Below are 288,358 nucleotides of genomic sequence, written 5' to 3'. Positions count from 1 at the left end.
TGAAGTTTCTCTTTCAATTCTTTCAATTCAGTTGGTGTCATACGATACAGAGGAATAGAAATGGGCTGAGTGCCCGACACCAAGTCAATACCGAAATCAATATCCCTGTCGGGTGGCATACCCGACAGGTCTGCAGGAAATATATCCGGAAAGTCTCGCACTACCGGTACTGAATCAATAGGAGGAGTATCTGGATCAACATCTCTCACAAAGGCCAAATATGACAAACACCCCAACCAAACGTTGGGCCTTCAAATAAGAAATTACTGTGCTAGGAACATAATCTAGAGAACTTCTCCATTCGACCTTCGACAACCCAGGCATCGCCACCATCATGGTTTTTGCGTGACAGTCCAGAATAGCATGACATGGAGACAACCAATCCATACCAAGGATTACATCAAAATCAACCATACTGAGCAATAAGAGATCAACTCTAGTCTCCAGTCCCCCAATATTTACCGCACACGACCGATATACACGGTCCACAATAATAGTATCACCCACCGGCGTAGATACACGAATAGGTGAAACTAAGGACTCACGGGGCATATCTAGATAATGAGTAAAGTACGATGATACATACGAATAGGTAGAACCGGGGTCAAATAATATAGATGCCTTCATGTGGCACACTGAGACAATACCTGTGATCACTGCATCTGAAGCAACAACATATGGTGTGGCAGGAAAAGCATAGAATCGGGCCTGACCGCCACCTGATTGGCCTCCCCCTCTTGGGCGACCCCTAGCTGACTGAGCCCCACCCCGAGCTGGCTGGGCAGGTGGTGGAGCAACTGGTGCAGAAGTCATAATATGACTCCTCTGCTGAACTGGACCTCGCATAAGGTGGGGAAAATATCTCTTTATGTGGCCCAAGTCTCCACACTCAAAGAAACCCCTCTCTTAAAAGGCTGGTAAGTTCTGAGGTGGACCTCAAGAACCAGAATAACTACCAGAAGAACCTGGCACAGATGATCCGTAAACTGAAGGAGCACAGGGCACTGGAAGTGCACAGAGAGATGACTGATCCTGATGAGAACTGTATGAACCATGGCTGGATGATGCACCACAATGAACTGGATGACCCGTTTGAGCGTGTCTGTAAGGATGACCCCTGCTGTGGTAGGACTGCCCTCCAGAAGATACCCCACAAAAACCGCCCGAACCTCGTGGCCTCTTGGCCTCCCTCTCACCACGCTCCTGGCTACAGACCACCTCTATCTGCCGAACAATGTCAACCACCTCGTCAAAAGAGGCACCAGATACCCTATCCCTAGTCGTAAGTAACCGCAGCTGATATATGAGGCCATCAATGAACCTCTTAATCCTCTCCTTATCATTGGGAACCAACCAAACTGCATGACGAGCCAACTCAGAAAATCTCATCTCGTACTGTGTCACAGACATGCCATCCTGACGTAACTGCTCAAACTGTCTATGCTGCTCCTCTCTGCGAGACTGCTACACAAACTTCTCCAAAATGAGAACGGAGAACTCCTGCCATGTAAGTGGTGCTGCACCGACCGGTCTGCGCCTCTCATGAGTCTTCCACCATTTGAAGGCAGCCCTAGAAAACTGAAAAGTAGTGAACGAGACCCCAATGGTCTCAAAAATACCCGCTGTCCGAAGCATCCGCTGGCACTTATCCATAAAAACTTGAGCATCCTCTGACTCAGCACCGCTAAATGATGGAGGTCGAAGCCTCCCAAATCTCTCATGTCTCCTCTGCTCATCATCTGCCATAACGAGGACTACCGGGGCTTGAGCAGCTGCAATCGGTTGGGCTGGTAGTGCCCCCGGTATCTGAAGTCCCTACACTACCTGATATGGAGTACGAGCAACAGGGGTATGAGTACCTCCCCCGGCCTGATAAGTGGAAGGTACGGCCTCAGCCGAAACCACCTGAGCAAGGCCATTGCAAACTGTCAATATCTGAGCCAAAACCTTTTGTAGGCCTGGAATCTCAGTGGGCACAACTGGTGCCTGAGCTGGTTCCGCCGGCTCAACTACATCTAGAATCTGCTCCTGAGTTGGAGCAACTGATGGTGCTAAAAGTGCTGCTCCAACTGTTGTATGAGAGACACCTCGACCTCTACCTCGACCCCGGCCTCTCGCGGCCCTAACTGGTGGCACTGGAAGCTGACTGTCTGATCCGGTAGTACGTGTCCTCACCATCTATAAGAGAACAGAATAAAAGAAATTTTGTTTCCAAAATCAAAAAATTCGCACGACAGAATGCAAGAAGGTGAAATTTTCCTAAGGGTTCGGCAGCCTCTCAAAGATAAGTACAGACGTCTCCGTACCGATCCACAAGACTCTACTAAACCTGCTCATGACTCCTGAGACCTACGTAACCTAGGCTTTGATACCAACTTGTCATGACCCCAAGATCGCACATGTCGTGATGGCGCCTATCTCAATACTAGGCATGCCGACAATCTCAATAAACCACCAAATCTTTGAAGTTTGAGAACATAATATTTGAATATCCATAGAAAAATCTCACAAATTACTGACATAAGATACATTCCCAAAACTCGGTGTCACTGAGTACATGAGTATCTAATATGAATATAAAGTCTGACTAACAAAACACTGTCTGAAAGTATAGAACAATACAATAACTGAAAGAAAGGGAGTCATTGTCAGCGGACTCCAGGCAGCTACCTTGATAGTCTCCAACTGATAGCACTCTAAGATCTAACGGTTGACGTGTCCGAAAGCACCTGGATATGCACACGAGGTTTAGAGTGTAGTATGAGTACAACCAACTTAATAAGTAACAAGACTAACCTCTGGGATGAAAATAGTGACGAGCTCCGCAGGTACACTCCAGTATAAATAATAACAATACAGAAATGTAGGCATGCTTTCAAGTTCAACAGTTGCTTTAAGTGCAAATAAAACAGATCAATTCTGAAAAATACGAGGAATATGACATCTCTGTATCAACATGCCAATGTACATACTGTATGTCATGCACCTTAGTGAAAACTCCGTGTACTCACAATTTAAAATACTCAATCACTCAGTATTGTATATGGCCAATCCAGCCAAGGGAATATCCATCCCAAATATATATATATATATATAATCAACTGACAGTTAGTCACTCAGCACTATATAAGGCCAATCCAGCCCAGCGGAAGATCCATCCCCGAATAATATATATATCAACTACGCTCGCTATGGGGGTGCAGACTCCGGAGGGGCCCCTTCAGCCCAAGCGCTATAATAGCCAGATCTAGGCATAAATAAATAAACATAACTATCACTCTGAATCTCCAGTCTCTTGGGCTCTCAATGACATGAAAAAATCAACCCGGCATGATGATATGAAGTATCAATGAATAACAACAGAGACTGAGATATGATATGCAAGTGATAAATGTGACTGAGTACAAAATTGTAATTTAAATAAATAATTCAACAACAATATGACTCATGTGGTCCCAAAATATATCGGCGTGTAGCCTAAACATGATCTTAAATATGAGTCTCAGCTCAATTTCTCTAACACGTGGAGTATATGCGGATAATGACATTTATTTAATTATGCAACTCCATGTAATTAATTAAGTCACAATTCCTATGATGCACGCTCACATACCCATCACCTAGCGTGTGCATCATCTCCAAACAATTCATACAACATGTAATTTAGGGATTCATACCCTCAGAACCAAGTTTAAAAGTGTTACTTACCTCAAACCCTGTAATTTCTTTATCCTCTATGCCCTTGCCTCGTGAATTGGTATCCGAAAGCCTCGTATCTAGCCATAATTAATTTGATTTAGTCAATACAAATTATTGGAATTAATTCCATAAGAAAATACTAATTTTCCAATAAAATCCGAAATTTAACTCAAAAATTGACCGTCGGTCCCACGTCTCGGAATCCGACAAAAGTTACAAAATTCAAAAGTCCATTCAACTACGAGTCCAACCATACCAATTTTACTAAATTCCAACATCAACTCGGCTTCCAAATCCTCAAATCTTATTTTTAAATCCCTAGGTTTAAATCCTCGATTTACACCTTAAAGACACGTAATCTAGTCGGAGTATTTGATGATAATTCAATATTATGGAGTAGAAATGATCACAAGTGACTTACCTCAAGTTTTCTGTGAATTCTCTCAGAATATCGCCCCAAAAACCGTGCTTGAAAGTTCAAAAATGGCAAAACTCGGAACCCCTTCGAAATGTATATTGTCTAGGGGTTCCGCACCTACAACTCACTTAGCCGCTTTTGGGGTCTCGCAGGTGCGAGAAACCAACCGCTTCTGCGGTTTGCCAAGGCATCCACTGCCTTCGCTTCTGCGGGCTCGTATTTATGAGGCTCAGTCCTCTTCTGCGCCCATCCGTCCGCATATGCAATCACGCAGGTGAGGAAAATCCCTCGCACCTGCGACCACGGCCTCACAATACCCTGCCCGTATCTACGCTTGCCAAGCTCGCTTCTGCGAGCTCGCACCTGCGATCCAATTTCCGCAGGTGCGATTGCATCAGATGGCAGAAACTTTTAGATTTTCTTCTAAGTCTGAATTCGATCCGTTAACCATATGAAACGCACCCGAGGCCCCCGGGGCCTCAACAAAATATACCAACAAGTCCTAAAATATCATACGAACTTAGTCGAGGCCTCAAATCACATCAAACAATGTTAAAACCATGAATCATACCCCAATTCAAGCCTAATGAACTTTGAAACTTCCAATTACTACAAACGATGCCGGAACCTATCAAATCACGTCCGATTGACCTCAAATTTTGCACACAAGTCATAAATGACATAACGGACCTATTCAAATTTCCAGAATTGGATTCCGACCCCGATATCAAAAAGTCAACCCCCCCGGTCAAACTTTCCAAAAATTTAACTTTCGTCATTTCAAGCCTAATTCCACTACGGACTTTTAAATAATTTTTCGGACATACTCATAAGTCCAAAATCACCATATGGAGTTATTGGAATCACTAGAATTCAAATCCAAGGTCATTTACACATAAGTCAATATCCGGTCATCTTTTCCAACTTAAATTTTCAATTATGAGACTAAGTGTCTCATTTCACTTCGAATAACCTAGTAAGTCATAAAATAATTGTAAAGCAAAAATTGAGCAGTAAATGGTAGAACGGGGTTATAATACTCAAAATGACCGCCCGAGTCGTTACATTCTACCAATTCAATAAGCGAGTTTGTATTGTAACATTGGATTAACATTTTCTTATTCTTTAACTCTATTTGTGATGACTTTCTCTATATCTATGAAGTAGTTACCTTAGGGTTTGACATGATTTGGTGACTTGGGTGTTGTTTATAGATTTGACTACTATTTAATTTCTTGAATTTATTGGAGAAGCTTTAATATTAGTTGTGATTTTACTCTTTATAGTGTTTAATCGAAAGAGGAACATTTTATTGAATATTATTGCAGTGTATGCCTTAGTTTATTTTGGTAATTATTTGAAGTAATCAAGAGAGCTTTTTGAGTTACTATTTAAATTAAGATTGAGAAATACTCGTGAGAAGTTTTTCTTATATCATTCCTACCAATAGATGCTTTGTGATGACCCAAAACTTTATATTTAAATTTAATAATTATTTATGTATTCTAAAACCTCAAAAAATACTATTCATTATTTATTGACTTGCGTGCGCAATCTGTATAATTTTTTAGAAAATTTTTATATGAAAAATTGATTAAAATGTTAAATAGAGCCTTAAAACTTAACTGAGTTGACTTTGGTCAATATTTGGAGCAAACAGACTCGAATCAGTATTTTGACAGTATTGGTAGGTCCGTATCATGATTTGGGACTTGGGCGTATGCCCAGAATTTAATTTGAAGGTCCCTAGCTTGAATTATCACCAGTTGGCGAAAACTAGAAGTCTAAAAGCTTAAAGATTTTAAAGTTTGACCAAAAGTTGACTTTTATTGATATCGGAGTCGGATTCGAGTTTTGAAAATTTTCATAGGTCCATTATATCATTTATGACTTGTGTGCAAAATTTGAGGTCAATCGGACTTGATTTGATAGGTTTCGGCATCGAATGTAGAAGTTAAAAATTCTTAAGTTCCTTAAGCTTGAATTGTGGTATGATTTGTGATTTTAGCGTTGTTTTATATGATTTGAGGTTTTGACTAAGTTCGTATGATATTTTAGGACTTGGTGGTGTATTTGGTTGAGGTCCCGGGGGCCGCGGGTGAGTTTCAGATGGTTAACAGGTTGAATTTTGGACTTGGAACTTTGCTGGAATTTTTCTGATGCACTGTCTGGTTTTCTTCTTCGCGTTCGCGATAGAGATCTCGCGTTCGCGAAGAGGAACTGGAGGCAGGTGAAATTTACACTTTGCGTTCGTGAAGAGGGGACCGCGTTCGCTAAGGGGGAAAGAGTAGTGTTCATCGCGAACGCGTGGAAGCGTTCGCGTTCGCGTAGAAGGGCAAGGCCTGGCCGGGCACCGGGCAATAAGGCTTTGCATTCGCGTAGGTGAGACCACGTTCGCGAAGGCCAAGTTTGGCAAGGCATCGCGTTCGCGAAGAAGAAATTCCTGGACAGCAGAACTTAAGTTCTCGAAATGGGATTTCGTCCCATTTTTCATTATTCAAGATTTTGAGCTCGGGTAAGGCGATTTTTGGGCGATTTTCACGGAAAAATATTGGGGTAAGTGTTCCTTATCCTATATTAATTATATTTCATGATTCCATACTCATTTACATCATGAATCCGTGAATTTATGGAAGAAAAATCAGATTTTTATAAAATCTTCCAAAAATATAAAATGAAGATTTGAAAGCCAATCCGATGTCGGAATTCGATAATTTTTGTATGGTTGAAATCGTATCGGAACGGGTGTTCGAATTTCGTGAGCTTTTTTGGGATTCGATACATGGGTCCCACTATTGATTTTTGAAATAAATATCGGATTTTAATCCGGAAAATTAGTAAATTAATATGAAATCAATTTCTACGATTTGTATTGAGTATATTAAATTGTTTATGATTAGATTTGAAAATTTCGGACATGAATTCGCGAGGCAAAGGTTTACTGGAATCTTGAGTTGGTTGCAAATCGAGGTAAGTGTCATGGTTAACCTTAACTTGAGGGAATAGAACCCTTGAATTATTTGCTACGTGAATTTCATGTGTAACGATGTATAGGCAAGGTGACGAGTTCCTATACTTTGTCAAATTAATTGTTTGCTTAATTATTTAAATATCTTAAATTAATTTAAGACACGAATTAATTGTTGTAAGAATTGTTTCTCTCATATTCCTTGTCAAATATTAATTCTTGAATTCCTGCAATTATTGTTACATATTTATTTGATTTATGTGTTTTAATTGCTACTTGACATTTAGCATATTAAATATTAAACTGTCTATTTTCTCCCTGATTTTCACAATTAATTGCTACTTGTCATTATTTGTTTCATAAATAAATTATGATTATTATATGACTTGATGCTTAATATTTTCTTATTGAACGTGGCATTTATTGAAGTATTTTTTATTATATTTAAGAGTTGTTAAAATATATTGGGGGATCGGGTTGCACGCCGCAACGGAAATGAAAATGAATATATTGGGGGATCGAGTTGTATGCCGTAATAGGTTTATTTAAAGTTTATATTATTGGAGCGGGTTGCACGCCGCAATAGAATTTAATTGAAAGGTTATATTGTTGGATCGGGTTGCATGTCGCAACGAATTTTATTCTAAGTTTATATTGTTGGAGCGGGCTGCACGCCGCAATAGAAATAAATTGAGAGATTATGACTGTTGAATTGACTTCAATTATTGATATTATTTACCGGTCTTACTACTATTCCTATTATTATTATTATTATTATTATTATTATTATTATTATTATTATTATTATTATTATTACTATTACTATTATTATTATTATTATTATTATTATTATTATTATTATTATTATTATTATTATTATTATTATTATTATTATTATTATTATTATTATTATTATTATGTACAGGTTAATGTAAGCGACCTGCCTTAGCCTCGTCACTACTTCGTCGAGGTTAGGCTCGGCACTTACAGAGTACATGGGGTCGGTTGTACTCATACTACACTCTGCACTTCTTGTGCAGATTTCGGAGTTGGTCCCAGCAGCGTACTATAGACTTGCTCGGATTTCAGTTACCCAGAGGAGACTTGAGGTATAACTGCACAGCGTCCGTAGTTCTGAAGTCCCCGTCTACTTTATTTTAGCTGTGTGTTTTCTTTCAGACAGCTTTACTTTATTCATACCCTTATTTGTATTATTCTAGAAGCTCGTGCACTTGTAATTCCAATTCTGGGATGGTATTTAAACATCGCGATTATTATGGATTATTCACTTTATTTTAGACTTTATTTTCGCATTTGTTTTTTTATTATTAATTAATTTAAAATTGTGTTAAAATGGCAAATTATATTCTAACGTTGGCTTGCCTAGCAAGTGAAATGTTAGGCGCCATCACGATCCCGAAGGTGGAAATTTCGGGTTGTGACATGCTTGCAAGTTCAACGCAATTCATGTTAGTTTATTTGAAAGATTGAGATTTAATTGAGAGAGGATTCGAATCGAAAGTATAAGCTAATCACCTATAAAATTTATGAGAATCGATAGAACTTTAAGAGTGAAATATAAAAGTGTCAAATTCAGGATAACAGTCTTGTACCTATCATGTCAAAACTCTTATCCTTCGTCTTGATAGTAATCCATTGCTCTACTCTATAGTTATCTGTGATCAATTGTTAATTATGTTAATTTTAATAGTTAATTTTAGTTCATAATCATTCTTCATCCTGAATAGTATTTAAGCCAGAAATTATTTGAACATTATTTAAATCAAATCCACGTGGAGACAATAATTAAACTATATTATCTTTGGCTAGCGAGTATTAATTTCGTGTTGTATTTTGCGCTCGTCAAATTTTGGCGTCGTTGCCGGGGATTGACAATCAATAGTATTCAAAAATAGTTTTTGGTGCTAATTTAGAAACCAATTTTATTTTATTCTTCACATGTTTTCTCTTCTGTATGCAGGTAACATGTTTAACTTCTCTGGTGTATGACTCAATCTTCTTCAAAAGAAGTGATTCCATACGATCCAAAGGTGGAAAAGCGTTAGCGACAATTGAGGAAAGAGAAAGAACTCACCGGAAAATTCTTGGGGAAACCTTCAACCCAAGAACACATGGCTAAGAATGGTGATGATGGGGTAGACTTAGCTGTAAGAGAGGCACTACAACATAGAGAACAAACTGCATGGATAGCAGCTGAAGCGGCCCTTAGAGCTGCTGATGAGACTGTCGAAGAGGATGGAGGTCGAATATTTAATCTAAATCGACTACTGGTTGAAGACCAGTTCGAAAATATGGCCCCCAGGCCTAGGAGAGCATTAGGTGATTATGCCAGACCAATATACAATCAGGGATTGTTAAGTGTTAGACCTCCACCCATAGCAACAAATAATTTTGAGTTGAAGAAAGGGCTGCTTCAAACCATCCAGAATAACGGTGTCTTTATAGGGAAGGTGAATGAAGATCCTAACACTCACTTGATGGACTTTGAGGAAATCGTGAACACCTTCCAGTACAACAGAGTGTCAAAAGATGCAGTCTACTTAAGGGCATTCCCATTTTCACTGAAGGATGACGCAAAACACTGGCTTCGAAGTTATCAACTAGGTCTATCAGGATATGGAAAGATATGACTAAAAGTTTCTTGACATGTACTTCTAAGTTGCAAAAATAGTGAAATTCAGAAAGGAAATTCACAACTTCTGCCAAAAGGACACTGAAATAGTCTTCGAAGCTTGGGAAATATTCAAGAAAATAGTGAGAAACTGTCAGCATAATGGAATCAAAATGTGGATGCAATTCCAGAACTTTTGGGATGGACTGAAACCTTCCTCATGATGACTCTGAATACTGGAGTTTGAGGTCTTTTAATGAAGAAAACTCCAGAGGAGATTGTTGCGATTCTTGATGAGCTCTCTGAAGATGCTAACCAATGGCTTGCTGAGCGTAATGATAGAAGAAAATCAAAAGAGCCAAGACTTCCCATTTGAGCTTTGCAAAAACAAAGTAAATGTTAAAATGACGCTACTTGGCAAAAGAGCTTTGCAGCTCTCCTAGTCGAGGGCCAAGATTTTCGATTTGAGCGATGGATTCGAATACTGACAGCTTCACATGTTTGATTTGAGGATTTTTTTATCCCTTTTCCTATCCCATCAGCTAAAAGATTAAAGGTACATACTACCTCATCCGTTTCAATTTAGGTGATATAGTTTGACTTGACATAAAGTTTAAGAAAAAAATGATGATTTTTAAAATATGTGGTCCTAAATGTTTAGGGGGCAAAAGCTTTGTTGGGTCATGACATTTGTGTGACTATACAAGTTTCTCATTAAGGGTAAGATGGTAAAATAAAAAGTTTAAAGTTAAATTTTTTCTAAATATAAAAATATGTCATTCTTTTTGGAACATGCTAATAAATAAAGTGTGTCATTTAAACTAAAACAGAGGGAATATGTAACAAACAAGAGATTACACTCGAACCAACTGATTGTATTAACTCACCAAACGGAATTACAATAACCAAATGTCCACAGAATAATAGAAAAGAACACTAAGGGAAATAGAGACGAGATGAGAAAAGAAATTGTAATAGGAAACTAAGAAGAAAAGGGATGAGATACAAATTCTGAAGAGGAGATGAGAAGTACACACTTGAGCTGAAGCTTCAACATAATTTGCATAATCCTTCTTTCTAACATCGTAGTCCTTTTTATCCACTTGTTAACTGGGCCTGGATCCCAAATATAATTCTCCAACATTTTACTCGGTCCAATAATCTCAATTGACCCAGTCTCATTTATCTCTTCTAGCCTATAGGCTCTTATGGAATCAACTTGGTTCACAACAACACTCATGCCCTCAAAAAGAACCTTGTTCTCAAGGTTCAAGAAAGTAAATCTTGTAGGGCAATTTAGAGTATTATAAACACATGGGCTGCGATAGGCAAAAACCTTTAGGAACAGTATCATAATTTGGTTGGTAGCTTGGAGTTTAGACTTGGGTTCATCTTTATTGCTTAACTTCATAAGAACAATAAATGTATTCCAGATAACATGGCAAACAAGTATAACAATTTGAGATGTGTCCAAAAGAGAAAAGCACCTAATGTTGTCACTCAATCACTCAAGCTTCCATAGGTTATTTGTCTGAGCTTAGCAACACTATTTGTTGTCCTAGGAAGGGATATTTGCTATACTTTTCAATAGCAACTCACAGCTAGCAGTATCTGTGATGCCATTTTTACTCCCTATTTCTTCAATTTCAATTCCAGGATCAAATGGGAAGTGTATGAATATATGCTTGTGTATCAATCGGGTTCAATCCAAGATCAAGGGGTCACTCCTCTCCCAAAGTGAGTAGAGCACTTCACTGTTAACCAAAGATTCTCCGGCTTTCGAGAACAATTATCAAACGCGTGGCACACACCATTTTGTGAGTTCTCTTCATCTCTATAAGTGATGTTGTAACCTTCTCCATCCTTAATGACCAAATAAAGTCCATAGTCACCAATAATTAGACTGTGATTCACGTATAATTCAGTCTCAGACTCCAGATTTTTGTTGCAAATCGGATGTCACGACCCAAAATTACACCGTCGTGATGGCACCTATCTTAATACTAGGCAAGCCGACAACCTCAATAAACCACGATTTCCTTTAAGTTTGAAAACATAATATTTAAATACAATACAAAAATCTCGCAAATACCGATACCAAACACTCTCAAAACCCGGTGTCACTGAGTACATAAGCATTTAAATGATAACAATATCTAACTGAGAAAACACTGTTTGAAAATATAGAACAATACAAAAACTGGAAGGAGAGAGAGTTAAGGTATGCAGACGTCAAGCAGCTACCTCGATAGTACTAGCAACCGCTGTTCCAGAAGTACTTAGATCTGCACACGAGGTGTAGGGTGTAGTATGAGTACAACCAACTCAGCAAGTAACAATACTAAATAAAGAGCTGAAGATAGTGACGAGCTTTACAGCTAAGTCCAATCACAATAATTTCCAACATAAGAAGGTAGGCATGCTTTCAAGTTCAACATTTAAAACACAAACAATAATTACATATCAAATTTGACTTAAACAGAAGATAATATCTTTCAGAAATTTCCAAAACAGTGATATATGACAGCTGAAGTGCAACAATAATAAAATCAATGCATCCTCTCAGAGCAACAGACACTCAGTACTCCCATTCACTCCAACATCACAATCACTCTTTCCTAATAGTCACTCATTACTCTCAATCACTCAGCACTCGGCACTCGACACTCGCACTCAGTAGGTACCTGCACTCACTGGGGATGTGTACAGACTCCGGAGGACCTCCTTCAGCCCAAGTGCTATAACAAGCCAATCATGGTATATAACAATGAAACATGCTGCAGCGTGCAGCCCGATCCCATAAATATCCTCATAATCAGGCCCCCGGCCTTATTCAGTGATTAACATCTCCAGTCTCTCGGGCTCTCAGAAATCATGATAAGCAGCCCAAACAAAAAAGATATGATGCATCAATAATGAACAATAGAGACTGAGATGAAATGTGCAGTAAAACTATAACTGAGTACAAAATAACAATTTAGCAGATAATTCAACAAGTACCCGACCTCTATGGGTCCCTACAGTGTAAACACATGGTGTAAACATGATTTATAGTTTGATTTCTCTAATACGTGGAAAATGTGCGGATATCAACAGATTATTCAACTACACAGTTCCATGGAATTCATCAAGTCACAATTCCTACGGTGTATGCCTACACTCTCGTCACCTAGCATGGGCATCACCTCAAAACCAATCACGTATCACACAATCCGGGGTTTCATACCCTCAGGACCAAATTTAGAACTGTTACTTACCTCAAACTGTGTAAGTATTTATCCTGCTATGCCTTTGCCTCATGAATCGGCCTACGAATGCCTCGAATCTAGTCACAATTAATTCGATTCAGTCAATACAAATTATAGGAATTAATTCCATATGAAAATATAAAATTTTCTAACAAAATCTGAAATTGCACTCAAACATTGCCCGTGGAGCCCACGTCTCGGAAACCGAAAAAATGTTACAAAATATGAACGCACATTCAACCACGAGTCCAACCATACAAATTTTACCAAATTCCGACATCAACTCGACCCTCAAATCCTCAAATCTTATTTTCAAATCCCTAGGCCCAAGTCCTCGAATTTCACCTCAAAAATACGTAATCTAGTCGGAATAATCGATGATAATTCAATATTATTAACTAACAATGATCACAAGTGACTTACCTTAAGATTTCCCGTGATTTCTCGCTCTAATATCACCTTAACCCGTGTTGAAAATGTCCAAATTGACAAAAATGTCGGAACCCCTCTGTTTTGTAATCTGCCCAGAGGTTTCGCATCTGCGGTATTTTAACCGCTTCTGCGCAACCGCTCCTGTGGTTTTTCCTTCCGCTTCTGAACCCTTTTCGCTTCTGCGGACGCGCTTCTGCGATGAAGCCTGCCCTTCCGCGTTCTGCTTCTGCGATCACAAAGCGGCAAAAACTCCGCACTTGCGCACACTGCCTTGCCAGCACCTCCCTACTTATGCGCTTTCCCAGCTCGCTTCTGCAAGAAAATGTCCGCGGGTGCTATTGCACCAAAAGGCAAAATTTTCAAATTTTTTCCTAAAGTCCAAATTTCGATCCGTTAACCATCCAAAATTCATCCGAGGCCCCCGAGACCTTAACCAAACATACCAACAAATCTTAAAACATCATACAAACTTAGTTGAAAATTTAAATCACATCAAACAACGCTAAAATCACGAATCATACCCAATTCAGGCTTAATAAAACTATGAATTTTCAACTTCTACATTTGATGCCGAAACCTATCAAATCAAGTCTGATTGACCTCAAATTTTGCACACAAGTAATAAATGACATAACAGACCTATTCAAATTTTCAGAATCGGATTCTAACCCCAATATCAAAAAGTCAACTCCTCGATCAAACTTCCAAACAAAATTTTCTATTTTAGCCATTTCAAGCCTAATTTAACTATAGACTTTCAAATAATTTTTCGGACACGCTCCTAAGTCTAAAATCACCATATGGAGCTTTTGGAATCATCAAATCTCTATTCCGAGGTCATTTACATATAAGTCAACATCCAGTCAACCTTTTCAACTTAAGTTTTAAACCTTGGAACTAAGTGTTCCAATTCATTCCAAAACTTCACCAGACCCGAACCAATTACCCCGGCAAGTCAAATAACAACCGTAAAGCGCAATTTGAGCAGTATAGGTGTGGATATTTTCTCCGCATCTCCCGCTCAATCTCCCAGGTAGCTTCTCCGACTGGCTGGCCTCTCCACTGCACTTTCACTGAAGCTATGTTCTTTGATCTCAGCTTTCAAACCTGCTGGTCTAAAATGGCGACTGACTCCACATCATAAGTCAAATTACCATCCAACTGCACTGTGCTGAAATCCAAAACATGAGACGGATCTCCGAAATATTTCTGGAGCATAGATACATGAAACACTGGATGAACACCCGATAGACTAGGCGGCAATGCAAGTTCATAAGCCACCTCTCCAATCTTCTTAAGTATTTCAAAAGGCCCAATATACCGAAGACTCAACTTGCCCTTCTTCTCGAACCTCAACACACTTTTCATGGGTAAAACCTTGAGCAGAACCTTCTCCCCAACCATATAAGCAACATCACGGACCTTCCAGTCGGTATAACTTTTCTATCTAGAATGCGCCGTGCGAAGTCGATCCTGAATCAATTTAACCTTTTCCAAAGCATCCTCCACCAAATCAACACCCAATAGCCTAGCCTCAACCGGCTCAAACCAACCCACCAGAGACCGACACCATATCCCATATAAAGCCTCATACGAAGCCATCTGAATGCTCGATTGGTAGCTGTTATTGTAAGCAAACTCCACGAGTGGCAGAAACTGATCCTAAGAACCCCTATAATCAATAACACAAGCGCGTAGTATATCCTCCAATATCTGAATAGTGCGCTCGGACTGTCCGTAAGTCTGAGGGTGAAATGTTGTACTCAACTAAACCTATGTGCCCAATTCTTGCTGCACTGCTCTCCAAAACTGTGATGTAAACTGTGTGCCCTGATGTGAAATGATGGACATTAGCACACCGTGAAGGCGAACAATCTCGCGGATATAAATCTCAGCCAACCACTCCGTAGAATAAGTAGTACCGACTGGAATAAAATGTGAGGACTTGGTCAACCGATCTACAATCACCCAAACAACATCAAACTTTCTCAATGTCTGTGGGAGTCCAACTACAAAGTCCATGGTAATACGCTCCCACTTCCACTCCGAAATTTCAAGTCTCTGAAGCAATCCGCCTGGTCTCTGATTCTCGTACTTCACATGTTGACAATTTAAACACCGAGCTACAAACCCAACTATATCTTTCTTCATTTTTCTCCACCAATAGTGCTGCCTCAAGTCCTGGTACATCTTAGCGGTACCCGGATGAATGGAATACCGTGAACTGTGGGCTTCCTCAAGAATCAATTCTCACAACCCGTCCACATTAGGCACACAAATATGACACTGCATCCACAATACCCCATCATCCCCAATAGTAACATCTATGGCATCACCGTGCTGAACTGTGTCCTTCAGGGCAAGCAAATGAGGATCATTATACTAGCGCTCTCTGATGCGGTCATATAAGGAAGATCGAGAAACCACACAAGCTAGAACCCGACTGGGCTCTGAAATATCTAATCTCACGAACTGATTGGCCAGGGTCTGAACATAAATTGCAAAAGGCCTTTCACTACAAGAATAAATGCAAGGCTACCCATACTTACTGCCTTTCTACTCAAGGCATCGGCCACCACATTGGCCTTCCCGGGATGATACAATATAGTGATATCATAGTCCTTTAGCAGCTCTAACCATCTCCGCTACATCAGATTAAGATCCTTCTATTTGAATACGTGCTCAAGACTCCGATGATCTGTAAATACCTCACAAGACACTCCGTAGAGATAATGCCTCCAAATCTTCAATGCATGAATGATGGCTGCCAACTCTAAATCATGAACATAGTAAATCTTTTCATGTGGCTTCAACTGGCGCGAAGCATAAGAAATTACTCTACCCTCCTGCATTAAGACACACCCAATACCAATCCGAGAAGCATCACAATACACTATATAAGAGCCTGAAGCTAAAGGTAAAACTAGGACTGAAGCTGTGGTCAAGGCAGTCTTGAGCTTCTGAAAGCTCTCTTCACACTCATCCGACCACCTGAATGGAGCACCTTTCTGGGTCAATTTAGTCAAAGACGATGCAATAGATGAGAGGCCCTCCAGAAAGCGACGATAATAACCGGCCAAACCGAGAAAACTCCAAATCTCAGTAGCTGAAGATGGCCTGGGCCAACTCTGAACTGCCTCTTTCTTCTTCAGATCTACCTTAATTCTTTCACTGGACACTATGTGTCCCAAGAATGCCGCCGAACTAATCCAGAACTCACACTTAGAGAATTTGGAGTCTCTCCTCTCTCAGCCTTTGTAATACAATACCCAAGTGTTGTGCATGCTCCTCCTGGCTACATGAGTACACCAGGATATCATCAATAAATACTACGACAAATGAATCAAGATACGACTTGAATACGCCATTCATCAAGTGCATAAATGATGCTGGGGCGTTGGCCAGCCCAAAAGACATCACGAGAAATTCATAGTGACTATAACGAGTCCTGAATGCCGTATTTAGAATATCCGAATCCCGAATCTCGAATTTTTAATTGGTGATACCCAGATCTCAAATCAATTTAGGAGAATACCCTCGCTCCTTGAAGCTGGTCAAATAAATCATCAATACGCGGCAAAGGATACTTGTTCTTGATTGTAGCTTTGTTCAACTGCCTGTAATCGATGCACATCCGCATAGTACCATCTTTTCTTTTTTACAAACAAAATCAGTGCACCCCAAGGCGACACACTAGGCCTAATAAACCTCTTATCAAGAAGTTCCTGAAGTTGCTCTTTCTATTCTTTCAATTCAGCTGGTGCCATATGATATAGAGGAATAGAAATGGGCTGAGTGCCCAACACCAAGTCAATACCGAAATCAATATCCCTATCGGGTGGCATACCCGGCAGATTTGCAGGAAATACATCTGGAAAGTCTCGCACTACCAGTACAGAATCAATAGTAGGAGTATCAACACCGACATCCCTCACAAAGGCCAAATAAGACAAACACCCCTTCCCAACCATACGTTGAGCTTTCAAATAAGAAATTACCCTCCTGGGAACATAATCTAGAGAACCTCTCCACTTGACCTTTGGCAACCCCGGCATCGACAATGTCACAGTTTTTACGTGATAGTCCAGAATAACATGACATGGAGACAACCAATCCATACCCCAGATTACATCGAAATCAACCAACTAAGCAATAAGAGATCAACTCTAGTCTCCAGGCCCCCAATAGTTACTACACACGACCGATAGACACGATCCACAGTAATAGTATCACCCATCGGTGTAGATACACAAACATGTGAACCTAAGGACTCATGGGGCATGTCCAGATAATGACTAAAGTATGATGATACATACGAATAAGTGGAACCAGGGTCAAATAATATAGAAGCTTCCCTGTGGCACACTAAGACAATACCTGTGATCACTGCATCTGAAGAAACAACATCTGGCCTGGTAAGAAAAGAATAGAATCGGGCCTGACCGTAACCTGATCGGCCTCCCCCTCTTGGGCGACCCCTAGCTGACTAAGCCCCACCCCGAGCTGGCTGGGTGGGTGGCAAAATAACTGGTGCTGAAGTCGTAATCTGACTCCTCTACTGCACTGGACCTCCCGGGAGACGAGGACACTGCCTCCACATATGCCCAAACTCCTCGCCCTCAAAGCAACTCCCCGATACTGGTAGTGGTGGGGAATAAATCGGGCCCCGAGAACCAGAATAACCGCCATAAGCACCCGGTGTAAATGAACCCTGAACTGAAGGGGCACGGGACGAACTCTAGGCTGGAAGGGCACTAAGAGATGACTAACCCTGATGAAAACTGTATGAACCATGGCCGGATGATGCACCACGGTGAACTGGAAGACCTGTCTGAGCGTGCCTGTAAGGACGACCACCTGAAGGAACGCCACTTAAACCACCCGGTTCACGAGGCCTCTTGGCCTCCCTCTCTCCACGCTCTTGTCTAAGGTCCATCCCTATCTGCCGAGCAGTGTCAACCACCTCGTCAAAAGTAGCACCAGATACCCTCTCCCGAGTCATAAGCAACCGTATCTGATATGTGAGGCCATCAATGAACCTCCTAATCCTATCCATATCAGTGGGAACCAACCAAACTGCGTGACGAGCAAACTCAGAAAACCTCAGCTCATAATGGGTCACAGACATGCCATCCTGCCGAAGCTGCTCAAACTGTCTGTGCAGCTCCTCCCTACGAGACTTTGGCACGAACTTCTCCAAAAAGAGAACAAAGAACTCCTGCCATGTAAGTGGTACTACTTTGACCGGCCTGCGCCTCTCATAAGCCTCCCACCATCTGAAGACAACCACAGAAAACTGAAAAATTAGTGAACGAGACCCCACTGGTCTCCAGAATATTCGATGTCTGAAGCATCCGCTGGCACTTATCCAGGAAACCCTGAGCATTTTCTGACTCAACACCGCTAAATGATGGAGTTCAAAGCCTCCCAAATCTCTCAAGTCTCCTCTGCTCATCATCTTCCATAACAGGGACTACCGTGGCCTGAGCAGTTGCAGCTGGCTAGGCTGGGCTAGGCTGGTAGTGCCCCCGATATCTGATGTCCCTGCACTACCTGCTCTGGTGTATGGGGAACAGGGGTATGAGTGCCTCCCCCGACCTGAGAAGTGGCTGGTGCGGCCTGAGCCAAAACCACCTGAGCAAGGACAGTGCAAACTATCAATATCTGGGCCAAAAGCCTCCTGAAGGCCTGGAATCACAATGCTACAAGTTTTGTGCCAACTGCTGTACGAGCTACACCTCGACCTCTACCTCGTCCCCAGTCTCTACCATGGCCCTAGCCTCTCGCGGCCCTAACTGGTGGCACTGGTGGCTGACCGTCTGATCTGGTAGTATGTGAGAGAATAGAATAACAAAAATTTAGTTTCCGGAATCAACAAATTCGCACGACAGCATACAATAAAGTGAAATTTTCCTAAGGGTTCGCCAGCCTCTCGAAGATAAGCACAGACGTCTCCACACTGATCCAAAGACTCTACTAAACCTGCTCATGACTCGTGAGACCCATGTAACCTAGGCTCTGATACCAACTTGTCACGACCCAAAATCACACCTATCGTGATGGCGCCTATTTTAATACTAGGAAAGCCGACAACCTCAATAAATCACGATTTTCTTTAAGTTTGAAAACATAATATTTAAATACAATACAAAAATCTCGCAAAAATCGATACAAAACATTCCCATAATTCGGTGTCACTGAGTACATGAGCATCTAAATGATAACAATGTTTGACGGATAAAACACCGTCTGAAAATATAAAATAGTACAAAAACTGGAAGGAGAGAGAGTCAAGGTCTGCGAACATCAAGCAGCTACCTCGATAGTCTCCAACAGATAAAACTCCAAAAAACTAGCAACCGATGTGTCCGAAAGTACCTGGATCTGCACATGAGGTGCAGAGTGTAGTATGAGTACAACCAACTCAACAAGTAACAATACTAAATAAAGAGCTGAAGATAGTGACGACCTCTGTGGGTCCCTACAGTGTAAACACATTGTGTAAACATGATTTATAATTTGATTTCTCTAATACGTGAAAAATGTGCGGATATCAACAGATTATTCAACTACACAGTTCCATGGAATTCATCAAGTCACAATTCCTATGGTGTACGCCCACACGCCCGTCACCTAGCATGTGCGTCACCTCAAAACCAATCACGTATCACACAATTCGGGGTTTCATAGCCTCAGGACCAAATTTAGAACTGTTACTTGCCTCAAATCGTGTAATTCTTTATCCTCCTATGCCTTTGCCTCACGGATCGGCCTATGAACGCTTCGAATCTAGTCACAATTAATTCGATTCAGTCAATACAAATTATAGGAATTAATTCTATATGGAAATACAAATGTTTCCAACAAAATCCGAAATTGCACTCAAAAATTACCCATGGGACCCACATCTCGGAACCCGACAAAAGTTATAAAATATGAACTGACATTCAACCACGAGTCCAACTATATAAATTTTATCAAATTCCGGCATCAACTCGACCCTCAAATCCTCAAATCTTATTTTTAAATCCCTAGGCACAATTCCTCCAATTTCACCTAAAATACAAGTAATCTAGTCGGAAAAATCGATGATAATTCAATATTATTAACTAACAATGATCATAAGTGACTTACCTCAATATTTTCAGTGATTTCTCACTCAAAAATCGCCTCAACCCGTGTTGGAAATGTCCAAATTAATAAAAATATCGGAACCCCTCTATTTTGTAATCTGCCCAGAGGTTTCGCATCTGCAGTATTTTAATCGCTTCTACGCAACCGCTTATATGGTTTTAGCTTCCTCTCCTGCACCCTTTTTGCTTCTGCGAACGACCAGTCCGCTTCTGCAGACGCGGTTCTGCGAAGAAGCTGTCCGCTTCTGCGATGAAGCCTACCCCTCCGCGTTCCGCTTCTGCGATCACAAAGCTGCATCTGCGGTTTCGCAGATGAGGAAAAAACTCCGCACCTGCGCACATTGCCTTGCCAGACCCTCCCCTCTTCTGCGAGCTCGCACCTATGAGTAAATGTCCTCAGGTGCGATTGCACCAGAAGGCAAAATTTTCAGATTTTTTCCTTAAGTCCAAATTCGATCCGTTAACCATCCGAAATTCACCCGAGTCCCCGGGGACCTCAACCAAACATAACAACAAGTCCTAAAATATCATACGAACTTAGTCGAAAATTCAAATAATATCAAAAATGTTAAACCATGAATCATACCCCAATTCAAGCTTAATAAAACTAAGAATTTTCAACTTCTACATTCGATGTCGAAACCTATCAAATCAAATTCGATTGACCTCACATTTTGCACACAAGTCATAAATGACATAACGGACCTATTCAAATTTCCAAAATCAGATTTCGACCCCGATATCAAAAAGTCAACTCCCCGGTCAAACTTTCAAATAAAAATTTCTATTTTAGTCATTTCAAGCCTAATTTAACTATGGACTTCCAAATAATTTTTCGGACACACTCCTAAATCCAAAATTATCATACGAAGCTATTGGAATCATCAAAACTCTATTCCGGTGTCATTTACATATAAGTCAACATCGGTCAACCTTTTCAACTTAAGTTTTAAACCTTGGAACTAAGTGTTCCAATTCATTTCAAAACCTTACCGGACCCAAACCAATTACCCAAACAAGTAAAATAACAATCGTAAAGCAAAATTTGAGTAGTAAATGAAAAAACAAGATTGTAATATTCAAAACGACAGGCTGGTTTGTTACATCGGACTAATATTCTCCGTGTCATTTTCTATAAGGGATAACTCTGATAAAATTATCTCGTCTCTATGAGAAATTTTATCAAACACCTCATGCTCGAAAGTTGCTGACAAGCTCTTAACAGACTCGACAGGTGTCATCTTGAGAGATAGGAGCGGATTTGGGTGTTACAGACAACTTAGAGTCCTCTTTATCCTTCACTACAAACTCATCCTTCGATCCCAAAAATGTATCTGTCTGGGACCCCTGCAACTTGGCCTCCAAAGCATCTGTATCTACTCAATCGTCCAAATCAGAAGAATTGAAGCTATTATGTAGAGGAGCAATGATAGGGCCCTGAGGTGGAAGAGTAACCCTAGTCTCGAAACGTACATATTGAAAACGAGTCTGTGAAAGATAGGCTAGACGCTCCACTGAATTGGCAAAGGTCTGTTTCTAGAAGCGCATTACTAAATTCTCTGTAAAATGCTTCCAATCCCAAAATTAGTTGTTTCGATAAAACCAATCAAACCAAGAAAGTGCAGCGCCATCAAGGTAGAGGTAAGCTAGAGATAACCAATCCTTCTCCAAGAAGCCACGAAAGTTGAAGTACCACTCGGCCCAAAAAATCCAACCCGCTGGATCATCATCGCTGAATCGATCTAATAATACCGTCATTGGAGTACAAATCAATGAAAGCACCAATGTAACGAATCAGAGATTACACCCGAACCAACTAATTGTATTAACTCACCAAACGGAATTACAATAACCAAATGTCCACAGAACAATAGCAAACAACACTGAAGGAAATAGAGACGAAATGAGAAAAAAAACTGCAACAAGAAACTAAGAAGAAAGAAGATGAGATACAGATTGAGAAGAGGAGATGAGAAGTACACACTTGAGTCGACGCTTTAACATAATTCGCATAATCCTTCTTTCTAACCTCATAGTCCTTTTTATCCACTTGCTAACTGGTCCTAGATCCCAAATATAATTCTCCAATATTTTACTCGACCCAATAATCTCAATTGACCCCAGTCTCATTTATCCCTTCTAGCCTGCAGGCCCTTATGGAGTCAACTTGGTTTACAACAGAATATATGTTAAAAAACACATGGATACGCCGGCCTGGAACGTTGGGCCTCGGTCAAACTGCAAATAGCATAGCAACAGTTATGCAACTACTTTTTCCGTCATTTTCTTTTTTGATAAAGTTGGTTAGTAACCCGTTTGGCCAATCTTTTTCAAAGCTAAACACACTTTTTTTTTCAAAGTTGAAGCGTTTGACTAAGTTTTTAAAAGGAAAAAAAAGAGCTTTTGATTTTAAGCAGAAGCAGTTTTTGAAAAAGCAGAAAAAAATAACTTCTCCCCAAAATTACTTTTTTGAAAAGTACTTTTGAAAAAAATACACTTAAAAGCATTTTTTAAAAGTTTGGCCAAGCACTAATTATTGCTCATAAGTGTTTTTCAAATTAATTAACGAATACAAACTGCTTCGGTCAAACAGGCTATAAGACAGATTTGTGTAATTAAATTAATGATGATCTTTTGACTGATTATTTTACGCTTGATATATTTATAATCGCTTCCCTAGTGAAGATTATCTAAACCAAATATGAATTATCTCGTTACGAAACTATGGATCATATTTTACCGTATATTTGGCCAGTGCATGAGAAAAACTATTTGAATCAACTAGAGAAGTCTGACAACTATTGCAAAAGAGGTTTTTAATATATGTGTTTTTCTAACTTAAATAACATTCTTCATGATATGCACTATTTGTTTTTACATTTACAATAAATTAAAAATAGTAATTAGAAAAACTTGGAATTACAAAATTGTCTAAACATTTCTAGCATAAACTTAAAAGGAAAAAGAAAAACAGAGATGACTTCCAAACAGAAGCTTTCCTAATGATTCAGATTTATGAAAAGAAGTGTTAAAATTATAGTTTACCTCAAAGTCTTAACTATTAGTTCGTCAAATTTAAACAAAGCATTGTATATCCAAAAAATAAAAAATTAATTATAGTATAATTTTATCCAACATGAAATATAGTATTAAAGGATAAAAAAAGTCACTCAAGATATCGTATTAAATTATTTCAATAAGAAACAATGGTTCATATTTTACAAAATATTAATGTCTTTATACATTAAGTCATTAAGAGAGTTACTAAAACGAGGTTTCTAATATATATTATTGTTTCAATTTAGATGTCACACTTTCTTTATTACTCCAGTCCAAAAAGAATAACACATTTGTACAATTGGAAATAATTCAACTTTAAACTCTTCTTTTTACTAATTTTATCATTAATGAGAAGGTTTTATAACCACACAAATATCATGGTCCTACAAAACTCTTACCTCTTAAATTGTTAGGACCATAAATTTCAAATTTTTTTTTTTTAAAACTATGTGCCGAGTCAATATACCTATTTAAATTGAAATGAAGATAGTACTATATGTTTTCTACTAACTCAATAGCAATAATAGGTTTTACATTTCAAAATAACCCAAATGAACGCAATGTAAGGCGGAGAATGCTTTGGAGTTTAGTGATTTGGACCAATCATGAAAAATTATAATTACGAGGCCATCCAATCCAGACACGTGCAGATTTGTTTGGCAGAAACATACAAAAGAAAAAAAGAAAAAAAGTCCGACAAAATGTAAGGTTAATTCAGTGCGTACTGAAGATTGATTGAACTTCCAAATTCTAATAGCCACACTTTTTCACACATGTTAAAATGAATTGAATGTCACCCTTGAAAGAATTGGGCCATCCCAGGTGCCCATACCTTTATGACAAACAATACTTCAAATTTTTAGGCCACACATTTTACTAACACTCAAAAGTTGTTGTCTATCTTTCAATATGCTTTTGAGTACACTGAGGCGTGAATTATAAACAATAGCCTTGGTTTGAATTTTAGTTAGGGCTTAGGGATAATCAAGCTCGAATTGATATTTTTTCTCCGTATGGATTGACTTTTATCTAAGAAAAGATAACTCGATCCATAAAATGATCAAATAAATTAATAATGTAAGTTGTGGTTTTTCATTCTTCCTGAAAATGAAAAAGAAGCCATTTTACTCAATTAGCAATAATTTTTTTTGTAGACTTCTGGGCAGGAAATAAAGAAGAATAAGGAGAAAGTGTCCCCTCCAGTCAAGAATTAGGATCCTCCAAGTTTAACCAGTGAATCAATTTTCAATACTACACATATTTTTATTACAACAAATTTAGTATAATCCCACAAGTCGAGTTTGGGGAAAGTTGTGAGTACACGTATCTTACCTCTATCTTGAAAAGATAGATAGGTTGTTTCTGATAAACTCTTAGCACAGGAAAAAATAAAAAGAGAAGTAGTAGCAACAAGCGGTAACAACAACAAAATAATAAGAACGGAAACGAAATAAACAACATGTAGTCTAGTAAGAAAATACAAGACTAACACTAATACTCAGAGGCAGATGCATACTATACGTAGAGGGGTCACCAACACCTGAAAACTTAACAAAAATATTATATATACTTGTAAATATTTTTATGAAATAGTCAGATATTAGTATAGGCCCCTTCACCAATCTTTATGAATAGTGATATTGAATGTCATGGTGACCAGCGACAGCCGAATCCTGGGTCTGCCTCTAATAATACTACTGGTATGGAAAAGAAAAATGCTCGACTATCTACTAACTTTCTACCCTAATTCAAGATCTCTATACCCTCCTATCAAGGATCATGTTCTCGGTAAGTTGAAGCAGCGTCATGTCCTGCCTAATCATCTCTCTCCAATACTTCTTTGGTCTACCTCTACTTCTCCTCAGACCTACCAAGGCCAACCTCTCGCACATCCTACTGGAGCATATGTGCCTCTCCTTTTCACATGACCGAACTATCTTAGCTTCCTTCCTGCATCTTGTCCTCCACGGGAGCTATTCTCACCTTGTCCCGAATATCTCCATTCCTAATCTTATCTATTCTGGTATAGCCGCACATCCATCTCAATATCCTTATTTCTGATACTTTCATTTTCTGAACATGAGAGTTCTTGACTGGCCCATACTCTACGTCATACAATATAGTCATTCTAACCACCACTCTGTAGAACTTACCTTTAAGTTTTGGTGGCACATTAGTATCACACATAATACGGATGCGAGCCTGCTTTCATCCATCACGCTCTAATAAAACGTTTGACATATATTTTTTAGTGCATACTGAGGCATGTATTACAAACAGTAGCCGTAATTTGAGTTTTAGTTAAGAGTCTCACTGTCAGGCTATATGGTTTTATTAAAACTCAAAATTTAAATTCTCCATCTATATATTTTCTAATATATGCACTGGAGTGTGTATAATTTGAGTGATGTCTGACTCTCAGGCCACACGTTTTTATTGAGACACAAAATCAGGATTCAAAGTTAGTTGTATATATTTTAAATATTTTTTTACAAACTTATATATAATAATTCAAGTAAAAATAATGAGTCCAGTTAAATCTACAACTCCGGTCCAAGGTTTTCTGCCTTGTCATCGTTCTCAACCTTAAGAATCATCACTTGTGCTAATCCAGTTCAGGTCTTCTAGTGAGGATCCAACGTTGAGTTTGCCTCTTTTCCTTGTATTTTTTCTGATTTAATGATAGGGACATGCCACCATAAGGCATAATTAATTTTTTTTTAAGACAAAAAAACTTAAAAGTTGCTACTGTATGAACCACTAATCACTCACTCAAATTACCTCGCACAGATCCACCGACAATGCTCTCTAACCAATCCCCAGCAATACCAACCTCTCAACCATGAACACTGCTCACGAATCATAACTACCACCCTCTTCCCTTCCAGACACCCTAACGGGTGGCTCTATGCATATTGACTCCCCTGATCCCACAATTACCTCTTTTACACGCCCAACATCTTACCTCAACACGCTAATCTCTAACACTCCTGTACCCCACTCTCTTTTTCAACTTTACTACCCAACTACACACCTAGACCTCACCGATGAAAGTAACGCACCAAATGATCCCACAAACTTTATCCCACTCTCACCGGAGGAGAAAAATAGACTCTATGCACCATGGAAACACTCCGTCATTGTCAAAGTTTTTGGACGCAGAATTGGACACCAACTTCTTCGCCAAAAAATATACGCTCAATGGAAGCCAACTGAAAATCTTCCACTAATTGATTTAGGATCTGACTTTTTCTTAATTAAATTTTAACAAAAAGAAAATATGCTTCGTGCTCTTCATGATGGCCCTTGGTTTATCTTAAACCACTTTCTCTCCGTCCGTCAATGGGAGCCTAAATTCATGGCCTCCGAAACAAAACTAACCTATTCCGCCATCTGGCTGCACCTCCCTGAACTACCTACAGAGTTTTACGACTTTGAGATACTACATAAATTGGGTAATAAAATTGGAAAATTACTCAAAATAGATGCATGTACCTCAGAAACCACCCGAGGAAGATAAGCCAGACTCTGCATCGAAGTGCCATTAGAACATCCCCTAAAAACCCACATCTTCATTGGTAGCCACGGGCAAACCATCCTCTATAAGGGCTTAAATTTGCTCTGCACCACCTGTGGAAAACTAGGACATACTACACGAGTTTGTACCCACTCCCCACCAACACCTACAGTCTCAAACTCCAAACCCCTCGATAGATCAAAACTCTCAAAATACTACTGCCCAAACTCCATCAACCTCGACTCTTTCTCCAAATCAAGAATGGAAAGTAGTTCAATTTCCAAGAAAATCACTACCCAAATCCCGCGCCGCCCAACCAACATCCACTCTGTTGGCAGCAGGTCTCATTCCGCTGCCATGTATATCTCAAGGGACCCACGCGAACAATCCAGGTTTGTCTAAAAATCCTAATTCTCTGCTTTTTACTAATCTTAAAACAAATGGGGCGGATAAAGAGTCCCATAATCCTAATCACCACGTTTTCTCTCTCATAACTAACACTAATAAATTTTCTCACCTACTGATTAGTGATGTATTAATTAATGAAGAAACCACTCTCAACAGCCCATTAATCCCTACACCCACTAACATACCCCTACCCCATGAACATGGCCAACCAGCCCACTTGGAGACAGCCCACTTACTCACACAAAAGCTGGACCATGCAACCCTATTGGCTGGCCACGTTACCCCCAAGACATGCAGGAACCCCTAAATCTATCCATTCAATCCAACTCAGCTAGCATACTAAACCTAGACCACCATAATTCCCCATGCCAAATCAGTAACAATTTTCATAATACCAAGACAAAAATTTCCTCTAAACCAATACAACCTATTACCTTCCCCATGTAGATAGCCCATGATGATATCTCAAAACCCAATACCACACCTCAATCATCTCAATCCAACATACATAGCCCATCATCAAAACCAGAACCGGCTATTTCTACTACTAACATACCTCTACATACACAGACACCATCATCAACCTCAAATACCACGATGCCTTCACGTTCATCCTATTCAAATATTCAAGATGTATCCCACTCAATTTCCCCAGCCACACAGAAGAACCAACTACCACAACAGGAACACTACTCACAGACTAGTGAATCAACGAACCTCACACTCAACTCCTCCTCCACAACTCAAATACCAGAATATTCCTAGCCTAAACACCCCATGCAATGACCAACCCAACATCTTGGTTGGAAGTGGGACTCCAAAACCATGCTCTCACCTTCACCATGGAAGTAAACAATCAAGAAGTAACAATTCTCATCAACAGCCCGATGTACCTTGCTCAAATAATCACGGAGGGGATGCGATTAGGGACAGACATCTATGGCAGGTACCATTGGTTTATGATGCAAGCCCCATATCTAGCACCCTACCAACCTCTAAATCCACCAACGCCAACCTGGGACACAACCCACCTATATCCCAATATCATTCAAATGCCATTCTACCCGCCAACACAACTAACCCCCTCAACACCTTGGATACAACCATACTTTCTACCAGCTCCACCAGTCACACTAATGGAACCACTGACCTCGCCTACCCAATCCCCACCACAAACCCCGCCACCTCCTCACAATCTCACCGCATAAAACGACGATTTTCAACAAGAAGTGGCAGCAATGATGACCTACAACAGGGAAACACGCCCAGTCTTAGCTTGGCTCGACGGCATCAAAGTCTTTGTCCAGAAGGAGGAGTACGCAAGAAAAATACATCTAAATTGCCCTCCAAACCTCCTACGATGCTCCCTCCGCATACGACCTACAACAAATCCAGAGGTGGGAAAGTATGCAATACTACTGATTCCCACACTCCATCTACGCCCAGGGGAGCACAACAACACCCAGGAGGACATGCAGGGCAGCCAACTGCCTAATCAATCCAATAATTATATGAATTTCATCATATGGAACTGTAGAGGAGCTCAATCTCCTGAATTTAGACGTAATTTTCACTCTCCACTTGATTATCATCCTCCATCTTTAGTCGCTTTACTTGAAACACACCGTGTTGAGCACCAAACCTTGAAAGAGGACTTTCACTTTACGGGAATGGCTGAGGTGGCCGCTGTGGGACAATCTGGAGGAATTGCAATTTTGTGGCATTGTAAAATTCAGGTAAACCCCCATCAAGAGATTCATTGTAAAATTCAGGTAAATCCCCTCCCTTACAAATGATTATTTACTGTCATATATGCTAGCACAAAATCTTTAAATAAACAACTTCTTTGGGAAAATCTCATGTGCCTATATGATAATTATAAGGGGCCATGGCTAATAGGAGGGGACTTTAATGAAATAACTCATGCATCCGACAAATTTGGGGGAAGAACAATAAATATTTCTCGCTCAAATAAATTCCTTGACTGCATTAATTATTGCCACCTAAGTGACCTAGGTTACAAAGGCAGCCGTTATACTTGGACTAACAGTCGTTCCAATAGACATAATATTCTAGAACGTATAGATCGTTTCCTCGCAAATTATGATTGGATAAATCACTAACCTGATGCACTAGTTACACACCTCCCCATACACATTCCGACCATTGCCCACTATTACTTCAACTGAACTACCGTCCTTTACCTCGCCAAAAGCTCTTCAGATTTGAAATAATTTGGGCCTCTCACCCAACTTCTCCCGCAATAGTTCAACAAGCTTGGCAAGCCCACCCCATCTACTATCAGCTATTGCACAATTTACTGAAACAGTCCAAGAATGGAACAAAACCACTTTTGGAAACATATTCAAATGTAAAAAAAAAAAAAAAGCTCTTAGCTCGTCTGGCGGGCATCCAATCCTCCATCAATTATCCCACTAGCATATTCCTCCAAGAGTTGGAACGTTAGTTATTATTCGACTTTAAACACCTCCTTAAGCAAGAAGAAGACTTTTGAAAATTAAATCGCGTATAAACTGATTAAATGAAGGAGATGCAAACACAAAATGTTTTCATCTCTCCACTTTAAATCGTAGACGCCATAATTGTATCACGGCTATACAAGACCTAGGTGGAAATTGGATAACTGATCCCCACCACATTAAAAATCATATTACCAATTATTATCAAATTATCTTTACCACAAAATCAATTATTAACTATAGACAAAACCACATGCACCCTTCTAATGTATTAACTCCGGCCAATCAAATTTCTCTGGATAGCCCACTTCAAGACAAGGAGATTTTAGATGCATAACACTCTTTCAAACCCTTAAAAGCACCTGGCCTAGATGGGCTACACCCATACTTCTCCCAAAAATATTGGAACACTATCGACACTTCAATCAAATATTTTTGCCACAAAATCTTTAATGATCATAGGATCGAACCTTCTATAAACAACACTCTCATTTGCTTAATTCCCAAACACAAACATGCTTCTTCTATGTCACAATTTAATAAGCCTTTGTAATACTATTTATAAATTTATTATAAAAATTATTGTCAATCGACTAAACCGATTCTGCAACATCTTATAAATCCCACCCAATCCAGTTTTCAGAAAAATAGACGAGATGCAGATAATGCAATTATTGTTCAAGAACTAATGTCTCGTTTCCGTAAAATGAAAGGGAACACTCCACATATGCTTCTCAAATTAGATCTTGAGAAAGCTTTTGATAAACTAGAATGGTCATTCATACAACATACCTTAGTTTCACTAAAGTTTCCTCCAAATTTTATCAAACTCATTATGTCTTGTGTCACAACCACCTCCACCCCGATCCTAATCAACGGCAACCCTACTAACTATTTTAAACCATCGTGAGACATCCGTCAAGGGGATCCACTATCACCATACCTATTCATCCTCTGTCTGGAAATGCTCTCCCGAAGTATAAATACGGCGGTGGACTATCGCTCTTGGCAATCCATATCCTTGGCTAGTAGATGCCCGTTAATATCCCATCTATTCTTTGCGTATGATATTATTCTCACTGCAAAAATTACACCTCTTACCTGCAACTCCATAATTGACACTCTCAATCATTTTACAGCTCACTCAGGACAAAATATTAATTTTCACAAATCCAAAATCTTTTTCTCAAAAAATTGCTCAACCACCACTAAACCCTCAGTGTTACACCTTTTTCATATGCACGAAGGGAAAACTTTTGGAAAATATTTAGGGTTCCCCATATTTGTTAAGCAACCCTCAAAATCAGATTTCCAATTCCTATTGGATAACTTCAAAAATAGACTTGCAGAGTGGAAAACAAAATTCTTGACTAAGGCAGGACGTACCACTCTAATCCGTTCTACCCTCAACCACCTACCCAATCATGTCATGTAATATATAACAATCCCCAACAATATTCTCTCCCAACTCAATCGCTACCAACAAAATTTTCTCTGGGGAACAACACCTCAAAAGAAAAAACTACACCTCCTAAAATGAAATACGGTTACACTACCAATAGACCAAGGAGATTTGGGAATCCAAAACCTTTCCATAAAAAATAAGTCTCTACATGAAAGCCTTGCTTGGCGACTTTTTCATAATCCCACTGGGCACAATGCCTCCTAAACTCATATATAAGACCCAACAACCTGTGCAAGCGCCATGTATCCTTTATTTGGCGTAATATCATCAAAGGTTGGTCCTACTGTCGCCTAGGTTACAAATGAAATATTGCTAATGGCCATAACGTGAAATTTTGGACCGACCCCTGGCTAAAAGAAAACATGCCCCTTCGCTCCTGCATTTATGGTCCACTAATGCAACATGAGGAGAATAAAGTAGTTTCCAAGTACTACTCCAATCAAGAATGGCAACTTACAAGCCTATCTTTTTGGTCTTCCAAATAACTTAACCACATTAATCAAGAGTACCTATATGCCTCTTAATACAACCAATTTTGATCAAATCTTCTGGAGCATTACCAATAACGGCCACTTCTCAGTCAAATCCAGGTACCACTCGCTCACCCCAATTGACAACCCAACTCCATCGTTCAAATGGATTTGGAAACTCTCAATCGCACCAAAAATATCCTTTTTCCTCTGGTTGCTGGCACACAACAGACTCCCAACCGCTGAATATCTCTCCGAATTAGGCATCATCCCATCCAATATTTGTGCTATTTGTAATAGGGCACCTGAAACAGCAAAACACATTTTTCTTGAATGCCCTCAAGCTACCAAATTATGGGTTTTTCTCAATTTAACACATCTACTCCACTGCCTTACTCCAAATCACAGACCATAGGACATGGATATACAGGCTTCTACACACGCCACTTCCCCGCCCCCCCCACATGACATTCCCAAAAATATCCTTCTTCATTTTTCTCTATGGCACCTATGGCATATTCGGAATAAAAGTACACTGTAACATAAAAGACTAAACATCGACATTCCTATGTTAGTCACTAAAGCAGCTGAACACTACTTCCTAACGAACAACAGCAAAAAGAAAACAACAAACACTCCTTTATACATTAAATGGCACCCTCAACATGTACCTTGTTATAAACTGAACATAGACAGATTTGCTTTACCTATGCTACATAACTATGGAATAGGCGGTGTATTTCGAGACTCATAGGGTCACTGGATCATGGGTTTTGCTGGTAAATTACATCAAACTAGCAGTGTCCATACAGAACTCCTTGCGTTATTCATGGGACTGCAAATTGCTTTACGCAACAGACTCACACATCTCATCATTGATACAGATGCAACGGAGGTCATTGGCATACTCACAAAAACTAACATTCATTATACTAATATTGTTGATGACTGCAGGTTGTTGCTCCTACAGCTGGGTAGCCCACCTATCCATCATATCTACAGGGAGCAAAATAGCGTGGCAGATAGTTTAGCTAAATATGGTGCCAAGCAAGCAGATGGTAGCAACTGTCTTCTTTTTGCAACACCACCACTTTTTGTCCAGGAATTTCACCATCAAGACCAAGTAGGAACAAATCACCGGAGGCTTGTTAAACCCTGTTCTTCCACCAGCTCTTTGACGCCTACCCTGGCAGCTCCATTACAGGACAAAACAGCCTCTTCTTTAAATAGTTTTTCTAGTAATGTTTTGACTTGTAACGCACCCTATGAAGGTGTGCAACCGGTAGACTCTACTATGAATATCTTAGTTACTTTTATGCCTACAATGCATCCTGCTCCCTGTGCTGCTATCCACTTTTAGTTTCTTAATATAAGTACTTCCTTTATGACAAAAAAAAAAACTAATCACTCACTCCCGTTGTGTTTGTCATGCTTTCCTTTTCCCAACTCCTTGGCCAATTTTAAGTATTCATCTTCTCTACAAGGTTATATATATTAGGGGTCAAAGACGAACCCTTCACCGCATCGGGAATTATACCCCGAATGGATGGATTAATTACAAAAAAAGTTATATACAGTCGTCTTCCACATTCTCAGCAACAATGCCAATACATATATATTTGATTCCCTAAGATCTACCAATGTCTAATATGAGTATTAAAACCTGTCAAAAAGAAGTGCCAAAAACTATCTATAATCCAACTATTTTTCAATGACTAAACGGTAGAAAATTCATTGAAAGAGAAGTAAAGAAGTGGTCGCCACAGCCCACATTCCAGTTTCCCACATCAAAGTCTGAGTGAAAAGATTAGCTGAAAGAAATTGCAAGAGAAAGAATAATATGCCATTTGTGTGCATAGAACTTAAACGTAGGTAAAAAGGTTACTGAAAACCCTCCATAAAGAGTCTTCAATATTATAATTGGAGATAGCTTTATAGATTTATTCTGTATTAGGTTACCAAAAGATATCGATAGGTAACCCTCCATAAAAAGTGCGATCTATAATCTTTAAAATAAAAATCAAAGTTATATGCACAAGCAAAGATTCTTTTACACTATTAGTATATTTTGACTTATTATAGAAAACTGATTTCCATTTAATATTTGTATAGAGACTACTCTCAATTTCCTTTTAAGTGATTTGATGGTGTAAATCTTTTTTAAACCGATAGTGCATAGAACTTGTACTCTATTAGGTGAATTAACTCTTACAAACATGTAAAAATGATTTCATATGGTAGATTATTAGTTAAAACTCAACTTAAAGTAGATAACCATGTGGTTTGTTGACCACATAACACTACGTAGTAAACTCCACATGGTATTAATGTCAAGAATCAAGAAGGTTATGGCATCTTTAATTAGGTGAATATTTGAGTTTTGAACCATTATAAAAGCAGCTAAAGTTAATTAAAGCAAAATCCATGCATCATAATCTTCCATTTCTTTCCTTACTGTTCAATGGAGATTTTTCACTCATCCTCTCTTTCCAATTACTTAGTGTAATGACCCGACTGGTCGTTTTAAGCATTTGCACTTCGCTCGATAGTTTACGGGTGTGAGTAGCCCCGTATAATGTATTTTAACTTGTGTGAATCGTTGGTTAGATTTTTAGGTTATTCGGGACTGATTTGGAAGAATGATTCTCAACTAGGGAGTTTTAAATTTGAAAGAGTTGACTAAGTTTGACTTTTAGTATTTGACCTCGGATTTGGAATTTTGATGGTTCCGTTAGATCCGTTGGGTGATTTTGGACTTAGGAGTACATCCGAATTGTGATTTGGAGGTCTGTGGTTGGATCTGCAAATCGATCATAATCACCCACTGTTTTTACAACAAACTGATACTCCTGGAATAGAGTTGATAGATATTAAGCTTACAGTACTAGAAAACTACCCTTATGGAGCAGATCGATGAGAATGGCTTTGTTAGTGAAAAATAAGCTAGGGTTCATAGATGGAACCTGTTTAAAAGCTCTTACAGAGGAGAATTGGGGCATCAATGGGAACAATGTAATATTGTGGTGCTTTCATGGATAAGTCGCACCGTGTCTACTGAATTGCAACCAAGCATCATCTATGCATCAGATGCGAGGAAGGTATGGATAAGTCGCACATTTTAACAAATCAAACCTTACTATATTTTATCACTTATGGACGACAATAGGAACACTGAGGCAAGGTACCGACTCTATAACATCTTATTATACTAATATGAAGGATTTGTGGGATGAGATGGATTTATTGGTGCTAGGAGCAGGATGTGATTATGAGAAAACCAGGCCTTTTCTAGATCAGTTTAGAAACTTGCGCTTGTTGCAATTCCTTGTTGGTTTAAATAAAAGCTAAAGTCATGTGAGAAGTGAGATCCTACTTTAAAGACCTGTGTTGACTGTTAATCAAGCATATGTATTAGCAGTTCAGGAAGAGAGTCAACGAACACTTAGTGTAGTCAATTCAGACAAAGAGCCTTTTCTGGAAGAGGACAAGGTTTCAAGGCAGCAAGGAAACCAGGTCTCATATGTGATTACTGTGGTTACAAAGGTCACTTAAAGGAGAATTGTTACAAGATTATAGTCTATCCACCAGACTTTAAAAGCAAGAAAAACCTCAAAATACTTGTGTGAAGGGTTATGCTTATGTGTTAGCTGGAGAAGGAGGGAGTTCTAATACTATTACTCAGACACAGGAGCATTACTTCACAGTGGATCAATACAAATAACTATTGGGACTCTTGAACAAACCAGATCCTGATCCATGTGACTGTCATACTCTGATGGCAGGTATAACTTCATTGTTGTCCAAGGTATTTAACTATTATTAGATAATAGATACATGTGCCTCACATCATGTTACACCCTATAAAAAATTATTAGATAATGTACAAAAGATTAAAAACCAAAATAACAATCGTATGCACGTGCCTACATGAGGTAAATGTCATGTAGCACATACAGGAAATGCGAAGATATTAGAGGATTTGACACTAGGGGATATACTGCATATTCTTGACTTTAAATTTAATTTAATGTCAGTCTCTAAATTGACTAAGGAGCTGTCATGTTGTGCTGCATTCTTCCCTAATTTCTGTTTATTTCAGGGTCTTTACAGTGGGGAAGGTACTGGGATTGGTAAAAAACACAATGGTTTATATCTCCTGAAGAAGGAGCTCAATAAGGAATTCCTAGCTATTGCAGGAAGTGTTGTGCAAATGCAGGAAGATTCAACACTTTTGGCACATGATATTAGGTCAACCCTCAACTGTTGCAATGCATCATATTCCTCTTTTAAAGAATAAGGTGGATACCAAGTTACAAGATAGTTGTGAAATATGTCCTTTAGCAAAGCAAAATAGACTACCTTTCCAGCTTAGTACTAGTAAAACAAATCAGATTTTTTAATTTGTCTGTGTAGATGTTTGGGATCGTCACATGATACCAACATATGAAAAAATACTACTTTGTAACTCTGGTGGATGATTTTAGCAGATATACTTGGTTATGTTTGTTACAGTCCAAATATGAAGTAGTTGTTATATTGAAGGATTTCTTTACCATGGTGCATAATCAATTTGGTTTGAATATCAAAAAATTGAGATTAGATAATGGAACTGAGTTCTTCAATTCAAAATGTAATGAGTTGTTGACTTTTATAGGAATTGTACATTAAAGTAGTTGTCCATACACACCCCAAAAAAATGGGTGGTAGAAAGAAAACACAGGCATATACTGGAGGTGGCTATGTTGATACCCAATTTTTGCCCTCATATGTTCTCAAATAGCATATATGACTTCAAAATATCATTTTTGCATTATTATTTAGCTTGCAAATATATACGATCATTTTCTATAATTTTCCATAATTTTTAGAGCTTTTAAATTGATTTTCCTATACTTAAATTATAATTATTAATTACTCCTTCAAATTATTTTGTGATGACTTAGTTACCTAAAATTATTATTTGCACCTATAATACATGTTTCAAATATTTTTACTCATACATGTTTCAAATTAGCATTTTTTAAGCTATTTGCACAATTTTGCAGTAATAGCCTATACTCATACATAATTGCTTTTTATCTATGTTATTTGTGTCAAAATAGTATGTTATCTTTTTATAGTGCTAAATCATTATTTTTAATCATTTTAGTGCATAAATAATATTTTTATACCCCAAACCCTAGAGACAAATCCCCACCCTGCCGCCTCTATATCCTCACACACTCTCATCTCTCAAACCTAAACCCTAGTCGTCCTCACTCAAATCTCAGCCCCAATCCGACATTACATGGAAATCATCCATGATTCTTTTCCTTTCTTGCATACGCGGAGTTACTTACCATCTTTTGAATGCTACAAGTACTAGTTACTTGATTATTTATGGAAGCTGAGTCGTTGTGTTTGTTTGATTCCGATTCTGTATCATCTTCATGTTTCTGACCTGATACACTAACTATCAGACCCCTTGGCTTTGATTCAGTGAGATTTTTGCCATTTTTGTTCCTCGTCTAAACTAGGGTTTGCTGGATTTGCCCTAGAACCGATTCTAATTGATTTTGCATGCCATATTTTCCTTATTTTGTGTTTAATTTACTGTATTTCCTTATTTTATGTGTTAATATTTAAGTACTATATAAAACCCTCCCCATTCCCTTTTGAGTGAGACCTTTAATCGTGAGATCCACTAAAATTGAGGCTATTACTCTATTGTTCTTTCATTCTCTGTTCTATACTTTGGTTCTTGGCTGGCTGAAAGCCAAGGCCATCGCAATTCGATTCTTCAACCTTTGTTGGTGCGAGCACTGCCTGGGGTTCATTTGAAGCTCTTGGGAACTTTGGCGCACTAAGATTCTAGGTTCATGCTCTTTGTTGATATTCAGAATATTGTAAAATTTGTTATTTCTTGTTGTTTGTTTAACTGGTAAGTCGCTTGGCTTTACGATTTTATTATTTTGTGTTTATGCCCTGCATATCATGCCTCTGAACTTCATGACTTAATATGTTAGCATTTGAACCTATTTTGTAATCTGAACTTTCCTAACACTTGAGTTTACATAATGCTGCCAGTTCTGAGACATGTTTATGCCTGATTTGAACAATTTGGACTTTCTTAAGTTCGTTTAGCTAATGGGTTCTGCGCTACTTCTGTGTGTAACCTTGTTAGTTTTATACTTGTTTTGAACCTCTTTAGTATTTATTTTTTAACCTAAAGCAGCCAGTTTTGAGATATGTTATTTGTTTATGCCTAATCTGGATAATTTGGACCCTCTTAAGTTAGTTTAGCTAATGTATTGGTGCCTGAATATTCACATTTGTTGTTGGGCTTGAATATGCTGTCATGCTTTGTTCTGAATCCATGTAATGTATGCCTCACATCTGTAATGTGTTATAACCTGTGTTAAGACCTTCACTATTAACTATGACTTGCTCCCCTGTTAATATGTCCCTCGGCATGTCTTTGGCTCACTTGATTCCATATCCCTTCAGTGATTACTTGAGACTTTAGGGTAGTTATCATAATTTGTGTTTCCCTACCATGTTTGATACTGTTTTGTTTCATGATGTGAGTTAACATGCCTTTCTTTTGATACTGGGATGGATACTTAGCATAATTTAGACCTTTAAGCTTTAAACCTTTTAAGTTAGTATCCTACTTAAACTTGTTTGGTATTATGCACCTTTGTATGATAATCTTGTTAATCTTGCAAACCTATTTCTCCCCTACCTCTTTCAATACGTTTCTGCCAATGTGTTATTTTTGCTAAGTGTTGAACCTGTTTCTAAGTCTTGTTGACCTTCTTGATTAGCTATTCTGTGTTCTCAACTTTGATATGTCTACTTTTAAACTATAAGTATATTTCCTCAACTTCTGTCCCTTAACCATTATCCACTCACCCTCATTTGTTACCTATGCTATTATGAACCCATCATTCTTGGTCGGCTGAAAGCCAAGGCCACCAAGACTCTTATTATTGACCTCCCTAGTGTGAGCACTGCTCGGGGTCCATTTGAGACACTTGTGAGCTCTGACATTAGGACTTGGGGTCCTATGGCCACTCTCTTTACTTCTAATACTTGAGCTATCTCTGACACTCAGTTCTTCCCTCATTCTATCTATTGAACATGCAAGCTGTTTTGTTTAAATGATTTCTGGGTAACTCGATGTTTGGTCATGTGGTCAATCTGTGGCTGTCTTGTTTTGGCTTGGGTTCCTCTGTAATTTCTGGGTTGTGCTGATGGATATAGTACCTTGTTAATCTGGGTGCGCTAAATTGGTGAAGAAAGAGTTTTGTTGAAGGCCCAGGCAATGCTGGGTATTTCTTTTGGGCCTGTTATAGGTCTGTTGTTATTGTTTGTATAATCCCTTGTAACTAAATTCATTACAGGGCCTGTAATAACTTTGTAATGAACAATTGGGGATGTTAGTAAAAATGGGGAAAACAGGTATACTTAATGTTTGCATGAAAGGGTAGCAAGCATGCTTATAGGATTCATATGATTTACTTGTTATCCAACCTGCTATATATGCTTTTCAATTTCTATGTGCACTGTTAGAAATCATGTCATTAGGAGAATCACACACACACACACTACTCGTCTACCATCAAAGCATGAGTTCAAATGCTTCATTTATTTCTATGTCTACTGCTACGTGTTACTAGACGGCGGGTCTATAGGAAGCAAATGCCAATGAACTTTCTTTCAATTCGCTTAGCTACAACATATTCATTAGATACCATACCTATAGGACTATACTAGCTTATGTTTTACTTATCCTAGCTTAGAAATCGTGTCTATAGGACCTTAATTAACCAATTAGCTACTGTTATCATTATCATATTGCTCCGTCTAGATAACATGCTCATAGGGATAAGGTATTATAAGATCAGGTTCGATGTCAATTGCTAGAGATCCTGCCTATAGGATATTGTCACTCGCTTAATCTTGTTTATGAGATCAACTTATCAAGGTTGGGTTCCCAGAATTGTTTTCATTGTTTAACTATGCCATTATTAGAAATCATGCCTATAGGACAACGTGACTTTTCTAAAACTGGTATTTACAAAACCAGCGTTAATAACTCTAAAGTTCATAAATGGTCTACTGCCTCTTCACTAAGAGCAATCATGTTGCTGGAATCCGGAATCACGTAGAAACCCTGCCTACAGGGCTTAATGGCTTTAATTTATCTCAAGTTCTGAAATTGCCTAACGCGCAATGCGAAAACCTGTTTTGCATGTATTTATTGTCTAAGTGTGTAGGCTAACTTGAGCCCTTAACTGCCTTTACATGAAGTCCTATGTGTTTTATATGTCACCTAGTTTTGACATATTTGAGCAATCTAAGTAAGGTCTAGAACCACCCAAATAGAGGTCCAATACCTCCTGGACCATAGGTATGGGACGGGTAGTGCACGCATAGGGCACGACTTAGAATTGAATTAGAGCGCTTTAGGTAAACAACTTAAACATAGTAATCGGGTAGCAGGAGATGATAGTCTGTGCCCGCTGGATAATATGAGTAATTCCCTACCTCAAGGGAGTTGTGAAGTATTATTTATATTGCATGGGGTGATTCTTTAGGCTAAACAACTTAGGACCCCCCCCCCCCCTTTTCTTCTCTTTATACATTTAGTCATCTAATATAGACCTGCTATAATAAATTTCTTTGACCCTTAATCCCTTTGTTTATCTCGTCTAATTATAATCTACATAGTTTTAAGTTCGGTCGGGACCCACAGTTGTGGACCTCGAAGAGTGCCTAAAACCTTCTCTTTGAGGTAATTTGAGCCCTTACCCGATCTTTGGTGACGTTGACTAGTCAAAACAGAGTTATCTACATAATTGGTGCCCTAACGCACCCCAAAAATCGTTAGGTGGCAACTCTTCTTCTTTTAACACCCTATCTTCCATCCAAAAGAGTTGTCACACGTCGAGGCCCCCTTTCGCGAGAAAACGGGGCGCGACAGCATGGCAACTCTGCTGGGGAAACATAGGCTCTTACCATAATGAACTTGGCTTATGTGGATTAGGTTTCTTTGTTACAAAACGCACATTCCTTTTCCATCTTTATTTGTTAAATTTTGCTATTACATGCACATACCTTTCCCGTTCACCTTTACTTGCTTAAACCTGTTATAACATGCACATCCCTTCCCTTCTCCACCTTTATTTGCTTAAATTTGTTATAACATGCACATGCCTTTCCCTATTCACCCTTAGTTGCTCTAACTGCTCTTCATTATCTATATCATGCCTCTCCCGTCCCTACTCCCTTGTTTGCTTTATTACATTATCGCATATATTCCATGAACTAACTTCTTCCTTTGTCTTTCTTTTATGTTGTTCATGATTTACCTTAATACTGTATTTACCGCTTTTTACATATTTATCATGCAAATACTTGGCAATGTGTTATTATCTCTGCATAAAGCATGCTCCACATCATACTCCACTCATGCCAATTATCGACATAGCGACGCTTGATGAGTGTTCGCGCTCTTCCAAAATTACCCTTTTAAATCGGAAAGGATTATTTGCGGTAGACTAAACGATCAACGATGCAGTCGACGGTCCCGTGCCTTTCCCTCTCAAGTTGTCCACTTGGGAGTACCAGTCTAGGTCATTCTAGAAACCTTACTCCAACATTAAATGTACATGCATCATGTTAAACCTAGTACGACTTAGAACGTTGCTAACGTGATAACTCGCTAAGATAGGCCTTGTCCAAAGTCCGACGGGATTTCCACAATCCCAATGGACACCGTCACGTTATGTGCATTACTTGGAGAAAATAGGACAATATGTTAATCATTAGTGTGTAAATAGTTGAATCTAGAGGGGGAAAGGGCTAGCTCTATTTGTTTGCAGAAAATGAAGCACGAAGTCCCAGGTTCGGCATAGTCCAAAACATCCCACCTCTGCTACTTGATTGGTGGAAAAATCTCGAGCTTAGCGACAAGAATCATGTGAGAAGGGTCCTTGGTAATTTGTCGTCCTTGTTAGATATCCGATCGAATAGAGCATTGATTGAGGTCGCTACTATATTTTGGGATGAGAAAAGGGCCGTCTTCCGCTTTGGTAATATAGAAATGACTCCTCTCTTAGAGGAAATAGGAGGTTTCGCTAAGCTGCCATGGGATAGTCCAGGGTTATTAGTGCTAGAGAATCGCACCCTTCGCGGTTTTTTGAAAATGCTGGGTTTCAAGAAAAATGATGAGTTGCTTTGTTTGAAGAAGTCATAAATCCTATTTGAATTCCTTTATGAGCATTATGGGCACAGCAAGTCATATCTCCTTCATCATGATGAACTTTCCATTACTTCCTTGGGTTGGACGCACCGTCGGGTTTATGTGTTCATTGTCTGCTTCTTGGGGTTGTTGATATTTCCAATGAAAGGGGGAAGGATTCATACCCGTTTAGCCATGGTCGCCAGGACTTTGATGGAAGGCATCGAGGGACAGACTTATACCATCATCCCCATGATCCTAGCCGAGATGTACCGCGATCTAGATCGGTGCAAGAAGGGGTTCAGGCACTTCGAGAGTTGTAATTTGTTACTGCAAGTTTGGTTATTAGAGAATTTTCAAAAAGGAGAATATCGCCAAGAGCTTTTGCATCGACCATTGAATGACTACATAGCTTACCATCACCCAAAAAGAATGACATTTATCCCAGACAGGTTCGCACAACCTAGAAATGCTGTGAGTTGGGTGCGTTTCTTCAGCAATCTGAAGAACGAGAAGGTACATTGGATGTTTGAATGGTTTCCTAGCAGTGAGTTCATCATCAGGTCAATAGAAACTACTTACCTAGTACTGATCGGGTTGAGGGGCATCTATCCTTATGCTCCTATAAGGGTAATGAGACAAGCGGGAAGAAAACAGGTTATACCTCGGGTTTCCAACATGGTCCAGTACAAAGTAGATTTTAAAGAGGACGTTATTCCATTCAAGTTCGAGGCACAACATAAGTGGAATAAGAAGGTCATTGTGGAAAAGGATACTATTAAGCCAGATAGGTATCATGTTGGCCATGTGTACTTGTACCCATCATGGTTATTGGACAATATAGCAGGAGACGTCAAGCCAGGAATTAATATGAAAAACAGGATCATAGATGACAGTACTGAAGCACAAGTCAAGTATATGAGGTTACGCAAAAGGGTCTTCGAGTCTGAAGCTAGGCATCTAGAACAACACAAAGTGGATATGGAAGTAATCAACGAATGGAGGGAAACCACCACTAAATCAACAGAAAGATTAGAATATTTGGAGCAAGGGTTGATGGAGCTTGAGGGAAAGATGAGAAAGAGGCTTTCAGATTGTCAGAACACGGATGGCAATGAAGGGGGCATCTAGCAAAGGCTTACCTGTTGTTGGATATGCGCGACCTGGGGAATCTGATTGATGGAGTCAAGAGAGCCAAGCATGGGGAAGGTCCTTCTGGGACCAAGTAGATTAGGAAATGATGTTCTTTACTGCTTTTTAGCTTAGTTTTAGATTTCGATTGTAATAAGGTAAATGCCATTAGTAACTTTCTTATTATTGTCGTTTTAGTAAGGATTTGATTCATTTTTGCATTAATGAAATGACACAATTATAGGCATCAATTTTCTCCAAGTCTATGTGTCGCTTAAGCCTACCTCGGGCACAACGAGGTGCCCCAAATTAGGACGCGAATCTGTTACATGATTTTGCAAAGCATGTTCAATATTGCAAGCATTCTTTCAATATCCCTTACTGACTTGGTTACCTTTTGTTTTTCTTTCTTTTGATTATTCCCATTCCCTAAGGTTGGTTCGTGCATACTGGCATCATCCGCATATCATACTATATCCAAAGGTCCTCCACCTCCTCCTCCACCAAGTGATACTAAAGGCAAAAGCAAAGGAAAAGGAAAAATGGACGATTTAAGCGGTATCAGAAAGGATAATGCAGAGAACGTTGAAACTACGGACGGTCGGAGTACTCCAGCACATAATGAATTGGTCCTACATATGGAACATAAAATATTGGAGCTACAAGGGGAACTTGAGTGGGTCCAGAACTTGGCAAACCTTTCCCTCACCCTAAACATCCCTGATATCAACCAATAAAACACAAACACCCAAAACCCGACACCCCCCCAAAACACACAGAATCAAAACCAACCACCAAATCCTCCCACACCACATCAATACACCACACCTCCTCAGAACCACAACCCTCCACCGGTACCTACTTCTTAACAACACCATCATCATCCAACTCAATACCCACAAACAACCACATACCACACCTCTTAGAATGCACCACAGCCTACTCCTGATCCACAAAACTCAACCAATGTCCACCATTACGCCCAGATTCTCGGATTCCACCAAAGCAATCCCATATATGTGGAAACTTTGCCCCACACCCCACAACAAGCCCTATATATACCGTAATCCACCGAGAAGGACATGCTCATCAAGAACATGACGGAAGAACTCAAGAAGCTCACTGGCAGAGTTCAGAGTGTCGAAGGTGGAAAGGGCATTGAGGGTTTGAATTATGAGGACCTATGCATACAACTGGATGTAGAACTGTCGGAGGGTTACAAACCTCCCAAGTTTGAAATGTTCGACGGAACTGGTGATCCGAAAGTGCATCTAAGAACATATTGTGACAAGTTGGTAGGAGTTGGCAAAGATGAACGAATCCGTATGAAACTGTTCATGAGGAGCCTCACTGGAGATGCTTTGTCTTGGTACATCAGTCAGAACCCAAAGAAGTGGGTTAATTGGGTGAGCATGGCGTCAGATTTCATGGATCGATTCAGGTTCAACACAGAAAATGCACCAGACGTTTTCTACATTCAAAATCTCAAGAAGAAACCAATGGAAACCTTCCGCGAGTATGCTACTCGATGGAGGTCTGAAGCTGCGAAGGTAAGACCGGCACTTAAAGAAGAACAGATAAATAAGTTCTTTGTCAGAGCTCAAGACCCGCAATACTATGAAATGTTGATGGTTATTGAAAACCATAAGTTATCTGATATCATCAAGCTGGGAGAGAGAATATAAGAAGGGATCAAAAGAGGAATGGTGACAAATTTCAAAGCACTCCAGCCCACAAATAAAGCTTTGCAGTCGGGAGGTATCTCTAAGAAGAAAGAAGTGGGTGCAGTAATTCTACCCCAAGGTCCGAAGTCTCCTCTCACATACCAAACACCTCCACCCGCATACCAGCCTTCACCTCCCAGATACCAACAACCTGCTGCCACCTAGCACACTTATAATACCCAACCCGCATATTACCACTCACCACCACCAACCCGCCAGAATTATCAAAAACCAAGTCCAAATTTCGACCACAGACCTCACAGACAATACACTCTAACTGCTGAACCTATAGACCAAATCTACGAGAGACTGAAGGCTGCCGGTTATGTCACTCCCATTCCCACTGTTTCTATGGAAAACTCTTCTCAGTGGATTAACCCAAACAAGATTTGTGCCTATCACTCAGGCATGAAGGGTCACACCATTGTGGAATGTCGCACTCTGAAGGACAAGATCCAAATATTAATTGACACTAAAGTCATACAGGCAAGGGAGGCTGCACCTAATATTCGTAAAAATCCTCTCCCAGATCACAGAGGTGAGGGAGTAAATGTGATAAAGACCGATAAAGAATGGGATCCAGAAGAGTCAATTGGACTCATTCGGGAGGGGGATGATCCTAAAACATCTCCAGTCACCCTCACACCCATTATAGTGCAAACCCACGCAACAATTGAAGTTGAAGTAGCCGCACCAATGCCATTTGAAGTTGAGGTAACCATACCATTCACTGTGATGGTAGCACCTACTCCATCTTACCAGTCTAAATCTATACCATGGGATTATATTGCGGAGGCAAGAAGGAAAGGAAAAGCGAAAATGGAAGAAACAGGTGCAGCACAAGGCATGACTAGAACCGGTAGGGTTTATAACCCGAGCATTTGGGAGGAACAAGCAAAGAAGCTGCGTCTAAGCCACTTGTCGTCGAGACCGGCCCTGACAACCTTTGGAGGAAGGTGCAAGCAAGAGAATACTCTGTGGTTGAACATTTGAACAAAACTCATGCTCAGATATCCATTTTATCATTGCTACAAAATTCAGAGACACACAGGAACGCCCGGTGAGGAAGGTGCTGAGTGAAGCCTATGTACCCACCAACATCACCAGTGGGGAAATGGCCAACATGGTCGGGCAGGTGTTGGAAAGCCACAAAATTACTTTTTATGAAGACGAGCTACCATCGGAAGGACTTAGTCACAACATGGCATTACATATTATAGTGCAATTTGAGGAAAAATTCATCGCCAGGGTCCTGATAGATGGGGGTTCAAGTCTCAACATATGTCCGCTGACTACTCTGAAGAGGCTGGGTAAAGGTCTGCATGAGATATGAGCAGGAAGCATGAATGTGAAGGCTTTTGATGGATGTCAGAGGGTCACAATTGGAAAAATGAACCTCAGCCTACAGATGGGCCCAACCTGGTTTGATGTTGAGTTTCAAGTACTGGATATATCTGCTACCTACAATCTACTGTTGGGACGACCTTGGATACATGCCGCTGGGGCCATAGCTTCTACCCTGTATCAGGTTGTGAAGTTTGAATAGAATTATTAGGAAGTGATTATCTATGGAGACGGGAGTAATCCCATCTATACCAATCAGACTGTTCCAGTCATCGAGAACAGGAGGAAGCTGGGTGGAGAAACATACCATTGCATTGAGCGCGTCAACTCAATTGAAAAGGACAAATGGTGGAGCAACAAGATAGAAAGTATATTGCTATGGATAGGGTACGAGCCTGGCAAGGGTCTTGGCAAAAATCTCCAAGGGATCACCAAACCGGTACAGTTGAAGTGTCATGGTACATCCTTTGGGCTTGGGTATGAATACACTTGGCAAGAGTATCAATATTGGTCGCTGCCATGGCATGGTCCTTATTATCCGCTAGAACAACCGGTACCACATTTACACCAGACATTTCATCAAGCCGACATGATGTGGGGGTCTGAAGAAGATGAAGCTCTAGCTGGCATAAGGAAGCTATTTCTTGATGATGAACACATGGACTACAGTGTGATAGTTGAGGAGGAGGAGGAGGAAGACCTTACTATTCAGACCATGGAGAAAGGAGATGTTCTCAAGAACTGGACTACTGCACCATCCCGGGCCCGTCGACTTCCTGGGTAGCCTGGAAATTAGCATCAATTATTTTTAAAAGCAATTTTATGAGCATCTAAGACATTTTCAGTATTTTGTTCTGAACGTATTTTGTTTTGAAATAATTGCTCGAGTCATCGAGCCGTACTTGTTTGACGTTTTCAAGATTTATTTAATGCATTGTTATTTTTAGTATTTATTATTATTCTTTACATTTTTTCTCTACATCATTATTATTACCTATCCCGATGAACCTACGACTGTGACATGTAATGAGACAACGCAACGTAAGGATAGTGATTCAGAGGATCTGGAAGAGGATGTAATACCTGAGGAAATTGTCAGAGAAGTGGAAAATTTTGAAAACAAGCCTAAGTCTAATTTGGACGAGACCGAGACAGTTAACTTAGGGGATTCCAAAATAGTCAAGGAAACCCGTATAAGCATTCACCTATCACCGTCAGAGAAGGAAGACTACATCCAGTTCTTGAAGGAGTATGAAGACATCTTTGCATGGTCTTACGATGATATAACTGGTCTAAGAAAATCCATAGTGGCTCACAAGTTACCCACCGATCCCATGTGTCCACCAGTGAAACAGAAGCTCAGAAAATTCAACCCAGATATGAGTTTGAAGATAAAAGAGGAAGTCACTAAGCAAATCAAAGACAAAGTTCTCAGAGTGGTTGAATATCCGACTTGGTTAGCCAACATTGTGTCAGTTCTGAAGAAGGATGGGAAGGTCGGAGTATGTATCGATTATCGGGATCTAAAAAGAGCAAGTCCCAAAGATGATTTCTCGTTGCCCAATATACACATACTAATCGATAATTGTGCCAAGCATGAACTCCCGTCTTTTGTGGATTTCTTCACGGGGTATCATCAGATCTGGATGGATGAAGAGGATGCCGAAAAGACAGCCTTTATCACACCATGGGGGATGTACTGCTATAAAATGATGACGTTTGGCCTAAAGAATGCTGGAGCCACTTATATGAGAGACATGACAATCATTTGCCACGACATGATACATAGGGAAATAGAGGTGTACATGGATGACGTCATCATCAAATCCAGGAGAAGCACAGATCATGTAGCATACTTGAGAAAATTCTTTATTCGGCTTCGAAGGTACAATATAAAACTGAATCCTGCAAAGTGTGCCTTCGGAGTCCCTGTCGAAAAATTGCAAGGATTCTTCGTCAGCCGCCGAGGGATTGAATTGGACCCGTCAAAGGTCAAAGCTATCTAGGACTTGCCACCTCCAAAGAACAAGAAAGATGTGATGAGTTTCTTAGGGCGTCTCAACTATATCAGCTGTTTCATAGCACAATCAACTGTGATCTGTGAACCGATTTTCAAAATGTTGAAGAAAGATGCCGCAACGAGCTGGACTGAAGAATGCCAGAAAGCCTTCGACAAAATCAAGGAGTATTTATCTAAACCACCTATTCTGGTTCCACCAGAACCAGGGAGACCTTTGCTGCTTTATTTATCCGTACTAGATGGGGCTTTTGGTTGTGTTCTGAGAAAACACGATGAGACGGGAAGAAAGGAGCAGGCCATATATTATCTGAGTAAGCAATTCACACCCTATGAAGCACGGTACTCTTTGCTAGAGCGCACCTGCTGCGCTTTAACATGGATAGCTCAAAAGTTGAGGCACTACTTCTGTGCTTATACCACATAACTCATATCAAGAATGGACCCGTTGAAATACATCTTCCAGAAACCCGTACCTACTGGAAAGTTGGCGAAATGGCAAATATTGCTGAGTGAGTTCGACATCATCTATGTAACTCAGAAGGCAGTCAAACGGCAAGCATTGGTAGTTTATTTGGCAGAAAATCCTGTAGACGGAGAATACAAATCATTGAAAACGTATTTTCCAGATGAGGAAGTATCATTTATGGGAGAAGACATCAATGAAGCATACGATAATCGGAGGATGTTCTTTGACGGAGCCGCGAACTTCAAAGGAGTAGGTATTGGAGCTGTCTTAGTATCAGTAACCGACCAACACTATCCGGTATCCGCAAAACTCAGGTTTCCATGTAACAACAATATGGCAGAATATGAGGCTTGCATCTTAGGACTCAGGTTGGCCATTGACATGAATGTTCAGGAGTTGCTGGTGATTGGAGATTTCGATCTCTTGGTACATCAGGTTTCAGGAGAGTGGGCCATGAAGAACACTAAGATATTACCATATCTGTACTGGGTGCAAGAGCTGATCAAGAGGTTCACGGAGATAGAATTCAAATATGTTCCAAGGATTCAGAATGAGTTCGCAGATGCATTAGCCACTCTATCTTCCATGATACAACACCCAGACAAGAATTTCATCGACCCTATCCCAATAGGAATTCATAAGGAACCGGCTTATTGTGCTCATGTTGAAGAAGAAAGTGATGGAAATCCATGGTTCCATGACATCAGAGAATACTTGGCAAAAGGAGATTATCCGGAGCACGCAACTCATACTTAGAAACACACACTCCGAAGATTAGCCAACCACTTCTTTCAAAGCGGAGGAATTCTGTACAGAAGGACTCCTGACCTGGGGTTATTATGGTGTGTCGATGCCAAGGAAGCATCCAGATTGCTCGAGGAAATACATGCCGGAACTTGCGGGCCGCACATGAATGGTTTAGTCTTAGCCAAGAAAATACTAAGAGCATGGTATATCTAGATGACCATGGAGACAGACTGCATCAGGTATGTCCAGAAGTGTCACCAATACCAGATACATGCTGACATGATATGAGTACCACCTAATGAACTCAATGCAACAAGTGCAGCATGGCCTTTCTCCGCTTGGGGTATGGATGTCATCGGTCCAATCGAACCCGCTGCTTCAAATAGGCATAGATTTATTCTAGTGGCTATAGACTATTTCACAAAATGGGTTGAAGCTGCATCTTACAAAGCTGTAACTAAGAAGGTCATCACAGACTTTGTTCGGGATCTCATTGTTTGCCGGTTCGGGGTTCCAGAGTCAATCATCACCGACAACGCCGCCAATCTTAACAGTGATTTAATGAAGGCTATGTGTGAAGCTTTCAAGATCAAGCATAAGAATTCCATAGCATATAGGCCGCAAATGAATGAAGCTGTAGAAGCCGCCAACAAAAACATCAAGAAGCTATTGAGGAAGATGGTAGATAATTACAAATAATAGTAGGAGAAGCTACCGTTAGCTTTACTTGGATATCGTACCACGGTTCGCACATCAACTGGGGAACTCCTTATTTATTGGTTTATGGTACTGAAGCGGTTATCCCTGCCAAAGTAGAAATCCCTTCTCAGAGAATCATACAAGAAGCCAAACTCAGCGACGCAGAATGGGTACAGAGACGATATGAGCAATTGGACCTTATTGATGGAAAAAGAATGAGTGCAGTATGTCACGGTCAACTCTACCAAAATAGAATGGCAAGAGCTTTCAACAAAAGGGTCAGACCAAGGCAATTCACACTGGGGCAACTAGTGCTAAAGTGAATTTTCCCGCATCAAGATGAAGCTAAAGGGAAGTTTTCACCCAATTTGCAAGGTCCCTACATGGTTCATCGAGTACTAACAGGAGGGGAACTTATACTTGTAGAAATGGACGGAGAAATTTGGCCAAAACCTATCAACTCAGACGCAGTCAAGAGATACTATGTTTAGGATTGTTTACATTTCTTCATTTGATGTAACTGAACTATGCTTGACCTGATTCCCATTTAAGAGGGGATACGTAGATAGCCCTGTGGTTTCGGTCATATCTTAATAAAATCTTCATTTTGCCATTATCAGAAAACTGAGCCGACATCGTCATACACGGAACAACCAAAGTATTGCATTTAAACTGGGGCAGAATTTTGAGGGGAACCCTTAAAATTCTAAAGCAAGGAGGTCATAATGTCTCAAAAATATGTCACAGTCACCGGTTCATCTAAATTATTTGAAATCGCATACTACTACATTTCAAATAACTATATTTATCAAATGCGTGCATATTTTTCGAAAACTTTATTTCTATGACAACCAAATGCTACCTAGGGTAACTCAAACAGGACCTCAAGACAGGAGTAAAGGCAAAACAGAAGACAAAAGCGCAAACCAAACTTCCCCCATAAAACTCACGATTTTTCTTTGGATGCAGGCAAGATAAGACAACAATACCCACAGATACATCAAATCACTACCTTCGCGACGACAAGTTACCAAATGCAAACACTTCCAGCTAAGAAATACTTTACTTTCTCACTGTCACTCATCATTTTTCTTGCATAAGGCTAAACACTGCCTTTCCCTGCATGAGACTAAGCATTGTCTCCTCTTCCTGCAGGAGTCTAAGCACTGCCTCCCTAATTGCATAAGGCTAAGCATTGCCTTTCCTTGCATGAGACTAAGCATGGTTTCCCTCATTTGCATGAGACTAAGCATTGTCTCCTCTTCTTGCATAAGGCTAAGCATTGCCTCCCTAATTGCATGAGACTAAGCACTGTCTCCCCTTCTTTGCATGAGGCTAAGCATTGCCTCCCTCTTTGCATGAGACTAAGCATTGTCTCCTCTTCCTGTATGAGGCTAAGCACTGCCTCCCTAATTGCATAAGGCTAAGCACTGCCTTTCCTTGCATGATACTACGCATTGTCTTCTTTTCTTGCATGAGGCTAAGCATTGCCTCCCTAATTGCATGAGACTAAGCACTGTCTCCTCTTCCTGCATGAGTCTAAGCATTGCCTCCCTAATTGCATAAGGCTAAGCATTGCCTCCCTAATCGCATGAGACTAAGCATTGTCTCCTTTTTCTGCATGAATCTAAGCATTGCCTCCCTTATTTGCATGAGGCTGAGAATTGCCTCCTCTTCTTGCATAAGGCTAAGCACTGCCTCCCTGATTCCATAAGGCTAAGCACTGCATTTCCCTGCACAAGACTAAGCATTGTCTTCCCATTTGGCACAAGGCTAAGCATTGCCTTTTCCCTGCATAAGATTAAATACTATCTCCACTATGCCATCGAAGACCTAGCACTATCCTCTGTTCACCTAGGGTTAAGCACTGCCCTCATCTTACACAATACTAAGCCTCGTCTTGTCTCATCTTCGCATGTGACCAAGCGTCACATCTTTGCACTTCATGGGATGAAATATCGCCATTTTGTCAGAAGGCGTCATAGTCCGAAGGCATCATCCTCATAGCCGGGAGACACTATTCCATGGACTGAGAATCTCTCGAAATTGTACATCATTATTCAAAGGCGTCATAGTCCAAAGGTACCATCCTCATGGCCCGAGGACATCATTTCATGGCCTGCGAATCCCTTATCATACACTTCATAGCCCAGGACGCCATGGTCTAAGGATATCATTCTCACCTTCCGAAGACAATCTTCATGGTCCAAAGGTAATTTGCATCAAGTTTGAATTTTTGCAATAACCCATATATATTTGCATACATCGTGTTCTAAGTTTTGCAGGCAACCCAGGAAGTAACCGGTCTTCAAACGGGACCAATCTTTACTCTGGTTTCCATTCACAACATTCACATCCTGCAATTGTTTCAAACATAACCGACCACCATCAATTACCCGCCTTTTACTCTATGACCGTTCAGATATTTGCTCAGTGATACATCTGTAACATTTCAAATTCGCATTCATGACTCCGCATAAATTCATCCGATACTATCCTACCCAAAAGAACCCTTTCCCAAAATATACGACCATTCCTATAGCTACTCCATCGGTTTCGTTCACCGTTGGATCCAGAACTACACACGGCCTGATTCCCGTAACACCAGGGATATGTAGGCAACTCAGGAACCAGGGTTCGGCCCCCAATTTTTTAAATCACATCATTCCTCACTCGATTAGGCCAAAATTGGTCATCATTTTCTTTACCCGACAACTCTTTCATCATTCCGGGGTAAAGAGGGGCAGTTGTTGATACCCAATTTTTTCCCTCATATTTTCTCAAATAGTATATATATATATACCTTCAAAACATTATTTTTGCATCATTATTTAGCTTACAAATCTATACGAGCATTTTCTATAATTTTCCATAATTTTTAGAGCTTTTAAATTAATTTTTCTGTACTTAAATTATAATTATTAATTACTCCTTCAAATTATTTTGTGATGAATTAGTTACCTAAAATTATTATTTGCACCTATAATACATGTTTCAAATAATTTTACTTCATTTTATATAATTACATTAGCATGTTTTAAGCTATTTGTACAATTTTGCAGTAATAGCTTATACTCATCCATAATTGCTTTTTATTTATGTTGTTTGCGTCAAAATAACATTTTATATTTTTATAATGCTAAATCATTATTTTTAATCATTTTAGTGAATAAATAATATTTTTATTTATTTATTAATTATTTTTAATAAAGTTTGCATATTTAAATAGTAGCCCAGATTTAAACCAATGTTTCGGACCAAAATGGCCCAGCACCTTAGCCCAATAGACCCCGAGCCCAAACCAGGCGACCCTTGTAACCAACCCGGTCGCGATCCGCTTAATAACCCGCCCCGCTTCCCCGTTCGATCTTGGCCGTTGATCTTAAATGATCAACGGCCCATAATTAACCTACCATTTCCTTATATCCCCAATACCCCAAACCCTAGAGACAAATCCCCACCCTGCCGCCTCTATATCCTCACACACTCTCATCTCTCAAACCTAAACCCTAGTCGTCCTCACTCAAATCTCAGCCCCAATCCGACATTACATGGAAATCATCCATGATTCTTTTCCTTTCTTGCATACGCGGAGTTACTTACCATCTTTTGAATGCTACAAGTACTAGTTACTTGATTATTTATGGAAGCTGAGTCGTTGTATTCATTTGATTCTGATTCTATATCATCTTCATGTTTCTGACCTAATACACTAACTATCAGATCCTTGGCTTCGATTCAGTGAGATTTTTGCCATTTTTATTCCTCGTCTAAACTAGGGTTTCCTGGATTTGCCCTAGAACTGATTATAATTGATTTTGCATGCCATATTTTCCTTATTTTGCGTTTAATTTATTGTATTTCCTTATTTTATGTGTTAATATTTAACTACTATATAAACCCCTCCCCATTCCCTTTTGAGGGAGACCTTTAATCGTGAGATCCACTAAAATTGAGGTTATTACTCTATTGTTCTTTCATTCTCTGTTCTATACTTTGGTTCTTGGCCAGCTGAAAGCCAAGGCCACCAGAATTCGATTCTTCAACCTTTGTTGGTGCGAGCACTGCCCGGGGTTCATTTGAAGCTCTTGGGAACTTTGGCGCACTAAGATTCTGGGTTCTTGCTCTTTATTGATATTCAAAATATTGTGAAATTTTTTCTTTCTTGTTGTTTGTTTAACTGGTAAGTTTATTGGCTTTACGATTTCATTTTTTTGTGTTTATGCCCTGCATATTCATGCCTCTGAACTTCATGACTTAATATGTTAGCATTTGAACTTGTTTTATAATCTGAATTTTCCTAACACTTGAGTTTACCTAATGCTGCCAGTTCTGAGACATGTTTATGCCCGATTTGAATAATTTGGACTCTCTTAAGTTCGTTTAGCTAATGGGTTCTGGGCTATTTCTGTGTGTAACCTTGTTAGTTTTACACTTGTTTTGAACCCCTTTAGTATTTATTTTTTTTACCTAAAGCAGCCAGTTCTGAGATATGTTATTTGTTTATGCCTAATTTGGATAATTTGGACCCTCTTAAGTTAGTTTAGCTAATGTATTGGTGCCTGAATATTCACATTTGTTGTTGGGCTTGAATATGCTTTCCTGCTTTGTTCTAAATCCCTATAATGAATGCCTCGCATATGTAATGTGTTATAACCTGTGTTAAGACCTTCACTATTAACTATGATTTGCTCCCCTGTTAATATGTCCCTCAGCATATCTTTGGCTCACTTGATTCCATATCCCTTCAGTGATTACTTGAGACTTTAGGGTAGTTATCATAATTTGTGTTTCCCTACCATGTTTGATACTGTTTTGTTTCATGATGTGAGTTAACATGCCTTTCTTTTGATATTTTATTTTGATATTGGGATGGATACTTAGCATAATTTAGACCTTTAAGCTTTAAATCTTTTAAGTTAGTGCCCTACTTAAACTTGTTTGGTATTATTCACCTTTGTATGATAATCTTGTTAATCTTGCAAACCTGTTTCTCCCCTAACTCCTTCAATACGTTTCTGCCAATATGTTATTTTTGCTAAGTGTTGAACCTGTTTCTAAGTCTTGTTGACCTTCTTGATTAGCTATTCTGTGTTCTCAACTTTGCTATGTCTACTTTTAAACTATAAGTGTGTTTCCTCAACTTCTGTCCCTTAACCATTGTCCACTCACTCTCATTTGTTACCTATGCTATTATGAACCTACCATTCTTGGTCGGCTAAAAGCCAAGGCCACCAAGACTCTTACTATTGACCTCCATAGTGTAAGCACTGCTCGGGGTTCGATTTGAGACATTTGTGAACTCTGACACACTAGGACTTGGGATCTTATGGCCACTCTCTTTACTTCTAATACTTGAGCTATCTCTGACACTCAGTTCTTCCCTCATTCTATCTATTGAACATGCAAGCTGTTTTGTTTAAATGATTTTTGGGTAACTCGATGTTTGGTCATGTGGTCAATCTGTGGCTGTCTTGTTTTGGCTTGGGTTCCTCTGTAATTTCTGGGTTGTGCTGATGGATATAGTACCTTGTTAATCTGGGTGCGCTAAATTGGTGAAGAAAGAGTTTTGTTGAAGGCCCAGGCAATGCTGGGTATTTCTTTTGGGCATGTTATAGGTCCGTTGTTATTGTTTGTATAATCCCTTGTAACTACATTCATTACTGGGCCTGTAAAAACTTTGTAATGAACAATTGGGGGTGTTAGTAAAAATGGGGGAAACGGGTATACTTAATGTCTGCATGAAAGGGTAGCAAGCATACTTATAGGATGCATATGATTTACTTGTTATCCAACCTGCTATATATGCTTTTCAGTTTTTATGTGCACTGTTAGAAATCATGTCATTAGGAGAATCACACACACACACACTACTCGTCTAACATCAAATCATGAGTTCAAATGCTTCATTTATTTATATGTCTACTGCCACGTGTTACTAGACAGCATGCCTATAGGAAGCAAATGCCAATGAACTTTCTTTCAATTTGTTTAACTACAACATATTCATTAGATACCATGCCTATAGGACTATACTAGCTTATGTTTTACTTATCCTCGCTTAGAAATCAAGTCTATAGGACCTTAATTAACCAATTACCTACTGTTATCATTATCATATTGCTCCGCCTAGATAACATACTCATAGGGATAAGGTATTATAAGATCAGGTTCGATGTCAATTGCTAGAGATCCTGCCTATAGGATATTGTCACTCGCTTAATCTTGTTTATGAGATTAACTTGTCAAGGTTAGGTTCCCAGAACGTTTTTCATTGTTTAACTATGCCATTATTAGAAATCATGCCTATAGGACAATGTGACTTTTCTAAACCTTGTATCTACAAAACCAGCGTTAATAGCTCTAAAGTTCGTAAATGGTCTACTGCCTCTTCACTAAGAGTAATCATGTTGCTGGAATACGGAATCACGTAGAAACCATGCCTATATGGCTTAATGACTTTAATTTGTCTCAAGTTCTGAAATTGCCTAACGCTCAATGCGAAAACCTATTTTGCGTGCATTTATTGTCTAAGTATGGAGGCTAACGTGAGCCCTTAACTGCCTTTGCATGAAGTCTTATGTGTTTTATATATCGCCTAGTTTTGACATTTTTGAGTAACCTAAGTAAGGTCTAGAACCACCCAAATAGAGGTCCAATACCTCCTGGACCATAGGTATGGGACGGGTAGTGCACGCATAGGGCACAACTTAGAATTGAATTGGAGCGCTTTAGGTAAACAACTTAAACATAGTAATCAGGTAGCAGGAGGTGATAGTCTGTGCCCACTGGATAATATGAGTAATTTCCTACCTCAAGGGAGTTGTGAAGTATTATTTATGTTGCGCTGGGTGATCCTTTAGGCTAAAAACGTAGGAAACCCCCCCTTTTTTTTGTTTTTCTCTTTATACATTTAGTCATCTAATATAGACCTGATAGTTATATCCTTGTAATCCTTATTGTGCTATAATAAATTTCTTTGACCCTTAATCCCTTTGTTTATCTCGTCTAATTATAATCCACATAGTTTTAAGTTCGGTCGGGACCCACAGTCGTGGACCTCGAAGAGTGCCTAAAACCTTCTATTTGAGGTAATTTGAGCCCTTACCCGATCTTTGGTGATGTTGACTAGTCAAAATAGAGTTATCTGCATAATAGGTTCCCTAACGCACCCCAAAAATCGTTAGGTGGCGAATCTTCTTCTTTTAACACTCTATCTTCTATCCAAAAGAGTTGTCACATGCCGAGGCCCACTTTCGTGAGAAAACGGGGTGCGACAGGCTAGAGCCTTGAAGTTTCAAAGCTCCTTGCCAAACAAAGTCTAGGGAGACTGCATAAAAGCAGCAATTTACTTGATAAACAAGTGGCAAACATCTGTTCTATCTGGGCAATCACCCTATGATGTTCTTTATATGAAACTAGCTAAAATTGAGCATCTGAAGGTGTTTGGTTGCTTGTGTTTTGCAAGCACTCTACCAAAAGGAGACTAGTTTGCTCCAGGAGCTAGGAGAACTGTGCTGATAGGATATTTAGAGACCCACAAGGGCTACAGATTGTATGATTTGGGAGTAGGACATTCCTAGTGAGCTGGGATGTCATATTCAGACAGCAGGTATTCCCTTTCAAAGGAATGATCTCATACTTTTATTACATATTTCCATAAGACCCTCATGAGCTGATGCCTATTGAGATACCTTATAATTCTAACACCTCTCAACCCAATTCTCATAATATCCCTACACCAGTTGAAAGTGCATCTCCAATTACCACACAAGAAAAACCACAGAATCAGTCACTTGAAGAATTACATGCAGACAGTGTTGATTATTTATCATCATAGAACCATGAAGAGGCAGATGAACACAACATTAATCCAGATTCTTTAGCTTCAGATGCTGTTGAAGAAGTGGCAAACATTTCACCTAAAGGAGATGCTGTGATTGATACCAGGAAATCAACAAGACACTCTAGACCACCTATATAGCTAAAAGATTATGTGACAAAAGGGAAGTTCACAGGCAATAGTCTATATCTAATCTCCCAAGGACTATTATATGCAAACCTCACTGTAGGATAACAGTCTTATTTGAAAGCCTTCTCAGTATACGCTGAACCTGGTTTATTTAAGAAAGCTGCTCAAGATCGCAGATGGGTTGAGGTAATGCAGTAAGAGATAAATACACTGGAAGAAAACAACACATTGAAGTTGGTTGATCTACCACCAGGGAAGCAAGCTATTGCATCAAAACGAGTCTATAAGATAAAGCATAAATCAAATGGAGAAGTAGAAATGTTTAAGGCCATATTTTTTGCTAAAGGTTACAACCAAAATGAGGGCCTAGACTACCATGACACTTTCTCTCCAGTGGCAAAAATGGTAACTGTTAGAACCATTATCAGTATTGCTGCAGCAAAAGGATGGAATTTGCATCAAATGGATGTTAACAATGCCTTCTTACAAGGTGACTTATATGAAGAAGTCTGCATGGCCTTACCATAAGGTTTTCATAGACATGGGGAGAGGAAGGTTTGCAGCCTACTAAAGGCACTTTATGGATTGAAACAAGCATCAAGACAATGGAACATAAATCTCATTGTTGCCTTGATCATACATGGCTACACACAGAGTACATTTGATCACTCACTCTTCAGCAAAAGGCAAGGTTCAGATATGGTCATCATACTAGTTTATGTAGACGATCTATTGATCACTGGATCCAATCCTCAGCTAGTCAACGATGCTAAGAAGACATTACAAAGTCAGTTCAAAGTGAAGGATTTGGGAGAATTAAGATAATTTCTTGGTATTGAGGTCCTCAGATCAAAAAAAGAGATCCTGCTGAATCAAAGAAAATATGCACTTGAGTTAATTTCAAAAGTAGGTCTGAGTGGTTCTAAGTCTGTTTTAACACCTCTAGAGTTGAATCAACAGCTTACCACAGTAGAATATGATGCTCATGTAGGGAGACTAGGAGATACAGAATTAGCAGACATCACTGCATATCAGAAGTTGATTGGGAAACTCATATATTTAACAATCACATGACCTGGCATTAGCTTTGCAGTGCAAACATTGAGTCATTTCATGCAAAGCCCAAAGCAATCTTATATGGATGTAGCCTTAAGGGTGGTTAAGTATATCAAAGGAGCACCAAGTCTAGGAGTTCTTTTGCATGCAAAACCAGTTGACAACTTGATTGCATACTGTGATGCAGATTGTGCAGCTTGTCCTAATACTAGGAGGTCTGTGACAGGATATATTGTCAAATTGGAAAGTTCTCTGATATCATGAAAATCTAAGAATAACAAACAATCAGTGGGAGCTCAGCAGAAGCAGAATATAGGAGTACGATAAATGTGGCAGCAGAAGTAACTTGGCTATCAGGCCTTCTTGAAGAACTGGGGATACCAATCGCTAAACCTGTTCAGTTGTTCTGTGACAACAAGGCATTCAAATAGGTGAGAATCTCATATTTTATGAACGTACCAAACACATAGAAATAGATTTCCACTTTATGCGATAAAAAATCAAGTATGGGCTCATAGCGCCACACCATGTTAGCTCTGCTCTTCAACTTGCAGACCTACTCATAAAGGGTCTGTCATTACTCAGCATAACTCGCTAGTTTCCAAGCTTGGAGTGTTGGATGTCTTCCACCCTCCAGCTGTAAGGGAAGTATTATAGTAGGGTCGTATTAGTTATGGTAGTTATGTTAGTTAATTAGGGGTATTTTAGTCCTTTTACCTACTCTACACACGTGACTCGTGTGAGCTTAGCTGTATATAACTAACTCACTCTGTATTAATAGAGTAGTTAGACACATAATGAAAGCTTCTTCTTCCTCTCTCGTTTTCTTCTCTCAACTCTAACTTCCTTCTCAATCGCATGCAATTTTCTTCCTCGCTAGATCTATACAGATTCTATCATTCCCATTGTTGGAAGTCTGCATTACTTGATGGGAAGATAAGTTCCATACCGCACTCTTACAAGTTTAGCACAAAAGTATGGGCCTCTCATGTACTTGTAACTTGGGCATATTCCTACCGTCATCGTATCATCACCTAGTAATTCCGAGATTAATTTATACCATATTATTGTATTATTCTATCCTACATTGAGGGTGAATAATAATCTCTGAATTATTTAATTCCGGGATAAAATACTACATCAACAAAGATGCCATTTTTCAAGGCTCCTCCCCTACAGTCCTTTATGAAAGTCAAGGTTAAAGTTAAAATAAAAGTTTATCTCAACCTATATAGTAAACACCAAACACATGTTTTATATTATACTCCGTATATCTTATTTTTAGTCCAATAAACCAGATATCTCTTAATAAAAATTATATCTACTAAATAATTCCATTACTATTTAATCCTCGTATTATAATCTCATGATTATAATCCCGAAATGACTTGTTCCTCTACCAAATGGCCCCTAAGGTTTACAAAAACTTCTACAACTTTACCCTTCTTCTTTTGGCATTTTATTGTTTTTTGATGAAAGGACTAAAAAGAGTACTTATAATGTATGGTAATCACCATTAGTTGTACAACCAAAGCCCTAGTCCTACCTCGACTGCATATTAAAATATAAAAACTTGCTTGGGTTTGTTTCCTTTGAGGGTGTCGCGCCCCTTTTTTCTCACGAAAGCGGGCTTCGACATGTGAAAACTCTTTTAAAGAAGGTATTAAAAGAGGAGAATCACCACCTAACGGTTTTTAAGGTGCGTTAGGGCACCTATTATGCAGATAACTCTGTTTGACTAGTCTACGTCACCAAAGATCGGGTAAGGGCTCAAGTTACCTCAAAGAGAAGGTGTTAGGCACTCCTCGAGGTCCACAATTGTGAGTCTCGGCTGAACTTAAGATTATGTGGATTACGATTAAGCTAGGTGATCAAATAAACAAAGAGAATTCTGAAGTCAAAGAACTTTATTACAACATGATTAATACAGATCTTAGTGCGAATATAGGAATACAACTATTTAGATCTAATAACAACATATAAAGAGGAGGGGGGTCCTAAATTTTTTAGCCTAAAGGATCACCCCGTGCAACATAAATAATACTTCGCAACTCCCTATCTATATTATTCAGCGGGCAAAGACTATCATCTCCTGCTACCCGATTACTATGTTAAAGTTGTTACCTAAAAGCGTTCTAATTCAATTATAGGTGGTACCCTATGCATGCACTACCCGTCCCATACCTATGGTCCAGGAGGTTTTGGACCTCTATTTGGATGGTTCTAGACTTTACTTAGGTTGCTCAAAAAATGATAAATCTAAGTTACATTCAAAATATGTAGGACTGCACATAAAGACAATAAATAGCTCAAGTCGGCCTCCACATGTAAGTAACAAATGCACGCGAGCAAGTTCATGTTATAGGCAGTAGACAAATTTCAGAATTAAGAACCTTAAGCCTTATAGATATGATTTCTATGTGACTATGCATTAAAACATACAAAAGGTTTCAAAGGCTAGGCGCTGCTTATCTCCAAATAATTATACGATTGTTGCATACTGTTTAGAGATTGCAGATTTTCGATAGATGTTGTTTCAAGGTGATTTACACACTAAGTGACAAAGAAATCTGTTGGAGAAGAGCCCAGAATTATTCATGCTTTTCTGACAGTAGCATAAACGAACAGCAAACAGCGTTTGGAAAATTAGCATTTTTAGGCGAGTAGTAATACCCTATAGGTAGGATCTCTAACAATTGACGATTGGGACCAATTGTATTATTATATTTTAGCCTTATAGGCATGCTTTCTAGGTGAACAAGGCGATACAGTAGCAAATAGAATGATTAAAATCCTATAGGCATAATTTCTAGTGGATATGCTGCAGTTATGCGAATTGGAAGAAAGTTTAGTGGTATTTGTTTCCTATAAGCAGGTTTTCTAGTAATACATAGCAATAGAAATAAATGAAACATTTGTACTCATGTTTGCAAATAACCGAATAGTGTAAGTGTGTGACTCTCCTAATGACATGATTTCTACAATGCACATAGAAATTGAATGGCATATATAGCAAGTAAATCATTGAATCCTATAGGCATATTTTTTTACCTTACATGCAACCATCAGAATCTACCCATTCCCCATTTTACTAACACCCCAATTATTCATTACAAAGTTATTATAGGCCCAGTAATGAATATGATTACAAATATTATACAAATAATGACAGTAGGCTCATAGCAGGCCCAAAAAGGAAACATCCAGCATTGCCTGGTCCTTCAACAACTCTCACGTAGCATACCCAAGAACCATATTCATCAGCACAACCCAGAATCCATAGAAGAACTCAAGTCAAATCATATAACCATAGGTTAACCACATTACCCAGACATCGAACCACTTGAACCAAGCAGTTCACATATTTAGTAGATAGTAGGAAGAAAGAATTGGGTGTCAGAGATAGCTCAATAGTAGAAGGAGTGGCTAAAAGACCCCAAATCCCAGTGTGTCAGAGTTTACAAGGGTCTCGAATGGACCCTGAGCAGTGCTCACACCAAGAGGTCAGTAGTAAGAGCCTTGGTGGCCTTGGCTTTCAGCCGGCCAGGAATGATAGGTTCAGAATAGCATGTTTAACAAATGAGAGAGAGGACAATGGTTTGAGGGGCAAAAGTTGAGGAAATACATTTATAGCTTGAAGTAGACATAGCAAAGTTGAGAACACAGAGCAACTAATCAAACAGGTCACAAGACTTAGAAGCAGGTTCAGCAAGACTTAAAAGCAGGTTCAACACTTAGCAAAATAACACATAGGCAGTCACATATTAAAAGTGTTAAGGGAGAAACAAGTTTTCAGGATTAACAAAGACTATCATACACAAGTGCATAATACTAAACAAGTTTAAGTAAGGTACTGACGTAGAGGTTCGAAGCCTAAGGGTCCCCATTACGTTAAGGATTCATCACAATGTCATAAGGCAGCCATGTTAACTTGTATCATGAAGCAAAAAAGAGTCAAACACGGTATGGCAACACAAACTGATGTGACTATTCTAAAAGTTTCAAACAGTCACTAAGGATATAGGACTAAGTAACACAGGGATATGCTGTGAGACACACTATTAGGGAAGCAAATCATAATTGATAGAAAATGTCTTAACACAGATTAGAACACATTACATATGCAAGACTGTCATTACAGAGATTCAGAACAGAGTGGGAAAGTAAACGCATATCAAATATCAAACGTAGGCATTCAGGTATTGACCGGTAGACTAATTAACTAAAGAAGGTCCAAATCATTCAGATGAAGCACATTCAAATCTCAGAATTGACAGCTTTTAGGTAAAATTAAATACTAAAGAGGTTCAAAACGAATGTAAAGCTGACAAGGTCACACACAGAAGTAGCCTAGAACACATTGGCTAATCAGACTTGAGTTGGTCCAAATTATTCAAATTAGAAATAGGCATGTTTCAGAACTGACAACATGCTAAAGAGACTTAAAACAAATGTAAAGCTAATAGAGTTGCACACAAACATATCAAGCCATGAATTTTAGAAGTGAGAATATATGCAAGTCATAGACGCATAAAAATATGAAATTGAAAAAGTCAAGTGACTTACCAGTTAAACGGATAACAATAAAGAACAAAATTTCACAAGAACCTAGAATCTTAATGAGTCAAAGTTCCCAAGGGCTTCAAAAGAACCCTGGGCAATGCTCGCACCAAGAAAAGGTTGAATAATCGAATCTCAAGTGCCTTGAATTCCAGTCGGCCAAGAACCCAGGTATAGAACAAGAGAATAGTAACATGATAACTCAATTTTTTGTGAAAATCTAGCGATTCCAGTCCCTCTCAAAGGAAAATGGGAAAGGGTTTATATAGTAGAAAAATTAAACACTTGCAAACAAGGAAAAACAGTCAATCAATCATAAAAAGGGAAAGAATAGCATGCGAAATTGATTCAGAGTCAATTTAGAAGAAGTCAAGAAAACCCTAATTGAAGTCAGATTTAAGGCAAATCGTTCACAAGCCTCAATCACGACAGAATCACTGGAGATATACCATATACAAGAGAAATTTCTCTTTTTTAAGTGTATATAACCACAATCGTACCCAAAACCAAGAATCAAAGCCAGATCTAGCTTGCCATAAGTGAAGTGGTAACGAAAGTTACCATAAAACGAGTAATGGTAACAAGAAAAAGGAAAGTAAATCCACGTATGGACGCGTATAGCGAAGGAATAGGTAAAACTCTCCATGGTCGGCTAGGGTTTAAGTTTGGGAGATGAAGGGGGGTGCTGAGAGAGTTTTAGGGGCGGCGACTTAGGAGGAATGGGATAGGGTTTGGGTTATGGGGATATAAGGGGATGGGTTGGTTTATTATGGGCCGTTGATCATTGAAGATCAACGGCTAGGATTGAATAAGAAATGGGGCGAGCTAAATACAACGGGTCGCGACCGGATTTTTAAAGGGATCATTTAATTGGGCTCCTGAAGAGTGAAGTGGAGTGGGCTAAAATTTTGGGCCTGATTTTGGTCCGTTTGGTCCGAAAATTAGCTCAAAATTGAGCCTGATTTTAAATAAGAGATTAAAGGGAAATAATTTAATAAAATAGTTAAACAAAAATATAAAAAATGCTACTTATGCAACTTAATAATTTAAAACAATAGTATAAGATTATAAATAATGTAAAAACTTATTTTGACCTTGAATAAAATGAAAAATGCAATAAATTGCAAAATATAGCCTACTATTGCAAGATTGTGTAAATAGCCTAAAAATGCTAATATAATTATATGAAGTGAAGTAAAATATTTAAAACATATGCGAATAATAATCTGGATGATTAAGTCATCACAAGAAATAATTTAAAGAAACAATAATGGTGAATATTCAGGTAAATTAAATGCAAGAAAATTAATTTTAAAACTCTAAAAATTATGAAAAAATATAAAAATGCTCATATAGATCTTGTAAATTAAATAGTGATACAGAATGATATTTTGAAAGTATACATGCTTTTTGAAAAATATGAGGGCAAAAATTGGGTATCAACAGATGGTTTATAGAAATTTCTACAACTTCACCCTTTTTCGGATAATAACTTTTTAATCTAGAAAGTAGGAAAGCGAAGTTGTAACAGCACGGCCGATCGTTTTGAGGCTTTGCATCCCGTTCGGTGGGTTAAGGTCTCGAGCAGTTTTGTATTACATATTATAACTTGTGTGTGTGGCCGAGTTTGGATTTCAGATGATTCGGGATTGATTTGGAAGGATAATTCTTGTTTTAGAAGCTTAAGCGGTAAGAGTTGACCGGAGTTTGACTTTTGTGTAGAAGACTCCGGAATGGTATTTTAATGATTCTGATAATTTCGTATGGTAATTTTGGACTTAGACGCATGTCAAGATTTGGATTTGGAGGTCCATAGGTAAATTTGATACATTTTGGCGAAAGATGGAAAGTTGAAGGTTTTGAAGGTTGAGAGGTTTGACCGGGAGTTGACTTTGTTGATATCGCGTTTGGATTGCGATGTCGGGAGTTGGAATAGCTCCTTTGTGTCATTTGAGACTTGCATTCAAAATTTGACGTCATTTCGGGTTGATTTGATATGATTCGGCGCGACCACACCAGCAATAGAAAAGGCATCAGCTATCTCCCAAGTCCAAAATCAATCTGCAACCTATCCGAAACTCACCCGAACCCCTCGGGCTCCAGACCAAACATGCACACAAGTGTAATAACATCATACGAATTTGATCGTGTAATCAAATTACCAAAATAATATCTAAATCTACGAATTAAACCTCAAAACGAATGAACTTTCAAAATGAAACTCAAGAATACTAGAATCACGTTTAAGCGTCTGGATCAATGTAAAATCAATTCCGAATTGAGCCAAATATTGCAGACAAGTTTCAAATAGCAATACAGAACTATTCCAAGTTTTAACATCAAAATCCGAACTTGTTAGCTAAGAAGTCAACTTACGGTCAAACTTAGTAATTCTTCCACTTCGAGAAATGCTAGTTTTGGGCAAAATGAGTCAAAACAAGTTAGGGACTTTCGAATTCAATTCCGGGCATACGCCCAAGTCCCAAATTACGATATGGATCCACCGGGACCGTCAAAATACTGATTCAGGTCCGTTTGCACAAAATTTTGACCGTAGTCAACTCAAGTCATTTTAAAGACAAAATTCACATTTTCTTAAATGTTTCACATAAATTGTTTTTTGGAAAAAAGATTCGAACTGCGCACGCAAATCGAGAATTCTAAACAAAGCTATTCGAGGTCTTGAAACATGGTAATAGAGGCTAAATCTCAAAATGACCTATCGGGTCATCACACTCTCCAACTCTAAAATAAACGTTCGTCCTCGAACAGACATAGAAAAGTACCTAGACTGGTGAAAAGGTATGGGTATGTACTTCGCATGTCGGACTCGGACTCCCACGTGGCTGCCTCGATCGGCTGACATCTTCACTAAACTCTAACTGAAGGATAACTCTTAGATCTCAACTTCCGGACCTACCGGGATAGAATAGCCACTGGCTCCTCCTCATAAGTCAAATCCTTGTCCAACTTGTCTGAGCTGAAATCTAACACATGGGACAGATCATCGTGATACTTCCGGAGCATGGAGACATGGAACACCGGATGAACTGTTAATAATCTAGGTGGCAGGGCAAGCCTGTAGGCCACCTCATCCACTCTCTCAAGAATCTCAAAGGGTCCGATATACCTTGGGCTCAACTTTCCCTTCTTCCCGAACCTCATCACACCCTTCATGAGTGAAACCCAGAGCAATCCCCTCTCTTCAACCATGAATGCAACATCACAAACTCTCAGATCGGCATAACTCTTCTGCCTAGACTGAGCTGTACGAAGTCGATCCTGAATCATCTTGACCTTTTTCAAGGAATCCTGAATCAAATCGGTACCCAACAACCGAGCATCTCCCGGCTCGAACCAACCAACTAGAGAACGACATCGCCTCCCATATAATGCCTCATAGGGAGTCATCTGAATACTCGACTGGTAGCTATTATTGTAAGAAAACTCCGCAAACTGCAAAAAACTGATCCCAAGAACCCCCAAAGTCCATAACGCAAGAACGAAGCATATCCTTCAATATCTGAATGGTGCGCTCGGACTGTCTGTCCATCTGGGGTGAAATGTTGTACCCAACTCAACTCGTGTGCCAACTCATGGGAACGCGGACAATGGATAGCTAAAGCATCGCGAACGCATGCCCACGATCGCTTTCATGATGAATAAAATCCCTAAGCTCCAAGAAACCTTTCGCGATCACATCTTCATCTTCGAAATTGCGAAGAACAACAGGCACACCAGCAAATCAGTGGTCCAAAAACATGGAGAAGTAGCCCGTAGCCCATCCGAAACACACCCGAAGACCCTGGGACCTCGTCGAAACATACCAACAAGTTTCATAACATAATGTGGGCCTACTCGAGGCCTCAAATCACATCAAACAACATTAAAACTATGAATCGCACCACAAATCGAACTTAATGAACTTATGAACTTTCAACTTCTACAACTCGCGCCGAATCATATCAAATTAACCCGAAATAACCTCAAATTTTGCATGCAAGTCCCAAATGACATAGCTATTCCAACTCCCTAAATCGCAATCTGAACCCGATATCCACAAAGTCAACTCCCGATCAAACATCCCAACCTTTCAAACTTTTAACTTTTCAATTTTTGCCAAAATATATCAAATCAACCTACGGACCTTCAAATCCAAATCTGGACATACGCTAGAGTCCAAAATCACCATATGAAGCTATTGGAATCATGAAAATATCATTCCGGAGTCGTCTACCCAAAATTTAAAATCCGGTCAACTCTAGCCACCTAAGCTTCTAAAACAAGAATTGTTCTTCCAATCCATCCCAAATCATTCGAAAATCGAACTCGACCACACACGCCAGTCATAATATATAATACAAAGTTGCTCAAGACTTTAATCTACCGAACTGGACGCTAATTCTCAAAATGACTGATACACTAAAGTAAGTATATTGCTTCTTTCTTTCTTTCGTTTTTATTTGGCAAAGGCAAAAAAATCTTTCTAATGAATTCAAAAATTAAAAACTCATTGAAAAGCGTTGCGGTAATAAACTTGGACTATTATTTCAACAACCAAAATACGTTATACGTATAGTTATAAGAAAAGCATTTGTATTATGTAAAATCTTAATTAATTTAATATTCTAGAATTAGGATTTTCTTTCTTATTCAATAAGGTTTAATAACCAAAATCTTAATTGATTTTAAAATCCTAGAGACTAGGAAAGTTAATTTAAATAAAGATTTTGTCCTATCCGAAATCTATTTTTAAAGGATAAAAAATACGAACAATATTTTTACTAAGAATGGAGGTGGAGTACGGTGGTTCCAATGTATAAGAATAAGGTTGACATCTAAAACAGCAATAATTACCGGGGTATCAAGCTGTTAAGCGATGAAAGTCTAGGAGAGGGTGGTGGAAGCAAGGATGAGGAGGACTGTATCTATTTTTGAGAACCAGTTCGGATTTATATCGGGTAATCGACTACTGAAACCATTCACCTTATTAAGAGGTTGGTGGAGCCGTATAGGAATAGGAAGAAGGGCATGCACATGGTATTCATTGACCTAGAGAAAGCCTACGACAAAGTCCCGAGGGAGGTGTTATGGAGATGTTTGGAGGCTAGAGGTGTGCCTGTAGCTTATACTAGAGTGATCCGAGAAATGTATGATGGTGTTAAGACCCGGGTTAGGACGCTGGGAGGGGACTCGAAAAATTTCCCAGTAGTGATGGGTTTGCATCAGGGATCCGCTCTTAGCCCGTTTTTATTTGCCTTAGCAATGGATGTTCTAATGCGGCACATTCACGAGGAGGTGTCATGGTGCATGTTATTCGCCAGTGATATAGTACTGATTGACGAGACACGATTCAGTGTTAATGCGAGGCTAGAGGTCTGGAGACGAACCTTGGAGTCAAAAGGTTTCAAGTTGAGCAGGACTAAAATAGAGTACTTGGAATGTAACTTCAGCGACGTGACTCGGGAAGAGGACGTGGAATTGAGGCTAGATTCAAGAGTAATTCCCAAGAAATGGAGTTTCAAGCACCTCAGATCTATAATTTCTAGTAATGGAGAGATAGACGAGGATGTCACGCATCGGATCAGAGCAGGGTGGATGAAATGGAGGTCCATTTTCGGGGTTTTGTATGATAAGAAGGTACCACCAAGACTCACAGGTAAGTATTATAGAGTAGTAGTTAGACCAACTATGTTGTAAGGAGTGGAGTGTTGGCCAGTTAAGAACGTCCATGTACAACAGATGAAAGTAGAAAAAATGAGGATGTTGAAATGGATGTGTGGGCATACCAGGAGAGATAAGCTTGGGAATGAAGTTATCCATGACAAGGTTGTAGTAGCCCCTGTGAAGGATAAGATGCGGGAAGTTAGGCTGAGATGGTATGGGCATGTAAAGAGGAGTATAGATGCCCCTGTGAGGAGATGCGAGATGTTGGCCATGGTGAGTTGAGGAGAGATAGAGGTAGGCCTAGGAAGTATTGGGGAGAGATGATTAGGTATGACATGGCACGCCTTCAGCTTACTGAGGACAAGACTATGAATAGGAAGGCGTGGATGTTGGGAATTAAGGTAGAAGGTTAGTTGTTAGGCGTAAATGTCTCACTTGCATGTCAGTAACATTAGTATTAATCTTTTATTTTCTTACCTTCATATCCGCAAGTTTCTTTTACCTTATGTTGATGTTTTCGCCTCGATTATTCTATCATCCTGTCTCCCTACCGCATTATCTTGTCGATGGTACTACGTGTTATGTCTTCTTCTTTTACGTTTATCTAGAGCCGGGGGTCTATCGGAAATAGTTTCTCTACCTTTACAAGGTAGGGGTAAGGTCTGCGTAAACTCTACCCCTCCACCCTCCCCAGACCCTACTTTGTGAGACTATACTGAGTTTATTGTTGTTGTTGTTGTTGGATTTCATGCTTTTAATATTGTATATATAGATAAAGATATAATATATTGTATTATCTCTAATCCAAAATTAATTAAAATAATTAAGCAGCAAAGTTTGGATTGCAGTGGTTTGCAACCAGGATTCCTGGGCTGCACGCTTTAACTAGACTCCAGGCTCATACTCCCTCCGGTCCATTTTAATTGTCGTGATTATTAAGAATAATGAGTCCAAAATACTTATCATTTTAGAAAATTAAGATATACTTAGTTACGAGGAACAAGAAGAACAAGAGAACTTGATCGAGCAAAGCGAACGTAGTAACCACCAATCAGAATCTCTTTTGCGCATGACATTTCAAATTGACGGAATCTTATGTTAAATCAAACTATGTCAAACAAATCGAGATAGATGAAGTAGTTCGTTTGGATGGTTGTTACTCATTGTATTGTATTTTTATTAAGAATCGAAACAACAATAAAACTCGGATCTGATTATTTAAATTTTATTAAATTGTATTATTCAATTCGTTATTATGTAACACGAAAAAATCCATCATATGTAATGACCTATTTGAAGTGGTTGGAGCATTATGTTATTGATCTCTTTCCCATCTATTTGTTCTTTTATTCTATTTTTCTATTTAACTCCATCTTACAGTATTAGAATCGTCACCTCAGATTTCAAGTTCATTTACGCTACCGTTTTTTGATATCCCTTTTATCAATATATTCTCCATCCACGTTTTACTATTTTTGCTAAGACTATTTTTTGTTTTTGCTTTTTTTTGGATGACATTTTATATTTGATTAATTTTGTTAGGAGTTGTATAAATTTAAAGCTTTAATATTTACAAGGAGTAATTGGTGATAAATTTGAAAATGAAGTTGTCTTAAATTATTTTCATAGTAATTGTTGATAAATCTAATATTTATAATAATTCAATGTATTTTAATAAATTTAACAATTATATAACTAGTTAAACCGAATACTAAAATATTATTAAACTATATCAAATGATACAACACGTACGTCGTGAAATTGTCACGACCCAAAATACCACCACACGCGTTGTGATGGCACTTAGTCTCTAAGACTAGGTAAGCCAATTACAATTACATTTCAAGCCATTTTTTTTAATTCAATACAGGTGCCAAAAACCAACAGCGGAAACAATTATGAAAACCTCGCAAGACTGGTAATACTGAGTCACGAACTCTAACAAAATACATGGAATGATCTCAAGGATCGAATACTCAATAGTGTTTGATTAATAATTAACAGTACAATAAAATGAAAAGACTCCAAGGGACTGCGACGACCAAGCTGCTCTACCTTGAGTCCTTGCGATCACCCTTTAACTCTGTCCGAGTCTAATATCTCCAATACCTGGCTCTGCACAAAAATATAAAGAAGTATAGTATGAGTACACCACAGTCGGTACCCAGTAAGTATCAAGACTAACCTCGGTGGAGTAGTGACGAGGTACAGTCAAGACACTCTCTAGTCTAATAACCTGTGCAATATAGTATACAAAAATAATAGAAAAATAAATTGCAGTGATAGCAACGATAATCAACTAGTGATGTAAATAGCAAGGCAACAAGAACTCCATAAATATTGCTCAAACAGGTAATGAACATAAGTACAACCAATAATCAAGTCCTTCAAAATATACATCTTTCATCTATAAGTTTTTCAATAGAAATCTCTAGAATATAATCATTTCCAATAAATATATTTCGAACATACTTCTTTCAATTAAATATCCTTCAAATATAATTATTTCAAATAAATATCTTTCGAATATAATTCTTTCAAATAATATCCTTCAAATATAACTCTTTCAAATAAATGTCTTTCGAATATAATTCTTTCAAATAATATTTTGAATATAATCCTTTCAAATAAAAGTCACATTGTGACACCTTATCTCATAATCATAAAATACGGGTCTCAGCCCACTTTCATATTTCCACGGCACCTCGTGCCAATATCACTATCACAATCGTACGGACAACTCGCGTGCCAATATTATCATCATATTTTCGGCGTGCAACCCGATCACATATAACATTAATCATATCTGTTGCGGCATGCAACCCGATCTCATATAACATAATCCGCCTGGCAATAGTCACAGGCTCCCAATTTTAACATAGATCAGGCTATTATCAGGTTTACCGAAACAACAAGATAAGTTGCACAAGATATAAAATAAACACAAGGAAAATCACAACATCACATGAAAATTACTAACGCAATAACCCCACATCATCACATAAAAATTACCAACACTATAATTCCACATCATCACATATCATCCCTCACAATAGCCACCTTTATCACTCCTATAATAGCCTCCCTTATCCCTCTGCCCTGACAATATCCATAGTCACTCTTATCGCTCCAATAGCCACCCTTATCGCTCCGTATATAGCCACTCTTATCACTCCGCCCAGACAATATCCCAATACACATAACCACAGTAAAATGCCACCCTTATACCCACATAATATCAATAGTGAAATGCCACCCTTATATCCTCAAAATAATAAATCAAATCACACAACAATTTATACGGAATATTATCACGATAATGCAATACAATCAATTCATATCACAATTTGCCCAATGACCACAACCAATTTCAATGATATAGTAAAATCAATAAATTTCTCAAAAATAGCCCAAGTCTCCACACAACATATATAAAATCTCAAAACAACAACAGAGATGGAAAAGTAACTCAACATAGGACAACGCCTTCTTTAATCCAGATATTAATAAATATAAATTAATGCCTCATTTTAAACTTATTTAATAATTATTTGCAGATAAGGATTCAATAATGAATTTAACTCCAAGAAAAAATATCAAATCAACAAGTACGCGGAATTCACATAACAATCCAAGTGACAATAACACCATATTATCATATAAAATACAATTTCGACAAACAAGGAACGAGGCATGACAATTCAAGGATTTACAAAGTTCCAAGAATTTTCCAATTTAATACATAAGGGTGTGTACGAATTTTAACCGATATAATTTGCACATAAAAACCAAGTACGTACTCGTCACCTTGCATACACGGCTTTCAATCACACAATTTTCACATAAGACTCAATGCCTAAGGGGTAATTCCCCCACTCAAGGTTAGGCAAGATACTTACCTTTTTGAAGTTAGGCCGATATTCCAAAATAGCCTTCTTGCTTGAATTGACCTCCGGACAACTCAAATCTATCCAAATTAATTCAATTCAGTCAATACTAATTAAATGAATTAATTCCATATGAAAATATAAATTTTCCAACAAAATCCGAAATTTAACTCAAAATTGCCTGTGGGGCCCACATCTTGGAATCCAACGAAACTCACAAAATCTGATAACCCATTCAATTACGAGTCCACCCATACCAATTTTATCAAATTCCAAAAATAACTCGACCTCCAAACCCAAAATTTTTTTTCTTGAAAAGTTTTGAAAAAATCTTGATTTCTTTCATTTAAATCCGAAATAAATGATGAATATAACCATGGATTTATGAAATATAATCAGTTTTGGAAATAACTATTTTTGGTCCTTAAGTGTCTGCTCATCCGTCACTAAAAGTCTATTTTTCATCACTAAAAGTCCACACCAGAACTTGCTTGCACCAACAGTTATTTATTTTTACTAAAAAGGTTCTAACTCTGTCATGCGAACTCGAAATTTGACGATTCTTATTCCTATGAGTCACAAATAATAATACGAATCTAGTTGTTCAATTGAAACTGAATTCGGAGCTTATTTGCACAATGCGATACCAATTTCGCTCGTTAAACAATTAACTCATGTTTCGCGCTAAAAACCCAATCGCGGCTTAATGAAATTAGACCAAACTTTCTAGATCACTCCTATAATTCATTATCAAAATCTCGGAAGTATCCAAATTGAATTTCGATCTCTAAAACTAAAAATGGACCTTTGGATCATTACATGCTTATGCTGAAAACATCAAATTCTTCCAAAAGTCGTCCCCGACAGCCTGTAGTATATCAACCATAACTTCTTGTACTCAACTCCAGCTGCCAAACGGTTTAAATTTTGCAAACTAGATACAAAGGGCTACAACTTTCATGTTTTTCTTATCGTCCAACTCCTTATAGATTACGAGATATAAGCTCCCAAAGTCAGCCCTGTGCAGCAGAAATTTCTGGCGATGCACACTGCTGTAGCCAAAATCTGCAATACCAGCTTCAGTCAATCGATCATAACTTTTTATGCAAATGTCCGAATGATGAATAGTTTATTATTATGGAAACTAGAATCAAAGGGCTATAACTTTCATGTTTTGATAATTTCTTATAGATTTCGAGATATAAGCTTCCAAAGTCAGCTCTGCGCATCCGAAATTTCGCACATTGTTGTCAAAAAAAAAAGAACAGTCGTTAAAAATGATTTGAAATCACTACGAAACTCACCCGAGGCCCTCGGGATCTCAACCCAATACACAAACAAGTCCTAAAATATCATACGAACTTAGTTGAAATCTCAAATCACATAAAATAATGCTAAAACCACGAATCATACCCCAATTCAAGCTTAAGGAACTTAAGAATTTTCAATTTCTACATTCGATGCCGAAACCTATCAAATCAATTCTGATTGACCTCAAATTTTGCACACAAGTCATAAATGACACAACAGATCTATAAAAATTTTCAAAACTAGATTTCGACTCCGATATCACAAAGTCAACTCCCCGGTTAAACTTCCTAAAAATTTAACTTTCACCATTTCAAGCAAAATTTCTGTAACGACCCTGCCGGTCGTTTCGATAGTTATAACCCTGCGTTCCCCATTCCTACTTATTTTTGTATTATTTAGCTATATTATATTATATCGGGTTAATTGGTTCGAGTCCGGAAGGAACTCGAAGTGAAATGAGACACTTAGTCTCATAATTGAAACTTTTAAGTTAGAAAAATAGATCGGATATGGACCTCTATGTAAACGACCTCGGATTTGAATTTTAATGATTCCAATAGATCCGTATGGTGATTTTGGGCTTAAGAGCGTGTCCGGAATATTGTTTGGAAGTCCGTAGAGGAATTAGGCTTGGAATGCCGAAAGTTTTATTTTTGAGAAGTTTGACCTGAGGGTTGACTTTTTGATATCGTGGTCGGAATTCGATTCTGAAAATTGGAATACCTATGTTATGTCATTTAGGACTTGTGTGCAAAATTTAAGGTCAATCGGATGTGATTTGTTAGGTTCCAGAGTTGTTTGTAGAAATTAGAAATTTCAAAGTTCATTAGGCTTGAATTGGGGTGTAAATCATGGTTTTAGTGTTGTTTGAGGTTATTTGAGGATTTGACTAAGTCCGTATGATATTTTAGGACTTGTTGGTATATTTGGTTGAGGTCCCGAGGGCCTCGAGTGAGTTTCGGATGGTTAACGGATCAAAAATTTAACTACAATAGCTGCTGCAATTTCCTTTTGTTGGAAATTTCTTCTGCCAGATTCGAAGCCCAGATCGAGCCCAGAGTCGAGGGCCACGATCAAAGCCATGATCGAGCCCAGAGTCAAGGTCTATGATCGAAGGCCTAGGATCAAGAAACAGGATCGAGGACCTCGATCGAAGGCCAAGATCGAAGGCCAAGATCGAGGCAGAACCGAGGTTGTCTGGGCAGAATTATAAAAACAAGGACTTCGTCCCATTTGCCATTTTTGACAAATTGGAGCTTAAGGAGAGGCGATATTTGATATATTTTCAAGGAAAACTTGAGGTAAGTCCCTTGTGATCATTTCTACTACATAATATTGAATTATCATCGAATAATCCAACTAGATTACATGATATTTGAGGTGTAAATCGGAGATTGGAATTTAGAAATATGGAAATAAGATTTGTAGATTTGAGGGTCGAGTTGAGGTCGGATTTTGGTAAAATTGGTATGGATAGAATCGTGGTTGAATGGGCTTTCGTATTTTATAACTTTTGTTGGGTTCCGAGACATGTGCCCCACAAGCGATGTTTGAGCCAATTTCGGGTTTTGGTCTAACTTTGAAGCTTTTCTTGTGCAATTCATTCCATTAGCATATATTGATGGTATTATACTGATTGTGAATAGATTTGGATAGGCCGATTCCAGAGGCAAGAGCATTGCGGGGTAGAGATTTGTCCGGTTTGAGGTAAGTAACGATTGTAAATCTAGTCCTGAGGGTATGAAACCCCGGATTTCGTATCATTCTACTATTTTTAAGTGACGCACATGCTAGGTGACGGGCATGTGGGTGTGCAGTGTTGGGGTTTTGTGACTTGGTCCATCCCGTAGCAACTGTAAAGTTGCATACTTTGTTGAAACCATATGATACTTATATGTTTTAGAAAGAATTTCTGTAAATTGGGTTGAATGCCATGTTTGGGCCTTGCGCTAAAGCTGTTTGGACCCTTAGGGGTTGTTTCTTACCATCCTCTCACTATTTTTGATTGAAAATCTACACTTAGTCATGTTTATATTTGTTTACTGCATAACTCAGTTATATGACTCTATTTTGATGCATATAAATATTTTGGGCCGAATGCCCTGTTTTACTGAAATGCCCGAGTGGCTTGAGAGGTTTATAGCTGAGTGAGGCCGAGGGCTTGATTTATGAGGATGAGTGTGGATCGGGGCTGCCCACCTGCAGCATACTTATGACTGAGTGAGGCTGAGGGCCTGATTTGTGAGGATGAGTGTGGATCGGGGCTGCCCGCCTGCAGCATACTTTATTATTATAGCACGTGAGTTATCCGTGCAGATTATAGTGCTTGGGCTGAAGGAGCCCCTCCGGAGTCTGTACACACCCCCAGTGAGTGCAGGTACCTACTGAGTGCGAGTGCCGAGTGCCGAGTGCTGAGTGACTGGGAGGCATAAGTGATTGTGAGGTATGCCCGAGTGGCAAGAGTGATTGTGAGGTATGACCGAGTGGCACGAGTGACTGTGAGGTTTATCCGAGGGGCTGTTTATGATTTCATTATTTTTTTGCTCACCTTTGCATTGAGCCTTTGTTTGAAAAACTGTTGGAAAAATGTCTTTAAATGATTTTGTTTTACTGGAACTGGGTTTAAACTAGATAATTTGATTCAAATCCTGATTTTTAAAAGCATGTGGTATTTTATTGAGATTTCCTGATATGAACGTTATATGCTTTATTGCTCGTCACTACTGCTCAGTCTTTATTTATTGTTGTTACTTACTGAGTTGGCGTACTCACATTACTCCCTGCACCTTGTGTGCAGATTCAGGTGTAGCTTGACATGGTAGCGGTTATTGAGTGTTCTGGTTGCAGATTTTCTTGGAGATAGCAAGGTAGCTGTTTGGCGATCGTGGCCCCTGCTCTTCTCCCTAATATCTTCCTCTAGTTTTATTTAGCTATTTTCCAGGCTGAGTTAGCCTTGATATTGTTAGACAGATTGTAGAAGATGCTCATGACTAGTGATACCCCGATGTCGGTCTTTTCTTTTCCGCACTTCTATTTTTCTTTGATTTGAACTCTTTAAATGGAGGTTTTATGTTAAATAACCTTGAAATTATCTTTGAAATGAAAATATCAGTTTGTTTTGGAAATAAGTCGGCTTGCCTAGTTCCACGATAGGCGCCATCACGACAGAGGTTAGTTTGGGTCGTGACAGATTGGTATCAAAGCCTAGGTTACATAGGTGTCACGAGTCATGAGAGGGTTTAGTAGAGTCTTGCGGATCGGTACGGAGACGTCTGTACTTATCTTCAGGAGGCTGCAGGACCTTTAGGAAACTTCACATTCTTGGATTCTTGTCGTGCGAATTTGTTGATTCTAGTAATTAAACATCTGTTGTTTCATTCTCTCACAGATGGTGAGGACTCATACTACCGGTCAGGAGGTCCAGCTACTAGTACCACCAGCCAGGGCCGCGAGAGGCCGAGGCCACGGTAGAGGCCGTGGTAGGGGCAGAGGTGCAGCCCGTACAGCAGTTGGGGCAGTACCTACAGATCTACTGGTTGTCCCAGATCAGGGCCAAGTTCCAGTTATTGATGCACCAGCTCAGGCACCACCTGTGCCTATTGTGATTCCAGGCCTTCAGGAGGCCCTAGCTCAGATTCTGACAGCGTGTACTGGCCTTGCTCAAGCGGTCTCTATTTCGACAGCCGTAGCCACTTCTCAGGCCAGGGGAGGCACGCAGACTCCCGTCGCTCGCACACCCGAGCAGGTTATTCAGGGACTTCAGACACCAGAGCTACCACCAGCCCAGCCGGTTGCTGTTGCTCAAGATTATGTGGTTCCTGCTATGCCTGAGGATGATCAGCGTAGGTTGGAGAGGTTTGGGAGACTTCAGCCACCACCTTTCAGTGGCACAAAGAGAGAGGATGCTCAGGACTTTTTGGACAGGTGTCAGAGGATACTCCGTACTGCTGGTATTTTGGAGAGTTGTGGGGTCTCATTCACTACCTCTCAGTTTTCTGGGGCTGCACTCAGATGGTGGGAGACTTACGAGAGGCGTAGGCCTGTTGGCGCAGCACCCCTTACTTGGCAGCAGTTCTCCGTGGTCTTTTTGGAGAAGTTCGTGCCTCGATCCCTCAGAGAGGAGCTGCATGGACAGTTTGAGCAGCTCCGCCAGGGTGATATGTCTGTGACGCAGTATGAGATGCGGTTCTCCGAGTTGGCCCGTCATGCTATCTGGTTGGTTCCCACGGACAGAGAGAGGATCATGAGATTTATTGATGGCCTCACTTATCAGCTACAATTGCTCATGACCAGGGAGCGGGTTTTGGGTGCTACCTTTGATGAGGTTGTCTACATTGCTTGGCAGATTGAGATTGTTCACGATCAGGAGAGGGCTGAGTGGGAGGCCAAGAAGCCTCGTGGTCAGGGTGGATTCAGCGGTGCTCCTTTTGGGGGTCAGTTCCAGCACGGTAGAGGTTGTCATTTCAGACAGGCTCAGTCAACTCGGCCATTTCATTAGGGTGAATCATCTGGCCATAGTTCTCACAGTTCTTATCAGGGCCACTCATCACTTAATGCCCTTCCAGTTCAGAGTTCATCCCGTGTTCTACCTATTCAGGGCTCTTCCATGCCAGGTTCTTCTACCAGTCATCTCGGTGCTAGGGGTTCCCTTCAGTTTCCGCCGCCAGCATCAGGGAGTTATTTTGAGTGTGGGGAGCTTGGGCATATGTGGAGGCAGTATGCTAGTCGTCATGGAGGTCTATTTCAGCAAAGGAGTCAGCCTCCGACTACAACACCAGTTACCTCACCACCCGCCCAGTCAGCTCGGGGTGGAGGTCAGTCAGCTAGGGGTCGCCCTAGAGGGGGAGGCAGATCAGGGGGTGGTCAGGCCCATTTCTATGCTCTCCCTGCCAGACCAGATGCTATTTCTTAAGATGCTGTGATTACAGGTATTGTCTTAGTTTTCCACAGAGATGCCTCAGTATTATTTGACCATGGTTCCACGTTTTCATATGTTTCCTCGTATTTCGCCCATTTTCTGGATATGCCCCGTGAGTCCTTAGTTTCATCTATACATGTATCTACTCCTGTGGGCGATACTATTATTGTGGACCGCGTATATCGATCATGTGTGGTGACTATTGGGGGGTCTGGAGACCCGAGTGGATCTATTGTTGCTCAGTATGGTTGACTTTGATGCGATATTGGGTATGGATTGGTTATCTCCATGTCATGATGTTCTAGATTGTCACGCTAAGACGGTGACGTTGGCTATGCCAGGAATTCTGAGGGTTGAGTGGAGCAGTTCTGTAGATTATGTACCAAGTAGGGTGATTTCATATTTGAAGGCTCGGAGCATGGTTGAGAAGGGTTGCCTATCTTATTTGGCTTTTGCGAGGGATGTTAGTGCACAGACTCTTGTCATTTATTCTATTCCGGTGGTACGTGATTTTCCGAATGTGTTTCCTGCAGACCTACCGGGCATGCCGTTGATTTGGTGCCAGGCACTCAGCCCATTTCTATTCCACCGTATCGTATGGCACCGGCGGAGTTGAAGGAATTGAAAGAACAACTTCAGGAACTCCTTGATAAGGGGTTTATTCGGCCTAGTATGTCACCTTGGGGTGCACCGGTTCTATTTGTGAAGAAGAAGGATGGTTCCATGAGAATGTGTATTGATTATAGGCAGTTGAACAAGGTCACAGTCAAGAACAAGTATCCTTTGCCTCGTATTGATGATTTATTCAACCAGCTTTAGGGAGCGAGGGTGTTCTCCAAGATCGATTTGATGTCCGATTATCACCAGCTGAAGATTCGGAATTCAGATATTCTTAAAACAGCTTTCAGAACCCGATATGGCCATTATGAGTTCTTGGTGATGTCTTTTGGGCAGACCAATGCCTTAGTAGCGTTCATGCATTTGATGAACAGTGTATTTCAGCCCTATTTGGACTCATTCGTTGTTGTATTTATTGATGACATCCTGGTGTACTCCCGTAGCTAGGAGGAGCACGCTCAGCATTTAAAGATTTTATTACAGAGATTGAGGGAGGAGAAGCTTTATGCAAAGTTCTCCAAATGCGAGTTTTGGCTCAGTTCAGTAGCATTCTTAGGGCACGTGGTGTCCAGTGAGGGTATGCAGGTGGATCCAAAGAAGATAGAGGTGGTGCATAGTTGGCCCAGACCGTCCTCAGCCACGGAGATTAGGAGCTTTCTTGGTTTGGCGGGTTATTACCGTCGCTTTGTGGAGGGATTTTCATCTATTGCATCGCCCTTGAACAAATTGACCCAAAGGGGTGCTCCATTCAGGTGGTCGGATGAATGTGAGGAGAGCTTTCAGAAGCTTAAGACTGCTTTGACCACAACTCCAGTGTTAGTTCTGCCATCAGCTTCAGGTTCTTACACCGTGTATTGTGATGCCTCGAGGATAGACATTGGTTGTGTTTTGATGCAGGAGGGTAGGGTGATTGCCTATGCCTCGCGCCAGTTGAAGACCCATGAGAATAACTATCCTGTCCATGATCTTGAGTTAGCAACCATTGTTCACGCCTTGAAGATTTGGCGTCATTATTTGTATGGGGTTCATTGTGAGATCTATATTGATCACCGGAGTCTGCAGTATCTGTTAAAGTAGAAGGATCTTAATTTGCGCCAGCGGAGATGGTTGGAGCTTCTTAAGGACTATGATATCATTATTTTGTACCATCCGGGGAAGGCCAATGTGGTGGCCGATGCTTTGAGTCTCCGGGCAGAGAGTTTGGGGAGTTTAGAATATCTTCCAGCAGCAAAGAGACCTTTGGCATTAGATGTTCAGACCTTAGCAGGCCAGCTTGTCAGATTGGATATTTTGGAGCCTAGTTGGGTATTGGCTTGTGTGGTCTCCAGGTCTTCTCTTTATGACCGTATCAGGGAGCGTCAGTATGATGACCCTCACTTGCTCGTTCTTCAGGACATGGTTCGGAGAGGTGATGCTAGGGATGTGACTATTGGTGATGACGGTGTGCTGAGAATGCAGGGCCAGATATGTGTGCTTAATATAGATGGGCTTCGAGAGCTGATTCTTGAGGAGGCCCACAGGTCGCGGTATTCCATCCATCCGGGTGCCGCGAAGATGTACCAGGATTTGAGGCAGCACTATTGGTGGAGGCGGATGAAGAAGGATATAGTTGGGTTTGTGGCTCGGTGTCTAAACTGTCAGCAGGTTAAGTATGAGCATCAGAGACCGGGTGGCTTGTTTCAGAGGTTAGAGATCCAGAGTAGAAGTGGGAGCGGATCACTATGGACTTTGTAGTTGGGCTCCTACGGACTTCGAGGAAGTTCGACGCTATTTGGGTTATTGTGGATCGACTGACCAAGTCCGCGCACTTCATTCCAGTTGGTACTACTTACTCTTCAGAACAGTTGGCTGAAATTTACATTCGAGAGATCGTTTGCCTGCATGGTGTCCCAATTTCCATCATTTCAGATAGGGGTACTCAGTTCACATTGCAGTTTTGGAGGGCCGTGCAACAAGAGTTAGGTACTCAGGTTGAGTTAAGCATACCTTTTCACCCTCAGATGGACGGGCAGTTCGAGCGCACTATTCAGTTATTGGAGGACATGTTGCGTGCTTGTGTCATTGACTTTGGGTGTTCATGGGACCAGTTTCTGCCACTTGCGGAGTTTGCATATAACAACAGTTATCAGTCGAGTATTCAGATGGCTCCGTACGAGGCTTTGTGTGGGAGGAGGTGTAGATCTCCGGTTGGATGGTTTGAGCCGGGTGAGGCTAGGCTCTTAGGTACAGACTTGGTCCAGGACGCATTAGATAAGGTGAAATTGATTCAGGAGCGGCTTCGCACGGCGCAGTCCAGGCAGAAGAGCTATGCAGATAGGAAGGTCCGTGATGTGTCTTTTATGGGTGGGGAGAAGGTTTTGCTGAAGGTATCACCCGTGAAGGGTGTTATGAGGTTTGGGAAGAGGGGCAAGTTAAGCCCCCGGTTCATTGGGCCTTTTGAGGTGCTTCAGAAATAGGGGATGTGGCTTATAAGCTTGCCTTTCCACCCAGCTTGTCGAGTGTGCATCCAGTGTTTCATGTTTCCATGCTCCGGAAGTATATTGGAGATCCGTCCCATGTTTTGGATTTCAGCATGGTTCAGTTGGAGGGTGATATGACTTATGATGTAGAGCCGGTGGCTATTTTAGATTGGCAGGTTCGAAGGTTGAGGTCAAAGGATATAGCTTCAGTGAAGGTGCAATGGAGAGGTCAGCCTGTGGCGGAGGCCACCTGGGAGACCGAGCGGGAGATGCGGAGCAGATATCCACGCCTATTCGAGACTCAAGGTATATTTCTAGACCCGTTCGAGGATAAACGAATGTTTAAGAGGGAGAGGATGTAACGACCCGGCCGGTCGTTTCGATAGTTATAACCCCGTTTTCCCCATTCCTACTTCTTTTTGTGTTATTCATCTATATTATGTTATATCGAGTTAGTTGGTTCGAGTCCGGAAGGAACTCGGAGTATAATGAGACACTTAGTCTCACAATTAAAAATTTTAAGTTAGAAAAATGGACCGGATATGGACCTATGTGTAAATGACCTCGGATTTGAATTTTGATGATTCCAATAGATCCGTATGGTGATTTTAGTCTTAGGAGCGTGTCCGGAATATTATTTGGAAGTCCGTAGAGGAATTAGGCTTGAAATGCCGAAAGTTTTATTTCTGATAAGTTTGACTAGAGAGTTGACTTTTTGATATCGGGGTCGGAATTCGATTCTGAAAATTGGAATACCTCTGTTATGTCATTTAGGACTTATGTGCAAAATTTGAGGTCAATCGGACATGATTTGATAGGTTCCGGAGTTGTTTGTAGAAAATTAGGCTTGAATTGGGTGTAATTCATGGTTTAATGTTGTTTGAGGTGATTTGAGGATTCGACTAAGTCCGTATGATGTTTTAGGACTTGTTGGTATATTTGGTTGAGGTCTCGAGGGCCTCGGATGAGTTTCGGATGGTTAACGGATCAAAAATATAACTACAACAGCTGCTGCAATTTCCTTCTGTTGGAAATTTCTTCTGCCAGATTCGAAGCCCAGATCGAGCCCAGAGTCGAGGGCCACGGTCGAAGCCATGATCGAGCCCAGAGTCAAGGTCCATGATCGAAGGCCTAGGATCGAGAACTAGGATCGGGGGCCAGGATCGAGGACCTCGATCGAAGGCCAAGATCGAGGCAAAACCGAGGTTGTCTAGGCAGAATTATAAAAACAGGGACTTCGTCTCATTTGCCATTTTTGACAAATTGGAGCTTGAGGAGAGGCGATTTTTGATATATTTTCAAGAAAAACATGAGGTAAGTCCCTTGTGATCATTTCTACTCCATAATATTGAATTATAATCGAATAATCCGACTAGATTACATGATTTTTGAGGTGTAAATCGGAGATTGGAATTTAGAAATTTGGAAATAAGATTTGTAGATTTGAGGGTCGAGTTGAGGTCGGATTTTGGTAAAATTGGTATGGGTAGACTCATAATTGAATGGGATTTCGGATTTTATAACTTTTGTTAGGTTCCGAGGCGTGAGCCCCACATGCAATTTTTGAGCCAATTTCGGGTTTTGGTCTAATTTTGAAGCTTTTCTTGTGGAATTCATTCCATTAGCATATATTGATGGTATTATACTGATTGTGAATAGATTAGGATAGGCCGAGTCCAGAGGCAAGAGCATTGCGAGGTAGAGATTTGACAGGTTTGAGGTAAGTAACGATTGTAAATATAGTCCTGAGGGTATGAAACCCCGAATTTCGTATCATTCTACTATTTTTAAGTGACGCACATGCTAGGTGACGGGTATGTGGGCATGCACTGTTGGGGTTTTGTGACTTGATCCGTCCCGTAGCAACTGTAAAGTTGCATACTTTGTTGAAACCATATGATACTTATATGTTTTAGAAAGAATTTCTGTAAATTGGGCTGAATGCCATGTTTGGTCCTTGCGCCAAAGCTGTTTGGACCCTTAGGGGCTGTTTCTTACCATCCTCTCACTGTTTTTGATTAAAAATCTATACTCAACCATGTTTATATTTGTTTACCGCATAACTCAGTTGTATAACTCTATTTTGATGCATATAAATATTTTGGGCCGAATGCCCTGTTTTACTGAAATGCCCGAGTGGCTTGAGAGGTTTATGACTGAGTAAGGCCGAGGGCCTAATTTGTGAGGATGAGTGTGGATCGGGGCTGCCCGCCTGCAGCATACTTATGACTGAGTGAGGCCGAGGGCCTGATTTGTGAGGATGAGTGTGGATCGAGGCTGCTCGCCTGCAGCATACTTTATTATTATAGCACGTGAGTTGTCCGTGCAGATTATAGCGCTTGGGCTGAAGGAGCCCCTCCGGAGTCTGTACACACCCCCAGTGAGCGCATGTACCTACTAAGTGCGAGTGCAGAGTGCCGAGTGCTGAGTGACTGGGAGGCATGAGTGATTGTGAGGTATACCCGAGTGGCAAGAGTGATTGTAAGGTATGCCCGAGTGGCACGAGTGACTGTGAGGTTTGTCCGAGGGGCTATTTATGATTTCATCATTTTCTTGCTCACTTTGCATTGAGCCTTTGTTTGAAAAACTATTGAAAAAATGTCTTTAAATGATTTGTTTTACTAGAACTGGGTTTAAACTAGATAATTTGACTCAAATCCTGATTTTTAAAAGCATGTGGTATTTTACTGAGATTTCCTGATATGAACGTTATATGCTTTATTGCTCGTCACTACTGCTTAGTATTTAATTATTGTTGTTACTTACTGAGTTGGCGTACTCACGTTACTCCCTGCACCTTGTGTGCAGATTCAGGTGTAGCTGGACACGGTAGCGGTTATTGAGTGTTCTGGTTGCAGATTTTCTTGGAGATAGCAAGGTAGCTGTTTGGCGATCGCAGCCCCTGCTCTTCTCCCTCTTATCTTTCTCTAGTTGTATTTAGCTATTTTTCAGATTGAGTTAGCCTTGATATTGTTAGACAGGTTGTAGAAGATGTTCATGACTAGTGACACCCCGATGTCGAGCTTTTTTTTTCCGCACTTCTGTTTTTCTTTGATTTGAACTCTTTAAATGGAGGTTTTATGTTAAATACACTTGAAATTATCTTTGAAATGAAAATATCGGTTTGTTTTGGAAATGAGTCGGCTTGGCTAGTTCCACGATAGGTGCCATCACGACAGAGGTTAGTTTGGGTCGTGACAATTTCACTACGAATCGGACTTCCAAAAATATTTTCGGACACGCTCCTAAGTCCAAAATTACCATACGGAGCTATTGGAATCATCAAAACTCTATTTTGGGGTCGTTTACACATAATTCACCATCCGGTCAATTATTTCAACTTAAGCTTCCAAAACAAGAATTGTTCTTTCAATTAAATCCTAAATCATCCGTAAACCAAACTTAACCACTCTCGCAAGTCATAATATACATTTTAAAGTTGCTCGGGACCTTAAGCCACCGAACGGAACGTAAATTCTTTAAATGACAAGTCGGGTCATTACAGAAATGATGGGTAACAACCATCAAAATAAGCTATATATCGCATAATTTATAAGTTGACTCACTCCTGCTTTCACGAACAGTATTACGCAAGCACAAGTTTAGAGTCTTATTCGATACAAATAAATTATACTAGTATCTAGCTCTAATTATAGGGATGGATTGGGAGTCAATGGATTAGGAACTGTTATATGCTCAAAAAGTATTTTGGATATGCTATTTTTAATTTCAGCGTTTTGAATTCCATGCCCATCTCCATGCAGATACATGCACTGTGCCGTTCTTGCAATATTCTTTGCGATTTCAACAAATGTTCCAGAAAATAGCAAGTTTTCTCTCTGAGCTTTGTTCATCATTTCCCATGTCTCCTTTATCAAATGTTGTATGCGTTCTCTTGCCTCTTCTTCGGAAACACCCTTTTCGTTTATGTAACACTGAATAGATTTTGGAACGTCCCCCCTCTTCAATTCATCCTGAAATAAATACATGAATAAATAAATTAAATGAGACATCAAGATTTGCTACGCCTATTTCATGTAAAAGAAAGGTATAAAAGCATACAGATGATGTCCCTAAATCATCGACGAAGCGAAAAATTGTTGAAGACCAGCGAATTATGTCTGGGTACTTGCTTAGTGATTCCAATTCCTCTTTGGTAATTGGATTGGTAACTAAGAAGAATGCGTGGATTAATATCATAGGAATTGAAATTGAGATCCATGCGTTATCCATGTATTCTTGCAGAGTTGGCTTATGTCCATTATAGTACCATCCTGCTTCTCGTAAGTAAGCTTTGCACAAATCTGCCCACTAATTAATTAACGTGCATGTGTTTCAAATAGCAGATTTAGATTTATAGGAAATTAATAAAATAGGCATGTTTAATCTCTGGGACTAAAAGAATGTAATCTAAATACAACGATATCAATTCTTACTGATTTTGAAAGGTAGGGTAGAATGTTGATACCCTGCACTTTAAGAACTTCATATGCCATTTCATTTATTGTGTTGAACAGCGCAAGGTACATTACTTTCATGTATTCCGGAAGTTGCTCCATTGCTGTTAGCTCCCATATGAATTTATTATTATTTTATATTTTCACAACAATAGAAAGGAGAACTTATATAGAGGGGTAAATTAATTAGAGTAAGTAGGTGAAATTTGAACGCACGTGAAAAGGAGAAGCTAATTATTAAAAGCAATTCTTGAAAATGTTTGTCGATTAATCATTAGCTATAAGTTGAATAATTTTTTGTGTTACGCAAGATTAATGAATTGTTACAGATATAGTTACTTTAATTACCTTTCTACAACATCAGTAAGTCCCATAAATATCATAAATATCATCAATGGATGTAACAAAAACAATGATCTTTGTCAGCATTACTCGGCAATGTCCTTGTTGAGGCTCAAATACTATCCCTACTCCCCAAAAGAAAGCCTCTGCTAGTCTGTCTCTTGAAAATGGCAACTTCTCTGCCAGGCACGTGGTCTTCCACCACCTTTAAATATAATTAATTACTCATTAATGCTATACATGAGAAATTATCAAAAACATGTTCTAAATAATTAAGCAAAAATACTTTTTTAGTTCCTCCTAATTAATTAACCTTCAGATTTTTGGTAAACTTATGTATTGACTATGGACATATATTTATAGATACTCACCTTGATACATCTCTTAATTCTTCTTGATGTGTTGCTTGAACAATGTTGAAGTCCAACTTGGCAAGCTCAAGCAGAAGAGGATTAGCGTTTGGTATTTTCTCATAAACGTTTAAGTACCACCTTGTCTCTAATCTCAACATCATCCAATGTGAAGGGAGTTCCAACGCATGGCGGGCTAATGTTGTTGTTAATTCTTCGGCTCCGACTTTGTGACTCTTCTAGCGGATTTCAAAGTGTTTTTTGTTTCTATAGTAAAAAACGAAGCTTCGTACAATTGCAACAATCCTTTTGGGTTTTTATCAAGACTTTTCTTGAAATTACCGTCCTCAATCTTGAAACTGTTCAATATATCTAAACAAGGGGGAAAAATCTAAATATATGTTCAAATCTTTCACGTAATGAAATCTTTAATTATATATATATATATATATATATATATATATATATATATATATATATATATATATATATATACACACACATAATATTTTGTCATAGAGACCGATTATTGATAATCCTAGAGGCTATATATCTATAAAGATGATTGTTATATACAGATAGATAATTTTACAAAAAAACGTACTGCAATAAAAATGGTTATTGTTGTTAATAATTGGTAAAATACTGTTTTACTAAGAGATAGAATATAATATAAAAAATTTGGTGCCAAAAAGATTTTGATTTTATATTAAAATATTATTATATAGAAATTGTTATATAGAGGTATGATTGTATATTCTTTTCAAAACATTGATAACTCTATCGATTATGATTTAGTTCTTCTTTTCTTACATTGGTAACTCTTAAATGTGTAACTAATACTATAATAACTTAATTTTGGGTAATTATACGAAACACCTTTATAGTATGATTTCTTTTCGGACACACTCCCTATATGTTATCAAATACTTACACCCTCTATATATACTATGAAAATCCTACACTGGCACCTCTTATGAAGTATAATCTTTTAGTGAGTATATTAAAATATAATTACTTAAAGACAAATTAAACTTGTAAATAAAAAGTTCTTATATATTGATTTTTTTGAAGTTTTAAAAAAAGAATTAATATTTTTGTTAAAAAAAACTTATTAATGCCTTTTATGAATTTAAATGGGTTTATCTAGAATTGAATCATATAATAGGGGGTATTTAGTGCAATTAAAGCTAGCCATTAATGCAGGTTCACATGTATATATGTGTATGTCGCATGTCAACATTCAAATGTATACAAGGTCGACTTTCCCCAAATGTTTCATCTTTTTATAAAATAGCACAAAATTTAAGACTATTGAATATAAGAGCATAAAAAAGGGCCCCAGAACATGCACAGATGAACAGTACGTACGTACATACCTTGAGAAATATCAAAACCATGTTCTCTCAAGAGTTTAAATTTAAAAGCTGTAGCGTATAATAATGAATATTCTCCCGCGACTATGTTTCTGCCCTCCTTCTGTAATATATGTTGTTGGTGTATGCTTCTCAAAATTTGAAAGATTTCTTCCTTGAAGTGGTAACTCAGTCCAAGTCTTTGTAAGTTGTCAATCAGCTCCAGCTTGTCTAATTCTTCTCCATCAACATCGTCCATCATCTTCAACTTCTTCCGCATTTCCTCCTTCAGTTTATTTAATCGCTTCGTATAGTTGTCTCCCTACGTACGCAATTTTTTTAAGAAAAAACATTAACTTACTAATAAAATGATCATTTGATAAAATATTCACGTGATTCTGATCCATGCAAATATAGTACACAGAGATATTAGTATATATTATCTTTGAGTAACAAGAAAGACTTAATAATAACAGGCTGTACCACATAATCATTGTTAATGGATTGGATATATTCGAAATGCCATGTAGGAGGTTTGTAATTCCCAGAACGCCTATGGGTATTCATATTTGTGGGAATAGAGCTGTGACTCAATGGTGGTTCAGCTTTTGGACTAGTGGAATTAGCTTTAGACATGCTGCAGGCTTTGGCTTTTGATATAAGTGATGCCTTTCTACCACTGAAAAAGGAAAGAGAAGGAGTTGCAGGTCTTATGGAGGTGGCCATAAATAGCATCTCTACTTTGTTCAAATTTGATCAAATTTTATGAGTGGAGAGATTTTTTAAATATGGTAATTGGATCCCCAAGCAGTTTTTAGTATAACAAATATCACTCTAAAAGCTTATGTGGCGAAGAAGTTAAATATAAAGAAAAAGTGGGCGCGTAATAGTCCAAAGTAAAGCCAAAAACCAGCCCCCAGCCCCTCCCATTCTTCATCTTCATCACCCCGGTCCCCCCTCCCCTTCCTCCTTCAAGCTGTTCTTCTCCTTTCACAAATTTTCCTTCTTCTAATCCTTTAAACACTTCTACATAGAAACCCAAGAGGCCCAAAAACAAAAAATTAAAAACTTTCCCCAAAAAAAACCTTAATTAATAATTTCAGTTTAAATGTCTAATCCAATTCCTTCCTAAGACCAATCAAAATCAAAGGTCATGCACACTCTAACAATATATATATATATAAAAAAGAGGGAATAGACAAGGTGACTTGGCACCTCTCTTTGGCCAAGGATCTCATTTATCTTTTTTCTCTCATTTTTATATAAGTAAATTAGCTCAATAATGACTTGACTCTCCTTGATTGCCCAATTTTATTATACTCTTTAAACTGTTAATGTTTACCCAAAATGAAAAAAGAAATGTTTACCAACGGTTGTATTCCAAAAATGGCGGTTACGATTTCACTGTTTCATAAACTTAATGCTTACTAACTATTATGTTACAAAAATAGTCGTTACTTAGCTTCCACCCTTTCATATTAAGCATTCATAAGGAATAACAATGAATTCTAAAGATTCACATCCTACATTTATAAGGTCCTTCAATGTTTTTAACATCAATATCCCATATTCTGGTGGCTAGCGATGATGTGATTGTTAGCTTGATGAATAATGTTCTCGAAAAGAGAGTGAAAACCTCATCAGATGTCCAGTAAGTTTTTTTCATTAACTTTTTAAGTTATGCCATACTTCTTTATTCTTAAAAAGAAAGAAAGAAAGAAAAGGCGAATAAAATAACAATACTGTTGTATTTTCTGCATGTGGGAACTGGCTGATGTAACACCCCGGAAAATTTTGAAGTATTTAAGTGTAAAGCCCCGTAAAATTTTACAAATGAATTCAAGATTTCATGGTGCCGGAATAGGCTTACGTGTTTGAAGATTGTATAAAATCTGCGGCTCGAACTTTTTGGGTTGAACAGTGCGTTGGAAAGTAGAAGAAAAAATATTTGGGCAGAAAAATGCATTTCTGCGGCCTACTATGCGGCCGTAGAATCACTTTGCGGACCACATAATGGCCGCAGAGTGAGGCGGGAATGGGCAAGTTGGAGATTAGGTTTGCGGCGCATTATGAGACCGCAGACCAATTCTACGGTGCATTATGCGACCGCAGAATAGGTCTGTGGGCTTTATAATGACCGCAGACTGAGTCAAACATGCCTAGTTTTGGAGGCCAATTATGCGGCCTATTCTATTCGACCGCATATCCTGTTCCGGAGCTTCATTTTTGAGATTTTTATAACCCGACCCTACTTCGTTAAATAGACTATTTGTACCATCCTTTGAGCAAAAATCTAACATTTTGAGGGTTAAAGAGTGCCCTAGAGTGGGAGAGAGTTCTTCAACAATTGGTTCTTCAATTCTTGCTCGAATTTTGGAAGATTAACAAGGAAAACTCACTAGGTCTTCATCCTAGAGATAAGATTCTACATCCTAACCCTCAATTTCGAATTTTATCTAGAATTGGGTAATTAGTAAAATGATTCTTGCGTATGGGAGTTGGTTATTTACATGCATGTGTTATCAAAGGGTGTAGGATAATTATTGAGCTAAAACTGATAAAGAATGGGTTGTGGGATGATGGAATCCTCCATAAAAGGACCTTGAAACCTTGATGCACACCTAGTGTATGATAAAATACTCAAATGAGCTGAAACCATGAATACCTTCCTAATTTGTGTTCAATTTTGTTATGTCTCAAAATAGATTGGGATTTCTAGAATTTTCGGAACGTTGTAGTAATTTAAGAAAAGTTCAAAGCGATGTATGTTAGCTAAAATACTCTCTTAGAATTGAATTTCATGATGTTCCCGTAAGTTTCAAGTATGGTTGTATCAAGTTTCTTATTTTATGTTTCGAGATATTCCCAATAAATTCGATTGTCCCGAATAAGCAAAGTGTCGAGAATTATGTATTTAAAATATGTTACAAATGTTCCTATCACATTATGTTATCCTTTGGGAATGTGTTCAAGAATGATATGTACATTAAAATGCTATGTCTTTGAGTCTTGTTCCAAATGAAGGTTATGATGCCAAATTGTATGAGAAAATCCCAATATACTTAAGACTCTTAATTGCTCATATGTGTACCTAAAGTTTGATTGAAAATGTCTTATTGTTGATAATTTATAAAGATGGTTGGAAGTAAAATAAGTGAATTGGGGATATAAAGTGTGGCCAACGTGCCAAAAGTGAAAGTTATACTTGTCGCCGATGGTGCCAATGAAATGAAATGATGTCAGAAAGGTTATAAAATAATCTTTGATTCAACTATTCTGAATTGACTTCGAAAATAGAATTGCCTAAAAGCTTATGAACTCAAGTCATGCCCATATGTGGCTGTTTTAACAAATGTTATGCTTTGTGAGTATTTTCAATGTGTTTTGCATTCTTATATATTCGTGAGTGAAAATTGTGTATTGCCCGTTTTGGAAAAAAATATTTCAAGAATAAATGGTGTGTTACTTGTTGATGATTTTAACTTGCACATCAATTGCCAATTATTTTACTCCATTTCTCGAAAAGAAATCTATTGTGCTTAAATTGTTCATTACTAATGAACTTAAAGTTGTGATTTTCGGAATATTATATATTTTGATATTTATGATGATAATACATGAGAGGGAAAAAATGAAAGTGTGGAATATCAAATACGGCCAACGTGCCTTGAATAAAGAATCTTATAAATGGCCAAAAGAGCCAAAAAAATATTATTGTTGTTATTGGTTGAAAATACTAGTGGAGATTCATACAATGTGAAAGATGATGAAGTAAATATACTTGTACCTATGTTATTTTTGTGAATTATTGCCCTTATTTGGGATGAGATTGATGTGATAAAATTATTCCTCTTAATTGGGATGAGATTGATTAATAGAAAAGGATGATGTCGATCCACACGGCATTATGGTGAGACGGCCTAGCTGATCGGGTCGTGATCGGACACCATGCCGCACACACGGTGATGATTGTGCTGGAAATTATAATTGAAATTGTGATTGTGGTTGATGTCTCTAATGAGATGGCCTAACCGATCGGGTCGTGATCGGACTCTGTGCTAAAAGTACGGTGGTATTCGTATTGAGAGTGATTGTGGCTGATGTCTCTAATGAGATGGCCTAACCGATCGGGTCGTGATCGGATTTCATGCTAAAAGTATGGTGGTATTGGTATTGTGAATATTGGTATTGAAAAAGATGATATTGTGAACAGTGATATATCGGTGCTAAAGATCTCCCAACCAAAAAATAATAATATTATCATCATATTTTGATTATTACTTCAGAGTGCTATCTTCATATTTTGGAAATTATTATGTTTTAACTTGGCATTTGAATATCATTGATTGTTGATTGTTGTTTCCACGATTTTTCATTTCTTACATTGGCATTCCATTTTGAAAGAGGACAGTTAGCTTTACATACTAGTACTATTCCATATGTACTAACATCCCTTTTGTCGAGGGCGTTGCATCTTTAATGGATGCAGGTAGTTCATCAGCGGGTAGCTTTGGTCTTCCTTAGCAGTCGCTCTCTATTCAGCAGGTTTTGGTGAGTCCTACACTTTTCCGGGCCTGATGTCATTTGAGTTGTACATTGTGTTTTGAGGTATAGCCGGGGCCTTGTTGCCGGCACTTCCGTACTACTCTTCTGTTGTACTTAGAGGCTCCGTAGACAGGTTGTGGGTGGTAGTCGATGTTGGAAATTGAACTAGAAATATTGGTATTTGGCAAATATATTCTTCACTATGTTTATAAACTTGTAATATTTTGGAAATTATGAATGAAACTACTAATAGAAATGAAATGAGAGCTGTTAATGAAATCTTTTCAATGTTTGATTAATGGAGTACATCTCCTCTTTATTCGTGGATGAGTTTGGGTAGAACTAAGTTATAGTGTTTTATATGAGGTTATTTTTAAGAACTAAGTTATACTATTTTATTTCAGGTGGGAATGTCTTTTTCTTTATAAGGTATATGGGGATTTTATGAAGCCAATAATCTGTGAGGTTTTTTTTTTGTTTACGTTTTTATTAATTTTATCATTCGGTATCCGGAACTCAAATGCTGATTATGTATTATTATAAGGGAAGACGGAAGCTACATTGAAATATAATTTTCCTACGACGGAAAGAGTAAGCGAGAGGTTATTTTCTACTTCTTGAACTTCTAATTATTGTGGTTGGTTCACTTCAAGCCTCCAGCAATATTGTAGTTCTTTTTGTGTTTGATATAATTTGGTATATGGATTAGGTTTTACTTCTTTTTTTTCTTTCATTATGCGTTGTCGTCCTTTTTACTTGTATGGAAAAGATGATATATATTTATAATTTATATACATATATATTAAATGTCAAAAATATCATGATTTAAATTTTGTTACACATCCAACACACACACATATATGTATATATATATATATATATATATATATATACACACACATATATATTAAATGTCAAAAATATCATGATTTAAATTTTGTTACACATACAACACTTAAAAATATAGTATCACCTTTAAAGATATACATTTTAAGTATCCCTAGAAGACCAAAAACTCTTACGCAGTGAAAAATTAAGAAAAGTTATAGAACTAATTGTAGATAATTAGAACATGAAATTTAATCTATTTAAATTTTAAAATTTTAAAGGAATCATAACATATTTCTTATATTTGGGTATTAGAATAGAAACATTTCGCATATTTAGGTTTTATTGACTGCGCGAAGCGTAGAAAATTTCACTAGTGATGTTACATTTCTCATACCCATTTACCTTCCAAGTTCTTCTTATTCTTCTTTTTTTTAAAAAAAAAAATTTTATTTTTGTAAAATCTATTGCGGATAACTCTTTGTTCTGGTTGGTTCATGTAACGACCCGGTCAGTCGTTTTGAGAGTTGTAACCCCGTTCTCCCATTTACTGCTCATTCTGTACTTTATAGCTGTATCGTGAATTTACGGGGTAGTCAGTTCGGGTCCGGTGAGGTTTCAGAATGAATTGAGACACTTAGTCTCAAGGATGAAAACTTAAGTTGAAATAGTTGATCGGTTATTGACTTATGTGTAAACGACCCCAGATTAGAGTTTTGATGATTCCAATAGCTCTATATGGTGATTTTGAATTTAGGAGCATGTCCGAAATTCTATTTGGAAGTCTGTAGTTAAATTAGGCTTGAAATGGCTAAAATAGAGGTTTAAGTTTGTAAGTTTGACCGGGGAGTTGACTTTTTGATATTGGGATCGGAATCCGATTCTGAAAATTTAAATATGTCTGTTATGTCATTTATGACTTGTGTGCAAAATTTGAGGTCAATCGGACTTGATTTGATAGGTTTCAGCATCGAATGTAGAAGTTGAAAATTCTCAAGTTTCACTAGACTTGAATTGAGGTATGATTCGTGTTTTTAGCGTTGTTTGATGTGATTTGAGGCTTTGACTAAGTTCGTATGATATTTTAGGACTTGTTAGTGTATTTGGTTGAGGTACCGGGGGCCTCGGGTGAGTTTCGGATGGTTAACGGATCGAAATTTGGACTTAGAACAAAGTTGAAAACCTTATGTCATCTGATACAATCGCACCTGTGGAATTGGCTCGCAGGTGTGAGCTCGCAGAAGCGAGCGTGGGAGCGCAGAAGAGGAAAATGGAGAGTGCAGCAGTGGCCACAGGTGCAGAGGAAAATTTCCGTATCTGCACGACCGCAGATGCGGATGAAGGATCGCAGGTGCGCTTGGGACCGCAGAAGCTTGATACGCGTGGCTAGTGAGATAAGGGTAGCTTGATACGCGTGGCTAGTATGGGAACTACTAGAAGTCATGCGGTGTGATAAGGGTAGCTAAAATGCGGGATGCTATTTCGGAAAAAAAAATAATTTCTTTAATATTAAATGTGAAGGCTCTCGCAGTGATATAAAGAAATGAGCTATTGTGAATTTATTTATGATTTGGGACCACGAGGCGGTACCTCGGGAGTGCCCTTGTTGATATTTCTTTATGGTTGTATTGCCTTCGGTTATTTTTGGTGTTTTCCTTAAAGTTGTAAATTTTCGTTTTTCTTCCACGAGGTGTTATTTGCCCTTATTCTGTGTAGTTGAATTGTGACATACTCCTTACTTGATTCACTTCTATTGTCTTTATTATTATTATTATTATTATTATTATTATTATTATTATTATTATTATTATTATTATTATTATTATTATTATTATTATTATTATTATTATTATTATTATTATTATTATTATTATTATTATTATTATTATTATTATTATTATTATTATTATTATTATTATTATTATTATTATTATTATTATTATTATAATATTATTAAACTGTTCGTCCTGTCTTTTATTATTTCTAGTAAGGCCCTGACCTGACCTCGTCACTATTCAACAGAGGTTAGTCTTGGCACTTACTGGGTACCGTTGTGGTATACTCATACTACGCTTTTGCACATCTTTTTGTGCAGATCCAGGTACTTCCTACTAGACCATGTATCAGTGAGCTAGACTATACGCGGAGACTTTAAGGTATATATGCCATCATCCGCAGACCTCGGAGTCCCCCTCTATCCCTAATATGTTATTTTTCCTTATTCTCCTTAGACTCTGATGTATAGAGATACTTAGAATAAATTCTTAGAAGCTTGTGACTTATTTCTACAGGGTTTTGGGAGTTGTAACTATTTCAATCGCGATTTGATTTATTTTATATGTTGAGATTTGAGTTTCAGTTTTGTATTCCGCATAATTGATATGCTTACCTAGTCATAGAGACTAGGTGCCATCACACCATGTGGCTCGTTATATGTGTGTTAGGGAGGTGTTTGTTACATTAAAAAAGGAAAGAGTTGTATTAGGACGCCCGTAAAGGTTAAGTATGAAACTAATTTTTCCGTACAAGTACAGGGTACATCTTATGTATTTTCTTTATATATAAAGAGTATGATATTGTCACGACCCAATTTCACCTGTAGGTCATGATGGCGCCCAACACTACAGCTAGGCAAGCCATCTAATAAATTAAGCATACATTGATAAAATTTAAAACCAAGAAAATATAAACCCAAACTCTACCAATGTGTGTGTGCCAAGACCTGGTGTCACAAGTGCATGAGCATCTAGTAGATTATACAAAACTCCAAATACTATCTGAAATGAAATAGACAGAATGTAAATATAAGAAGAGACACTGGTAACTGCAGAACGGCTCAGAAAGGCAGCTCACCACTATACCTCGGGATGACGTGTGTATGTGATGATACGTCCTCCACTAGTACCTGTCTCAGGTCCTGCACAAAAAGTGTAGCAAGTGTAGTATGAGTACGTAAACAACGTGTACCTAGTAAGTATCAAGCCTAATCTCGAAGTGGTAGAGACGAGATGGCCGACTTTGACACTCACTATGGGTCAATAATAATAACTGAAATAAAACTAGAATTTTTAAATCAGCATGATTTATAGAATTTACAAAAATTTATTTAATCAGCGAAAATAATCAAATTCCTTCAACTATAACAATTCTCAATATATTAATTAAATTCCTTCAACAAATAAATTCTAATTTATCAATTAAATCTCATTTACAGGAGTAACAATTAATTCCTAAACAGGCAAGAATAATAATTCATTAAATTCCAAGGATTTTTCAATTTATTAATTAGCTTCACAAGTTGAAAGAAATTATTAAAGTATCGTGTAATTATTATTATTAAGCACGATTTCTGTCGAGGACGTACGGCCTGATCCAGAGTGTCGTGTACACTGCCGATGGACGTGCGGCGCGATCCATAGATGCATCTATCCTGCCGAGGCGTTCGGTCCGCTCCACAAGAAAGGAGGACATTTTCTTATGTACCTCCGGAAGGAGAGTATATTTAGTATAAGATAAATTCGGGAGGAGAACAATTTCTTTTAATAATTAATTGATTTAAACAGAAAATCAAGCCTATGAGATTTTCATCCTTTAATATCTTTATCTAACAATTCACAATATATTCATATATATCAATTAATATTAATTAATCAAAGAATACTATTTGCACAAGTAATGCATGCTTTGAGTCCTAAATTACCCGGACTTTAGCATTAATAGTAGCTACGCACGGAATCTCATCACTTCGTGCGTACGTAGCCCCCACAATTAGCAACAATTATTTAATTTTAATCACCTATGAGGTAATTCCCCCTCATAAGATTAGACAAGAGACTTACCTCATCTTGCTCTAATTTAATCCACTATAAGGCCTTTTCCACGATTATCCAACTCTGTCTGACTCAAATCTAGCCAAAATAATTCGATACAATCACTAAAAATTATAGGAATCAATTCTATAAGAAAATACTACATTTTTAATAAAAATTCCAAAATTAATTAAAAATTCATCCATGGGGCCCATGTCTCGGAATCCGGCAAAAGTTATGAAATTCGATAACCCATTCAATTACGAGTCCAACCATACAAGTTTCACTCAAATCCGACTCCGAATCGATACCGAAATCTCAAAAAAGTTTGTTTCTATGAGATTAATAAAAATTTCCCAAATTTAAATTTTATGGTGAAAACAATGATATACTTGTATATGTAGACCAAATCCGAGTTAGAATCACTTACCCCAATGTTTTTCCCTTGAAAAACTGACAAAAGTCGCATCTGCTCAGGCTCAAGTTCGTCAAAAATGGCAAAGGGGACGAATGTCTTCTTTTATAAACTGCCCAGGCAGCCTTCAGAAATTGGGCCTCGATCGTGGCCCTCGAGCCTGGGCTTCGGTCATGGCCTCGATCAGGCCTCGAGCATGGGACTCGATCATAGCCTCGATCAAGTTCGATCTTGGGTCTTGATCCTGGCCCTCGAGCCTTGCCTTCGATCATGGCCCTCGACCTGGACCTTCGATCGTGGCTTCGATACTGAGCCTCGTCCCTGGCTTTGACTCAGGCCTCGATCTGGGGCTTGATATCTGGGTTCGACCTGAGGCTCGATCACATCCTAGAATATACAGCAGAAGGGAAAATTGCAGCAGCTTTTTAAGTCCAACTTTTGATCCGTTAATCATCCGAAACTCACCTGAGACCCTCGGGACCTCAACCAAATATACCAAAAAGTCCTAAAATATCATACGAACTTAGTCGAACCTCTAAATCACATCAAACAATGCTAAAACCATGAATCATACCCCAATTCAAACTTAATAAAACTAAGAGTTTTTAACTTCTACATTCGATGTCGGAACCTATCAAATCAACTCCGATTGACCTCAAATTTTACACATAAGTCATAAATGACATAACGGAGCTATGAAAACTTTTTGAACTGTATTCCGACTCCGATATCAAAAAGTCAACTCATCAGTCAAACTTCCAAACTTAAATTCTTATTTTTTAGCCATTTCAAGCCTAATTTAACTACGGACTTCCAAATAAGGTTCCGAACACGCTCCTAAGTCCAAAATCACCATACGGAGCTGTTGGAATCATCAAAATTCTATTCCGAGGTCATTTTCTCAAAATGTTAACCGAAGTCAAACTTAGCACTTTAAGGCCAACTTAAGGAACCAAATGTTCCGGTTTCACCCCAAACACTTTCAAATCCCGAACCAACCATCCCCGTAAGTCATAAATCATTATAAGTACATACGGGAAGTTTTATTTTAGGGAATGGGGTTCTAAAAGTTAAAATGACCGTTTGGGTCATTACAGCTATCATGATCTAAGCTGTCACCTTGCATGCATAGCTATAGACGAATCTTAGCTCCTATTCTATGCGTGGCATATTAAAGAGTGAATACTCTAAAATCTTCTAAACTAACTATTATGATTTTGTCAGTTAAATACTTAAACTATATGGTGTCCCCAAAAAACCTCTTGAATTATATTCCCATGCTTATTTAAAAAAGAAACTGTAATGACCCAAACAGTTATTTTGAGCCCTAGCGCATTGTTCGATGGTTTGAGGCCATGAGTAGCTTCACTTCAGGTATTGTGACTGGCACGTATGGTCGGAATTGAATTTTGGGAAGTTTGGGGCTGACTTAGATGGAAAATTCTAATTTTGGAAGCTTTAAGTTGAAAGAATTGACCAAAGTCTGATTTTTGAGTAAACGAACTCGTAAGCGGGATTTGAAGGTTCCAATAGGTTTGTATGATGATTTTGGACTTGGACATATGTCCGTATCGGGTTTTGGATGACCTGAGAGCATTTCAGCGCTCATTGTGGAAAGTTGTCATTTTAGAAGAATTTTATAACTTTGGGTTGAAGTATATTTTAATGTCATCGATGTCCATTTGAAATTCCGAGCCTGGGAATAGCTTTGTATGGCGATGCTAGTCTTAGGAGCGCATCCAGATGTAGATTTGGAGGTCCGTAGGTCATTTTGGGGTCATTTGGCGGAAGTTGGAAGTTTGAGATTTTTGGAAGTTTGATCGGGGGTGGACTTTTTTTATACCAGGGTCGGATCTCAATTTCGGAAGTTGGAATTAGTCCGTAATGTCATTTAGGACTTGGGTGCAAAATTTTGAGGTCAATCGGACGTGATTTGATAGGTTTCGGCATCGGATATGGAAGTTAGAAGTTCAATAGTTCATTAGGTTGAATCGATGCACAATTCATAGTTTCGATGCTGTTTGGCGTGATTTGAGGCCTCGACTAAGTTCGTAATGTATTTTGGGATGTGTTGGTATATTTGGTTGAGGTCCCGAGGGCCTCGACTGCATTCCGGATTATCAACGGATCGAGTTTGGACTTGGAAGAAGAGCTGAAGCATTTGTCTTCTGGTGTAACCGCACCTGCGTGGTTTTGGCCGCAGGTGCGGAGCCGAAGAAGTGGCCAAGAGGGGGCGCATATGCAGATTTTCGTTGGGCAGTGATGAGACCGCAGATGCGGTCATCTCGCCGTAGAAGCAGGACTGCACCTGCGTAGTGGGCAGCGCAGAAGCGTGGGCGCAGATGGGCATGAGGGCTGCAGAAGCGGCCAATGACCTTGGTTTGGTTTCTCGGAGGTGCGAGACTTAGAGCCGCAGTAGTGGTTGTCACAAAAGCGGTTGTCGCATAAGCGACCTTCTCACCGCAGAAGCGAAATTCGTGTTGGGTAGTGAGGCTTCTTTAAAACGGGGGTTTGGCCCATTCTAGTCCATAGGAGCCGATTTTGGAGCACTTTTGGAGTGCCATCTTCATTAACTATAATGGGGTAAGTAATTTCTTCACGTTGTGAGTTAAATACATGATTTTTATATGGATTCAAGCATGAAAAGTTATAGAAATTGTGAGATTTTGAAAGAAACCTAGAACTCGGTATATTTTGATTTTGACCACGAAATTGGACATGGAATTGAGAATAAATTATATATTTGAGTTCGTAATGTTATGGGTAATGGTTATCTTCGAAAATTTTTGGAATCCCGGTATATGGGCTCGAGGGTTGCTTTATCGACTTTTTGAGCGGAGTGGGAATTTATTTAAATTGATTTGTTATGAGTATTAGAGTATATGTGTTATGGGTTTGCACATTATTTGACTAGTTTTGGAGTAACGGGCATCGTTTGAGGTGTTAGAGAGGCTTTGGAGCTGGTTATGGAACTTAGGAGCGAGGTAAGTCTCTTGTCTAACTCTGTGAGGTGGAAACTACCCCTAGGTGATGTATTGATATGTGTTACTTGTTGCGGGGGCTACGTACGCATGAGGTAACGAGAGTCCGTATGTAGTTAGATCCATGTTATTGTCCGGGTAGACTTAGACTCACACCATGCTATAGCTGTACTATTTGAGTAGTCCCTTGTCTATTAAATTTCTTTATTTTACATTACGACTTGAGACTAAACTTGTGTAGAGCGATAAACTCACTATTGTAGAGATTCGACGGGCTTCGTGATTTGCCGCAAAATAATTATACTCCTTTTACGAATTTCTTCCGCGTTATGCGTTCTCATCGAAAGGTTTTCCCCAAAGCTTCTTATAACTCACATGTCCCTTCGTGAGTGGGGTCAAGGACCCGTCAAAGCTTCTTATTCTAATGGGACAAGACCGTTCACCTCGGTAGGATATATACATCTATTGTTCGTGCCGTTCGACCCTCGGCAGTGCGCACACCTTATGGGATCGGGTCATTCGCCTCGGTAGGATTATGTACTAAACTCTCATGGGAGTGGGCCATTTGCCTCAAAAAAAAATATAATAGATGTATCTATGGCTATATACCAGATTATGATGGGATCGGGCCATACGCCTCGGCATTTCTATAAAAATACTTCTATGGAATCATGCGTATTATTTTTCAAAAGGGCCACTGTATTTGGGAGTTTTCCTGATTTGAATCATGGCGACCCATCTAGTGAGGTCCATTATATATATATATATATATATATATACACACACACACACACACACACACACACACACACACTCTCTCTCTCTCTCTCTCTCTCTCTCTCTCTCTCTCTCTCTCTCTCTCTCTCTCTCTCTCCGGTGGAGGAGGTGACTGCTAATCGAGAGTTGAGCTTATTTTTTAGAGAAGGATTTTACCACATATTTATACTTGTTTAATTCGTTTACTTACTCTGCCCAATATCTATTTACTTCTTATTGTATCTGTCTTATTGGACCACTAGTAAGTGTCGATGTCGACCTCTCATCACTATTTCTCTGGGGTTAGGCTAGATACTTACTGCGTACACGTGGATTTACGTTCTCATGCTACACTTGCTGTACATTTTTGTACATGTACATATATGTCTGGTGATCTTTTAGGCGCAGAGGCGCGGATGATGCGGGGACTTACCGTGAGCTGTATTTTATGTTACGATTCGCAGCCTGCAGAGTTTTCATCTAAGTTATTTATATTCTCCTGTCTAGATTGTACTCCAGAAAGATGTTGTAATGTATTATATTTCCTAGTTGGCATTCATGTACTTGTGACACCAGGTTTTAGGGGTGCTTATGGGTGGTTCATTATTGTAGTCGTGAAAATATCATTAGTTACCCTGTAAAAATTCTATTTCTTAGTACTTAATTGATGAAATTATGATTTCAAAAATACTAAAATGAGTAATTAAGTTAATCATCCACTGTTGGTTTGCCTGGCGACAGTGTTAGGCGCCATCACGGACTTTAGTAGATTTTGGATCGTGACAACTTGGTATTAGAGCATTAGGTTCACGTGAGTCTCACGAGTCATGAGCAAGTCTAGTAAATTCTTGCGGATCGGTACGGAGACGTCTGTACTTATCTTAGAGAGGCTATAGGGTTGTTAGGAGCACTTACCTTCTTGATTCCTCATCATGCGATATGATTCCTTTGAGGATTATGCCTTTATTTTCTTTCTACTCATTCTTGTACGGTGTTGAGCACTCATGTCAATTTGGCACCGAGGAGTTGCAGTGGTACTACAGACGTGGAGCAGGATTTTCCTCCCTGCGCATTCGAGCGAGTTGTTATCGTCTTCTTGTAGAAGGATATTTTGTCATTTCAGCTCAGTAGCTATATTTCGGATGGTTTTGAGGCTATGTACAGGTTGCTATGATGTTCATGAGTTATGATCTCGCGGTATTGATATAATGGCGGGGTGCTCGATTATGTGCCGACACAGTGAATGACTTGAATGTGGGATTTCTCAGCGCATGATGTAGAGGTTTAGCGTTTAATTCCAGCAAAGGAAAGGTAATCGTACTATGAATGTTCAGGTTTGGGGTTAATAGAGTGACGAGATTTGATATTTTTGAGCGTGGTAGAGTTCTCAATTGTGATGTGGTATCACCGCCCTTGTTAAATGCGTTAAGGTTCGCCGGTGTTATGGTCTTCTTCAATTTGCCTTCGGGGCAGGGTATTGTGAAATGGTGCCTGAGAAGCAGTTGTCAGAGATAGCTGAGTGTAGCGATTTTGGAATCGAATCAGTAATTCTATTGTTGATGGCTCGAGAAGGATAATCATCTAGGAGGCTTTGAGTTGGTGGCAATTTATTAGATTAAGTGCTACAGAGATGGATTCAGATTTGAGGCAACAATTGGGCAGCGAAGGATGAGGAAGGACATGTAGGGAGGTGTCTTGCGGTGGTTGAATTGCTAGAGGGTCAAGTATGAAAAACGGAAGTCGAGAAATTCCTTAAAGGAGAGGGTTTGACCAAAGTGGGAGAGTAGCATATGGGTTCCATGGTAGGATGTCCACATGCCTCGAGGAAAGTTTGGAGCCATTTGTGAATTCATGGTAGATAGTGACTAGGTCCACATAATTTATTTGGATGCAACATGACTTCGAGTTTGGAATGCATTGTTGGACTTTCAGTGATTTCAACGGGGTAGGAGGAATCTTGGTTGGTTCCAAGATTATGTAATTACAACTTCAAGCTAAGTGGGGGAGCCCCACCGTCTACGATCGGATCGCGTGGTTGTCTGCTTGTGTGGTTTTTGGTTATCGGTGTATTAGTGGGTTATCATGACTAAGGAAAGAAAACATCAGTAGTAATTCGAGCAAAGGATTTGAGGAATGTGTGCTATATTTGGCCTTATCGATTCGTGTTCAGGTTTTGGGAAGACTCAGAGTTTATGCTTCGTGTGGATGTGATGTACAAGGAAAAGAAATTCAGCTGGTTGCTTCTTTGAGAGGGTGTTCACGTGCTAGCAGAGCCTTGGAGTTGATTATATTCTGGACCAAGTCAGAGTGGGTGACTCTCAACAACGGTCCTAGTGGGTTCAAAAATTAAAGTGCGGTGCCCAAGGGTTTCGAGTTCGTGGTGTGGTTAACTATCGATCTTTTGCAGTGGATTATGAAAAGGGACTTGGAATGTTCTATGTTATCATCAGTCTATGGTGCAACATTGGAGATATGGGAGAAAATAACTTCGGATTCGTAGAGGAATTATCAGAATGGGTGTATAAGTTGAAGATGCGATGTGCGCTCAAGGAGGGTATGAGATAGTTAGTGGATTTTGAGACAATGTGGTTTCGTGAAATAGGGTCACTCAGGATGAGTGCATATTGGGTTCGTTATATTTTTGAATGGAGCTATTATTATTTCTAAGGCAAGTCCAGAGTAAATTAGAAGTTGATTCGGTTAGCAATGGTTGAATCGGCATGATGGTGGCAATGATCAGTCCCTTCAACATGTTAAGTTATGCAAGTGATTTGTGGTGGTACATGTGAGGCTTGACGGCCGCCGTAATTTGATTATTTGGAGGTATTCGATTATAATGGCCTGTTATGTGTAGATGGATCCCGGAAGAGTTATGGTGGTTTAGACCACTACTTGAGGATTGTATTTTCTGCAGTTATGGGAATTCATTCGCGTATTGCAATGGTTCTCCTGAAATGAGTTAAGTGAAAGGTCTCTATATGATTGAGTGTTTAGTCTATTAGTGGTTCAGGAGTTATGATGGAATTCTTGTACTCTCGCATATTGGGATGTTAGTTGCAGTGAATGGCATGGGAATTGGAAGTTGAGGATCAAGGTTGCATTTCGGTGTAGACAAGAATGTCACGAGCTCGGATGAGCAAGAAATAATTCAGATGTTTAGAGTAAGCTAGTATTGTCTTTAACGCCACCTGAAATCGTTGTCCTATGTAAGAGGCTTTGTGTACTGATTTGCGGGTTCTCGATTTGCTTTACAACACTAGTATAGTAGGTGGTATGGATATGCAGACTTTGCTACATGGTGCGGAAGGTCGTGGGGGCGTATCCCACGGGAAGATTGTATAAGTGCGATATGTTAGTCACTTGATTGTTAAAGATTGAAACTGAGTATGGAGGTTACTGCAATATCATAAATACAAGAGTTTATGCCTGAGAGGCTTTCTATTCCTTGGGTTGTGGACTGTGTGAATTGTTCCAGATTTGACGGATGTTCTTATGTGTCATGGGTAGGGTTATTGTGGATCCTTGAAAGGTTATTACCCTAGTATGGCATGATCAGAATCGGCTTAAGGGTTGTTGATGGGTCTAAATGTGGATGTGTGCTCTACACCAGGCCGGGTGTGTTCATCCAACATAGAATTTCTTATGGAGGAGTCTTAGGGCATTGGATGTTATTTTCGTCGCCAACTATTCCATGTAGTCCTCTATTATTCCGTTGGGTTGTGAGACGACTTGATTATTTGCACGTGTGTTGTGGTCCCGTGTAGCTTATGGTGTTATATGAGCAGTATGGCTCTCGAGATTCAAGTCATTTATTGCACCTTAGTTGTTCTTGGGTTTTGTAGCGTATGGCGCTATCCGTCTCCCCGGGATTTGTATTATGCACTTGGCGTGCTTGTGATTGATATTCAAGCATTTCATAAGTATAAGCATTTCGTCTTGATGTGTGTTTTCTTCTTGATGGTTATGTACGGATCGGGTGGCATGCCGCCACGAGTATATTGTTTGGATTGGGTAGCATGCCGCCACAGGAATGCTATTTGGATCGAGTTGCACGCCGTGACGGTATCATGTGTGGATCGAGTTGCACGCCGCAATAATGAGATGATTAAGCACGGTTCCTTATATTTATTTTGTGTGTCCTGTTTCTTACCTATGAGAAAGGCTCATAGTATTTGATGGCCATTTTATTTTTTATGTGGGTCGGGTAGTTCTTCTCCAGAGTTCATTTTCCTTATGTATCACATTCGAGTTGTAGTGTGTTGGCTCATTGTGGGCGTCGTATGAGACTTTTGGCAGTGTCTGGGATGGCTTATTGCCCCAGTAGTTTGTACTGGGTGAGGCGAGATTATTAGACCTGAAATTAGCGTGGCCAGATTTATTAAGGTGCATTAAAGAGAAAATATCATTATTCAGTTCAGAGTGAGGTAATGGTTCTTGTCAGGAGGAGAAACTCCATGATTCATTGATTTGGCAGGTGGTTATAAGTTTTTACCCGTCTTTTTCGTCATGGCAGTATTGCGAGAGTTGGAATAGTCCTTATAGGTGTCATGAGGTGTGTTGTGGGCACCAGATTCGTAAAATTTCAGCTATTTTGGTCAGGGGATGTTATTATGGTCATGTGAATTATGCGGTGCAGGGTGTGAATTCAGAAAGGGTATACTATCATGTTTTGGTACAGTATCTGGTGATTGATACGTTGTTCGTGTGTTAGAATCTGGTATCGTGGAGAATTCCGGATGTTGGAATTTGGTTGTAAAGCTTGTTAGCTAAGGTAGCAGGAAAGATCTTCAGTGTGGCTCGAGCTAATGTGCTCAACTGGGTTGTGGTGGCACGGGTAGGTGCACGAGGTGTTAAACAGTGATTTTGGACAACCCCAGAGCAGTTTTTTGCACGTTCGAGGACGAACGTATGTTTAAGTGGGAGAGAATGTAACGACCCGACTGGTCATTTTGAACCCTAGCGCGTCGTTCGATAGTTTGAGTCCATGAATGGCTTCACTTCAGGTATTATGACTGGCACGTATGGCCGTAATTAAATTTCGGGAAGTTCGGGGCTGACTTAGATGGAAAATTCTAATTTTGGAAGCTTTAAGTTGGAAGAATTGACTAAAGTCTAATTTTTTAGTAGAAATCGAAATCGGGATTTGAAGGTTCCAATAGGTTTAGATGATGATTTTGGACTAGGGCATATGTCATGATCAGGTTTTGGATGACTCGGGAGCGTTTCAGCGCTCATTGTGGAAAGTAGGCATTTTAGAAGACTTTTATAAATTTGGGTTGAAGTGTAATTTAATGTCATCGATATCCGTTTGGAATTCCGAGCTTGGGAATAGCTCCGTATGGCGATAATGGTCTTAGGAGCGCATCCGGATGTGGATTTAGAGGTCCGTAGGTCATTTTGGGGTTATTTGGCGGAAGTTAGAAGTTGGAGGTTTTTGGAAGTTTGACCGGGGGTGGACTTTTTGATACCAAGGTCAGATCTCAATTTCAAAAGTTGGAATAAGTCCGTAATGTCATTTTGGACTTGTGTGCAAAAATTTGAGGTCAATCGGACGTGCTTTAATAGGTTTCGACATCAGATGTGGAAGTTAGTAGTTCAATAGTTCATTAGGCTTGAATCGATGCGCAATTCGTAGTTTCGATTTTGTTTGGCATGATTTGAGGCCCTGACTAAGTTCGTAATATTTTTTGGGATGTGTTGATATATTTGGTTGAGATTCCGAGGGCCTCGGGTGGATTCCGGATGATCAACGGATCGATTTTAGACTTGGAAGAAGAGCTGAAGCATTTGTCTTCTAGTGTAACCGCACCTGTGTGGTTAAGGCCACAGGTGCGATACTTAGAACCGCAGAAGCAGCTGTCGCAGAAGCGACCTTCTCACCGCGGAAGCGGAATTCGTGCTGGGCAGTGGGGCTTCTTTAAAATGGGGGTTTGGCCCTTTTTCAACTCATTTTCGTTTATGGGAGCCGATGTTAGAACACTTTTGGAGTGCCATCTTCATCAACTACAATGGGGTAAGTGATTTCTTCACGTTGTGAGTTAAATACATATTTTTATATGGATTCAAGCATGAAAATTTATAGAAATTGTGAGATTTTAAAAGAAACCTAGAAATCTGTATTTTTTGATTTTGATAATGAAATTGGACATGGAATTGAGAATAAATTATATATTTGAGTTCATAATGTTATGAGTAATGGTTATCTTCAAATATTTTCGGAATCCGAGCACGTGGGCCCGATGGTTATTTTATCGACTTTTCGAGCGGAGTGAAATTTGTTTAAATTGATTTGTTATGAGTATTAGAGTATATTTTTATGGGATTGCACATTGTTTGACTAATTTTGGTGCGACGGGCATCGGCTTGAGGTGTTAAAGAGGCTTTAGAGCTGATTATGGAACTTCGGAGCGAGGTAAGTCTCTTGTCTAACTCTGTGAGGAGGAAACTACCCCTAGGGGATGTATTTGCTACGTGTTACTTATTGCGGGGTTTACGTACGCACAAGGTGACGAGAGTCCGTACGTAGTTTGATCCATGTTATTGTCCGGGAACACTTAGACTCACATCATGCTATAGCTGTACTATTTGAACAATCCCTTGTCTATTAAATTACTTTATTTTACATTACGACTTGAGACTAGACTTGTGTTGAGAGATAGACTCACTATTGTAGAGATTCGACGGGCTTCGTGATTTGCCGCGAAATAATTGTACTCCTCTTATGAATTTCTCCCGTATTATGCGTTCTCATCGAAAGGTTTTACCCAAAGCTTCTTATAACTCACATGTCCCTTCTTGAGTGGGGTCTAGGACCCGTCAAAACTTCTTATTCTAATGGGACCGGGCCATTCGCCTTGGCAGGATAGATATATCTATGGTTCGTGTCGTTCGACCCTCGGCAGTGCGCACACCTTATGGAATCCGGTTGTTCGCCTTGACAGAATTATGTATTACACTCTAATGGGAGCGGGCCGTTCACCTCGGCAATATATATAGTAGATGTATCTATGGCTATATACCAAATTATGATGGGATTGGGCTATACGCCTCTGCATTTCTGTAAAAATACTTCTATGGAATCGTGTGTATTATTTGTGAAAAGGGCGGGCCAGTGTATCTGGGAGTTATCCTGATTTGAATCATGACGACCCATCTGGTGAGGTCCATTATATATATATATATATATATATATATATATATATATATATATATATATATATACACACACACACACACACTCTCTCTCTCTCCAGTGGAAGAGGTAACTGCTAATCGAGAGTTGAGCTTATTGTTGAAAGAAGGATTTTACCACATATTTATACTTGTTTAATTCGTTTACTTACTCTGCCCCATATCTATTTACTTCTTATTGTATCTGTCAAATTGGACCACTAGTAAGTGTCGATGTCAACCCCCGTCACTACTTCTCTGGGGTTAGGCTAGATACTTACTGGGTACGTGTGGATTTACGCACTCATGCTACACTTGCTGTACATTTTTGTGTAGGTACATATATGTCTGGTGATCTTTTGGGCGCAGAGGCGCGGATGATGCGAGGATTTACTGTGAGCTGCATTTTATGTTACGATTCGCAGCCTGCAGAGTCTTCATCTGAGTTATTTATATTCTCCTGTCTAAATTGTACTCCAGACATATGTTGTAATGTATTATATTTCCTAGTTGACGCTCATGTACTTGTGATACCGGGTTTTATGGGTGCTTATGGGTGGTTCATTATTATAGTCGTGAAAATATCATCAGTTACCCTGTAAAAATTCTATTTCTACTACTTAATTGATGAAATTATGATTTCAAAAGTACTAAAATGAGTAATTAAGTTAATCATCCATTGTTGGCTTGCTTGGCGGCGATGTTAGGCGCCATCATGACCTTTACTGGATTTTGGATCGTGACAGAAACCATCGATTTATTGGTAGAATGTGTGAATGATCTCATCAAAACGCATATGAGAGATGAAATTATCCATAACAATGCCCCCACCAAGCCGTGTATAACGACTAATTAGTGTTACCCTCTATAAAAATATTTAACTTTTTATTTCCCCATTATTTTCTTTATATTTCGGCCTTCTTCTTCATTTTTTTCCATTTCTTCTTCCTTTCCCCGTATGAGTTCCATCAAAAACAATGTTCCTTCTTTTGTTTCTTCTGAAACTACCTTTCTTCTTCGTTTCTTCTTTACCGATTTCTCCATAATTTTTCTTTCTTGAAAGAATATCCATTTCATTTTTTCAGTAAATCCAACACAATACAGAGAAATGAAGTTGAATATCTTTTGTAGATGTGAATCCATCCCCGTAAAATCGAAGTTTAACAAAAAAAATAATCAATCGAAGTTTAATAGGGAGATATAGTTCAGGGGGTTTTGGGAGCACTGATAGTTTAAATAGATAAATAACAAAAGTGTAATAGTTTATACGGGTTTTAGGATATTCACTCCATTAAATGAATGTAGTCAAATATCATAAGGGACTTAATTCAGAATTTATTAATAACCGAGGGACCAAAAATATTGCTAATGCTTTACTAAAATGTGTTAATCTAATTAATATACAAAATAAAATAAATATTAAATGATGTTGCTTGGCAAAAGAGCTATGCAGCTCTCCTGGTTGAGGGCCAAGATTTCCCATTTGAGCGATGGATTCGAATACTGACACCTTCACATGTTTGATTTGAGTCTTAAAGATTGAAGATACATACTACTCCCCCGTTTCAATTTAGGCATGTAGTTTGACTTGACATAAAGTTTAAGAAACAAAAATAATTTTTAAAATATGTGGTCCTAAAAGTTTAAGGGACAAAAGTTTTGTTGGGTTATGACATTTGTGTGACTATAAAAGCTTCTCATTAATGGTAAAACGATAAAATAAAAAGTTTAAAGTTAAATAATTTTTAAATATAAAAATATGTCATTCTTTTTGGAACGGGCTAATAAATAAAGTGTGCCATTATAATTAAAATATGGGGGAATATGTAACGAACTAGAGATTACACCCGAACCAACTCATTGTATTAACTCACCAAACATAATTACAATCACCAAATATCCACAGAACAATAGAAAACAACACTGAAAACAACACTGAGGAAAATAGAGACAAGATGAGAAAAGAAACTGCAACAGGAAACTAAGAAGAAAGGGGATGGGATACATATTCAGAAGAGGAGATGAGAAGTACACATTTGAGCCGAAGCTTCAACATAATTCGCATAATCCTTTTTTCTAACCTCGTAGTCCTTCTTATCCACTTGCTAACTGGGTCTGGATCCCAAATATAATTCTCCAATATTTTACTCGGTCCAATAATCTCAATTGACCCCAATCACATTTATCTCCTCTAGCCTACAGGTCCTTATAGAGTCAACTTGGTTCATAACACAATATATGCTAAAAAACACATAGATACGCGGGGCTGGTACGTTATACCTCAGTCAAACTGCAAATAACAAAGCAACAATTATGTAGCTACTTTTTTCCGTCATTTTCTTTTTTGATAAAGTTGATTAGTAACCCGTTTGGCCAATCTTTTTCAAAGCTAAAAACACTTTTATTTTAAGTTGAAGCGTTTGATTAAGTTTTTAGAAGAAAAAAAAAGTACTTTTGATTAGAAGTAGAAGCAGTTTTTGGAAAAGCAGAAAAAATAGCTTCTCCCCAAAATTATTTTTTTGAAAAGTACTTTTAAAAAAAATACACTGAATAATATTTTTTAAAAGTTTGACCAATCACTAATTGTTGCTCAGAAATATTTTTTAAATTAATACCGAATACAAACTGCTTCTAACCAAAAGTACTTTAAAAAAAATATATTTCTCAAAATATGCTAATTTTTTATGCATGACCAAACAGGCTTTACGACAGATTTGTGTAATTAAATTAATGATGAGCTTTTGTGATGACCCAAAATGTCATCTTTAAATTTAATAATTAATTCTGTATTCTAAGACCTCGAAAAGTACTATTTATCATTCCTCGACTTGCGTGCGCACTCCGTATAATTTTTCGAAAAGTCTTTATGTGAAAAATAGATTAAAATGTGAATTAGAGCTTTAAAACTCAACTGAGTTGACTTTGGTCAATATTTTGAGCGAACGGACTCGGATCAGTGTTTTGACAATTCCGGTAGGTTCGTATCGTGATTTGGAACTTAGGCGTATGCCCGGAATCAAATTCCTAAGTCACTAGCCCGAGATATGGAATTTTGATGAAAAATTTAAAGTTTAAGTTCAAATAGTGACCGGATGTCGAATTATGTGCAAATGACCCTAGAATAGAATTTTGATGATTCCAACAGCTCCGTAGGGTAATTTTGGACTTAGGAGCGTGGTCGAAATTTTATTTGCAAGTCCGTAGTGGAATTAGGCTTGAAATGCCGAAAGTTAAATTTTTGGGAAGTTTGACCGAGGGGTTGACTTTTTGATATCGGGGACGAAATCTGATTCTGAAAATTTTTATAGCTCCGTTATGTCATTTATTACTTGCGTGCAAAATTTGAGGTCAATCGAACATGATTTGATAGGTTCCGGTGTTATTTATAGAAATTGAAAGTTTCAAAGTTCATTAGGCTTGAATCTATGTGTGATTCGCGATTTTAGCGTTGTTTGATATGATTTGAAGTTTCAAATAAGTTCGTTTGATGTTTTAGAACTTGTTGGTGTATTGGGTTGAGGTCCCGAGGGTCTCGGGTGAGTTTCGAATGGTTAACGGATCAAAAATGAGACTTAAACAGCTACTGCAAATTCTCTTCTGCTGTGCAATCGAGCCCCAGAAATCGAGCCGAGGATCGAAGGCAGGCTCGAGATCCATGATCGAAGGCAATTGATTGAAGGTCGAGGATCGAGGGTTATGACCAAGGCCAGTGATCGAAGGGCATAAGGATCGAAGCCATGATCGACGGTTGTGATCGAGCCCCAAGGTCGAGAGCCATGATCGGACTCCCCATGATCGGACTCCCATGATCGAGGTCCAGGATCGGACTCGCATGATCGAGGTCCAGGATCGGACTCCACGATCGAGGTCCAGGATCGGACTCCACGATCGAGGTCAGCCTAGACAGATCCGTAAGTTATAAAAAATAGGGGGGTTTCGTCCGATTCGCCATTTTTAACAACTTGGAGTTTGAGCAGGAGCGATTTTTGATATATCTTCAAGGAAAAACATTGGGGTAAGTGTTCTTAACTCAATCTTGGTTAGATTACCCGAATCCATCACTGTTTTTAACATTTAATTGGTGATTTAAGTTGAAAAAATTTGAAAACCCTCTTGGATAGATTTGTGGATTTGAAGGTTGAATCATTATTGGAATTTAGTTATTTTGGTATGGTTAGACTCGTGGTTGAATGAGAGTTCATATTTCAAAACTTTCGCCGGATTTCGTGATGTGGGCCCCATGGATAAATTTTGAGCTAATCTCGGATTTTATTGAAAAATATAATATTTTCTTATGAAATTGATTACTATAATTTTTGTTGACTGTATCGAATTGATTATGACTAGATGCGAGTCGATCGGAGTTGGAAAAATCGAGGAAAAAGTATAATACTTGATTAAATTGGAGCAAGTCGAGGTAAGTGACTTGTCTAACCTTGTGGGGGGGGAAATTTTCCCTAGAATTGATATTAATGTGATTATTGAAATGTGTTAAAAGTCGTGTACACGAGGTGACGAGTTTGTACACGGGCTAAATATGAAAGATTATATTTTTAAATTGTGTAGATCATTGTTGTGCATTTATTAAATTATTTTATCTTATTATATTCTTCATCATTGATCTGTGATATATATATACATTTTAAATTTGTTTGCCTTTTTCTGCTAATTGTTTTACCTATTTAATTAAAACTTGGTTTCTTTTATACTGTGCATTATTGAAGGTTGATTTTCTTTAAATTAAATATTATTAATATAAAAAATTTGACATTTTTAAATTTGATATTGAAGCAACGTATTAAAATTTTAAAATATTATTTTTCTGAATTATTTATTCTTGAATATTTTCATAAGATTGTTTTTTGGATTATTCTGGCATAAGCCGTGAGCTCTTTATTATTAAAAAATATTGTTGTTGATTTCTTTTGTGGAAAATTGAAATATTGGGTACTTGAGGTGCAAATTGTGATATATTGTGATATTGATACGCATGCGGTGTTATAAGGTCTGGGTGTTGAAACGCATGCGGTGAGATAAGGGTGGCTTAACACACGTGGCTAGTAGGGGTGACTACTAGAAGTCACGTGGTGTGATAAGGGCGGCTAAAACGCGGGATGCTATTTCGGTAAAAAATGCTTTCTTTAAATAAATTATGAAGGCTCCCGCGGTGGTATAAGGAAATGAGATATTGTGAAATTATTTATAATTTGGGAGTACGAGGCGGTACCTCGGCAGTGCCCTTGTTGATATTGATTTATGGCCATAGTTACTTTCGATTAATTGTTGTGATTTTCATAAAATTGAAGGAAATTCTGTTTTGATTTCATGAGATATTATTTGTAATTATTTGGTGTCATTAAATGTGACATACTATTTGATTCATTTCCAATGTCATTTTATTTTACTATATTGATAAACATTTTACCATGCCATTATTATATTCCAGTAGGGCCTCACCTGACCTCATCACTACTCTACCGAGGTTAGGCTTGGCACTTACTGGGTACCGCTGTGGTGTACTCATACTACACTTCTGCACATCTTTTTGTGCAGATCCAGGTACATTTTACCAGCCTAGACGTCAGTGAGTTACCTGCGCACGGAGACTTTGAGGTATATCTGCCAGCGTTCGCAGACTCCGGAATCCCCTTCTATCATTTTATATTACTTCCTTATATTTTATTTAGACCTTGACATATAGAGACATTGAGAATAGATTCTTAGAAGCTTGTGACTTATTTCTACTGGATTTTGGGAGTTGTAATCATTTGAATTGTAGTTTATTTATTTTCAGATATTTATGATTATTCCGCATTGATAGGCTTACCTAATCTTAGAGACTAGGTGCCATCACGATCTCCTACGGAGGGAATTTGGGGTCGTGACAAGTTGGTATCAGAGCTCTAGGTTCATAGGTATCATGAGTCACAAGCAGGTTTAGTAGAGTCTTGCGGATCGGTATGGAGACGTCTGTACTTATCTTCGAGAGGCTATGGAACTGTTAGGAAATATTCACTTCTTTGATTCCTTATTGTGCGTATTTGTTGACTTTAAAATTTTAAACAATTGTCTTTCTATTCTCTCACAGATGGTGAGGAGACGCACGACTAGATTTGATGATCAACCACTCGCGCCCCCTGTTGGAGACGCAAGAGGCCGGGTTCGGGGCAGAGGCCGAGGAAGACCACGTGGTGCAGCCAGAGCACCTGCACGAACTGCTGCACCAGAGCCGCCAGTAGCTCCAGTTGGAGAGCAGGCACCTGAGACGCCTGTTACTACCCTTGCACTTCAGGAGACTCTTGCCTAGTTTTTGAGCATGTTTGGCACTTTAGCTCAGGCAGGATTAATTCCACTTGCTCCTGCCATATCTCAGGCTAGGGGAGGAGCGCAGACTCCCTCCGCCTGTACTCCAGAGCCACGTGCCCAAGTTGATCATGCCCCAGAGGTTATACCAGTGCAACCAGTTGTCCCAGTTTGGCCTGATATTAGGACAGCAGTTTCAGAGGGGAGCAGCTCAGGCTCGAGAGGTATAAGAAGTACCACCCTCCCACTTTCAGCGGTTTAGCTTCAGAGGATGCTCAGGGTTTTCTGGAGGAATGTCACCGTATCCTTCGTACTATGGGTATTGTGGATTCCAGTGGGGTTTCTTTCACTGTATTCCAGTTTAGAGGAGCGGCCTACCAGTGGTGGCGGGCATATGAGTTGGATAGTCCCGCTGAGGCATCTTCACTCACTTGGACTCACTTTTCGGATATGTTCTTAAGGGAGTATGTTCCTCAGAGTCTTATGAATGCATGGCGCGCAGAGTTTAAGCAGTTGCGCCAGGGTTCTATGACTATGTCAGAGTATGCGGTCCGATTCAATGATTTGGCTAGGCATGCACCAGCCTTAGTTGCTACTGTTCGAGAGCGGGTTCGCAAATTTATTGAGGGTCTTCACCCTAGTATCAGATACAGTATGGCCCGAGAGCTAGAGATGGACATCACATACCAACAGGTGGTGTCAATTGCTAGAAGATTGGAAGGTATGCGGACTCGGGAGAGGGAAGAAAGGGAAGCTAAGAGACCCCGAGGTTCTGGAACATATAATAATTCTCGTGCCCCAGTTGCAGCCCGTCATGGTAGAGGTTATGTGAGCCATCCTATTAATTTAGCACTTCCAGCTTCCAGTGGTATTCCGACTACTCCCAGACCACAGGTTCCATATTATGCACCACCAGTGTCTTCTATACCTCCTGTACGGGGTGCTTTCAGCGGACAGTCTAGTCGATCAGGCCCGAGCCAGTCTCAACAGCCACGTCCTCCGAGGGCTTGTTTTGAGTGTGGTGACACTCGTCATATTATAAGAGATTTCCTCAAATTTAGGAGGGGTGCACCTCCACAAATTTCTCAGGCCCCACCTATTCCACAGGGTCCTCAGGCTTCTCAGGCCATGATTACTGCACCAGTTGCCACTCCACCTGTACAGCCAGCTAGAGGTGGAGGTCGGGCAGGTAGAGGTCGCCCTAGAGGGGGAGGCCATGCCAGATATTATGCCCTTCCTACTAGTACAGATGCCGTTGCATCCAATTCTGTTATCACAGGTATTATTCCGGTCTGTCATAGAGATGCATCCATTTTATTTGATCCAGGATCCACTTATTCTTATGTGTCATCTTATTTTGCCCCGTATTCGGGCGTATCACGTGATTACTTGAGTTCTTCTGTTTATGTATATACACCCGTGGGTGAATCTATTATTGTGGACCGTGTGTATCGGTCATGTTTAATTGTTATTAGTGGTTTTGATACCAGAGCTGATTTATTATTGCTCAGTATGGTAGATTTTGATATTATTTTGGGCATGGACTGGTTGTCGCCCTATCACGCTATTCTTGATTGTTACGCCAAGACGGTGACATTGGCTATGCCGGGTCTACCGCAACTAGAGTGGAGAGGTACCTCGGATCATGTTCCTAGCAGGGTTGTTTCATTTCTTAAAGCTCAACGAATGGTTGAGAAGGGGTGTGATGCGTATCTGGCCTATGTGAGAGATGTTAGTATTGATACTCCTACTCTAGAGTCAGTTCCTGCAGTAAGGAATTTTCCTGATGTATTTCTAACAGATCTTCCGGGTATGCCACCCGACAGGGATATTGATTTTGGTATTGATCTATTACCGGGTACTCAGCCTATTTCTATTCCACCATACCGTATGGCCCCAGCAGAGTTGAAAGAATTAAAAGAACAGTTATAAGAATTGCTTGATAAGGGTTTCATTCGGCCTAGTATATCATCGTGGGGTGCTCATGTCTTATTTGTAAAGAAGAAGGATGGTTCTATGTAGATGTGTATTGATTATCGCCAGTTGAACAAGGTTACAGTGAAGAACAGGTATCCATTACCACGTATTGATGACTTATTTGATCATCTTCAGGGTGCCAGAGTATTCTCAAAAATTGACTTGCGTTCAGGCTATCATCAGTTGAAGATTCGGGAGCCAGATATTCCGAAGACTGCTTTCAGGACCCGGTACGGTCATTACGAGTTCCTTATGATGTCTTTTGGGCTGACCAACGCCCCAGGAGCATTTATGCACTTAATGAATAGTGTATTTCAACCCTATCTTGATTCCTTCGTCATTGTGTTTATTGACAACATTCTGGTGTATTCCCAGAGCCAGGAAGATCATGAACAACACCTGAGGACTGTGCTTCAGATTTTGAGAGGAAGGAAGTTATATGCAAAATTTTCAAAGTGTGAATTCTGGCTTGATTCAGTGGGATTTTTGGGTCATATAGTTTCGTGTGAGGGGCTCAAGGTAGATCCAAAGAAGATTGAAGCAGTGCAGAGTTGGTCTAGACCGTCCTCAGTTACGGAAATTCGGAGTTTCCTTGGTTTGGCTGGGTAGTATCGCCGATTTGTAAAGGGATTTTTCTTCTATTACTGCATCTATGACCAAATTGACCCAGAAGGGTGATCCGTTCAGGTGGACCGAGGAATGTGAGGAGAGCTTCCAAAAGCTCAAGACAGCTTTGACTACAACTCCAGTATTGGTATTACCTATAGGTACAGGATCTTATACTGTGTATTGTGACGCATCGCGTATTGGTCTCGGCGCAGTGTTGATGCAAGACGGTAGGGTGATTGCCTACGCATACAGACAGTTAACGGTGCATGAGAAAAATTATCATGTACATGACCTGGAGTTAGCAGCTATTGTTCATGCCTTAAAACTTTGGTGGCATTATTTGTACGGTGTCCATTGTGAGATCTACACCGATCACCAGAGTCTACAGTATCTGTTTAAATAGAAGGATCTTAACTTGCGGTAGCGGAGGTGGTTGGAGTTGCTTAAGGATTGTGATATCACCATTCTCTATCATCCTGGGAAGGCTAATGTGGTGGCCGATGCCTTGAGTCGTAAGGCGGAGAGTTTGGGCAGCTTAGCATATTTACCGGTAGCAGAGAGGCCTTTGGCCTTGGATGTTCAGGCCTTGGCCAACCAGTTTGTTAGATTGGATGTTTCCGAGCCTAGTCGAGTTTTGGCTTGTGTGGTTTCTCAGTCTTCTCTTTATGATCGTATCAGGGAATGCCAGTATGATGACCCCCATCTGCTTGTCCTTAAGGATACAGTTCAGCACGGTGATGCCAAGGAAGTCACTATTGGAGATGACGATGTATTACGGATGTAGGGCAGGCTATGTGTGCCTAATGTGGATGGCTTGCGTGAGTTGATTCTCCAGGAGGCACACAGTTCACGGTACTCCATTCATCCGGGTGCTGCAAAGATGTATCAGGACTTGAGACAACACTATTGGTGGAGGCGGATGAAGAAAGACATAGTGGGGTATGTATCTCGGTGTCTAAATTGTCAACAGGTGAAATATGAGCATCATCGACCGGGTGGATTACTTCAGAAGTTAGATATTCCAGAATGGAAATGGGAGCGGATCACTATGGATTTCGTTGTTGGGTTCCCACGGACTCAGCGGAAGTTTGATGCAGTTTGGGTGATTGTGGATAGGCTGACCAAATCAACTCATTTCATTCATGTGATTACTACTTACTCTTCAGAGCAGCTGGCTCAGGTATATATTCGCGAGATTGTCAGACTTCACGGTGTACCGGTATCTATCATCTCTGACCGAGGTACACAGTTTACCTCACGGTTTTGGAGGGTAGTACAACATGAGTTGGGTACTCGGTAGAGTTGAGTACAACATTTTACCCTCAGACGGACGGGCAGTCTGAATGCACTATTCAGATACTGGAGGATATGTTTCGGGCGTGTGTGATAGATTTTGGGGGTGCTTGGGATCAGTTCTTACCACTTGCGGAGTTTGCTTACAACAACAGTTACCAGTCAAGCATTCAGATGGCTCCGTATGAGGCCTTGTATGGTAGGCGGTGCCAGTCTCCAGTGGGTTGGTTTGAACTAGGCGAGGCTAGACTTTTGGGCACAGACTTGGTTCAGGATGCTTTGGAAGAGGTTAAGTTGATTCAGGATCGACTTCGTACAACCCAATCTAGACAGAAGAGTTATGCGGATCAGAAGGTTCGTGATGTTGCATTCATGGTTGGTGAGCGGGTATTGCTCCGGGTTTTGCATATGAATGGTGTGATGAGGTTCGGGAAGAAGGGCAAGTTGAGCCCTAGGTATATTGGGCCTTTTGAGATTCTTGAGAGAGTTGGAGAGGTGGCTTACAGACTTGCACTACCACTTAGTCTTTCTGCGGTTCATCCGGTATTCCATGTTTCTATGCTTCGGAAATATCACGGCGATCCGTCTCATGTGTTAGACTTCAGTTTGGTTCAGTTGGACAAGGATCTATCTTATGTTGAGGAACCAGTGGCTATTTTAGATAGGCAGGTTCGAAAGCTGAGGTCAAAGAATATTGCTTCCGTGAAGATTCAGTGGAGGGGTCATCCACACATATTCACCAGCTCAGGTACTTTTTTGAACTCCGTTCGAGGACGAACGTTTGTTTTAGAGGTGGAGAATGTGATGACCCAAAATGTCATCTTTAAGTTTAATAATTAATTCTGTATTCTAAGACCTCAAAAAGTACTATTTATCATTTCTTGACTTGCGTGCGCAGTCCGTATAATTTTTCGGAAAGTTTTTATGTGAAAAATGGATTAAAATGTGAATTAGAGCTTTAAAACTCAACTGAGTTGACTTTGGTCAACATTTTGAGCGAACGGACTCGGATCAGTATTTTGACAGTTCCGGTAGGTCCGTATCGTGATTTGGAACTTGGGCGTATGCCCGGAATCAAATTCCGAAGTCCCTAGCCAGAGATATGGAATTTTGACGAAAAATTTAAAGTTTAAGTTCAAATAGTGACCGGATATCGAATTATGTGCAAATGACCCCGGAATAGAATTTTGATGATTCCAATAGCTCCGTATGGTAATTTTGGACCTAGGAGCGTGATCAAAGTTTTATTTGGAAGTCCGTAGTGGAATTAGGCTTGAAATGCCGAAAGTTGAATTTTTGAGAAGTTTGACCGAGGGGTTGACTTTTTGATATAGGGGTCGAAATCCAATTCTGAAAATTTTCTTAGCTCCATTATGTCATTAATGACTTACGTGCAGAATTTGAGGTCAATCGGACTTGATTTGATAGGTTCCGGTATTGTTTGTAGAAATTGAAAGTTTCAAAGTTCATTAGGCTTGAATCTATGTGTGATTCGCAATTTTAGTGTTGTTTGATGTGATTTGAAATTTCAAATAAGTTCGTGTGATGTTTTAGGACTTGTTGGTGTATTGGGTTGAGGTCCCGAGGGCCTCGGGTGAGTTTCGGATGGTTAACGGATTAAAAATGGGACTTAAACAGCTGCTGCAAAAGCTATTGCAAATTCTCTTCTGATGTGCAATCGAGCTCCAGAAATCGAGCCGAGGATCGAAGGCAGGCTCGAGATCCATGATCGAAGGCCACTGATCGAAGGCCCAGGATCGAGGGTTATGACCAAGGCCAGTGATCGAGGCCATAAGGATCGAAGCCATGATCGATAGCCAGGATCGACGGCTGTGATCGAGCCCCAGGGTCGAGGGCCATGATCGGACTCCCCATGATCGGACTCCCCATGATCAGACTCCCATGATCGAGGTCCAGGATCGGACTCTCATGATCGAGGTCCAGGATCGGACTCTCATGATCGAGGTCCAGGATCGGACTCCACGATCGAGGTCAGTCTGGACAGATCCGTAAGTTATAAAAAATAGGGGGGTTTCGTCTTATTCGCCATTTTTAACAACTTGGAGCTTGAGCAGGGGCAACTTTTGATATATCTTCAAGGAAAAATATTGGGGTAAGTGTTCTTAATTCAATCTTGGTTAGATTACCCGAATCCATCACTGTTTTTAACATTTAATTAGTGATTTAAGTTGAAAAAATTTGAAAACCCTCTTGGATAGATCTGTGGATTTGAAGGTCGAATCATTATTGGAATTTAGTCATTTTGGTATGGTTAGACTCGTGGTTGAATGGACGTTCATATTTCATAACTTTCGCCGGATTCCGTGATGTGGGCCCCACGGGCAAATTTTAAGCTAATCTTGGATTTTATTGAAAAATACAATATTTTCTTATGAAATTGATTACTATAATTTTTGTTGACTATATCGAATTGATTATGACTAGATACGAGTCGATCGGAATCGAAAAAATCGAGAAAAAAGCATAATACTTGATTAAATTGGAGCAAGTCGAGGTAAGTGACTTGTCTAACCTTGTGTGGGGAAAATTTTTCCTAGAATTGATATTAATGTGATTATTGAAATATGTTGAAAGTCGTGTACACGAGATGACGAGTGTGTACACGGGCTAAATGTGAAAGATTATTATTTTAAATTGTGTAGATCATTGTTGCGCATTTATTAAATTATTTTATCTTCTTATATTCTTTATCATATATATATATATATATATATATATATATATATATATATATATATATATATATATATATATATATATATATTTAATTTATTTGACTTTTCTTGCTAATTATTTTACCTGTTTAATTGAAACTTGGTTTCTTTTATACTGTGCATTATTGAAGGTTGATTTTCTTTAAATTAAATATTATTAATATGAAGTGTTTGACATTTTTAAATTTGATATTGAAGCAACGTATTAAAAATTTGAAATATTATTTTTCTGAATTATTTATTCTTGAATATTTTCGTAAGATTTTTTTTTTGGATTATTCTGGCATGAGCCGTGAGCTCTTTATTATTGAAAAATATTGTTGTTGATTTGTTTTGTGAAAAATTGAAATATTGGGCACTTGAGGTACAAATTTTGATATATTGTGATATTGATACGCATGCGGTGGTATAAGGTCTGGGTGTTGAAACGCATGCAGTGAGATAAGGGTGACTTGATACGCGTGGCTAGTAGGGGTGACTACTAGAAGTCATGCGGTGTGATAAGGGTGGCTAAAACGCGGGATGCTATTTCGGGAAAAAATGCTTTCTTTAAATAAATTGTGAAGGCTCCCGCGGTGGTATAACGAAATGAGATATTGTGAATTTATTTATAATTTGGGACTACGAGGCGGTACCTCGGTAGTGCCCTTGTTGATATTGATTTATGGCCATAGTTGTTTTCGATTAATTGTTGTGATTTTCATGAAGTTGAAGGAAATTCTGTTTTGATTCCACGAGATATTATTTGTAATTATTTGGTGTCATTAAATGTGACATACTATTTGATTCATTTCCAATGTCATTTTATTTTACTATATTGATAAACATTTTACCATGCCATTATTATATTCCAGTAAGGCCTTACCTGACCTCGTCACTACTCTACCGAGGTTAGGCTTGGCACTTACTGGGTACCGATGTGGTGTACTCATACTACACTTCTGTACATCTTTTTGTGCAGATCCAGGTGCATTTTACCAGCCTAGACGTCAGTGAGTTACCTGCGCACGGAGATTTTGAGGTATATCTGCCAGCGTTCGCAGACTCCGGAGTCCCCTTCTATCATTTTATGTTGCTTCCTTATATTTTATTTAGACCTTGACATATAGAGACATTGAGAATAGATTCTTAGAAGCTTGTGACTTATTTCTACCAGGTTTTGGGAGTTATAATCATTTGAATTGTAGTTTATTTATTTTCAGATATTTATGATTATTCCGCATTGATAGGCTTACCTAGTTTTAGAGACTAAGTGTCATCACGACCTCCTACGGAGGGAATTTGGGGTCGTGACAGCTTTTGACCGATTATTTTATGCTTGATATATTTATAATCTCTTCCCTAGTGAAGATTATCTAAACCAAATATGAATTATCTCGCTGTGGATCATATTTTACCGTATATTTGGCCAATGCAAGAGAACAACTATTTGAAACAACTAGAGAAGTCTGACAACTATTGCAAAAGAGGTTTTTAATATATGTATTTTTCTAACTTAAATAACATTCTTCATGATATGCACTATTTGTTTTTACATTTACCATAAATTAAAAATAGTAATTAGAAAAACTTGGAATTACAAAATTGTCTAAACATTTCTAGCATAAACTTAAAAGGAAAAATAAAAACAGAGATGACTTCCAAACAGAAGCTTTCCTAATGACTCAGATTTATGAAAAAAGTGTTAAAATTATAGTTTAGCTCAAAGTCTTAACTATTAGTTCGTCAAATTTAAACAAAGCATTGTATATCCAAAAAATAAAAAATTAATTATAGTATAATTTTATCCAACATGAAATATAGTATTAAAGGATAAAAAAAGTCAATCAAGATATTGTATTGAGTTATTTCAATAAAAACAATGGATCATATTTTACAAAATATTAATGTATTTATACATTAAATCATTAAGAGAGTTACTGAAAACTAGGTTTCTAACATATATTACTCCCTCTGTTTCAATTTAGATGACATACTTTTTTTATTAGTCCGTTCAAAAAAGAATAACACATTTCTACAATTGAAAATAATTTAACTTTAAACTATTCTTTTTACTAATTTGACCCTTAATGAGAAGTTTTTATAATCACACAAATATCACGATCCCATAAAATTTTTACCCCTTAAATTTTTAGAATATGCCGAGTCAATATACCTCATATAAATTGAAACGGAGATAATACTATATGTTTTCTACTAACTCAGTAGCAAGAATAGGTTTTACATTTCAAAATCACCCAAATGAACGCAATGTAAGCTGGAGAATGCTTTGGAGTTTAGTGATTTGGACCAATCATGAAAAACTATAATTACGAGGCCATCCAATCCATACACGTGCAGATTTGTTGGCTATAATTGTCTATACGATTAACGTCTGCAAAGTTGTATATAAAGTATAAAATCATTATTTGGATGTCACGCTGATGGGGACAGGGGACCCCATGTGAACAACAAAAAGAAAATGAAAGATAAAAGTGAAAAAAGAAAAAGACAAAGGGAAGAAACATACAAAAGAAAAAAAGAAAAAAGTCCTACAAAATATAAGGTTAATTCAGTGCGTACGGAAGATTGATTGAACTTTCAAATTCTAATAGCCACACTTTTTCACACATGTTAAAATGGATTGAATGTCACCCTTTAAAGAGCCGGGCCATCCTAGGTGTGCCACTCCCTCGTCTCCAAAAGAATGAATCAAATCCAAGTGCCCACACCTTTATGACAAACAATACTTCGGTTTTTATAACATCCACTCCGGAACTAAAATATGGTTCTTTTGTACTCAAAAAATCAAAATATATGAAAAAAAATTGGTGACCATAATATATATAACGCCCTTTTATAGGGCGTTATACCTTAACGGCCGTTTGCTCAGTTAAGTATAGTGCCATTTTAAAATGCGCTATATATATAACGCCCTAACTTACCGCGCTATATATATTATATGGGTCCACCAAAAATTCTTCTAGGCTTAACTGACATAACAATAATTCAACTGGGTATAGCACCCATATTTAAGGCGCAGTACCTCAAATAATTGTACCCCCGAATAGGTTATCACGCGAAACATAACGCGGTGAAATACCACGTTATGTGTTTTATCTTGCTTATAAATAACTAGCATATTTTAGTTATTATTTGCGCGTAACCAAAACAAATAGAAAAAGTTTTCATAAATTTTTTATTTTTCTTGCATTAAGAAATGTCTGGACACAATGACGTACCAAGATTTTATTGTGACAAACGTGCGATTTTGAATCCATGTTGGTCAAATAGTAATGTTGGGCGCAGACGCTGGATATGTCAACAACTTTTAAGTTATTGTGTTTGAAAAAAAATTATGTTAATATTTTTTATATAAAATGTTAACTAATAGTGTTGTGTTATAATCCCCATTGATAGGACGAAAATCAATGTAGATTTGAAGAATAAAATGAGGAACCCATTAACCAGGAATACTATAAATCATGTTTGCAGTATGTTTGGAATATGACCGGTGAATACGAACTCCAGATCTTTAAACTACAACGACAACTTGCGGCAGTACAGGAGAAACTAAAAGAGGCGGAAGAAGAAAAAAATAGGTTGGAAGAGAAATTTAAGTGGTTGAAGCAGAGAATAATGGGCGATAGTGACTAAACAAACACATGTATTGAGTGTAGTATTTTATCTTTATGTTTTTCGTGTCATGTATTTTCATTAGTTGTACCAAATTTAAAAATAACGAAGAACTCGAGAAATGAAAACATAATGAGCATATAATGTAAACCATAAATAATGCTGCTATTATTTAGTGAATGTCATATGTACATAAAATCAAAAAAAGTCAATGTGTCCCACAACCTGTATACTTTAAAGAAGCCGTTAGCCTGAGGCGCATCCCATCCCGCCCGGTTACACTATCAGGTTCATCCTCATCACGTTGCCTCTTTATCGGAGGATGTGCTGCAGCATGATCGTCAGTAAAGCTGGCAGGCTCGGTAGAAGGGGTCGTCGGTCCAGCAGTAAACTATAGAATATTAAGATATTTTAGTATATGAAATATATATTAGTAATGTACGTGTTAAGTCACAAAAATTTAAATTATCTTACCATTGTAACGATCCGACCTATCATTTTGAGCTCTAGCGCGTCGTTCAGCGGTTTGAGGCCCTGAGCAGCTTCAGTTCAGGTATTATGACTTATATGCGTGATCGAAATTTAATTTCGGAAAGTTCGGAGTCGATTTGGAAAGAAAATTCTAATTTCGAAAGCCTTAAGTTGGAGGAATTGACTAAAGTATGATTTTGAGTAAACGATATCGGAATTTGAAGGTTCCAACAGGTTCGTATGATGATTTTGGACTTGGGCGTATGCCTGGAGCGGGTTTTGGATGACCCGAGAGCGTTTCGACGCATATTATAGAAGTTGGCATTTTGGAAGAATTTTCTAAATTTGAGTTGAAGTGCATTTCAATGTTATTGATGTCCGTTTGGGATTTCGAGTCTGGGAATAGCTCCGTATGGTGATTTTGATATTGGGAGCGCGTCCGGATGTGAATTTGGAGGTCCGTAGATCATTTGGCGAAAGTTGGAATTTGAAGGTTTTTGGGAAGATTGACCGGGAGTGGACTTTTTGATGTCAGGGTTGGATTTCGATTCCGAACGTTGGAGTAGGTCCGTTATGTCTACTATGGCTTGTGTGCAAAATTTGAGGTCAATCAGACGTGATTTGATAGGTTTCGGCATCGATTGTATAAGTTTGGAATTTCAAAGTTCATTAAGTTTGAATTGGAGGGTGATTCGTAGTTTCGATGTTGTTGGGCATGATTTGAGGCCTCGACTAAGTTCGTAATATATTTTGCGACGTATTGGTATATTTGGTTGAGGTCCCGAGGGCCTCGGGTGGATTTCGGATGGTTAACGGATCAATTTTTGGACTAAAGGAATGATGAGGCAGCTGGTATCTGGTGTAACCGCACCTGCGAGGTTTTGGCCGCAGGTGCGGAGCCGCAGAAGGGGCCATGAGGGGCGCAAGTGCAATTTTAGTTGGGAAGTGCTGAGACCGCAGATGAGGTTATCTCGCCGCAGAAGCGAGACCGCACCTATGAAAGGGAAGGCGCAGACCGCACCTGCGGAAGGGAAGGTGCAGAAACGGAAGCAGCGGCTGGGGGCATCTCCGCAGAAGCGGAATAATTGCCTCGAAGGCTTGTTGCGGTGTGCAACCCGATCCATATAAAATATAATCAATATCATATGTTGCGGCGTGCAGCCCGATCCCAGAATGTCACTTTCACTCGGACCCTCGGCCTCACTCAGTCGTCAATCTCCAATCTCACTCACGGGCTCACAATGCCATGAAACTAGCCCGACAATAATGATATGACGTATCAATAAATAACAACTGAGACTGAGATATAATATGAATGCATGAATATGACTTAGTACAATATATCAATGATATTAGTGAGATGACAGCAAGAAACGACCACTATGGGTCCTAAAAATATCAGCATAAAGCCTAAACATGATATTTAGATGATTGACAGCTTAACTACTTTATTACATGGTGATAACACAGATATTAACAAAATAGGGCCACTATACAGTGCCATGGAAATAATGGAATCAAAATTCACAGGGTGCACGCCCACACACCCGTCACCTAGCATGTACGTCACCTCAATACCAATCACATGACACGTATTTCGGGGTTTCATACCCGCTACACTAAGATTAGTAGAGTTACTTACCTCGAACAAGCTAATACCAATGACGAGCAAGCCAAGCAATACTCTAAAGATGCCATCACGTGCATTCCGACCTACGAACGGCTTGAAACTAACCAAAACAACTAAAATACATCAAACAATGCTAAAGGAACCAATCCCGATCGAAAAAGATCAAATCTTCAATCAAAAGCCCAACCCGGGTCCGTACCTCGGAACCTGACAAAATTTACAAAATTCAATAACCCATTCAATTACGAGTCCAACCATACTAGTTTCACTCAAATCCCACTCCAATTCGATGTTCAAAACTCAAAAATTCATATTATGAATCTTTAGACTAAAACACCCAATTTCCTCTTTAAAATTCATCAAACAAATACTAAAATCGAAGATAGATTCATGAAATATAACCAAAACCGAGTAGAGAACACTTACCCCAATTCATAAGGTGAAAATTACTTCAAGAATCGCCTCAATCCGAGCTCCATAGATCCCAAAATGAAAAGAATGGTTGAAACCCTTGAAATAGAGTACTTTATAATCACTGAGCGAATCAATGAATCGCGATCACGGAAATACCTTTGCGATCGCGAAGAACACTAGGTGCACCAGACATCAGCAGAACCATCAGTGAGGAATGAAGGAAAAAGAGCTTGAAACCCGTCCGAAATTCACCCGGCCCCCCTTGGAACCACGTCCAAACATACCAACAAGTCCCATAACATAACACGGACCTATTCGAGGCCTCAAAACACATATAACAACATCAAAATGACGAATCACTCTTCAATTCGAATTCAATGAACTTTGAAACTTCAAACTTCTACAACCGATGCCGAAACCTATCAAATCACGTTCGATTGACCTCGAATTTTGCACACAAGTCACATTTGACATTATGGACATGCTCCAACTTTCGGAATCAAAATCTGACCCTGATATCAAAAAGTTCACTCCCGGTCAAACTTTCCAAAATTTTAACTTTCGCCATTTCGAGCAAAATTCAACCACGGACCTCCAAATCACAATCTGGACGTGCTCCTAAGTTCAAAATCACACAACGGAGCTAACGGAACTATCAAAATTTCAATCCGAGGTCAAATACTAAAAAGTCAAACTTGGTCAACTCTCCCAATTTAAAGCTTCAACAATGAAATTCTTTCTTCCAATTCGATTCCGAAATACTTGAAAATCAAAACCGACGATTCACACAAGTCAAAATACATCATACGGAGCTACTCACGCCCGCAAACTATCGAGCAAAGTACAAATGCTCAAAACGACCGGTCGGGTCGTTACAGTGATAATATTCCGTGTAAATTATTGTGTTATTTGAGTTATTATTTTGAGGATATAAGGGTGGCATTTCACTGTTGATATTATTTGGGTATAAGGATGTCATTTCACTGTTGTTGTGTGTTGGGATATTGTCTGGGCGGAGCGATAAGGGTGGCTATAGGAGCGATAAACTATTGATATTGTCAGGGCGGAGGGATAAGGGAGGCTATTATAGGAGTGATAAGGGTGGCTATAGGAGAGATAAGGTAAGCTATTGTCAGGGATGATATGTGATGATGTGGGGTTATTGCGTTGGTAATTTTCATATGATGTTGTGATTTTTCTTTTGTTTATTTTTATACCTTGTGCAATTTGTCTTATTGTTGGTAAATCGATAATAGTCTGATCTATGTTGAAATTGGGAGCATGTGGTTATTGCCAGGCGGATTATGAAATGAAATGTGGGCACGAGGTGCCGTGAGTAAATAATGATGATATTGGCACGTGCATTGTCCGTGTAATTGTGATATGAAATGTGGGCACGGGGTACCATGGTTAAATGATGATGATATTTGGCACGTGAGTTGTCCATGCGGTTGTGATAGAGAAATTGGCACAAGGTGCCGTGGAAATATGAAAGTGGACTAAGACCCGTATTTTATGATTTTGAAATGTTGTGTCACAGGGTGACTTTTATTCGAAAGAGATTTATTTGAAAGAAATATATTTGTAGGAGATTTATTTGAAAGAATTATATTTGAAAGAGATTTATTTGAAAGATATTTATTTGAAGGATTTATATTTGAAAGAGATTTATTTGAAAGCATTATATCATGAAGATTTCTATTTGAAAAACATATAGGCGAAAGATTTATATTTGAAGGACTTGATTAATTGGTTGTACTTATATTTATTATTTGTTGAGTAATATTAATGGTGTTTTTATTGCCCTGGTGTGTATATCACTGGTTGATTAGTGTTTCCATTATTGTTATTTATTTTATATTATTTTTTGTATACTATATTACAAAAGGTTATTAGACTAGTGAGTAGTTTTGACTGTACCTCGTCACTACTCCACTGGGGTTAGTCTTGATACTTACTGGGTACCGACTATGGTGTACTCATACTACACTTCTGCACATTTTTGTGCAGAGCCAGATATTGGAGATATCGGACTCGGACAGAGTTAAAATGTGATCGCAAGGACTCAAGGTAGAGCTGCTTGATCGTCGCAGTCCTTGGAGTCTTTCCATTTTATTGTAGTGTTAATTATTAATCAAAAAGTATTGAGTATTCGATCCTTGAGATCATTCTATATATTCAGTTAGAGTTCGTGACTCAGTATTATCAGTATTGGAAGGTTTTCATAATTGTTTCCGCTGTTAGTTTTTGGAACCTGTATTGAATTCAAAAAATAAATGGCTTAAAATGTAATTGTAATTGGCTTACCTAGTCTTAGAGACTAAGTGCCATCACAGCGCCTGTGGTGAAATTTTGGGTCGTGATAATTATTTATATTTGTTTTATCTCATTGATTAGTCATAAATATCTAAAGCCTTTATTTTTGAAGGTACCATCCTCGCCCGTCACGGAGGCCACTTTGTGCGATACTGACATGGCTGAGACGAATGATTATATTCAAGAGCCCGCCGAGACCATGGTTGTCACGACCCAAAATTCATTAAAGGTAATGATGGCGCCGGACACCACTGTCAGGCAAGCCAAAAATAAATATTGGTTTGGTTCTCATTTTAATATTTTTGAAATCATATTTCCTTCAATTAAATAGTAAAAGCTGGAATTTACAGAGTAAATAATAATATTTTTAATAAATTTCAATACAGAACAACACATAATCACCCCAAAGCCCGGTGTCACAAGTGCATGAGCATCAACTAGGAATGTAAAATACAATACAGCATCTGTATGTAATACAAAAATTGGATAGGAGAAATATAAATACTTTGGAGGAGACTCTGCCGGCTACGGGTCGTAACATGAAAATGCAGCTCACGTAAGTCCCCGCATGCATACACGCCTCTGCTCTCACAAGATCACTAGTCACATACGTACCTGCACAAAAATGTGCAGCAAGTGTAGTATGAGTACATAATCGATGTATATCCAGTAAGTATCTAGCCTAACCCCGGAAGAGTAGTGACGAGGGGTCGACATCGACACTTACTAGTGGTCCAATAATGTCATGTATAGTAAAAAAGTAAGTAAATATGAGGTAGAGTAAATAAATAAAATAAACAAGAATAAATCATATGGTACAAATACCCCTCTTCATGAGGAACTCAAGCTCTCCATTTGAAATTCCCTCCTTAACCGGAGCATATATATAAATATAGTGGATCTCATCAGATACATTTTCATAACCCAAATCGGGAAGACTCACAGATACTCTGGCTTCTTGCCAAATATTACGCACGATTCCATGAGGATATGATATAGAAAATGCCGAGGCGTACGACCCGATCCAATATAAAATTTAAACTGTGCACTGCCGAGGGTCGAACGGCGCGAACCATAGATACATCTATTAAACTGCCGAGGCGAACCGCCCGCTCTCATTAGAGTGTGGTACATAAATCCTGCCGAGGCGAACGGCCCGATCCCATTATAATAAAAAGTACATAATCCTGCTGAGGCGAATGACCCGATCCCATTAGAATAATAAGCTTTGACGGGTCCTTGACCCCACTCACAAATAAACGTGTGAGTTGTAATTTCTTTTACAAAAACTTTCAATGAACCATATATATCACGGAAGCATTTTGTAAGAGGAGTAAAATTATTCGGTGAAAAGTCATGAACTCGTGAAGTCTCTATAATAGCAAGTCTAGTCTCAAGTAGTAATGTAAAACAGAGAAATTTAATAGGCGAGAGACTTCTCAAATAGTACAGCTATAGCATGATGTGAACCTAAGCCTACCTGGACAATAACATGAATGTAGCTACATACGGGCTCTCGTCATCTTGCGCGCATATAGCCCCCACAACAAGTAGCACACATCGATTTACAATACCTAGGGGTAATTTCCCCCTCACAGAGTTAGACAAGAAACTTACCTCACTCTGAAGTTCCATAACCGGCTCCAAAGCCTTTCCAACAACTCGAACCGATGCCCATCGCTCCAATCTATTCAATAAATGTGCAAATCCATAAATATATACTCTAATACTCATTATAATTCAATTTATAATAATTTTCAACTCCGCTCGAAAAGTTGATAAAAATTATCCCGGGGCCCACGTGCCCGGATTCTGAAAATTTTTGAAGGTAAACACTACCCATAACTCCACTAACTCAAATATATAATTTACTCTCAATTACATGCTCAAATTCGTAGTCAAATTCCAAAAATACCAATTTCTAGGTTTTTCTTCAAAATCTCAAATTTCTACAAATTTTCATGTTAAAATCCATATATAAACCATGTATTTAACTCGCAATATGTGAGAATCACTTACCTTATGAAGAATGATAAAATGGCACTACAAACCTGCTCCAAAATCGGCCCCCATGGACAAAATAAAGTAGAATTGAGCCAAAACCATGTTCTTAAAGAACCTTACTGCCTAGTGAATTCTCGCACCTCTGGTCACTTGACCACTTCTTCGGTTCCACAGGTGTATATGTATATATATATATATATATATATATATATATATATATATATATATATATATATATATATATATATATATATATATATATATATATATATATATTATGAATCGGGTTGCACGCCGCAATAATATTTGATCGGATTGCACACCGTAACAATATTGGATCGGGCTACACGCCACAATAATATAGCGCTTGGGCTGAAGGAGCCCCTCCAGAGTATGGACACCCCCAGTGAGCGCAGTCGATTATATATTTATGGATCTGACTGCACGCCACAACGGGTATTATACAACACTGAGTGATTGAGTGTGCTGGGCCTTGAGCATAGTAAGAGAGAATGCGAGACAGTGAGATTGAGTACTCTGAGAGTGTGAGTACATGAGTTCATCTCTGAGATGCATTGCATTGACATGAACACATGACATACATGCATATAGATATATTTTCCTCATGTTTTACGGTATCACATCATTCACGATTTCTCACACATATTGACAGATGGGAATAGTGATGCATTTGTTTTACTCTGCTTATCTGGAAAGAAAAATGAAACATCTTATTTATTATGGAAAGGATTTTGGGAAAATTATTGTCTTCAAACTTATTCATATTTTTGGTAACTCTGGTAAACGATTTGGGTTTTCATTTAAGTACTCGAAAGGCGTAACTATTTTCAGAAATCATGTTTTGTTGAACATTTGATTGTTGAGTTACTTCTGGTATTACTTGTTTTATGCTGTTATGAACTATTGTTGGTTATTGAAGTTGGGACCCGACCTTGGTACAAGCTCGTCACTACTTTCAACCTAAGGTTAGGTTTGTTACTTATTGAGTACATGTGGTCGGTTGTACTCATACTACACTTCTGCACCTTGTGTGCAGATGTTGGATGTTGTTGTTGCTGTGTTCGATGGGAGCTGGATTGAAGATTTACCTGCGTCCCGGCTGTAGCTGCCTCTTGTTCGTGGTAGCTTTAGATCTGTAAAACTCTATTTATGTACTATTCAAACAGACTATGTATTTATTTCATTTTCGCTTTATAAACTCTATTCTTAGAAGCTCGTGACTTGTACTACCAGTTCTTGGGGAATGTATAAGATTAAGATATTTCATCACTTAATTGCTTTATAAATTGTTATTGGAATTGGTTAGTGGTTAATTGACTTACCTAGTGGGTTGGGTTAGGTGCCATCACAACTAGGCGGATTTTGGGTCGTGACAATCACGTCAACATAACAAAATCAATTCATATTACAATTTGCCCAATGGCCACAATCAATTCCAAAGATATAACAAAATTAATTAATTTCACAACAAATAACCCAAGGCTCCACACAATGTGTATAAAACCTCAAAACAACAACGGAGATAAAAAATACTCAGTATAGGGCAACACCTTCATTAATCCAAATTCTTGATAATTATATAACGCCTCAGTTTAAACTTGTTTTATTAATTATTTGCAGATAAAAAATCCATAATATAATTATTTCCAGGAAATATCAAATCACCAAACTCACGGAATTCACATAAAAATACAAGAAATAACCACATCAAACTGTCATATAAAAATAAATTCAACAAACGCGAATTGAGGCATGAAAAATAGATGATTAAATAAATGCCAACAATTATCCAATTTACTATAAAATATGCCTAAGACTTTTATCCAAATCAATTTTGCACATATGAGCCCGAGTACATACTCGTCACCTCACGTACACGGTTTTTCACATTTCACAAATGGCACATAAAACTCGATGCCTAAGGGGTAATTCCCCCACTCAAGGTTAGGCAAGATACTTACCTTTTTGAAGTTATGCCGATATTCTAAAATCACCTTCTTGCTTGAATTGACCTCTGGACAGCTCAAATCTAATTAAATTAGTTCAATTTAGTCAATACTAATTATAGGAATTAATTCCATATGAAAATACTACTTTTCCAACAAAATCCGAAATTTAACTCAAAAATCGCCCGTGGGGCCCACGTCTCAGAATCCGATGAAACTCAAAAAATCCGACAACTCATTCAATTACAAGTCCACCCATACCAATTTTATCAAGTTCCGATAAAAACTCGACCTCCAAATCTAAAATTTTCGTTCTTGAAAAGTTTTACAAAAATCTTGATTTCTTCCACTTAAATCCGAAATAAATGATGAATATAACCATGGATTTATGAAATATAATTAATTTTGGATATAGGACACTTACCCAAGTCGAAGTCATGAACAAATCCTCAAAATCGCCCAAGAACCGTGCTCCAAAAATTCAAAAACGAAATGAAGGAAATGACCATTTTTGGTCCTTAAGTTTCTACCCATCCGTCACTAAAAGTCCATTTTCCATCACTAAAAGTGTCACGACCCAAAATACATTAAAGGTTGTGATGGCGCCGGACACCGCTATCGGGCAAGCCAAAAATAAATACTTAATTTGGTTCTCATTTTAATATTTTTGAAATCATAATTCCTTTAATTAAATAGTAAAAGATGGAATTTATAGAGTAAATAATAATATTCTTAACAAATTTCAATATAGACAACCCATAATAACCCCAAAATCCGGTGTCAGAAGTGTATGAGCATCAACTAAAAATGTAAAATAAAATACAACATATGTCCGGAATACAGATTTGGACAGGAGAAATATAAATACTCTGAAGGAGACTCTGCTGGTTGCAGATCGTACTATAGAATACAGCTCACCTAAGTCCCCGCATTTAACCACACCTCTGCGCCCACAAGGCCGCTAGACATATCTGTACCTGCACAAAAATGTGCAGCAAGTGTAGCATGAGTACGTAAACAACGTGTACCCAGTAAGTATCAAGCCTAATCTCGAAGAAGTAGTGACGAGAGGTCGACTTTGACACTCACTAAGGGTCAATAATATTAAAAATAATAATATTTAAATCAATATTATTTATAGGAATAACCATAATTTTTTTTAACCAGCAGAAACAATTAATTCTTTCAATTCAAATAATTTTAATTTATCAATTAGCTTCGCAAGCTGCAATTAAAAATATCAAGGTATCGTGTAATTTTTATTATTAGGCACGATTTCTGTCGAGGACGTACGTCCCGATCCAGAGTGTCGTGTACACTGCCGAGGAACGTGCAGCGCGATCCATAGATGCATCTATCCTGCCGAGGCATTCGGCCTACTCCACAAGAAAGGAGGACATTTTCTTATGAACCTCCGGAATGAGAATATATATATACATTATGAGATTAACACGTGAGGAAGTACAAATTTCTACAACAGTTAAATATTCTGAACAAAATTTTAAGTATGTGAGATTTCAATCTTTTACCATTTTTCTCTAACAATTTACAACATAATTCTATTACTTTAATTAAATAAGGATACAATTATCACAAGTAATTCATGATTTGAGTCCTAAACTATCCGGACTTTAGCAATATTAGTAGCTACGCACGGACTCTCGTCACCTCGTGCATACGTAGCCCCCACAATTAGCAATAATTATTAATTTAAATCACCTATGGGGTAAATTTCCTCTTACAAGGTTAGACAAGAGAATTACCTTGTCTCAAAGCCCACTTTCCGATCACAATGTCGCGTTAAAATCTCAATTCGATGCCAAAAAATCCGAAACTATCCAAAAGTTATATAAAATAATTAATACATGCTCAATAATTCAAAAAATTAGGCTATTAAATTAATTACCCAACCCAAAATGATAAAATTCCTAAAATTCACCCGGGCCCACATGCCCGGATTCCGGATATTTTTGGAGGAAAATATTACCCATAATCTCAAGAACTCAATTCTATAATTTCTACCCAATCCCATGTCAAATTTCGTGGTCAAAATCCAAAAATACCAATTTCTAGGTTTTTCTTCAAAATCCCAAATTTCTATAAATTTTCATGTCTAATGTCACGCCCCGAACCTAGGAGCGAGACCAGCACCCGGTGCCTCACCTAACCTGGCGTACCAAATTGCGACTAAGGGACTCTGAACATATAATGTCATACTTTGGCCATGGGGCCACCTTGCAAGACAATTTGCGAAGCAAAATATAAAACTGAATGGAAACTAGCGCTAACTAAACATCAATATAAAACTAGGCTGAAAAGGCCGTCATAGCTACTACAGCTGACAAACCACCAAATTATACATACCAGGCCTACAAACCCAACATACTGCACTAACCAACAGGATATGTCTACAAGCCTCTACTGATAGATGTACTATGATCGGAACAGGGCCCCGACCTACCCATAACATATATACAGATATACATAAGATGTACACAACACTCTAGACCTGGCAACTCCGAAAGACGTGGAGCTTACCGATCAGGCTGAACTCGGGAAACACCTACTGAGGAGATCTACCGTCTGTCTGTCTGAACCTGCACGCATGAAATGCAGCGCCCCCAGAAAAGGGACGTCAGTACGAAATAATGTACCGAGTATGTAAGGCAATAAAATAACTGAAATCTAAAACTGAACTGATAATATGATAACTGAAATTAACTGGGAGTCAAAGATGGTCTGGAGATATACTTACCTGCTGATAGTGACTAAACTCCTTCAATATAGTAAGTAAAATAAATGTCCGGCCCTATAAGGCTCGGTACGTGTAACTGCTCGGCCGTAGTAGGCTCGCTCATAGGCGCTCGGCCATACTGGGCTCTGTACCTCGGCCATCCTGGGCTCGCTCATAGGCGTTCGGCCACAGTAGGCTCGGTATATATAACTTACCATCTGATCAGAGGTTTCCCAATAGGGGCCAGCCCACCGATTATAGCTCGATGGTGGTGAAAATAGTGTAATACTGTATATATATATAGATCCTCTGCTCTCTTGACTGAATAAAGATAAAACTAAACTGAATATGAAGTCTCGATAAGGAATAATATTGTAACTTATGAGACTAGAATAATGTGAATAAATTCATGAATACGAACTTCTCTTTATGTCTCATTATTAACACATGTAGCTACGAGATCATGCCAAAATGAAGGAAGGGCTTAGCCTTAACATACCTTATCACAATCTTTCCAATCACCAAGTTGAACTCACCTCTTTGCACCTTAATCTACAAGAATGATAATAATACTATCGTTAAGTTACGAAAGGTACAACTATCGCACAACGAACGACAAACTTATTTTGTATTAAAACGGGCAGCATCTCCCCTATAATCCTTACTTCCTCCAAATTCAAGATAACACCAACAATACAAGAACAGAACAATAACAACATATATACATCATTTTCCAGCCCTATATACACCATCAAATACTACAAAACAGCCCAACACACCCCAATCTCTTCATACACAAAACGACCACCGTAGTAATGTCAAACGACCCAAAAATGTTATGACAAACGACCAGCCAACCACCCTACATTTATATGGAATTTATACACCCCCTACCTCCTCCAAAACTCGCCAAACTAGTAGTAAAACACGTAGCCCAACAGCAACACAAAACAGTCCACAAAACAGTCCGCTACAAGTGAATAACTCGAACTCACGGCTTCCGATCACCGTCCCGTGAGTTCTTACAAGTATAGAATGACTTACCATGAATTTACAGCAGAAAAAATGGATGAAAGAGATCAGTAAACTCACCTTATTTGTTGGATAACTCAGCTCCTATCTTGGTTCTTCAAACTCTAGGTTTTACCTCCAATTAGAACTTGAAAGAGAGAGAAAATCAATTAGGGTTTGTGGGAAATATTTGGGAGGATTCTTTGCAGAGCTTATGTCTGGTTATTATGCTCTATTTTAAGTCTAATATATGAAGAAAATAGGCCTTTAAAAGGCCTCTTTGGACGACCCGAAATGGCCCATTTTTGGGCTTTCATTTAAGCAAGTAGGTGACACACCTACTTGTCACCTAGCAGCTTGCGCAGTATCGCAAACATGCCCATATCTCTCTACTCCGATGTTGTATTGACGAACGGTTTAAGGCGTTGGAAAATAGACTCATAGATCTTTAATTTGCTGGGTGGAACACCCCATAACTCTAAGTATATTGGGAGAAAATTGCAGTTACATTTGACCCAAAGTTTCAGTAAAACTTATGAATGTAACTTGTGATGACTTTCATCGACTTTTGTTCCATAACTCGCTTGACTTCAAAACATAACACACGGATGTCATACGACTAATATAAATCATAACATAATCTCCTTATCATGTTACTCACCCTAGTCTCACCCCAAAGGTACATGTTATAATATTCCCAACTTGTCGACTTTCGACGAAATATTATTTTATTTAATTGCTTTAGCTTCTGAACTGTCCAACCCTCTTTGTACTTGTTGTTCATGATCTTCAATATTTGTAACCTCAGAGGTAACATGATTAACGTACTTTATATACTTTTAAATACTATCTCATTTTTTGTCCTACATTAGTTTGCTCACGACGCATTTTTACGTACGAAAATATAGGATGTAACATCTAAATCCATGCATAAACCTTGTATTTAATTCACAACTATTAGAAATCACTTACCTCATGATTGATGGTAAAAATGGTGCTCCAAAATCGCTCCTAGGTCGGCTCTCATGGAGGAAATGAGATGAAATGAGCCATAACCCGATTTTTGCTAATTTATGCATTCTGCCCAGGCGACCTTCCGCACCTGCGGTTTATCAACCACACCTGCGGCTCTGCATCTATGGAGGACCCATCGCAGATGCGGTTCCAGCCCACACCAACAACCCTTGCTTCTACGCCCAACCAAGCGCACCTGCGCTTCTGCGCATAGACGTGTTGCTTCTGTGATTTCATCAGCCTTCGCCCTTCCGCTTCTGCGCTTGGCTGGCCACTTCTGCGGCATCGCACCTGCGGCCATTTTTCCACAGGTGCGATTCCACCAGCAACCAGAAATCCCAGCATTCCCTTAGTCCAAAAATCGATCCGTTTACCGTCCGAAATCCACCCGAAGCCCTCGGTACCTCAACCAAATATACCAACACGTCCCAAAACACCATACAAACTTAGTCGAGCCTTTAAATCACATCAAACGACGCTAAAAACACGAATCATCTTCCAATTCAAACTTAATGAACTTTGAAACTTCAAACTTCTACAATTGATACCGAAACCTATCAAATCACGTCCGATTGATCTCAAATTTTGCACACAAGTCATAATTGACATTACAGACCTACTCCAACTCCCGGAATCGGAATCTGACCCCGATATCAAAAAGTCCACTCCTGGTCAAACTTCTCAAAATCAACCAAATTTCTAACTTTCGCCCAAATGACCCCAAAATGACCTACGGACCTCCAAATATACTTCCGGACGCGCTCCCAATACAAGAATCACCATACAGAGCTATTCCTAGACTCGAAATCCCAAACGGACATCGATAACATTGAAATACACTTCAACCCAAATTTATGAAATTGTTCCAAAATGCCAACTTCCATAATGCCGAAACGTCCTCGGGTCATCCAAAACCCGCTCCGGCATACGCCCAAGTCCAAAATTATCATACAAACCTGTTGGAACCTTCAAATCCCGATTCCAAGGTCGTTTAATCAAAAATCATACTTTCGTCAATTCCTCCAACTTAAGGCTTCCGAAATTAGAATTTTCTTTCCAAATCGATTCCGAACTTTCCAAAATTAAATTCTGACCACGCGTACAAGTCGTAATACCCGAAGTGAAGCTACTCATGGCCTCAAACCGCCGAATGATGTGCTAAAGCTAAAAACGGCCGGTCGGGTAGTTACATTCTCTCTCACTTAAACATACATTCGTCCTTGAACGTGCTAAGAACTGTTCTGGAGTTGTCCAAAATTTTTGTTTAATACCTTATGCACCTAACCGTGCTATCACAACCCAGTTGAGCACATTAGCTTGAGTCAGTTTGGAGATCCTCCTTTTTATTTAGTCAAATAAGCCTTAGAACTAATTCCAACCTCCTAATTTCTTTATAATACCTTGTTTTAACATACGAACACCGTATCAATCACTACACGCTGTGCTAAAACATGATTGTGCATCTATTTAGAAATCACATCACGCACCGCATAACTCATTTGGCCAAGGCAACATCCTCCAACCACAATAACTGGAATTTCACGAACCTGATGCTCGCAATACACCTCATAATACAAATAAGCCCGATTTTAATCCTTACAATACTACCGTAACAGAGAATATGTGTAGAAATTTATAACCACATGTTGAATTAATCAAATCATGGAGTCGCTTCTCCTGACGAGGACCATTACCTCATTCTGAACTGAATAGCGATATTTGTTCCTTATTATACCTTATATAAATCTGATTGCACTGATTTTAGGTCCAATAGTCTCGTCTCACCCAGTATATGCTACACATGCAATAAGCCACCTCAAACACTGGCCCAGATCTCGTATGATGCCAACAATGCGCCAATAGGCTGCAAACTTGAATGCGATACATATGGAAAAGCAAATTTTGGAATGGAACTTCCCAGTCCGCGTAACGAATAAAATGGTCGACCAGATGCTATGAACTCTCCTTAGTGAATGAGAAACAAAATGCATAGAAATAAATATATGGAACCGTGCCTAACATCTCACTGTTGCGGCGTGCAACCCGATCCAAACATTATATACATGTGGCAACGTCCCACCCGATTCTCACATAACAATCAAGAAGAAAACACACATCAAGTCGCAATGCTTACACTTACGAAATACCTTAATATCGATTACAAGCAAGCCAGTGCAAAATAAAAATCCTGAGAAGGTGAATAGCGCCACACGCTACGAAACTCAGCACAACTAAGGTGCGATAAATGACCTGTATCTTGAGAGCCATCCTTCTCATATAACACCGCAAACTATACGTGATCTCAATACGAGTGCGAATAATCAAACCGCCTCATAACCCACATGGCACAATAAAGACTACATGGAAGGGCTGACAACAAAAATAACATCCAGGGCTCGAAGACCCCTCCGAAAACCACATTATGCTAAAATGATCGCATCCAGCCTGATATAGAGCCCACATTTACATTTAGATCTATCCACGAACCTCAAGCCGATTCTGATCGTACCGCACTGGGCTATTAACCTTTCAAGGAGCCACAATATCCCTTTTTCCCATGACACACAAAAACAACCATCAAATCTGAAACAAACTTCCATAGTCCACAACCAAATGAACCAAGCGCCCTTCAGGCATAAATTCTCACATTAGCGATAGTACCACAATCTCCATACTTGGTTCTAGATCTTTAATCAATCAAGTGAATACATGTCACAGTTATACAATCTTCTCGTGGGACACACTCCCATGACCTTCCTTACCAGGTAACAAGTTTGCACGTCCATACCACCGGCCACACTAATGTTGTAAGGCAAATCAGGAATCTGCTATCAGTACGTAAAGCCTCTTACACATAACACCGATCTCAGGTGATGCTAAAGACAATGCCAGCTTACTCTAACCATCTGAATCCTTTCCTGCTCATCCGAGCTCTTGACATTCTTGCCGACACCAAACTGTAACCTTGATCCTCAACTTTCAAATTTCATACTGCTTACCGCACCCATCTTACCCATATGCGAAAGCATTCATTATAACTCCTAGACCACTAACATGATACACAACTTCATCATGTAGAAACCTTTCACTTTACTCGTTTTCAGAGAACCATTACAACGCATAACTGAATTCTCAAACCATATAAAAATACAAACCTCAAGTCGTGATCTAGCCGCCATAACTCTTCCGGAATCCATTTACACAATGAAGACTTTCGAATCAAATACCTCCCAAATCAACCAAGTTGACGATGGCGCTCAGGTCTAAGTGTACAACCACGACCACAGGTATAACTCCACGCTAAAGAAATTGATCATCGTCACAATCAAGCTGATTCAACCATTACTAACCGACCTCGTTTCTTCCAATTTATTCTCTACTTGCCTTAGAAATAATAATAATAATAATAATAATAATAATAATAATAATAATAATAATAATAATAATAATAATAATAATAATAATAATAGCTCTATTCAAACATAACGAACCAAATCTGCATCCGTCTTGAGTGACCCCATTTCACGAGACCACATTGTCTCATAACCCACGAACCATATCATACCCTCCTAGAGCGCACAGTAGCATCGCCAATGGGTACACCCGTTCTGCAAGACCTTCCGCAAATCCGCTACTTCTTCCCTTCCTCCAATACCCAATGATAGCATAGAACATTTAAAGTCTCTTTCATACTTCACTACAACAGCTCGATACTGAACTATACTATGAACTCGAAATCCTTAGACACCGCACTTTAACTTTGAATCCCTAGGACCGTTGGTGAGAGCCACTCACTCTGACTTGGTCCCGAATATAATCAACTCCAAGGCTTTGTTATCATATTAATGCCCCCTCAAAGAAGCACCCGGCTGAATAACCTCTCTTGGACATCCTATCACATGAAGCATAAATCTTGAGTCTTCCCAAAGCCTGAACATGCATTGATAAGACTAATTATAGCACACATTCCTCAAATCCTTGCTCAATTCACCACTGATGTTCTCTTTCCATAGTCGTAATAACCCACCAATATGCCGATAACCAAAAACTTCACAAGTAGATAACCATGCAATCCAATCGTAGGTGGTGGGGCTCTCCCACTTAGCTTGAAGCTACCATTACATAACCCTGGAACCTACCAAGATTCCTTCTTCCTCACTGACATGACCTCGCGCAATCGACCCGCTAAATTCCTCGAAATCTTCCTGTTAACCATTTCATGAACGCTCTGCATCACTAGCCACATTCACATATTTGACCTCTTACCAGGTAGCAAGTAGAATTCTTCGTAGAAGCTTCATCAACACCATGCAACCGCTAATATGCTCACAGGAGATAACTCACCTGTGGAAAGTCCATGCCAACACCTTCCAACGATGCGGCACTGAGTACCATTTCTACGAAGTCCTTAAACCATCATGAGCCCGTGCTCATTCACCAGCTGTTCAAGTCCGTTCACTCCCCATTGACATTACTAAAATTTGCGACAATACATCCCAACCGGAAGTCATGTTGCATTCCTCTTCATATCAAGCAAACTCATTTCTGGCGAATCCAATCTTTCCTTAGTATAACAGCCAACATTCAAAATTAAGTCCATAGACCTAGTTACTGTCCACCATGAATCCCATATCACTCCAACTTTCCTTAGGAGGTATAGTTATCCTACCACATAAGCCATATTCTACCTTGCCACTCTCCTACTTTGGTCAAACCCTCTCCTTTAAGCAACTACTTGACTTCTGTTTCTCACACTTGGCCTTCTAGAAATTTATCCACCGCAAGACACCTCCCACATGTCCTTCCTCATTCTTCGTTGCCTAGTTGTTGCTTTAAATCAAAATCTATCTCTGTAGCACTTGAACCAATAGATCGCTACCAGCTTTAAACTTTTCTAAAGATCATCTTTCTCGAGGCATCAACACTAGAAACACTGATAATCGGCTTAATGTATGCATATTTTGATATATACTGCCTCACATTTTGCTCATGTCTCGACGATTTGAGGTGTTTAATATGATTGTTTGTGCTAAATTTTGGTATTTCTATGTGTAGGAATCATTCGGATGCAATTTGGGAAGAAAGGGTGCGAATTGGAGCGAAATCGGAACAAAATTGCAGAAATGGAAGTTGAGCGCCACAGCCAGCGTGGGGCGCTCGCTGTGGTGCACTTTACAGAAGCAAAGAAGTTTGAGCGCCAGGTCCAGCGCCCCACGCTGGCCTGGACGCTCACAACGGGAATTCTCCTTTTTTGAGTAGGACTCAATTATTTCGACCCCTAGACGCCCCCAACTCATATAAAAGCCAACCAAAACCTATTTTTTGAGAGAGAAAAAATGGATTAAAAGGAGAGGAGAGGCACAAAACACTAAAAAGCGAGGATTTCCTAGTATTCATCGATTTTATGTTTGAAAATACAATTTTTGATGATTGTATGAACATGAATGGCTAAGAACCCTATTGTTCTAGGGTCATGGGTATACATGAATGTTGATGTTTGAAGTTTAAATTGACGAAGTTGATTTTATCATATTGGGTTGTTTATTTAATTCTGTTTTAAATTATTTTGCTGAGTAGCTAACAATGAAATACTATCTACGAATCTATAGTTGAACTCGAAAGTGGGAACTATAGATTGCATATAGAATTAAATAGAGTAAGTTCTTAAACCCGGGCATCGGGGAATGGATTCGCAATTAGGATAGACATATACCTAATTGCCTTACTCGGTTGCAATACAGGAATTTTAAATGCGTTCTTGTTAAACTAAATTCCATAGACATATAGGTATTAAGTTAGCTTGAATAGGCGAGTAAGGACTCGACAGATGCTTACGAGCAATATCAACCCTGTGAGTCAACAATCCAGATAAATCAATTAGTTACTTTAACTTAAGATTGTAACATGATTGTTATATAACCCGTGACCCTGGAATATTATACCCTATTGATTTTTATTCAAAACTATTTAAGTGTTGTGTTTGATTCTTAGCAATTCATTACTTGATAGCCTTTAGGTAGTAATTTAGAAAATTATATATTTTGTCAGAAATATTTTGAATCGATAAGCTATTCGAGTTTAAATTAGTCAAAAGTTAATCATAAGTCTTCGTGGGAACGATACTTTATTTACTACTTTATTACTTGACGACCACGTATACTTGCGTGAGTGTGTTTGGACCCGACAAGTTTTTGGCGCCGTTGCCGGGGACTTAGAAATTAGCTACTTGTCTAAGTTAAGCTTTTATTAGTTATTTGTTCAAGTTTTAATTTTCAGTTTGCCCTGTTTGTGTTAACGCAGGATCTTCTCTTGAATGCAGAGGAGTAGAAGTGCAAACAACCTCATTCCTCTTGATCCAGAAATCGAACGAACACTACATAGAGTGAGAAGGGAACTAGAAGCTAGAACGAGAGTAGAAAGAGAGTTGGACATCGTAGTTCAACCACAGCCAATAGAGATGGCAGGTAATGAAGAGCGCCTGGTGATTGAAGCCGCAAGGCCCAATCTTGCGAATATGACTCACGCTATTGTGAAGCCTGATATCACTAGGCATTTTGAACTCAAACAGTACATGGTACAGCTAATTCAGTCCACAGGACAATATGTGGGTCTATCTCATGAGGACCCGCAGAGGCACATTCAGAACTTCTTGGAAATTACGGACACTTACAATTATCCGAACGTTTCCAAGGACTATGTCAGGCTGACACTATTTCCCTTTTCACTGTTGGGGGAAGCTAAGGAATGGTTGCAAAAGGAGCCCGCAAACTCAATCCACACTTCGGATGATCTAGCAAGGAAATTCTTAATCAAGTTTTTCCCAACTAAGAAGACAAAGTCCCTGAGGAGCCAAATTCTTGGGTTCCAACAACGGGATGGCGAGACACTTCGTCAAGCTTGGGAAAGATAAAAGAAGCTACTCAGAGACTGCCCACATCATTGTCAGACTGATGAGGTATTGGGTCATACTTTTGTTGATGGGTTAGATGAAGCATCAAAAATGAATCTTGACTCAGCTTGTGGGGGTAGTTGCATGGCGAGGCCGTATAGTGAAATACAACTCTTGCTAAATAACTTCACTGCCAATGACCATAATTGGCAAGGAGAGGACGATTCAAGAAGGGAAATTAAACAGAAGGCAGCCGGGTTGATTGAGCTTGATGATTTCTCCGCCATGAGAGCCGATATAGCAAAATTGGCAAATCAGATGAATAGAATGACAACGCAACAAACACAACAAATGCAACATGTACAATAGATGTCTAATTGTTGCGAATTATGTGGTGACAGTCATATGAGTGTCATGTGCCCCACGAATCCTGAGTCTATATACTATGTGGGACAACAGAGCAGGGGTCCAATGAATCAGCATGTGCAATATGGGAATACTTACAATCCAAATTGGAAGAATCATCCTAACTTCTCATGGGGAGGAAATCAACAGAATCAGAACCAGTATAGGACCCAAGGAAATTTAAATCAACCTCAGAGGCCACCCCTACAAACAGAAGAGAGTACGAATGACTTGCTGAAGAAGTTGTTGCTTGATAATCAATAACTCAGGACCGATTTCAAAAATCTTGAGAGGTAAATGGGACAGTTAGCAGCAAATCAAAATACTAGACCTGCAGGCGCGCTTCCCAGTGATACAGAAAAAAACCCTCAAGTTAATGCGGTTACACTCAGAAACGGGAGGGAACTAGAAGAAGTGCCAAAGAAGAGAAAGAACAGTCCTATACCTGAGAGGGAACTAATCCCTAAGGCAATACACGAGTCAAAGAAAAATGATGCAAGTTCAGAGCCAGTGGAGGCTGCAAGGCCACCACCACCTTTCCCTCAGAGATTGCAGAAAAAGAATGATGATCGCATGTTCAATAAATTTCTCTCTATGTTAAGCCAAGTTCAATTGAATATTCCATTGGTGGATGTACTTCGTGAAATCCCAAAATATGCTAAGTACATAAAAGATATAGTGGCTCACAAGAGGAAATTGACTGAGTTCGAAATAGTTGCACTTACTGAGGAGTGCACCTCAAGGGTCCAAAACAAGCTTCCTCAAAAGCTTAAGGATCCTGGTAGCTTCACCATCCCTGTACAAATAGGTAATATTAACGTGGGTCGTGCCCTTTGTGATTTGGGGGCAAGCATAAATTTAATGCCCTTGTCATTATTTAAGCAATTGGGTCTGGGAGCTCCAAGACCAACCACTGTGATGTTGCAATTAGCTGATAGGTCCATAGCCTACCCTGAAGGAGTAATTGAAGATGTATTGCTGCAAATTGGAAAATTTATCTTCCCAGCTGACTTTATTATTCTTGATTTTGAGGCTGATGAACAAGTTCCAATCATATTGGGATGACCTCTCTTGGCTACTGGTGATGCAATAATTAAAGTGCGAGAGGAAAAAATGATTATGAGGGTGGACAACGAGGAAGCAGTTTTTAATGTATACAAAGCGATCCAACTTCCCCGACACTATGAGGAGCTCTCTATGATATCTGTTGTGGAGGTGGATGAGAAACTTCTTGACACGATTGTATATCTAGATGATTCTCTAGAAAAAGCAATCATGATGTTTGATAGCTTGGAGATTGATGATGAGGTTGAGGAGATGATGCATATCCTAGATGCATCATGTGCTTACATGCAAGGAATAAACCCGTTTGAGCCCCTGAATAGGCCAAGTGGCCCCCCTCCAAAGCCGTCAATTGAAGAAGCTCCAAAATTGGAGCTTAAAACCCCTACCCCCTCACCTTCAATATGCTTATTTGGGAAGTTCTGACACTTTACCTGTTATTGTTTCTTCTGACTTGTCTAAATTGCAGGAAGAAAAGTTGTTGAGAGTGCTACGTGAGCACAAGCGAGCAATTGGGTGGACGATGTCTGACATCAAAGTCATTAGTCCAGCTTTCTGCATGCATAAAATCCTCATGGAGGATGGACACAAGCAAAGTGTAGAGCAACAACGCCGCCTAAATCCAATCATGAAAGAGGTGGTAAGAAAAGAAGTTATTAAGTGGCTTGATGCAGGTATTGTATTCCCAATCTCTGATAGCAAATGGGTAAGCCCCGTTCAATGTGTGCCAAAGAAAGGGGGGATGACTGTAGTGGTTAATAAAAATAATAACTTAATTCCTACAAGAACTGTCACTGGGTGGAGAATTTGCATAGATTATAGAAAATTGAATAAAGCCACCCGAAAGGACCACTTCCCCCTCCCCTTTATTGACCAAATGCTTGATAGGTTAGCAGGACAGGAATACTACTGTTTCCTAGATGGTTATTCGGGGTATAATCAGATTGCTATAGCCCCAGAGGACCAAGAGAAAACCACATTTACATGTCCCTATGGCACGTATGCGTTCAAGAGAATGCCCTTTGGTCTCTGTAATGCACCTGCGACTTTTCAAAGGTGTATGATGGCTATTTTTACTGACATGGTTGAAAGATTTGTAGAAGTATTCATGGATGATTTTTCTATGTTTGGATGTTCTTTTGATAATTGTTTAACAAACCTTGATAAATTGCTAGCTAGGTGTGAAGAGACAAACTTGGTACTCAACTGGGAAAAGTGCCATTTCATGGTACGTGAAGGTATAGTTTTGGGGCACAAGGTGTCAAAAGATGGTTTACAGGCGGACAAAGCAAAGGTGGAGGCAATTGAAAAATTGCCCCCACCGACATCCGTCAAAGGCATTCGCAGTTTCTTAGGCCATGCAGGTTTTTATCGTCGATTCATTAAAGATTTTTCAAAAATTTCTTCTCCATTATGCAGGCTTCTAGAGAAAGATGTCACCTTCAAGTTTGATGATGCATGTATGAAAGCATTTGAGGAGCTGAAGGAGAGGTTGGTGACTGCACCAATTATTATCGCCCCAGATTGGGGACTGCCATATGAGTTGATGTGCGATGCAAGTGACATAGCAATTGGAGCTATTTTGGGGCAAAGAAGGGATAAAATATTTCACTCCATTTATTATGCGAGCAAAACTATGAATCAAGCTCAGATGAATTATACAGTTACTGAAAAAGAGTTGCTTGCAGTGGTATGGGCGTTTGACAAGTTCAGATCTTATCTAGTGGGAACCAAAGTTGTCGTCTACATAGATCATTCAGCTATCAGGTACTTGTTTGAAAAGAAAGATGCCAAGCCGAGGCTGATTCGTTGGGTCCTCCTCTTGCAAGAATTTGACTTAGAGATCCGAGATCGAAAAGGGACAGAAAATCAAGTGGCTGATCACTTGTCCAGATTAGAAAGTCGGAACCATATAGCTGAAGGAGAGTCAATCAAAGAAACATTTCCTGATGAGCAGCTATTAGCAGTCACCTCAGGTGAAGCCCCATGGTATGCAGATTATGTAAATTTTATTGCAAGTGGGGTGACACCATTAGAATTAACACCTGATAATAGAAGAAGATTCTTACATGATGTGAGGCTCTATATATGGGATGAGCCATTCTTATATAGGCAATGCGTAGATCAGTTGGTGCGAAGGTGTGTTCCTGAAGAAGAGATGAATGCAATATTGCATGGCTGTCATGCTTCGCCATATGGAGGTCATCACGGTGGGGATAGAACCGCCCAAAAAGTGCTACAATCAGGTTTCTATTGGCCAAAATTATTTAAGGATGCACATGCCTTTGTTAAAAATTGTGACAGATGCCAAAGAACCGGAACTATCACAAGGAAGCACGAGATGCCCTTGCAAAATATTCTGACAGTAGAGCTTTTTGATGTTTGGGGGATTGATTTCATGGGACCGTTCCCATACTCTAATGGTCACAGGTACATTTTGGTGGCGGTCGACTATGTTTCTAAGTGGGTGGAGGCCATTGCTCTGCCTACTAATGACGCAAAGGTAGTGGTAAGTTTTGTAAAGAAGCACATCTTCACGCGCTTTGGGACTCCAAGAGTGTTGATAAGCAATGGAGGAACTCACTTTTGTAACAAATTGCTGAATAATATTCTTGCAAAATATGGAGTTAAGCACAAAGTCTCCACTGCCTATCACCCCCAAACGAGTGGTCAAGTAGAAGTTTCAAACAGAGAGGTAAAGCAGATTCTGGAGAAAACAGTAAGTGGAAATAGAAAAGACTAGGCAGGAAAGCTGGACGATGCATTATGGGCATATCGAACTGCATACAAGACTCCCATGGGTACTTCTCCGTACAGGTTAGTTTATGGGAAAGCATGTCACTTGCCAGTCGAGCTTGAACATAAAGCTTATTGGGCAATCAAAAAGCTAAATATGGATATGGACTCAGCTGGTGAGAATAGGCTGCTGCAACTCAACGAGCTTGATGAGTTTCGATTGCATGCATATGAAAATGCCAAATTATATAAAGAAAAGACGAAGAGGTGGCATGACAAACACATTCAACATCGAGAGTTTGAGCCGGGTCAAGAAGTTCTTTTGTTCAATTCAAGGTTGAAGCTATTCCCTGGAAAGCTTAAGTCCCGTTGGGCAGGTCCTTTTGTTATGGTAAGTGTGAGGCCTCACGGAGCAGTGGAACTACGTGATAAGAGCTCAAGTGGTACCTTCTTGGTAAATGGCCAGAGAATAAAACATTATTGGGGTGGTGACATTGCATGCCACAAGACCTCCGTGAACTTAGCTGATGCTTAAACATGTGTTGAGTCGTGCCGCGACGTTAAATTAGGTGCTCGTTGGGAGGCAACCCGATTTTTTTACCGCTTTCGTAGCATAGTTTTTTTTTAAAAAAAAAAAAAATGGCGCCCAGCTTTACTACCTTCTTTTATTTTTGTTTTTATTATATTATTTTTGTAGTGTCTGTTTTTATTTTGTAGGATTATGAGCATAGGAAGAAAGTCATTGGAAGAGTGCAAAAACAAGCTAGATGGTGAGAACTAAGTGTGTGGTGCCCGCACAAAGGACCATCCATGGGAGAAATCTGAGTACCCCGTGAGCTGCTATTGCTTCGGCCTTTGGTCTTTCAGGGAGTTTTTTGTCCACCCTTGTTGTTATTTTTACTTTATTTGTGCATTGAGGACACTGCACTCTTTTAAGTGTGGGGTGGAAGATTCTCTATTCTTTCTATAGTATTATATTAGTATATTGTTAATTTCTTATCTTTTTATTGTTAGCTAGCTTCTTATTTTTAATAGCATAGTTAGTAGAATTAATGGTGTAGTATAGTAGGAATAGTTTTAGTAGCTTAATTAAAAAAGATAAAAATAAAAATAAAACAGAAAACAATTGAGAAAAAAAAAAAAAAAATTTTGGACTTTTCCGACGATGGATCTGTTGGACAATTTTCTTGAGGGATTAAAGTCCGATTAAAAATACCAATAAAGATTTTTTTTTTTTTTTTTGATAGTTAGGTAGTATCCCTTGGTTTTTCTTTGGACGCGGATTCTTTTCCAAGGGTTTAGCTCGAACCGGGTGTTTTGTTTTATTTCTTTTTAGAAGTAGGATAAGGGAGAAAACTGAGATTGATCTGAGGTACCTGTTGACATCTTTGGTGTTGGTAAATTAAGTTAGGGCATTCGCTCTGTCTTCCTGCGCATATGATTTGAATTGTAATGCCCAAGTACTTTCAAGTAGCTTACTCTTTGACGCCGTTTTCTTAGTTGATTGACTTGTATACCACCTAGCGCAGTGTTGCTTAAAGATCCTCAACTTGATAAGCTTGCTTGACTTGAGAGTCGAACAAAACCATCTTGAGTGAGTCAAGTGCCATGTGTGTGTAAGGATTGTTAATATTCTGTGCTACCCTGTGTACTCTAGAACTTGCCCCGTGTGTTAATCAACGCGAAATCATTAAGTTGTGCTAGTCTGGGAGATGACATAGGCGTTTCTTGCTTGACCATAAAAGTGCTTGTCACTGACAGATAAAATTTTCCCATTGCTAGCCCCTTTGAGCCTATAGACCGTTTCCTTGGCAACCACATTACAAGCCGTAATCCTAATTGTTCTTAAGGTGAGATTGTTGAACCTTAACCTCCTAAGGCACTTAGTCGCTAAAAGTAGTAAGGTGAAAAATTAGGAAGTGGCTTCCGAGTGGAACCATGAAAGGGTCCTTAAGGTGCACTAAAATTGTGAATAAAGGTCACTAGTTTATGAACTTCAATGTACGGAGTGTGTTATTTAAATTTTTTTTAAAAAAGGGTTCAAATAATGAAGAAAGACACACACCTCCTAATCTCTCTCACTAGTGCTAGTGAATCTATAGAGATGCCTGATGGAAAAGAGGCTATGTTATTTATGGTGTATGACAAGTGAATGGGTTGAGAAGATATGGCGCTTGAATTATGAGGATAGTGTATTAAAGTGCTTAGGAGGGTTAGTCACTACTCCCAAATGTATCCTACCCGTCCCTTAGCCTACATTACAACCTTAAAGTCCTAATTGATCCTAGAGCTAGCTAACTTAGATTAGTAGAGATGTACACTACGGGCAAGCTTATGGTACGACCACTGGATGCACATGAATTCTTTGGGAGAGTGAGTGAATGTTGTTCAATTGTGTGATATCCTTAATTTATGTTCAATGTCATATTTAAATTTGTGGACTACTTTGATATTCACTATTTTGCTTGTGGTGAGGGCACTTGATCTCATGACGGATTGGTGATATTGTACACTTTCTTGTGTTGGGTGAGTACGTGAGTTGAGGATGCTTAGTGGTAATGATTAGTCTCTTGAGGTAAGGTGGTTGTGGAGAAGTTGCTTGAGTTGATTGAGTTGGTTGAAAAACATTGAGTATATTTGGGCTATTTAAAAACGGGAAGAATGTAAAATTTATGTGTTCATGCTTAATTGCCGACATCGATCATAGTCAAAAGGTAGAGTGTTTAATTGAGTTAATTGTGAGGTCCTCTTTCATAGTGCTAAGTACGTTTTGGGGGTGCTAATATAGTTCCATTGCTCGAGGACGAGCAAGAGTTTAAGTATGGGGTGTTGATAATCGGCTTAATGTATGCATATTTTGATATATACTGCCTCACATTTTGCTCATGTCTCGACGATTTGAGGTGTTTAATATGATTGTTTGTGCTAAATTTTGGTATTTCTATGTGTAGGAATTATTCGGATGCAATTTGGGACGAAAGGGCGCGAATTGGAGCGAAATCGGAACAAAATTGCAGAAATGGAAGTTGAGCGCCACAACCAGCGTAGGGCGCTCGCTGTGGCGCACTTTACAGAAGCAAAGAAGTTTGAGCGCCAGGTCCGGCGCCCCACGCTGGCCTGGACGCTCACAACGGGAATTCTCCTTTTTTGACTAGGACTCGGTTATTTCGACCCCTAGACGCCCCCAACTCATATAAAAGCCAACCAAAACCTATTTTTTGAGAGGAAAAAAAAAACGGATTAAAAGGAGAGGAGAGGCACAAAACACTAAAAAGCGAGGATTTGATCAATTCTTCCATCCCTTTCCTAGTATTCATCGATTTTATGTTTGAAAATACAATTTTTGATGATTGTATGAACATGAGTGGCTAAGAACCCTATTGTTCTAGGGTCATGGGTATACATGAATGTTGATGTTTGAAGTTTAAATTGACGAAGTTGATTTTATCATATTGGGTTGTTTATTTAATTCTATTTTAAATTATTTTGCTGAGTAGCTAACAGTGAAATACTATCTACGAATCTATAGTTGAACTCGAAAGTGGGAACTATAGATTGCATATAGAATTAAATAGAGTAAGTTCTTAAACCTGGGCATCGGGGAATGGATTCGCAATTAGGATAGACATATACCTAATTGCCTTACTCGGTTGCAATACAGGAATTGTAAATGCATTCTTGTTAAACTAAATTCCATAGACATATAGGTATTAAGTTAGCTTGAATAGGCGAGTAAGGACTCGACAGATGCTTACGAGCAATATCAACCCTGTGAGTCAACAATCCAGATAAATCAATTAGTTACTTTAACTTAAGATTATAACATGATTTTTATATAACCCGTGACCCTGGAATATTATACCCTATTGATTTTTATTCAAAACTATTTAAGTGTTGTGTTTGATTCTTAGCAATTCATTAGTTGATAGCCTTTAGGTAGTAATTTAGAAAATTATATATTTTGTCAGAAATATTTTGAATCGATAAGCTATTCGAGTTTAAAGAAGACCATAACACTAGGGAACTTAACTCGTTCAACAAGGATGACGACGCCACATCACAGATGAAAATCCCACCACACTCGAAAATACCAAGTCTCGTTACCCCATCGACCCAAACCTGAGCATTTGCAGCCCGATTGCCTTTCCTCCACCGAAAATAAAACACTGAATCTCCGAATCATGTACTGAGTAAAACCTCATTTCAAATCATTTACTGCCCCTACACATAAATAAGTATCCTACTATTACTTCAATATTGTGCGATAACCACTCATGAACATCCTAGCAATTGGTGCATAGCCCCAAAACCATTAGAAATACAACTACTGAGCTGAGATGACAAAACATCCTTCTGTACGACGACGACATTAGCCCAATCGATTACGCAGGGAGAAACATCCTGCTCTACATCAGTAGTGCCATTAAAATTCCTCGATTCCAATTTATAACAAGCGCTTCACATCGCATAAGATCGAATAAGAAGGAAACGAAGGCATAAGCCTCAAAGGAATCAAATCGCACGATGAGGAATCAAGAAAGGGAAGTGCTTCTAACAGTCCTGTAGCCTCTCGAAGATAAGTACAGACGTCTCTATACCGATCTGCAAGACTCTACTAGACTTACTCATGACTCATGAGACCTACGTGAACCTAGTGCTCTAATACCATATTGTCACGACCCAAAATCCATTAAATATTATGATGGCACCGGACACTGCTGTCGGGCAAGCCAAAAATAAATATTTAATTTGGTTCTCATTTTAATATTTTTGAAATCATAATTCCTTCAATTAAATAGTAAAAGATGGAATTTACAGAGTAAATAATAATATTCTTAACAAATTTCAATACAGAACACCCTATAATAACCCCAAAACCTGCTGTCAGAAGTGCATGAGCATCAACTAGGAATATAAAATAAAATACAACATCTGTCCGGAATACAGATTTGGATAGGAGAAATATAAATACTCTGAAGGAGACTCTGCTGGCTGCGGATCGTAATATAGAATGTAGCTCACCTAATTCCCCGCATTTAACCACACCTCTGTGCCCACAAGGCCGCTAGACATATCTGTACCTGCACAAAAATGTGCAGCAATTGTAGCATGAGTACGTAAACGACGTGTACCAGTAAGTATCAAGCCTAATCTCGAAGAAGTAGTGACGAGAGGTCGACTTTGACACCCACTAAAGGTCAATAATATTAAAAATAGCAATATTTAAATCAATATGATTTATAGGAAAAACCATAATTTTCTTTAACCATCAAAAATAATTAATTCTTTCAATTTCAATAATTTCCAATTTATCAATTAGTTTCACAAGCTGCAATTAAAAATATCAAGGTATCATGTAATTTTTAATTATTAGGCATGATTTTTGCCGAGGACGTACGACCCGATCCAGAGTGTCATGTATACTGCCGAGGGACGTGCAGCCCGATCCATAGATGCATCTATCCTGCTGAGGCGTTCGGCCCGCCCCACAAGAAAAGAGGACATTTTCTTATGAATATCCGAAATGAGAATACATATATACATTATGAGATTAACACGTGAGGATGTACAAATTTCTACAACAGTTAAATATTCTGAACAAATTTTCAAGTATGTAAGATTTCAATCTTTTACCATTTTTCTCTAATAATTTACAACATAATTCTATTGCTTTAATTAAATTCCCTCTTATAATTATTAATTTAAATCACCTATGGGGTAAATTCCCTCTTACAAGGTTAGACAAGAGACTTACCTTGTCTCAAAACCCAATTCCCGATCACAATGTCGTGTTAAAATCTCAATTCGCTGCCGAAAAATCCGAAACTATCCAAAAGTTATATAAAATAATTAATACATGCTCAATAATTCGAAATTAGGCTATTAAATTAATTACCCAACCCAAAATGGTAAAATTCCTAAAATTCACCCCGGGCCCATATGCCCGGATTCCAGATATTTTTGGAGGAAAATGTTACCCATAATATCAAGAACTCAAATATATAATTTTCATCCAATCCCATGTCAAATTTCGTGGTCAAAATTCAAAAATACCAATTTCTAGGTTTTTCTTCAAAATTCTAAATTTCTACAAATTTTCACGTCTAAATCCATGCATAAACCTTGTATTTAATTCACAACTAGTATAAATCACTTACCTCATGATTGATGGTAAAAATGGTTCTCCAAAATCGCTCCTAGGTCGGCTCTCATGGAGGAAATGAGATGAAATGAGCCAAAACCCGATTTTTGCTAATTTATGCATTCTGCCCAGGCGACTTTCCGCACCTGTGGTTCATCAGCCGTACCTGCGGCTCCGCATCTGTGGAAGACCCATCGCAGATGCGGTTCTAGCCCATACCAACAGCCCTCGCTTCTACGCCCAACCAAGCGCACCTGCGCTTCTACGCATAGACATGCCGCTTCTGCGGCCTCAGCAGCCTTGACCCTTCCACTTCTGCGCTTGGCTGGCGGCTTCTGTGGCGTCGCACCTGCGGCCATTTTTCCGCAAGTGTGATTCCACCAGCAACCAGAAATCCCAGCGTTCCCTTAGTCCAAAAATCGATCTGTTTACACTCCGTAATCCACTTGAGGCCCTCGGGATCTCAACTAAATATACCAACACGTCCAAAAATACCATACGAACTTAGTCAAGCATTTAAATCACATCAAATAACGCTAAAAACATGAATCATCCTCCAATTCAAACTTAATGAACTTTGAAACTTTAAACTTCTACAATCGATGCCGAAACCTATCAAATCACGTCCGATTGACCTCAAATTTTTCACACAAGTCATAATTGACATTACGGACCTACTCCAACTCCCGGAATTGGAATCCGACCCGATATCAAAAAGTCTACTCCCGGTCAAACTTCTCAAAATCATCTAAATTTCCAACTTTCGCCCTAATGACCTACAGACCTACAAATCCACTTTCGGACGCGCTCCATGCCAGAATCACCATACAGATCTATTCCCAGACTCAAAATCCCAAATGGATATCGATAACATTGAAATACACTTCAACCTAAATTTATGAAATTGTTCCAAACTGCCAATTTCCATAATAGGCGCCAGAATGTAGGGCATACGCCCAAGTCCAAAATCATCATACGAACCTATTGGAACCTTCAAATCCCGATTCCGAGGTCGTTTACTCAAAAATCATACTTTAGTCAATTCCTCCAACTTAAGGCTTCCGAAATTAGAATTTTCTTTCCAAATCGACTCTGAACTTTCCGAAATTAAATTCCGACCATGCGTACAAGTCGTAATACCCGAAATGAAGCTACTCATGGACTCAAATCGCCGAATGACATGCTAGAGCTCCAAACAACCGGTCGGGTCGTTACAAAAAGTCCATTTTTCGTCACTAAAAGTCCACACCAGAACTTGCTTGCACCAACAGTTATGGTTTTCACTAAAAAAGCTCTAAATCCATTATACAAACTCGGAATTCGACAATTCTTGTTTCTATGAGTCACAAATAATATTACGAACCTAGTCGTTTAATCGAAACTCAATTCGGAGCTCATTTGCTCAATGCGATACCAATTTTGCTCGTTAAACAATTAACTCATGTTTTGTGCTAAAAACCCAATTTTGACTTGATGAAATTATACCAAACTTTTTAGATTACTCCTATAATTCATTATCAAAATTTCGGAAGTCTCGAAATCGAATTTCGATCTCTATAACTAAAAATGGACCTTGGGATCCCCAATAGCCTGTAGTGTATCAACCATAACTTCTTGTACTCAACTCCAACTGCTAAAATTTTTATATTTCTGCAAACTAGATATAAAGGGCTACAACTTTCATGTTTTGCTCCTTGCCCAACTCCTTATATATTGCGAGATATAAATTCATAAAGTCAGCCCTGTGCAGCAGAAATTTCTGGCGATGCACACTGCTGTAGCCAAAATCTATAATACTAGTTTTAGTCAATTGATCATAACTTTTTGTACAAATATTTGAATGATGAATAGTTTATCATTCTGGAAACTAGAATCAAAGAGCTACAACTTTCATGTTTTGATAATTTCCAGATTTTTTATAGATTTCGAGATATAAGCTTTCAAAATCAGCTCTGTGCATCAAAAATTTCGCACATTGCTGTCAAAAACACCCAGTAGTTAAAAATGATCCGAAACTACTCCGAAACTCACCCGAGGCCCTCGGGACCTCAACCCAATACACAAACAAGTACTAAAACATCATAGAAACTTAGTTGAAACCTCAAATCACATACAACAATGCTAAAACCATGAATCATACCCAATTCAAGCTTAAGGAACTTAAGAATTTCCAACTTCTACATTCGATGCCGAAACCTATCAAATCAATTCTGGTTGATCTCAAATTTTTCACACAAGTCATAAATGACATAACAGATCTAAAAAAAATTTCAGAACTAGATTCCGACTCCGATATCAAAAAGTAAACTCCCCGGTCAAACTTCCCAAAAATTCAACTTTCGCCATTTTAAGCAAACTTTCACTACGGACTTCCAAAACATTTTCAGGACACGCGACTAAGTCCAAAATCATCATACAGAGCTATTGGAATCATCAAAATTCTATTTCGGGGTCGTTTACACATAATTCACCATCCGGTCAATTATTTTAACTTAAGCTTCCAAAACAAGAATTGTTCTTTCAATTAAATCCTGAATCATCCAAAAACCAAACTTAACCACCCTCGTAAGTCATAATACACATTTCAAAGCTGCTTGAGACCTTAAACCACCAAACGGAACGTAAATTCTTAAAATGACAAGTCGGGTCATTACAAAAATAGTAATACAAACAAACTTGCGCCTGTAAAATATCCTTATCATCCCTCGATGATGAGCCATAACTCAGTCGGCGCCCACTATCCACATCTCGTGTCGGACGATCATCAGCAACCGTCGATGGCTCTGGAGGACTAGGAAAATACTGATCCCACTCTTATCGCATAATGGCCGTGCCCGCGATCAACAATGGAGCTGACGGGTAAGCTGAAAGCTGAATGACGACATATCACTAGGAGCATGGTCTGGCTCATGGTAGTCACCCGTATGATCAACTCCAACATCCTCAACAGGTGCCTTAACGCCCCCTTGCTGGGGACTACGTCCTCGCCGACCCCCACGACCTCGTGGGACACCCCTACCTCTCTGGGCACACCTGCCACGTCGACCACGTTTAGGCTCCACTGTTGGACCACGATGGTACTGCTCTGGCACCACATAATCAGCCTTGTATCCTAAGCGCTCATCATCTCGGGCTCGCCTCAATGTCCGGGAAGACAGATCTGTAACCTGCCGGCCACACTCTTGCAAAGCGGCCGTTCCCTCACCGGTATGCTGCTGCATCTGCAGTCCCAACTAGTAGAACAGATGTAGGCCAATAGCCTGCATAACATGTAAAATATTAATTACGGAACGCTAGGTTAACCATGCTCGCCGACACTTCTTCATGTACAAGTAACCAATAACAGCAGCACCCCAGCTGTAATCATGTAAATCATCTAGCCGCTCAAGATGATGAAGAAATCTCAAGCTGACTAGGTTTCCCGAAGTGTTTGGGAAAAATACCCCTCCAAACATAAGCAGCAGCAATAACCTCGTGTACCGGTTAATATGAAGATTCGGTGTATCATCCGTAATGTCTGCATGCATCGCCTCCAGATGCAGCCGGATGGGCGTCAAATGCAGACGACTAGCCCCAACCAATGCATCCTCATCCGCTGGCTGGAAACCGGTTAGCCACTGCCACATCTTGAGGTACTGCAATCCCGTATAATCTCTGATGGCATGCGATAAAGCAACAAGATGTCCATCAACCGGCAGCCCATACAGAACCTCCACGTCCTGAAGCGTGATAGTAGCCTCGCCAATGGATAAATGGAATGTATGCATCACCAGTCGCCACCGCTCTATCAAAGTTGTGATCAATGACCAATCCAGCTACAGCCGATCGATCTCAATAATTCTATAGAAACCCGTATCCTGAAGCCGCCTGACTATACGGGGATGGGGATGGTGAGCCCTAAGAAAGTCCCACATATCGTCTACTCTTCTAGCACGGAACTTCTGGGCCAATAACTGCCCTTCCCATATGTACGAAGACCTATGCTCGGACAGTAGCTCTAGCGAGGCGGGATGCACAGGCGAAACCTCCATGATGACTACTGTAAATGGAACAATATTAATTAAAGTATTTTTCTTTTTCATTGCTTAACATCTTTAAATATATTGCAATACCTTTAATATTAAACTTTATTCGATATTTTTACTATATTGTTAGTTAGGTTGATAAGAGTGGATTGCTCTAGTGGTGAGCACCCTCCACTTCCAACCAAGAGATTGTGAGTTCGAGTCACCCCAAGAGCAAGGTGGGGAGTTCTTGGAGGGAGGGACCCGAGGGTCTATCGGAAACAGCCTCTCTACCCCAGGGTAGGGGTAAGGTCTGCATACACACTACCCTCCCAGACCCCACTAATGGGATTATACTGGGTTGTTGTGTTGTTGTTGTTGTTGTTAATTAGATTGATACATTTTCAATATTATAATTTTATATTTTATAAGTTACTTTAATATTTTATATGTTAGTTTACTATTTTATATGTTTGTTTATTATTTAATATGTTTGTTTCTTATTTTATATGTTAGTTTATTATTTTATATGTTTGTTTGTTACTCACCTATTTTTGAATATAATAAAATTAAATAATTAATTTTTATAACTATACAAGATTTAATTATTAAATATTCATATAACAATACTTAGTTTGACAAATATTGTTATTTTCTCATGTTATTTTCTTACGTTTGTTGGCTAGAATTGAAGACAGTTTGTATTTGAACTATCAGCTTTTTTGACATATTTTTGGGTTTAACAGATACTTAAATGATTAATTTAATTAACTACAAAGATACTACGCTAAAGGGCACTACATTTTACAACGCTAAAAGGGCACTACATTACAAATACGAGCACTACATTATAAATACGAGCACTACATTAGGCCACAAAATACCACTATAGGGAACTAAACGGGTTTTTTATGTGGGTATAGCGATTTATATTAAGACGCTATACTATAGCGTCTTAATATAAGGCACTATACCTTCCCGCTCATTTTAGGTTCAAATATAGAGCCTTTTAAAAGGGCGTTATACTTAACTGGGCAAACTGCCATTAATATATAGAGCCCTATAAAAGGGCGTTATATATATTATGGTCACCAGTTTGTTTCCCACACATTTTAGTTTTTTGAGTCCAAAAGAACCACATTTTGGTTCCGGACTCCACTCTCTTTATCTTCAATAAACTGGAATTATACGTTTTGTACCTAGTTTGTAATATTTTCTAGCTTTCAATAAAAGTATCTTTCACTAGCAAAATAAAAAACTCTTGGAAGAAATAAGAAGCCGGAGATTTTATTAAGATTCAAAATTTGATGTTCTTTTTTCAATATGGTTTTGAGTACAATGATATTAATGTATTATATATAGTAGCTTTAATTTGGATTTAATCAAATTTTTAGGCCACACATTTTACTAAGACTCAAAAGTTGTTGTCAATCTTTCAATATGCTTTTGAGTACAGTGAGACTCAAAAGCATGTTGTCTATCTCAACATCTTTATTTCTGGTACTTTCATTTTCTGAACATGAGAGTTCTTGGCTAGCCAACACTCCGCCTCATATAATAAAGTCGTTCTAACCACCACTCTGTAGAACTTACCTTTAAGTTCTGGTGGTATATTCTTATCACACATAATACGGATCCAAGCATGCTTTCATCCATCCCGCTCTAATAATATGTGTGACATATATTGTTGAGTTCATATTGAGGCTTGTATTACAAACAATAGCCGTAATTTGAGATTTAGTTAGAGATAACCCTGCTGGTAGAATGGCCGGGAGTCCCTCTCCATTCTAATCGAGGCAACCCCGGCAAGGCTAAGGTCACCGTCTTGGCGTGATAATCCAATATAGCATGATAAGGTGACAACCAATCCATACCCAAAATAACATCAAAATCAACCATATCGAGAAGTATAAGATCTACACTAGTCTCAAGACTCCCAATGGTGACCACACACGAACGATAAACACGATCTACAACAATAGCCTCTCCTACAGGTGTGGACACATATACAGGATAACTCAAAGAATCACGAGGCACAACTAAATATGAAGCAAAATAGGATGACACGTAGGAATAAGTAGAACCCGGATCAAATAGAACTGAAGCATATCTACTAAAAACTGAAACAATACCTGTGATAACAGCGTCAGATGACTCAGCCTCAGGCCTGGCTGGAAAAGCATAAAACCGGGGATGTGCCCCATCACCCTGAACTACATCCTTGGGACGGCCTCTATCTGGCTGGCCTCCACCTCTAACGGTCTGACCTCCACCTCTAACAGTCTAGCCTCTACCTCTAGCTGCCTGACCCTTGCCTTTGGCTGGCTGAGCAACTGGTGCCGGAACCATGGCACGAGAACCCTGATGCTGTGAGCTACCTGATGCCCGAGGGAAACTAGCAATGTGTCTCGGATCACCACAAGTATAACAGGACCTCGGCTGCTGTGACTGCTGACCCTGAAACTGACCCTGTCGGCCTGAGTAAAAACCCTGAAAACTTTGGAGCGGAGGTGCACTAATAGGAGCTGGTGGTGCACTATAGGCTAGCTGGTCGAAATAAGGCATATGAGGGCCACGACCACCTAAGGCACCGTGGGATGCCTGGAGTGCTGAATGAAAAGGCCTGGGAAAATGGCCTCTACCAAAAGTACCCCTGCCTCCAAATGAGGCACCGTTGAACCCCCCGGAATGACGTGGGCTCTTGTCAGACCCTTGACCTCCCTGAGCAAGAACCATCTCGACTCGCCTGGCGACATTGGCAGCCGCCTAAAAAGAAATCTCACTCCCAGTCTCCTTAGCCATCTGCAATCTGATAGGCTGATCAGATTCGTCAATAAACCTCCTCACCCTCTCTCTCTCTCTCTCTCTCTCTCTCTCTCTCGGTACGAAGCAGAAGAAGAGTATGATGGGCCAAATCCACAAAACGAGTCTCATACTGAGTAACAGTCATACTGCCCTACTGGAGATGCTCGAACTGACGACAATGCTCCTCTCTCAGTGTGATAGGGAGAAACTTATCTAGAAAGAGCTAAGAGAACTGGTCCCAAGTAAGAGCAGGCAACCCCACCGGTCTGGTCAATAAATAATCTCTCCACCATTTTTTGGCGGAACAAGCCATCTGAAATGCAGTAAAATCAACCCCATTGGTCTTCACTATACCCATGTTCCGTAGCACCTCATGACACCTGTCAAGATACTCCCGAGGATCCTCTGAAGAAGAACCACTAAAGTGAACTGGGAAAGAGCTTGGTAAACCTGTCCAATATCCACAAAGCCTCAGAAGACATAACTGACCCATCACCGGTCTGTGCTGCAGCAACCGACTGAACTACTCCGACTGGATGAGCGGCTGGAGTTTGATATTGGGGAGCCATCTGTTCCGGAGTGTGAGTAGCAGGAGTATGGACTCCTCCTCCAACCTAAGAGATGGCTGGTGCCATGGGAAAAGCGCCAGTCTGGGCCACACTCTCCATAAGGCCTACCAAAAGGAACAAAGCATCCTGAAGCACTGGGGTGGCAATGAACCCCTCCAGAACCTGAGCTGGTCCGACAGGCATAGCCTGGGCTGGAACCTCCTCATCAAACTCTACCTGAGGCTCCACCGCGGGTGCCGCTGCTCGGGCTCTGGGCTGAGCCTCACCCCTGCCTTGGCCTCGGCCTCGACCTCTGCCCCTCGTAGGATCTGCCACTGGAGGCTCTGGCTGCTCCTCGGCTGAAGATGCGGTACGTGTTCTCGCCATCTGCGAGAGAATAAGAGTAGAAGAGTTCAATTAGCATTGTGAGAAAAAAATCGCACGATAAAGAAGAATAGAAGTGAAATTTGTTCCTAAACTTCATAGCCTCTGGGAGATAAGTACAAATGTCTCCGTACAGATCCTCCAGACTCTACTAAGCCTGCTCGTGAATTATGAGACCTAGGCAACCTAGTGCTCTGATACCAACTTGTCACGACCAAGAATTTCCACTGTCAGGACCGTGATGGCGCCTAACATTCAACTTGCTAGGCAAGCCGATGTTAGAGAATTATTAAGCCAATCCTTATTCAATTCAGTAAATAATAGTAAATAAACTAAAATGAAATACAGCGAGTGCGGAATAATATAAAAACTTCATTAATTACTACTACCTGGATCTGGAGTTACAACTCACGAGCTACTATGATTTACTACAAACAGAGTCTGAAAAGGAAAAACACACTGTTTTGAAGTAAGGAAACATTAAATGATAAAACTAGGAAGAGCCTCCAGGGTCTGCGGACGCCAGCAGATCTACCTTGGGTCTCCTGACAGCAAATCCAAGCTGCTAAGCCTCACGATCAGCTAGGACCGGTACTAAAATTTGCACAAGAAGTGCAGATTGCAGTATCAGTATAACCGACCCCATGTATTGGTAAGTGTCAAGCCTAACCTAGACAAAGTATTGACGAGGCTATGACAAGACACTCACATAATAAGCTTGTGTAGATAACAGTATATGTACAATAAAACAACAATAAAAGCTAAACATGTAATATTGGGAGGGGAAACATGCTGAGGGAAATACGAGATAGAGGACTGCAGCAGAATGGTAACTTGAACAGTCAATGTACTATGAATCAATAAGAACCAGTAAACACAGTAAAGGTAAAAATGCACGGCATCACCCTTCGTGCTTTTACTCTCAACCTCACCATAAGATCAATAGAAACGACACGACATCACCCTTCATGCCTTAACTCTCATAACATGACACTGCATCACCCTTTGGGTATTAACACTCACAATATAGCACGACATCACCCTTCGTGCATTAACACTCACAATATGGCACGACATCACCCTTCGTGCATTAACACTCTCCCTTACCATAATGCAATGAACAAATAACAACAGGGAGATAGAATAACAAGTACAAGCCTTACTTCAACATTTGGTTCCACAATATCAACCTCAACTTTGGAATTAATACTCAATTATCACCAGAAGGTCCATAAACATGATAAGAACGATCAATTTAACAATACTAGTCTAAACATGGATAACATGATCAAAGAAAGCTATAATTGCAAGAAGCCAAGCCCCGCCCGCATGCTTTAACCCGACTACAATGCATAAGTACTCGTCACCTCACATATACGTTATTCCCCAACATTTAAATATGTAGCAAATAGACAAACAAGTCTTATTCCCTCAAGTCAAGGTTAGACACAACACTTACCTCACTCCAAAGGCTACTCCATGCTCAATTATCGTTTTTCCTCTAGCATCCACCTCCAAAACACTCGTATCTATCCACAAACGACTCAATAATATCAAATATTGCTAAAGAAATCAATTACAAATGCATAAATTTAGATTCCCCAAACTTTTCCCCAAAAAGTCAAAATTCGACCCCGGGCCTGCTTGGTCAAAAGCCGAGGTTCGGACCAAAATCCATTTACCTATTCACCCCCGAGCCTGATTATGTAATTTATTTCAAAATCCGACCTCAATTCGAGGTCTAAATTCCAATTATACAAAAATCCCTAATTCTACCCAAACCCTCAATTTCCACCATGAAAATTCTAGATTTTAGGTTGAAAACTCATGAAATATAATGGGTAATTGAAAGAAAGTAGGTTAGAATCACTTACCAACAAATTGGGGAAGAAAATCTTTTAGGAAAATCGCCTCTAGGTCTTCTAGTTTTGAAATTTTTGAAAGAATGGCAAAATCCCGTAATTGGGACTGTTTTATCACTGGGCGTCAGTGTTCATCGCGTTCGCATGAACACTGACGCGCTCGTGAAGAGCAGAGCCTTAATGGCTCATGCGATCGCAGAAAACTCAATGCGTTCGCGAAGGTATAGCCCGCCTCACCTTCGCGTTCGCAAGATAGGGCTCGCGTTTGCATAGAGTCACCCCTGATTTCCCTTCCCAGCTTGCCTATTGCTACGCGTTCGCGTGTGACAATTCGCATTTGCGTAGATCAAACCCCCCCAATGCTCCGCGTTCGCGACAGTGGTCTCGCGTTCACGTAGTAGAAAAACCCACCCAGCCCAGTTCACACATCGCGTTCGCGAGTGTGCCTTCGCGAACGCGAAGAAGGAAATCAGAAGGCACCTGAAACTGCAGAAAAATAAGAATTTCTAAGTTTCAAAAACACCCGTAGCCTATCCAAAACTACCCCGAGCCCTCGGGGCTCAAAACCAAACATGAACACAAGTCCTAAAACATCATACGAACTCGCTCGCACGACTAAAACACCAAAATAACTCCTAGAACTACAAATCGGACACCAAATCAAATAGAATTTTCAAGAAAACTTTAAAGCTTCTATTTTCACAACCGAACGTTCGAGTCACGTCAAATCAACTCTGTTTCTTACCAAATTCGACAGACAAGTCATAAATATTATAGTGGACCTGTACCAGGCTTCGAAACTAAAATACGGACTCGGTATCAACAAGACCAAATATCAGTAAATTCTTAAAGTCATCAAACATTCAAACTTAAAATTTTTTATCAAAATTCCATATCTCGAGCTAGGGACCTCGGAATTTGATTCCGGGCATACGTCTAGGTCCCAAATTACGATATGGATCTATCAGGACCGTCAAAATACGGGTCCGCATCCATTTACTCAAAACGTTGACCGAAATCAACTAAAAGTAATTTTTAAGGCAAAAAGTTTATATTTTTCATAGTTTTTAACATAAAAGCTTTTCATAAACATGCCTGGAATGCGCACGTAACTCGAGGAGGGTAAAAAATAAAAATTTTAAGGTTTCGGATCACAGAATTAGGTTTTACAACATAAGATGACCTATCGGGTCATCCGTCACATAGAGATGCATTTCCTTCTGCTACCTGGTTATGGTGACATTCCTGATTTCACCTGTATATTGACATGTAGGCATAAATATATAGTTTCCTCATGCTATCTAAAAATGAGACATCTAATTTATTGTTGAAAGGGTTTTGGAAAAAAATTTACAGTTTTCAAACTTATTCATATGTTTTGTGTTTTCGGTGAAAGATTTGGGAGTTACTGTTATACGTGAAAAGCATGTCATTCATTCCGTAACTGTGAACAAGTTGAGCATCTTACCTCTGAGTTATTTCCATGTTCATATTATTATTATTATTGTTATGACTATTACTGGTTATTGGAGTTGGACTCTGACCCTTTGTCCTAGCTCGTCACTACTTTTAACCTATGGTTAGGTTTGTTACTTATTGAGTACATGGGGTCGGTTGTACTCATACTACACTTCTGCACTCTACGTGTAGTTGTTGGATGCTAATGTTGCTACGTACGGAGGGAGATGGATCGGAAGGTGTACCCGCGTTCCAGTTACGACTATCACTAGTCCTTGGTAGCATTAGATTTGAATTTTGTTCATTTACATTTAAAACAGATGTTGTAATTATTTCAATTCAGTTTTTGTAAAGAAATTTAAATCTTAGACGCTCATGACTTGTACTACCAGTCCTTGAAAAAATTCTTATATAAAAGCAGTTGTATTATCATTTCTTTTCTTAATAAATCTCATTAAATTGGATAATTGTTAATTGGCTTACCTGACATGTTGGGTTAGGTGTCATCACGACTTGTTGGATTTTGGGTCGTAACAGAACCACCTCAAAACTCCTTCAAATTATTCCAAAACTGATATTCAAATTTTTTTATATGTACTCAATCTATTATAATAACACATGCTCAAAGGAAAAAAAATTGATATTTTTTTGCTACAAATAGCTAATTGGCTAATATTGATAACATTTGACTAACATTAGTAATATTTCATGAATTGACCAATTTTTTGTAATAAGCTGCTTATAAATGGACATAAATGATAAGCTTCGTTAAATTTTTCACTAATATTCTTTGCCATTTCAAATCCAAATGCGAGTTGCTGAATCAACAATGGCTTTTCTCGGCTCTTCTCTAATATTGTTTAAAAAAAAAATCATGATGATTGATTAAAGAAAGAAAGAAAGAAAGAAATGAACCAGATCTATGGCTGAAAATGATAGCAAAAAAGAAGAAAAGAAGAGGAGGGGTGGAAAGGTGGGGACTGAAAATATGCTTAGTCAAACATTATAAAGACTAAAATCAAAAGGGTAATATTATTAATAATCTAGTAAAAAGAGTAACTAACATACTATCACCAACTAAAATCAACTAATAATATAAGAAAAACATTCTTTATTTATATTATCAAGAGTAAATAACTCGAAAGCACCTAACAGGCTAACACCTCCCCATGAGTGCAATGCTTGAAAATAATCCAACAAGAAAGAGTGGCAAATAAGTGCTCAGTAGTATTATCCTAACTCTTTCACGGTACTCTTCGTCGACAAAATCAAGTGAGCTTTTGGAAAAAAATCTTTGCTTCATGCTTTAAGGGAAGCTTTAGGAGCTCTTTCTTATTTTTAACTCCAGACCAACTCGTGAGGTACCTCATTTACAACTTATATTTTTTTACCTCAAAATTGTTAATAGTTCACCTTTACAATTATTTTCCTTTTTTGTGAAATATATTGATAACACCAAAGGAAACTTAGCAAACGATCACAATGCAACACTGCTTCCTGAAGACCTACCAATGTCTAATAACAGTATTACAACATGCCAAGAAACTGTACCAAAAACTATCCATAATCCAATATTTTTCGATCAGTAAAGTGTAGAAAATTCATGGAGGAGAAATAAAGTAGTCACCACGTGCCCAGTTGATCATTTTATATAGGAAATATGTTTATATTTATACTATTTTTAGAATTATATTAACATCAAATATGGAATAACAGTACAAACTTAACATAACACGTGAATAATTAAGTGGCGAAACAATTAATAATTATGGTATATTTGTGAAAGGATAAAATTGCACGTTTGAATTATATGAATATTAAATATACTTATTCAAATTTCATAAAGACTAAAATTAGAATTTACCATTAACTGAGGGACCAAAAATATATAAACCCTTTACCAATATGCTAAACATCAAACTGCAAATAACAATAGCAACAATTAGACTGCTATATATTCTTGAGGAAAAGAGGCCTAAACTACCTTATAGTTTGTTAAATGGTTTACAGAGACCTTCATTCACTTATTCGTCCAAAAAAGTACACGATGTTAATTATATTAACAAAATTGTCCCGCATCTAATAGCAAAATTTGGGGGCGTTCAATTTAGTGACATGACAGTTTTTTACTGGGCCACATGACAATCTCGGGCTGATTTGCATAATTGAAGTAATGATGAGCTCTTGAGTACTTATTTGATGCTTGATCTTTTCGTGAACTCTTCCCTATCACTACGAGGACACATGTTTTATTACGACTCAAAATTTGACGTCTTTGTCAATATGTTTTTGAGTACACTGAGGCGTGTATTATAAACAATAGCATTAATTGGAGTTTTAGTTAGACTTTCACTGTCATGCTACATATATTATTAAGACAAAAAATTAAGCCTTATGCTCCTAATTAACAGGGGCGGCTCAACATTGTTGGCGGCTTAAAGCAAAATTTTGATGAGAGGCCTTAATTTTTTTTAAATATTATACTCCCTTCGTTTCAATTTATGTGAACCCATTTGATTGGGCATTGAGTTTAAGAAAAGAGAAAAAACTTTTGAATTTGTGGTGTATGAGACACATATATTTTATGTTGCGTAAAGGTAAATTTTTTCCAAATAAGGAAAGATGTCATTATTTTTTGGCACAGAATAAAAGGAGAATAAGTTCATATAAATTGAAACGGATGGAGTATATTTTTGTCACGACCCAAAATTCCACCACAGACGTCATGGTGGCACTTAGTCTCTAAGACTAGGTAAGCCGATTACAATTACATTTCAAGTCATTTTTTTTAATATGAATTAAATAGGTAATCACAACCAACAGCGAAAAAAATATGAAAATCTCCCAAGACTGGTAATACTGAGTCGCGAACTCTAACTGAATACATGAAATGATCTCAAAGATCGAATACTCAATACTGTTTGAATAATAATTAACAATACAATAAAATGGAAAGACTCCAAGGAACTGCGACGACCAAACAACTCTACCTTGAATCCTTGCGATCACATTTTAACTCTGTCCGAGTTCGATAGCTCCAATACCTGGCTCTGCACAAAAATATGCAGAAGTGTAGTATGAGTATACCACGGTCGGCACCCAGTAAGTATCAAAACTAACCTAAGTGGAGTAGTGACGAGATACAGTCAAGACACTTACTAGTCTAACAACCTGTGCAATATAGTATACAAAATAATAGGAAACTAATAACAATAATGGTAACACTAATCAACCAATGATATGCACAGTAGGGCAATAAGAATACCATTAATATTGCTCAATAAATAATAAATACAAGTACACCAAATTAAATCAAGTCCTTCAAATATAAATGTTTCGCCTATATGCTTCTCAAATAATACTCTTTAGGATATAATACTTTTCAATAAATATATTTTGAATATACTCTCTTCAAATAAATATCTTTCAAATAAAACTTTTTCGAATATAATTCCTTCAATAAATATCTTTCAAATAAATCTTTTTCAAATATAATTTCTTCAAATAAGTATCTTTCGAATAAAAGTCACCCTGTGACATCTCATTTAAAAATCATAAAGTACGGGTCTCAGCCCAATTTCATATTTCCACGGCACCTCGTGCCAATTTCTTTATCACAACCGCACGGACAACTCACGTGCCAATATCATCATCATTTAACCACGGCACCTCGTGCCCATATTTCATATCACAAATGCATGGACAATTCACGTGCCAATATCATCATTATTTACTCATGGCACCTCGTGCCCACATTTTATTTCATAATCCGCCTGGCAATAGCCACAGGCTCCCAATTTCAACATAGGTCAGACTATTATCAAGTTTACCGAAACAACAAGACAAGTTGCACAAGATATAAATATAAACACAAGGAAAATCACAACATCACATGAAAATTACCAACGCAATAACCTACATCATCACATAAAAATTACCAACACAATAACTCCACATCATCACATATCATCCCTGATAATAGCCACATTTATCTCTCCTATAGCCACTCTTATCACTCATATAATAGCCCCCCTTATCCCTCCGCCCTGACAATAACAATAGCCACCCTTATTGCTCATATAGCCATCCTTATCGCTACGTATAATAGCCACCCTTATCACTCCGCCCAGACAATATCCCAACACACATAACCACAGTGAAAAGCCACCCTTATATTCTCATAATAATAACTCAAATCATACAATAATTTACTCGGAATATTATCACAACAACACAACATAATCAATTCATATCATAATTTGCCCAATGACCACAACCAATTCCAATGATATTGTAAAATCAATAGATTTCTCAAAAATAGCTCAAGGCTCCACACAATGTATATAAAATCTCAAAATAACAACAGAGATAGAAAAGTAACTCAGCATAGGATAACGGCTTCTTTAATCCAGATTTTAATAAATATAAATTAATGCCTCATTTTAAACTTATTTAATAATTATTTGCAGATAAGGATTCAATAATGAATTTAATTCCTAAAGAAAAATATCAAATCAACAAGCACATGGAATTCACATAAAAATTCAAGTGACAATAATACCAAATTATCATATAAAATACAATTTCGACAAACAAGGAACGAGGCATGACAATTCAAGGATTTACTAAGTTCCAACAATTTTTCAATTTAATACATAAGGGTGTCTACAAATTTTAACCGATATAATTTGCACATATAAACCAAGTACGTACTCGTCACATTGCAAACACGGCTTTCAATCACACAATTTTCACATAAGACTCAATGCCTAATGGGTAATTCCCCCACTCAAGGTTAGGCAAGATACTTACCTTTTTTAAGTTAGGCCGATATTTCAAAAGAGCCTTCTTTCTTTAATTGACCTCCGGACAGCTTAACTCTATCCAAATTAATTGTATAACTTCATTAAAATTCATCGGAAATAATTCTGGATAATAAAACACTAACTTAAAATTTTATTCTAAAAAGTCAACAAAAGTCAACGCGAGGCTCGCCTCTCGGAACCTAACATAATTTTTATGAAATCCGAACACCTATTCTGATACGAGTTCAACCATACCAATTTTATCAAATTCCGATAACAACTCGACCTCCAAATCTTAATTTATTTATTTTTTTGAAATATTTTGCAAAAATCGTGATTTCTTCCATTTAAATCCGAATTAAACGATGAATATAACTATAGATTCATGAAATATAATCACTTTAAAATATAGAACACTTACCCAAGTCAAAGTCGTGAAGAACTCCTCCAAAATTGCCCCAAAACCGAGCTCCAAAATCCCAATCGAAAATGGCGAAATGACCATTTTTGGTCCTTAAATGTGTCTGCCCAGTTTCGCATCTGCGGAGCTGCTTTTGCGAGCCAAAACTCGCTTCTGCGAAGGCCACTGCCAGTCGAAGCATCACACCTGCGGAGCCATTTGCGCTTCTGCGATGGCCGCTTATGCGATGGCCAGGCGTATCTGCGCTTGCGCTTCTACACACAAATGGACGCTTCTGTGGCCTTCTTCTTCAGCTTCTGCCCAGGTCGCTTCTGCGTTGCAAATCCTCGCTTTTACGAGGTCGCTTCTGTGACCAAATTCTTGCATAAGCGGTCGCATCAGATGCTGTCAAGAACAACAGAATTCCAGCAGCTTTCTTCAAGTTCGAGTTGGTCCGTTACCCTTCCAAAATTTACTCGAGGCCCTCGGGACTTTAACCAAATATACCAACGTTTCCCAAAATACAATACGGACTTAGTCGAGGTTTCAAACCACGTCAAACAATGCCGAAATTACAAATCGCGCATCGAATCAAATTATGAGTTTTCACATCTTCTAACTTCTATATTTTGTGCCGAAACGTATCAAATCAATCCGGAATGATTTTAAATTTTGCACACAAGTCATAAATGACGTAATGGAGTTATTCCAATTTCCAGAATCGAAATCCGACCTCGTTATCAAAAATTTCACATTCGGTCGAACTTTCCAAAATCTTCTATTTTCCAACTTTCGCCAAAATGCGTCGAATTGACCTACAGACTTCCAAATCCAAATCCGGACATATGCCTAAGTCCGAAATCACCATACGAAGCTATTGACATCATCAAAATTCGATTTCGGGGTCGTTTGCTCAAAAGTCAACTCTCCGGTCAACTCTTTCCATTTAAGCTTCTAACTAAGAATTGTTCTTTCAATTAAATTCCGAATCTTCCGAAAATCAAACTCGACCAAACCCGTGGGTCATAATACATATTACGAAGCTGCTCGAGATCTTAAGTTACTGAACGAGTTGTAAATTCTTAAAATGACAAGTCGGGTCGTTATTTGAAGTATATTTTTCTAACTTTTTTAGATGCAAAATTATTAATAACTTTCTTATAATTGAGTTATTCTAATAATATTTTTTCAACTGATAATACTACTAATCTGATCCAGTTATCTTCTCGTGAGACATTATTGATCCTATACAATATTTTATCAATTTTAATTTAAAAAAACTTCTTTCCCCGGATGTAATTGTTATAATATATTTTATTCTATAAGGAATATAAACATTCAAAAAAAAATCAACTCTTGTTATCTTATTAAGTATATCGATTAGAGTTTTATCTTCTGCTTGTAATATTTTATTTTAACGCTGTATAATTTGAAAATAAGCCTAAACTATTATTTCAGAGTGATTATTATGTTTTAATCAAGACTAGGCCAATATTTTTTCAGATTTTTATCTCTAGAGATCTTAATTTTTACCCACTAAATAACAAATTAAAGATATCTTTATACACTTCGGATTATTCAAACTCAAGGGTCAATATAATTAGTAACAAATTGAAATTTTCTTTATCTTTTTGTAAACAAAGTTATATTTTTTAACTTTAAGATAATCAAATTTTATTAAAAAATTAATTCATAAAATTACTTTCAATGGAAATGGGCCCCCCAAAATTTGGAGGACTAAAGCCTCTGCTTGGGATGCTTTACCCTTCAGCCGACGTTGCTATTTAGACATAGATTTTGGCTACTTTTTCAAAAATAAAATTAAAAACATTGTCTATTTATGAAATTTGATCAATTTTTGAAAAGATTTTGAAAAATAAATTCAAGTTCCAAAAACTGATTTGGGTCATTCTTCCACTCATAAAACTTCAATATTTTTTCAAGTAAAATACATGTCCAAACACAACTTCAACTTTCAAATATTATTTTTGAACACAACTTCAAAATTATTTTTTTTCAAGTTTCAACTAAATCTATGCTTAAACGCTAGTTTAGTTTGGCTCACAAGCCACATAATTACCACTCAAATTCAAGATTCAAAATTAGTGTAAACTTATTACTAGTACTAATCTTTGACTCTTTGGACACGCGCATTGCGTGTGGATCCTAAATAAATGAGTTTAACTTCTTTTTTTTTAAATCACTTATAATATAATTTAGAAAATATAATAATAACAATGAATGTCGATCATAATTAGCTAACTCAAATAATTTAGAGATCTCTCCTTCAATTTTAATGATTAATGCCCGCATATGCATGTTTTCATTGCCATTTAAAAAAATATATAATTACATGGAAGACCCACATGTGATATTAGCCATTTTAAGATAAAATTCTAATCAATTAAACTTCATCAAATAAAAAAAAAAGTAAATTTATATCTTCCTTACTCAACCCTACTTGCCCTCTTCATATCTTCTTACCTGAATAATATATATATGTATCACCATTCACCGACATAGTTTAAGATGGAAGAAGTATGTAGTCACCTGTATTTATATTTTTTGAAATATCGGCAGTCCAATATGTCACGACCCAAAATTCCACCACAGACATCGTGATGGCACTTTGTCTTTAAAACTAAGTAAGCTGATTGTAATAATAATTCAAGCTATTTTTTTTGAAACATATAATTTAATACAAGTGTCGAAACCAAAAGCGGAAACAAATATAAACAACCTCCCAAGACTGGTAGTACTGATTCACGAACTCTAACTGAATACATGAAATAATCTCAAGGATCGAATACTTAATATTGTTTGATTAATAATTAATTGTACAATAAAATAGAAAGACTTCAAGGGACTGTGACGACCAAGCAGCTCTACCTTGAATCCTTGCGATCACACTCTAACTCAGTCCAAATCCGAGACAAGACTAACCTCAGTGGAGTAGTGACGAGGTACGGTCAAGATACTCAATAGTCTAATAACCTGTGCAATATAGTATATAAAAATAATAGGAAACAAATAACAATGATGTCAACAATAATCAACCAGTGATATACACAGCAGGGCAACAAGAGCACCATAAATACTGCTCAACAAATAATGAATACAAGTACAACCAATTAATCAAGTCCTTCAGAAATAAATCTTCCGCCTATATGTTTTTCAAATAAATATCTCCAGGATATAATACTTTCAAATAAATATATTTCGAATATACTCCTTTCAAATCAATATCTTATCAAATATAATTCTTTCGAATAAACATCTTTTGAATATAATTCTTTCCAATATATATATTTCAAATATAATTCTTTCAAATAAATATCTTTCGAATAAAAGTCACCCCTGACACCTCATTTCATAATCATAAAAATACGGGTCTCAGCCCACTTTCATATTTTCACGGCACCTCGTACCAATTTCTCTATCACAACCGCACGGACAACTCATGTGTCAATATCATCATCATTTACTGTCACGATCCAATTTCACCTATAGGTCATGATGACGCCCAACATCACCGCTAGGCAAGCCAACTAGTGAATTAAACATAAATTATTTCCTTAATAATTCTCCGAGTAATTAAACTCTTCTTACTTGCAAGATTTAAGAAAAATACCAACGGTTCTGATTAAATAAAACCAAGAAAAAACAATTCAAACCACATACCTACTAGTGTGTGTGCCAAGACGTGGTGTCACAAGTATTTGAGCATCTAGTAGATTGTAAATATTCTAAATGATGTCTGAAATAAAATAGATAGAATACAAATTCAAGAAGAGGTACTAGTTGCTGCAGAATAACTCAAAAAGGCAGCTCACCACTAGGCATCATGATAACGTGGATGCGCTCCGGTAGGACCACCTAAAGCTCTTGTCTCAGATCCTGCACAAAAAGTGCAGGAAGTGTAGCATGAGCATGTAAACAATGTTTACCCAGTAAGTGTCAAGTCTAATCTCGAAGAAGAAGTGACGAGAGGTCGACTTTGACACTCACTAAGGGTCAATAATATTAAAATAGGAATATTTAAATAAACATAATTTATGTGAATAACAATTATTTTCTTAACAAACGGGAATAAATAATTCTTTCAAATTCAATAATTTCCTATTTATTAATTAGCTTCACAAGCTGCAATAGAATGTCAATGTATCGTGTAATTATTATTATTATTAGGCATGATTTCGATCGAGGTCGTTCGTCCCAGTCCAGAGTATCGTGTACATTGCCGAGGGACGTGTAGCATGATCCATAGATGTACTTATACTGCCGAGGCATTCAGCACGCTCCACAAGAAATGAGGTCATTTTCTTACGAACCTCCAGAATGAGAAGTTATTGTAAAACTAACACATAAGGATGTACAATTTCTATTAACTATCAAGTAATTTGCACAAAAATTCAAGTATGTGAAATTTCGGTCTTTTACTATTTTCTCTAATAATTTCAAATATAATTCCAGTATTTTAATTAATAAAGGATGCAATTATTACAAGTAATTCATGATTTGAGTTCTAAACTACCCAGACATAGTATAATTAGTAGCTACGCACGGACTCTCGTCACCTTGTGCGTACGTAGCTCCCACAATTGGCAAAAATTATTAATTTAAATTACCTATGGTGTAAATTCCCTCTTACAAGGTTAGACAAGAGACTTACCTTGTTTCAAAGTTCACTTCCCGATCACAGCATTGCGTTAAAGTCCCAATTCGATGCCGAAAAATCTGAAACTATCCAAATGTTATATAAAATAATTAATACATGCTCAATAATTCGAAATTAAACTCTTAAATTAATTACCCAATCCAAATAGTAAAATTTCTAAAATTCACCCTGGGCCCACGTGACTAGATTCCGGAAATTTTTGGAGGAAATCGTTACCCACAATCTCAAGAACTCAAATATATAATTTCCATCCTATTCCATAATCATTTTCGTGGTTAAAATCTCATTTTTATCAAAACCTAGGTTTTTCATCTAAACCCTTGATTTCCATGATTTACATGTTGTAATCTACCCATAATCTATGTATTTAACTCAAAGTGTGTAGAATTATCTTTTGACAAGGGTGGGTTGCTCTAGTGGTAAGCACCCTCCACTTCCAACCAAGAGGTTGTGTGTTCGAGTCACCCCAAGAGCAAGGTGGGGAGTTCTTGGAGGGAGGGAGCCGAGGGTCTATTGGAAACAGCCTCTCTACCTAAGGTAAGGTCTGCGTACATACTGCCCTCCCCAGACCCCACTAGTGGGATTATACTGGGTTGTTGTTGTTGTTGTTGTTGTGTAGAATTATCTTACCTCCAAGTTGCTAGTTGAAATCCCCTCTCAAAAAGCTCCAAAATCGCCCAAGAATGGAGGAAATATGGGTAAAAATGGCTGAGCCCCGTCCCTTTTAACATTCTGCCCAAACAGCATTTTCGCACATGCGGAGGGCTAGCTGCACCCGCGGAAAAACCCTCGTAGGTGAGAGATTTACCTTCTTGTCCTGGCCCCGCACCTGCAGGCAAGGGGCCACTTCTGCGCATCCGCAGGTGCGCCCAGGAGTCCGCTTCTGTGCCCATGCCCGCTTCTGCGCATTCTCCTTCACACCTGCGTGCACGCCGGTGCACCCAAAGGCTCCACTTCTGCGGCTTGTGCCTGCCTCCCCCTTCTTCACTTCTGCGGCTTGGGGCTCGCTTCTGCGAGCTCGCACCTATGGCTGGCCAAGCGCAGGTGTGGTTGCAGCAGAAGCTTCAGCTGCTGCTCCAAATTCGAAAATTGATCCGAGCCTCGTCTGGTTAATACCCGAGGCTCCCGGGGCCCCTCCCGAACATGCCAACAAGTTTGAAATCATGAAACGGACTCGCTCGAACCCTCAGAACGTGTAAAACAATATCAAAACTAAGAATCATACCTCAACCCAAATTGATTCAATTTAAAATTTTTAAATTCTTCAAACTTACTCCGAACGCGCCGAAACATACTTAAACTACTCGGAACGATACCAAATTTTGCATGTAAGTCTTATATCACCATACGAAACTGTTCCCATGCTCGGAATTCCAAACGGACCTTAATTACTCCAAAACCTACTCCACACCAAATTTAAAGAACCTTAAACCTTTAAATGGTTAATTTTTACTATTAAGCGCTGAAATGCTCCCGGGTTGTCCAAATCCTGATTTGAACTACGCCCAAGTCCAAAATCATCATACGAACCTATTGAAACCGTTAAATTCCGATTCTGGGGTCATTTTCTAAAAATGTTGACTGAAGTCAAACTTGGCTTTTTAAAAGCCAAGTAAGTAACCAAGTATTCCGATTTCAACCCGAATACTTTCAAATCCCGAACTAACCATCCCCGCAAGCCATAAAAATAGTAAAAACACATACGGGGAGTCTCATGTCTTCCTAGACCTCCCAAGTCATTTCCTCGACTGGTTGGGCCCTCCACTGGACTTTTACCGCAGAAAACTTCCTAGACCTCAACTGGCGAACCTGTCTATCAACAATGGCAGCTGGTTCCTCTTCATAACCCAAGCTCTTATCTAGTTGTATTGTACTGAAGTCTAACACATGTGACAGGTCGGCATGATACCTCTAGGATCCTTTCCCTCAACCCATCTACATTAGTAACACATAGACGACCCTAGATTCGTAGAAAACCATCTTCGCCGATAGTAGCCTCCTTGGCACCACCTCGTAGTACCGTTTCTCGAAGAATCAATAAGTGTGGGTCATCAAACTGGCGAGCCTTGATCTGCTCAAATAGTGAAGACTAGGCAACAACACATGCAAGAACTCGACTGGGCTCTGAAATATCCAACCTTACAAGTCTGTTAGCCAAGGACTAAATATCCAAAGCTAATGGTCTATCCTCTACTGAAATAAAATCCAAACTACCCATACTCTCCGCCTTTCTACTCAAGGCGTGTGCAACTACATTTGCTTTGCCCGGATGATACAGGATAGTAATATCATAATCTTTTAGTAACTCAAGCCATCTGCGCTGCCTCAAATTTAGGTTCCTCTGCTTGAAAAAATACTGTAAACTGCAATGATCAGTGTAAACTTCACAAGACATACCATAAAGATAAAGCCTCAAAATCTTAAGAGCGTGAACAATCGCAGCTAACTCCAAATCATCTACCGGGTAATTCATCTCGTGGGGCTTCAGCTGACGTGAGCCATATGCAATAACTTGCCCCTCCTACATCAATACACAACCCATGCCAATGCGTGAAGCATCGCAATACACTGTATACATCCCTGACATGGAAGGCAACACTAACACTGGTGTTGTAGTCAATGTTGTCTTGAGCTTCTGAAAGCTCGCCTCACAATCATCGGACCATCGGAACGGAGCACCCTTCTAGGTTAATTTGGTCAAAGGTGCTGCAATAGATGAAAAACCCTCCACGAATAGACGATAATAACCTGCTAAACCTAGGAAACTCCTGATCTCAGTCGCCGAAGTGGGACGATGCCAATTCTGAGTTGCCTCGATCTTTTTGGGATCAATTTTAATACCCTCGCCCGATACAATATGCCCTAGAAATTCTACAAGTTTAGCCAAAACTGACATTCGGAGAACTTAGCATATAACTTTTGTTCCCGCAAGGTCTGAAGCACCGCTCTCATATGCTGCTCGTGCTCTTCCTTACTGAGCGAGTAGATCAAAATGTCATCAATGAAGACAAACAATGACAAACAAATCAATATATGGCCTGAACACCGTGTTCATTAAATCCAAAAACATCACCGGGGTGTTAGTCAAACCGAAGGACATCACCGGAAACTCATAATGACCATATCTAGTTCGAAAAGCAGTCTTCGGAACATCCAAATCCTGAATCTTCAATTGATGGTATCCCGACCTCAAGTCGATCTTAGAGAACACCCTAACACCCTGCAACTGGTCAAATAGATCATCAATACGCGGCAATGGGTACTTGTTCTTAATAGTGACTTTGTTCAATTGGTGATAATCAATACACATTCGCATAGTTCCATCCTTCTTCTTCACAAATAATATTGGTGCACGCCAAGGCGATACACACGGTCTGATGAAACCTTTGGCTAGTAACTCCTCAAGTTGTTCTTTTAGCTCCTTCAATTCTTTCGGAGCCATGCGATATGATGGGATAGATATAGGCTGGGTATCTGGAGCCAAGTTAATACAGAAATCAATGTCACGATCTGAAGGAAAAACATCGGAGAACTCCTGGATTACAGGTACTGAATCAATCGCTGGAGTCTCTATAGTAGTGTCCCGAACACAGGCTAGATAAGCCAAACAACCCTTCTCAGCCATGTGTTGAGCCTTTAGAAAGGAAATAAATTGATTAGATGGGCTGACAGACGAACCCTTCCACTCCAACCTAGGCAACGCTGGAATCGCCAAGGTTACAGTCTTGGCATGGCAATCTAGGATGTTATAATATAGAGATAACCAGTCCATGCCCAGGATGATCTCGAAATCGGTCATCTCAAGCAGCAGAAGATCTGCTCTAGTTTCATAACCACAGAATGCAACAATGCAGGACCGATAGATTCAATCTACAATAACAGAATCCCCCACATAAGTGGACACATAAATAGGAGTACCCAAGGACTCACGAGGAACACCCAGGAAATGAGCAAATAGAGATGACACATAGGAATATGTAGACCCTGGATCAAATAATACAGAGGCATCTTTACCGCAGATAGAAATAATACCTGTGATCACGGCATCTGAGGCCTCTGCATCTGGTCTGGCCGAAAATGTATAAAACCGAGCTGGAGCACCACCTGGCTGGCCTCCATCTCTAGGACGGTCCCTACCCACATGCCCTCCACCTCTAGGAGGCTGGATGGCTGGTTGAGAAACTGGTGCGGTAATCATAGGCTACTGACCCTGCTGCACTGGTCTACCCTGAAGCCTGGGGCAGAATCTTTGCATGTGACTGAAATCCCCGTACTCGAAACAACCTCTCAGTGTGATGGGATGCTGACCTGAAGTCTGGCCCCGGTGACCTGAATACCCACTGGAAGAACCCTGAATAGCCGGTGGGCGGTAAGAACTCTCTGGCATAGCACTAAAATAAGGTCGCACTGGAGCACCCCAAAGAGGCGGTGTGCTGGATATAGGGGTCTGTTGGATGGCCCTCTCATGAACTAACCTCTATCCCCAGATGGAGACACTCTGAATTCTTTAGAATATCTAAACCGCTTATCTTTCATAACCTGGTCTCGGCTACACTGACGTACACCCTCAATACTCCGGGCTATCTCTACAACCAGCTCATAAGAAGTCCCCATCTCAACCTCTCGAGCCATAGTGGCCTGAATGCCAGTGTGCAAAACCGCAACAAACCTCCATACTCTCTCCGCATCAGTAGGGAGTATCATTAAGTGCAATGCGAGACAACTCAAAGAACCTCGCCTCATAATCAGTCACTGACATCTGACCCTGCTAGAGTTGCTCAAACTAAAACTACAACTCTTCCTTCTATGAGGGTGGCATATACCTATCCAGGAAAATATGGGTGAACTGTCCCAAGTCATGGGAGGAGAATCTATTGGTCAGCCAAGAAAATAGGACTTCCACCATCTACGGGCCCTGCCCTCCAGCTGAAAAAGTAGCAAAGTCTACCCCATAAGACTCCAATATCCTCATGTTGTGCAGTCTGTCCCTGCACTGATCAATGAAGTCCTGGGGATCCTCATGTCGCTCTCCCCCAAAGATAGGAGGATATAGCCTAGTCCATCTGTCCAATAGTTTCTGTTGTTCGGCGGCCGCAGCGGGTCTGGGCTCAGGTGTAGCTGCTGCCACTGGCTGGGCTCCGCCCATGGGTAGTGCACCCTGGGTATGATATATAATAGCTGCCTGCCCATGGGCATGTGCGGTAGGGGTCTGTGCTCCCCCGCCCGCCTGAGATGTGGCTGGGTCTGCCGAAAATAAGCCGGCCTGAGTCATAGTGTCCATGAATCGCAGCATATGGCCTATGACCTTCTGAAATGCTAGTGCGGATGTGAAATCCACCGGAGCTGGCTTTGCTGTGGGCACCTCGCCTTGCTCCTCGATGATAGGATCTTCTACTGGATCCACTGTTGGCATAACTGGAATAATTCTTGGACGTCCTTGTCCCCTACCCCGGGCTAGAGCCCTCCCTCGGCCTCTAACAACAAGGGGAGCAGCTCATCCCTGTTCTGGAACCTCAGTAGAGCGCGTTCTCACCATCTGTGAGAGAATATGAAAAAGATACTTAGTACTACATCAACTGCACGATAGGAGATGAAGAAAGATAGTTTCCTAACACCCTATAGCCTCTCGAAGATAAGTACAAACGTTTCCGTACCGATCCGTAAGACTCTATTAGGCCTGCTCATAACTTGTGAGACCTACGTGAACCTAGTGCTTTGATACCATGTTGTCACAACCCAATTTCACCTATAGGTTGTGATGGCGCCCAACATCACCGCTAGGTAAGCCAACTAGTGAATTAAACATAAATTATTTCCTTAAATAATTCTTCGAGTAATTAAACTCTTCTTACTTGCAAGATTTAAGAAAAATACCAACAATTATGATTAAATAAAACCAAGAAAAAATAATTCAAACAAAATACCTACTAGTGTGTGTGCTAAGACCTGGTGATTCTAGTATTTGAGCATCTAGTAGATTGTAATAAAATTCTAAATGTTGTCTAAAGTAAAATAGACAGAATACAAATTCAAGAAGAGGCACTAGTTGCTGTAGAATGACTCAAAGGGCAGCTCACCACTATGACTAGGGGTAACGTGGATGCGCTCCGGTAGGACCACCTAAAGCTCCTGTCTCAGATCCTGCACAAAAAGTGCAGCAAGTGTAGCATGAGTACGTAAACAACGTATACCCAGTAAGTATCAAGTCTAATCTCGAAGAAGTAGTGACGAGAGGTACTTTAACACTCACTAAGGTTCAATAATATTAAAATAAGAATACTTAAATAAACATGATTTACGTGAATAACAATAATTTTCTTAACAAGCGAGAATAAATAATTCTTTCAAATTCAATAATTTCAAATTTATCAATTAGCTTCACAAGCTGCAATAGAATGTCAAGGTATCGTGTAATTATTATTTTTAGGCACGATTTCTGCCGAAGTCGTTCGGCCCGGTCCAGAGTGTCGTGTACACTGCCGAGGGACGTGCGGCACAATCAATAGATGCATCTATACTGCTGAGGCATTCGGTCCGCTCCACAAGAAATAAGGTCATTTTCTTATGAACCTCCAGAATGAGATGTTATTATAAAACTAACACATAAATATGTACAATTTCTGTTAACAGTCAAGTAATTTGCACAAAAATTCAAGTATGTGAAATTTCGGTCTTTTACTATTTTCTCTAACAATTTCAAATATAATTCCAGTACTTTTAATTAATAAATGATGCAATTATTACAAGTAATTCATGATTTGAGTCTTAAACTATCCGGACATAGCATAATTAGTAGCTACGCACACACTCTCGTCACCTTATACGTATGTAGCCCCCACAATTGAAAATAATTATTAATTTAAATCACATATGGTGTAAATTCCCTCTTACAAAAATAAGAGACTTACCTTGTCTCAAAGTTCACTTCCGAATCACAACGTCGCGTTAAAGTCCCAATTCGATGCCGAAAAATCCGAAACTACCCAAATGCTATATAAAATAATTAATACATGCTCAATAATTCGAAATTAGACTCTTAAATTAATTACCCAACCCAAAATAGTTAAATTCCTAAAATTCACCCCGGACCCACTTGCCCGGATTTCAGAAATTTTCAGAGGAAATCGTTACCCATAATCTCAAGAACTCAAATATACAATTTCCATCCAATTCCATAACTATTTTCGTGGTTAAAATCTCATTTTTAGCAAAACCTAGGTTTTTCATCTAAACCCTAGATTTTCATGATTTATAGGTTATAATCTACCGATAATCTATGTATTTAACTCAAACTGTGTAGAATTAACTTATCTTCAAGTTGCTAGTTGAAATCCCCTCTCAAAAAGCTCCAAAATCGCCCAAGAATGGAGGAAATGTGGGCAAAAATGGCTGAGCCCCGTCCCTTTTAACATTCTGCCCAAACAGCATTTTCGCACATGCGGAGGGCTAGCCGCACCTGCGGCTTTGCACTTGCGGAAAAACCCTCGCAAGCGCGAGATTTCCCTTCTTGGCCTCACTCCGTACCTGCGGACAAGGGGCCGCTTTTGCGTATCTGCAGGTGCACCCAGGAGTCCGCTTCTATGCCCATGCCCACTTCTGTGCATTCTCCTTCGCACCTGTGTGCACACAGGTGCGCCCAAAGGCCTCCACTTCTACGGCTTGTGCCTGCCTCCCCCTTCTTTGCTTCTGGAGCTTGGGGCTCGCTTCTACGAGCTCGCACCTACGGCTGGCCAAGCGCATGTGTGATCACCCAAAAATGTCTTCTTTAAATTTTTAATAATTAATTTTGTGTTCTAAAATCTCGAAAATCACTATTTATTATTTCTCGAATTGCGTGCGCAGTCCGTAAAATTTTTCGGAATATTTTGTGTGAAAAATGGATTAAAATATGAAATAGAGCTTTAAAACTCAACTGAGTTGACTTTGGTCAAGCTTTTGAGCAAACAGGCTCGGATCAGTATTTTGACAGTTCTGGTCAGTCCGCATCATGATTTGGGACTTGGGCTTATGCCCGAAATCGAATTCCGAGGTCCCTAGTCCGAGATGTGGAATTTCGATGAAAAATTAAAAGTTTGAAAGCTTAATGATTTTTAAGAATTTACTGACGTTGGATTTATTTACATCCGGTCCTTATTTTGGTTCCGGAGATCGGTATACGTCCATATAATATTTATGACTTGTCTGCCAAATTTGGTGAGAAACGGAGTTAATTTGTCGTGATTCGGACGTCCAGTTGTGAAAATATAAGTTTTAAAGTTTTCTTAAAAATTTCCTTTGATTTGGTGTCCGATTCGTAGTTCTAGATGTTATTTTGGCGATCTGATCACGCGAGCAAGTTCGTATGATGTTTTAGGACTTTTGTGCATATATGGTTTGGAACCCCGAGGGCTCGCATGTAATTCGAATCAGGATCGGCGCATTTTGGAATCATGAAACTGCTCCTACTGGTTTCCTTCTATGCGATCGCATGACTGTGTCCGCGATCGCGAAGGCTTAATGGTCACGGATGAAATTTGTACTATGCAATCGCATAGTGAGGTTCGCGATCACACAGTGACAGTAGGCAAAGCACCCCGAATGCGAGGGCCAAGCCGTGTTAGCGTAGAAGGAATAAGGCAGAAGCTGAAACACAAAATTTATACTACGCGAGCGCACAAAGATGTCCGTGATCGCGGAAGGCTAAGAAATTGTGCTTCACGTTCGCGAGAGCACTGCCGTGTTAGCGTAAAGCAAAAAGTTGGGCAACCAAAAATGTGCTTCGCGATCGTGAAGCATTGTACGCGATCGCATAAGGTAAAATCTGGGCAAACAGAAGTTAAGTTCTGGAAATGGGATTTCGTCCCATTTTCAACCATTTTCTATTTTTATGCTCGGGTAAGGCGATTCTTGGGCAATTTTCACGAAAAATATTGGGGTAAGTATTTCTTTTCCTATATTGATTATATTTCATGATTCCATACTCATTAATATCATGAATCCGTAAACTTTTGGGAGAAAAATCAGATTTTTATAAAATCTTCCAAAAATAAAAATTTAAGATTTGAAGGTCCATTTAACATCAGAATTTGATAATTTTTGTATGGTTGGACTCATCTCAAAATGGGTGTTTGGATTTCGTAAGTTTTTCCGAGATTTAAGACGTGGGCCCCACTGTCAATTTTTAAAGTGAATTTCTGATTTTTATCCGAAAAATTAGTAAATTTATATGGAATTAATTCCTATGATTCATATTGAGTATATCGAATTGTTTGTGAATAGATTTGAAGCTTTTGGAGTCAAATGTAAAAGGAAAAGTTGTGGTCGAGTAATTGATTTAAATTGCAAAGCGAGGTAAGTGTCGTGGTTAACCTTGACTTGAGGGAATAGAACCCTTAAATAATCTGTTATGTGAAATGCATGTGAACGACGTATAGGCGAGGTGACGAGTGTCTACACGTCGTCAAATTAATTGTTTGCATAATTATTTGAAAATCATAAATTATTCTAAGACACGAATTAATTGTTATAATAATCGTTTATCTCCTATTCTTTGTCAAATATTAATTCTCGAATTCCTGCAATAATTGTTACATGCTATTTGATTTATGTATTTTAATTGTTAATTGACATTTAGCATATTAAACATTAAACTGCCTATTTTCTCCACGATTTTTACAATTAATTGCTAATTGCCATTGTTTTTTCATAAATAAATTATAATTATTGTGTGCCTTAATGCTTAATAGTTTCTCATTGGACGTGGTATTTATTGGAGTAATTTTTATTACATTTATGAGTTGTTTAAAGTTATATTGGGGGAACGAGTTGCACGCCGCAATGGAAATGAAAGTAAATATTTATATATTGGGGGATCGGATTGCACGCCGCAACAGACTTATTTAAAAGTCTATATTGGGGGATCAGATTGCACGCTTCAACAGATTTATTTAAAAGTCTCTCTCTCTCTCTCTCTCTCTCTCTCTCTATATATATATATATATATATATATATATATATATATATATATATATATATAAATAAATATATTGGAGGGTTGAAAATGAATATATTATGGGAACGGGTTGAACGATGCAACGAAAATTAATTGAAATAATAATTGGTTATGACTGCTGAGTTGGCTTCAACTATTAGAAATGAGTTACCTGATTTAATTCTATTATTATGGTTATTACTATTATTGCGTACAGGTTAATGTAAGTGACCTGCCTTAGTCTCGTCACTACTTCGTCGAGGTTAGGCTCGACACTTACCAGTACATGAGGTCGGTTGTACTGATACTACACTCCTCACTTCTTGTGCATATTTCGGAGTTGGTCCCAGCGGCGTACCATAGACTTGCTCGGATTTCAGCTACCAGAGGAGACTTGAGGTATAACTGCATGGCGTCCGCAGTTCTGAAGTCCCCATCTACTTTACTTTAGCTGTGTGTTTGTTTTCAGACAGCTTCATTTCATTCAGACCTTTGTTTGTATTATTTTAGAAGCTCGTGCACTTGTGACACCAATTCTGGGATGGTATTTAGACATCGTTATTTTTATGGATTATTCACTACATTTCAGACTTTACTCCCGCATTTGTTTCTTTGTTATTAATAAATTTAAAAATTGTTTTAAAATGGCTAATATTATTCTAACGTTGGCTTGCCTAGCAAGTGAAATGTTAGGCGCCATCATGGTCTGAAGGTGGGAATTTCGGGTCATGATAGCATGTGCAGTTTACCGCAGAAGATGAAAGTTTCAGCTGCTGCTCCAAATTCGAAAATTGATTCGAGCCTCGTCCGGTTAACACCCGAGGTCCTCGGGGCCCTGCCCGAACATGCCAACAAGTTTAAAATCATGAAACGGACTCGCTCGAACCCTCGGAACGTGTAAAACAATATCAGAACTAAGAATCATACCTCAAACCAAATTGATTCAACTTAAAATTTTTTAATTCTTCAAACTTACTCCGAACGAGTCGAAACATAGTTAAACTACTCGGAACGACACCAAATTTTGCGTGCAAGTCTTAAATCACCATATGAAACTATTCTCAGGCTCAGAATTTCAAACAGAATTCACATAAATATACAAGTAATAATCACATCAAATTATCATATAAAAATAAATTCAACAAACGCGAATTGAGACATGGCAAATAGATGATTTAATAAATGCTAATAATTATCCAATTTACTACACAATATGTCTAAAACTTTAACCCAATAAATTTTGCACATATAAGCCCGAGTATGTACTCGTCACCTCACGTACACGGCTTTTCACATTTCACAAATGGCACATAAGACTCGATGCATAAGGGGTAATTCCCTCACTCAAGGTTAGGCAAGATAATTACCTTTTTGAAGTTATGCCAATATTCTAAAATCGTCTTCTTGCTTGAATTGACCTCCGGACAGCTTAAATCTATGCAAAATAATTATATAACTTCATTAAAATTTATCGGAAACAATTTCGAATAATAAAACGTCGATTTAAAATTTTATTCTAAAATGTCAACCAAAGTCAACGTGGGGCTTGCCTCTCGGAACCTGACATAATTTTTACGATATCCGAATACCCATTGCGATACGAGTTCAATAATGCCATTTTTATTAAATTCCGATAACAATTCGACCTCTAAATCTTGAATTTCCATTTTTTTCAAAAAGTTTTTACAAAAATCACAATTTCCTCCATTAAACTCGAATTAAACGAAGAATATAACCATAGATTCATGAAATATAATCACTTTCGGATATAGAATACTTACCCCAACCAAGATTGTGAAAAATTCCTCCAGAATCGCCCAAATCCGAGTTACAAAAATCCAAAAACGAAAATGACGAAATGACCATTTTTGGTCCTTAACATTTTGCCCAGTTTCGCACCTGCGGACGTGTAGCCATATCTGCGGAGCCACTTTTGCGAGCTAAGACTCACTTCTACGGAAGTGCATTGCCCAGTTGACCCTTGCATCTGCGGAAGCATTTCCGCTTCTGCGCAAATCACAGGTACGATGCAGGGTTCGCTTCTGGGGTTCACCTCTCGCTTTTGCTTTTGCGTTTTCGCTTCTGCGACCTTCTCCATCAGCCTTTGCCCAGCTCCCCTTCAATCGCTTCTGCGAGGTCGCTTCTGCGATCAAGCTTCCGCAGAAGTGATTACACCAGCAAGTCCGAAATTTCAGCAGCTCTAGTTGTCCAAAAATCGATCCGTTAACCATCTGAAATCCATCCGACGCCCTAGGTACCTTAACAAAATATACCAACACATCCCAAAATATAATACGAACTTATTCGAGGCCTCAAACCATGTCAAACAACATTGAAATTATGAATCACGTATCGAATCGAATTATGAGTTTTCAAATCTTCCAACTTCTATATTTTACGCCGAAATATATCAAATCAATCCGGAATGACTTCAAATTTTGCACACAAGTCATAAATGACATAATGGACCTGTTCAAATTTTCGGAATCGAAATCCGACCTCGTTATCAAAAATTCAACCTTCGGTCAAACTTTCCAAAAATCTTCTATTTTCTAACTTTCGCCAAAATGCGTCGAATTGTCCTATGGACTTCCAAATCCAAATCCGGACATACGCCTAAGTCCGAAATTACCATACAAAACTATTGACATCATCAAAATTCAATTCCGGGGTCGTTTTCTCAAAAGTCAACTTTCTGGTCAACTCTTTCCATTTAAGCTTCAAAATAAAAATTGTTCTTTAAAATAAATTCAGAATCTTCCGGAAACCAAACTCTACCACACACGCGGGTTATAATATATATTACGAAACTTCTCGGGACCTTAAGTCGTTGAACGGGGCATTAATTCTTAAAACGACAAGTCGGTCGTTACAAGTCGCTGAACGGGGCATTAATTCTTAAAACGACAAGTCGGTCGTTACACAATAGAACACTACTCCCTCCGGTCCACAATAAGTGATTTTTTGGCCTTTTTTTGTGATCCAAAATATCTGATTTTCGAGATTTCAAGAATGGATTAATTATCCTTTTCCTACATTGCCCTCGGAGTAAATAGTGTTGGAGTATATGTTAGGAGTGTTTATGTGAATATATAGTAAAAGTTAATATAGTCAATTTCATTGCTAATTAATGTAAAAGGTGAATTTCTTAGTCTGTGCGAAAATAGCCAAAAAATCACTTATTGTGGACCGGAAGGAGCGTTAATTTTTAGAATGCATTAAAAAATGAGGTTAAACATGACTCAAAGTGGACAAGAATATAGATGCAAAGCAATAAATTAATGAGTTTCTAGGAGTGCGATGCCATAACTAACAAAACAATAAATTAAGTATTTGACAAACTATGAATACATTTGATAAGGCTCCTTTTGAAGAAAATAAAAAAAGGCCAGAGACATACGCATCCCCCTTAAACTTGTGTTTTCATTTTGACATTATAACTTGCATTTGTTCCCATTATACTACCTAAAATATTTGACACATTTTACTCAACTAAACTTTCAGCAAAGACACAACGTGTGTTGCTAAGCGCCTACAATATCAATTTACAACCAATGATGAAAGGACAAGAGGGTTGATTTAGTGGTGAGCACCATCCACTTCCAATCAAGAGGAGGTTGTGAGTTCGAGTCACCCCAAGAGCAAGGTGAAGAATTCTTGGAGGGAGGAAACCGAGAGTCTATCGGAAACAGCGTTGTTGTTGTTGATGATGATGATGATGATGAAAGGACAAATCTACCAAAAAGACTCCCCCTTCCCCTCTCTTCTTTGCTCCCCCCTACACCCCTCCCCCCCCCCCCCCCCAAAAAACCCCAAATCCCATTCCATCATTTTCATCGTACCCCCGTTCTCATCTTCTTACAATAATTTCCCAATCCCCTATTTCATTGTCTTCTCTACCCATAATTACTAATTGTATGTTTTGAGTTTGTTGGCATTGTTGCTCGGAGTGTAGAAGACGATCACATATAACTATGCAGTGAAGATCGCTGCTTAAAATTGGCTGCGGAGTTGGGAAGATGCAAGCATGAAAAATACAAAGGGAGTGAGTGATTAGTGATACATACAGTAGCATTTTTTTAAAGATAGAGAACAATGACGAGGCAGATAGGCATGGACTGGAGTAGAAGTTTAAACTGTGAATTTAACTAAACTCATTATTTTTTATTTGAATTATGATGTATAAAACTGTAAGAAACATTTAAAACATATATATCATAGCATACTATATTAAAAATGTGAAGCCCCAAAGTAAATATTAATCATATCGTTAACATATCATATTATATCATACTATACTAAGAGACAAAATAATCCTATAAAATTGAGAAACTATAATGATTACTTCATAAAAAAAGTATATTAGCTACTTCAAACAAAGGAAGGCTTCAAGATGATTATCACGGTTCTAAGCCCCTCAATCATAATCTCAACTGATTTTATTAACAATAATATGCAACTTGAATTTTTTAAAAGTAGCTACAAGGTTTAAATGTTCAGCTCAACAAACACAAACAACTGAATCAATTACCAAATAAAGAGCAAGAACTTTTCAATTTTTAGTTCACAATAATCAACGACCCAATAGTAGCAAATTCAAATGGCTCTACACAAGCTCCAAGTCTCTTTAATGATGATTTAGTTCAAATCTTCATTAAAGCTCCAATTAATAATATCTAAGCAACTCATAGTTGCAATGTTACTCTGAATCCAAAAGTTTCAAAACATGCGAGTAGGTTCTTCGGAGAACCCAGCAATAGACTCAAAAAATTTCGTAGTTGTACTACGAAAATAGAATTTAATTTATATGCACAGATACTATAAATATTTGTACTAATTATAGAGTACTGTTTTCCATTTTCTCAACGTTACCAAATGTATAGAGAAGCACTCATAGTTGCCTTTATTAAGTGAACCTGATAATAAATCTTTTCACACCTAGTGTATAAAATTTATATACTCTAGAAATAAAGCACAATTAAATGTTACAACATGTAATATAATTTAATACTGTAAAAGTTCTTTACACCATTGTGATTATTAGTTAAACTCAACTTAAAATAGATAACCATGTGGTGCCTTGACCACATATACAGCACCATGTAGAAGACCCCATATGGTATTATTGTCAAAAATCAGGAGGGTTATGGCTTCTTTAATTAGGTCACACATTTTATAAAAGCAGCTAAAGTTAATTAAAGCAATATCTATGCATCATAAGCTTCCTTTTCTTTCCTTACTGTTCAATTGAGATTTTTTACTCATCCTCTTTTTCCAGTTACATAGGTTCATTGCTATTCATTTTCTCCACCCTCGTTATAATTCTAGTTAGAGAATGGAGTAGAAACAGAAAACAAAAGTTGCCACCAGGTCCATGGAGACTTCCCCTTATTGGAAGTTTGCATCACTTGATCGGAGGACTTCCACATCGCAGACTTAGAACTTTAGCACAAAAGTATGGGCCTCTTATCATCACCTAGTATTGCAAAAGAAATTCTAAAAACTCATGATCTCGCCTTTGCTGATAGGCCGCAACTTACATCCATAAACACCATATTTTACAATCAAATTGACATCATATTTGGCCAATATGGTGACTACCGGAGACAAATGCGTAAAATTTGTATAATAGAACTTCTTAGTGCGAAGATGGTCAAGTCTTTTAGTGCAATTCGACAAGATGAGCTTTTAATTCTAGTTTCATCAATTTCTTCCACGTGAGGTTCTACGGTAAACATGACAGAGAAAATTTTTTGGTTTACGAACTCTGTTACTTGTAGATCGGCCTTCGGAAAAATATGCAAAGATAGAGATGAGGAAATACCCTCATTAATTGGAGGATTTGATGTGGCTGATTTATTCCCTTCTTGGAAGTTGCTTCACAAAATGAGTGGTTCGAAATCTAAATTGGTGAATGCGCATCAAACGGCTAATGCAGTTATGGAGGACATTCTCAATAAGCATATTGAAAACAGAAGCACTGGGAACAAGGGAAATGACGAGTTTGGAGATGAATATTTAGTTGATGTTTTCCTGAGGGTCAAGTAGAACGCGGAACTTCAAATTCCAATCACAAATGATCACATAAAAGCAGTGATTCTTGTAAGCTTGCTCTCATCTCATATGTCTGTTTACCCCTAAAATTGGATAAAAATTAAACTTATAATGTGGCTCTAAGAGCACGTAATTTCACTTAATACCAATTGATAAATATGAGGATTAATAACAGAAATGAACTATAAAGTAAGCAAACCAGTGTTAGAATGGAACTCAACCCTCGAGTCTGGATACCCTCGAACTGGTTGATACAAAAACAATTAAAATATAACAAGCTGATGAACAATAGTATAAACGAGAAAGAGAATTATATTGCTTTGATCTCTGTCAGCCGTCCCCTACAAATGATTAGAATCCCCCTTTATATAGTAGAGGAATTCCACTTATGATATAGTTCTAATTACAGAAGGAAATCTCATGATTAGCTAATTAATCGTTTCTGATTTGATCTGTTCCGAGATTTACGCCATGATCATCGACCAGTCATCGAGATTTATGCCGTGATCTGCGACAAGTCACAGATATCTCGCCTTTCCGTTATTATGCTATCTTCGATCTTCCTCGATGTCTGTCTCATTTGGCTTCGATCGCTACTAACCTCTATCTCGACAGGTACCTCGGTTCTGAACTCGGTACCTTATCCTCATGATTTAGTCTGTTCTTTTACGAGACCGTCCTTCGATGTAGTCTCCCGGTCTCGGTCAAATAGTAAAATCGGGTGGGCCCGGTTTTATCTGTATACAGATAGTCCTCTCATTTTTGTGGAGTGTAATGACAAGAAACCAATTGAGCCTTCGAGTTTTCTACCTCGACCTGTCATGATGTCATCCTCGTGATGTAAGCGACGGAAGTGACTGAAATGTCCCGTCTGTATAGTTACCAAGACATCAAATGCATGTCAGTCGATGGTCGGCCACCGCCAATTTTGAACCGTCGTTGTGAAATCTATAAATAACTCATCTCTTCGTCATTTCGAAATTTTTCTTTCAAATTTCCAATTTCCAATTTCCAAAGCTTTTTACATCTTCTAAGTTCTTTATCTGCATATCTACGATTTTTACTGCTAACCTTTTCTTAGAAAAGTAAATCTTATCATCTCCATTTATTTTTAACTCCAAATCCAAATGGCGAAAACGTCAAAAATTGTTCCTCAATAGGAAAACTCTTCTTCATCGCAGCCGGTCGGCGATAAAACACCGGTGGAGCCGTGCCCTGAGGAGTGTGTTCCCGGGAGGGGGAGTGCGTCCTCACCTCCGACTTTAAGACTGATAAAACGTCGTCGATTCCTGGCCGATGCGAGCTAGTGTCGAGGTATATATGCTCGATAACTGAGGGATACCTTAAGTAGGTAAAGAAAGACTACAAATGGGAGGGAAAAGAGGTGGTTATCCCGACCCCCGAGGAGGATATCACCACCCATGTGGAAGGGTTTCTAAGTGTTTACATTTACCCTTTCACGATGGGCCCCCTCGACACCGTCGTCATTGATTTTTGCCGTCAATACCGATTCTTCGTGAGCAAAGTCGAGGGGATACCTTTCACCCTCGCCCACCTCATCAGGTTGTACATCCCCCGCCTCTATCGAGGCGGGTTAATAAAACTCCAACGCTAGGCTACCAAAGTGTTGTTCTCAAGAAAAGACGAGAACAAGGACCGAGGTTGGATGGGCAGGTTCGTTTGAGTGAGGACTTTCGACCTAATCCTGACCGAGAAGATGTCATTTCCCCGAGAAATGGAATATGAAGTGTAAGTACAATCCCATTGTTAGGTCCTATTTATTTTTTTGCTCATTTGCTTCTTCTCATCGATATCCTTTTCTGTTATGTAGCGGTCGCTTGGATGCTCGGTGCAATTCCTAACCTCAAGAGCTGGGTTCGGGACTTGGCCTCCACCTCTACATATGCCGAGCGCTCATCGCACGATTTATCAAAGGGCTGATGGGAGGCCAAAACTCATGGTAAGCCCTTTTTCCACGTCTTTGATGATTTTGTTAAAGCATTTTTTTACTTAATTTCCTTTCTTACGTGCCTTGGCAAAGATGTTGTCATAAGGACCTTGTCTGGTGAGGATGAGACTTCGATCCCGACACCGAAACTGGTAAAGGACAAAAAGAGGAAAAAGATCGCAACCTCCGAGGATCCAAAACCTAAGAAGAAGAAGGCTTATAAGCCGAGAAAGAACATCATCCTTCTGACCGAAGACTTTGTTCGGAGTCTAAGAGATGAAGACTAAGAAGAGGAAGAAGATGACTCCGTGCTGGTTGCCCGAGTGGGAATGAGCACCGAGGCCCCAAATGCCACTGAATCGGTGAAGACTGTAGAGACTCCATCTCGAGATTAGGGGGTCTCAGGAAGAGACTTGGGAGAAGTCCCCGAGTCATCGAGGATTGAAGATGCCTCCCACCATAATGAGCCAACGGTGGGTACGACTGTAGGGGTTGGTCTCGAGGCCCCTCTAGATGGATAGAATGCCCCAAGTGATCCACTTGGGGCAATAGAAATTGGAGGCTCCCCGATGCTCCACTCGATTTCGAGGAGATGATTCAAGAGGCTCGGGCCTTAAAGCCCCTCTCCATAGAAGGAGCCCACGGAAGGGAGGATCCCTTCCGTGATTACTTTACAAGGGTCAAAGAAGCTACCGGCCTGAGCGACTTGGAGGTCTTGAGGAAGGAATCAGGTGAGGCATCGAGCCTTTTCAACGAAGCGCAGCAAGCTCTGAATCGGGTAAGCCTTAACTCCCTTTGTTGGTATTACCTTTGTGTTCATTTTTCTCTTCATGTCTAACTTCTTTTCTTCTTTCTGTGTAGGCCTCAGCGCTCATCGGAAGCATTTTCTCGGTCTCGATTTGAGCTGAGTCAGTATGAGGCCGACCTCCGAGGGCTCATGGAGGAGAGAAATGCCCTTAGACTTCTCTGTGGGCAAAAATAAGAGGAGACTAAGGACCTCCGAGCTGAGTTGGCCAAGGCTCACCGAGCAGGATCGGGCGGCTCCGTGAGGAGGTCAATATGATGAAGGTGGAGACCTTGGGGTGGAAATAAGGCATGGACCGCTTTGCTACAAAAAACAAGACTGCTTTATCCCAATTGTCATCGTCCGAAAGTCATCTTCGAGGCATGAAGGAGAAAAGCTCAATTCAGGCAAAGAAAATAGTGGAGCTCAAGGCTCGGTTGGCTTCCGAACTTGCAAAGGCCAAGTCTGAAGTCGAAAAGGCAAAGGACGAGGTAGAGGTGATCGTGGCTATCTACTGGGCTGATGCTAAAGCCGCTTAAGTCCAAGCGAGAGAGGCAGTCGAGACCGCTCAAACTCGAGCACATTGGATTTCTGAACTCGCCAAATACCAATCTCGGAGGGAAACCCTCGAGGAGATACACGCTCGAAGTTTCGATCTTACTGACGAGATAATAAAGGCTAAAGAGTGTGAAGCTGATGCTAGAGCGCTGACCTCCTCCAATGATGATGATGACGCTGAGAGCAAGAGCAGATCCGTGAGCTGGGAGGACCTCGATAGAGAAGAAGCTGCCCCCGGAGAAAATTAGGAACCTTAGGATTTTTCACTTTTGATCTTTTGTGTAGGATCCTAATTGGACCTTGTAAATATTCTCATATATATAAAGATCTCTTTCCTTTCTGACTTGTCTTTATTTCATTTTTTGCCTTGTGAAAATTTTGTTTCATTCGTAAGTTCGAGGCCTAGGCAATTTGATCGAAGTCGGAATAGTATAGTTTTTATAATCGAGCGAGTACTTGCTAGAACGCGGAGTAGGGTCACCCTTAGGTTTTAATTGAGTGAGTATGATCTCTCAAACTCAAAAATAAAATAGTCCTTTAGGCTCTTGAATTACGTCGATACGGCCATAGTAACGGTTTTCAAGAGCCATTCTTTTGCTCGATAGTTCCAATGGTTTCGTACCCATTAGGGTTTTCAAGGGTCGATATTATCGAGACCCTTTTTTGTAATGCCTTAGCATAAAATAAAGAATTTGTTCGAGAGTTCGAATGACTTTGTACCTATTAGGGTTTTCAAGGGTCGATATTATCGAGACCCTTTGTTTCGTAATGCCTTAGCATAAAATAAAGAATTTCTTTGAGAGTTTGAACGAATTTGTACCCATTAGGGTTTTCAAGGGTCGATATTATCGAGACCCTTTGTAATTCAGTCGAGAGTAGCCTTTTTAACCGGTTTATGAAAATATTCGAAGGCCTGTTTTATAACGAAAATCGGACGTCTACGAACCATGTTAATTTGTCCGTAGCCTTAATTTTGGGGTTTGCCTTTTGGGCTTGTTCTCCTGTTATACTTCAAACTTGTTCTAAGTATCAGTCCCTGAGTGGGGTGGTCGTGGCCTATAAGATCGAGGGTTGCCTTTTTAAGGTCTTACATTCTCAAGGTTTTAGTAATTCGATCATGTCAATTTTTTGGATGGCAGTCCCCGAGTGCGGGGTCAATTGTTTGAACCTTAGTTGTGACCGGCCCTTAAGTCAGTTTCCACAACATATGACAAATATGACATTGTAAAGTAAAAATTTCTCTAAGGCATGAAATATCTGGCAAGGAAAAATACTTTTTTCAACAGATTAACATGCGTACATGTTTGCCGTTAGGGCTCGAGTAATCTACATGGGCATGGTTCATTCGACCGCTTGACCCTTACAAAATTTTCCAATCGAGACCCTTTCGGCACGAAGTATTTTCCTATCCGAGGGCGATGCCCCCAGTATTTGAGGTTGATTGTAAAGGAGCCTCAGATACTGCTGAATTGCTCTACGTTAGCACAAACAATGGTTGCCTCGTTAAAAACCTCGTCGGAAAAACCCATTTGAGACAAAAACTGGTCTAAGGGAAAAAGAGTGCAACACGTGCTTTCAGACATAAGGACTTTGTGTTTGAACACCTGCAAATGGTTAGTATAAAATATAAATGAAAATGGAGAAGGTCGTACCTTAGCAGTAATATCGTTTGAGGAGTGATATAATCCAATTGTTTGGTAATTGTTCGCCGTTCATCGTGCCAAGTTTGTAGGATCCATTTTCGATGATATCGAGGATCTCATACGGTCCTTCCTAGTTCGAGCCAAGTTTTCCTTCGTTTGGGTATCGAGTATTAAGGGTGACCTTCCTCAGAACCAAGTCCCTAATTTTAAAGTGTTGAAGATTGGCTCTTTGATTGTAGTACATTTCAATCCGTTGTTTCTTTGCGGCCATCCGAACGAAGGCGGCTTCCCGTTTTTCATCTAGCAATTCGAGGCTTGTATTCATAGCTTCATGCTTTGACTTTTCCGTTGCATATCGAAACCTGGTGCTAGGTTCTCCGACTTCATCCGGGATCAGAGCTTCAGCCCCATATACTAAAGAGAACGGTGTTGCCCCCGTACTGGATTTTGATGTTGTTCGATATGCCCAAAGGACTTCGGGCAATATTTCTCTCCATTTTCCCTTAGCGTCGTTCAATCTTTTCTTTAGATTTTAATGATGGTCTTGTTTGTTGATTCGGCCTGTCCGTTCCCACTAGTCTCGATATGGCGTCGACAGGGTCCTCTTTATTTTGTGATATTCAAGAAACTTTGTGACTTTGTTATCGATGAATTGCTTTCCATTGTCGCATACGATCTCAGCAGGCATCCCCAATCAGCATATAATGTGGTCCCAGATGAAATCTATGACTTCTTTCTCTCTAATTTTTTCGAAAGCCTAATAGTCAGTCATAAAAAAAATAAATTTAGGTTTACCTAGAGCTGATGGTAGAGGGCCGACGATATCCATTCCCCATTTCATGAATGGCCATGGGGATAAGACTGAGTGGAGTTGCTCTCCGGGTTGGTGAATCATTGACGCATACCTTTGACATTTGTCGCACTTTCGAACAAATGCTTTTGTATCCTTTTCCATATCGGTCCAATAGTATCCTGCTTTGATGACTTTGTGAACCAATGATTTGACACTAGAATGATTTCCACGGGTGCCCTCATGGATTTCTCGTAGGACGTAGTCGGTATCTCTTGGTGCCAAACATTTTGCCAATGGTCCATCGAACATCCTTCTACACAGTGTTCCATTTTCGGCCAATGTGAATCGTGCGGCCTTCGTATGTAGAGTCCTCGATTCCCTAGGATCCAATGGAAGCTTCCCGTTCTTTAGTTATTCGATATATTTGTTCCTCCAATCCCAGTTCAGACTCATGGAGTTGATTTCGGCGTGGCCTTCTTCGATTACTGACCTTGAAAATTGTACAACAGTCCCCGAGCTAATCTCGTCGTCTTTGACTGATGACCTCAAATTTGTGAGGGCATCAGCCTCGCTGTTTTGTTATCGAGGCACATGCTGTAGGGTCCATTATTTAAACCGATGTAGAGTCACCCATAGTTTGTCCAAGTATCTCTGCATTCGATCTTCTCGAACCTCGAAGGTTCTGTTGACTTGGTTTAGCACAAGCAGAGAGTCACATTTGGCCTCGATGAATTCTGCTCCCAAACCTATAGCTAGCTCAAGACCTATAATCATGGCCTCATACTCGGCCTCATTGTTAGTTAACTTGGTAGTTTTGATAGCTTGTCTAATTGTATTACCCGTGGGTGGCTTCAAAACGATGCCTAACTCGGACCGCTTCACGTTCGAAGCACCATCTGTGAAGAGGGTCCACACCCCCGATGATGTACCCGACTTTATTAATAGTTCTTTTTCGACATCGAGTACGAGGGATGGCGTAAAGTCGGCCACAAAGTCCCCTAAGATTTAAGACTTGATGGCCATTCGGGGTCGATACTCGATATCCTACCCACTGATCTCGACGGCCCACTTTACCAATTGGCCCGAAAGTTTGGGCATATGAAAAATATTGTGAAGGGGATAAGTAGTCACCACGCAGATCGGGTGACACTGAAAATATGGTTTTAATTTCCTAGAGGTGCTTATTAGGGCAAGCGCTAATTTTTCTAAGTGTGGGTACCAGGTCTTGACCTACCTAAAGTTCGACTAACATAGTAAACAGGAAATTCCGAGACTGCTAAGTACATGTAGAGTTGCTCATCCACTTTCGAATTATGAAGCAGTGGCGGGCTCGAGACATACCGCTTTAATTCTTCCAATGCTTATTGGCATTCCGGGGGTCCACGCAAAATTGTTCTTCTTTTTGAGCAGTGAGAAGAACCTGTGACTTCTATCTGAAGACTTCGAGATGAATCGGCATAGGGCGGCTATGCGCCCTGTTAATCTTTGTACGACCTTAACATTGTCCACAAATGTGATGTTTTCGATTGCCTTGATCTTATCGGGGTTGATCTCGATACCAGATTCGATACCATAAAGTTGAGGAACTTGCTTGAGCCGACCCCGAATGCACATTTCTCCAGGTTGAGTTTCATGTTGTATTTCCTCAGTATATTGAAGGTCTCCTGTAAATATGTCAAATGGTCCTCTGCTCGCAGGGACTTAACTAACATATTGTCAATATAAACCTCCATTGACTTACCTATTTGTTCTTAAAACATTCGATTTACTAAGCGTTGATAAGTGGCACTAGCATTTTTTAGTCCAAATGCCATTACATTATAACAATAGGTGTCGTACTTAGTGTTGAACAAAGTGTTTTCCTGATACTCCAGGTTCATTTGTATTTGATTGTACCTAGAGTAGGCATCGAGAAAACTAAGGATCTCATGGCCGACCGTGGCATCGATCATGCGATCAATATTCGGTAGAGGAAAATAGTCTTTAGGACATGCTGTGTTTAAATATTTATAGTCTACACACATTCTAAGTTTATTTCCCTTTTTAGGGACTACGACTATGTTTACTAACCATTCGGGACGGTCATATCTCCATGGATGTTCATGAAATGGGGAATGGGCATCGTCGGACCATTACTACTGGCTCCCGAAAAGGTAAGATTTCTTTTAATTTTAACTTACTATTTTTCTAAGTTGGTGGAAGAAGGTCATTATAAGAAAATTGGAGAACGCGAAGTGGTGGACTTATTGTGGAAAAATATAATTTGCAGGTTCGGAATACCAAAAGAGATACCATGCGACACTAGGCAATAGTTTATCAGTGCAAAAATTATAAAGTTCCTCCAAGATTTGAAAATAAAGAGGATCACATCTTCACCTTATCATCCGAGTGCAAACGGTCAAGCGGAGTCAACGAACAAAGTGATTATTCAAAGCCTCAACAAAAGGCTGGAAGTGGCTAATGGAAATTGGCCCGAGGAATTACCCGGAGTTCTATGGCCATTCTGAAATATGGTCAAGTCAATCATAGGGGAAAGCCCTTTTTTCCCCTCGTGTATGGTGCAGAAGCTTTAATCCCGATGGAAGGAGGGGAACCGACCTTGAGATAATTCCAAGATGATGAAGAATCGAATAATGAAGCAATGCTAGTCAACTTGGAACTGCTCGATGAATGCAGGGAATTGGCGCATGTAAGAATGGTAGCTGAAAAACAGAGAATGGAGGGGTGTTATAATCGAAGAGCCAACCTCTGTTATTTCAAAGTAGGAGACTTGATCCTAAGGAAAGTAACTCACAATACCCGGGAGTTCAATGCGGGGAAGCTAGGTCCAACGTGGAAAGGCCCCTACCAGGTTTCAACTATCACCGAAAAAGGATTATACGTGTTCCACGTCGAACAATCAACATAATCTTCGGAGGGAACGAGATTAACGGGGTCACCTTTTCAGCAGTAAAGAAGACGAAAGTATCAATAATGCATAGCGAAAGGCTTCTGGAAGATGATATCACTTTTACAGAGGAGGACACAAACGGATTGTCGCTACCACACAACGACGCACTGGTAACTTCTTTAAATGTGTTAGATTTTAAGATTAAACATGTTCTAGTGGATCTAGGGAGTTCGGCTAATATCATACAATGGAGAGTATTGGAGCAAGATAAACTCACCGGAAGCATTATTCCTGCCACGAAGCTTCTCGCCGGGTTCAACCTCGCAAGTGTGACAACGCGGGGAGAGATTTTATTACTCACAAATGCTGAAGGAGTAATGAAAACAACTCTTTTAGAAGTGGTAGTTGGTGATATGGGAAGGCCATGGTTGCACGAGATGAAAGTTGTACCATCAACATACCATCAATTGCTGAAGTTTCCAACACCCGAGGGAATTAAGCATATAAGGGGTGACCACCCAGCAGCAAGAGAGATGTGGCATGTGACATAGAAATTACACGGCCCATCACCTACTCCTGAAGTAGATAAAGTTAGCCAGGCGTCGAAAGTTTTATCAGGTACTGAGATATTTTCAAGTTCTAGAAGAAATCGATGCGACGAAGTCCAAAGCGGAAGAGCTGGAGCAAGTGGCATTGTTCTAGGAATTCCAAGAGAGGAAATTCCACTTGGGGACAGGACTGCATCCAGAACTCAGGTCCGACTTCATTAAATTCCTTAAATCTAACGCCGATTGTATTGCATGGTCGCATGAGGATATGACAGGTATCCCTACAGAGGTAGTCGTAAGAAAGTTAAGCTTGGGTCCTAACATACCTCCGGTAAGACAAAAGAAGCGCCCGATCGCCGATACCAGGAATAAATTCGTCAAAGAAGAGGTAACACACTTACTTAATATCGGTTCGATTCGAGAGGTAAGATATCTAGACTGACTAGCTAATGTAGTAGTAGTTCCTAAGAAAAACAATAAGTTTTGCATGTGTGTAGATTATAAAGATCGTAACAAAGCATGCCCGAAAGACTCGTTCCCACTACAAAACATCGATCAAATGATTGATGCCATGGCCGGGCACGAGCTAATAAGTTTCCTCGATGCTTATTTCGGGTACAACCAAATTAAGATGAACCTGGAAGATCAAGAAAAAACTTCTTTTATAACGAATTTCGGTATATATTATTACAATGTGATGCCCTTCGGGTGGAAAAATGTCGGAGCCACTTATCGACGACTCGTGAACGGGATGTTTGAAAATCAAATAGGATAAAATATGAAAGTTTATATATACGATATGCTCGTTAAGTCTTCAAATGTAAGTGATCACCTTAAACATCTGCAACAGACTTTCCACATCCTAAGGAAACATAATATGAAGCTTAATCCAGAGAAATGCGCATTTGGGGTCAGTTCAGATAAGTTTCTAGGATTTCTGGTATCACAAAAGGGGATTGAAGTAAACCCCGATAAGATAAAGGCCATAGAGGATATCCCAGACCAACTGTCAAATGTAAAGAAAGTCCAAAGGCTTACGGGGAGATTGGAAGCTTTAAGGAAATTCATTTCCCGATCGTCACAAAAGTGTCATCGTTTCTTCAACTGCTCAAAAAGAAAAATAATTTTGAATGGACCCCGGAGTGCCAGCAGGCTTTGATGGATTTAAAGAAGTACTTGTCAAGACCTCCATTGCTTTCAAAACCAAAAGAAGGAAAAACGTTGTTGTTTACCTCGCGGTCTCGAAAGTTGCGGTAAGTGCGGTTTTAGTCTGAGAGGGTGAAGGTACGCAATCTCCCATTTATTATGTTAGTAAAGTTTTAACAGGAGCAGAAACTCGTTACCCACATTTGGAAAAATTGTCCTCAGCTCTCGTAGTCGCCGCTCGGAAGCTGAGGCCCTATTTCCAATGCCACCCGATAGCCATGTTGTCTACTTTCCCTTTGCGGAACTTCTACCATAAACACGAGCTCTTGGGTAGATTGGCCAGATGGGTCGTCAAAATGAGTGAGTTCGACATAGAATATAAGTCGTGGACTGCAATTAAGTCGCAAGTATTGGCTGACTTTGTGGCCAATTTCTGTTCGGGATTATTGCCTCAGGCAACCAAGGAAGCAATATTGATGTCAGAATCAACATCAGGGGGTTGGACCTTATTTACGGATGGAGCTTCCAATGTGAAAAGGTCCAGGCTCGGTATAGTCTTAATCATGCCTTCAGGTAAACCCTGAGGCAAGCCATCAGGACGGTCCATTTAACTAACAATAAAGCAGAGTATGAAGCTTTGATTGCAGGACTCGAGTTGGCTCGGGGACTTGACTCTGATCTCATCGAAATCACATGTGACTCACAACTAGTGGTAAATTAGGTCTACGGGATCTTCGATACCAAAGAGGAGCGCATGCAACAATACATGGTAAAGGTTCAAGCTCTGCTGGCGCGATTCCGAGAGTGGTCAATTACTCATATCCCAAGGGAATAAAATGTAATAGCAGACGCATTGGCAAACCTAGGATCATCAACATAAATAAAGGGATTGGAGTTCGGGTCGGTAGTATAATTGATGAACTCAGTCCTGGATACAAATGGCTACTACGAGGTAAATTCAACTAGTATTGTCTGGGACTGGAAGAATAATATTATTGATTATCTCGAACATGGGAAACTACCTGAAGACCCAAAAATGTCATGGGCGTTGTGCACCAAAGCAGCACGATATAGCTTCAAGCGATACCAATTGTATAGAAAATCTTTTCAAGGCCCACTGGCCTAATCCTTAGGAGGGTCCGAAGCTAACTATGTCATGAGAGAGGTTCACGAAGGGATATGCGGCAACCACTCGGGCATAGATTCCTTGGTGTTGAAGTTGGTACGGGAAGGATATTACTGGCCCCGCATGGAAGGGGAAAATGATAACATAGCCGCCCTAGGAATCGAGGTGCCTCAGGCTGACTTCGAGGGAGCACCGATTGCAAATCATGTCGATGTCAATTCACATGTCGCCCTAAATGCAAATATGCGCGTTGATCCCAAAGGTAGTATATGCAGAAAAGTTCGATCAGGTGGTCGAGGTCCGCAGGGCAGAGAAGATGGTGGAGTTAGCCTCCAATTGATATTCAAAATGTTACATGAACAACAAGCCGCTATAGCACAACTACAAAATCAACACCGAACACCGAGTAGGATTGAACCAGAAGTCATCCACAGGACCGAGCCTATGCCGGAAAAGTCGAATGCCAACGAATCGGGGGCTGACCCCTCCATTATAAAAATGTTCGAGGAGCTAACTAAACGGATTGAATCGGGAGAAAAGAAAATCGAGGCAAATGACAATAAAGTACAAACATACAACTCTCGAGTTGACCAAATACCGGGGGCACCGCCGATTCTAAATGGTATGGATTCAAAGAAATTCGTACAGAAGCCTTTCCCTTCAAGTGCGGCTTTGACACCCATTCCAAAACAATTTCGAATGCCAGAAATTCCCAAGTAGAATGGGACAATCGACCCAAATGAGCATGTCACTTGTTATACATGCGCAATAAAAGGGAATGACTTGGATGACGATGAGATTGAATCTGTTCTACTGAAGAAATTTGGAGAAAACTTGTTAAAAGGAGAAATGATATGGTACCACAATTTTTCGCCTAATTCCATCAATTCCTTCGCCATGCTTGCAGACTCCTTCGTAAAGGCACATGCAGGAGCAATAAAGGTTGTGACTAGGAAATCGGACCTCTTCAGGGTGAAACAAAAAGACAACGAAATATTGAGGGAATTCGTATCTCGGTTCCAGATCGAACGCATGGAACTACCACCGGTCACAGACGATTAGGTTGTTCAGGCCTTTACTCAAGGTTTGAACGAACGAAGTTCAGTGGCATCACGATAGCTAAAGCAGCATTTAATTGAATATCCAGCAGTATCCTGGGCCGATGTACATAATCGGTACCAGTCAAAGATCAGGGTCGAGGATGATCAATTGGGAACCCCTTCCGGTTCCGCTTATCCAAACAGGCCCATCAGCAGAACTCAAAGGGATATCGACAGAGAACCCCGGTCGAGCAGAGATCGGTATCAAACATACAACGAAGATCGTAGAAACAAAGGCCCGGGACACAATCCAATCTGAAATGATCGAAGAAACGGGTCGGGTCTCTACCTCTTAGGCGCCCACTACCCGCCTATCCTCCACCTCTAGATGACTATGCACGTGGAGTATTAAGTGGAATAAAGCTTGTAGCTTGAATCCCACCTCTTAATCATATACAGGTTTCGGAGAACCTTTCAATACCGCATAAATGCATCTCAGGTCCCAACTGATATAGCACATGACCCTGCAATCTGATTATTGATAGTGGACTCCCTTCACTTGGCGCGAAGCCACATGACACATTCCCATGATCCACGATACTAACTTTCATCGCTCGTAGGATACCGGTCATAAGATGCCTCAAGCCATTTATTTGGCGCATGCCATCCTCGTGATACTTAAACTCGCTTCCTCTAGTGCCTTGGTTGTGTACGTGACCTTCGCTAAATAGAAATCACATACGAACTACATAGTCTTTAATACTACCACCTATTTTAGATCTACATCCACCTCGTGACCCTGCCATAATTGTGATGATTAGGCAATTAACTAAACCTTCTTAATATCATACATATCAATTAGATGTCAGAACCTGCTGCACCCCAATGTGCACAGTTGAATGATCTCTCAATACTTCTGCATCCTCTATCTGGACGACACGTTGTAATAATGGCTAAGTAACCCTGGCTCTCTTATAACCCCTCTATAGTATTACGAACCGTTGGCGCATAATTGATACCGGGTGCGCAATTTCATACACGAGTGGATGCAAAAAAACATAAGATATATGCTTCAAGTTGAATAAATGTAACACGATGAGGAATGAAAGAAGTGACAATTTTTACTACTAGCTCTGTAGACTCTCGAAGATAAGTATAGACGTCTCCATACTGATCTGCAAGACTCTACTAAACTCGTTCGTGGCTCGTAAAACTTATGAACCTAGAGCTCTGATACCAACTTGTCACGACCCAAAATCCCACCACAGGCGTCGTGATGGCACCTAGTCTCTAAGACTAGGTAAGCCGATTTCAATTATATTTTTTTAAGCCGTTTTTGAAAAAAAAAATTAAATAAGTAATTAAAACTAATAGCGGAACAAATATTAATATACAACCTCCTAAGACTGGTTGTACTGAGTTACGAACTCTAACTGAACACATAAAATATTCACGAGGACCTAATATACAATATTGTTTGATTAAAAATTAACATTGCAATGAAATGAAAAGACTCCAAGGGACTGCGACAACCAAGCATCTCTACCTTGAATCCTTATGATACCACTCTAATTATGTCCGAGTCCGATATCTTCAATACTTGGATCTGCACAAAAGTATGCAGAAGTGTAGAATGAGCACACCACAATGGTGCCCAGTAAGTATCAAGACTAACCTCAGTGGAGTAGAGACGAGGTACAGTCAAGACACTCACTAGTCTAATAGCCTGTGCAATAAGATATACAAAATAATAGGAAACAAATAACAATAAGGGCAACAAGAACACCATTAATAACGCTCAACAATTTATGAATATAAGTATACCCAATTGAATCAAGTATTTCAAATAAATATCTTTCACATATAATCCTTCCGAATAAATCTCTTTCGAATATAATTCCTTCAAATAAATATCTTTCAAATATTCTTCCTTTAAATAAATCTCTGTCAAATATAATTTATTCAAATAAATACCTTTCGAATGTAATTCTTTTAAATAAATCTTTTTGAATAAAAATCCTTCTAAATAAAAAGTCACCATGTGAAATTTCCTTTCATAATCATACAACTACGGGTCTCAGTGCATTTTCATAATTTTCATAAACACAGGTCTCATCTCACTTTCATATTTCCACGGCACTTCGTGCCTATAATTAAATCATCATATTTTTCCGGTACCTCGTGCCCTCATTTCATATCTCAACTGCATGGACAATTCATGTGCCGAATATTATTATCAATGCATATAAGATCCACACGATTAATTTATTTCCTATAAAGTAAGTTTAAAATTTTAAATCAAGTAAGAGAATCAACAAAGAAATAAATTTATTTTAGAAATTATTTGGGTGAAGAAAATAACATTTCAATTAAAATGAAGCACCTGATAGTTGGTGATTTGGATGTAGAACTTATAAGAACTAAAGCACACAATAATTCTTTTTATTCAAAACAACTTAACCTTGAAAACTAATAAAGACTAAAACCACAAATCCTCAAAGTCTCGTACAAGAGCCAAAGCCAACACATTACAACAAGTGATACAAACATATAATAGAATCAAATATTACATCACAGAAGAACATAATAATTTACCTATCACGGAAATACAAAAATAACCGAAGACAAGTTCAACCACAGAGAATGTCAACAAAGGCACTCCCGAGATACCGTCACATAATCCCAAAAGTAAATATGCAACAACAATATCCCCAGGCCATCATAAGTCATCACAATTCAATCCCCGACATAGCCCACCTTGTCTTGCCATGTGTGCAATAGTAAATTAAATTTCCGCCTTGTCTTGCCACACGTGTATAATAATATTCCCACCTTGTCTCGCCACATATGCAAACCCACACACACACACACACACACACACACACACACACATATATATATATATATATATATATATATATATATATATATATATATATATATATATATATAGATATAGAGCCCGCCTTGTCACGCCGCATGTGCATAAATCAATAGTAATAATAGCACAGCAGAAACCTTATGCAAACACCCGAACATAACTCCCACAATATAGCGTGCCAAAATCACATCTCATAAATTGCACCTAAGTGCTCAGATATTACAACATATCACAAATTGCACATCAAATGCTCAATTATTATAACTTATCATATATTACACATCAACTGCTCAGTTATTAAAACTTATCACAAATTGCACATCAAGTGCTCAAATATTATAAATTATCACAACTTGCCACAAAAATTAACAATACCTTATTTTCCACAATAAGGAGCCAATGGCTCGACCATAATGTGCACAAAAATCTTAACAAATTATCTGGAAGTGGACAACTCAATAAAATAATATTTCACATAAAAATCAAGGTGGCAATCACACCAAATCATCATGTAAAAATAATTTCAACAAACAAGGATCTAGGCATGACAAATAGAGGATTTAATAAGTGCCAATAATTTCCAATTTAATACATAAGGGCGTCTAAGGATTTTTTTAATCAATAAAATTTGCATATATAAACCAAGTACGCACTCTTCACCTCGCGTACATGGTTTTCAATTATACAATTTGCACATAAGACTCAATGCCTAAGGGAAAATTCCCTCAATCGAGTTTGACCAAGACACTTACCTTTTTGAAGTTGTGCCAATATTCCAAAATCGCCTTCTTGCTTGAATTGGCTTCCGGACCACTCAAATCTATTCAAATCAATTGTATAACTTCATTAAAATTTATCGAAAATAATTTCGGATAATAAAATGTCGACTTAGAAATTTATTGTAAAAAGTCAACAAAAGTCAACGAGGGACCTGCCTTTCAGAACCCGACATAATTTTTATAGAATCCAAACACCCATTCCGATACGAGTTCAACCATACCAATTTTATCGAATTCCAATAAAAACTCAACCTCCAAATCTTAAATTTTCGTTTTTGGAAGATTTTGTAAAAATCTTGATTTCTTCCATTTAAATCTGAATTAAACGATGAATATAATCATTGATTCATGAAATATAATTACTTTAGGATATAGAACACTTACTCAAGTCAAAGTCTTGAAGAACTTCTCTAAAATTGCCCAAAACAGAGCTCTAAAATCTAAATCGACAAATGGCGAAATGACCATTTTTGGTACTTAACATTCTGCCCAGTTTCACACCTGCGGACTAATTTTTGCACCTGCGTGCTCGCTTTTGCGAGCGAAATCTTGCTTCTGTGAAGGCCACAGCCAACAAACACATCGCACATGCAGAATCCTTTACGCTTCTGCGCATTCGCAGGTGCAATGCAACATCCGCATCTGCGCAAATAGCCGCTTCTGCGCCATCCATTCCCGCTTCAGCGCTTCCGCTGGTGCGGGATTTTCTTCGCACCTGCGACCACTGCCATTCCCTTCCATCTTTGCTTCTGCGATGGCTCCCTCGCTTCTGCGTGGTCGCACCTATGCCCAAAATTCCGCAGGTGCGAATCCAACAGTTGCTGCCATTTTCCAGCAGCTTCTTCCAAGTCCGAAATTCTCCGTTAACCTTCCGAAATCCAACTGAGGCCCCCAGGACCTCAACCAATTATACCAACATGTTCCAAAATATAATACGAACTTAGTCGAGGATTCAAACCACATCCAACAATGCCAAAATTATGAATCACGCATCGAATCGAATTATATCTCTTCAAATCTTTCAACTTCTATATTTTTGCGCCGAATCGTATCAAATCAATTCGGAATGACTTCAAATTTTGCACAGTGTTCATAATTGACGTAATGGAGCTATTCCCATTTTCGGAATCATAATTGACGTAATGGAGCTAAAGAATTATCTTAGAAAATTATGAACACTGTGAGGAGAATGTAACAGCAATATTAGTCCGCCATGCGTTGGAACTCCTTTCGCATTGGATGATGTTCAGATTAGAGACAAGGTGGTTCATAAACGTTTATGAGAAAATGCCAAACTCTAATCCTCTTCTTCTCGAGCTTGCCAAGTTGGACTTCAACATTGTTCAAGCAACACATCAAGAAGATTTAAGAGATGTATCAAGGTGTGAATTCTCTCTCGCTATATATATAGATGTATGTATGTATCTATATATAATATATCTATCGTCAATACATAGGTTTAACAAATATCTGAATATTAATTAATTAGGAGAAACTAAAAAAGTATTTCTACTTAATTATTTAGAACATGTTTTTAATAATTTCTCATGTAGCATTGGTGAGTAATTAATTATATTTAAAGGTGGTGGAAGAACACATGCCTGGCAGAGAAGTTACCATTTTCAAGGGATAGATTGGCAGAGTGTTTCTTTTGTGTTACGACCCAAAATCATTGAAACATCGTAATGGCGCAAGACACTACTGTCAGGCAGGCCAACACCAATAATTAGTAAATTCTCATTTTAATATTTTGAATTCATAGTTATTCCCCTCAATTTAATAGCAGAAATTGGAGTTTACAAAATACGTAATAATATCTTTAAAAAATATTCCAATACAGTGCAACCCATAATCATCCAAAAACCCGATGTCACAAGTGCATGAGCATTTACTACGAATGTAAAATAAAATACAACAGTTGTCTGGAATACAATTGGACAAGAAAAATGTAAGTAATTTGAAGGAGACTCTGTTGGCCGCGGAACATCGTATAGAATGCAGCTCACCTAAGTCCCCTCCATAATTGCACCTCTGTGCCCATAAGGCCGCTAAACATATGTGTACCTGCACAAAATGTGCAGCAAGTGTAGCATGAGTACATAAATCAAAGCGTACCCGGTAAGTATCCCGCCTAAACTCGAAGAAGTAGTAACGAGGAGTCGACTCGGACACTTACTATGGGCTATAATCAATATACCAATGATATGATAAATTATGGACTTTTCATGAGGCAACGGTAAACACAATAACATGAGACAGGAAATTAATTCTCTTGTCAATAGGGGATTTCCAAATTCATTTTCATCTTTTAACAATTTATATCTCCGGCCAATGAGGCCATATAAAATTATCAATTTATCTCAGACCAGGGAGGCAATATCGTTATTTATAAATTTCAAGGCAAGTAATACAAGCATGCGCAAATCATGTCAAGGTCGTACGGTCGGATCCAACAATTATTTAAATTGTGCACTGCCAGATGGTCGGATGGCGTGAACCATAGATGCATCTATTTACTACCGAAGTGCTCGGCCCGATCCACAAATAACAATTATTCTCAAGAAAACACAAGTTTCTCATGTACAGTCAAGTATCTCATACAAACATTCAAGTAAGTGAATTTAATCTCACACCATTTTTTTATCAATTTCTATCATGGCCAAGTGATTATATTAGCAAGTAAGAGCACAAACATTCTACGTATAACATGATACGAGTCTTAAACTACCCAGACAATAACATAATAGTAGTTATGTACGGACTCTCGTCACCTCGTACATACGTAGCCCCCGCAATTTGGTACAAACATTTATTTAATTCACCTATGGGGTTAATTACCTCTTACAAGGTTAGAAAGGAGACTTACCTCGCTCCGAAGTTCCTTTTCAGGCTCCCAAGCTTTCCCAATAACTCGAACCGATGCTCAATGCTCCAAAACTAGTAAATAAATATACAAATCCATGAATATATACTGTAATACTCCTTATAATCCAATGTATAACAAATTCCAACTCCATTCTAAAGGTCGTTAAAAAAATTACCCTCTGGTCCACGTGCCCGGATTCCGAAAATTTTCGAATATAAAATTTACCCACAACCTTATGTAATGACCCGACCGGTCGTTTTAAGCATTTACGCTCCTTTCAACTATTTAAAATCTTGAATAACTTCCTGCGAGGTATTATGACTTGTGTGAATTGTCGGTTTTGGTTTTAAGGTATTTCGGAGTTAGCTTGGAAGAATGAATTTTCATGTTGGAAGCTTAAGTTGAAATAGTTCACCGGATGTTGACTTATGTGTAAACGACTCCGGAATAGAGTTTTGAGGATTCCAATAGCCCCGTATGGTGAATTTGGACTTAGGAGCGTATCTGAAAAATTATTTGGAAGTCCGTAGTAGAATTTAGCTTGAAATGGCTAAAATAAAAAGTTGAGTTTGGAAGTTTGATCGGGGAGTTGACTTTTTGATATCGGGCTCGAAATCTAATTCTAGAAATTTGAATAGCTTCGTTATGTCATTTATGACTTGTGTGCAAAATTTGAAGTCATTCCGGATTGATTTGATATGTTTAGGCACAAAATATAGAATTTGAAAGTTCAAAGTTCATAGATTTTGATTTGAGATACGATTCGTCGTTTGGATATTGTTTTATATGGTTTGAGGCCTTGAGTAGGTCCTTGGTATGTTAAGGAACTTGTTGGTATGTTTGTACGGGGTCTCGAGAGCCTCGGGTAAGTTTTGGATGGTTAACGGATCATTTGTGGCCTTGGTGAGATTGCTGATATCTGTTGATGCATTTTTCGGATTTTCTCTTTTGTGTTCGCGAGTGAGCCCTTGCATTCGCGAAGAGAAATCTGAGGCAGGCAGGATTTACTCTTCGCATTCGTGAGGGGGTCTCACGTTCGCGAAGAGGAGTTGGGTTGTCCATCGCATTCGCGTTCGCGTTCGCAAAGGGAAACAATAATGGGCATGCGTTTTTGCCTTCGCGTTCGCGAAGCGGAGCTCGCGTTCGCGAAGAAGGGATCCGTAAAGCATCGCGTTCGCGAGCAGTGTCTCGTGTTCGCGAAGAGCAAATGTTGGACAGCACATTTTGTGCTTCGCGCACGCGAGGGACCTGTCGCGTTCGCGAAGAAGAGAGGTCTGGACAGAGAGTTTAAGTTTTGCAAATGGAACTTTGTCCCATTTTCAGTGTTTGACGGATTGGAGCTCGGGAAGAGGCGATTTTTAGGGGTTTTTCAAGGAAAACAATAGGGTAAGTGCTATACACTCAATATTGCTTAAATTACCCGAATCCATGTTTGTTTTTATCATTTAATTGGTGAATTAAGTTGGAAAGGTTTGAAAACCCTCTTGGTTTAAATAGAAGATTTGAAGGTCGAGTTGGGGTTGGATTTTGGTAAACTTAGTATGGTTAGACTCGTAGTTGAATGGGCTTCGAGATTTGGTAACTTTTGTCGGGTTCTGAGATGTGGGCCCCACGGGCAACGTTTGAACTAGATTTTGGAGTTTTATGGGAAATTAGTATTTTCTTATGGAATTAATTTCAATAAATTTTATTGAATGAATCGAATGAATTGTGGATAGATTCGAGGCGTTTGGAGGCCAATTCAGGAGGGAAAGGCATAGCGGAGTAAAGAATTACACGGTTTGAGGTAAGTAACACTTCTAAACTTGGTTCTAAGGGTATGAATCCCCGAATTTGGTATGATATAAATTGTTGAACGTGACTCACACGATAGGTGACGAACACGTAGACGTGCACCACAGAAATTATGTCTTTAATAAATCCTGTGAAGTTGTAAAATTAAAGAATCATGTTATTATATGAACATGTGGCACGTGTTAGAGGAATTGAGATGAGGCTTGTGATAAATATCGTGTTTAGGCTACGTCCCAATATTTTAGGACCCATGGGGTCGTGTTGTCGCTAAATCAATTAATCAAAAATATACATTTCACACTCAGTTATAATTGTCCATTGTGAGGATATTTATGGGATTGAGCTGGGCAATGCAACATGTCATAATGGCTTTATACATCATTATTATATAGATTGGGTTGCCCGCCTGCAGCAGGCCTTATTGGCTTTACTATTATATGGATCGGGGGTTGCCCGCCTGCAGCAGGCCTTATTGGCTTTACTATTATTTGGATTGGGGCTACCCGTCCGCAATAGGCCTTATTGGCTTTACTATTTTACGGAACGGGTTGCCCTTCTGCAGCAGGCCTTATAGGCATGGACTTCCCAGGGCATGGACTTGCCTTACTTACACCTTATATATATATATATATATATATATATATAGGGATGGATTTTCCCAGGGCATGCACATGCCTTACTTATTTGTATTGTAATGAGTTATCTGGACATTGAATATATATATATATATATATATATATATATATATATATATATATATATATATATATATATATATAGGGATGGATTTTCCCAGGGCATGCACTTGCCTTACTTATTTGTATTGTAATGAGTTATCTGGACATTGGATCTTGTCAGTATCATTTATATATAGGGATAAATTATCCCAGGGCTGGATTGGCCTTATACGGTACTGAGTGACCGACTGTCAGTCGATGTGTATTTATATACGGGTTGGAACACCCCTGGGCTGGATTGGCCATAAACGGTACCGAGTGACCAGATAATTTGTGACCAGTATTTACATGAGGTATTTCTATTGAGATGTCATATTCCTCATATCATGCAGTATTGATATATTTCATTTGTACTAAGTTTAACTGTTGAACTTGAAAGCATGCCTACATTTCTGTACCGAGCTCATCATTTCTTTCAGCCCAGAGGTTAGTCTTGTTACTTATTAATTTAGTTGTACTCATACTACACTCTACACCTCATGTGTAGATCCAGGTGCTTTCGGACACGGAGATTGTTAGATTTCAGAGTACTATCAGTTGGAGACTATAAAGGTAGTTGCTTGGCGTCCGCTGACCTTGTCTCTCTTTCCTTCAGTTGTTGTATTGTTCTATATTTTCAGACAGTGGTTTTTATCAGTCAATATTGTACTCATATTAGATGCTCATGTACTCAGTGACACCGGATTTTGGGAGTGTTATATTTGAAATTTGAGATTTCTTCTGCTGAATTTAATTATTTGTTTTCAAATTTCAAAGATATGGTGGATTATTGAGATTTTTGGCTTGCCTAGTATTGAGATAGGCGCCATCACGACAGGTGAGATTTTGGGTCGTGACAAGTTGGTATCAGAGCCCTAGGTTACATAGGTCTCACGACTCATGAGCAAGTTTAGTAGAGTCTTGCGGATCGATATGGAGACGTCTGTACTTATCTTCGAGAGGCTACAGAAACCTTAGGAAAATTTCACTTTCTTGTATTCTATCGTGCGAATTTGTTGATTCTGAAAACTAAATTTTTGTTATTTTAGTCTCTCACAGATAGTGAGGACACATACTACTGGATTGGACGGTCGGCCACCAGTGCCACCAGTTAGGGCCGCGAGAGGCTGGGGTCGTGGTAGAGGTCAAGGTGTAGCTCGTACCACAGTTGGACAAGCACCTGTAGTACCACCAGGTGCTCCACCTCAGGAGCAGATTCCGGATATAGCTGAGCCGACAGGATCAGCTCAGGCACCAGCTTTACCCATTGAGATTCCAAGCCTTCAGGAGACTTTGGCCCAGATATTGGCAGCTTCCAATGATCTTGCTCAGGTGGTTTCGGCTCAGGACGCACCTGCCGCTTCTCAGGCTGGGGAAGGTACTCATACCCACAATGCCCGTACTCCAGACCAGGTAATATAGGGACTCCAGATACCAAGGGCACTACCAGCCTAGCCGGCTGTAGTTGCTCAGGCCCCAGTAGTTCCTGTAATGGCAGATGATGAGCAGAGGAGACTTGAGATATTTGAAAGGCTTCGACCTCTACCATTTAGAGATACTGAGTCAGACAATGCTGGGGATTTTCTGGATAGGTGTCAACGGATGTTTCGGACAACGGGTATTCTGGAGACCAGTGAGGTCTCATTTACTACTTTTCAATTTTCTGGGGCTGCACTCAGATGGTGGGAGAATTACGAGAGATGTTGGCCTATTGGCGCAGCACCCCTTACTTGGCAGCAGTTCTCCATGGTATTTTTGGAGAAGTTCGTGCATCAGTCCCACAGAGAGGACCTGCGCAGACAGTTTGAGCAGCTTTGCCAGGGTGATATGTTCGTGACGTAGTACGAGATAAGATTTTCTGAGTTGGCTCGTCACGCAGTCTGGTTGGTTCCCAGTGATAGGGAGAGTATTAAGAGGTTCATTGATGGCCTCACATATTAGTTGTAGTTACTTATGACTAGGGAGAGAGTAACTGGTGCTACTTTTGATGAGGTAGTGGACATTGCTCGGCAGAAAGAGATGGTTCATAGCTAGGAACGTGGAGAGAGAGAGAGGTTAAGAGGCCTCGTGGTCCAGATGATTACAGCGGTGTTTCTTTAAGGGGTCAATTTTACCACGGTAGGGGTCGTTCTTACAGACACGCTCAGACGAGTCGTTCAGTTCATAGTGGTGCATCATCTAACCATGGTTCATACAATTCTCCTCAGAGTCAGTCATCTCTCAGTGCACTTCCAGCCCCGAGTATGCTCCGTGCACCATCAGTTCAAGGATTATACTAGGTCCTTCTGGTAATCATTCTGGTTCCCGAGGTCCGCCTCAGGACTCGCCACCATTCTTCCAGATGGAGTACTGTGAGTATGGAGAGCTGGGCCATGTGAGGAAATATTGTCCTCGCCATAAGCGAGGTACAGCTTAGCAGAGGAGTCAGGCTACTACTTCTATACCAGTTGCTCCACCACCCGCTCCGCTAGCTCAGGGTGGAACTTAGTTAGCTAGGGGTCACCCAAGAGGGGGAGGCCGATCAAGTGGCGGTCAGGGCCGATTATATGCTTTTCCTACTAGACCAGATGTCGTTGCTTTAGATGCAGTGATCACAAGTATTGTCTTATTGTGCCACAGGGAGGCATTTTTATTATTTGACCCTAGCTTTATCATATTTTATTCATTTCTGGATATGCCCTGTGAGTCCTTAGTTCACATGTTCATTTATCTACGCCGATGGGCGACACTATAATTGTGTACCGGGTGTATCAGTCGTGTATGGGAATTATTGGGGGACTAGACCTGAGTTGGTCTATTATTGCTTAGCATGGTCAATTTATATGTTAACTGGGTATAGTGAGATATCAGATGTTTTGTTTTATGGCCTTGAGCCAAGTGGGGAAGTATGCTATCTATAATTAGATTGCACGATTAGGTGTGGTGTTGGTTTTGGTCCGAGGCATACTTGTTGATTAGTTATGACTTGTAGAGGTTGAGATCGTGGATGACTCGAGTAAAAAAAATTCCTCTATGCGAGTTACATTGCACTTTATGAAAGTATGAAAACTATGGAATGAGTAAGTTGTTATTTTGAAGGATGTAGTGCACACGAAGTATGAAATTGATTGGTCGTGTTAAGGTAGGGTTACTTATTTGAGTGTTGATTGTGCTAAAGGAGCATATGTCCTTTGGCTTGTTCGGGAGGTACAATTTAGATTTGAGCATAGCTGTGTGTTGTGAGGGATTTAGATTTATAGGTATGATGTGGCAATTCATTCTTGAAAGGAAGATCACAAATTCTGAATGGAATGGTCAGTGTTATATATTTAGATGAATGTTATAGTTGCTCGGTAATCCCTGATAAGGGTGTGTGGTTGAAAGGGGATTTTTGTTTTTATTTACAGATATTCATAGGTATTATGATACTCTCCTGGTTGATAGAATGTTGATATTCAAATTATCGATATTATTGGCATGTGAGTTGTTCGTGCAGGTCCATATATTGATGCCATAGCATGTGAGTTATCTGTGCTAGTGATGTTAATGTGACCTCTAGAAAAGCTGGTTACTGTTATTAAACTTGTGTGTATGGGTTCCACTATATATAATGAGCTTATAGCATCACAGTTGTGGTGGTGCTTGTTGAACTTACAATACAGTTCTCTACTTTGAGACATCTTCCATTTTGGGTATGAGGTTGCGTAGTTGTGGATTGAGTTGTATTGGTGTGGCATGTCAATAGGATAGTTGTATTTAATAATATAAGGTCATTGGACCTAGAATGGGTACTATCAGGTTTGATTACGGTATATTCAGGAGTATAATATTGAAATGACTTAGAAAGTGATTATGGTTCTGGTTGGGGCGAGAGAGCTCCATGGTTAGTTGATCTGATGAGTGGTTATGAGTATTTGATTGTTTCTTTCATCATTGGCAGTGCACGATGGTTTTGGAATGAGGTTCTATTGAATGCGGGGTTTAAATACTTGTACTTGGTTGGTTTGGAGTAATTACTGTGATTGTGATCGAGAATGGTGTTGCGAGCATATGAGTTGTGTAGTATGTAATGTGATTATATCTAGGTTTATGACTATGGCTTGATACAGCTTGTTCAGACTTATACGGTATGTAAGATTTAGATCTTGGAAAGAATTTTGGGTATTATAAATTGGGCTCCATGTTTTGGGCTAAGGTTAAATTAATAATTTTTAGTCATGTTATGTTGTCAGGCCTATATAGAATAGGGTGACGTGGGATCACCCCCGGGTAAATGCGTGGTAGATGGAATAGTGATGTGATAGCTTGGAAACAACTCTTGGCACATTCGAGAACAAACGTGTATTTAAGTGGGGGAGATTGTAATGACCCGACCGGTCGTTTTGAGCATTTACGCTCCTTTCAAATATTTGAAGTCTTGAATAACTTCCTACGAGGTATTATGACTAGTGTGAATTGTCGGTTTCTATTTTAAGGTATTTCAGAGTTAGCTTGGATGAATGAATTTTCATGTTGGAAGCTTAAGTTGAAATAGTTGACCGGATGTTGACTTATGTGTAAACGACGCTAGAATAGAGTTTTGAATATTCCAATAGCTTTGTATGGTGATTTTGGACTTAGGAGCGTGTCTGAAAATTTATTTGGAAATACGTAGTAGAATTTAGCTTGAAATGGCTAAAATAGATAGTTGAGTTTGGAAGTTTGACAGGGGAGTTGACTTTTTTATATCGGGCTCGAAATCTGATTCTAGAAATTTGAATAGCTTTGTTATGTCATTTATGACTTGTGTGCAAAATTTGAAGTCATTCCTGATTGATTTAACGGATCATTTGGATGAGTTTTGGATGGTTAACGGATCATTTGTGGCCTTGGTGAGATTGCTGATATCTGTTACTGCATTTTTTGGATTTTCTCTTTCGCGTTCGCGAGTGGGCCCTCGCTTTCGCGAAGAGAAATTTGAGGCAGGCAAGATTTACTCTTCGCGTTCGCGAGGGGGTCTCGCATTCGCGAAGAGGAGATGGGTTGTGCATCGCGTTCGCGTTTAGGGTATCGCGTTCGCGAAGGGAAACAATAATGGGCATTGGTTTTTGCCTTAGCGTTCGCGAAGAAGGGCTCCGTAAAGCATCGCATTCGCGAGCAATGTCTCGCGTTCACGAAGAGCAAATGTTGGGTAGCACATTTTGTGCTTCACGAACGCGAGGGACCTGTCACGTTCGCGAAGAAAAGAGGTCTGGACAGAGAGTTTATGGTTAGTTTTTGACGGATTTGAGCTCAGGAATAGGTGATATTTGGGAGTTTTTCAAGGAAAACAACGAGGTAAGTGTTCTTAACTCAATATTGGTTAAATTACCCGAATCCATGGTTGTTTTTATCATTTAATTGGTGAATTAAGTTGAAAAAGTTTGAAAACCCTCTTGGTTTAAATTGAAGATTTGAGGGTCGAGTGTCAGGACCCAATTTCACCTATAGGTCATGATGGCGCCTAACACTACAGCTAGGCAAGCCAACTTAATAAATTAAGCATACATTGACCAAATTTAAAACAAAGAAAATAATAAAATACCAAATTCTACCAATGTGTGTGTCAAGACCTGGTGTCACAAGTGTATGAGCATCTAGTAGATTATACAAAACCTCAAATACTGTCTGAAATAAAAATAGATAGAATAACAAATACAAGGAGAGACACTAGTAGCTGCAGAACGGCTCAGAAAGGAAGCTCACCACTATGCCCCTGGATAACGTGGGTGTAAGACGATAGGTCCCCCACTAGTACTTGCCTCAGATCCTGCACAAAAAGTGCAGCAAGTGTAGTATGAGTACGTAAACAACGTGTACTCAGTAAGTATCAAGCCTAATCTCGAAGTGGTAGAGACGAGATGGCCGACTTTGACACTCACTATGGGTCAATAATAATAATTGAAATACAACTAGAATATTTAAATCAACATGATTTACAGAATTTACAATAATTTATTTAACCAGCGGGAATAATCAAATTCCTTCAAATGCAAAAATTCTCAATATATTAATTAAATTCATTCAATACAAAAAATTTCCAATTTATAAATTAAATCTCATTTACAGGAATAACAATCAATTCCTTAACAAGCAGGAATAATAATTCATTAAATTCCAAGGATTTTCCAATTTATCAATTAGATTCGCAAGCTGAAATAAACTATTAAAGTATCGTGTAATTATTTTTATTAAGCACGATTTTTTCCGAGGACGTACAGCCCGATTCAGAGTGTCGTGTACACTGCCGAGGGACGTGCGGCACAATCCATAGATGCATCTATCCTGTCGAGGCATTCGGCCCGCTCCAAGAGAAAGGAGGACATTTTCTTATGTACCTCCAGAAGGAGAGTATATTTATTATAAGATAAATTCGGGAGGAAGAACAATTTCTTTTAATAATTAATTAATTTAAACGGAAAATCAAGCATATGAGATTTTCATCCTTTAATATCTTTATCTAACAATTCAAAATATATTCATATATATATATTAATTAATATTAATTAAACAAAAAATATAATTTACACAAGTAATTCAAGTTTTGAGTCATAAACTACCCTGAGTTTAGCATTAATAGTAGCTATACACGGACTCTCGTCACCTCGTGCATACGTAGCCCACGCAATTAGCAACAATTATTCAATTTAATCTCTATGGGGTAATTTTCCCCTCACGAGATTAGACAAGAGACTTACCTCGTCTCAAAGTCCACTTTCCGATTATCTCGTCGCATAAAATTCTCGATTCGATGCCGAAAACTCTGAAACTATTCAAAAGTTATATAAAATAATTAATAAATGCTAAATGATTCGAAATTTATCTATTAAATAAATTACCTTATCCAAAATGGTAAAATTCCTAAAATTCACCTCGGGCCCACGTGATCAGATTCTAGAAATTTTCGGATGGAAACATTACTCATATACTCAAGAACTCAAATATATAATTTTCATCCAATTCCATAACTATTTTCGTGGTTAAAATCCCATTTTTATAAAAATCTCGGTTTTTCATCTAAAACCTTGATTTCTAAGATTTACTAGTTATAATCTACCCATAATCTATGTATTTAACTCAAAGGGTGTAGAATTAACTTACCTCCAAGTTGTTAGTTGAAATATCCTCACAAAAAGCTCAAAAAGCGCCCAAGAATGGAAGAAAATAAACTCAAAATGACTGAGCCCCGATTGTTAACACATTCTGCCCAACAATCATTTTTGCACCTGCGGACCGTGTACCACACCCATGGCTTTCGCACCTGCAAAAAATCCTCGCAGGTGCGAGTTTCACTTGCCTGGGCCAAGGTCGCTTCTGTGCACCCTTCTTCGCACCTGCGCGTTCGCAGGAGGGCAAATTCTCCGCTTCTGCGCTCGATTGCCCCCTTCTCATTTCCGCTTCTGCTCATCTGCGAGGTTCGCTCCTGCGAGCTACTGCTGCACCTGCGAGTGTCGCACCTGCGGCTGGCCAAGCGTAGGTGCAATTCTGACAGTAGCTGGAGGCTTCGATTTTGGCTCCCAACTTCCAATTGGTCCGAGCCTCGTCTGATTAACACTGAGGACCTCCGGGGCCCCGTCCGAACATACCAACAGGTTTGTAATCATAAAATGGACTCGCTCGAACTCTCGGAACACGTAAAACAACATCAAATCTAAGAATCATACCCTAAACCAAATTGATTCAAACTTAAGAATTTCAAGTTCTTTAATTTACTTCCAATGCGAAATATACTTTTGCGTGCAAGTCTTAAATCACTATACGGAATTGTTCCCAAACTCGGAATTCCAAACGGGCTTCAATTACTCGAAAACCTACCACAAACCAAATTTAAAAAAATTTAAACCTTCAAATAGTTGATGGTTTTACTATTAAGCGTCAAAACGCTCCCGGGTTATTTAAAACCCGATTCGGACATACGCCCAAGTCCAAAATCATCATACGAACCTATTGGAACCGTCAAATCCCGATTCCGTGGTCGTTTTCTCAAAATGTTGACCGAAGTCAAACTTGTCCACTTAACGCTAACTTAAGGAACCAAGTGTTCCGATTTCAACCCACACACTTCCAAATCCTGAACCAACCATCCCCGCGAGTCATAAATTAATAAAAACATGTTTGGGGAGTTTTATTTTAGGGAACATGTTTCTAAAAGTTAAAATGACCGGTTGGGTCATTACATTCTCCACCTCTTAAACAAACGTTCGTCCTCGAACGACTTTAGAATAATACCTAAAGTGCTAAATAAGTGTGGATATTTGCTCTGCATGTCCTCCTAGTCCTCCCAAGTCACTTCCTTAATTGGTTGGCCCCTCCACTAGACCTTTACTGTAGAAATCCTCTTGGACCTCAACTGGCAAACTTGTTTATCAACAATGGAAAATGGCTCTTCTTCATAACCCAAACTCTTATCTAGTTGAACTGTGCTGAAGTCCAACACATGTGATAGGTCAGCATGATACTTCTGGAGCATAGATATATGGAAAATCGGATGAACTCCTGATATACTGGGAGGCAATGCAAGCTCATAAGCGACCTCCCCAACTCGTCTCAACACCTAAAATGGGCCTATAAACCTTGGGCTCAACTTGCCCTTCTTCCCGAATCTCATAATTCCCTTCATCGGCGAACCCTTCAAGAGAACTTTTTCACCTACCATAAATGATAAATCACGCGTTTTTTGATCCGCGTAACTCTTCTATCTGGACTGTGTTGTACGAAGTCGCTCCTGAATCAACTTTACCTTTTCCAAGGCATCCTTTACCAAATCAGTACCATATAACTTAGACTCACCGGGCTCAAACCATCCGAAAGATGAATGGCATCGACGGCCATATAAAGCCTCAAATGGAGCCATCTCGATGCTGGATTGGTAACTGTTATTATAAGCAAACTCGGCCAAAGGAAGGAAACCATCCTAGTGACCTCCAAAGTCAATCACACATGCCCTGAGCATATCCTCCAAAATTTGAATTGTCCGCTCTGACTACCCATCGGTCTGCGAATGAAAGGTTGTGCTGAGCTCTACACGGGTCCCTAATTCACTCTGTACTGCTCTCTAGAAATGTGAAGTAAACTGAGTGCCTCTATCTGATATGATGGAAATTGGCACACCATGCAATCGAACTATCTCTTGAATATAAATATGGGCCAACATTTCTAAAGTATACGTAGTCACAACAGGAATAAAATGTGCCGACTTGGTCGACCCGTCAACAATCACCCAAACCGTATCAAACTTCCTCAACGTCCGCAACAATCCAACTACAAAGTTCATAGTAATTCGTTCCCATTTCCACTATGGTATGGTCATCTGCTGAAGTAGGCCACCTGGCCTCTACTGCTCATATTTAACCTGCTGGCAATTTAGACACCTAGCTACATACTCAACTATGTCCTTTTTCATTCGTCTCCACTATCAATGCTGCCTCAACTCACAATACATCTTTGTAGCACTTGGATGAATAGAATACCGGGAACTATGTGCCTCCTCCAGGATCTTTTTCCTCAGTTCATCCACATTAGGAACACACAGACGATCCTGGAGTCGCAGAACACCATGCGCACCAATAGTAGCTTCCTTGGCACCACCTCATAGTACTGTTTTTCAAAAAACCATTAAGTGTGGGTCATCATACTGGCGAGCCTTGATCCACTCAAATAGTGAAGACTGAGCTACGACACATGCAAGAACTCGGCTGGGCTCTAAAATATCTAGTCGCACAAGTCTATTGACCAAGGACTGGATATCCAAAGCTAATGGCCTCTCTTCTACTAAAATGAAAGCCAAACTACCCATACTCTCCGCCTTTCTACTCAAGGCATCTGCAACAACATTTGCTTTACATGGACGATATATGATAGAAATATAATAATCTTTTAGTAATTCCATCCATCTATGCTGCCTCAAATTTAAGTCCTTCTACTTGAACAAATGCTGCAAATTGCGATGATCAATATAAACTTCACAAGACACCCCATAAAGATAATGCCTCCAAATCCTAAGAGCGTGAACAATCGCAGCTAACTCCAAATCATGTACCGGATAATTCTGCTTGTGGGGATTCAACCGACGTGAAGCATATGTAATAACTCGCCCTTCCTGCATTAATACACAACCCAAACCAATGTGTGAAGCATCGCAATACATTGTATACATTCCCGAATCGAAAGGAAACACTAACACCGGTGCTGTAGTTAATGTTGTCTTGAGCTTTTGAAAGCTTGACTCACAATCATTGGACCATCGGAACTGAATACCCTTCTGGTTTAATTTAGTCAAAGGTGTTGCAATAGATGAAAAACCTTCCATAAACCAACGATAATAACCTGCTAAACCCAGAAAACTCCTGATCTCAATCACTGAAGTGGGTCGATGCCAATTCTGAACTGCCTCAATCTTTTTGGGATCAACTCTAATACCTTCACCCGATAAAATATGTCCCAAAAATGCTACAGACTCTAGCCATAACTCACATTTATAGAACTTAGCATATAGCTTTTGTTCCCGCAATGTCTGAAGCACTACTCTCATATGTTGCTCATGTTCATCCTTACTGCGCGAGTAAATCAAAATGTCATCAATGAAGACAATGACAAACGAATCAATATATGGCCTGAATACCCTGTTCATCAGATCCAAAAATACTGCTGGGGCATTAGTTAAACCAGCGAACATTACCAGAAACTCATAATGACCATATCTAGTACGGAAAGCAATTTTCGGAAAATCCGAATCTCGAATCTTCAACTGATGATACCCTGACCTCAAGTCGATCTTAGAGAACACCCTAGCACCCTGCAATTGGTCAAATAGGTCATCAATACGCGGCAACGGGTACTTGTTCTTAATAGTAACTTTGTTCAATTGGCGATAGTCAATACACATTCTCATTGTGCCATATTTCTTCTTCACAAATAATACTGGTGCACCCCAAGGTGGTACACTCGGTCTGACGAACCCTTTGGCTAGTAACCCTTCAAGCTGTTCTTTCAACTCTTTTAATTCTTTCGGAGCCATACGATACGGTGGAATAGATATAGGCTGAGTATCTGAAGCCAAGTCAATACAGAAATCAATATCCCGATCAAGTGGCATACCTAAAAGATCTAAAGGAAATACATAGGAGAACTCCCGAACTACTGGCACTGAATCAGTAGCTGGAGTCTCTACAAAAGTATCTCGAACATAGGCTAGATAAGCCAAACAACCCTTCTCAACCATGTGTTGAGCCTTTATAAAAGAAATTACCCGATTAAATAAACTAACCGATGAACCATTCCACTCTAGCCTAGGCAAAGATGGAATAGCCAAGGTAACAGTTTTGGCATGACAATCTAGAATAGCATGATATGGAGATAACCAGTTCATACCCAGAATAATTTCAAAATCGGTCATCTCGAGCAATAAAAGATCTACTCTAGTTTCATAACCACAGAATGTAATAATACAAGACCAGTAGACCCGGTTCACAATAACAGAATCGCCTACATGAGTGGACACATAAACAGAAGTACTCAAGGACTCACGAGAAACACCCACGAATGGAGAAAATAGAGATGACACATATGAATACGTGGATCCTGGATCAAATAATACTGAGGCATCTTTGCCGAAAATAGAAATAATACCTGTAATCACAACATCTGAGGCCTCTGCATCTGGTCTAGCCGGAAAAGCATAGAACAAAACTGGAGCGCCAACTGGCTGGCCTCCGCCTGGCTGACCTCCACCTCTAGGACAGCCCCTAACCACCTGTCCTCCACCTCTTGGTGGTCAGACTACTGGTTGAGCAACTGGTCCGGTAAGCATAGGCTGCTGACCCTGCTATACTGGTCTACCCCGAAGCTTGGGGCAAAACCTCCACATGTGACTGGGATCCCCGCACTCATAACAACTCTTTGGTGCGATGGGCTGTTGACTAAGAGTCTGGCCCTGGGGACCTAAATACCCACTGGAAGGACCCTGAATAGCTGGTGGGCGGTAAGAACTCTCTGGTATAGCACTGAGATAAGGTCGCACTGGAGTACCTCGAGGAGGTGGTGGTGCTAGAAATAGGGGTCTACTGAACTGCCCTCTCACGAACTGACCTCTGCCCCCAGACGGAGTACCGCTAAACTCTCCAGAGTACCTGAACCGCTTATCTCTCTTAATATGCTCTCGGCTCCGCTGACGCACACCCTCAATCCTCCGGGCTATCTCTACAACTAGCTCATAAGAAGTACCCATCTCAACCTCTCTAGCCATAGTGGCCTGAATACTAGTATGTAAACCAGCTACAAACCTCTGCACTCTATCCGCCTCAGTAGGGAGTATCATAAGTGCATGGCGAGATAATTCAGAAAACCTCGCCTCATAATCGGTCACTGACATCTGACCCTGCTGGAGCGGCTCAAACTGAAACCGCAACTCTTCCCTCTGGGAGGGTGGAATACACCTATCCAGGAAAATACGAGTGAACATGTCCCAAGTCATGGGAGGAGAATCTGCTGTTCTGCCAAGAACATAAGACTGCCACCATCTACGGGCTCTGCCCTCTAGCTGAAAAGTAGCAAAGTCTACCCCATGAGACTCCAATATCCTCATGTTATGCAGTTTTTCCTTGCAACGATCAATGAAGTCCTGTGGATCCTCATGTCGCTCACCCCCAAAGACAGGAGGATGTAGTCTAGTCCATCTGTCCAATAGATTCTGAGGATCAGCGACTACAGCTGGCTTGGGCTCAAGTGTAGCTGCTGTCACTGGCTGGGCTCCACCCATGGGTAGTGCACCCTAGGTATGATATACAGTAATTGCCTATCTATGAGCCTGCATGGTAAGGGTCTGTGTTCCCCCGCCCGCCTGAGATATGGTTAGGTCTGCCGGAAATAAATCGGCCTGAGTCATATTGTCCATGTACCACAGCATACGACCCATGACATCCTGAAATCCCGATGCAGATGTGAAATCCACTGGAGCTGGCTCTGCCATAGGCACCTCATCATGTTCTTCAACAATGGGGTTCTCTGGTGGACCCACTGGCGGCATAACTGGAAATGTCCTGGGACGTCCTCGCCCTCTACCACGGGTTGGAGCCCTCCCTCGGCCTATACCTCGGCCTCTAGCAACTGGGGGAGTAGCTCTTCCCTGGCCTGGAACCTAATTCGAGCGCGTTGTCACCATCTAAGAGAGAATAAGAGAAGGATATTTAGAACTACATCAATTGCACGATGGAATATGAAGAAAGGTAATTTCCTAACACCCTATAGCCTCTCGAAGATAAGTACAGACATCTCTGTACCGATCCGCAATACTCTATTAGGCCTGCTCATAACTTGTGAGACCTACGTGAACCTGACTCTGATACCATGTTGTCACAACCGAATTTCACTTAGAGGTCATGATGGCGGCCAACACTACAGCTAGGCAAGCCAACTTAATAAATTAAGCATACATTGACCAAATTTAAAACCAAGAAAATAATAAAATACCAAATTCTACCAATGTGTGTGCCAATACCTGGTGTCACAAGTGTATGAGCATCTAGTAGATTATACAAAACCTCAAATACTGTCTGAAATAAAAATAGACAGAATGAAAAATACAAGGAGAGACACTGAACGCGGAGCCCGTTCCGAATGCTTCTACGATCCGGAAGTTCTCGCGAAGAGAATAAGATGCTGCTCCCCTTCCCTCTTTCTTTTCCCGCTTTGCTAATCTTCCCCTCTAACGCAGGCCGGGCGGCGACGGGCGCGGGAGGAAGAAACCTAAGAGAAGACGAAGCAGTGATAGCTAACGCTTTGTATTCAGCTTCTGCACTAGCACGGGCAACTGTTGGTTTCTTTTTAGAGCCCCAAGAAATTAGATTGTCACCAAAGTAAATGCAGAATCCAGTGGTTGAGCGACGAATTGTTGGACAACCAGCCCCGCATAAGAGTAACAAAAAAAAGTGTTGAGATAGGGCGATGAGGAAATCTAAGACCATAATATAATGGAGAGTGCCTTTCAAATACCTTAAAATGCGTTTAAGACACTGATCATGAACAGTGATGGGATTGGCCATAAACTGGCAGGCATGATTAACAGCATAGCTGAGGTCCGGTCGAGTGAGAGTGATATATTGGAGAGCACCAACAGTACTCCGATAGGCCTGAGGATCAGAGGGAGGTGTACCATCCAAAGCTGAAAGTTTAGAACCGGAAGCAATTTGTGTAGCACAAGGTTTGCAACCAAGCATGTTGGTCCGGCGGAATCAATCTAAAGCATATTTGGTTTGTGACAGAAGAAGGCCAGAGGAGTCACGCTGAGCTTCAATGCCAAGGAAGTCATTGAGATAACCCAAGTCCTTCATGGCAAAATATTTACTGAGACGGTGAATAAATTGAGTGAGAAGAGATCCGTTGTCACCAGTTAAGATGATGTCGTCAACATAAAGCAAAAGGACGATACAGCCAGTAGAGGAATGGTGAAGAAAGATAGAGTATCGTGTAAATATTATTATTAAGCACGATTTCTGTCGAGGACGTACGGCCCGATCCGGAGTGTCATGTACACTGTCGAGAGACGTGCGGCACGATCCATAGATACTTCTATCCTGCCGAGGCTTTCGGCCCGCTCCACAAGAAAGGAAGACATTTTCTTATGTACCTCCGGAAGGAGAGTATATTTATTATAAGATAAATTCGGGAGGAAGAACAATTTCTTTTAACAATTAAATAATTTAAACGTAAAATCAAGTATATGACATTTCCATCCTTTAATATATTTATCTAACAAATCACAATATATATATATATATATATATATATATATATATATATATATATATATATATCAATTAATATTAATTAGACAAAGAATACAATTTACACAAGTAATTCATGTTTTGAGTCCTAAACAACCCGGACTTTAGCATTAATAGTAGCTACGCACGGACTCTCGTCACCTCGTGCGTACGTAGCCCCCGCAATTAGCAACAATTATTCAATTTAATCCCTATGGGGTAATTTTCTCCTCACAAGATTAGACAAGAGACTTACCTCGTCTCAAAGTCCACTTTCCAATTATCGCGGGGCGTAAAATTCTCGATTCGATGCCGAAAAATCCAAAACTATTCAAAAGTTATATAAAATAATTAATATATGCTAAATGATTCAAAATTTATCTATTAAATAAATTACCTTATACAAAATGATAAAATTCCTAAAATTAACCTCGAACCCACGTGCTTGGCTTTTGGAAATTTTCTGATGGAAACGTTACCCATAATCTCAAGAACTCAAATATATAACTTCTATCCAATTCCATAACTATTTTCGTGGTTAAAATTTTATTTTTATAAAAATCTAGGTTTTTCATCTAAACTCTTGATTTCTAAGATTTACTAGTTATAATCTACCCATAATATATGTATTTAACTCAAAGGGTATAGAATTAACTTACCTCCAAGTTGTTAGTTGAAATATCCTCTCAAAAAGCTCCAAATTCGCCCAAGAATGGAAGAAAATGGGCTCAAAATGACTGAGCCCAAATTTTTAACACATTCTGCCCAACAGTCATTTTCGCACCTGCGGACCGTATACCGCACCTGCGGACCGTGCACCGCACCTGCAGAAAATCCTCGCAGGTGCGAGTTTCACTCGCCTGGGCCAAGGTCGCTTTTGCGCACCCTTCTTCGCACCTGCGCATTCGCAGGTGCGCAAATTCTCCGCATCTGCGGTCGATTGCCCCCTTCTCTTTTCCGCTTCTGCACACAAAAACTCGCATCTGCGAGGTTCTCTCCAGAGAGCTACTGCCGCACCTGCGAGTGTCGCACGTGCGGCTTGCCAAGCTCAAGTGTGATTCTGACAGTAACTGGGAGCTTCAGGTTTGGCTCCCAACTTTCAACTTGGTCCGAGCCTCGTCCGATTAACACTCGGGACCCCCGGGGCCCCGCCAGAACATACCAACAGGTTTGAAATCATAAAACGGACTCGCTCGAACTCTAGGAACGAGTAAAACAACATCAAATCTAAGAATCATACCCTAAACCAAATTGATTAAAACTTAAGAATTTCAAGTTCTTCAATTTACTTCCAATGCGCCGAAATATACTTAAACTACTCGGAATAACATGAAATTTTGCGTGCAAGTCTTAAATCACTATACGGAACTATTTCCAAACTCGAAATTTCAAACGGACTTCAATTACTCAAAAACCTACCCCAAACCAAATTTAAAGAATTTTAAACCTTCAAATAGTTGATTCTTTTACTATTAAGCGTCAAAACGCTCCCGAGTTATCCAAAACCCGATTCGGACATACGCCCAAGTCCAAAATCATTATACGAACCTATTGAAACCGTCAAATCCTAATTCCGTGGTTGTTTTCTCAAAATGTTGACCGAAGTCAAACTTGTCTACTTAAAGCTAACTTAAGGAACCAAGTGTTTCGACTTCAACCTACACACTTCTAAATCCCGAACCAACCATCCCCGCGAGTCATAAATTAATAAAAACATGTTCGGGGAGTTTTATCTAAGGTAACGTGTTTCCAAAAGTTAAAATGACCGTTGGGTCATTACATCGAGTTGTTGTCGAATTTTGGTAAACTTAGTATGGTTAGACTCGTGGTTGAATGGGCTTCCAGATTTTGTAACTTTTGTCGGGTACTGAGACGTGGGCCTCATGGGCATGTTTTGAGCTAAATTTCAGATTTTTATGGAAAATTAGTATTTTCTTATGAAATTAATTCCAATAAATTTTATTGACTGAATCGAATGAATCGTGGATAGATTTAAGGCGTTTGGAGGCCAATTCACGAGGCAAAGGCATAGCGGAGTAAATAATTACACGGTTTGAGGTAAGTAACACTTCTAAACTTTGTTCTAAGGGTATGAATCCCTGAATTTGGTATGATATAAATTGTTGAAGGTGACTCACACGATAGGTGACGAAACGTAGACGTGCACCATAGAAATTGTGTCTTGAATAAATCCTGTGAAGTTGTAAAATTAAAGAATCATGTTATTATATGAACATGTGGCACGTGTTAGAGGAATTGAGCTGAGACTTGTGATAAATATCATGTTTAGGCTATGTGTCGATATTTTAGGACCCATGGGATCGTGTTGTCGTTGAATTAATTGTTCAAAAATATACATTTCACACTTAGTTATAATTGTCCATTGTGAGGATATTTATGGGATTGCGTTGCGCAACGCAGCAAGCCATAATGGCTTTATACATCATTATTATATGGATCGGGGTTGCCCGCCTGCAGCAGGCCTTATTGGCTTTACTATTATTTGGATTGGGGCTGCCCGCCTGCAGCAGGCCTTATTGGCTTTACTATTTTATGGATCGGGGTTGCCCGCCTGCAACAGGCCTTACGGCTTTATGATTATACGTATCGGGACTGCCCGCCTGAACTAGGCCAAATTGGCTTTGCATTACGCTTGGGCTGAAGGAGACCCTCCGGAGTCTGTACACACCCCCAATGAGCATAGATGATCATCGATATTCGGGATGGACTTCCCGGGGCATGGACTTGCCTTACTTACTACTTATATATATATATATATTTGGGATGGATTTTCCTAGGGCATGGACTTGCCTTACTTATTTGTATTGTAATGAGTTATCTGGACATTGGATCTTGTCAGTATCATTTATATATAGGGATAAATTATCCCAGGGCTGGATTGGCCTTATACGGTACTGAGTGATTGACTGTCAGTCGATGTGTATTTATATACGGGTTGGAACACCCCTAGGCTGGATTGGCCATAAACGGTACCGAGTGACCGGATAATTTGTGACCAGTATTTACATGAGGTATTTCTACTGAGATGTCATATTCCTCATATCATGCAGTATTGATCTATTTCACTTGTATTGAGTTTAACTATTGAACTTGAAAGCATGCCTACATTTCTGTACCATTACTTTTACTGGATTATAACTGCAGAGCTCATCATTTCTTCCAGCCTAGAGGTTAGTCTTGTTACTTATTGATTTAGTTGTACTCATACTAGACTCTGCACCTCGTGTGCAGATCCAGGTGCTTTCGGACACGGAGATTGTTTAGATTTCAGAGTACTATCAGTTGGAGACTTTCAAGGTAGTTGCTTGACATCCGCTGATCTTGTCTCTCTTTCCTTCAGTTATTGTACTGTTTTATATTTTCATACAGTGGTTTTTATTAGTCAATCATTGTACACATATTAAATATTCACATACTCAGTGACACCGGGTTTTGAGAGTGTTATATTTGAAATTTAAGATTTCTTCCGCTGAATTTAATAATTTGTTTTCAAATTTAAAAGATATGGTGGATTATTGAGATTTTCGGCTTGTCTAGTATTGAGATAGGTACCATCACGACATGTGAGATTTTGGGTGGTGACACCTTACGAACTCAAATATATGACTTATGTCCAATCCCAAGCTCAAATTCGTGGTAAAATCCAAATATACCAAATTCTAGGTTTTCTACCCAAACCTCACAATTTCTACTAATTTTCATGTCTAAATCCATATATTAACCATGTATTTAACTTGCAATAGGTGGGAATTAACTTATCTCCAAGTTGCTAGGTGAATTCTCCTCTCAAGAAGCTCCAAAGATCGTCCAAGAATGAAGTAATGAGCAAAAATGCTCAAATCCCCGCTTTATACACTCACTGCCCAGCGAGCATCGCGCCCGCGGCAAAATTCTTTGCGCCTGCGGCTTCACGCCCGTGATGAATGTTTCGCACCTGCGGCTTCGCACCCACAATGGCATTTTTCGCAACTACGGTTTCGTACCCGCGATGGCTTTTTCGCACCCGCGATGGATTTTTCGCACCTGCAGCTTCGCCCCCGCGATGGATTATCACACCAGATATCAGCTGCCTCAACTCTTCTTCAAATTCCAAATTCGATCTGTTAACCACCCGGGAGCCCTCGGGACCTTACTCAATTATACCAACACATCCCAAAATACATTACGAACTTAGTCGAGCCTTCAAATCACATCAAACAACGTCGAATTCATGAATCGCACCCCATTTCAAGCCTAATGAACTTTAGAATTTCAAACTTCTATATTCGATATCGAAACCTATCAAACCGCGTCCGATTCACCTCAAATTTTTCACACAAGTCATAATTGGCATTACAGACCTACTCCAACTTCCGGAATTAGATTCTGACCCCGATATTAAAAAGTCTACTTCCGGTCAAACTTCTCAAAAACCTCCAAATTTCTAAATTTCGCCGAACGACTCCAAAATGACCTACGGACCTCCGAATCCAGTTCCGGACGCGCTCCCAATACTGAAATCACCATACAGAGCTATTCACGGACTCAAAAATTCCAAACGGACATCGATAATATCGAAATGCACTTCAACCCAAATTTATGGAATTCTTTCAAAATGCTAACTTCTGCAATAGGTGCCAAAACGCTCCCGGGGCATCCAAAACCCGATCCGAACATACTCCCAAGTCTGAAATCATCATACGAACCTGCTGGAACCTTCAAATCCCAATTCTGAGGCCGTTTACTCTAAAATCCAATCTTAGTCAATTCTTTCAACTTAAGGATTTCGAAATAAAAATTTTCTTTCCAAATCAACTCCGAACTTTCCGAAATTAAATTCCGACCACGCGTACAAGTCATAAAACATGAAGTGAAGCTACTCTAGACCTCAAACCACCGAAAACGCGCTAGAGCTCAAAACAACCGGTCGGGTCGTTACATTTTGGGCAGCAAGGAAAGTATTTGAGCCTCAACAAGGACACTGCCGAATAATGCTGACAAAGATCAATGCTCTTGTTACAACCATTGATGATATTTATGGGACTTATCATGCGTTACAACTCTTCACTAATGCTATAGAAAGTTAATTTTATGAGAGCAACTACATCTCTAACTTCATTTATCTTGATTTACAGTTAACACAAACCATGCGTTACTCAACTCCCATGATTAAGAGACTAACATTTTCAAGATTTTTTTCTAATTAGCTTCTTCTTTTCACGTACGTTCAAATTTTTGTAGACTAGCTATGTTGGGTCTTGAAAAGATGTACTTGCTCTAATAATTAATTGACCCCTCTATTCACGTTCGGTTAGAATGTAAAAATATATTTTTCTGGTTATAATTAATACATTCAGATGGGAGCTAAAAGCAATGGAGCAGATTCCAGAATACATGAAAGTAATGTACCTTGCGTTGTTCTACACAATCAATGAAATGGCGTATGAAGTTCTTAAAGAGCAGGGTATCAACGTCCTACCCTACCTTACAAAATCAGTAAGAATTCATATCGTTGTATTTAGAATATATGTTTTGTCCCAGAGATTAAACATGCCTATTTTATTAATTTCCTATATATCTAATATGCTATTTGAAACGCATGCACGTTAATTAATTAGTGGGCAGACTTGTGCAAAGCTTACTTATGAGAAGCAAGATGGTACTATAATGGACATAGTCAACTCTGCATGAATACGTGGATAACGCATGGATCTCAATTGCAATTCCTATGATATTAATCCATGCATTCTTCTTAGTTACCAACCCAATTACCAAAGAGGAATTGGAATCACTAAGCAAGTACCCAGACATAATTCGCTGGTCTTCAACAATTGTTCGCTTCGCTGATAATTTAGGGACACCATCGGTATGCTTTTATACCTTTTCCTTCACATGAAATTTGTACGGCTCCTCATTCTAATCTATTTTATGGTCCAATTGAATATATGGAGATATATGTGACTAAAGAAAGATATTTCAAAATTTATAAATGTTATAGCGTTTTAAAAACTTTCATAATGACATATACATTCAAAATAAGAAATGAACGAATTGCGATGAGTTTGCATTTCGAATTCAAATTTGTTTAGGTCTATAGTAACAAGGGGCAACGAATACAAGGTTTCAAATCCGTCCAGAAAAATAAGCCCTTATTTTCTTTCGGATCAAAATAGTATGAAATATATGGCATTCAAAAATAATTAATAGACGTTTCAAATTCTCGATGTCTCATACTATAATTTTTCTTTTCCTATATTTATTTCAGTATGAATTGGAAAGGGGGAACGTTCCAAAGTCTATTTAGTGTTACATAAATGAAAAGGGTATTTCCGAAGAAGAGGCTAGAGAACGCATACAACATTTGATAAAGGAGACATGGGAAATGATGAACAAAGCTCAAAGGGAAAACTTGCTATTTTCTGGAACATTTGTTGAAATCGCAAAGAATATTGCAAGAACGGCACAGTGCATGTATCTGCATGGAGATGGGCATGGAATTCAAAACGCTGAAATTAAAAATAGCATATCCAAAATACTTTTTGTCCATATCACAGTTCCTAATCCATTGACTCCTAATCCATCCCTATAATTAGAGCTAGATAGTAGTATAATTTATTTGTATCGAATAAGACTCTGAACTTGTGCTTGCGTAATATTGTTCGTGAAAGCAGCAATGAGTCACCTTATTAATTATGCAATATATAGCTTGTTTTGATGGTTGTTACCCATCATTTCAAGATGTACGTGTTGTATCATTTGATATACTTTAATAATATTTTAGTATTCGGTTGAACTGGTCGTGGTCGTATTGAATGATAACTGTTAAATTTACTAAAATACGTTGAATTATTATAAATATTAGATTTATCAACAATTACTATGAAAATAATTTAAGACAACTTCATTTTCAAATTTATCACCAATTACTCCTTGTAAATATTACAGCTATAAATTTATACAACTCCTAACAAAATTAATCAAATACAAAATGTCATCCAAAAAAAAAAAAGCAAAAACAAAATATAGTCTTAGCAAAAATAGAAAAACGTGGATGGAGAATATATTTATAAAAGGGATATCAAAAAAGGGTAGCGTAAATGAACTTGAAATCTGAGGTGAAGATTCTAATACTGTAAGATGGAGTTAAATAGAAAAATAGAATAAAAGAACAAATAGATGGGAAAGCGATCAATAACATAATGCTCCAATCACTTCAAATAGGTAATAACATATAATGGATATTTTCGTGTTTGTTTATCCTTAAAATCGGATAACAATTGAATTTATACACGATTTTAAGGATTCATGATCCAATTTAATACAAAGTGGTAAATCAGATTAATTATGAAATAAAACACAAAAGATAAATGCAAACCACGCAAGTAGAGCAAACCTAGTCTTGTGAGATTAATTTCCCTCAAGCTAGAAATAATATTATCGATGTCGGAGTAAAATGAACTAGGACAAATCTAGAGATAACAGTTGCAAAGAATACTGCATGAACGGCACAGTGCATGTATCTGCATGGAGATCGGCATGGAATTTCAAACGCCGATATTAAAAATAGCATCTCCAAAGTACATTTTGAGCATATAACAATTCCAAATCCATTGACTCCCAATCCATCCCTATAATTAAAGTTAGATACTAGTATAATTTATTTGTATCAAATAAGACTCTTAACTTGTGCTTGCATAATACTACTGTTAGTGAAAGCAGTAGTGAGTAAGAGAAAGTAGTGAACTTATTAATTACGCGATATATAATTTATTTTGATGGTTGTTACCCATCATTTCACAATGTACGTGTAAATAGATTGTATCATTTGATATAGTTTAATAAAATATTTTTATTATTTAGTTTAACTGGTCATATTGAACGATAACTATTAAATTTATTACTAAAATACGTTTAGTTATTATAAATATCAGATTTATCAATAATTACTATAAAAATAATTTAAGACAACTTCATTTTTCAAATTTATCACCAATTATGCCTTGTAAATGTTTAAGCTAAATATGATACAACTCCTAACAAAATTAATCAAATACAAAATGTCATCTGAAACACAACAAAAACAAAAAATAGTCTTAGCAAAAATAGAAAATTTGTTATAAATAGAATTGTATTTAAGGTGAATGTCTATATTTAGAGAAACTTTAGGGTTTGTTACTTTGTGGTTAAGTCACTTTTCCCCTATAAATAGAGGGATTCTATTCCATTGTAATTCATCCTAAAAAAACAATAGAATTCTCTCTCTTTTCTTTGCAATATTTTTATTTTCTTTTATCGTTTTATTTCACGTTATCATCACGAGACTCTACTGTCTCAAGAAGCCCTTTGAAAAGACTAAGGTATAATTTTTCTCCTTTTTCAGCAGATATAAACCATTGTGTTCTTTACTAATCCCCAGTACCTTCCCACTGTAAAGATCCTGAAATACACATAAATCAGGGAAGAATGCAGCACAACATGACAAATCCTTAGTCAATTTAGAGAGTGACATTAAATTAAATTTAAAGTTAGGAACATGCGGTAAATCGCTTAATATCAAATTGTCTAATATCTTCACATTTCTTGTATGCGCTACATGACATTTACCTCCTGTAGGCACGTTCACACCATTGTTATTTTGGTTTACAATCTTTTGTTTATCTAATAATTTTTTATAGGGTGTAACATGATGTGTGGCACATGTATCTATTATCTAATAATAGTTAAATGCTTTAGACAACAATGAAGTTATACCTGGTATCAGAGTATGACAGTCACCTGGATCAGGATATGGTTTATTCAAGAGTCCCAACAGTTGTTTGTATTGATCCTCTATGAAGTAATGCTCATGTGTCTGAGTAATAGTATTAGAACTCCTTCTTTCTTTAGCTGACACATTAGCATTACCCTTCACACCAGAATTTTGAGGTTTTTCTTGCTTTTAAAGCCTGGTGGATAGCCTATAATCTTGTAACAATTCTCTTTTAAGTGACCTTTGTAACCACAGTAATCACATATGAGACCTGGTTTCCTTTCTGCCTTAAAACCTTATCCTCTTCCAGCTAGCATAGTTAAAGGCTCTTTGTCTGAACTGACTACACTAAGTGTTCATTGACTCTCTTCTTGAACTGCTAATGCTTATGCTTAATTCGTAGTCAACACATGTGTTTTAAGTAGGATATCACTTCTCACGTGACTGTAGCTTTCATTTAAATCAACAAGGAATTGCAACAAGTACAAGTTTTTAAATTGATCTAGAAAAGGCATGGTTTCCCCACAATCACATCCAGGTCCTGGCACCATTAAATCCATCCCATCCTATAAATCCTTCATCTTAGTATAATAGGATGTTATAGAGTCGGTACTTTGACTTAGTGTTCCTATTGTCGTCCATAAGTGATAAAATCTAGTAAGGTTTGATTTGTTAAAACGTTCCATAAATTCATTCCATACCTTCCTCGCATCTGATGCGTAGATGATGTTTGGATACAATTCAATAGACACAATGCGACATATTCACGAAAGCACCCCAACATTACATTATTACCATTGATGCCTCAATTCTCCTTTATAAGAGCTTTTTAAAACGTTACATCTATGACCCTAGCTTGTTTTTCACTAACAAAGCCATTTTCATTGATCTGTTCCACAGGGCGTAGTTTTCTGGTCCTGTAAGCTTGATATCTATCAACGCCATTTCAGGAGTATCAGTTTATTGTAAAAATAGTGGGTGATTGTGATCGATTTATAGATTTCCAGTTTCTGCCAAGACTGACCAGCTTAAGCTTTGAAAATGGCAGCCAATTGGAATATTGAAATCTTTGATCCAATCTCAAATCGCCTGCTCTAATACCAAGATTGAATCTGTGTACAGATCTAGCGGGGAAGACAATTGCATGCGATCAAGAAGGAAGTTAGAGTAGAGAGAACAAAGCGAGAGAGGAAGAAGAAGGTTTCATTATGTGTCTAACTGCTATGTTAATACAGAGTGAGTTAGATATATACATGTGATGACCCAAAAGAACATCTTTAAATTTAATCATTATTTTTGTATTCTGAGATATCAAATAGAACCATTCAACTTTTCTCGACTTGCGTGCATAGACGGTAAATTTTTACGAAAAGTTTTTATGTTAAAAATTGATTAAAATATAAAATGGAGCTTTAAAACTCAATTGGGTTGACTTTGGTCAATATTTTAAGTAAACGAACCCAGATCAGTATTTTGATAATTCCGGTAGGTCCGTATCGTGATTTAGGACTTGACCGTATGTGAAAAATAAAATTCGGAGGTCCCTAGCTCGATTTATCGCATGTTGTCGAAAGTTTTAAGTTTAAAGGTTTAATGACTTAAGAGATTTGACTAATGTTTGACTTTGTTAATACCGGGTCCGTATTTTAATTTTGGAACCTGGTATAGCTCCATTACTATATTTATGAATTGTCTGCCAAATTTGGTGAGAAACGGAGCTGGTTTGACGTGATTCTGACGTCCGGTTGTTAAAATAAAAATTCTAAAGTTTTCTTAAAAATGTTATTTGATTTGGTGTCTAATTCGTAGTGCTAGGCGTTATTTTGGTATTTTAATTATGCGAACGAGTTCGTATTAAGTTTTTGGACTGGTATGCATATATGGTTTGGAACCCCGAGGGCTCGAGTGTAATTCAGATCATGATCGACGCATTTCGGAACCATGAAACTGTTGAACCTGCTGCTACTGGTTTCTATCTATGCGATTGCGTGACTGTGTCCACAATCGCGAAGGCTTAATGGTCACAGATAAAATTTGTACTATGCGATCACATAGTGAGGTCCGCGATCGCACAGTTGCCGCAACTAAGTCAGCACGAACGCGAGGGCCAAGCCGCGTTCGCGGAGAAGGAATTAGGCAAAAGCTGAAGCACAAAATTTGTGCTACGCGATCGCCTAAAGTAGTCCGCGATCGCTGAAGGCTAAGAAGTTGTGCTTCACGTTTGCGTAGAGAAAATGCTGGGCAGTCTAAAAATGTGCTTCGCGATCGCGAAGCATTGTCCGCGATCGCATATGGGATAAACCTGGACAAACAGAACTTAAGTTCTATAAATGGGATTTCGTCCCATTTCCTACCATTTACGATTTTGAGCTCGGGTAAGGCAATTTTTGAGAGATTTTCACGGGAAAGCATTGGGGTAAGTGTTTCGTATCCTATATTGATTATATTTCATGATTCCATACTCATTTACATTATGAATCCGTGAATTTATGGAAGAAAAATTAGATTTTTATAAAATCTACCAAAAATGTAAAATGAAGATTTGAAGGTCAATCTGATGTCGGAATTCAATAATTTCTATATGGTTAAACTCGTATCGGAACAAGTGTGTAGGTTTTGGGAGTTTTTCCGAAATTTGAGATGTGGGTTCCATTGTCAATATTTAAAATAAATTTTGGATTTTAATCCTGAAAATTAATAAATTTATATGGAATTAATTCCTACGATTCGTGTTAAGTATATTGAATTATTTATGACTAGATTTGAGGATTCTAGACATGAATTCGTGAGGCAAAGGTTTATTGGAATCTTGAATTTGGTTGCAAAGCGAGGTAAGTGTCGTGGTTAACCTTGACTTGAGGGAATAGAACCCTTGAATTATCTGTTATGTGATATTCATGTGAACGACGTATAGGCGAGGTGACGAGTGTCTATACGACATCAAATTAATTGTTTGCATAATTATTGGAAAATCATAAATTATTTTAAATCATCAATTAATTATTTCTCTCATATTCCTTGCTCAATATTATGCCTTGAATCCATGCTATAATTGCTATATGCTTATTTGATTTATGTAACTTAATTGCTACTTGACATTTAGCATACTAATTATTAAATTACCTAATTCGTCCTTATTCTCCATAATTAATTGCTACTTGTCATCACTTATTTCTAAATAGATCATAATTATTGTATGTTTGTTGTCTAATAGTATCTTATTGAATGTGGTATTTATTGGAGTATTTTTATTACCTTTAAGAGTTGTTAATTTATATTGTTGGAGCGGGTTGCTCGCCACAACGGAAATAAAAATGAATAAATTGGGGTATCGGATTGCACATCGCAATGGATTATATTTTAAGTTTATATTGTTGGAGCGGGTTGCACGCCACAACGAAAATTTATTAAAGAATTATATTGTTGGATCGGGTTGCACGCCGCAACAGAAATGGATTGAAATAATAGTTGGATATGACTGTCGAGTTGGCTTCAACTGTTGAAATGATTTACTTGTTTTATTTCTATTATTGTTGTTATTACCATTATTGCATATAAGTTAATGTAAGTGATATGCCTTAGCCTCGTCAATACTTCGTCGAGGTTAGGCTCAACAGTTACAGAGTACATGGGGTCGGTTGTACTCATACTACACTCTGCACTTCTTGTGCAGATTTTGGAGTTGGTCCCAGCGGCGTACCATAGACTTGTTCGGATTTCAGCTACCATAGGAGACTTGAGGTATAACTGCATGGCGTCCGCAGTTCTGAAGTCCCCGTCTATTTTAATTTGGCTAGGTGCTTTCTTTCAGACATCTTTATTTTGTTCAGACTCTTATTTGTATTATTCTAGAATCTCGTGCATTTATGACACCAGTTCTGGGATGGTATTCATACATCCCTAGTATTATGGAGTGTTCCCTTTATTTCAGACTTTATTTCTGCATTTGTTTCTTTGTTATTAATTAATTTAAAATTGTGTTAAAATGGCTAATTATATTCTAACGTTCGCTTGCCTAGAAGGTGAAATATTAGGCGCTATCACGATTCCAAAGGTGGGAAGTTCAGGTCGTGACAAGTTGGTATCAGAGCCTTAGGTACCTAGGTCTCACGAGTCACGAGCAAGCTTAGTAGAGTTTGAAGGATCGGTACTGAGATGTTTGTAATTATATTACAGAGGCTACAGAGTTTAGGAATAATTCCGCTTTTTTCATTCCTTATCATGTGACATTGATTTAGCTTGAAACATATATCTCATATTCCTTTGTATCCACTCGTGTATGACATTGCGCACTCACTATCAGTTGTGCGTCGACAATTCGTGATGCCGTAGATGGACTACGAGGGAGCCAGAGATGCTCAAACATTGCCTCAACGTGTGGTTCTGACTGAAGATGCCGACGTATTGAGAGACCACCCGGTGAATCATGTGGAGGGGGGGGGGGGCAATGGACCTTGGTATCTAGTTGAATTATACGAGCTGTGAAGATTAATATTGTAGATCATCGGACGTTGTGACCTATGACTTCACGCCGAGTGGGGAGTCCACTATCAATGGGTAGATTGCGCGGTCATATGTTATATCAGTTTTGGCCTGAAATGTATATATGTGGTACTGAACGGTTCCCCAAAAATGTACACATGATTACGGCCTGAGATTTTGTAAAGGATAAGGCTGGGACTTGTGGTATATCCTCCTCCTTGATAATCTTATACTTTAGTACCAAAGGAGTTAGACAAACAACTTTAAATTTACAGAAGGTCTACTCAGCGTGGACGTCACAGTTGTAGATTTTAGGGTGCTTCGAAGGAAGAACAGTGGTTGACAAGATTCTGGACTATATAGTTCGTGTCGAGATTTGTCTGTATGGAGCTCTACTTTTTTTATCGTTATATATAAATAGGGGTAAGGGTTACCCCAAAGAAGAATCGAAGAGTATGTTAAGAAATGGATCAACTTAACAGTGTTGAGTCAGTATAACAAAAGAATTAATTGGCCTTGGGAGAGATAATTCTCCATCGGTGTTCGTGGCAAGCCTGTGAAGAGGGAAGACCATCCAATGCCACACCGCCCACTTGGCTCAGTTCTCAGAAATGCTTTTGAAAGAGTTTGTTTCCCGGACTCTCCGTAATGTGTGGCGCATAGGTTTTGAACGGTTGCGACAGACCACCATGACGGTGTCAGAATATGCTTTTGGGTTCAATAAGTTAGCCCGTGATAACCTTACTTTTCTTCATACAACTAGATAGAGAGTCCATTGACTCATTAAAGGACTCAATTATGATCGTAAAATTTTGTACGACTCGGGAGCTACAGGTTGATACTTCATTTTCGCTAGTGGTAGAAATTGTCAAGATATTAAAACGTGTTCGGGGTGAGGAAAAAGGAAACTAAGGAGACCAAGAGGTCTCGAGGTTGTGTAGTATTCAGTGGATTCTACTCTGCAACTATAAATCATTATGGCGGAGGCTTAGGTAGTCGGTCAGCCCAGTCCGCACATCGGATTACTCGAGATGCTCCAGTAAGTTCTTTTAATGCACTACCGACATGAATTTCCTACGATAGTTATTCCAGTTATCTGGCACAGACTCAGTATGAGCAGCCAAACCCACAAAGGGGTTGTTATAAATGCGGTGATACTAGGCACATCATGAGAAAATTGACCCAGACTTGGGAGAGACATATTTCATCAAAGCACTCATGCTACGTGCCCCATTGCAGTTACTACACCACCTACACGACCAGTTAGGGGTGGAGGATGGGCTGGTAGAGGGCGTCCTAGAGCTGGAGGCCCAGCAGTTGATATATATATATTTGTTTTATGGTATGGCGGAGGTCGCTACATCAGATGGTGTCGTTACAGGTACGACCTCGATTTAATATAAAGGAATAATTTTCGTAACTTGATTTGGTCAAGAGTATCATGACGAGTCCTCCTATTGTACTTCACTTATGAGTGAGCTTCGTAATTCTATAATCTACTTATGTGTTTACTCCTGTTGGAAGATTCTATGGAGAAAACTATTCCTATCATTCCATGTTGGTCAATAATAAGAGCTGCGAGGCTAAAGGTGACTTTCTGTTACTCATTTCGGTAGGTTTTGATGTAATTTCTATATAATTAATTACAAATTATGAATTATATGCGCTACTTGTGTGGGGTTCATTATGTGTTGTGATTTTATTTAATGAAAATTATTTAAAAGGAGAAAATGAAAAGTTTTGATTGGCACAATGTGCATATTACTTGTGATTTAGAACTAAGGACGAGATCCTCGTATTTTAATATAAATTGATATGTTTAAACCGGGCTATGAGCTAAGGTGGAAGTTATATAAAGACGAGATCCTTGTGATGAAAATTCTTGTATTTAAGTTCTCCCTTGCGAAATTAAATTTATACTATACTACTAATAGGGAGTCATGCCTGTTAGTCTTATTTGTAAATTCTTATACGGAATTCTCTGTGCATACTTGCCAAATTCGTGTTGTAATTATTGAGTTTTAACCAACGAGGTTGGTACCCGCCCAGGTGGCGTTAAATGTGACTCGTTAATTTGGGTAAATAATTATGAGGTCTTCATACCTCACATCTCGTTATCAGTATTGTGAAGGTTTGAAACGAGATTTTTGTTAACATGAAGTTAATTGACGATTCTGTAATTGATTATGAACAACTATTAAGACCAGATTGACCCATAAGGGTGCTCCATTCAGGTGGACCGAAGAGTGTGAGGAGATCTTCCAAAAGCTCAAGACAGTTTTGACTACATCCCCAGTATTGGTATTACTTATAGGTTCGGGGTCTTACACGGTGTATTGTGATGCATCTCATATTGGACTTGGTGCAGTATTAATGCAAGATGGTAGAGTGATTGCTCATGTGTCGTGGCAGTTGAAAGTCCATGAGAAGAATTATCATGTTCATGACTTAGAATTGGCAGCCATTGTTCATGCGCTGAAGATTTGGAGACAACCTCTACGGTGTGTCATGTGAAGTATTCATAGATCATCGTAGTCTACGGTATCAATTCAGACAAAAATATATTAATTTGAGGCAGAGAAGATGGTTGGAGCTGTTGAAAGACTACGATATTACCTTTTTGTATTACCCCAGAAAGGCCAATGTGGTGGCCGATGCTTTGAGTAGAAAGGTTGTGAGTATGGGCAGCCTTGCGTATATTCCAGTTAGTGAGAGGTCGGTAGCTGCAGATTTTCAAACTTTGGCCAATCAGTTTGTGAGGTTGAATGTTTCAGAGCCCAGCCGGGTTCTAGCTTATACAGTTGCTCGGTCTTCTTTATATGAGCATATCAAAGAGCGACAGTATGATGATCCTCATTTTCTTATCCTTAAGGACATGTTGTGTCACGATGACGCCAAACAGGTTGATGCGGGGGAAGATGGAGTTCTGCAGATGCAGGGTCGTATTTGTGTGCCTAATGTGGAAGGGCTTCGTGAATTAATTCTTGAATAGGCACACAGTTCCACGTATTCTATTCATCCAGGGGCTGCCAAAATGTATCAAGATTTGCGGCAACATAATTGGCGGAGGAGAATGAAAAAGGATATAGTGGCATATGTAGCTCGGTGTCTAAATTGTGAACAAGTCAAGTTCGAGCATCAGAGACCTGGTGGAAGTGGGAGCATATCACTATGGATTTTGTTGTTGGGCTCCCACAGACTCAGAGAATATTCGACGTAGTTTGGGTCATTATGGACAGGTTAACCAAATCAGCACATTTCATTCCAGTGGTAGTTACCTATTCTTCAGAGCGGTTAGCTGAAATTTACATTCGTGAGATTGTTCGCCTTCATGGTGTGCCCTTGTCTATTATTACGCAGTTCACTTCGCACTTATGGAGGGTTGTACAACGTGAGTTAGGTACGCAGGCTGAGTTGAGTACATCATTTCATCCTCATACAGACAGACAGTCAAATCGCACTATTCAAATATTGGAAGAAGTGCTTCGCGCTTATGTTATAGACTTTGGAAGTTCTTGGGATCAGTTCTTGCCACTTGCGGAGTTTGCATATAATAACATCTATCATTCAAGCATTCAGATGGCTCTATACGAAGCATTATACGGTAGACGGTGTCGTTCGCTCGTTGCCTGTTTGAACCAGGAGAGGCTCGATTGTTGGGTACCGATTTGGTACAGGATGCCTTGGATAAGGTCAATATTATTCAGGATTGACTTCGCACATCTCAGTCTAGGCAAAAGAGTTATGCCGACCGTAAAGTTCGTGACGTTGCATTCATGGTTAGAGAAAGAGTATTGCTCCGGGTTTCACCTATGAAAGGTGTAATGAGATTCGGAAAGAAGGTCAAGTTGAGCCCTAGGTATATTAGACGCTTTGAAATTCTAGAAAAAGGTGGGTAAAGTAGCCTACAGGCTTGCACTACCACCTAGTTTATCAGCAGTTCATCCGGTGTTCCATGTGTATGCTCCGAAAATAGCATGGAGATCCGTCCCATATATTAGATTTCAGCTCAGTCCAATTGGACAAAGAATTAACTTATGCCGGTAGCTATTCTAGCCCGACAGGCCCGACAGTTGAGATCTAAGAGTTATCCTTCGGTTCGGGTGCAATGGAGAGGTCAGCCGGTAGAAGCATCTACCTGGGAGTCCGAGTCGGACATGTGGAGTAAATATCCATACCTTTTCACCAGCTCAGGTACCTTTCTAATTCCTTTCGAGGACGAACGTTTATTTTAGAGGTGGAGAATGTGATGACCCAAAAGGTCATCCTTAAATTTAATAATTATTTCTGTGTTATGAGAAATCAAATAGCACCATTCATTTTTCCTCGAGTTGCGTGCGCAGTCCATAATTTTATTCAGAATGTTTTTATGTGAAAAATTAATTAAAATGTGAAATAGAGTTTTAAAACTCAATTGGGTTGACTTTGGTCAACGTTTTGAGCAAACTGATCTAGATAAGTGTTTTGACAGTTTCGGTAGATTCTTATCGTGATGTGGGACTTGGGCGTATGCCCGGAATCGAATTCGGAGGTCCCTAACTAGAGTTATCGCATGTTGTCAAAATGTTTAAGTTTAAAGGTTTAATGACTTAAGAGATTTGACTAATGTTTGACTTTGTTGATAACAGATCCGTATTTTAGTTCCAGAACCCGGTATAGCTCCATTACTATATTTATGAATTGTCTGCCAAATTTGGTGAGAAACGGAGCTGGTTTGACGTGATTCGGACGTCCGATTGTTACAATAGAAATTCTAAAGTTTTCTTAAAATTTTCATTTGATTTGGTGTCTAATTCGGAGTTCTAGGCATTATTTTGGTGTTTTGATTGCGCGAGAGAGTTCGTATTAAGTTTATGAATTGGTGTACATATATTGTTTGGAACCCCGAGGGCTCGAGTGTAATTTGGATCATGATCGGCGCATTTCGGAGCCATGAAACTGCTGAACCTGCTGCTACTAGTTTCCTTCTATGCAATCGCGTGACTGTGACAGCGATCGCGAAGACTTAATGGTCACTGATGAAATTTGTACTATGCAATCGCACAACTGCAAAAACTAAGTCACCGCAAACGTGAGGGCCATGCCGCGTTCGCGAAGAAGGAATGAGGCAGAAGTTGAAGCACAAACTTTGTGCTACGCGATCGCATAAGGTAGTCTGCAATCACGGAAGGCTGAGAAGCTGTGCTTCGCGTTCGCAAGAGCGATGCCGCGTTCACTTAGAGCAAATGTTGGGCAGCCTATTTGCCCGTGATCGCATAAAGGATAAACCTGGGCAAATAGAACTTAAGTTCTATAAATGGGATATCGCCCCATTTCCTACCATTTACGATTTTGAGCTCGGGTAAGGCGATTTTTGGGCGATTTTTACGGGCAAGCATTGGGGTATGTATCTCGTATCCTATATTGATTATATTTCATCATTCCATATTCATTTACATCATGAATCCATGAATTTATGGAAGAAAAATCAGATTCTTATAAAATCTTCCAAAAATGTAAAATGAAGATATGAAGGTCAATCTGATGTCGGAATTCGATAATTGTTGTATGGTTGAACTCGTATTGGAACATGTGCTCATATTTTGTGAGTTTTTTGTGGATTCGAGACCTGGATCCCACTGTCAAATTTTATATTGAATTTCGGATTTTAATCTGAAAAAATTAGTAAATTCATATGGAAGTAATTCCTACGATTCGTGTTGAGTATATTGAATTGTTTATGACTAGATTTGAGGATTTCAGACACGAATTCGCGAGGCAAAGGTTTATTGAAATCTTGAATTTAGTTGCAAAGAAAGGTAAGTGTTATGATTAACTTTGACTTGAGGGAATAGAACGCTTGAATTATTTGTTATGTGAAATTCATGTGAACGACGTATAGGCGAGGTGAAGAGTGTCTATACGTCATCAAACTAATTGTTTGCATAATTATTTAAAAATCATAAATTATTTTAAATCATGAATTAATTATTATATTAATTATTTCTCTCATATTCCTTGCTCAATATTATGCCTTGAATCCATCCTATAATCGATACATGCTTATTTGATTTATGTGACTTAATTGCTACTTGACATTTAGCATAATAATTATTAAATTGCCCATTTCGTCCTTAATTTCTACAATTAATTGCTACTTGTCATCACTTATTTTTAAATAAATCATAATTATTGTATGCTTGTTGTCTAATAGTTTCTTATTGAATGTGGTATTTATTGGAGTATTTTTATTACCTTTAAGAGTTGTTAATTTATATTTTTGGAGCGGGTTGCATGTCGCAACGAAAATGAAAATGAATAAATTGGGGGATCGGGTTGCATGCTGCAACAGATTATATTTTAAGTTTATATTGTTGAAGCAGGTTGCACGCCACAACGAAAATTTATTGAAGAATTATATTGTTGGAGCGGGTTGCACGCCGCAATGGAAATGAATTGAAATAATAGTTAGATATGACTGTCGAGTTGGCTTCAACTGTTGAAATGACTTACTTATTTTATTTCTATTATTGTTGTTATTACTATTATTGCATACAGGTTAATGTAAGTGACCTGCCTTAGCCTCGTCACTACTTCGTCGAAGTTAGGCTCAGCACTTACAGAGTACATGGGGTCGGTTATACTCATACTACACTCTGCACTTCTTGTGCAGATTTCGGAGTTGGTCCTAGCGATGTACTGTAGATTGTGCTCGGATTCAGCTACCAGTGGAGACTTGAGGTATAGCTGTATGACGTTCGCAGTTCTGAAGTCTCCTTCTACTATATTTTAGTTATGTTCTTTCTTTCAGACAACTTTATTTTGTTTATACTCTTGTTTGTATTATTCTAGAATTTCGTGTACTTGTGACACCAGTTCTGGGATGGTATTCATACATCGCTAGTATTATGGATTATTAACTTTATTTCAGACTTTGTTTCTGTATTTGTTTCTTTGTTATTAATTAATTTACAATTGTATTAAAATGGCTAATTATATTCTAACGTTGGCTTGCCTAGCAAGTAAAATGTTAGGCGCCATCACAGCTCCGAAGGTGAAAATTTCTAGTCGTGACAATACAGCTCAGCTCACACGTGTCACGTGTGTAGAGTAAGTAAAAGGACTAAAATACCCCTAACGAACTAACATAACTACCACAACTAATACGACCCTTCTCTAATAGGGAAGTTTCCATGGACCTAGAGGCAACCTTATGTTTTCTAGATCTGTTTCTTCTCCATTGTGTAACTAGAATAACGAGGGAGGACAAAAAAAAGAAGCAATGAAACTAAGTAATTGGAAAGAGAGGATGATTGAAAAATCTCCATTGAACAGTAAGGAAAGAAATGGAAGCTTATGATGCATGGATATTGCTTTAATTAACTTTAGCTGCTTTTATAATGGTTCAATACTCAAATGTTCAGTTAATTAAAGAAACCATAACCTTCTTGACTCTTGACATTAATACTATGTGGAGTTTACTACGTAGTGCTATGTGGTCAAGGAACCCCATGTTTATCTACTTTAATTGAGTTTTAACTAATAATCTACCATATGAAATCGTGTTTACATGTTTGTAACAGTTAATTCATCTAATTTATAGAGTACAAGTTTTATGCACTATAGGATTAATAAAGATTTACACCATCAAATCACATAAAAAGAAATTGAGAGTAGTCTCTATACATATATTAAATGGAAACCAGTCTTCTATAATAAGTTAAAATACACTAATAGTGTAAAAAAATCTTTGCTTGTGCATATAACTTAGAATTTTATTTTAAAGATTATAAATAGCACTTTTTATGGAGGGTTACGTGTCTATATCTTTTGGTAACCCAATACTGAAAAAATCTTTAAAGCTATCTCCAATTATAATATATTGAAAACTTTTTATGGAGGGTTTTCAGCAACTTTTTTACCTACGTTTAAGTTCTATACACACAAATGCCATATTATTCTTTCTCTTGCTATTTCTTTCGGCTAATCTTTTCACTCAGACTTTGATGTGGGAAACTGGGTATGTGGGATGTGGCGACCATTTCTTTACTTCTCTTTATAGATAGTTTTGGTATTTCTTTTTGATAGGTTTAATACTCATATTAGACATTGGTAGATCTTAGGTAAGCAAATATATATGTGTTGGCATTGTTGCTGAGAATGTGGAAGACGACTATATATCCGATATGGTGGAGGGTTCATCTTTGACCCCTATTGTATATAACCTTGTAGATAAGATGAATACTTCAAATTGGCCGATGAAAGCATGACAAACACAAAGGGGGTGAGTGATTAGTAGTTTACACAGTGACAACTTTTAAGTATTTTAAAAAATAATTCAATTATGTCGTATGATGGCATGTCCCTATCATTAAATCAGAAAAAATACAAGAAAAAGAGGCAAACTCAACGTTGGATCCTCACTAGAAGACCTGAACTGGATTAGCACAAGTGATGGTTTTTAAGGTTGAAAACGATGACAAGGCAGAAAACCTTGGACCGGAGTAGATGCTAAAGTTGTGGATTTAATTGGACTCATTATTTTTTACTTGAATTATTATGTATAAGTTTGTAAAAAACATTTAAAATATATACTAGCAATAAGCTTAACTAACTTTGAATCCTGAATTTGTGTCTCAATAAAAACATGTGGCCTGAGAGTCAGACGTCACTCAAATTATACACGTCCCAGTTCATATATTAGAAAATATATAGATGGATAATTCAAAATTTGAGTCTTAATAAAACCATATAGCCTGACAGTGAGACTCAAACTCAAACTCAAATTACGGCTATTGTTTGTAATACATGCCTCGGTATGTACTCAAAAATACATGTCACACATTTTATTAGAGCAGGATGGATGAAAGCAGGCTCGCATCCGTATTATGTGTGATAAGAATATGGCACTAGAACATAAAGGTAAGTTCTACAGAGTGGTGGTTAGAACAACTATATTGTATGAGTCAGAGTGTTGGCCAGTCAAGAACTCTCATGTTCAGAAAATGAAAGTAGCAGAAATAAGGATGTTGAGATGGATGTGCGGCTATACTAGGATAGATAAGATTAGAAATGAAGATATTCTGGACAAGGTGGGAATAACTCCCGTGGAGGACAAGATGCAGGAAGCAAGCCCCACTAGGATGTGCCCCACTAGGATGTGCGAGAGCTTGGCCTTGGTGGGTCTGAGGAGAAGTAGAGGTAGACCAAAGAAGCATTGGAGAGAGATGATTAGGCAGGACATGATGCTGTTTCAACTTACCGAGAACATGATCCTTGTTAGGAGGGTATGGAGGTCATGAATTAGGGTAGAAAGTTAGTAGATAGTCGAGCATTTTTCTTTTCCATACCAATAGTATTAGCAGAAGCGGACCCGGGATTCGGCGGTCGCAAGTCACCATGACATTCAATATCACTATTCATAAAGATTGGTAAGAGGGCCTACACTAATATCTGACTATTTCTTAAAAATATTTACAAATATATATAGTGTTTTTGTCGAAGTTTCCAGGTGCCGGTGACCCCTCTACGTATAGTATGCAACTGCCTCTGATTATTAGTATTAGTCTTGTATTTTCTTATTAGACTATCTGTTGTTTATATCGTTTCGGTTCTTATTATTTTGTTGTTGTTACCGCTTGTTGCTACTACTTCTCTTTTTATCCTTTTCTGAGCTAAGTGTTTATCAGAAACAACCTATCTATTTTTCAAGATAGAGGTAAGGTCTGTGTTCTCACTACTTTCCCCAAACTCGACTTGTGGGATTATACTAGATTTATTATTGTTGTAATAAAAATATGTGTAGTATTGAAAATCGATTCACTGGTTAAACTTGGAGGACCCTAATTCTTGACTGGAGGGACACTTTCTCCTTATTCTTCTTTATTTCTTGCCCAGAAGTCTACAAAAAATATTATTGCTAATCGAGTAAAATGGCTTCTTTTTCATTTTCAGGAAGAACTAAAAAACAACTTACATTTTTAATTTATTTGATCATTTTATGGATCCAGTTATCATTTCTTAGATAAAAGTCAATCCATACGGAGAAAAAAATCAATTCGAGCTTGATTATCCCTCAGCCCTAACTAAAATTCAAACTAAAGCTATTGCTTATAATTCACGCCTAAGTGTACTCAAAAGCATATTGAAAGATAGACAACAACTTTTGAGTCTTGGTAAAATGTGTGGCCTAAAAATTTGATGTATTGTTTGTCATAAAGGTGTGGGCACTTGGATAGTTGGATTCATTCTTTTTTAGACTGAGGGAGTGGCGCACCTGGGATGGCCCAGCTTTTTCCAGGGTGACATTCAATCAATTTTAACACGTGAAAAAGTGTGGCTATTAGAATTTGGAAGTTCAATCAATCTTCGGTACACATTGAATTAACCTTACATTTTGTCGGACTTTTTTTTTTTTTTTTTCTTTTGTATTTTTTCTGCCAAAACAAATCTGCACGTGATTGGATTGGATGGCCTCCTAATTATAGTTTTTCATGATTGGTCCAAGTCACTAAACTCCAAAGCATTCTCCAGCTTACATTGCGTTCATTTGGGTTATTTTGAAATTTAAAACCCATTATTGCTACTGAGTAAGTGGAAAACATATAGTATTCTCTCAGTTTCAATTTAAAGGAGGTACATTAACTCTGCACATAGTTTTAAAAAAAAATTGAAATTTGTGGTTCTAAAAATTTAAGGGATAAAAGTTTTATGAGACCATGATATTTGTGTGATTATATATAAAAATTTCTCATTAAGGGTAAAATTAGTAAAAAAAATAGTTTAAAGTTGAATTATTTTCAAGTGTAAAAATGAGTTATTCTTTTTGAAACGAACTAATAAGGAAAGTGTGTCATCTAAATTGAAACAGGAGGAGTAATATATATTAGAAACCTCGTTTTCAGTAGATCTCTTAATGACTTAATGTATAAAGACATTAATATTTTGTAAAATATGATCCATTGTTTCTTATTGAAATAACTCAATACGATATCTTGATTGACTTTTTTTTATCCTTTAACACTATATTTCATGTTGGATAAAATTATACTATAATTAATTTTTTATTTTTTGGATATACAATACTTTGTTTAAATTTGACGAACTAATAGTTAAGACTTTGAGGTAAACTATAATTTTAACACTTTTTTTCATAAATCTGAATCATTAGGAAAGCTTCTGCTTGGAAGTCATCTCTGTTTTTCTTTTTTCCTTTTAAGTTTATGCTAGAAATGTTTAGACAATTTTGTAATTCCAAGTTTTTCTAATTACTATTTTTAATTTATTGTAAATGTAAAAACAAATAGTGCATATCATGAAGAATGTTATTTAAGTTAGAAAAACACATATATTAAAAACCTCTTTTGCAATTGTTGTCAGAAGTCTCTAGTTGATTCAAATAATATTTCTCTTGCAATGGCCAAATATACGGTAAAATATGATCCATAGTTTCCTAACGAGATAATTCATACTTGGTTTAGATAATCTTCACTAGGGACGAGATTATAAATATATCAAGCATAAAATAAACAGTCAAAAGTTCACCATTAATTTAATTACAAAAATCTGTCTTATAGCCTGTTTGGTCAAGCATAAAAAATCATCATATTTTGAGATTTTATTTTTCAAAAGTACTTTTGGTTAGAAGCAGTCTGTATTCGTTAATTAATTTGAAAAATACTTCTGAGTAGCAATTAGTGGTTGGCCAAACTTTTAAAAAATAATTTTAATTGTATTTTTTTCAAAAGTACTTTTCAAAAAAAGTGATATTGGGGAGAATAGTTTTTTCTGCTTTTTCAAAAATGCTTCTGCTTCTAATCAAAATCACTTTATTTTCTAAAAACTTAGTCAAACGCTTCAACTTTAAAAAAAAGGTTCTTTTAGCTTTGAAAAAGGTTGGCCAAACTGGTTACTAATCAACTTTATCAAAAAAAAAAATGACGAAAAAAAGTAGTTGCATAATTGTTGCTTTGCTATTTGCAGTTTGACTGATATCCAACGTTCCAGCCCCACGTATCTATGTATTGTTTTAGCATATATTCTGTTGTGAACCAAGTTGACTCTATAAGGGCCTATAGGCTAGAAGAGATAAATGAGACTGGGGTAAATTGAAATTATTGGACCGCGTAAAATGTTGGACAATTATATTTGGGATCCAGGCCCAGTTAGCAAGTGGATAAAAAGGACTACGAGCTTAGAAAGAAGGATTATGCGAATTATGTTGAAGCTTCGGCTTAAGTGTGTACTTCTCATCTTCTCTTCTAAATATGTATCTCATCCCCTTTTTTCTTAGTTTCCTGTTGTAGTTTCTTTTCTCATCTTGTCACTATTTCCCTTAGTGTTGTTTTCTATTTTTCTGTGGACATTTGTTTATTGTAATTCCGCTTGGTGGGTTAATACAATCAGTTGTGTAACGATACGACCGGTCGTTTTGATCTTTAACACGTCGTTCGGTGGTTTGAGGCCATGAGTAGCTTTACTTCAGGTATCATGACTTGTACGCGTGGTCGGGATTGAATTTTGGGAAGTTCAGAATTGAATTAGAAAGAAAATTTTCATTTCGAAAGCTTTAAGTTGGAAGAATTGACTAAGATTGGATTTTAGAGAAAACGGCCAAGGAATCAGGATTTGAAGGTTTCAGTAGGTTCGTATGATGATTTCGGACTTGGGCGTATATTCGGATCGGGTTTTGGATGCCCCAGGAGCGTTTCGGCACCTATTGTGGAAGTTAGCACTTTGGAAGAATTTCATGAATTTGGGGTGGAGGTGAATTTTATGTTATCGATGTCCGTTTGGGATTTCGAGTCAGGGAATAGCTATATATGGTAATTATGGTGCTTGGAGCACGCCCGGAAGTGGATTTGGAGGTCTGTAAGTCATTTTTGAGTCATTTTGGCAAAAGTTAGAAATTTGAAGGTTTTTGAGAAGTTTGACAGGGAGTGGACCTTTTGATATCGGAGTCGGATTCCGATTCAGGAAGTTTAAGTAGGTCCGTAATGTTAAATAAGTATTGTATGCAAAATTTGAAGTCAATCAGACGTGATTTGATAGGGTTCGGCATCGAATGTAATAGTTTGAAGTTTTAGAGTTCATAAAGCTTCAATTGAGTTGCGATTCGTGATTTCGACGTTGTTTGATGTGATTTGAAGGCTCGACTAAGTTCGTAATGTGTTTTGAAACTGGTTGGTGTGATTGGATGGGGTCCCCGGGGGGAATGGATTCAGGGTGGTTAACGGATCGAATTTGGAATTTGAAGAAGAGTTGAGGCAGTGGATATCTAGTGTACCCGTGATAAGTGGTAATTTTACCACTTCTTTTAATCTGTTTTCTTTAAATTTTGCGTTCTTTAATTATAATATGAGGTTGTTTATGGTGTGTATTGCTAGATTTTCATGTAAATGATGCCATGTAGAGAGTTGAATTCAATTGAAGTGAAATTGAGCAAACGAGAGTAGAAACAATGCAAAAGCCTTCAGATATCTCGCATCTGCGAGATAGGACTACCCGCACCTGTGAGGTTTTGGCCGCAGGTGCGGCGGGTGCAGAAGCGACATTTAGAGTCACAGATGCGGAGCAGGCCAGATAGGTGAAGGACCGTAGGTGCGGAGCTTTTGGCCGCATCTGCGCAAGCGCAGAAGCAAACAATGCCTCGCAGGAGCGAAAGAAGGCGCAGAAGCGGAAGGTGTCTCGCACCTGCGAAGCCGCAAGTGCGGCTACTTCACCGCAGGTGCGAACGTCAGGGATGGGCAATGTGTTCTTTAAAAACGAGGGCTTGGCTCATTTTCACCTCATTTGCTCCATGAGAGCCGGTCTTGGAGCGCGTTTGAGCTCATTCTTCATCATCAATGCCAAGGTAAGTGATTCCAACTTATTATTAGTTAAATACATGGTTTGTATAAGGATTTAAACATGAAAATTAGTATAAATTGTGGGGGTTTTGGTAGAAGACCTAGAATTTGATATTTGTGGATTTTGACCACGAAATTGGGTATGGAATTGAGAATAAACTATATATTTGAGTTCGTGAGGTTATGGGTAAATTTTATCTTCGAAAAGTTTTGAAATCCGGGCACGTGGGCCCGAGGGTATTTTTATCGACTTTTCGATCGAGGTTAGAAATTTTTATAAATTGGATTATATTGAGTATTTGAGTATATATTAATGGGTTTGCATAATTATTGGCTAGTTTTGGAGCGTTGTGCATCGATACAAGTTGTTTGAAGGGCTTGAAAGCCAGTTATGGAACTACGGAGCGAGTTAAGTCTCCTTTCTAATCTTGTATGGGGGAATTAACCCCATAGGTGAACTAAATTATTGTGTGCTTCTATTTGTGGGGGCTACGTATGCACGAGGTGACGAGAGTCCGTACGTAGCTACTAGTTATGCCTACGTCCGGGTAGTTTTAGGCTCACATCATGCTTTGTTGACATTGTTATGAATTTATGTTTGTTGTTTGCCTTCAGAGGGAGCGAGATTGAGTCTACTTATTAAATATTTTGAAAGGAGTTGAAATTGAAGAACTTAAGATTTAAAAGGTTTCATTTGAACTTCATAATTTCGAAAACAATTGATGAATAATATAATAGCTGAATAAATCTATGTGTAACCGCGCCGCATGTATGTTTCACGAGCGGAATAATTTCCTTAAAAAGCTACAAGCTGAATATCCTTTATTTTGAAAAGAATCAAGAAAGAGATATGATTTTAAAGGTTAAATTTATATTTGACCGCGTCGCAAGTATGATCCGCGAGCGGGGTGATTCCTTAACTTTATGTTTGACTGTGTCGCACGTATGATTCGCGAGCGAGGTATTTCCTACTACTCTCATGGGAGTGGGCCGTTCGCCTTGGCAGATTAAATAGATGCATCTATGGTTCGCACAATTCGACCCTCTGGCAGTGCACAATTTAAATATTTGTTGGATCGGGCCATACGACCTCGACATAATTTGTGCATGCTTGTATTACTTGCCTTAAAATTTATAATTAATGATATTGCCTCCCTGGTCTGAGATGAATTGATAAATGATGAAATGTGAATTTGGAAACCTCTTATTAACAAAGGAATTGTTTACTTGATTCATGATTTTCTTGAGTTTACTGTCGTTTTTAATAAATCCACGACTAATTATATAATTGATGGCCACGGTAAGTGTCGGAGTCGATCTCTCATCACTACTTCTTCGAGGTTATACGGGATATTTACTTGGTACGTGTTGATTTATATACTCATACTACACTTGCCGCATGTTTTGTGCAGGTACATATATGACTAGTGGCCTTGTGGGCGCAGAGGCGCGGTTATTATAGGGATTTAGGTGAGCTGCATCTTATGTATGACCCGCAACCAATAGAGTCTCCTGTAGAGTATTGTATTTTCTTTCCTGTCCAAATTTGTATTCCGGACAGTTATTGTATTTTATTTTAAATTCCTAGAAAATGCTAATGCACTTGTGACACCAGGTTCTGGGATGATTATGGGATGTTTAGCATTAAAATTGGAAAACATTATTTTTTATTCTGTAAATTCATCTTTTACTAGATAAATTGAAGTAAATTTACGATTTCAAAAATATTAAAATGAGAATTTAATTAACTATTTAGTGTTGACTTGCTTGACAGTGGTGTCCGTCTCCATCGCGACCTTTAACGGATTTTAGATCGTGACAATATGGTATCAGAGTATTGGGTTCACTTAGGTCTCACGAGTCATGAGCACGTCTAGTAGAGTCTTGCGGATCGGTATAGAGACGTTTGTACTTATCTTCGAGAGGCTACATGGCTTTTAGGAGCACTTCCCTTCTTGATTCCTCATCGTGCGATTTGATTCCTTTGAGGCTTATCCCTTCATTTCTTTCCCATTCAATCTTCTGCGACGTGAAGCGCTGGTTAGAAATCGGGAATTGAGGAATTGTAATGGTACTACAGATGTGGTGTGGGATGTTTCTCCTTGTGTAGTTGATTGGGCCATTGTCGTCGCCTTGTAGAAGGATATTCTGTCATTTCAGGTCAGTAGTTGTACTTCTGAGAGCTTTGAGGCTATGCACGTGTTGCTATGATGCTCATGAGTTGTTATCGCACAGTATTGATGTGATGGTAGGATGCTTGCCTATGTCTCGGGGCAGTGAATGACTTGAAAGGAGGTTTACTTACTGCATGATTCAAAGATTTGGTATTTTACTTCCGACGAAGGAAAGGCAATCGAACTAAGAATGTTTAGACTTGGGTGGATGGAGTAGCAGGACTCGATATTTTCGAGCGTGGTAGAATCTTCGCATGTGATGTGACGTCATCGTCCTCGATTAGTTATGATGTGCTAAGTTCACCGGTGTTATGGTTTCCTTCAATTTCCTTGGGGCAGAGTATTATAAATGGTGCCAGGAAAGCGGCTGACTGAGGTCGTAATGTGTAGTTGTTCAGGATCGAAACGGCATTCCCGGTATTGATGGCTCGAGAAAGATGATTTACGAAAAGGTTTAAAGTTGGTAGCAATCTATCGGTTCAAGTGGTACAGAAGTAGATCTCAATTTAAGGCCATAACTGGGCAGCGAAGGATAAGGAAGGACATGTGGGAGGTGCCTTGCGTTGAAGAAACTTATAGAAGTCCAAGTGTGAGAAACAAGAGTCGGGTAGTTACTTAAAGGAGTGAGTTTAACCAAAGAGGGAGAGTGGCAGAGTAGCATGTGGGTTCTATGATAGGATAGCTATACGTCTTGAGGAAAGTTTAGAGTGATTTGGGATTTATGGTGGTTAGTGACTAGGTCTACGGACTTAATTTGAAATATTGGCTATTATGCGGTGGGAGATTGGATACCACATAAAGGAGTTGCATGATATCAAGAAGGATACCACATGACTTTGGATTGGAATGTATTGTCACACCTTTAGTTGACGTCCATGAGGAGTGAATGGACTGGTTCAGCTGGTGAATGAGCTCGGACTCAGGATTATCTACTAACTTCGTAGTAATTATACCCAGTGCAGCGACGTTGGAATATGCCAGCATGTAATTTCCATATGTGGGTTATCTCCTGTTAGCAGGTTAGCGGTCGTGTGGTGTTGACGAAGCTTTTGCAAAGAATTCTACTGGCTACCCGGTAAAAGATTTAATATGTAAATGTGGCTAGTGGTTCGGAGTGTTTATTAAAGTTTAATAGAAGGATTTCGAGGAATTTGGCGAGTTGATTGTGCGGGATCATGTCGATGAAGGAAGAATCTTGGTGGGTTTCAGGTTTATACAATAGTAGCTTCAAGCTAAGTGGGAGAGTCCCACCACCTACAGTTGGATTGCATGGTCATCTATTTGTAAGATTTTTGGGTATCACCATATTGATGGGTTGTTACGTCTAAGGAAAGAGAACATCAATGGTAATTTGAGCAAGAGATTTGAGGAATGTGTGCTATAGTTGGCCTTATCGATTCATGTTCAGGATTTGGGAAGACTCAGGATTTATGCTTCGTGTAGAGGCGAGTTACAATGAAGATGATTCGGCCAGTTACTTCTTTGAGAGGGTGCTCATGTGCTAGCAGAGCCTTGGAGTTGATTATATTCGGGACCAAGTCAGAGTGGGTGACTCTCAATAACGGTCCTAGTAGATTCAAAAGTTAAGGTGTGGTGTCTAAGGATTTTGACTCCATGGTATGTTTGAATATCGAGCTTTTGCAGCAGATTATGATAAAGGAGCTTGGAGTGTTTCGTGTTATCTTTGGTCTACGGGGTATCATGAGAGAAAGGGGAGCACGTAACTTTGGATTTATAGAAGAATCATCAGAATAGGTGTATCAGTTGAAGACGCGATTATGCGGACAAGGAGGGTATGAAATGGTTCGTGGGTTTTGGGGACAATGTGGTCTCGTGAAATGGGGTCACTCGGTATGAGTGCGGATTGAGTTCGTTATATTTATAAATGAGCTATTGTTATTTCTAAGGAATATCCAGAGTAAATTAGGAGAAGTCGGGTTTGGTTAGCAATGGTTGAATTGACATGATGATGGTAATGATCAGCTCCTTCAGCCTGTTGAGTTGCGCATGTGATTTGTGGCGGTACATGCGAGGTTTGACGGTCGCCGTAATTGATTCTATTTGGGGGAATTCGAGCATTATGGAATGTTATGTGTAGATGGTTCCGGGAAGGATTATGGTGGTTTAGACCACTACTTGAGGTTGGTATTTTCTGCAGATATGAGGATTCAGTCGCGTGTTGAGATGGTTCTCTTGGAACGAGTTAAGTAAAAGGTTTCTATGTGGTGAAGTGTTTACCCTATTAGTAGTTCAGAAGTTAAGATGAAATTCTTGTACTCTTGTGCATTGGAATGACTAAGTGCAGTGATCAGCATGGGATTCGGAAGTTGAGGATCAAGGTTGCAGTTTGGTGTCGACAAGAATGTCAAGAACTCGGATGAGCGGGAAAGGAATTAGATGCTTAGAGTAAGATGGTATTGTCTTTGGCATCACCTGAGATCAGTGCCTGGTGTGAAGGGGATTTGCATACTGAATGCAGATTCTTGAATTGCTTTACAACGTTGGTGTGGTCGGTAGTATAAATGTACAAACTTGTTACCTGGTGCGGATGATCATGGGATCATATCCCATGGGAAGATTGCATAAGTGTGACGTGTATTCACTTAATTGATTGAAGAATGGAAACCAAGTATGAAGATTTTGTTAATATCGCTAATTGGGAATTTATGCCTGGCGGGTGCTCGGTTCGTTTGGTTGTGGACTGTGGGTGTTTGTTTCGGTTATGATGGTTCTCGTGTGTTATGGGAAAAGGGTTATTATGGATCCTTGAAAGGTTATTAGCCTAGCATGGTGCGATCAGAATCGGCTTGAGGTCTGTGGATGGATTTAATAGTGAATATGGGCTCTTTGTCAGGCCGGATGTGTTCATTTCGGCATAGCGCTCCTTATGGAGGAGTATTCAGATGTTGGATGTTATTTCGTCGTCGGCTATTTCATGTAATACTATATTGTGCCGTGTGAGTTATGGAACGGCTTGATAGATTTCCTATGTGTTGAGGTTCCGCGTAGCGATGGTGTTATGTGAGCAGGATGGCTCTCAAGATTCAGATCATATATCGCACCTTAGTTGTGCTTGAGTTTTGTAGCATATGGCACTATCTGTCTCCCCGGGGATGGTATTATGTACTTAGCGTGCTTGTGGCTGATATTCGGGTATTTTGTAATAATGAGCATTCTAGCTCGGTAAGTATCTCCTTATATAGAGTTTATGTTTGGATTGGGTTGCGCGCCGCAACATTGTGATGTGGAGTACAATTCCCTATATCTATTCTTGTGTGTTTTGTTTCTCATTTTCTAGGGAAAGTTCATAACGCCTTTTTGGTTGTTTAATTAGTTACGTAGGTTGAGTAGTTCTTTCGAGAGTTCATTTTCCTTATGTATCACATTCACGTTTGTAGTTTGTCGGCACGTTGTGGCATCATATGAGATTTTGGCAGAGTCTGAAGTGGCTTATTGCCTGGGCAGCTTATACTGGGAGAGATGGGATTATTGGACATGGGGTCAATGTGATCAGATCGGTATGAGGCATAGTTAAAGAGTAAAGTATCGGTATTCAGTCCAGAATGAGGTAATGGTTCTTGTCAAGGGGAGAAACTCAATGAATGGTTGACTCGGCTGTTCGTTGTAAATTTCTACGCATCATTTCCGCTGCGGCAGCATTACAAGAGTTGGAGCAAGACATGTGTGTGGCATGAGGTGTGTTATGGACATCAGGTTCGTGGAATTTCGGCTATTGTTATCAGAGGATGTTATTATGGTCATGTGAATTATGTGGTGCATGGTGTGAATTCAGCAAAGGTATGCAGTCATATTTTGGTACATCGTGTGGTGATTGATACGGTGATCGTACGTTGGAAACAGGCATGGCAGAACATTTCGGATGTTGGAATTTCACTCTAAGGCTAATTTGACGAAGCAAAAAGGGGAATCTTCCGATTTACTCAAGACAGTGTGCTCAACTGAGTTGTGGTAGCATGGGTAGGTGTACGGGGTGTTAAGCAGTGATTTCAGACAACTCCAGAGCAGTTCTTAGCACGTTCGAGGACGAACGTATGTTTAAGTGGGAGAGAATGTAACGACCCGACTGGTCGTTTTGAACTCTAGCGCATCGTTCAGCGGTTTGAGGCCATGAGCAGCTTCACTTTAGGTATCATGACTTGTACGCGTGGCCGGGATTGAATTTCGGGAAGTTCGGAGTTGAATTGGAAAGAAAATTCTCATTCTGAAAGCTTTAAGTTGGAATAATTGACTAAGATTGGATTTTAGAGTAAACGACCTCAGAATCAGGATTTGAATATTCCAATAGGTTCGTATGATGATTTCGAACTTGGGCGTATGTTCGGATCGGGTTTTGGATGCCACGGGTGCATTTCGGCACCTATTGTGGAAATTAGCACTTTGGCAGAATTTTATGAATTTGGAGTGGATGTGAATTTTATATTATCGATGTCCGTTTGGGATTTTGAGTCTAGGAATAGCTCCGTATGGTGATTCTGGTTTTGGGAGAGCATCCGGAAGTGGATTCGGATGTCCGTAGGTCATTTTAGAGTCATTTGGCTAAAGTTAGAAATTTGAAGGTTTTTGAGAAGTGTGATCGGGATTGGACCTTTTAATATCGGGGTCGGATTTCGATTCCGAAAGTTTGAGTAGGTCCGTAATGTCAAATAAGACTTGTGTGCAAAATTTGAGGTCAATCGGGCGTGATTTGATAGGTTTCAACATCGAATGTAGGAGTTTGAAGTTCTAGAGTTCTTAAAGCTTGAATGGAGTTGGATTCGTGATTTCGATGTTGTTTGATGTGATTTGAAGGCTCGACTAAGTTCGTAATGGGTTTTGGAACTAGTTGGTGTGATTGGATGGGTGTCCCGGGTGGATTCCGGGTGGTTAACGGATCGAATTTGAAATTTGATGAAGCATTGAGGCACCTGATATCTGGTGTACCCGCACCTGCGAGGTTTTATGCCGCAGGTGCGGAGGGTGCAGAAGCGACATTTGGAGTCGCAGATACGGAGCAGGCCGGCCAGGTGAAGGACTGCAGGTACGGAGCTTTTGGCTGCATCTACGCAAGCGCAGAAGCGAAAAATGCCTCACAGGGGCGGAAGAAGGCACAGAAGCAGAAGGTGTCCCGCACCTGCGAAGCTGCAGGTGCGGCTAGTTGACCGGTCTTGGAGCGAGTTTGGAGCTCATTCTTCGTCATCAATGCCAAGGTAAGTGATTCCCACTTAGTATGAGTAAAATACATGGTTTGTATAAGGATTTAAATATGGAAATTAGTATAAATTGTGAAATTTTTGGTAGAAGACCTAGAATTTGGTAATTTTGGATTTTGACAATGAAATTGGGCATGGAATTGAAAATAAACTATATATTTGAGTTCGTGAGGTTATGGGTAAAGTTTATCATTGAAAAGTTTTGGAATCCGGGCAAGTGGGCCCGGGGGTGATTTTTATCGACTTTTCGATCGGGGTTAGAAATTATTATAAATTGGATTATATTGAGTATTTGAGTATATATTAATGGGTTTGCATCATTATTGGGTAGTTTTGGAGCGTTGTTCATCAATTCAAGTTATTTGAAGGGCTTGGAAGCCGGTTATGGAACTACTGAGCGAGGTAAGTCTCCTTTCTAATCTTGTAAGGGGGAATTAACCCCATAGGTGAGCTAAATTATTGTGTGCTTCTATTTGTGGGGGCTACGTATGCATGAGGTGACGAGAGTCCGTACGTAGCTACTAGTTATGCCTACGTCCGGGTAGTTTTAGGCTTACATCTTGCCTTGTTGATATTGTTATTGATTTATGTTTATTGTTTGCCTTGAGAGGGAGCAAAATTGTGTTTGCTTATTAAATGTTTTGAAATGAGTTGAAATTGAAGAACTTAAGATTTAAAAGGTTTCATTTGAACTTCTTAATTTCGAAAACAATTGAAGAATAATATAATAGCTGAAGAAATCTATGTGTAACCGCGTCGCATATATGTTTCGCGAAAGGGGTAATTCCCTTAAAAAGCTACAAGCTAAATTTCCCCTATTTTGAAAACAATCAAGAAAGAGATATGATTTTAAATGTTAAATTTATATTTGACCGCGTCGCAAGTATGATCCGCGAGCGGGGTGATTCCTTAAATTTATGTTTGACCGCGTCACACATATGATTCGCTAGCGGGGTGTTTCCTACTACTCTCATGGGAGCGGGCTGTTCGCTTCGGTAGATTAAATATATGCATCTATGGTTCGCGCCATTCAACCCTCTTGCAATGCACAATTTAAATATTTGTTGGATCGGGCCGTACGACCTCGGCATGATTTACGCATGCTTGAATTACTTGCCTTGAAATTTATAAATAATGATATTGCCTCCCTGGTCTGAGATAAATCGATAAATGATGAAATGTGAATTTGGAAACCTCTTATTAACAAAGGAATTGTTTACTTGATTCATGATTTTCTTGAGTTTACTGTCATTTTTAATAAATCCATGACTAATTATATTATTGATGGCCACAGTAAGTGTCAGAGTCGACCTCTCGTCACTACTTTTTCGAGGTTAGGCGGGATACTTACTGGGTACGTGTTGATTTACATACTCATACTACACTTATTGCACGTTTTGTGCAGGTACATATATGACTAGTTGCCTTGTGGGCGCAGAGGCGCGGTTATTACGGGGAATTAAGTGAGCTGCATCTTATGTATGACCCGCAGCCAGCAGAGTCTCCTTTAGAGTATTGTATTTTCTTTCTTGTCCAAATTCGTATTCCAGACATTTATTGTATTTTATTTTAAATTCCTAGAAAATGCTCATGCACTTGTGACACCGGGTTCTGGGATGATTATGGGATGTTCAGTATTGAAATTGGAAAACAATGCTATTTATTCTGTAAATTCATCTTTTACTAGATAAATTGAAGTAAATTTACGATTTCAAAAATATTAAAATAAAAATTTAATTAACTTTTTAGTGTTGGCTTTCTTGACAGTGATGTTCGGCGCCATCACTACCTTTAACGGAGTTTGGATCGTGACAAGTTGATTTGTTACATTGGTATTTTCATTGATTCGTATTCCAATGACAGTATTATTAGATCAATTCAGCGGTGGTGACCCAGCGGGTTGGAGTTTTTGGGACGAGTGTTACTTAAACTTTCATGGCTTCTCAGAGAAGGACCGGTTATCTCTGGCTTACCTCTACCTTGATGGCGCTGCAGTTTCTTGGTTTGATTGGTTTTATCTCTACCTTGATGGCACTGCACTTTTTTGGTTTGATTGGTTGTATCGGAAGAACCAGTTTTGGGATTGGAAGCATTTTATAGAGAAATTAATAATGCACTTCCAGAAACGGACCTTTGCCAATTCAGTGGAGCATCTAGCCTATCTTTCATAGACGCTTTTTCAATATGTACGTTTTGAGACTAGGGTTCCTCTTAAACAGCAAGGCCCTATCGTTGCTCCTTTACATAATAGCTTCAATTCTTCTTATTTGGACGATGGAGTAGATACAGATGCTTTGGAGGCCAAGTTGCAGGGGTCCTAGACAGATACATCTTTGGGATCGAAGGATGAGTTTGTAAGAAGGATAAGGAGGACTCTAAGTTGTCTGTAACAACCAAATCCTCTCATGTCTCTCAAGATGTCATTTCGGAGCCTGTCGAGTGTGTTAAGAGCTCGTCAGCAACTTTCGAGCATGAGGTGTTTGATAAACTTTCTCATGGAGATGAGATACATTTACTAGAGTTATCCCTTATAGAAAATGACTAGGAGAAAATTAGTCTGATTTTCAACAAAAATCTAGAGTCCGATACTGAATTATGTGTGAATCACAGTCTAATTATTAGTGACTATGGACTTTCTTTGGTCACTAAGGATGGAGAAGTTACAACATCACTTATGGAGATGAAGAGAACTCACAAACTGGTGTGTGCCAGGCGCTTGATAATTGTTCTCCAAAAGCCGGTCGAATATTTGGTTAACAGTGAAGTGCTCTACTCACTTTGCTCTTTTGGACACATCTCAAATTGTTACACTTCTTTGCCATGTTATCTGGATTACATTTATTGTTTTTCTGAAGCTAAGAAATAAAGATGAACCCAAGTCTAAACTCCAAGCTACCAACCAAATTATGATATTGTTCCTAAAAGTTGTTGCCTATTGTAGCCCATGTGTTTATAATACTCTAAATTTGTCACGACCCAAAATTCTGCCACAGGCGACGTGATGACACCTAGTCTCTAATACTAGGTAAGTCGATTTCAATAACATTTTTGAAGATATTTTTCTTTTCTTATTTATTTAAATAAGCAACCAAAACTAACAGCGGAACGAATAAGAACATACACCCCCCTCCCAAGACTGGTAGTACTAAGTCATAAATTCTAGGTGAATACATTGAATGATCACGAGGACCAAGTATACAATATTGTTTGATTAAAAATTAATAGTACAATGAAATGAACATACTTCAAGGGACTGCAACGACCAAGCAGCTCTACCTTGAATCCTTGTGATCACACTCTAACTCTGTATGGGTCTGATACCTCCAATACCTGGCTCTGCACAAAAATGTGCAGAAGTATAGTATGAGTACACCACGGTCGGTACCCAGTAAGTATCAAGACTAACCTCAGTGGAGTAGAGACGAGGTACAGTCAAGACACTCACTAGTCTAATAGCCTGTGCAATATAGTATACAAAATAATACTGGAAAATAACTAGCAATGATAACAACAAAATCAACCAGTGATATAACAACAATGCAATATGAACATCATAATTATTGCTCAGACGAATAAGGAACACAAGTACAACCAATTAATCAAGTCCTTCGAATATAAATTCTTTCGCCTATATGCTTTTCAAATAAAAATCTTCAAGATATAATACTTTCCAATAAATATATTTTCAAGTAAAAGTCGCCATGTGACACCTCATTTCACAATCATAAATATTACGGGTCGTAGCCCACTTTCATATTTTTTCACGGCACCTCATGCCCATATTTCTATCACCATCACACAGACAACTCACGTGTCAAAATATCAATGTACATAAGATCTACATGATCAATTTATTTTCACTAAAGTGAAGTTAAAATTTGTAAATCAAGTAAGAAATCAACAAAGGAATAAATTTATTTTAGAAATTATTTGGGTAAAGAAAATGATATTTCAATTAAAATGAAGCATCCAATGACTACTAATTTGGATATAAAATTTATTAAATTAAAACATAATAGCAATTTATTTTATCCGAAACAACTCAATTCTCGAAAACCAGTAAAAACCATAAACACAAATCTGTAGAGTCTTGTACAAAGAGCCAAAACCAACACGATACAACAAGGAATACAAAACACATAATAAAATCAAATAATACATCACGGAAGAATATAAAAATTTACATATCACGAAAAAATAATATAACCAAAGGCAAGTGCACCCATAGAAAAAAATCAACAAAAGGGCACTCTCGAGGTACCGCCTCGTAGTCCCAAAAGTAAATATGCAAGACAGGGGGGATCTCCTAGAATACCGTTCTGTAGTCCCAAAGTTAATATGCAAGGCAGGAGGATCTCCCAGAATACCGTTCCGTAGTCCTAAAGGTAATATGCAAGGCAGGAAGATCTCCCGAAATACCGTTCCGCAGTCCCAAAGTAACTATGTAGGGCAGGGGATCTCCCGGAATACCGTTCTGTAGTCCCAAAGTAAATATGCAGGGCAGGAGATCTCCCAGAATACCGTTCCGTAGTCCCAAAGAAAATATGCAGGGCAGGGGATCTCCCGGAATACCGTTCCATAGTCCCAAAGTAAATATGATTTCAACAACTACACATCAAGTACTCACATATCACAAATGGCTCATCAAGTGCGATTACACTAGCAGCCCAGCTGCTTCAGCTTCTCCTCCAAATCCAAATTCGATCCGTTAAGCATCTGAAACTCACCCGAGGTCCTCGGGACCCCGTCCGAATATACCAACAAGTTTTATAACATAACACGGACCTACTCGAGGCCTCAAATCATATCAAACAATATCAAAACGACGACTCACACCTCAAATCAAAATCTATGAACATTGAACTTTAAAATTCTATATCTTGTGCCGAAACATATCAAATCAATCCGGAATAACTTCAAATTTTGCACACAAGTCATAAATGGCATAACGAAGCTATTCAAATTTCAGAATAAGATTTTGACCCCGATATCAAAAAGTCAATCCCCCGGTCAAACTTTCCAAAATTCAATTTTTGCCATTTCAAGCTTGCTTCCACTACAGACCTCCAAATAATTTTCCGGACACGCTCCTAAGTCCAAAATTACCATGCGGAGCTATTGACATCATCAAAATTTAATTTCGGAGTCGTTTACTCAAAAGTCAACTCTCCAGTCAACTCTTTCCATTTAAGCTTCTAAATAAGGATTGTTCTTTTAATTAAATTATGAATCTTCAGTAAATCAAACTCGACCACACCCGCGGGTAATAATACATATTATGAAGCTTCTCGAGACCTTAAGTCATTGAATGAGGCGTAAATTTTTAAAACGACATGTCGGGTCGTTACTGGATCAATTAAGATTATTGGACTAAGTAAAATATTGGAGAATTATATTTGGGATCCAGGCCCAGTTAGCAAGTAGATAAAAAGGACTACGAGATTAGAAAGAAGGATTATGCGAATTATGTTGAAGCTTCGGCTCAAGTATGTACTTCTCAACTCCTCTTCTGAATCTGTATCTCATCCCCTTTCTTCTTAGTTTCCTGTTGCAGTTTCTTTTCTCATCTCGTCTCTATTTCCCCCAGTATTGTTTTCTATTGTTCTGTGGACATTTGGATATTGTAATTCCATTTGGTGAGTTAATACAATCAGTTGGTTCAGGTATAATCTCTGGTTTGTTTCATATTCCCTCTGTTTTAATTTAAATGACACACTTTATTTATTAGCCCGTTCCAAAAAGAATGGCATATTTTTATATTTAGAAATGATTTAGCTTTAAATTTATTTTTACCGTTTTACCATTAATGAGAAGCTTTTATAGTCACACAAATGTCATGGCCCAACAAAGCTTTTGCCCTTAAGCTTTTAGGACCACATATTTCAAAAATCTTCTTCTTTTTTCTTAAACTTTATATCAAATCAATCTACATCACCTAAATTGAAACGGAGAGAGTAGTATGTATCTTTAATCTTTTAGCTGATGGAATAGGAAAAGGGACAAAAAGCCTCAAATCAAAAATGTGAAGCTGTCAGGATTCGAATCCATCGCTCAAATGGGAAATCTTGGCCCTCAACCAGGAGAGTTGCAGAGCTCTTTTGCCAAGTAGCATCATTTTAACATTTATTTTAATTTTTTAAATTAATTACATTAACATATTTTAGTAAAGCATTAGCAGTATTGGTCCCTCATTTATTAATAAATTATGAATTTAGTTCATATGATATTTGACTACATTCATTTAATAGAATGAATATCCTAAAACCCGTTTAAACTATTATACTTTTGTTATTTATTTATTTAAGCTATCAGTGCTCCCAAAACCCCCGAACTATATCTCCCTATTAAACTTCGATTGATTATTTTTTTTGTCAACCTTCGATTTTCACGGGGATGGATTCACATCTACAAAAGATGAATAACTTCATTTCTCTGCGGTGTGTTGGATTTACTGAAAAATTTAAATGGATATTCTTTCAAGAAAGAAAAATTACGGAGAAATAGATAAAGAAGAAATGAAGAAGAAAGGGTAACACTAATTAGTCGTTATACACGGCTTGGTGGGGCCATTGTTATGCATAATTTCATCTCTCATGTGTGTTTTGATGAGTTCATTCACACATTCTGCCAAGAAATCAATGGTTTCATCTTTAAATAAGCAAGGGAATATAATTCAAGAGACTTTTTGGTGACACCATATAGTTTAAGTAGGTAATTGACAAAAGCATAATAGTTTAGATTTTAGAATATTCACTCTTTAATATGCCACGCACAGAATAGAAGCTAAGATTCGTCTATAGCTATGCAGGCAAGGTGACGACTTATTTCATGATATATAGCATTCTCTTTATATATAAGGAAAATACATAAGATATAATGTGTACTCGTACCAAAAAATTAATTTCACACTTAACCTTTACCGACGTCCTAATACCGCCTATCTTTTTTTTTAAATGTAACAAACACTTCCCTAACACACATATAACCAGCCACGTGGTGGGAAGTGTTCTACACTTGCCTTCACGTTATTGCCATGTCGCTGCCACGACAAATACTATGTCATATTTTAAAAAGATTATTTTCCATGTCATCCAATCCTTTCTTCTCCGTTATCCACCACCAAACCTGTCAAACCACCACCAGCAAAACCATCGCACACAACAACCACAATCACAACAAATGATTCATTCATAAAAAGTGACTATCTTCCATTGAACTTCTAACATTTAGATAGGATAAAAAGAAGCTAAATTGCAACGTGAAGAAGAAATAATGTCCTTATTCTGGCGGATCATCCTCTTACTCTGAAATGGGTAAAGGTTTCAAGCCAAAAATGAAAATTTTGCTAGTTAGTTATATAAAGAATTTAATTCTGATAAAAGGAAAACAAAAAACAAAAAAGAATTGAAAAGGTGAACCAACGAGAGCCAAGAGTTATCCGCAACAGATTTAACAAAAACAAAATTTTCAAAAAATATAAGAAGAAGAAGAACTTGGAAGGTAAATGGGTATGAGAAATTTAACATCATAATTGTTAGAGTGTGCATGACTTTTGATTTTGATTGGTCTTAGGAAGAAATTGGATTACACATTTAAACTGAGTATTAATTAAGGTTTTTTTTTTGGAAAGTTTTTAATTTTTAGTTTTTGGGCCTCTAGGGTTTCTATGTAGAAGTGTTTAAAGGATTAGAAGAAGGAAAATTTGTGAAAGGAGAAGAACAGCGTTGGGGGGGGGACCGGGGTGATGAAGATGAAGAATGGGAGGGGCTGGGGGCTGGTTTTTGGCTTTACTTTGGACTATTAGGCGCCCACTTTTTCTTTATATTTAATTTCATCAGCTTTTAGAGTAATATTTGTTAATTATACTAAAAATAAGAATAGTGTGGTATTATTCATAAAGGTTAATTGCGAAACTAATTTTTTTTATTTTTCCTTATATATATATGCCAACTGCTTGGGATCCAATTACCATATTAAAAAAATCTTTCCACTCATAAAATTTGATCAAATTTGAACAAAGTAGAGATGCTATTTATGGCCACCTCCATAAGACCTGCAACTCCTTCTCTTTCCTTTTTCAGTGGTAGAAAGGCATCACTTGTATCAAAAGCCAAAGCCTGCAGCATGTCTAAAGCTAATTCCACTAGTCCAAAAGCTGAACCACCATTGAGTCACAGCTCTATTCCCACAAATATGAATACCCATAGGCGTTCTGGGAATTACAAACCTCCTACATGGCATTTCGAATATATCCAATCCATTAACAATGATTATGTGGTACAGCCTGTTATTATTAAGTCTTTCTTGTTACTCAAAGATAATATATACTAATATCTCCGTGTACTATATTTGCATGGATCAGAATCACGCGAATATTTTATCAAATGATCATTTTATTAGTAAGTTAATGTTTTTTCTTAAAAAAATTGCGTACGTAGGGAGAGAACTATACGAAGCGATTAAATAAACTGAAGGAGGAAATGCGGAAGAAGTTGAAGATGATGGACGATGTTGATGGAGAAGAATTAGACAAGCTGGAGCTGATTGACAACTTACAAAGACTTGGACTGAGTTACCACTTCAAGGAAGAAATCTTTCAAATTTTGAGAAGCATACACCAACAACATATATTACAGAAGAAGGGCAGAAACATAATCGCGGGAGAATATTCATTATTATACGCTACAGCTTTGAAATTTAAACTCTTGAGAGAACATGATTTTGATATTTCTCAAGGTATGTACGTACGTACTGTTCATTTGGGGAACATTTGGGGAATGTCCGACCTTATATACGTTTGAATGTTGACATGCGACATACACATATATACATGTAAACCTGCATTAATGGCTAGCTTTAATTGCACTAAACACCCCCTATTATATGATTCAATTCTAGATAAACCCATTTACATTCATAAAAGGCGTTAATAAGATTTTTTTAACAAAAATATTAATTCTTTTTTTTTTTTAAACTTCAAAAAAATCAATATATAAGAAATTTTTATTTACAAGTTTAATTTGTCTTTAAGTAATTATATTTTAATATACTTAGTAAAAGATTATACTTCATAAGAGGTGCAAGTGTAGGATTTTCATAGTATAGAGTAGGGGTGTTCAAAACCAAACCGAAACCGAAAACCGAATCGAAACCGAAGCTTAATGGCTTATTGGTATCGGTTTAACGGTTTAACGGACGGGGAACGGATTAAATTTTTTTTATTAACGGCTTATCGGTTTAGGGGCGGATTATTCAATTTTCTTAACGGATAATCCGTTAACCCGTTAAGAATATATATATATATAAAATATATATATATATATATATATATATATATATATATATATTAAAGATCAAAAACCCTTCCACTTCTTCCAGTACTCTATCTCTAAGTTCTAACGACTAATTCCTAAATAATCAGAATTCTTACGTACTATGCATCAGAAGATCCCAGGCTTGGCTTAGCTTAGCTTATTCTCCCACCCTACAACACGATTGTTTAAGTTGATGTCTATGGTTCACCTCTGCTTTTATTTTTTAAAACTAATGCATGTTGTCTATGTTTAATAGAAGAACAACAGTGTTGTGCCACATCTTTTTTCACTCTACAACACATGACACTACATCATTCTTATGTAGGCGTTAAAATACATGTATGTCTGGACTCAATGTATAATTTTCTATTCTGAATTTGTATGTTAGGCGGTCAGCAAACAATTACACGCAATATAGATTGAATTAGGCCGATAAACCGCCCAATAACCGCCCGATAAGAGCTAAACCGATACCAATCTGCCCGATATCTTATCGGATGGCTAGCGGATTAATACATTTAAAAACCGATAACCGTTAAGCCAAACTGTTAAGAGTAATTAACCGCCCAATCCGCCCGAAAAGCAGCCCTAGTATAGAGGGTGTAAGTATTTGATAAGTTATAGGGAGTGTATCCGAAACGAAATCATACTATAAAGGTGTTTCGTATAATTACCCAAAATTAAGTTATTATAGTATTAGTTACACAGTTTAAGATTTACCAATGTAAGAAAAATAGAACTAAATCATAATCGATAGAGTTATCAATGTTTTGAAAAGAATATATAGTTAGACTTCTATATAACAATCTATATATAATAATATTTTAATATAAAATCAAAATCTTTTTGGCACCAAATTTTTTATATTATATTATATCTCTTACTAAAACAACATTTTACCAATTATTAACAACAATAACCATTTTTATTGCAGTACGTTTTTTTGTAAAATTATCTCTCTGTATATAACAATCATCTTTATAGATATATAGCCTCTACGATTACCAATAATCGGTCTCTATGATAGAATATTATGTGTGTGTATATATATATATAATTAAAGATCTCATTACGTGAAAGATTTGAACATATATTTAGATTTTTCCCCTTGTTTAGATATATTGAACAGTTTCAAGATTGAGAACGGTAATTTCAAGGAAAGTCTTGGTAAAGACCCAAAAGGAATGTTGCAATTGTACGAAGCTTCGTTTTTTGCTACAGAAACAGAAAACACTTTGAAATCCGCTACAAGAGTCACAAAGTCGGAGCTGAAGAATTATCTTGAAAATTATGAACACGGTGAGGAGAATATAACAGCAACATTAGTCCGCCATGCATTGGAACTCCCTTCGCATTGGATGATGTTGAGATTAGAGACAAGATGGTTCATAAACGTTTATGAGAAAATGCCAAACGCTAATCCTCTTCTGCTTGAGCTTGCCAAGTTGGACTTCAACATTGTTCAAGCAACACATCAAGAAGAATTAAGAGATGTATCAAGGTGAGTATCTATAAATATATGTCCATAGTCAATACATAAGTTTACCAAAAATCTGAAGGTTAATTAATTAGGAGGAACTAAAAAAGTATTTCTGCTTAATTATTTAGAACATGTTTTTGATAATTTCTCATGTATAGCATTAATGAGTAATTAATTATATTTAAAGGTGGTGGAAGACCACATGCCTGGCAGAGAAGTTGCCATTTTCAAGGGACAGACTAGCGGAGGCTTTCTTTTGGGGAGTAGGGATAGTATTTGAGCCTCAACAAGGACATTGCCGAGTAATGCTGACAAAGATCATTGCTTTTGTTACATCCATTGATGATATTTATGATATTTATGGGACTTATCCTGAGTTACTCTTCACTGATGCTGTAGAAAGGTAATTAAAGTAACTACATCTGTAACAATTCATTAATCTTGCGTAACACAAAACATTACTCAACTTATAGCTAATGATTAAGCGACAAGCATTTTCAAGAATTGTTTTTAATAATTAGCTTCTCCTTTTCACGTACGTTCAAATTTCACCTACTTACTCTAATTAATTTACTCCTCTATCAGTTCTCCTTTCTATTGATGTGAAAATATAAAATAATAATAAATTCAGATGGGAGCTAACAGCAATGGAGCAACTTCCGGAATACATGAAAGTAATGTACCTTGCGCTGTTCAACACAATCAATGAAATGGCATATGAAGTTCTAAAAGAGCAGGGTATCAACATCCTACCCTACCTTTCAAAATCAGTAAGAATTGATATCGTTGTATTTAGAATACATTCTTTTAGTCCCAGAGATTAAATATGCCTATTTTATTAATTTCCTATATATCTAATCTGCTAATTGAAACACATGCACGTTAATTAATTAGTGGGCAGATTTGTGCAAAGCTTATTTACGAGAAGCAAGATGGTACTATAATGGACATAAGCCAACTCTGCAAGAATACATGGATAACGCATGGATCTCAATTTCAATTCCTATGATATTAATCCACGCATTCTTCTTAGTTACCAACCCAATTACCAAAGAGGAATTGGAATCACTAAGCAAGTACCCAGACATAATTCGCTGGTCTTCAACAATTTTTCGCTTCGTCGATGATTTAGGGACATCATCTGTATGCTTTTATACCTTTCTTTTACATGAAATAGGCGTAGCAAATCTTGATGTCTCATTTAATTTATTTATTCATGTATTTATTTCAGGATGAATTGAAGAGGGGGGACGTTCCAAAATCTATTCAGTGTTACATAAACGAAAAGGGTGTTTCCGAAGAAGAGGCAAGAGAACGCATACAACATTTGATAAAGGAGACATGGGAAATGATGAACAAAGCTCAGAGAGAAAACTTGCTATTTTCTAGAATATTTGTTGAAATCGCAAAGAATATTGCAAGAACGGCACAGTGCATGTATCTGCATGGAGATGGGCATGGAATTCAAAACGCTGAAATTAAAAATAGCATATCCAAAATACTTTTTGAGCATATCACAGTTCCTAATCCATTGACTCCCAATCCATCCCTATAATTAGAGCTAGATACTAGTATAATTTATTTGTATCGAATAAGACTCTGAACTTGTGCTTGCGTAATACTGTTCGTGAAAGCAGCAGCGAGTCAACTTCTTAATTATGTGATATATAGCTTGTTTTGATGGTTGTTACCCATCATTTCATGATGTACGTGTTGTATCATTTGATATAGTTTAATAATATTTTAGTAGTAGGTTTAACTGGTCGTATTAAATGATAACTGTTAAATTTACTAAAATATATTGAATTATTATAAATACTAGATTTATCAACAATTACTATGAAAATAATTTAAGACAACTTCATTTTCAAATTTATCACGAATTACTCCTTGTAAAACTTAAAGCTATAAATTTATACAACTCCTAACAAAATTAATCAAATACAAAATGTCATCCAAAAAAAAAAGCAAAAACAAAAAATAGTCTTAGCAAAAATAGAAAAACGTGGATGGAGAATATATTGATAAAAGGGATATAAAAAACAATAGCATAAATGAACTTGAAATCTGAGGTGAAGATTCTAATACTGTAAGATGGAGTTAAATAGAATAAAAGAACAAATAGATGGGAAAGCGAACAATAACATAATGCTCCAACCACTTCAAATAGGTAATTACATATAATGGATCCTTTTATGTTTGTTTACCCTCAAAATCGAATAATAATTGAATTTATATACGATTTTAAGGATACATGATCCAATTTGATACAAAGTGGTAAGTAAGATTAATTATAAAATAAAAGACAAAAGATAAATGCAAACCACGCAAGTTGAGCAAACCTAGCCTTGTGAAATTAATTTCCCTCAAGCTAGAAATAATATTATCGATGTCGGAGTAAAATGAACTATGACAAAGCTAGAAATAGCAGTATATTGCTTTTTGGTGTGTCTTACAATATCCCTTATGAATTGTCAAGTCCCTCCCTATATATTAGGGGAGATCTACCCTTTGAGATATTATTTTATTGTTCTATAAAAGGCAAAAGTCCTTGATTTGCTGGCCGTTGGTTCCCCTTTTGAGCCGTTACGTGATTTTCACAATAATGATTGGTTAATGGCGAGAATTACGGACCCTTGTCGGATGAGTTGGCAAAACTTTCTTCGAGACCGTTAGAAACAGGACCAGTTATGCCTTCGGCAAACTCGAGGGCAAATCTGATGGTTTCGATGGCTAATTTTGACAGTTCTTTGGGTTCGATCATAATCACCATGTGATGATCTTGGCTGATGGTGTTAGACATTAGATCGATCTTCTAGCTCGACTTCACCCGATCACAGATATTTTGACCCCGGCCTGATCATGACATAAGTGACAAAAATATGACGTCAAAATCCCTTTGTTTTTCAGAGAGTAAATGATAAGAAACGATTCGAGCTTTCGATTCTCACTTCGATAAATCACGACGATGAATTCATGACGTAAGTGATAAGAATAGTGAAAATGTCTAGTCGATCCAGTTTTCGAGGCATTAAATGTGTGTCAGTTAATGGTTGGCCATCTTGGGATGTGAACCGTCGTTTGGGAAACCTATAAATACCCTTCAATCTTTTCATTAGAACCTTTTCCATTCCAACTCTTGCTCTTCCTTGTTAGTTCTTTGAAATTTCTTCATATGTTACCTACGAGTTACAACTCCTCCTTTACCAACATCATCTTCTCTCTTTTATTTAGAAGAAATGTCAAAGACTTCAAAATCTGTTCCTAAAAAAGAAACCCTTTCTTCCTCGAAACCATCTGAAAATGTTTCGCATGCTACAACTGAGGAACCAACACCGGAACCCCCTCTAAAGTCATTTGTCCCTTTGGGATTCCCAACTGGGGCCGACTTCAAGGTCGAGAAAACCCCCTTGGTACCGAGTCGGTGCTAGCCACATATGTACTATTACTGTAAGTATCCTCACTAAAGTCAAAGAGGACTGCAACAGGGAAGATAAACTCATAGTGGTCCCTACCCCCGAGGAATCGATCACCACCTGCGTTGATGCTTTCTAAATGTTTACACTTACCCTTTTACGTTGGGTCCTTTAGACCTAGTTATCATAGCCTTGGGGTGATTGATCTCTCTGGGTCGCCTTCGTTTACCAATTCTCTGATAAACGAGGCTCAGACGTTGAAAGTTAACCTCGGCGAAGGGGCCCAAGGAGCAGCCGATTCTTTCCACAATTGCTTTGATGGACTAGATTCTACTGCTTCGGAGGATGTCACCGGGTTGGGTGACTTACTAGTACCAAAAAAGATACTGTCCCCGGGAGCTGGCGGGTCTTCTTCAAGCCCAAAATTAGTGAATCAGTTCCCAGCTCCGAGTGTTGATCCTACTCGGAGATGTGCATTTTTTATGCCCATTCTGGAGGACGCCCGGGTTCTCTATGCCCCGGTGGGGATTGCCAGTTACCTTTGGTGCTTGGTGACCGAAGAAGATCAAGCTAGAATGAACGAGGTGGAATCGCCCTGCTTGTTCAACCAAGCTCAACAATCATTGAATCGGGTAATTTTGAATGTCCTTTCATTATGTACTTAGATTTAATCATGAATAATCGTAACATTTTCCTTTGTGCTTCCAGGCCTCGGTACTTCATCACGAGGCCTTTCTCCGGTATCGGGAAGAGTTCAAGCGTCACGAGGCCGAGACTCGGGAGCTTGCTGAGAAGAAGGATGCTTACAAGCTTCTTAGTGAGAAGCTCTAGGCCGAGTTAGAAGCAGCTCGGAAGGAGCATGCCGATTTGGTCGAGCAGGTTATACGAATATTTGAACTTAGTGATGATGCTTCAGAGACATTGGATAATGACCCGAACCCACAGGTTCAAAAGAGACTTGACCAGATCGAGCAGCTCCAGGTGGAGGTGGATATGGTGAAGGCTGAGGCCGAAGAATGGAAAACAAATATGGACCACCTGGCCTCGGGAAAAGAGACTGCCTGGGCGTAGTTGGCTTCGGCTAAGGTTCAGCTTTGGGCTATAAAGGAGAAATATTCAGTGTAATTCAATATGATCTAGGGACTCCATTCTCAGTTGAACTTAGTTGTTTTTGTTCAAGAGGCCTTGGCCAAGGAGTTTGGGGCTGCCAAGTTAGAGGTCGTTGTGGCCAAGACCGAGGCCGATGATAAATTGTCCCAGTTCAAGGCCGACGTCGAGGTCATTCAGGAACAAGTGAGAAACATAGTGAAGCATGCGATGTGGTAATCCTGAAGGGAGGCCCTAAAGGGAGTCCATGCTCAGAATGTTTACATATTTGCTGAAATCGAGAATGCTAAGATATACGAAGCCAAGGCCCGGAAGTTGGCTTATGCCGAGGAGGATTCCGAGGGTTCTGGAGAGTCGGGTGGGTCTGATGGTGGTGACGACTCTGTAGGCGATGATGTAGCTCCCGATGAAGATTAGGCCATTTAGGATCTTTTTTACTTTTTGTACTATCTTTTGTTGAGGTCGTTCGGCCTTTTGTAAAGAATATGTATCGGGGCTATTCATCCCTTGTAAAGAAATTTTGATATATATATAAGGCTTTTCCTTTTCATAGCTTTTGAATCTTTCCTTTGCTTTTTAATTTGTATTCGCAAAGGTCGAAATGCCTTAGCATGAAATGATTAGGTTATGTTCAAAGGTTCGAATAAACCTTGCCTTTACTTTGTGTTAAGGCATTGTAGGGATCCGGTTTTACCAAAAACTTTTCCCCAAAATAATTTAGATTTATAGCTTGTCGAGGATAGCCTTTAAAACCAGTTATAAGAGATTTTTCGAAGGCCTTGTTTTTGTTAACGAGTCTCGACGCCTCCGAGCCATATTAGTATGGCCGTAGCCTTTTTAGTTCGAGCATTTCCCAGTGGGCTTGCTATCCCGAATTATCTGGGCATGCCTAAGATAACAGTCCTTGAGTAGGGGTGGTCGTGGCCTTTGAAATTTGGGTGTTGCCTAATGTGTATTGCGCCCCCATGATCTGATATCTCAGACTGTCCGAGATTGTTTTCGGTCGGTAGCCGCCGAGTGAATGTTCGAACTCGGATTAAGGTTGCTCTCACGCTCAATGCCTAGTCCCTGAGTCAATGTTCGAACTTGGATTAAGATTGCCCTTAGGCTCGATGCCTAATCCCCGAATGAATGTTCGAACTCAGATTAAGATTGCCCTTAGGCTCGATGCCTAGTCCCCGAGTGAATGTTCAAACTCAGGTTAAGATTGCCCTTAGGCTCGATGCCTAGTCCCCGAGTGAATATTTGAACTCGGGTTAAGATTTCCATTAGGCTCGATATCATTAGGTGTAGGAAGTTCCTTGAGAAATGCAAGAAACATTTTTGAGGACTAGATGTTTATATGCAAAGAAGACTCTTCTTTTTTATTCTTGTGCATAATAGTTGTACATGTATACATGTTTAGTGTCAGGGCTCGAGTGATTTTAGCGGGCACGGTTCATTTGACCGTTTGGCCCTTACAATAAATCCTATTGATCGAGTCCCTTCAATCACGAAGTTGAAATGCCTTGTTAAATTCGATATTCGACGATATTGCCCCCCAATGTTCGAGGTTGACCGAAGAGAGGCCTCGAATGCTGTTGTGATCATTGCCACCGATTTATAGCCGGCCTTCTATTCTAATTTAGCACGATTTACTTGTTGCCTCGTTAAAAACCTTGCCGGAAAACCAATTTAGGATAAAACCGGTACAAGGGAAAAAGAGTGCAACGCGTGCTTTCAGACCTAGGATCTCGTATCATCCTTTGTTGGTTCCCTGCAAGTGTCAGTTTGAAATGTAAAAAGAAAAATAAAAGAAAGAATTAGGGTCGTACCTTAGAAATAATATCGCTTTAAGTGAGTTATATTCCAGTTGTTCGGTGATTTCTTGTCATTCATTGTTCCAAGCTTGTAGGATCCTTTTCCGGTGATCTCGATAATTTGGTACGGTCCTTCCCAGTTCGGGCCCAGTCTCCCTTCATTCGGGTTTCGGGGTGCTCAGTGTGACTTTTCTTAGTACCAAGTCCCCTGTATTGAAGTGTCGAAGGTTGGACATTCGATTGTGATAACTTTCAGTCCGCTATTTTTGGGCGGTCAATCAGACAAGGGCGGCTTCGCGCCTTTCATCTAATAGCTCCAGGCTCATACTCATATCTTCGCCCTTTGATTCCTTCATTACATATCGGAGTCTGATGCTTGGTTCTCCTACCTCTACTGGTATTAAAGCTTCGGTGCCATAAACCAAAGAAAACGGGATGGCCCCGGTACTGGATTTCGAGGTTGTACGGTATGCCCATTGGACCTCAGGCAGCATTTCCTTCCATTTTCCTTTGGTGCTTGAATGATTTCCACAAGTACCTTCGTGGATTTCCCTCAGAACGTACTTAGTATCCCCTGACCCTAGACATATTGGAAGTGGGCCATTGAATCTCTTCTGAACAGGGTTCCGTCTTCGGATAAGCTAAATCGGGTTGCCTTCGTACGCAGGGCTCTCCATTCTTTTGTGTTCGGGGGTAGTTAATCTCAGCGTGGCCTTCTTCTACTACCGATCTTATAAGTTGTACGACGTATCCCGAGTTGATCTCATTGTCTTGATCGACGATCCCAAATTAGTGAGGACATCAGCCTCGCTGTTTTGATCCCGAGGCACGTGTTACAAAGTCCATTCTTTGAACCGATGTAATGTCACCTGTAACTTGTTCAAGTATATCTGCATTCGTTCTTCCCTGACCTCGAATGTTCCACTAACTTGGTTTACTACAAGGAGCGAGTCGCATTTTGCTTCGATTACATCCGCCCCCAAGTTTTTGGCTAATTCAAGGCCTGCAATCATGGCCTCATATTCGGCCTCGTTGTTAGTCAATTTCATAGTCTTAATAGATTGTCTAATTATATTTAGTATTGGCGGCTTTGGTATGATACCAAGTCCGGACCCTTTTTCGTTTGAGGCACCGTTCGTAAAGAGGCTTTAGATTCCCGAGGAAGTCATCGAGTTAATCAATAACTCTCTTTCGACCTTGGGTATTAGGGCTGGCGTGAAGTCGGCCACAAAGTCTGCCAAAATTTGGGACTTAATGGCGGTCCAAGGTCGGTACTCAATATTGTACCCACTTATTTCCTCGGCAAATTTGGCCAATCGTCCCGAGAGTTCGGGTTTATGCATAACGTTCCTTAATAGATAAGTAGTTACGACACATATGGGGTGACATTAGAAGTATGGTTTTAGCTTCCTGGAGGCACTTAGCAAAGCGAGCGCTAGTTTTTCGAGGTAAGGGTACCTAGTTTCGGCCTCACCTAAGGTCCTGCTAATATAATAAATTAGGAATTGTCTACCTTGCTCTTCCCGAACCAAGACTCCACTTACCGCTATCTCCGAGACTGCTAAGTACAAGTACAGTTGTTTGTCTGTCCTTGGTGTGTGAAGAAGCGGTGGGCTCGATAAGTATCTTTTGAGCTCCTCCAGAGCTCGTTGACATTTCGGAGTCCATGAGAAGTTATTCTTCTTTTTCAACAGTGCAAAGAATCGGTGGCTCTTGTCGGACAACCTCAAAATAAATTGCCCTAGAGTGGCTATGCGCCCGGTTAGCCTTTGCACGGCCTTTACGTTGTCCACGACCGTGATATATTCCATGGCCTTGATCTTGTCGGGGTTGATCTCGATTCCTCGGTTAGATTCCATGAACCTGAGGAATTTATCCAATCAAACTCCAAACGCATATTTTTTCAGGTTCAGCTTCATATTGTACTTCTTCAATATGCTGAAGGTTCCCTGCAAATATTTTAAATGGTCCTCTGCTCGTAGGGACTTAACCAACATATCGTCAATGTAAACTTCCATCGATTTTCCTATTTGTTCTTCGAATATCCGATTTACTAGGCGTTGGTATGTGGAACCGATATTTTTTAATCCAAACGGTATCACATTATAACAGTATGTGCCATTTTTAGTGATGAAGGAGGTTTTTTCATGATCACCCGGATCCATCCGTATTTGGTTGTACCGGGAATAGGCATCAAGAAAACTGAGGATCTCATGGCCGACTGTGGCATCGAACATTCGATCGATATTAGGCAAAGGGAAAGAGTCTTTAGGGCATGCTTTATTCAAATCTTTGTAATCTACACACATTCTTAGTTTATTCCCTTTTTAGGGACTACCACTATGTTTGCTAACCAATCCGGGTATTTCACCTCCCGAATGGACCCTATTTTAAGGAGTTTAGATACCTCGTCCTTGATGAAATCATGTTTGACCTCGGACTGGGGCCTCTTCTTTTGCTTGACCGTATTGATTTTCGGGTCCAGTCTTAGTTTGTGAGTGGTTATCTCTGGTGGGATCCGTGTCATATCAAGATGGGACCAAGCAAAACGATCTATGTTAGTTATAAGAAATTGAATATGTTTTTTCCTGAGCTCGGGAGTTAACCCCGTGCTCAGGTATACCTTCCGATCGGGTAGATGCTCGACTAATATGACATATTCCAGCTCTTCGGCCGTCGATTTAGTTGCGTCGGAGTCATCGGGGATTATAAAAGACCGAGGAACCCCATAATCATTGTCTTCATAAGTCCCCTGCCTAATCGGTTGGGTCATGACCGGTATCGGTGACTGCTATTTTGCCTCTTGGTTTGCACCCAAATTTGGCTTCGATGTTGTGGATGTTGATATCGGAATCACTTCTTTGTCTGCAAACATCTCTTTTGCAGTCGGTTGTTCCCCGTAGACTGTCTTAATCCCTCCCGGAGTTGGGAATTTTAACACTTGATGAAGAGTTGAGGTCACTGCCCTCATGTTATGGATCCATTGCCATCCGAGAAGGGCGTTGTACCTCATGTCTCCTTTGATCACATAAAACTTGGTCTCTCATATGGTTTCGGTGGTATTTACCGGTAATGTTATCTCTCCCTTGGTGGTTTCACATGCCATGTTGAGCCCATTTAGGATTCAGACTGCAGGCATGATTTTGTATTGTACACCAAGCTGTTCTACGACCCTCAACCGAATTATGTTGGCCGAGCTACCTGGATCGATTAACATACATTTAATTCTAGTTTTACTTACGAGTATAGATATTACCAGTGCATCATTATGAGGTTGTATGATCCCTTTCTCATCTTTCTCGCTGAAAGATAAGATTTCTTCCTGTATGTAGTCTCGAGTTCGTTTCTCCCTAGTGATGGACACTCTGGTCCGTTTCAACATCGGCTCTTGTGGGATATCGACTCCACCGATGATCATATTAATGACGTACTGAGGTTCGGTATCTTCTTGTTCTCTTTGTTTGTTAGAATCCCTGTTCTTGAGATCCTTGGCACGGTCGCTCAAGAATTCTCGAAGGTTCCCATTATTGAATAGTCAGTCCTCTTCTTCTCTCAGTTGTCCATAATCTTCCATTCTATGATCGTGAGTTCCATGATATTTGCACATCTGGTTGGGATCCCTTTGAGTTGGATCAGATTGTAGAGGTTGAGGCCATTTGGTCTCCTTAATGCGCCCTATAGCTGATACGATGGTGGCAGTATCGATATTAAAGTTGTATTTAGATATCCTCTACGCTTCTTTAGGCTTGATGGACCTGTCGAATCTGTTTTTGGTCATGAGCTCCCGGTTGCTTCGACCTTACTCATTTCTCCTTTTGTTTCTTATAGGGTTCTACCCGGACCCACTGCTTATTCGATCACCATTATATCACCGATACTGATCCCTGTTCGATCCTGGTTCACGATTGATGTATCTCTTGACTCTGTCGAGGGTTCTAGCGGGATAAACGGACTCCGAAGGGGCCCCGAGTTGATTATCTTCGACCCTGATTTTTAATTGATACTCATTGTGTACATCGGCCCAAGTAACGACAGGGTACTCTATCAGATTCTGCTTTAATTATTGTAAAGCCACCAAGCTTCCAATATTGAGTCCCTGAGTGAAAGCTTGAACAACCCAATCATCAGTGACCGGCGGTATATCCATTTGTTCCATTTGAAAATGGGACACGAATTCCCTGACCATCTCTTTGTCCCTTTGTTTGACTTTGAAAAGGTCCGATTTCCTGGTTTCGACCTTGATGGCACCGACATGTGCTTTTACAAAAGAGTCTGCAAGCATAGAAAATGAGTCAATAGAATTAGGAGGTAAGTTGTGATACCATATCATGGCTCCCTTTGATAGGGTCTCCCCAATTGTTTAGTAGAACAAACTCGATCTCGTCATCTTCCAAGTCATTCCCTATGATGGCACATGTATAAGAGGCTACATGCTGGGATTTGGTCTATCCTGGAATTGTATGTTTCCACCTTTTTGTCGTTTGCTTCGATTTTCTTTTCCCTTGATTCTATCATCTTTGTCAGCTCCTCGAGCATCTTAGTAATCTCAGGGTAAGCTCCCAATTCTTGTTCATTCAACCTTACTACAACCGGTTCAATTTTACGGGTGGTTTCTCGGGGCAGATCGGGTTCAACCCTGCTTGGTGCCTGGCTTTGGCTCTGCAACTGAGCTATCGCCACCTGTTGAGCTTGTAGCATTTCGAAGATCATTTGTAGGATGGTTCCATCTTCTTCAATGTTTTGCGTGTTCCGAACTGTCGATCGGGCTGCACCACAGACGCTATTTTCAAGGTCGGTAGGCAAATTCGCGTCGATGGCCACATGTGAATTAACATCAATCGGATCCGCGGTCCGAATTCCAACGGATCAGCAGGTGGCCCAACGTTACCGGGCGCCATGTTGTTATTCTCACCCTGATGACCGGATTCGTTGTCGATATGTAGGGGTGCTAACTTAGAGTTTGTCATTTTTGCCTGAAATCAAAGATACTTCAAAGAGCAAGTGTAAAGTAGTGTGTGTTATAGAGATTTGCATCAAATAATCACTATTATCCTTAGCCCCACGGTGGGCGCCAAACTATTTACCCTCAAAATCGGATAACAATTGAATTTATACGCGATTTTAGGATACGTGATCCAATTTGATACAAAATGGTAAATCATATTAACTATGGAATGAAAGACAAAAGATAAATGCAAACCACGCAAGTTGAGCAAACCTAGCCTTGTGAGATTAATTTCCCTCAAGCTAGAAATAATATTATCGATGTCAGAGTAAAATGAACTATGACAAAGCTAGAGATAATATTGTATTTCTTTTTGATGTGTCTTACAATGTCCTTTATAAATTGTCAAGTCCCTCCTTATATAATAGGGGAGATGTACCATTTGAGATATTATTTTATTGTTCTATAAAAGGCAAAAGTCCTTGATTTACTGACTGTTGGCTCTTTTTTTGAGTCGTTCCGTGATTTCCGCTATATTGATTGGTTAATGGCGAGAATTACGGACCCCTGTCTGATGAGTTGGCAAAGCTTTCTACGAGACCGTTAGAAACATGACCGGTTACGCCTTCGGCAAACTCGAGGGCAAATCTGATGGTTTCGATGGCTAATTTTGAAAGTGCTTTGGGTTCGATCATAATCTCCATGTGCCGATCTTGGCCGGTGGTGTTAGACGTCAGATTAATTTTTGAGCTCGACTTTACCTGATCATAGATATTTCACCCCTGGCCTGATCAAGGAGTTCGGAAGCTCGATCGAATATGGAGCTCAATTTTACCCGTATACAGTGTTACGTAACAACGAATTGAATAATACAATATAATTAAATTTAAACAATAAGATCCAGAGTTTTATTGTTGTTCCGATTCGTAATAAAAGTACAATACAATGAGTAATAACCATCCAAATGAGCTACTTCATCTGTCTCAATTTGTTTGAACATAAGATTCCGTCAATTTTAAATGTCGTGTGAAAAGGAGATTCTGATTGGTGGTTACTACGTTCGCTTTGCTCGATCAAGTTCTCTTGTTCTTCTTGTTCCTCGTAACTAAGTATATCTTAATTTTCTAAAATGATAGGTATTTTGGACTCATTATTCTTAATAATCACGACAATTAAAATTGACCAGAGGGAGTATGAGCCAGGAGTCTAGTTAAAGCGTGCAGCCCAGGAATCCTTGTTGCAAATTATTTTAATAAGACATAATTCAAGTATATTGTTGCTTCTCTTATAAACGAGTTTTTAATTTTGGTTTAGAGATAATACAATATATTATATCTTATCTATATTTATCTATATATACACGATATTAAAAGCATGAAATCCAACAACAACAACAATAAACCCAGTATAGTCTCACAAAATAGGGTCTGGGGAGGGTGGAGGGGTAGAGTTTACGCTGACCTTACCCCTACCTTGTGAAGGTAAAGAGGCTATTTCTGATAGACCCCCGACTCTAGATAAACGTAAAAGAAGAAGACACAACACGTA

General features: G+C 38.9%; 1 protein-coding gene, 1 long non-coding RNA gene and 2 pseudogenes across 7 annotated transcripts; 3 read left to right on the top strand and 1 right to left on the bottom strand.

The window, feature by feature from the left end:
* Positions 1-27,002: 27,002 nt before the first annotated feature.
* On the top strand, positions 27,003-33,267 carry LOC104102589 (uncharacterized). Of its 2 annotated transcripts, none has more exons than XR_011408786.1 (2): positions 27,003-29,251; positions 32,885-33,267. It is a non-coding gene; the product is annotated as an uncharacterized lncRNA (long non-coding RNA). The 2 variants fall into 2 exon arrangements; XR_011408785.1 differs by having other exon boundaries at positions 27,003-29,287.
* A 52,989-nt stretch (positions 33,268-86,256) lies between these two features.
* Positions 86,257-90,007, bottom strand: LOC104102200 ((-)-camphene/tricyclene synthase, chloroplastic-like; annotated as a pseudogene).
* On the top strand, positions 89,719-277,302 carry LOC104084665 ((-)-camphene/tricyclene synthase, chloroplastic-like). Of its 5 annotated transcripts, none has more exons than XM_070177672.1 (7): positions 89,719-89,774; positions 273,192-273,485; positions 275,162-275,564; positions 275,731-275,946; positions 276,175-276,313; positions 276,438-276,686; positions 276,775-277,302. In XM_070177672.1, exons 1-7 carry the CDS (start codon positions 89,741-89,743, stop codon positions 277,096-277,098), a joined length of 1,659 nt encoding a protein of 552 aa, XP_070033773.1. In that variant the 5' UTR covers positions 89,719-89,740; the 3' UTR covers positions 277,099-277,302. The 5 variants fall into 5 exon arrangements, with proteins under 5 accessions (XP_070033773.1, XP_018622345.2, XP_033508920.2 ...); XM_018766829.3 differs by lacking the exon at positions 89,719-89,774 and adding an exon at positions 272,723-273,026 and having other exon boundaries at positions 273,188-273,485; positions 275,285-275,564; XM_033653029.2 differs by lacking the exon at positions 89,719-89,774 and adding an exon at positions 272,723-273,026 and having other exon boundaries at positions 273,188-273,485; positions 275,180-275,564.
* LOC117273830 ((R)-linalool synthase TPS5, chloroplastic-like) lies at positions 204,707-237,023 on the top strand (annotated as a pseudogene).
* Positions 277,303-288,358: the final 11,056 nt, after the last annotated feature.

This window comes from Nicotiana tomentosiformis, chromosome 6 (genome assembly GCF_000390325.3).
Source record: "Nicotiana tomentosiformis chromosome 6, ASM39032v3, whole genome shotgun sequence".
In the NCBI taxonomy this organism is placed as follows: Eukaryota; Viridiplantae; Streptophyta; class Magnoliopsida; order Solanales; family Solanaceae; genus Nicotiana; species Nicotiana tomentosiformis.
The sequence above is the reverse complement of the archived record's forward strand: the minus strand, read 5'-3'. Positions and strand labels throughout refer to the sequence as shown.

Excerpts from the sequence above, each read along its gene's own strand:
- LOC104084665 (XM_018766827.3), top strand. The coding sequence starts at position 272,775 with ATGCTATTTATGGCCACCTCCATAAGACCTGCAACTCCTTCTCTTTCC. Across the intron at positions 273,486-275,161 it reads TGATTTTGATATTTCTCAAG|ATTTTTCCCCTTGTTTAGAT; the intron begins GTATGTACGTAC and ends ACATATATTTAG. Across the intron at positions 276,687-276,774 it reads ATGATTTAGGGACATCATCT|GATGAATTGAAGAGGGGGGA; the intron begins GTATGCTTTTAT and ends TATTTATTTCAG.